The 288,358-nt window shown below is 42.4% G+C and overlaps 1 protein-coding gene across 2 annotated transcripts; it reads right to left on the reverse strand.

The window, feature by feature from the left end:
* Positions 1 to 36,373: 36,373 nt before the first annotated feature.
* On the reverse strand, positions 36,374 to 178,541 carry EPHA4 (EPH receptor A4). Of its 2 annotated transcripts, XR_008446200.1 has the most exons (18): positions 178,435 to 178,541; positions 175,800 to 175,867; positions 170,675 to 171,338; positions 117,863 to 118,018; positions 101,289 to 101,627; positions 71,569 to 71,693; positions 70,316 to 70,475; positions 68,970 to 69,081; positions 61,670 to 61,728; positions 59,594 to 59,707; positions 59,192 to 59,377; positions 54,973 to 55,034; positions 54,258 to 54,467; positions 51,531 to 51,680; positions 45,795 to 45,988; positions 43,185 to 43,340; positions 42,042 to 42,903; positions 36,374 to 38,921 (listed from the first exon to the last, which is right to left on the reverse strand). XR_008446200.1 is itself a non-coding variant. In XM_054039848.1 (17 exons), exons 1-17 carry the CDS (start codon positions 178,523 to 178,525, stop codon positions 42,789 to 42,791), a joined length of 2,961 nt encoding a protein of 986 aa, XP_053895823.1. In that variant the 5' UTR covers positions 178,526 to 178,541; the 3' UTR covers positions 41,897 to 42,788. The 2 variants fall into 2 exon arrangements, 1 of the variants encoding a protein (XP_053895823.1); XM_054039848.1 differs by lacking the exon at positions 36,374 to 38,921 and having other exon boundaries at positions 41,897 to 42,903.
* Positions 178,542 to 288,358: the final 109,817 nt, after the last annotated feature.

The following is a 288,358-nucleotide window of genomic DNA, read 5'->3' on the forward strand; positions in this document are numbered from 1 at the left end:
ATTCTTTGGGCTCTCTGGAACTCATTGTCCTCATGTGCTATTGAATGTTAGAGTCTAGCAAACACCTAGACAAACCAATCCATCACTAAGCCTTCTGCAAAGCATTAAAAACTCAGGGCAGAGTGGTTGATTTGTGAATTCTAATAGTTTTTAGAAAAAGGAAAATGCACTTTTGGCCAAGTCAACACTAGACACTTTTGCCATTATAGCACTGTCTGTTAGGGGCAGGATTTTTTTGCAACCTTTCTGTCAGGAAAAGCTTTTGTATAGATGCAGTTATGCCAGTATAGCTTATTTTGCTCACTTAATTGGGTATGATTTATACTGGCAAAAAGCACTTCTATGCTGGCATAACTGCATCTGCACCAGGAGAATTTGCTCGCATAACTATACCAGCAAACATTTTCTAGTTTAGATGAGGCCTTAGTTTAAAGGCATTTAAAACAAGTTGCAGGTATCAGAGTATTAATATTTGTCATTGCTAGACCATTGCATGAAGTTAGCTTAATGGGCCAAATTTTTGAAAAAGTAATTTCTAAATTGCATATTTTAAATTGTTTCTAAATTCAGTTTGCACAACTGCACATTTTGCCTCCAACACCTTCCGGTTGCACTCATTCATGCATATTTTGCATACTCCTCATAGACACTTAGTCCAAAATTTTCAAACTCAGGTGACTCAGTGAGAATAGAAGCTGTAGGTCACTTATTTTGGTATATTAATGTAGATCAGAGCATCTGGTGCCACCATAATATCAATAATAAATTATAACGGTAATGTCAATGATTTCCATATTGTGTACTCAGTATTTTTCCAAGTTCTAGCCCTGCAAACTGCATCTGACAGTCAAGCTGGGGTCTTTGCATCTCCTCTGCATACTGCAGAGTCGGGTGCGATGAGAATCTGAACAGAGCAGAAGCCACAATAATGAAGGCTCTCTGGGCCAAATTAGGCCCTAAATACACCTTCAAGACCCCACTGTTTTCAAATTATGCCCTTAGTGACAAATTATGCCTTCTGTGGGTTTGCACAGATTAAATGCTTTTCCGATACAAAACTACTCAGCCATTGATAGACAAGGTGGAATAGAATCTAGCTCCCTTTGGTCTCTTAACTGTGTTACCTCTACAGGCCTAACGAGGCTAGAGTGCAGGGGAGTCAATGACAGAGCTAATGAAGAGAGTTCCCTGCTTTGGGAAAACACTCCCCTTCTCTCTCCTACTATAGCACCAAGAAGGAATCAGACCTCCAGACAGTTAGATCCACAAGTGGTGAGTAAAGTATTTGTAGGGGGGACCTTACGCTTCATTTTAGCCCCTGCCTAGTGCTGCCTCTGCTATTATGTGTTTCTATAGTTTCAAAATATGGCACTGAGGTGTCTAAGACTTCACAGCCTAGGTGAAGCCTACTTTCTGGACAATACTAAAACGAGATTGGTTCCTCGTGTTAATTTGGATGGTTAAAAAGTGTACGTAACAATCCACAGCAGATCATCTCTTAAAAGGAAACATTCCTTATAGCTCAAACATGAACTCAAGTCCTAGACCCAGAGATCACAGTGATTGGTGCTTTAGAAATGCATAAACAACAGTAATAGTCAGTGTTATAAGGTTTTCTAATAGCTCGCGATCATTCAAGATTCAGATTAAAGATTCTTTTGTGGTTAAGGTCATTTTAGAATTTAGTGGTCTGCTTTCTGCATGCGGAATGGAAAAAATATCCAATTGCAATATCGGTTTGTGAGTTAGACACCAAATCTCAATTCTTTTGTGGTTTGCCCTTCCCTTGAATTCAGTCAGCACATAGTTATTCAGTAAATAGCTGCTGTTATTAAAGTCACGGCGAAGCAGTGCTCCTATTTGTCATTTGCACTTCATAGATATAAGGGGGTGTAGATTAAAATCTATTAGTACAGTATGACACCCAGGAATGTTTCAGTGGCAGTAATTAAATCCCGATGTAAAACTGCTACAAATATTTCTCAAAAACTGAAACAGATGTTTCTGCAATCAAGCGATGAAGAAAACCTGAAAAGTTCCACAAACCACACAAGGGGGCACGTCTGAGGGAAACCTGCTGCATGACTTTGCTACCATGCTGTCTCAATTTGCCAGCAATGTTAAATAGATACAAGACAAGCCATTTTTTTGTATTATTATCCTGGTCTCCAGTAGCACGCCAGAAGTAGCACAATAATATGTGTCAGGGGACTTTGGAATAAAAAATAATGGTAATAATGAGGCACAAGGCTTGTAAATTTACATTTCAGTTTCCAAAACCATAATAAATTAGCACAATTGCTCAGACTCAGTCATGACTCACAAATCATATCCTTGTGTGGCTTTTAAGGGCTAGAATTATCTAATTAATAATGGTGGTTTATATGTAAAAATATTAATGATCATTACTATATTCATTCAATTGGTGTGGAGTTAAATTAAAACACACCATGTGTTTTAACCTGTGCCAAACTGTGAGAGAGAGCAAAATGCAGGACCCTCTGCCCTTTATACATATAACTGTTTCCTTGTGGGGGTTTTGTCTCATGGAAAGAAACACCTCAGCCTTTCCTTCAAAACACCCCACTTAGCTACCTTGAAGAATGGTTTTACTATGAAGCAGGCCTCTCCTCTAGTACCAGAGTGTGTATTCACCATGGAGTTGAATGAGATGGAGAACTATTTGATACACGGGGACATAAATTGGTAACAGAGATACAGTTGCTATTATGACTCCTGAGTTTGAACATGGTAAGCATAATTCTCAGTTGAGCCAGTTTTAATCCACTGCAGTGCAGCTTTAACAGAAAGAAAGGAGATATTGGGCCAGATGATCAAAAGCATGCAGCACCTACCTTTATTTTTTTAAGCGCTTAGCTCCGGATGGTCACATATAGGAACAGTGTTAGCTCCCAGATCTTGAGCACTTTTGAAACTCTGCACACTTCATTTAGGAACCTAAATGGAAGCTGAGCTCTTTAGAAAACCCTACCAATAACATTACCCAGAAGATATAGTGCCTACACTGATTCCTTACTGGAAAGCACAATGACAGCAGCTAGTGCATTTCATTATGTCAGGGCAATTGCTGTCCTGGTACTGTAGCTTATTAGTTCTAATTTATTATCAGTGTTAAAATGGTTAACTGCACTGTTATTTCCTCTGCTACTGGGCTTTATTGCAGGTCTGCCACAGTGTTCAGAGTAAGCCCAGACAGCAAAGGAAACAAAGGCCACAACTTAACAATAAATATCCTCTGAAGGAACATGGCCACCAGGTAGGAAACAAAGCACTGTGCTACTAGGGAAAACCAGGAGAGCAAAACTATAGCAGCTCTTATGGCTGCATGGTGAATAACTCAAAGTCATTTACCCAATGAATTTAGTGGAAATTACAATCTGCACAGCTATCTTACAAGCAAAAAAAGATTAGTTTAGTAAGTTTTCATAATTCTTTGATGAATAATCTAAGTCTGTGGATTGATCCCTATCTATTGCTGAGAGCAGTCAATGCTTACTATACACACTGTATTAATTAGGTCAGAAAAAAAAAGCACACTGTACTATTGCTGTTCCCTCATTGGCTGAGCTCCCAAGCACTTCCAGTGCCAATACTTGTAGTCAATGGAACTACTGATATGCTTAAAAGTTCAGTATGTGAATAAGTGTTGGCAGGATCAAGGCCAGGAAGTTTCCTTCCACCCCTCAAAAATCTTTACAAACATGATCTTGACATAGATTAGTGCCAGTAAAACTCAACCACTGGAAAAAAGCAAACACAAACAAAGGTGCATGAATGTGGCCAAGCACATTAATGTAACATTAGTGGAAATATTTTTACATCATTCACTCAGCTGTGTATCAGCTACCAAAGCCAAAAAATAAAATTGCTTTGACTGCACAACACTGAAAGTTAACTACAGTAGAAACAGACCTTAGAAAGTGGAACAAATAAAAACAGTTACCATACTATTACAACAGTACAACCAGCACAAGAATATGTATTTTATATACAAACACTCATGGATTAGCATGTTAAATTCTAAATTAAATTACATACTATTTAATCATTACTCAATCACATAATTACAAAAAGTACCACTCTGGAAATACACTGAGCAGTCATTTCACACGTGAAGCAAGGCTTTTCTTGATTACTACACTGAAAGTGATGCTCCCCTACTTTCCATTTAAGCAAATTTCAGTAAACAAGCCTCATTTAAATAAACCAGCAATGAGCCCATTTCTTAAGTCAATGGACTTCTCTTGATATATTTGAGATCAGAATCAAACCCAACGTTTCTCGACATATCTCTATGTCCCAACAGCAAAAGATTTCCTGCATCTCCAGCAATAGACACTGGGGACTATTCTCAGTGCCCTGCAATCTATAAATGAGCACGTGATCCATAAATGGAGATTTACAGTTAACTATAACTATTAGCTACGGCATACAGTTTCTAGTTTCATACACACTGTCATAACTATAAAGGGAAGGGTAATAGCTGTCCTGTGTACAGTACTATAAATCCCTCCTGGCCAGAGACTCCAAAATCCTTTTCCCTGTAAAGGGTTAAGAAGCTCAGGTAACCTGGCTGGCATCTGACCTAAAGGACCAATAAGGGGACAAGATACTTTCAAATCTTGGGGGGGGAAGGCTTTTGTTTGTGTTCTTTGTTTTGGGACGGTGTTCGTTCTCGGGGACTGAGAGGGACCAGACATCAATCCAGGTTCTCCACATCTTTCTAAACAAGCCTCTCCTATTTCAAACTTGTAAGTAAATAGCCAGGCAAGGCGTGTTAGTTTTCCTTTGTTTTTCTCAACTTGTAAATGTACCTTTTACTAGAGTGTTTCTCTTTGTTTGCTGTACTTTGAACCTGAGACTAGAGGGGAGTCCTCTGAGCTCTTTAAGTTTGATTACCCTGTAAGGTTGATTTCCATACTGATTTTACAGAGATGATTTTTACCTTTTTCTTTAATTAAAAACCTTCTTTTTAAGAACCTGATTGATTTTTTCCTTGTTTTAGATCCAAAGGGGTTTTGGATCTTGATTCACCAGGAGTTGGTGGGAGGAAGGAGGGGAATGGTTAATTTCCCCTTGTTTTAAATCCAAGGGGTTGGATTTGTTTTCACCAGGGATTTGGTGAAGGTTTTTCAAGGTTTCCCAGGGAGGGAATCCATTGAAAATGGTGGCAGCCGAACCAGAGCTAAGCTGGTAATTAAGCTTAGAAGTTTTTATGCAGGCCCCTACATTTGTACCCTAAAGTTCAAAGTGGGGATCTCAGTCCTGACATGGTGGCAGCGGTGGGATCATTTTAAACCCAAAAGCCAGTGATTTTTTTTTTCCTTCTAGCTGCTTGGAAAGCCGAGCTGGAAGTAGATAGATGCATATCTTATCTCTCCTTGCCTGAAGGCAGAGGTGTTAAGTTTTTTTTACAGGTCCTTTGTTAAGAGAAGGGTTCAATTAGCAAATGACTGGTAAAAGGTATTTACAAGCTGAATTGTTTTTTTTTTTCTTTTTACATCCTCTGGAGTAGCTAGTTAGAAAGTTACTGTTAACTCTGCAGCAGCCAGAGCTGAGAGCTTCCCAGTTTGTCAACTGCAAAGGGGGTTACCCAGCACAAGAAAACAGGAAAATGACTACCAAAGAAGTAGCTAACAAAATAGAACTGGCCAAACTAGAAGCAGAAGAAAATGAAAGAAAACATCAGAGACTGCTTCAATTAACAAAACTCGAGACAGAGCAGAGAGAAAGAGAAGAAAAAGCCAAAAAGGAGGCCCATGAAAGAGAGATGGAGCTGGAAAAAGCCAAAGAGGAGGCTCACAAGAGAACTATGGAGCTGAAAGAGAAAGAGATGGAGGAGAGAGAAAAAGAAAGGAAGCATGAACTGGAAGTAGCAAAGGCTAAGCAGGATGCACCAGCCAATGCTAACAACCCCCCTCCAGGTACCACTTCCCATCCCAGAAAATTCCCCATCTACAAGGCAGGCGATGATACTGAGGCCTTCTTAGAAAATTTTGAAAGGGCCTGCCTTGGATACAGCATCACTGCAGACCAGTACATGGTAGAGCTGAGGCCGCAGCTCAGTGGACCCTTAGCAGAGGTGGCGGCTGAAATGCCTAAGGAACACATGAACAGTTATGAACTTTTTAAAAACAAGGCCAGACTCAGAATGGGGCTAACACCCGAGCATGCCCGTCGGCGGTTCAGAGCCCTAAAGTGGAAACCGGATGTGTCATTTACCCGTCATGCCTACCACATTGACAAAAATTGTGATGCCTGGGTATCAGGAGCAAATGTTAAATCTCTGGAAGATCTGCTTTCCCTAGTAAAAATGGAGCAGTTTTTAGAGGGTGTTCCTGAGGAAATAGAAAGGTACATCCTAGATAGGAAGCCCAAAACCGTAACTGAGGCGGGGGAGATTGGAGCCCAATGGGTGGAGGTGGCAGAAAAGAAAAAAACTAGTAGCAGTTGGAGCGAATATCAGAAGGGGCAAGCCGAAACAAAACCTTACCACCGGGGACAACCCAAGGCCCCACCCACATCCCAAGGGAAACCCCAGACGCCTTCTCACCCCACCACACCAGTCTCCACCAACCAACCTCGTCCCGGTGATACCTTAGCAGGGCGATGTTTTAAATGTAATGGACTGGGACATATAAAGGCTCACTGCCCCAAGAACCCCAACCGATTACAGTTCATTACACCCCAATCACACCAAAGATCCCCAAACCCAGATGCCTCTCTCATACCCTCGGAGCGAAGGGAAACCTTGAGAGTGGGCGGAAGGAAGGTTACCGCTTGGAGGGACACTGGGGCTCAAGTGTCAACTATCCACCAATCCCTAGTGGACCCCAAACTCATCAACCCAGAGGCTACAGTGACAATTCAACCCTTCGTGTCACAATCTGTAACCTTGCCTACAGCCACGTTGCATGTCCAGTACAAGGGCTGGTCAGGAATGTGGACTTTTGCAGTCTATGACAATTATCCCATTCCCATGCTGCTGGGGGAAGATTTGGCCAACCATGTGAAGGTAGCCAAGAGGGTGGGAATAGTCACCCGCAGCCAGGCTAAGCAAGCTTTCACCCCCATCCCTGTTCCTGAGCCGTCCACCAGGGCCCCGTCTGTGTTACCGGAGACCCAGACAAAGGTGGTGGAACTGGATCCTCTGCCAACGACTGCAACAGCCGTAGTGGATCCAATCCCAGAGACCCAGCCAAAGCCAGTCCCAGAACCGGAACTGGCAACGCAACCAGCACCAGAACCATTGCCAGCCCTGAGTCCAGCCCTTGCAAACCCGTCTACAACTCCAACGCCAGAGGGCACCAGCGAGCCTGAACTGGCAGAAGCAGCAGATAACCCTACCCAAGAGGCTCAGCCAGAGCCTGAGATACCACATAGTGCACCAGCGGACAGCGGTTCACAGTCAATGGAAACAGCCCCAGCACCTGCATCGCTTCCAGAGGGACCAAGCCCCAGTCCACAGTCCAAGGAGGAACTGATGTCTCCAGCATCAAGGGAACAGTTCCAGGCCGAGCAGGAAGCAGATGACAGCCTTCAGAAAGCTTGGGCGGCGGCGCGGAGCACCCCACCGCCTCTCAGCTCTTCTAACCGATCCCGGTTTGTTGTAGAACAAGGACTTTTATACAAGGAGACTCTTTCTGGTGGGCACCAGGAAGACTGGCATCCTCAAAGGCAGTTGGTAGTTCCCACTAAGTATCGGGTAAAGCTCTTGAGCTTAGCCCATGATCATCCCAGTGGCCATTCTGGGGTGAACAGAACCAAAGACCGGTTGGGGAAGTCCTTCCACTGGGAGGGAATGGGCAAGGACGTTGCTAATTATGTCCGGTCTTGTGAGGTGTGCCAACGAGTGGGAAAACCCCAAGACCAGGTTAAAGCCCCTCTCCAGCCACTACCCATAATTGAGGTCCCATTTCAGCGCGTAGCTGTGGATATTCTGGGTCCTTTCCCAAAGAAGACACCCAGAGGAAAGCAGTACGTACTGACTTTCATGGATTTTGCTACCCGATGGCCGGAAGCAGTACCCTTAAGCAACACCAGGGCTAAAGGTGTGTGCCAGGCATTAACAGACATTTTTGCCAGGGTAGGTTGGCCCTCCGACATCCTTACAGATTCGGGAACTAACTTCCTGGCAGGAACCATGGAAAACCTGTGGGAAGCTCATGGGGTGAATCACTTGGTTGCCACCCCTTACCACCATGAAACCAATGGCCTGGTGGAGAGGTTTAATGGAACTTTGGGGGCCATGATACGTAAATTTGTAAATGAACACTCCAATGATTGGGACCTAGTGTTGCAGCAGTTGCTTTTTGCCTACAGGGCTGTACCACATCCCAGTTTAGGGTTTTCACCATTTGAACTTGTGTATGGCCGTGAGGTTAAGGGGCCATTACAGTTGGTGAAGCAACAATGGGAGGGGTTTACGCCTTCTCCAGGAACAAACATTCTAGACTTTGTAAGCAACCTACAAAACACCCTCCGACATTCTTTGGCCCTTGCTAAAGAAAACCTAAAGGATGCTCAGGAAGAGCAAAAGGCCTGGTATGATAAACATTCCAGAGAACGGTCCTTCAAAGTAGGAGACCAAGTCATGGTCTTAAAGGCAATCCAGGCCCATAAAATGGAAGCGTCGTGGGAAGGACCATTCACGGTCCAGGAGCGCCTAGGAGCTGTTAACTATCTCATAGCCTCCCCCGCCTCCAACATAAAGCCTAAAGTATACCATGTTAATTCTCTTAAGCCCTTTTATTCCAGAGAATTAAACGTTTGCCAGTTTACAGCCCAGGAAACAGATGACGCGGAGTGGCCTGAAGGTGTCTACTACGAAGGAAAAAAGGATGGTGGCGTGGAAGAGGTGAACCTCTCCATGACCCTTGGACGTCTGCAGCGACAGCAGATCAAGGAGCTGTGCACAAGCTTTGCACCAATTTTCTCAGCCACTCCAGGATGGACCGAACGGGCATACCACTCCATTGACACAGGTAATGCTCACCCTATTAGAACCCTACCCTACCGGGAGTCACCTCATGCCAAAACTGCTATACAAAGGGAGATCCAGGACATGCTACAGATGGGTATAATCCGCCCCTCTAAGAGTGCATGGGCATCTCCAGTGGTTCTAGTTCCCAAACCAGATGGGGAAATACGCTTTTGCGTGGACTACCGTAAGCTAAATGCTGTAACTCGTCCTGACAACTATCCAATGCCACGCACAGATGAGCTATTGGAGAAATTGGGACATGCCCAATTCATCTCTACTTTAGACTTAACCAAGGGGTACTGGCAAGTACCACTAGATGAACCCGCTAAGGAAAGGTCAGCCTTCGTCACCCAGGCAGGGGTGTATGAATTCAATGTACTCCCTTTCGGGTTGCGAAATGCACCCGCCACCTTCCAAAGACTTGTAGATGGTCTCCTAGCGGGATTGGGAGAATCTGCAGTTGCCTACCTCGATGATGTGGCCATTTTTTCTGATTCATGGGCAGAGCACATGGAGCACCTGGAAAAAGTTTTTGAGCGCATCCAGCAGGCAGGACTAACGGTTAAGGCTAAAAAGTGTCAAATAGGCCAAAACAGAGTGACTTACCTGGGGCACCAGGTGGGTCAAGGAACTATAAATCCCATACAGGCCAAAGTGGATGCTATCCAAAAGTGGCTGGTTCCAAAGTCTAAGAAACAGGTCCAATCCTTCTTAGGCTTGGCTGGATATTATAGGCGATTTGTACCCCACTACAGCCAAATCGCCGCCCCGCTGACAGACCTAACCAGAAAGAAACAGCCAAATGCAGTTCAGTGGACTAATGAGTGTCAAAAGGCCTTTAACCAGCTTAAGGCAACACTCATGTCTGACCCTGTGCTAAGGGCCCCAGACTTTGACAAACCGTTCCAAGTAACCACAGATGCGTCCGAGCGAGGCGTGGGAGCAGTTTTAATGCAGGAAGGACCGGATCAAGAATTCCATCCTGTCGTATTTCTCAGTAAGAAACTGTCTGAGAGGGAAAGCCATTGGTCAATCAGCGAAAAGGAATGCTATGCCATTGTGTATGCGCTGGAAAAGCTACGCCCATATGTTTGGGGACGGCGTTTCCAACTACAAACAGACCATGCTGCGCTACAGTGGCTTCATACCGCCAAGGGAAATAACAAAAAACTTCTTCGGTGGAGTTTAGCTCTCCAAGATTTTGATTTTGAAATACAACACATTTCGGGAGCTTCTAACAAAGTGGCTGATGCACTCTCCCGGGAAAGTTTCCCAGAGTTAACTGGTTAACAATTGTTTTTGGAATGAAACATATTGTTAGTTTTTATATAATCAGTAGTATGTCTAAAGGTACATGTGTCTTATTAACTCTGTTTTCTCCTAGAACTCCAGGAAGAAATCACAGCCAGTGTGGAACCGAACATCCAACACTATCTGTGATTTGGGGGGCGTGTCATAACTATAAAGGGAAGGGTAATAGCTGTCCTGTGTACAGTACTATAAATCCCTCCTGGCCAGAGACTCCAAAATCCTTTTCCCTGTAAAGGGTTAAGAAGCTCAGGTAACCTGGCTGGCATCTGACCTAAAGGACCAATAAGGGGACAAGATACTTTCAAATCTTGGGGGGGGAAGGCTTTTGTTTGTGTTCTTTGTTTTGGGACGGTGTTCGTTCTCGGGGACTGAGAGGGACCAGACATCAATCCAGGTTCTCCACATCTTTCTAAACAAGCCTCTCCTATTTCAAACTTGTAAGTAAATAGCCAGGCAAGGCGTGTTAGTTTTCCTTTGTTTTTCTCAACTTGTAAATGTACCTTTTACTAGAGTGTTTCTCTTTGTTTGCTGTACTTTGAACCTGAGACTAGAGGGGAGTCCTCTGAGCTCTTTAAGTTTGATTACCCTGTAAGGTTGATTTCCATACTGATTTTACAGAGATGATTTTTACCTTTTTCTTTAATTAAAAACCTTCTTTTTAAGAACCTGATTGATTTTTTCCTTGTTTTAGATCCAAAGGGGTTTTGGATCTTGATTCACCAGGAGTTGGTGGGAGGAAGGAGGGGAATGGTTAATTTCCCCTTGTTTTAAATCCAAGGGGTTGGATTTGTTTTCACCAGGGATTTGGTGAAGGTTTTTCAAGGTTTCCCAGGGAGGGAATCCATTGAAAATGGTGGCAGCCGAACCAGAGCTAAGCTGGTAATTAAGCTTAGAAGTTTTTATGCAGGCCCCTACATTTGTACCCTAAAGTTCAAAGTGGGGATCTCAGTCCTGACACACACACAGACCTTTCCAATGGAATTGGCTAAGCAAGAACATAGGACTATGAAGTAAGCAACTGTGATCACTGAAATCTAAAGTGCATGTTAACCAGCAGCTGGCATTCATTGCTGACCACTTTAAATGCTGACTTTCCCCAACATAAAATTTGGGAAAATGTACGTTGAATTTAATGCTATAAACTCCACAGTCACCTCCAATCCTGACTCAACCCATGGAGCTGCCTTTGTAATTGAGACACTAACTGGGCTCACTTTCAAGGACTATTTACCATTTTCCAACTTATAAAACAATGCTGCGAAGTACATACTTTGAGTGCTGTCCTTTATTCAGGCTAGTGAGAAACATAACAAGAGTTAATACTTACCAGCTTGACTAAAGGAACATGCAGCACCATGAAGGTGTTTCTCCCTTGGCTCTGCAAAATATAAATGGCCAGCTGCAGAAAGGCATGCTGGGAAATATCATTCTTGTAAAAGAGAAGAATCAGTAGGAACTAAGGCCCTGGTTCTCACAGGTAGGAGTTAGTCATCTAAATACCTAGGAGTTAGTCATCTAAATACCTCTGAGGACTTGGCCCTAGGTGTTTATCCCCTGTTTCAGCAAAGATGTTAAGTGTATGCTTAGGTCCCATTAACTTCACAGGGACTGAGTGCTTAAGTGTTTTACTGAGCTAGGTTAGTCTTTTGTGTGTTGTATGTCACCACTAAATAATTAGGGTGCTCTTTCAAAGAATCAGTCCAAAATACCCATTATTTATGGGAAAACAGTGTCTACAGTTTCCACGGATGTTTCTGATGCCATGTACTCTGTCTGAAAAAGGTGTTTTGTACAAGCAAGATCAAAGTGTGACCCTTCCCCTCTTTCCTTGGTGCTTTGCATCTATCAGCTAGTTGCAGGTAGGGCTAGTTTGAGAAATTTCACCCAGACTGTTTGCAGAGGAAAATTTGGTTTTTGACTAAACACAAAATGTTCACTGAGTGTCCACTTTCGGCAGAAAATTTCTGACTTTTCATCACAAAACTAAACTCTCAAAAATGGAAAAGGTTTTGGCCAAAAACAGAAAAAAAACATTGATTTGGAAATGCCACCACAATACCTCATGGCAGTAGTTCAGGTGCCTCCCTCCCATGTGGGCTGGGTTCTACAGCTAGACAGTAACGCCAAGGATACACCATGGTCAGGGACTTCCATGAAGCACCATGACAATTCAGGAAAAAAGGAGACGATGGTGCATCATGGGAGATTTACATAGGCCAGGCTTCCTGGCCATACTACAAGGATGGGAGTATGACTAAGACATTCAAAATATAATTCCATGAGGCTATAGGGAGGAATTTCACCCAACAGAAATTTTCAGTTTTTAGCCAACGTTCTCTTCTTTCCCCTGCCTCCCTTTTCTATCACTGCTCTCTTCGTTTAACCTATCTCTTTTCAATTTTGTACATTCCCTCATTGATGTACCCTACTAAAAATTCCCTTTTGGCTCCTCCCTCCCACCCCCTCAATTCCTTTTGTCTTCTCCTTTTCCCATTTGGTCTCTGAAGGACTGGCAGCAGTAATGCTTTACAGATGGCAAAGCTGCTGGCTGCACAGGGAAGCTAACTAGCATTCTAGTTGATTTTCCTCTGCAGCCCTTTCCATGTGTAAATCATAGAGGGTAGAGATGAAAAAGGGCAGCTAGGCAATCCCTCTGGCCTGGGTAAGATTGTTCCCTATTGTAGATCTGATTTATTAATCCCAAAGGATCAAGTTTTAAGTGTCCCCCCCAGATGGGTCTGGCACAGCTTCCCTTGGCAGATTATTCTACAACCTAAGAGACCAGTCAGGAAGATTTCCTAGCTATTCCACTGACATTTTGCCTTTCTTGATTTCATCCTATTGCTCCTAGTTGTATTGTATCTTCTAGAATTTGTCTCACTCCTTGTTATTTTACATCCTTTAAATATCCCCCTTAGTTGTCCTTTAGCCAAGCTCTTTATATTTCCCAGAACCCTTTACATCTATTCCTGTGCATTAGTCTCTCTAACCCTCAATCATCGTTATTTATCTTCTATTAATGCCTTCCAATTTGTCAATTTCTTTCTAGTAGTGTGGAGCTTGGAAATAAATGCAGTGTCCCGGGTCAAAGGGAGCACAGTACCAGAAAGAGTGGTTGTGGCTGTGTAAGGTACCAACAACCCAACACAGGCACAAATGGATGGCAATAGATCCCCTGTGCCAGTATGTTTGAATTAAGCCCAGGAACTATAATTACTTCCTTCGTGCATGCTACCCAAACCTATGTTGTCCTTTCTTGTTATTAGATCACATTGCAATCTCATGGCTAATTTCCTGCACACCATCAACCCTAAGGTTTTTTCAGCTTCACTCCTTTTCGGATTTCTCCCTCCCATTGAGTATCTGTGCTCTGAATATTTTTTTCTTTGTATATTAACTTGTGTTTTTCAAAGATTCATCTGGTTTTATTTTCTGTCTATGCTTCTATTTAATTAATTAATAACTTTCATTGGGTGAATCAGAATGAGTGAAAAGCATAAGAGATGGGTGAATAACGTAAAAGATCTCCTGTGAACACTCATTCAAATTTAATTACTTAGGTGCTGCCGTTGTTAGCATTCCTGCTGTGTTCACTTTCTGCAAATATTCTTGCAATTGAGTTTTATTAGATTTACTGTGAATGCAGGTGGAACACAAATCTTAAATATGCTTTATGTGAGCATTCACCTCAGAAACCTGAGGATTATGTTCATCCAGTCAGGAAGTAGAAATAATACTATGCAACATGTGGTGCCAATTCAGCAACAAGATCTGAGCAGCAAACTTATGAAGAGCCTTCAAGTCAATGCATCTAGCTGCAGGATCAAAAGCTAGGTGAAACAAACACACCTTGACATTGTTGAATACTGAATAGCAAAATAAAGGATCCAACAAAATTCATGAAACATGTAAGCAAATTTTAAATGAATGAATGAAACAGGAGACAGATCCTGGTCTGCTCCCAGGTCCGTGAAAATGGAAAAAGAGAACTTGTTCTGGGCAAGTTATTTGCTCTATTCCAGGGGTAGGCAACCTATGGCACTCGTGCCGAAGGCGGCACGCGAGCTGATTTTCAGTGGCACTCTCACTGCCCGGGTCCTGACCACCGGTCCAGGGGGCTCTGCATTTTAATTTTAAATGAAGTTTCTTAAACATTTTTAAAACCTTATTTACTTTACATACAATAGTTTAGTTATATAGTATAGACTTATAGAAAGAGACCTTCTAAAAATGTTAAAATGTATTACTGGCATACGAAACCTTAAATTAGAGTAAATAAACCAAGATGTGGCAACCACTTCTGAAAGGTTGCCGACCCCTGCTCAATTCTCTAAGTGACCTGCATCAGTTAGGGCTATGAACTGAGAGACTGGGATCAGTGATCAAGTGAGGAAAGTTGAGAGAGAGAGAGAGAGGAAAGGATGAGATATGGGGGAGAATAATCAAGTTGGACTGGAAGACGAGAGGGAAGACAAAAAACCCTCAAGAGGTTCAGATAAGCAGCCAAACATGAGGCTTGTCTAACCCAAGGGGCAGATTCTCATCTGTGGGCAAGGAATGCTCAGTGCCACTAGGCAGAGGGGTGAAGTGGTACTCTTTGCACAACCCAAATCCTGGGGTACACTCTGCAATGGCTGTTCTAACCTGCACAAGCTGCCAGGAGCCCCAAAGGCCATTATAACAGCTACCTTCCGAGTCATACTCCTCTCCCTTGACCACACCTCCTCACTGGTTGCAGGGGAGAAAGTGGCACTGATGCATGACAGCAGTGGTGATCATCTGAGGGTAGATCTGCTAGATTTAGAGCCACTTTGCACCAGAGGAGTGACACAAAGGTCCTACAGAATGCCCAGAATCGGGGCCCAGATTTCCAAGCCATTTCTCATGGAGATGAGTATGTCTCATGATTGAAGACATACAAGTTCAATGCATGTTTATTGCAATCCTCATGACTTGGCTAGCTCCACAAGCCAATACGTTTATGATTTATTGACAACTGTTCTGGGGTATTTAGCAATCTACATAGATCATTTTTCTGAAAGTACCCCTCTCTGACAGCAAAGTGAATTTGAGATAACAGAGCAAGAAAATAAATTAGGAAAGAAATTGTTTGGTAGTCTTTTCTTTTCAATAGAGTTTGACTAACTGTACCCTGGGTCTGTGCGTGTACAGTAGCACACACGTTACCATTGTTCTTCTTCCCTGCTTAAAATGAGCATTGATACGGAGCATGCATCGATCTGTCCAGTATGGGTACATCTTGTAACAGAATACTAACACAAAATCATCTCAGTGGTTCCTAGGATATTACTTTCATGCCACTCTTGAGTGATCATTCCTAAATGATTTATAGTCATATGAGCAGTTGTACAGAACAGGACAAACAGTTGTTGATGGTTTCAAACTTTACCTCAGTAAAGTTCTCAAAAGAGCTGAGACGCTAGCCAGATGTTCTCAGAAAATGCTGTTTGAGTGCCTTATGCCAGCAGACTGAGTAATATAATGCACCCATCTCTTTTGAAACAGGCTGAGCCAGATTGTCAGCTGGTATAATATTGACTTCAGTAGAGTTCTGCCCATGATAGGGTGACCAGATGTCCCGATTTATAGGGACAGTCCCGATTTTGGGGTCTTTTTCTTATATAGGCTCCTATTACCCCCCACCCCCGTCCCGATTTTTCACATTTGCTGTCTGGTCACCCTAGCCCATGAATACCAGCTGAGGATCTGGCCCATCATTTTTGCCTGGCTTGCTCATCTAGTGAGAGCGCTCTGCACTACTATGCAGGAGACCCCAGGGTTGATTTCCATTAACACTCCCTCATTTCCCAGTGAGGGCTCCCATACTACTTAAAGGGACACTACCTAATTCCTGCACACTATACATAACTCACATTTTCCCTTTGCAGCCCTAAGGGGCCAGTATACCCCATTACAAGAAAGAACTGGCACTGACTTTAGAGGAGTTCTGGCAGGAGATGAAGCACCACATCCATAACAGTCTGGAAGGAGAGGGAGTTACAGTAGCAATAAGATGACTAGAAAAGTGAGGAGATTCTAAGGTATCCTTCAGGACTTGCATTTGTTCAACACTAGGAACAACTAAGGAACCCCAAGCTCGGAAACCTAGCTGATAGCACATGGAACAATCTTGAGATAATGTAAGAGAATAAGTTGGTGTACAAATTCTTAGGCTACATTATGCATTTCCCAATGTAGATTTCCTTCACTTTAATGCTGACAAGCCGTTGATTTTTATTTTTAATTATGAACTGCAATCAGGTTTTGCTGTCAGTTATAAATATAGCAGACTGCTGTTTAACTTCAGATTCCCTATCACTAATGTATGTTGTAAGTATAGTCAGCTCAGTATCTTTAAAATAAAATATTTGCTGGCAGGAAAGGGAAATTTTATCTCATATTAAATAAATATAGAACGATATGATTGTTAGTGAAAATCTGGCCAGATGACTATTATTAATGTTGCAAGGGTGTTAAACAAATCCACATTTAGGAGAGATTTTCAGCCCAGTTTAAACAGCAAAAATAAGGCAGGAAAGATGGCCTTGTGGTTAGGGCACTCAATTATTACCCAGAAGATCTGGATTCAATTTCTGGCTTTGCCACAGGTTTGCTGTGTGACCAAGAATAAATCACTTAGCCTGTCAGTGCCGCAGTGCCTAGTTTGTAAAATGTGGATCAAGATCCTTCCTTTGTCTATTTAGACTATAAGGTCTCTGGGTCAAGGGCTGTATCTTACTAGGAGTTTAAACAGTGCCCAACACAAGGGAGCCTGAAAATTGGTGGGCTCTTTTGGCACTACCATAACATACTTAATAAATAAAATAACACTGATAAAACAAAAACCAATTATTGTTGTTCCCTTTCATTCATTTCAGCAATGACAAGCTAGCAAGCTGCTACATGATTATTTTAATTGAGGCATCCTTGAATATCGCTTTGAGTGGCCCTTTAAAAAAAACAAACAGACCTTTTACTGACTAAACTGACATCCTAAAGGAAAGATTTCCCCCAAGAAGTAAGCTTTGTTAACAGGCAGTATAACACCTTGCAATTATGCTACTAGTGGCTGCCACAGCCCAGTGTTCCGGTTACAGGAAAGCAGACTTGCCATAATTCAAGAACTGGCAAACTGGTTCTTATAATAGGTAGCAATGAATCATAAGCTTCCCACATCCTCACAGAGCGTGCCACAGGACCCTCTGTTGCTTTTTACACATCCTCATAGCTCATTATACATTGTCTCTCATATCTTTCCGGAGAAATACAAGACATTTCTCAGCTCCTTTGGAACCTATGCATTATATTTGATTTCTTTTTCTCTATCTTTGGGCCATCAAGTCTCCCTCAGTAGCCAAAACAATATTCTTGTAATTTAGAATTAAATTAACCGTTGTCTACTTGTCCCATCATTTTGGGGGTCAATAGCATAGAGAGGTAAAGAATGGTGGAGGTTTAGCATCAGATACCTTTTCCATGTTTATTATTATGTTCTCTTCTGTCTTACTCCATTCTAGCTTATTTCTGATAGTAGGATGAATCTACAGTATTCCTGTAGTCTTGAAAGGTTCAAGAAAATATTTTACCAAGCAACACCTATATAGTCTTTTCATGGGGATACATTAGGTTAAGAATCAAGTCCCTTCTACACTTCCAGAAAATTGGTGTTGGGTGTGCTGATTACAACTTGGTTGTCATTCTCCACAGTTAAAATGCAGTTTCAGCACAGAAAGGGACTAAAATGGTTTCATGTCTATGAGTCATACTCATGCTACAACTTGGAAATGTCAATAGCATCTTTCAGGGAAACAATTAAAACGCAGAGTACTAAGTAAACAGACACTATTAACTTTAATGAAATGGATATTTCTTCTTCACAAAACAATTTTGTCTTTGTATTGCATTAGAAGGCCTAGATCAATTAATGGTATATTCACAAAGGGCCTGATCTTCTGCCCTTGAAGTCAGCGGAAGTTTCCCCATTGAGTTCAATGGGAGAAAGAACATGAATTAGCTTTGGCCCAGATTTAAAAACACCTGTTTGGAGAGAAGGGATTTTAATAAACAATTGGAATGATCCTTCCACTATCTTTATTGTTAATAATGCTTATAATAGCACCAATCATTATTAGCATAAGCTGTTGGTAAGCTGATCCACCATCCATTGTTGATAATAGAAAGACTCTCATGGACTTTGATGGCAAGTGGATAAATACCTATGTGCTCGGTGCTGTATGGGATATAAATAATAACGGTCCCTCATGAGGAAGGCCAATAAAGCCATGTGGCTAAATTCCAAATTGTGATCACTATCTGTAAGAAATGGGATAAGTACCTAGGGGTTTGTGATCCTTCACTATCAGACTCATTACTATATGTTCCTCTTCCACCCATGACCAATAAGCCTTCTGCAATGTTATTAAAATCCATTACTAGCACTCAACCTTTCCTATTAAAACAAGCAGCAGCATAAAGCTTTCAAAGAGCCATTCGGAAAAGTAGTACATGAAAGTTCATAAAGGAGACCTTATAAAGAAAGGAATGTAAACTACACTATTTAACATTTTTATCAATGACCTATTCCACTCTGTATGCATCCGAAGAAGTGGGCTGTAGTCCACGAAAGCTTATGCTCAAATAAATTTGTTAGTCTCTAAGGTGCCACAAGTACTCCTGTTCTTTTTTTATAAAATAATCACTGACAAAGTTTGCAGATGACACAAAAAATTGGGGGAGTGGTAAATAATGAAAAAGGCAGGTAACTGATTCAGAGCAAATCAAGATTGCTTGGTAAACTGGGCGCAAGCAAGCAATATACGTTTTAATACAGCTAAATGTAAATGTATACAACTAGGAACAAAGAATATAGGCCATACTTACAGGATGGGGGACTCTATCTTGAAAAGCAATGACTCTGAGAAAGACTTGGGAGCTGTGGTGGATAATCAGCTGAATATGAGCTCCCAGTGTGATGCCGTGGCCAAAAGAGTTAATGCAATCCTGGGATACATAAACAGAGGAATTTCAAGTAGGCGTAGAGAGGTTATTTTACCTCTATAGTTGGCACTGGTGCAATTGCTGTTGGAATACTGTGTCTAGTATAGTACTGAATTGTGGGGCCCACAACTGAAGAAGGATGTTGATAAGTTGGAGAGGGTTCAGAGAAGAGCCACAAAAATGATGAAAGAATTAGACAACATACCTTATAGTGATATAGTGATAGATCAGAGAGCTCAACCTATTTAATTTATACAAAGGTAGCTAAGGGATGACAAATACAGTCTGTAAGAATCTACATGGGGAACAAATATTTAATAATGGACTCTTCAATCAAGCAGAGAAAGATATAACATGCGCCAATGGCTGGAAGATGAAGCTAGATAAATTCAGGATGGAAATGAGGTGTAAAGTTTTAACAGTGAGAATAATAACCACTGAAACAATTTATGAAGGGTCTTGGTGGATTCTCCATCACTAACCATTTTTAATCAAGATTGGCTGTTTTTTTAAAAGATCTGCTCTAGGAATTGTTTTGGGGAAGTGCTATGGACTGTGTTATACAGGAGGTCGGACTAGTTGATCACAATGGTCCCTTCTGGCCTTGGAATCTATGAAATGGTTGATTCCAGAATATAATTTGGGTGTACTGAATGAGCAGCTGGATGGGAAATCCTCCTGGACAGTTAGGAGCTGAGGGTTGTTTCATATGCCACTCGAAAGGTACTTTCCATTAGATCAGAGCTAAGATTTTTACCTATCACCCATGGTGTTAATGATCTTCACATAACACTGAATAGTGGCCAACAAATTAAAAAAAAAATTGGTGGATATACTAGATAGTTATTCAGTTGAAAGTGTAAACTCAATTATTAGCACTCAATGTCTAAACCATTACTTGTTTGAACTGAATATAGCTGTCCCTCAAACAGGCAACTCCAATGCTATGATACAAATGCTGTGCCTGTATTATAATTCTGTTAAAACAGCGAGGAAATGAACCTATCTTAGTCCATTATATGTGTGTACTCCAGCTGTATCAGTTCACAGCCTTGCCCACCTGTGCCTGTGCTCCTGTAATTGATTCCTACAAGCTCACATATGCCATGGTATCCAGTTCCATTTAAATGCAGATGTGGACTAATGGCAGGGCTGTGCATTTTGAACAGAAATCTAGGGAACATGTTACTCGCTTGTTCTGTGATCTGAATGTGTTTTGTCTTTTCCTTAACCACATTTATTTTGTTTTGTTTTTTTAAATAAATAGAGTGATTTTTTTCCATGCTCCATTCAGAAGGAAGGGGGGGAGGGGAAGAGCTAATTATAGCTGAACTGAAGTGTAACAGTGGCCCTATTAAATAGGTAGCAGTTATGCGCTATTGATCGCAGTTCACAGGAAAAGCTTGTCATGTAGTGTCAGGAGGTTAATGTAATTACAAGAGCAGGCAGCAGGATCAGCTGTAGCCTCGAATAGGCGAATAACTAAAAGCTGCTTTAGAGACACATAATGTTGTCAAAGCATAAATAATTCATCCCAACATTCGAGAAGAAATTACTGCTCTGTTCCAGCGTATTATTCAGCCATTAAAATCCTGCCCTTGTAAAGACTTTTGATGTAGTCATATTTTCAGTTCTAAGAGCAGTTTTGGAGCATTCAGCTTTTATTAAGCTTTATATTGTGCCGTTTTCAAAGTATTAAAAAGGATATGAAATAGACTACAATTTGTTTAATAACTGCATTGCAGTTCAGATAAGAGAGAGAACTGTATGGATTTATGAAGCTGCTCTGTATGTGAAGTGAAGAGGAAGCTGTGGAATAATGGGATGGAATTCTTGAACTCTCTTAAGCTGGTCAGAGTTAAGTTGACTTCAGTTATTTACTGGATGCAGTGTTGTTGTAGCCATGTCAGTCCTCGGATATTAGAAAGACAAGGTGGGTGAGCTAATAGCTTTACTTGGGCCAACCTCTGTTGGTGAGAGAGACAAGATTCCCAGCTTAGACAGAGCTCTGCTTCAGCTGTTCACTGGCACTGAGAGCAGCAACAATCCTTGCAGCATTTGGTGAGCCATTTCTTGGAACCAGATAAGTAGGAGAACCATGAGAAATATAAACATGCCCAGCTGCCCTCCATAACATCTTATTGACTCCAGCTATTTGCTTGTTCTTATTAAAGTCTATGGTAATTGGGCATTGAATGGACTCCACTCTTCACAAGCATCTTGGCAGCTTAAACTATGTGTTTCTGTCAGTTGCCTTCTATTAAAATATCTAAGATTAGCTGTGTTTACAATCCCCAGGATCTCTAGTTATAGGAGATGTTATAGGAGATCACAACAAAGTAACCCTAAGTTTTGATAACACATATGTACATAGAGCAGAATGTGGCTAATCCTTGTGCACAAATGTGGGAGGCGGAAGGGAGGGTGAACAAGAAGGGAGAGGCCAACAGTGGTTGCAGCCCTTGTGCTATCCCCAGCACAGAAATTTCTCTTTGCTAGCAACTCGTGGGGTACAATCCACCTCAAAATAGGGGAGGTTATGGCCCCACCTACTTTCCCCCATCTGCTCCAAGAGCTAATGGAAATGGCTGGCTGCAGAGGGAAGTGCACACAGTGCTCTCTTGAGATTCCTCCACATATATGGCTCTCCACAAAGCCTCCTGATGCAATAATACAGTTCCACAATGCACCCAGCAAAAGATAGGGAATAACTGCAAGGATCTTGCCAATATTATTTAATTTTCTTTCCTCAGAGGTTTGACCTTAACTCAAACCCTCATGGTGAATCAACCAAAACCTCATCATTTCACCTGGTTTTGATTTGAAAACATGCAAACCTAAACATTTTGCATTAATTCAATGGAAGACAATAAATTGCTGGAAATTAGTTTGGGTTTACTTAAAAGTTCTGTAAGCTTTTCCAGTCAAGCTGTTCCACGTTTCCAGTTCACAAAGAAACCTGAAGCCAGTCTAAAGTGGCAATAGTCGTACTGCATTATTTTAAAATAAAGGATCACTTATTGACTGGGTCCTCCTATTTGTGTCATAAGAACTACAGGCTGAGGGTAGAATCCTGCCCTCATTGTATACAAAGACAAAACTCCCACTGACTTCAGTAGGCCAGGATTTCGCCTCATGTAAATCAGCATAGCTCTATTGAGTCCACCAGAGCTATGTCGATTTATATCAGCTGAAGATCTGGCCCATTAAAAGCAATATCCAAGATTGGTTTCCCCTCACTAAGGATTCTATATATTTTTTTGCCTTTCCCCAATCTGCCCTCCCCACCTCCACCATGCCCAACCATTCCTGCGCTTCCAGGTATAACCTTGGGTTAACTATAGATCTGATTGAAGCCTTAAAACCTATTTGGTCACTGAAAAATAATGACGCAAAAGCCAAACATTTGTACTTTTATGAGGAACATAGGTTTGATTTATATCCATTTAAAAAAAAAATAATCTCCTCATCTTCTATAAGGAAGGATTATGGGTTTTTTTTTATACAAATCAAAAGAAACAATACTACAGATTGTCGATGCAAAATCAGATGTGGATGGGAGGAAGCATGTAATATATTACAAACATCCGTACTTCATCTTTGTTCAAATCTAGAGACTGTATCATATAAATTGTTCACATGGTGGACTCTCTAACCAGCAACAGATTTTTCCATTCTTATGTAGTTTTTAAATGATACGTAGTTAATATAGATAATATGTGGTGTGTTTTTCATTGAGCAGCTAGGATAAGGATTGAACACTATTAATTTGACTTCAGTCTTTTGTTATGACTACAAGGTTAAGTAAACACTCCTCTTTCAAAACCTTTGGAACTTACTATTTCCCATATTTTGGTGTTTAATAATCACTTTGCATTACATCTCTCATCTGTTTCCCCTCTTCCTTAATCTTCCTGTTGCTACTAAAACTTTGGTTAGTTCTATTTGCACTGATCTTTAGATCCAGACAAACTGCACAGCCCAGGGCTAAAAGCATAGAGGAAGGGGAGAGCAAAGGTAGCTTTATAATACCTCACGGCTGCTCTGACTGTTATCCACTTGCAGTGCCCCTCCCCACATGTTCCCTAGGTCAGAGGCTATAATAAAATGGTGTAGAACTGGCTGCTCTAGCTATTGCTTTAGAGCTGACTTCTTAGGCTAGCTCTAAAGTTGCTTTGCACCACCAGGCTAGCACAAGGCAGCCATTTTGGGGAAGAAAAATGATTCAGAGTAAGAACTGGATTTGTTTTTACTATAATCTTTTATTGAGAAAGTTTCAGTCATCCAGTCAGGCAGCAGAAAAATACCTGTGATTCAGTTGACCAGTCACACACAATCAATAGCAAATGGCAAATAATTAAAGTGAACTGTTTGTGAACAGACTGAAAATTGTTCATCCAGCCTATTCAGCAAATGGTTGCTAATAAGGAATACCTTTGTAGTAATCTGGATTGGTTTCCAAATTATACATAAACAGGAAAAGGGGCTACATTTGCAATGAATATTATTTGAAAACATACAAACAACTCAGCTATTTCAGTTGAGTTTCACTTGAACCCAAATCTAGAAGCACAATTCAGGGATGCAAACACACCTGGGCTGAAAATGAAGGAAACATTTGCAGAAACCCCAGCAAAATGAAGCCACAACTGCAACTATAGCCCCCACCAGTTCAGCTGTACACTAGGCAAATATCTGATTGTGAGCTTTACCCTGTGCGACCGGAGTCCCAGGGGGAGCCAACTGAGGTCACTCAATTACAGTGAACTGCAAAGAATGGGGCAGACAATCCCAAAGCTGGTGGACATTCCAATACTTAGATTTACCAAGCCAGCACTAAACAGCTTCTGTTATACCTTACTGGTTACTCAGAAGTCCAAAACACATTTCCTTAAAAGTAACCCAGCCTCAGGCCTCCACATAGTTACCCAACAGATATGATGAAGATTAATGGAAATCTTATTTCATCATATAAAAAATCACAATTACAAAGGATTGGACACATTACCTCCCAGGTTAACGAATATACCAGATTTTACCCAAATACACGCTTACAGCCAAGTCTTATTAACTAAACTAAGATTTATATATGGTTATATATGGAACAGACATATTGCACAATCTTTCCATAAATTGTACATGAAATTGAACCTGATGGTGGACACAAATCATTCATGAATAGGACCTCCAGTTTCTCAGATGTACATTTCCATACCTTACTTCTGCTGTATGTAATGAGATTACTATAGATTATGAGATAAAATACCCTATAGCTATGATTCAAAATGTAAGTCTATAAATCCATGAAATCCCCTTTTTAATAGAAGCAGAAAAAGTTTAATTATTCTCTTTAACATAAATTTGGACAACAGCACAAAGAAACTTGAATAAATTAGGTAAAAGGTGGATTAGTTAAAATATTGACCTTTCGCCTAGAAAGCGAGGTTCTATATCACACAACCTCTGCTCATAATTTGATTAGACGCCATGTGCTCAGAAGCAGCCCAGGTGACATGCACTGTCTTGAATGCTCTACAGCAGCGCAGCTTTACCCCGGGTCTCAGAAGATACACTTATCTCTTAACACTCCTGAATGCAGACTTTTTCTAGGTGCCATACAGTGGGCCAAATTCATCCCTGCTGTAACTTCTCTGCAATCAATGTGTGCCAAGGTCCTGAAGATGATGTAGTAAATGCATCAGGAAATAATGGGAATTTAAAGCACGGCCATAGACATCCTTCCAGAGACAAGCAATTTATACTTGCACTGATACCCAGAATGTGGTGATGGCTGCTTAAGGCTCAGACCCATAGCCTAACATCTAGTCCAGTATCCTATCTGTGACACAGACAAGCACCAGATTCTTCAGAGGGACATGCAAGAAACTCCACAGTAGACTGCTGTGGAATTGTCTGAGTTCCATGATGGTTTCATGCTAAACCTTAATAGTTTGAGATTAGTTTAAACCCTGAAGGTTTCATATCCTTATCAAAAATGTTGATAGCATTAGCTATTTTAACTCTGACATTAGCAATATAAGATGGGGAAGCCATTGGTTGTGGATACTTAACATCCCAATCTATCTACCCATCCCCATAGCATCGGAACAGATATGTGAAAGAGTGGACTCGCAGCTGGAGCGCCGCTTCATGGCTGGGTGTAGTATAATGGCTCTCTCTCCTTTGGGCACCCCCTACCAATGTAACACCGACAGCGGGATTGAACCTGGATCTCTGTGGCTAACTGCATGAGCCTCTATTGCATGAACTAAAAGCCACATAGCTCTTAGCTAAGGCTGTAGCAGACTCATTGATCACTAAGTGGTCTTGGTGCCACTAGAGGGGACAGGGCACTACACCCAGGAGGTGTGTGGGTTACACCAACAGCTGCTTTGGCCCTCTGTTGGTCCACCTCTTCCCATGACTTAGCCTGCGAACAGATCACAATTTAAATCCACCCCTTGTTGGTTGTTAAAGTACAAAAATAAAAGAATACTTTGAACTCAAATACCAGGGTAATACAAGAAGTCTTCAGCAGGACCCCACTCTTCTGCTCAGGAAGTTTCTTCCTGAAGCCCATCCTTTTAGTCAGTCTTCCTGCATCCAGTCTTCCCATCCACTGGGAAGTTCATCAAGGCAGCAAGTTGTCTCAAACTCTTAGATGAAACCAGACTTCGCTCAGGGCAGAACTCCGCTCTCCTTCCTGGTCATCCCTGGATCTCTTCCTTTTAACTTCCCACACCTGACATCTGCTACAGGTATAGATGGGCAGGGCCAATTGGGATCCCAGGCCCTCATTAACCAGTGTGGTGCCTACATTCCCCATTGCAAGCTGGTATCCATACTGGACATCCTCCAGAACCAGGATCCAAGATCTCTTTACCAGGTATAATGACATCTATATCATATATTATTAGGAGAACGTATACACACTCCCCTGCACATAAGATTGACACACAACATGGAGCACAGACATGTACTGTGCACAATCATGTTATGTTCAACAACTGCTTTCTTTTTCTATAGCTTGGGGAAGCATTCTAGGACCCACCAGAGCGTTGTCTTTGTTTCATCTTTCTTTTATATGGTCTTGTAATTTAAATAGTGCACTGTTTTTCATTTATTTTTAAATGCATTTGTATCTGCATTGCATGCAATTGTTACCCTCTGTGTGTCTCATAAAGAGAGGCACAAGCCACTCTAGACCTATAACCAGTTCAGGATTGGGAAGTAAATCATGTCGCATTCAGTATTTGTGCAAATGGAAAATCCTAGCCGTGTGGGAATTTTAGGGTGAAGGAGGAGAGGAATTTAATGATGCACTAGGAAGAAACTGACATAAATGGGGGCTGGAGAGTAGGAACCACAAATTACTTTGGGTTGAGCATAGGAAAGAAGCAGTGAAAGAAACACTAAAACAATCCTTTATCAGTCAAGTAAATGGAGCCTTCTCTACATCAGGAATTTGCCTCAGTTCCAGCAACTGATGGCTGCAGTAGTTCCAACCCCAATCATAGGCAAGGGAAGCCACCGTTTGTACTGATGATGAAGCTTACTATGTGGGCTAATTAACCATAGGTATATTGCTCTCAGTTAAATGTGGGGGATCTTTAGCACACACAAAAAAAGTTAAGTGATATGAATTCCTTGCAAAATCTCAAATAATTTTCTATTTATTTCATTGACAGGCCAAGCAAGGACCTCACTAGCAGACAAATGACTCCACTCTATCTTGGGCACTATGATCAGCATAATACACATCAACACAAAAGTCCCCGAAATGGCCGTATGTATTTCAGGAATACAAATGGGATCCTATTAGGATTTCCTTCCTCCATTGTGAAGAGCCAGAGATTGTTCCAGTTGGCTTGATGTTCATCTAACAAAGAACTTTAGGAAAAGAGAAGTAACGGAGCACATATCATCTTTTTGTAAACTGGAAAACTGCAACCCAGAAATATGTCCTCACTTTACATTAAAACACACCTAGTTATTTATATTTTAAAAGCAGCAGGATTTTGCAAGTGTTTCTCATGCAGCGGGGATGTTAGGCCCCACCTTCTCCTCCCAGCTTCCTGCCCTGTTTGGGGTGGCTATGGCTTGCACCTGCAAGGGGGTGACCAAACAGGGGATGTTCCTTGGGCTCTTGCACACAGGCAGGGGCTAAACACTTTTTGATCATTAGTTCTTTTGCATATTGCGAGTGCAGGCACAACATAGTGAAATCAGGGGACTTGTACCAGTTACTGCCATCCTCCATCTCCTTAGTCTATACTGGGTACACTTAGGTAAGGGATAGTCTGAGATGTGGTTCAGAAGGAGTAATTTTACCAAGCAAACAGTGGGTGAGGGAAATCCCTGTTATCTCCAGTCAGATGGCAAAATTAGAACCAGGAAGTATAATTATGCTTTAGGAAGAGGTGATATATTTTGAGGCTTGCTAGGAATCCTGGTTTGATACGTTGCTGCATGTGAGACTGGCAGAAAACCCGGTTTCATGCAACACCGTTTTAAAAAAAAAAGGGAAAGGAAACTTAAAAACAACCAGAACAACCCCTAAACTGCAACATTGCAGACTGAGGCCAAAGTTGCTATCTCTGGGTGAGAAATCCAACCCCTGTAGATAGCCAGCGAAAGACTTATGCACCACTGTAAGTCTATTTTTGAGGCCTTAAGTGAGACTCAAGAGATTAAATAAATAAATTATTGGAGATATCCTATCTCCTAGAACTGGAAGGGACCTTGAAAGGTCATTGAGTCCAGGCCCCTGCCTTCACTAGCAGGACCAAGTACTGATTTTGCCCCAGATCCCTAAGTGGCTCCCTCAAAGAATGAACTCATAACCCTGGGTTTAGTAGGCCAATGCTCAAACCACTGAGCTATCCCTTCCCCCAAGGAGAGGGATTCATAGCTTATGAAGCCAGATGGTACCATTGTGATCATATAGTTTGACCTCTCATATGACAGGCTATAGGCCTTCTTCTGACCCCATTGCACAAGGGTCAATTTCACCTTCTATGAAACTGGAAGCTGAAAAACTTATATTGTAGAGCAAGGTTAGAGGATTTTTTCCAGCAAACACACCTGAAAATTGTTATGCCCCAAGGAAAATTCCTGGTTTGCTGTAGGATTACCTTGGCTTCTCCTAACACACTCCCACTATACATAACTAATACACTGAAGTCACCATGACTGTAAGAATGTCTAAGGTCTAAGCTCCTACCCAGTCAGTACTTGTAAAATGGATGGGAACTAAGAAATTCTTAATTGAGCCGCTGCCCTCTCACCCCACTGAGCCATGTGTTGGAGTCGCACAAAACAGCAGCAGCAGCACCCACCAGCACAAAAAGAAAGGGTAGCACCATGTGTCCCTCTCCTACCCCCCCCTTCACTAGTGTCCTTCATGACCACCCTGGAGAAAGCCTTTTCATTAGGTTTCTTTGGACACCCATAGGAGAGACCAAAGAGCAGTCAAATGGCAAACCCCCCAGAGCTGGTAATTCAGCTGTCACATGCCATAATAGGTGAATGAGGCAAAATATATCTTTATGGCTCACCCACATATCTGTTACATATTTGATGAGTACCTCCCTCAATTGTGACTGCAACAGAGAATAAATCGACAACTCTTCTTGAGGAATAGGAAGTGGAAAGAGGATTGCTGACAACCAGAAACAGGAAGGTGAAGAAAAATGGAGACAAACACAGCATATCCATGCCTATGAACAAACCACTGGGCATATTTCAGGTAAGTATTTAAATAGATATACTTAATAAAAATTGGATCATGGGGTTGTGTGTTTATTGTTTCTCAGGGAGTAGAGATCAAATGTGTTCAATCTGCAAGTAAAACAATTCCCTCCCCACCTTTCTAACTACCAGTCATGGCTCTGAGATTCAAGCTGGGCTCTTCCCTTCTTGTGCTCATTATTAATACAAATTCTACAATCACAATTCTGATTCCGCAAAGGACTGTGATGCATGGGTTCTGCAGTGCTTTCTCTCCCTTTTCCTTTCATGGTATCTGCATATCACATAAGTTTTCCGCAACAATGGATACTTCAGCTTCACCCAGACCCCCCCAAAAGTTCAGGTTGCTGTTACTTACATTATTTAGTGGGAGTAAGTGGCTATTTTATGAAAGTGTTTTTAGACTTTCGTTTCTTCTGATCTCTTGCCATCACCACTGAGGAGAGCTTGGGCAAAAAGAAGGGTTTTGTGTCGTACCCTATAGGTGGTCTCTGCTGGCAAGGAAATCAATAGTCATGGGCCCTCTGTTGAAAATGCTCTAAACTAGTCCCCAGATAGTTTCATTCTGGTGCCTTTCAGCATGCATGGTGGGATGCAGAATAAGAAGAGTGGGTTCCAGCACACGAACAACTATGAAAATGAGGACGTAGGCTTTGAATTGGATCTGGAATGTAACCAGAAATCAAGGGGTACATGGGGGATTCTCTTTGGTCAGGCTGATGCATATTGTACCCATTGGGTCTTCAGCATGGAATTCACATTCATTCCCAGCTGTGAGTATATTATCTAAAATGGGAAAATACTAATCCAAGTTAAAAACAAAAGTAATGGAAATTTACTTTCATCATAAAATTACAGATAAGACTCCGACTATGCAAACTGTGAAAATGGTACCTTCTTAGCATTTTCAATCTTCTGGGTTGAGTCTGATCTCATTTGCACTAGTGCAAATCAAGAGTAACACCAGTGAACTGACTTACTCGAGACTTACACGGGGTCAATGAGATCAGAACCTGACCCTTTGGCTTAGTTTTAGATTTGTTTTCCTCACTCATTGTCTTTGAGAAAGCCCTTATTTACTAGCACCAGCTTTGACGTAGAAATACCAGGAGTCCACCAACCCACCATCCACCTATATTAAACCAAACAAAGTATCTTACTGGACAGAGAAGTAGCCCGACTCTCTTTTAGAGTTCTATTGGATGGATGCTACCAAGCAATACACAAGGAAATAATTACCCTTTTTGAGGCAGTATCCTAAAAATCCTTCTCAAAGGATCCACAGAAGTAGTTCTGTCACTCAGCTCATATTGAACAAGAATAGAAAACACCTGTTTCCAAACTGGTACAATTGAGGAGCTCACCATCTCTATACCAGCTCAAACTCTAATTCAACACAATATTTACAGTGTAATTCAAACACCGGTTTACTGTGTCACTTACAAGTGATTTCCAAAATTAAAACAGCAGTGTGGGCTTCCTTAATACAAAAATAGCTCTTCCATAAACTTCCTAAAGTCAATCAACTAATTAAGCTAAAGGTATTCAGTCAACCAGCACTGATTTGATTTAGCAGTTGGCCATTGATTTTTTTGTTACTTCAACTCCACCCACTTTCCAAACCAATTTAAAAAAAAAAGTTGCTGAGTTTTTCCATCAGCTCAGGATGATAAGTGGGATCCAAAACTAATCAACTCTAAAACTTAGGACCAGGGGAAGCTCTTCAAGGGGACTCATAAAACCTAACAAGAGTTATGGGTACCAATCTGAAGAGCAAAAGCAAATGAAAAACAAAGCAACAACTATATTAAAAAAGAAGAAGAAGAAGAAATGCTTGAAATCAATATTGCAGCAGGTCATGGCTGTTTGAGGATAAAGTGATATACCCAGGTGCAGGGAGAGTGGAGATGCTAACTTCAGGTATCTAGTAATTGCTACCAAAGAGTCTCACCTACCAACATGAAACCAGTGCAGAAGGAAAGCTATAACAAGAGCACACAATGCATGAGGAGTGAAACAGTGTCATTATGGGTAAATCATTAAAAAAATTGCCACTGATACTTCTGAAAAATAATAGTTGTCTTATTAGGTTGCTTACTCCTCTGTGGATGATCTGTGGCTCAACAAAAGACTCTGTATTCTGGCTCTACCATTCACTTTGCCTCTTCAGGCATAACTGAACAGTCTGCTGCATGTTTGGATTGTTGGATAATTGGGAGCACTTCTTGTTCATGCACACCTGGTGTTGTGCCCATGCCTGAAACTCAGTTAATGGAAAGAGGGTGACTTCCCCCCCTCCACCTCCCCTATCTCCAGTATACTGGAGATCAAAAGTCAACAAATGAAACATAGGTGCCTTATCTTTTTAATAACCACAACAGAACATTCTAAAAGAGTGTGCAGAAATGACACTCAAGTCTCTAAGGATCAAATACCACAGTCCTAGCCCAGTTAGCCAAAGAAAATCCATCTGCAGTCACAGTATGAACCTGAAAACAAATCTGTTCTGAACAATGAGGGTATTTGTATTATTTCTCAAAAACCTATCTCTACTTGTGTAACTTCCCTCTCCCCCACTTTTAATGGTTTCAATAGGGAAAATGATAATGGAAGTCTATGATAAGGTTCTATGTTTTATAGTTAATGGGCAAGATCTTCAGCTGATGTAAATCAGTGTAGCTACATTTAAGTCAGTTTCCACTAAGTACATTTTTTTATTTATTTTACTGGTATATTCTTGTAGTGTCAGTTTCACTTGTTGGATGTGTGCATTTATTTGATTTTTTTTTTTAAACAGCCTTTTTTAATTAAAAAAACACACAATAAAATTAATCCATTTTAATAGTCACCTTTTAACCTGGTGCATCACTGAAGTGTAGCCGTGTCAAAGGTGAAAAGGGGGTAGTTGTTTAATACTTGTTGTTCATTGCAACTCTACACAACATTCTAGGCAGGAAGGAAATAACTTTTTCAGTGAATTCCCAGTGTGAGTTTACAAAGGGAGAATCACTGGGTGATTTTTTTTTAAAGTAAATTTTCTGGAAAATACATTTTTGGGTATCCAAATTATTTGTGAATTTAGATCAATTTCAGTAAAATTGATTCAGCCAAAAAACAAAACAAAAAAATTGAAAACATTTTTGGAAATATCAAAATAGTTTGTTTTGAAAATGTCAAAATGAACTGTTTTGACATGTTTGTTTCAAATGTGCTTTTTTTTTTTTGAGTGAAATATCAATTAAGCAACATTTTCTAAACAAACAATTTCTCTCCTGAAAGTCAATCGTGGACCTCAAAAACTGCCCCATTAAAACTGTTGTCAAAATCAAACCATTCCATGAAATATTTCAGTTTCGCCAAAACAGCATGGTACCTTCTTAGTAGTCTAAATTCTACTATTAACTAAATCCTTGCAACCCAATTGCCTTCAAGACATCCTGAAAAAGGAAAATGGTAGTGGAACAAACTTTCAGGTGGTGATGTGTCCTTGTAATATGGTGTGCATAATGCAGCAGAATCCTTTGGCACATGATAAGGCAATTAGCTCATCAAGTGGTTTCAAAGATGCAACAATCTACGGGCAAAATCTTGAGTAGTTTATGACATGAAAACACTGAACTAGATGTATAGCCTTGTAATTGTCACTTAATTTTTTAATACCTCAGTGCTTCTCCATCACTGAAGAACAATCATTTTCTATTCCAATGAATAGCTTCACCTGTTCTCTGAGGATCAGATTTTTAAATGTATTTATGTAGAAATGCAGATAGGTGCCGAGGGGTATTTCAAACGTACCTAGCAGCCTAACTTCCATTGATTCTCCATTGACAGTGCCTGACTGGCCATTGACTTCAATGGAGTTGCGTTAGGCTGGTGGAAGTGAGGTGAGAATCAGATTCCCAATGTTGTTTTTGTTTCGTCAGTCAACTTTTGACAGAAAACAATCTTCACAGATTGAAGGCAGAACTTTGGCTTTGAAGTGTCTGCTGCAGTTTGAACCGTTTTATGGTGCATTTTATGGAACAGAATCCTAAATAAGTAACTAAACACTATGAAAAACATGGATCTCATTACTGTGTTGGTCTCGTTTCAAGCTAGTAAACCACAACAGATTACTGGGATATAATTGGCCCTTATCTGTTATGTATATAATACTTGCTTTATTTATATATATTAAAACAAGTTAGTGAGTAGTCCTGTGGCTACTTTCTCCATCTATGTATGTAAAATATATGCTTTAGTAAGTTGATTGGAATGGAATGCTTTAGATTTTAATTTTATTTTTTAGGCAAACTTGTACATATTCATAAAACTTTCTGTGAGGCTGCTGTAAACAAAGAATTATGTTCGGGGCCACTGCCAGAAATAAGATACATCAGAGGTCTATTACCCATTCAACAGAGAATCAGTCAATGGCCCAAGGGTACTTCCTTAAAAGGGAAAGGGTAAAATAACTAAGCTCAAGGCCTCAAATGCATATAGTTTTAATCGTATTGTTGGTTTAAGAGTATCATGAGCATTTTTTGTAATTGTAAAAAAAAAAAAAGGCAAAATGGATTTTGACATGACTAGAATGGTCCCAGCATCTGAAAATAAATCATGCCTTCTCTCACATTACGCTACTCAAATCAGGCCTTATGAAGCAAGCTGCATTCTTTGCAAGTAAGGAACACAAAAACATGCTTTAGGTATACTAGCAGCTCATTCCCTTTTATCTCTCTTATTGTCCTCCTGCTATAATGTTTTTAGGCTAGAGAGAGAGAGGGTCTGAAATTTTTGGATTTTTTTTTTTTTTGTCAAAAAAATGAAACGGAAACATTTTGTGAAAATGTGGGTTTTGGTGGCATGGTTTCTTAGGGAGAGACTGAAAGCCTAACCTGGTAGATGGAAAAAATTGATGTTTTGACACAATTCCAGTTCACAAAAACCTTCAAAAGCTTTTGTTTTCATTCCAATGTAGAATAAATACAAATACAAAACCTCTAAAGTTTTCCCAATAAGGAATTGTCGTCTTCTGGCCAGCATGTTCTCTCTATATAAATGGTAGGAGCATCCTGTTGCCTGATATTTCTTCCCAAGTACAAATGATACAAACTTCAACAGTTTATTGCATATAAAGCATAATGTATACGGACTAATTCATCCATGGTGCAATTCCACTGACATCAACAGAGTTTCAGTCACGAGTCAGAAGCTAAATAAATCTTGAAGAGTAAATTTTTAGAAGGGTCGCCTCCCTTTTCATGGTGCATACGAATTGCATATAGTATTTAACTTCCTTATCCAGGATGATTAAGTGAACACTGATGTGATTGTAACGTGTGGTTCCAGAAAGTCTGTGTATTCCAAACTTGATACTTGGACTACACAGCTGTACCCTTCAGCAATGTTTGGTTGCATTTGCTGAACGTGGGAGACTTTATTCTCACATAGTTAATAGAATTCCAAAGAGTTAACAAATGGCCCTTTTCAGTCTATTTTCATTCTTAAATAATGGAAAAATGAGACAATACCACTCAAATCTATTTCCAGAAGACTGCAACAGTAGTCTTAGCACACCTGAATGAATGCATTGTAGCCCTACAAGATTCTCCTTATACAATTTACGTGGGTTGGAGACCTTCTGTAGCAGCCGCCTTCATTATTACACGTGCCTTACTTCTTTTTAAATACAGTTAAAACTCTGTGAATTATACTTGGAGCTACTTCAGTGTTTCCTTTGTTAGTGATAGGAGCTCATAGCTGATTTAGTGACACTAGTCCTTGACTAGTCAAAAATCTTCTCAAATAGGAGGTAATAAAGGAGTTTGGTCATCTCAAAGAAGTTCCTAGCATGTTTCTCCACATCTCTCATCCACCCAATGCACAGTTTGCCAGAAGTACCCTCTGCATATGAGAAGACAGGCTTGGGAAATGGTAGGGGAGCCATACCCAGGTAATCATGGCAAGTGACCCGCACCCACATGCTGCAGAAGAAGGCAAACAACCTCCCACCCCACAATTGGTCACTGCCAATCTGACCAACAGGGAAAATTCCTTCCTGACCCCACATATGGTGATCAGTTAGAACCTGAGAATGTGAGCAAGAACCAGCCAGCCAAGCACCTGAGAGAAAAAACGCTAAGTGTCACCTCAGAGCCCTGAACCCTTCCCATCCAGTGTCCCATCTCCACTTGTGGCCATCCCTACTGCTTTAGAGAAGGAGATTAAGAAAAACCTTAAGAATACATGGGGGAGGGGGGAACTTCCCTTCCTGACCCTTGCAGGTAGTTAGCTGAAACCCTGAAGCATGAACTTTTAGGAACATAAGACATAAACCAGAAGTGATCCCCAGGGCTTTTGATCACTGCTCCCTGCCATCACAAGCAAACCCCTCAGACAATTGCACTCATAGCTTTGTCCATCTCTCTCTTAAAACAGATTGTTTGATCCCCACAGTTCCTATTGGGAGGCTTTTCCAGAACCTCACCCCCCTCATGGTTAGAGGCATTCTAATTTCCATCACTACCACTTTGCTTCACCAATACATTCTGTATCCACCATTCCTGTTCCCTCTTTTTTACCTGTGTTCCTGTCCTTTTCTTCACTGTCTCTTTCCACTTTCTGCTGTCTCACCACTCTCACTGTGCCTCTGGTCAATCCCCTATTCCACAGCCCCTAACTCTCTATCTCCTCTTTCTCTCTTCTGCCATGTGTCTCCAAGCACATAACATTGGATCCACTCCTTATCCTGCATATGTAACACAAGAGCAGAGCAGCAGTGTCCATCACCTGGTGATGGACTGAAAGATTGAGAGTTTCATGGTCAGTGTTCCCAGATCATGTGTGAAATCCTGGTCCAACTGAAGTAAATTGAAAAACTCCCATTGACTTCAATCAAGCTAGCAATTTCACCTCATGAGACTATAAAAGGCAGCATGGCAATATAGCAAGGAGCAGTCAAGGGAACCGTTGAAAAAGGGGCTGTTCTCATTCTTCAGCAGAAACTGAAGTCTTAATCAACCTTAATAAGACCCCAAAATAAAAACGTTAATGACTGTTACACCTCCCCCCACATAAACATCACTTGGAATACATTGGTATCTGTGTAAGGCGGCGGGGGGTAGGGGGGGAATGGTGTACTTTAGTAAACGTCTGAATATTACGACGTTAATATGATGAGAGTGCACTTGTGTTACAAATACTGCAGAGAAATAACCAATTTGGGGGCAGGGAAGTTTTGTGCTATGCCAAGCGCATTGTCAGCAAATGATCAATCATAAACAGTAGCAATAATTAGCAGTAGCCACATTTGAAGTTTGTACAGCAACTACTTTATTGTTTTCAAATGCAAACTTTTGCATTGTTTGCTATTTTACAATTTTACAAACTAGGTATAAAAGACCATAAATAAATGACATAAGTTATGTGTACCTAAAATTCATGGAGGGGGTGTGTGGGGGAATTACAAATTAAAATAGAAAATCTATGTCTAACCCAGAGACTGTTCAAATTCATGAACCAAAAAATGCTGTTAGAATCTTTTTCTCAGTATGAACTAAATTATAATATGCCTCATACATTCTACTTTTAACCACAGTCCTTGCATATTCCAACATACTTGCAGTGATACAAAAAAATAAATGCACTCTCTTTATTTCTTTGATTAGTATTCAGGATTTTTTTTTCTGGTTATGAAAATGTCACATAAAAGAAAAATACTGCTTTTTAAGTCCTGTTTACTGGTTAAGTACCAGCCTTTTTTTTTTTTAATACATTTTTAAATACACAGATCCATCACAAAGTTAGTACAGCAAGAAACCTGGACGAACATCAACTGGTGGTGTGGTGAGCAGAACAATTTCTACCAAAGGCTTACCATGCTAGAGAGATCTGTTGATGACGTCTTCTGTAAGGGGGAAAAGATGGAAGCAAAGTCTGTAGTAACTTGTTTACTTTTTAACCCAAGCTCTGTTTAAAACATTTAACTGCAATTTGAATGTGCTGGGTTTGCAATGCACACTTCCGCTCCCTGACTCCTTGATAGTGTTGTATGGTTTCTGCCTTCAGCACAACTACATGAGCTTCCCCCGCATCTCAGCTATATTGATCTTTAATTTATGGTTCATGAGAGCACGTAACATTATTTTAATAATGAAAATAAAGGGGCCAGGAGAGAAGGAGGAAATAGAAGTAACTCTGAGACATTTCTTTATGGCTCCATTCAATGTGGCATGCTCTTTTAACATGGCAACATCCATATTTTGTCTTGGTTTTTCCAATGTATGTTTGACTGATTGCTTGTCCTGCTATAGCTTGCTGTGCTGTATTGTGCTACCTCAGTAGACATCAGTCCTCTGCAACCAGAAAAAAGGTGGAGCAAATCTGTCGCTAAATTCAAAATGTGGAATGGCAGCACATTCACCAGACTCTAGCATACAGCTACACTCCAAGGATAGTTTACAGTAAATAAACAGTGAACGCTCCACACTCAGTAAACTTTTCTAGATAGTACCGGTAGGTTGTTAGCACTGGTCTTTGGGCCACAGAAATTACCTTGTTTCACCTATCCTTTGGCTATGGAGACTAGGAACATGACAAACTTTTGAAACCCTTTTGTTAACAGCCATAATCATAAATGTCTCTTGTGATTTAATTTCCTTAACTGTTGCTGGGAGAAAATGAAGTATTTGACTGTCAGCTACAGGACACACGGTTCTCACAGCTGGCACACTGAGCAATGTGCTTCTGTGAATGGATAAAAATTGCATATATTTGTTTGCATTCAACAAGTCTTTAAAATCTTATTTTTGCAGATAAAAAAGGCTACGTAAGAGTTCAGTTCAGGGTTACCAGTGGACGGATACAGGCATTGTCGCCTGTCAACTTTTCATCAAGAAACTGGTGTTTTTGATCATGAACAGGTCTTGATAAGAATAAGTGATATTGATGGAAAGCTTTATCACCGTTATGGATCTTATTATTCATCACTCCACAACTTAAGTGAAAGTGTCCCTGTTCTAGGCTGCAGAACCAGTCATTAAGGTTAGTGTGGCAGCTATAAAATACATTTACAGATACAGAAATTTAAACTTTTTGTGTGTGTGTGTTTTCTTGCTACTGTTGCAGACATCATCTACTGGCCTGCTTTCTCATGTAACTCTTCGACTAGCAATGGATGGAATCCAGAGCTTCCAGAGATACTTTCGGCACATTCACAGGCAGTTCTACACATGCAGTGATGCAGACGCACGCAAACACACACACGTACATTTGGAAGAGATAAGAAGTCTGTTACCCATTCTAAGAAAAAAAAATATATATATATATTTATATCACTGCAATGGCACATTTTGTGTAAAATGTCACTTCAGCAATGTATATAGGCAGCTCACGTGAACTGGGTTCTGTGTCGCGGCATCTGACTGGATGTCCATGGTAATACCTGTAGTGCTCTGTCACTTGCACTCAAACAAGATGCAGCAGTGACATGCAGAGGGTACGGTGCGGGGGAAAGAGGGAATCAAAATATATAAATAAAACCGTAAGAAGGAAGAAGGGGGGGGAAGTCCCAGAAGTCTGAAGGGCTTTGATACAGTACATTCTTCAAATGACAACTGGAGAACAGATATTGAACCTTAGAGTCTTTTTGTTTTGTTTCAATGCAAAAAGGGAAATTAAAAGTCCCCACTCTTCAGGGACTGATTCCACTTATTGAGTGTCTGTGTTCCCCAGAATCAGTGCTGGTGAAGCAGGGCTTGTGGAATCTGGAAGGCTTCATGTCTGGTCTTTTGTTCTCCCACGGTCAATATGATCAATAGGAAAGGCTGTGAGGCCAAGGAAGCAGAATCTATTTTCCCTGTAAAAAGGAAACAGGAACACATTAGACCAAATACAAACTCCTGGACAAAGGCAGATACAACAGCACCTGGACAGCAGCCATTTGGATTTCCTAACAAAGTTGCCACTTCATTTACCCTTAGGTAAGGAGGTTCCCTGCCCAAATAGGCAGGTGTGGGAATTGGCCAGTTTGCACAAGCGCACAACTGTCTTATTTTTTTTCCTTTTAAATTACACTTGTATGATTATTATCTGTATTTAAATGTGAAGACAACATTCTGGCTCACTGAACAGTTTAAAGAAATAATGTAGAAAGGAAAGGCTCCTTAAGGCACAGAATTTCCAATTGACTGTGTTCTATGTGCACTGCTCAGAAATGGTAGTACTAATGGAAGTCCAACCCCTAACAGTGCCTTCTATTACTCAAAAGCATGTCACTGTGTCTTCCAGGAGCAGTAGAGTTAATCCCACAAATCACAGCGAGGTGTGAACAATAGAGGATCTCCAAATGCAATGGAAGGAACAATTCCCACAGAGAGAGGTGGTGTAAATGGTTTATATTAGCAGGGGAACAGAGAACCACACCAAAGCCAATTGCGTATGTGCGCGTGTGTGTCAGCAGCACGGATCAACACTGCATTTCCTTGTAGCCCTGACCCACTATGCCAATTCCTCAGTGGCAAGCAAAGGTGTGTTCAAGTGCTTATTATGATGAAATGATGAATCCTGGACTTATTTGCAGGCAACGTAACTGGGTAACGTGGGTAGGTCCAAAAGAATTAAAAACACTACCAGCAGGTGGGGAAAATGACTTCCAAACGAAACAAAGGGGCTTTTGTTTCAGAGTGGACGGAAAGTACAATTCACATGTATATCTGAAGAATTCCCACTGGAATTCAGGAGCATCTTGTTGGCTAAGTTAATGACAGTTTAGCCTGCCAATGACCAGTACAAAGATCAGCGTGTGCTTCGGTGTATGCAATTTTCTACTAAAAAAAACATGCAAATGTTTAAAAATAAAAAAGCTCATGGATTTATCAGGTCAATTTAGTGAAGTGAACTTCTTTTGTAACCCTTTTTGCTAAGAAGCTTTCAGTTCCCTTGCAGCATAACTGACACCCTGCAGTTTCCTAATGCAAAGTCCTGAGTGGAAACAACTTTCATTAAAAAAAGAAGGATAAATGGCTAGAGCAGTAAGCTATGTAGCACTGCCATTGTTCTTATTGCTTTGCATCAGATCAGCAGGATAAAGATAACTGACACTTTTTTAGTGAAGAAAAAACACCATTTTCCATTCAAGTCCTCTCTCTACTACCCCTTCAGTTTTACACAGACACACACACACACCCACACACACAGCTCTTCTCCAGTTAAAAAATGTTCATGTCCTTGTTCATTCACCACTCTCATTTGATCACAATGAAGTTATGTTGTGAGTAGCAGCACTTCGCAATTTTCATATTAAGAAGAAAATATTGAAATACTCTGACCTTATTGTTACTAGATGCCAATCTCATAATTCTCCAAATTGTCCAGAGAATTGGGTACATTTTGTTTTTATTTAAAAGATAACCTTGACTTTCTATAACAGGTTTGCAGCAAGGGGAAGCTAAAATGTCTCTGAACTGAACAAGGGATATTTGCTGGGAAAGTACAAATGTCAGATCATTCAAATGAATCTCCAGGTCTTACATCCTCCAGCAAAATAATGTTAAAACATGATGGTCTAAGTAGTTTTTGAAACAAATCTCAAATTTCTCCCAAACAGAAAAGCTCTTATGAGTAATGTTGCAAAAAGGTTTTTACTAAGTTGTGATGATTTTACAGGTCCCGAATTTAGGATCCCACATTCTGAACAACTTGCTTTCAGAATAAGCTGGGGCCTGGGGATTGGGAAGAAAACTAGTGGTTCAAATCAGCAAGTTATTGTTACAAGTGACAAAAAATGATGAGAATGACTTAGTTGATATGGCAAGTTTGACTTGTTCAATCAAGTCAACTGTTTCGGATTCAGAATAAATACAGTGACTTTAAATTTCAACATATCAAGCTCAGTTGTTTTTTGAAGCTGCTGTCAGGTGTAGAGGTGGACCAAAAGCAGCTGTGACCTGTGAGATGATCTCATCATTTTTGAAATGTGAAGTTCACACTACTAAGTCTGTTATTCACAAAACTTTGCAAATCAATGCTCAGGGGCATGAAAGTCCTCTTCTCTACACCTCCACATCAAAGCACAAATGGGTCTGCTACTTAGGTACACTAAGGTCTGGCAAGGTATTACTGCTCTGGTAGTATAAAGGGAGTGTATGTGTAATTTATGCCCAATATAATGCCTCTTTACACTGACAAAACGGTGTTAATGGATCATAATACAAATAAAATTCAAGCCCAAATATGTCTGGAGCGCTCTTGATCTCACCAAACTGAATCCCCATGTGATCAAACAAAAATGCAGGGATCTCCTAGACTAGAGTAACTTTGTTTAATGTGTAGCCATCACTACACACTAACTCACATGTGTGCAAAAGGAAGAAAAAAATGCCTGTATAATTCCATTTTACTCCATTCTTGGTCACATCACAGATGTGACAGCAGAGACTGAACTTCAGCCTAAAAGAAGGTCAGAGGGTTTGCTTTGATTGTTTTACCTAAGTGGGTTATATCATGTTTCCAAAGACCGAGGGAAATCGGATATCAGTGGTTCCCCTCTAATGGCACATTTACCAATACTGGTGCTTTTAGGCATTAGTGCTTGTTTCTCTGTTTTCCCATCACTACTGTAGAGTACAATCCTTCACCCACCAGTGAGAAATCAACAGGAACAGGGTCAGGCTCTTCATGATGTACCAACACCATCTACTTCCCATCATCTGTACATATTCCAACCCACAACTGAGCTGGCAAGCGAGACTAAGGTTTGGAACAGCCTAATTTCCATTGTCAGTGAAGAGTGCATGCAACTGAATGTGACGCAGTAGGAACAGTTGAGCTTAGTCTGGCAAACTAGTACAGGTTTATCCAAAACAGTCGGGAACCACAATCCTACATGCATTTTCTTCCACGCAGTATTTACAGGTGACAGTATAGTTTGAAAAAATAAAAACACCAGGAATAGAATGGAGGCTATACTTTCACTGACCTTTTCAGTGTTGCAAGAGTGATTGCTCCTTCAAAGGGGAAAGGGATGTGAGTCTGGAAGTTTCACAGTCAAGATTGTCACAGCTGACTGTCAGTAAGATGTTTGCAAAAGATTTACAGATTTACAACTCAGTATGGCACAACAACAGCCAATAACAAATCCCCCCAGAAGTCCAGTAATCCTCAAGGTGGGTCATTCCCGATCTCACCCTGTAAATGGGTAAATCACTAATTGAGAGGCACTGATCAGCCAAACAATATTCTCATTGAGGTTTCTGCACGGTATCAGTGACACGCTGAGTCTGCAGAAAATATCCTGGGGTAGATTCTTCGTTCCAGTGAAAGATGCACAACCACGGTTTATCCCACAAATAAAATACTGTGGTTGTAACCCCCAGGTCATTGGGGGAAGGAAGAATAATTATTTTTTAAGCACAGTATCTGGCAGCAAACACAGCATCAAAACTTGAATGTGACGTTATATTTATATAGATACATGTATTTTACATATCGTTGATCAACAGAAGATTATTCCAAGAAACAATTTGTTCCAGGTCTGGTTTAAAATGACGGCTTGTCATTTTGGTAGGACCCGCTCCCCACAGTTCCAGCAATCTGTACATCAAGCAATGCTGCAGGTCTTTATTTCAAAGGGCAAGGAGACGAAGTTAAAAAAGTGCAGTTCTTCAATTAAAGTGCATGGATGAGGTAAACTAATTTCAAGAGTTTGAGTTTATTCAGTATTGGCTCAGACGGGAACCATTCTGCCGTGCATCTGTTGCATTTGGGTCCGCATTGCCTGGACGCTGCTCAAAATCTTGTTCTGGTGCGCAACGGTGGTAATCCCAATTCTCGTCAGATCACTGATTAAAACAAGAAAAGAAGCAGAGGACTGAGAACTTGTGTTAAATGCTGACGCAAAGCAACATATGAGAGTCAACCACAGTAATACTGCAAAAGCAAGGCAGATGTATAGAAATGTTTAATTAAATAACTGAAGGCATTGTGGAAGCATTTTAAAGTTCTACTCCATCCAAATGAAAGGCATTCCATTCCTTTAATGAGCGTAATGATATGCAGCACAAAGCAAAAGAAGCCGATTAAATCCAGATTTACCAGTTTTTGTTATATGCTGAGTACTTACTCCTGGTTCATATGTACCACAGCCTCTAGGGTTGTATAGCCAGCAGCTGTGAAGTTATCCTTATATCGATCCATTTTAATGGCCTGAAGCCAATCCCCAACAGAAACGACGGCTGAGAATTCCGGAGAACTCGGATCCAACAGGGCAGTGTTTGGCCTAGGAATAGAAAATACATGGGCAGATAACAGGTATTAGCTGGTTAACAGAACGAAGTTTAAGCTCCGCAATGATTATGCTGTGACTAGACAAAACAGACCATCCGTTCAAATAAGGGCGGCATGTTGCCTGTAACTAGTAAAAATTGGGGCTTATGTACTATAAAATGTAACCAATGGCAAATTTAGCAAGCATATAATAACAGGCCAATTTGCCCTAAGAATGAATTTGATCCCAGGTGTGTATTGTTACCTTCAGTTGTAAATCAAATCTTTGTGCCCTTTATAGTTTAAGCCCCAGATGCAACAAAGGTCATGGAAAACACTTTGTGCTCAGCAAACAATGAGGTCCTGAATGCTGTAATATGTTCAGGCTACTGTGTCTGTATCCTGCATACAGCAATTCAAGCACTTGCCAAATTTGCATATGTCACACCTCAGGTTCAGCAACTATAGAAACACTACTGAAGTATGAGCAGAGAAACTGTGAGCTCAGAACCTGCCAGGCTGGATTGGAGCTCAAACCTCGGGGAGAGTTCAGCTCAGGCAGGTTTCTAGCCAGGTTTGCAAGCAGGCTCAGTGCGTTCAAACAAATTCAGGACAGCAGGGAGTTAATCCCCTCTTTAATCAATCCATTCCTGATCAGCACGTGTGCAAGGATTGGTGGGAATAATGGTAGCTTTGATCTTTGTTTGCTCTGTGGAATGTGCTTCTTATTTTCCATTGTAGAGATTCTGGAATAATTATTTTAACAAATTCAGTGCCCATTTAATAGCTCATTTATTATTTTATGTATTTTTGAAAATTGCAATGTTTTTCATTAAGCCACTGTAAATTACTACCATATAGCTAAACAAAGCAAATGCCAACTTGATCATTTATTTTAAAATGCACAGCATCAAAGACTAGGTGTTCTGCAGTGCTGTTATATATTGTCCAGAGGGATAGGGTTCATGTTGGTAGCACTTAACACAACTTTTACCCTACTTTTTTGCAGTCTGTTCAGTGCCCCTTTTCATATTATATATAATGCATACACAACAATTTGCAGTCTATTATCAGTCTCACTGTATAAAGGCATACACATATATTTGTTCGGATTTCATGCTCCAAGGAAAAAAAGGCTACAAACGGGATTTGGATGCAGGGAGAAGGGACACACAACAGGCTGTAAACTATTGTAATAACTAAATGTAGTCAAAGACATGTTATCTGTGAGTTGGAATCAAATCAAGTTGGAGGAGATTAAACAGTTGGTATTATGACTCTCTCCTTCTTAAATTATTTAAACCACAGAGGTGGATACACACGCCAGGCTACAGCTGCAATTAGGGCAATCTGGAGGAAGTGTGGTGATAGTGGCCTCAGAGGGCTAATAACCGGTCTTTGGTAATGTAAATGGTAAGCAATAGTCACCGAGGGATCCACTAGTTTAAAAGTGAAAAACAGCTTTTTCCATTATGCTGGCCTGCCAGCGGCTGAATCAGGAACTGTCTGGCCTCTGTTATTGCTCCACTGATTCAGGGAGACTCATTCCAGGCAGCGTAGAGAATATATATCTTATTTCCTTTCTGTTCAAGGATCGGATCAGGTTTAGAATTTTTTTCCTCCACCCTCATTCTCTGCTAATTTTCTTCTCCCTCCAGATCCTTCCACTTATTCATTTCAAGCAGGCTTAATTTTGCTTTAAAACCAGACAAAAACACTCTCAAATAAAGGTCCAGATCCTCAGCTGGTGTTAACTGGTGAAGTTCCATTGATTTCGAGAGTTCCACTGATTTGCACCACTTGAATATCTGGCCCCAAATAAAGATCTCTTTAACAGCTTTGAAATTTTCTTTGCAACATGACACAGAATCAGTACAGACATGAAACTCTGTCTTGCCACAAAATCAAATTCAAATTCACATAATAATTAATCCACAAGGCTGTGCCCACAAGGTTTTGGCTGTAATGCTGTAACGCTCATTTGCAAATCCTACCTAGGGTTTATAAAACTTGATGATGTACTTTTCCCTTTAGCAAACCAGGTCACTCCTGCTAGTTACATTGCACCGAAGCAGACCCCTTCAGGATCTTTTACTGAAAAAAGAGAGACTCAGCATGTCTTGTTTTGTCAAGAAAACATCACTTGATTGCATTAGATCTTTTCAAAGCCACCCTTAAATCTATGTTATAAAAATATTCGGCGCTGGTAGGATAAAGCAATTGCTTTCCTTATTCAGTTTCTGCTTTCACAGAGCCAGGAGCATCTGGGCCCCACAGTGCGGTTGGATGGAATGTCAGAATAACCCCATTGGGAAACAATCTTCCGCTGGGTAAAAAAGGCTGTGCAGTCTAGCAAGCACTGTGAGGCATATCTTAATGTGAGCACAGAAGTTTAGGTGAGTTACAGCTTGCCTGTCACCTCTAATATATTCCCTCATAGATCACCATTAAAAAAAGCACAGCTGACCTGGAGTTCTCGGTGCCTGTCCTCTTCAAGCTGTTGGGGTTGCGGATGAGTTTGTCCAGCATGTTGACAATCTGTCCAAATTTAGGCCTGTCGCTGCGTTCCTTCTGCCAGCAGTCCAGCATCAGCTGATGGAGAGCGATGGGGCAGTCCATTGGGGGTGGCAGGCGATACCCTTCCTCAATGGCTTTAATAACCTACCCACAGCACCATTAAAGAACAGTTAAAGAACTTCACAGACTGTAGCTGTGTATAAACCATTCTAGGTTGACCCTAAGCCTGGAAACAAACCCACAACAAAATGAAACAATGTGGAAAATAAAATTCAAACTCAAGCTGTTGTTGAGGCCTACCTATTCTCACCATTTCCTTTTGCGAATTCAGAAATTAATTAAGATTTAAAGCCAGAGGAGATGAGCACATTTAGGGAACATCTGTGGTGCAGGGAAGACAATCACATGCATTTCAAGCTCATGAGTGGCGATAAATATCACAAACATTTATTGCATTAGGTATGGCTTCTGAAGCCCACGTCTTCAAAGATGTTGCTCATTGACGAGCCACACACAAAAATAACACAGATGAGGAGGATCACTGTATTTCAGGAAAACAGTGGGGCCAGAGTTAAGCTGCTGGTTATCTTGGATAGGGGTGAGAAGGAGCAATGCCACAGCAGGAATCCTGCAGGAATTTCAGCCAGTTCTGAGGACTGCACCTCAGTGCTAGAGCTCCCCCCACCCTTTCTCAGGGTGCAGCCTGTGCTCCCCCTCCTCTTGAGCTATCTCAGCTCCACTAGCAATGCAATCTAGCACAGGGCCTGTTCTCTCTCCCTGGTTGTGACTGGTTGACATGCAAAGGGGAAGGGAAGTCTCCTTCCATCCTCTTCCTCCTCTTGCACATCCCCATCTGGACAGTCCCGATCTGGTCTATTGTGTCAGATAAAGTGTGCAGCTTACCTGTAACTATTCATAGATTCATAGATTCATAGATTATAGGACTGGAAGGGACCCCGAGAGGTCATCGAGTCCAGTCCCCTGCCCGCATGGCAGGACCAAATACTGCCTAGACCATCCCTAATAGACATTTATCTAACCTACTCTTAAATATCTCCAGAGACGGAGATTCCACAACCTCCCTAGGCAATTTGTTCCAGTGTTTAACCACCCTGACAGTTAGGAACTTTTTCCTAATGTCCAACCTAGACCTCCCTTGCTGCAGTTTAAACCCATTGTTTCTGGTTCTATCCTTAGAGGCTAAGGTGAACAAGTTCTCTCCCTCCTCCTTATGACACCCTTTTATATACCTGAAAACTGCTATCATGTCCCCTCTCAGTCTTCTCTTTTCCAAACTAAACAAACCCAATTCTTTCAGCCTTCCTTCATAGGTCATGTTCTCAAGACCTTTAATCATTCTTGTTGCTCTTCTTTGGACCCTTTCCAATTTCTCCACATCTTTTTTAAAATGCGGCGCCCAGAACTGGACACAATACTCCAGCTGAGGCCTAACCAGAGCAGAGCGGAAGAATGACTTCTCGTGTCTTGCTCACAACACACCTGTTAATGCATCCCAGAATCATGTTTGCTTTTTTTGCAACAGCATCACACTGTTGACTCATATTTAGCTTGTGGTCCACTATAACCCCTAGATCCCTTTCTGCCGTACTCCTTCCTAGACAGTCTTTTCCCATTCTGTATGTGTGAAATTGATTTTTCCTTCCTAAGTGGAGCACTTTGCATTTGTCTTTGTTAAACTTCATCCTGTTTACCTCAGCCCATTTCTCCAATTTGTCCAGATCATTTTGAATTATGACCCTGTCCTCCAAAGTAGTTGCAATCCCTCCCAGTTTGGTATCATCCGCAAACTTAATAAGCGTACTTTCTATGCCAATATCTAAGTCGTTGATGAAGATATTGAACAGAGCCGGTCCCAAAACAGACCCCTGCGGTACCCCACTCGTTACGCCTTTCCAGCAGGATTGGGAACCATTAATAACAACTCTCTGAGTACGGTTATCCAGCCAGTTATGCACCCACCTTATACTAGCCCCATCTAATTTGTATTTGCCTAGTTTATCGATAAGAATATCATGCGAGACCGTATCAAATGCCTTACTAAAGTCTAGGTATACCACATCCACCGCTTCACCCTTATCCACAAGGCTCGTTATCCTATCAAAGAAAGCTATCAGATTGGTTTGACATGATTTGTTCTTCACAAATCCATGCTGGCTATTCCCTATCACCTTACCACCTTCCAAGTGTTGGCAGATGATTTCCTTAATTACTTGCTCCATTATCTTCCCTGGCACAGAAGTTAAACTAACTGGTCTGTAGTTACCTGGGTTGTTTTTATTTCCCTTTTTATAGATGGGCACTATATTTGCCCTTTTCCAGTCTTCTGGAATCTCTCCCGTCTCCCATGACTTTCCAAAGATAATAGCTAGAGGCTCAGATACCTCCTCTATTAGCTCCTTGAGTATTCTAGGATGCATTTCATCAGGCCCGGGTGACTTGCAGGCATCTAACTTTTCTAAGTGATGTTTAACTTGTTCTTTTTTTATTTTATCCGCTAAACCTACCCCCTTCCCATTAGTATTCACTATGTTAGGCATTCCTTCAGACTTCTCGGTGAAGACCGAAACAAAGAAGTCATTAAGCATCTCTGCCATTTCCAAGTTTCCTGTTACTGTGTCTCCCTCTTCACTAAGCAGTGGGCCTACCCTGTCTTTGGTCTTCCTCTTGCTTCTAATGTATTGATAAAAAGTCTTCTTGTTTCCTTTTATTCCCGTATCTAGTTTGAGCTCATTTTGTGCCTTTGCCTTTCTAATCTTGCCCCTGCATTCCTGTGTTGTTTGCCTATATTCATCCTTTGTAATCTGTCCTAGTTTCCATTTTTTATATGACTCCTTTTTATTTTTTAGATCGTGCAAGATCTCGTGGTTAAGCCAAGGTGGTCTTTTGCCACATTTTCTATCTTTCCTAACCAGCGGAATAGCTTGCTTTTGGGCCCTTAATAGTGTCCCTTTGAAAAACTGCCAACTCTCCTCAGTTGTTTTTCCCCTCAGTCTTGATTCCCATGGGACCTTACCTATCAGCTCTCTGAGCTTCCCAAAATCTGCCTTCCTGAAATCCATTGTCTCTATTTTGCTGTTCTCCCTTCTACCCTTCCTTAGAATTGCAAAGTCTATGATTTCATGATCACTTTCACCCAGGCTGCCTTCTACTTTCACATTCTCAACGAGTTCCTCCCTATTTGTTAAAATCAAGTCTAGAACAGCTTCCCCCCTAGTAGCTTTTTCAACCTTCTGAAATAAAAAGTTGTCTCCAATGCAGTCCAAGAATTTGTTGGATAGTCTGTTCCCCGCTGTGTTATTTTCCCAACATATATCCGGATAGTTGAAGTCCCCCATCACCACCAAATCTTGGGCTTTGGATGATTTTGTTAGTTGCTTGAAAAAAGCCTCATCCACCTCTTCCACCTGGTTAGGTGGCCTGTAGTAGACGCCTAGCATGACATCTCCCTTGTTTTTTGCCCCTTTAAGCCTAACCCAGAGACTCTCAACACTTCCGTCTCCTATGTCCATCTCTACCTCAGTCCAAGGTATTAACAGCATGCAACCTGATCCAAAGCCTGACTCCATGCAACTACCTCACACCCTCTGTAAATATGGCTCATTACTATCCAAGGGCAGTTTGGCAATCTATGTGGTCATTCTAAGATCCTGTTCTTACTAGATGGTACCCACACCACAACCCTTTCCCCCATCACAGCTGGAACTAATGGGCACCCTTGTTGGCAGACTTAGCAGAGAACAAAGATCAATACTGCAGTAGACTGAATTATGCTGTTACCCCAAGAGCTGGTCTCCAGAACAGTGGCTAAGACACAATGCCTGACAGTCTGGAGATGCTTGCACTGCTTCTGACCATTCAGAGAATAAGGAGAACTAGTGTTGCCTGGTTTCACTGCATTTAGCCGTATGGAATGGAAATCCATCAACCTCATGAAAAAACTCTTTTGTTAGTCTCTAAGGTGCCACAAGTACTCCTGTTCTTCTTTTTAGTGTTGCCTGGGCAGTCAATCTAGTACTTTTCACAAACCACCCATCACCACTGCATTGTCTTTCCTTGCCTATGTAATTCTCTATGTATGAAGTGAGCTGCACAACACTTTTTCCTTTAGGATCCACAGACAATACCATAGCTACCTCACCAGTTTTTGGATCTATCTTGACCCATCAGACAGGGAAGGCATCTGCAAACCCACTTCTGTATTGCTCTGAATTACCTACCATTGCTAATGAAAATACATTGTGTTTCCAAGGTGCATCTGGTGCTTTGTTTTCTTGTAAAACCTCTCTGACTTCCTGTTGATACAGGAGGGCAAGGGCAGGGTGCCAGAGGAGATGTCCACATCAGAAGGAAATGTAATTAAATTCCCTTTTTTAGATTAAATGCCATCCACACGTAAATGCTCTTTGAAAATGTTCAGCTCCACATAAGAAAGTGGATGACTTGTAAAATGTTATTTAACTTCCCACCTTTGACTCCATGACCATATATTCCGGTTAACTTTTTCCCACTCCTTTATTTGCTTATAAAACCCTTGGGAAAGGGATTATGGCCAGCCCATGTCTCATTTTCACAGGAAATATTTGTTTTATTTAGTAAAAATTCTATTAGTGTAGACCCTTATTAGTATTATTATTAAAGAACCCCTCTGAAACAGCAGCCATTGTGTGTACTCTCCCTTGGAATAGGATGAAGTAGTCCAGATGGTACTGTTAAAAGGGACTTGCATAATTTAAGAACAATCGTTTAGTGAAGCTGCTTTTTAATGTCCTCTTGGGGCAACTATTCCATTGTCAAGGGATGCTTTGAGTGATAATCACAGTTATACCTTGTATGTGTTGTTCTGAATATTGTAAAAGAAATAAAATTATATGAACAACAAATACTAATAATTTCAAGTATACTAGGGTTTGGGAAATTAATTCTTAATGGGAAGCACCATAAATTCAAGTGTTTTTCCCAATAACCCTCAGTGAAGTTGAAGTTTAATATTAATATTCACATTGTCCTTCTCTTTTTAATATAATTATTTCTGAAATGTTTTAAATGAGAATTTATGAACATTTCAGCTCCACTCCTCACTCTTCTATTTCCTTTAAAACTGTTTATAATTTTTTTCTAGAAATTATAACACATTGCAGAAAGTATAGAAGTAGAGTGATAAACAACATGTAGACTCTGATTCAAGAAAACGTTTAAGCACACACTTCACGTTAAACATGCGGCTACGTTCTATTGACTTTTAATGGGACTTAAAAACTTGCTTAAGTGCTTTTCTGGATAGGGATCTTTTTGGATCACGGTCATTGTTTTTTCTGGAATTCACCTAATCGTGGGTTCAGAAGAGTGCCTCATCTAAGTCTACAATCTAGTATAGCTCAACTTCATATAACACTTGCAATAGATGCACAAATAGATCAATTACAGGTCACTTGTGGATGCAGGGGACCAGGCTTGATGAAGCAAGGGTCTGATCCAAAATGGAAACTTTTATTTAAGGGCCTGATCTTGCAAAGGGACACACATGGGCAAAAGAGTCCATCCATGCTACTCCTTTTGCAAAATTTGGGCCTAACACATCACCACCACACTGGGATTGCGAGGAAAGAAGAAAAAAATTGAAACAAAGAGGAAGAAAAAAATAAAACAACATCAGAAAGGAACTCACATCTTGATTGGACATATCCCAGTAAGGTCTCTCTCCATAGGACATCACTTCCCACATTACAATGCCATAGCTCCACACATCACTAGCTGATGTAAATTTACGATAAGCAATTGCTTCTGGTGCAGTCCACCTGATAGGAATTTTGCCACCCTGATAAAAACAGAAGAAGACCGAGGCTGGTAAGCTACTGGACTGATGCTTCATGTGGATGTCACTGTTCTATGTCACTGGCTTCAAAACTGCAAGACAGAGCCCTGGAGACAGATGCCATCCATCTGTTTTCTTTAGTCACAGGGATGCAAATAAGTAAATTGTTAAATGTATTTTTATCAGCCCACTGCCAGATTTATGCTTAGGGCTACACTGAGTATGGGAAAAAGCCAGGAGTTTATAATGCATATATTAGAGGATTAGTATACAAAACAAATAAGTACACACTGTTAGTGCAAGGGCTTGATGATTTTCTTGCTTGCCCGTCTGACCTACTTGTCCCAGCTCCAACGAAGTGGGGTTATAGACTTTAATTTTTTTTTTCCAGAATAGTGAAATAAAGAGAAGATCATCTGGGAAGCTGTATCAAATACTGTGATTTTCCCTATGGACAATATCCCGTACATAACTCAGAAGTAGAGTAAATCAGCTTTCAGGCTGCTACAGTCAGTATAGGAACAGTTAAGTATAGTATCATGTAACAGGACCACTTCTGATACCAGCTAACTTTGGGGAGAGCTTTTTTTATTGCATTTTTTTGAAGTAAGCACAAATAAAAAGGCTCGGGCACCTGAATTGGGCCATTGGGGTTAGTTAATGTTTTAAAAAGAACTCCATCCCATTTATCTGATTTTGCCTCAAGTGATGCTGTGCCAGAGATTTCTCCTTTTGTTTATGCTAATGCACAAGGTGTTTTTAATTGAGCTTTAGGTTTCCTGCAGTCCCATCTGGGAACATTACTGAAAGTTGAACAAAGATGTTTTTTCTTCTTTGTTATAATTTATGTTGTTGAGTTTCTTTTTCTTTGCAGTTTCTGGAGACACCTTTTGTTCCTAACTGCTTGTCCTTTGTCTCTGTTTACCTGGCTGATAGTTTATTGTCCTTTGTGTGTCTGTCAAGTGTTTCGTATGTGACTGTTCCAGACCCCGTAGAAAGCAATGGGAGTCTATCCACTGACTTCAAAGGGCTTTAGATAAGGTCCTATGTGAATGCATATATGCATTAGTATGTCTATTTTGTTTGTGACTACATACTTTAGGATGCTTTCACTTCAATGAGCTAGAATCCTGATGGGGAACAGAACGGACAATTATGTTAACGTAGGACAAGTGCTTTTAAAAAAAAAAAAAAAAAAAAAGCAGTTCACTGTATTATCTATGACCGTGAAGCAAACTCCCTTCTTCTGTCAAACACAGATGTATGGACATGGCTTATATGCGCTTGTTATTTTAAAAATTGTCAGTATGCTCAACATTTTTTTAAGCTGCTCGAGTACAGTGGAGCTCATCCAAATGTTCCCGGCACTTCATTACTGATACTAAAAGAAGACAATGTACTGTAATGCAAATTACATTGATTCACTGCAGTTTACTCAGAGAAAACAGAGTACTATATTTGCACTCACTAAATTCAAAGGGAGGCTTTTCAATAGTTTCTGTCTTCCCCTGGTATATTTGTCTATACTTTTATTTGCTTGAATACAGTTTTCCAGACTTCTGTTTCAGACCCCCTCTCTCAGCACCCTTATTAGTGGGAAATACCAGGGTTGGCCAGCGTTTAATACTACAATACTACATAAGTCTATCTTTCCCCACAGTGAACTGTGAATTCATTAAAGGATGAGTATAGGATTAAACCACAAAAATTGAGTACTGCAGACAATCTCTGCACTCAGAAGAACAGATGGGGAATGGCAGATATTTAAAAATGAAACAACAAGCAATTAAAAAAAGACTTTATAAAATCTCTAACTTTTTTCCTAGTGCATGTTAATTTCAAAGGTGTTGGTAATGGTCAGAATATTGTTGGTGAGCAGCAGTGTTGGTATCATTACATGCAGAATACTAAAACTAGGATAGCAAAATTAGTAGCACTATGCTGCTGAAATTCAAATGGTATTACATATCTACTCCCCACTTTTTCAGATTTAAATATTCATTTGCTTATTATTAGTAATGAACAGAAAACCTTCATCATGTAAATGGTCTTTGTAATTTATCAGGCAGCTACAGCATAAACTGCTTAGGGGTTGGACATCTGGAGAAGTTCTTTAATCACACATAGAACAGAATCCATTTTAGGGGCAGGAAGAGGCCATCCACATCATCAAGGCCCAGATTCTGCAAACACTTAAGCACACACCTATATATGCACACATGAGTAGTACCACTAAATTCAATGAGACTATCCACATGCAAAAAATTAAGCACTTGCATAAACATTTGCAGGAGTAGGACCCAAAACCCTAATTCCTGGTCTCAAGTTCCTGTCACCAACTCCTAGTACACTGAAGGCACCTAATGAAGACAATGGGCTGGAACTTAACAGAGGTATATTGATGTAGCTGCATTGACATCAATGGATCTACAATGATTTACACTGGCTGAGATCCTGGCCCACTGTACACTTTTATGTAATGAAACAGGTTTTCATGTGTGCCTGAGATTATTTAAAAACAAAACAAAACCAAAAAACAAAACCACTTTGTAGGGAAGAAAAGGCCCTTTCCTGCCTTACCCTAGTAGTATAGGCTGCTTCAGGATCATCTTCCAGGACACGGGACATGCCAAAGTCAGACACCTTGCAGACCAAGTTGCTGTTGACTAATATATTTCGGGCAGCTAGATCCCGATGCACATAGCTCATGTCAGACAGATACTTCATTCCAGAGCCAATGCCACGAAGCATTCCCACCAACTGAATTACTGTAAATCTGCCATCATTTTTCTGCAGATGAGGAAGGGGGGGAAAAAATCACATAGCATTAAGTTAAAAGCTACATTACTGCCACAGCTGAAGCTGGCAAAGAGCACACCTCTAGATCTTCATCTTGTTTGAAATGAAATGCAATGTTATTTCCTCATCCTCCTGACTAGTGTCTATAATTCACCAGTAAAGTACAAACCCAGAGGTTTTGTCATTGCTTCCTGTGATGTATGGAATATATCCAGTTTTAATGAATCTACAGCATTGCAAGGCTTTCAAAAATGGAATAAATCAAAACTGCTTCCTATTAAACATGGATTATTTAAGAGCCTACATTTCAAATGTTACATCTACTCTGTATCCCTTCACACCAGCTAGATAAAGATATTAAAAAGTATTTCCCAATTACAAACATTATTAGGTTTATATTCTATATATCCCTCCCTCAACTAGAACAAGAATAAGGAATCAGAGAGTGTTTCCCTGTGTAAAACCTCTTTGGGTTTATTATAAAGCAATCACCTACCCTGAGGAAGGCATCCAAGGAGCCATTCTCCATGTACTCAGTTATGATCATTACCGGTTTACCTAGAGTTTGCAGAAAGAAAAAAACAATTCCTTGATGAACACCGATGTTAATGAGATAAAAATAGGTTGCACATGATTTTACTGCCAAGACACCTGTCTTGCACAATCTAATTTAATTTAAAAAGCGCCATTATGCCTCAGCTGTAGGGATCTGGAAAAGAAATATTATGGGACAAGGACATTTAAGGGTTCCATCTGGAAGGTTAACCCTTTGGGTGACTTGTTGACAAGGTCTTTAACTAAAGTGGCCTTGGGTCTCCAGGGAACCTATGAATGGATAATTGCTCGCTAAAGAAGTAGAAGGGAGGGGGAACCAGATAGAGCTGTTCAAACTTGAAAAATTGTTAGGATAATTAAATTCTTTGCTAGAATATGCATTTTCTTTTCGAGGCAGTCTCAGTGAGCACTTGGATCCTTTTTTCTTCTTTTGAAAAAATCAAAGCTTCAGGGGAGTGGAAAGCTGTCAGCAGCTAAAGATATTCAGATGCAGGTTGAGATTTGAGCATGCAAAATATAAACTCCTTTCCCCCCGTCCCCGACTTTCTCAGTCCGGAACCTGTATCCTGTATGTCTCGCTATTTCTAAATGAGCCTTCTCCATTTCCCGCATAAAATAAACGATTCAGTGAATTGTGTCAAATATTGGGTCAGATGCAGTAGCAGCACTCATCTTTCCATAGTGCAATAGGGAAAAGCTAACTTTAAGAAATGTAAAAAGAAATATTGGGTTACTGACATAGAATGGTGACTAGAAAAATGGCCTCTCCCATAATAATAATAATAATGAATAAATATGCACATATATAATGCTTGACATACAAAGTTATATGGCCCTGATCCTGCAGGTGAGAAACCCCAATGATTTCAATGGACTAAGCACGCATCATGTTCAGACTCTGTGTTTGAAGGATTGAGGCCAATCTAATTACTCTTGTTTTAAAGATGTCCAATGAGAGGCATAAAGAGATTAAGTGATTGCCAAGCGCAGTCCCGTGAGAGGCTGTGTGAATTCTACAAGGAGATCAGCCCCTCAACCCCAACTGAAGTCAGAGACTTGGGATTGCTCAGCTCCTTGGAGGATCAGGCTCTACATAGTGGCAGTCAGAAACAGAAACCAGGATTCCTGCCTCTCTGCTCTAATCGTTAGACACACTGCTTCTTCCTTCAAAAAAAAAAAAAAAAAAATCCTGTCCCTGAGAACATTTACTTTGGTTTTTATACTGACAGTAACGGCTTCGAACAAGGGAATTTTATAGGGGAAAGAGGGTTCAACCAACCTGCAACCTAAACTGCAGATGCCTTCAATATAAAGATAGAGCTGAGTTGGCAAAAACGCACAACTTTTCCTTGCTCCATTCACCAGCAGTATCTGCTCAGAACAATCGACTATTAAAATTGGCCATCTGTGAAATATTTTAGCACTGAAAAGCTCCCATAATTATTTCTACATCAGTGCATTTTTCACTCAACAGAATGCCTCCCCCTTGTAATTCTGCCAGTGGTATGAAAAATCCACACCCCTGAGCGTTGTATCTAGGCTGACCTCCCACCCCCCACCCATGTAAACGGTGCTAGGTGATGCAAGAATGCTTCCATCAATCTGGTTAACAGTGTTCCTATAGCATAGAGAAACCCCCTTCCTTTGGTGCGTCTGCACTGTGGGGTTATGCCAGCAAAATTTCAGTGCCATAATTATGCCACTAAAGTTCCTGTTAACGTAGACGCAGCCTCCGATTCCTGATTCTCCTACCATTTTAGCCAATGCCAAAAACTCTCATTATCATGATCACATGCCATCTTTGCTCATGTAGACCAACATGTGTTTGAAATTGTAATCAGGCAGCTGGATACCTACTCATCTGATTTGCATGAACAAAGGTAAGCCTTGAGCAAAACAATTATGTGTGTGTGATCTTAAAAGCCTTGGCTGAATATTTGCATTCTTACAGGAAAAGGCTGGGATAAGATATCACTCCCCCTCCTTCTCCATACAGGAAAATTCACCTATCTGAGCATTCATCAGTAAGAATGGAAACCACTCTAATCCAATCTGCATATTTCCCCATTTAATTTACCCTTTGCAACTGTGACCGGTCATTCGACAGAACAAATACATCTAAATGAGTTTTAATTAACCTCCCTCAATCAAAATACACTTTGTCAATTTAAAAGAAAAGGAGACTCTCTTTCAGTGCATTAACACATAATTCCATTACTCAGGCGCTGCTTGAGTAGTGGAGAAGTGGGAGGGGGTGAGAGAGGCTGGGGAGGGAGCAAGTTACCATCATCTAGTCAATTACAAAAGTACTTGACTAGCAGCCAATAATACATTCGCACTTTCCTGCTTCCTCTCTTCCAACACTCCACCTCCACAATTTATCTTGCATTTTAGTTTTCAGTTTATTAAATGCATTAATTTATCACAATGTTCAGAAAACCTACAAGAGGAATTGAGATGAATGTCTTCTTAAGTAGCCCTGTTTACCAAACAGCAACAGCTCTGAGGTGATTGAGCTGGCTGGTAAGCAGAAGCACTGCTTCCTGGGAGCCAGATGACAGGACACACTGGGGTCAGCCTACCACCTCCTCAGTGAAAATGTTAAATCATTTTAATTCGGTGAGAACTGCATTAGGCAAATGCCTCCAGTCATTTATAACTGTTACAGCTGTACTAGCTAAGGGGTTTTAGATCCTTGTTGGGATTCCAATACAAAGATCCCCCTGTTGCTTCTCTCTTTTCCAGAAGTGCTATGAAAATCACTGTCTGTAGCAAACATATCACCACCTACTCAGAAACGCCCCCCCCACCTTTTTTTTTTTAAGGGAACAGACCTGCAAAGGTATTTAATTATAATATTATCTTCTAATTAAAGTACTCAGACACTTAGCAAGGCCTGGTAAGCCATAGGCAATAGCAGTCTGAATGACTTTTTTTCCTTGTGGAACTTGAATTTAAAAGAAAACAATGATCTTCTATACTAATTATATTTCCAGTCACAGCAAATATCATGTACATTAGAAGAGGGGAATTCAAGGATATAAAAGAGAGAGACTTTCAAAGGCACAAATGGGAGAGTTAGGAATCCAACTTCCATTTGACATTCCAGAGGGGATGGGTGTCTAGCTGAGATCTTCCCTAAATGAAATATCCTTATTGTCACTGATTTTTTTCCACCCTTTAGCTCATTTCTAAAGTTAGTTCATTAAAAATTATGGGCTCTCCACTCTCACTTTAATCAGCCACTTTATTTCAATATCCAGAGATCTTTTTAATTAAATGCCATGCGTTCTCATTGCTGTGTGAAGGGTTGAATGCACAAACCCCATCACTCGCAACAATGGATGCAGAGGGTTCGTTCTGCTACTACACAGCACTGAAAATGAACCCCTAAATCTGAAGAATCCTCTACTTTTAGCACTCTGCAGATTGTTCTGCAGCTATTCTATGCACTGTATTTGGAGCACAGCCATCTTAAACAGTAACCACAGTCTCAGTGGTGCTTTATAAAGTCAGACCCACATGGGTCTCGCAGGTGTATTTCAGTTGTGGCTTGGAAACGGCATCTGTTGAGCTTTGTCATATTCTTATTGAGACAGAATTCAAAAACTAAGTGAATGCTAACAGGTTTTAAACAAAATAATCGACCAGGTGTTACTGTAAATGGAAGCAAAGCTATCAGAGTCATAAATCAGAGACAACATAAATGCAAGTCTCATACTAAAATAAAGACTACTTTATTTCAAAGACCTGCTCCTCACAGATATGCCTTGTACTTCAAAGCACACTGACACTGTAGTTCTGTTTTGATTTTTTTTAAAGTATTTAAAATACTTTGCTTACCATCTGCCTTCACCTATCTTGTAACAAGCAGCTCAGTCTAGCAAAGGTTTGAAAGATGCCTGCCTGGCATACCAAAAAAATTGCAATATTAATTCCCCTAAAAAATCTTGCACAAGCTGCATGCAGATAGGGTATCAGTTGAAACTATAAACCCATTTACAGCTGACAACAAGATTAATGACTTGTCCTCCACTGATTTCCTCCTATTAGCTATCAGTGGATCTGTTCCATCTGTCACTTAACAGGGGAAAAAAATATGCAGATTTAATTTCTCAATGACTTCCAAACTGGCCTTGTCACAGAAATGACCTACTTACATTTGGTAACTACGCCTTCCAAATGGATGATGTTGGGATGGTCAAATTGTCCCATGATGCTGGCTTCACTTAAAAAGTCCCTCCTCTGTTTGTCAGTGTACCCAGCTTTCAGAGTCTTGATAGCAACACAGATCTCTCTCTTTCCTGGTACTTTGAGACGTCCACTGCACACTTCACCAAATTCACCTGCAGGAAAAAGACCAAAGAATCAGCCATGAACATGAAACGTATGTGACCCTCTGTGGCCAAAATGTAATTGTCAATGCACTTCTGAAAGGTCCTGTTTGTTTTAGGGAGTTGTTATACAAACAACAGTTAGATCTCAAGGTACCTAAACACCAATGAAAGCTATGCATTACAAAAACAGATTTACTGCACAAACACAGATGTCCTGAAACTTACCCACACCTATGACTTTTTCAATCTTTATACAGGAGGCATCGATTTCTTTGGCAAATTCCCGCACAGCTTGGTTTGGATCCTCATATGTAAAAGGATCCACATATGTTCTCACACCTGCAAGATAAAAATGCTTTATTTGATGTCACTGATCTACATGCTACTGAGCACAGAACATACAAGGAGTGAATTCTTAATGGTATACAGCAGCAAAAAAAGTGTCCAGTAAAGATTCACCATGTCGGCACTGACTGAATAAAGAAGAAAGGACTTTAGGAGATTCCAGTGTGCTTTATTTTTAAAGGCAAACATTTAATTTCCCATCTATTAAAACATAGCATCAGGCTTTTGACAGTGAATGAACTCCATATATCACTGATATCGGTAGCAGGCCAACTAGCTGCCTGCAGCCCTGTGACTTAGGCCTGGTTTCCACTACACAGTTAGGTCAATGCAAGGCAGCTTATGTCAATCTAATTATGTCAGTGTACACACTACAGCCTTGTCCCGCCAATGTAAATAACCTGCTACGCCGACATAACTCCACCCCCGAGAGAGGTAGGGCTTCTGTCAGTGTAGTTAGGGGGTGCAGTGTCTGTTTAGATACTGCTCCTTACATTGGCTGTTGGCTATCTTGTCAATTTCATAGCTCCATGCTCCAGCTAGAAACCAGCTGCCCTTGGCTCCCTGTTCCCAGCTGGGTTGTGCCTACCCGGCTCCCCACTCAGGGAGCTGAGAAGCCCATGTGGCTGACACCCACACCTCCAACCTCACTCCTGGCAGAGTATGGGGAGCCAAGAAGTCCGGGCTGCTGCCTGGTGGGCAGCTGAGCTCCCGATGGGGAGCTGTGTGGAACTGAGATCCCTGGCTCTCAACCCCCCACTCTGCCCCTCTTCAGTTGGTGGAAACGCTCCTAGTAAGGAGGTGCACCACCAATAGAGGGAGGGTAGTGTGGACATCACCCACTGCAGTAATTACTGTGGTGGCTGTAAATTGACCTAACATAGGTCAACTTTAATCTGTAGTGTGAACATGCCCTCAGAGAATAAAGTATGCATAACTTCCATTTTTGGGCCAGGGGAGTTCTGAGTTCAGACCCTAAGCTTGATCCTTTACTCAATAAAGCTAGAAACAACAGCATGTTCAATCACTGAGACTATATCTACACTACAGCGCTGTACTGCTTGTGGTGGAGATGCTCTAAGCCAGGGGTTGGCAACCTTTCAGAAGTGGGGTGCCGAGTTTTCATTTATTCACTCTAATTTAAGGTTTTGCGTGCCAGTAATACATTTTAATGTTTTTAGAAGGTCTCTTTCTCTAAGTCTAGAATATATAACTAAACTATTGTTGTATGTAAAGTAAACAAGGTTTTTAAAATGTTTAAGAAGCTTCATTTAAAATTAAATTAAAATGCAGAGCTCCCCGGACCGGTGGCTAGGACCCGGGCAATGTGAGTGCCACTGAAAATCAGCTCGCATACCGCCTTTGGCATGCATGCCACAGGTTGCCTACCCCTGCTCTAAGCCAACAGGAGAGAGCTCTCCCGGGGGGTTAATAGCTCCTGCCTCAGTGAGAGGCAGTAGCTATGTCGGCGGAGAAGCTCTCCTGCCAACACAGCACTGTCTAAACCGGCGCTTAGGTTGATATAATTTATGTCGCTCAGGGGTGTTGATTATTCACACCCGAGTGACGTAAGTTATACTGAAGTAACCTGTAATGTAGACAAGGTCTGAGGAAGGAATGCATGCCTCACATTTCCTCCTCTGGCCCATCCTGAAGCATCCTTGACATATACTGGGCAGAAAAGCATGCCCATCATCTTCAGCCAGAAGTAGAGGTCACCCAAACCTTTGAATGGGAGGGAAGAAAAAAAATCTCCCCCAAAATCCCAAAGGTTTTTTGAATAAAGCCTGCCATTCCCTGCTACTAGATGCTTCGTTTTGGCAGAAGGGGGTTGCAAACAAGGAAAACAGTGAAATATTCATCTCAAGAGGAATGTCATTCTTTATTTTCTAAGCATAAGAACACAGACATGCTTTGTGAACCATATCAAAAAAACCAAGCACCACTGCCTTTTACCTTGATTCAAATGTTTCTCCTCATCTGCCTCTTGCTTAGCCTTACTGTACTTACTGCGTCTGTTGGGATGAAAAAGAGCATTACAATTCAAAATAAATCTCTTAATTTAGGAGATGAACTCAGAATCTTCTTGACCTGCCAAGACTTGAATTGCTGTACCTGACAAGACCTATGTTCTGCGTTTGTCCTACAACAGTTGATCTAATTTATAACCAACAGCAATGCAAGAAGCTGCATTCCTTACACAGCTCTAGGTGCTCCTGTCATCAACAAACTTACCAAGGGAAACACAAAAACTCGAATTTACATCTTTCCATTCAAGAAAAAGAAGGAGGTTTGTTTTGCAGCTACTTTTCTTTAAAACACAGATCTTTGTAATTCTGAAGCCAAATTTTGAAAGGGGACCCAATTAGGCCTCCAGTTTTTTTAGCATAATTAAATGTGGATGCAAATGCTAACATTTAGATGTCTAACTGATTGATTTGCAAGCACAATCAGGCGGACATCTAAATACTAGCCTTTGTACCCACTCCAATTGCACAAAATTAGAGGTGGAATTTAAAAAGCAAGCCCTTTCAGTCTACACATCCGTGAATATTAATATGATAGGTGGTACAGAATATTAAGTTTATACATTTTTATTTCTACACGTAAACACACAACCGTTTATATTATTTATGACTTTAATTTTAAAAAGGCATTGAGTTTAGCTTTAAGCATCAAAGTTTGTGTAGATTTGAGAGACGTTAATACCAGAAACATCTCTGTAGTGAGGACTTTTATACCAAAAGCTGCCAAGTTTGGATCTAAGGTTTGGTTTGGCCCATTATAAAGAGCGGGGGAGAGTTGAAAAGTACAGAGCCAGATCAAAAGTCAAAGGAACCCAGAGCTGAGGGTTGTTGCTGCCCAACTACTCCATTTGCTTGCTCCTCTATGGGCCTCCTAATCTCTGACCTCATGATACTGACCTCCTTTGTAAAACACTCTTGAGACCTACTACATCTGAACATAAGTACAGCCATAGTGGGTCAGACCAAAGGTCAATCTAGCCCCGTATCCTGTCTTCTGACAGTGGCCAGTACCAGGTGCCTCAGAGGGAATGAACAGAACAGGTAATCATCAAGTGATCCATTCCCTATCGCTCATTCTCAGCTTCTGGCAAAAAGAAACTAGGGACACCGTCCCTGCCCATCCTAGCTAATAGTCATTGATGGACCTATCCTCCATGAATTTAGTTCTTTTTTGAACCCTGTTATAGTCTTGGCCTTCACATCATCCTCTGGCAAGGAGTTCCACAGGTTGACCGTGCGTTGTGTGGAAAAAAAAAGTCCTTTTGTTTTTTTTAAACTTGCTATTAATTTCATTTAGTGACCCCTAGTTCTTGTGTTATGAGAAGGAGTAAATAGCACTTCCTTATTTACTTTCTCCATACCAGTCATGATTTTATAGACCTCAATCATATCCCCGCTTAGTCATCTCTTTTCCAAGCTAAAAAGTCACAGTCTTATTAACCTCTCCTCATATGGAAGCCGTTCCATACCCCTAAAATTTTTTGTTGCCCTTTTCTGAACGTTTTCCAATTCCAATATATCTTGTTTGAGATGGGGCGACCACATCTGCACACAGTATTCAAGATGTGAGGGTACCATGGGTTTATATAGGGGCAATATATTTTCTGTCTTATTATCTATCCCTTTCTTAATGATTCCCAACATTCTGTTTGCTTTTTTGACTGCCACTGCACATTGAGTGGATGTTTGCAGAGAGCTATCCACAATGACTCCAAGATCTCTTCCTTGAGTGGTAACAGCTACTGATGAAAAGTGCTACACATCAGAGCTAGGTATTGTTATATAGCATATATATATGATCAAGTGCTGCTCCTACTGATGACATCAATGGTGAAACTTTCAACAGTCCAGACTGGGACTGGCTGGGCAAGGAGATTGGGACTGGAAGCCAGGGGGACTAAACTCAGATAAGAAACATGTGTGGGGAGACTGGGACTGGCTACATAAAGAGACTGGGACTAGTAGCCCGGGGGCAGGGGCAGTGAGAAAATGAGTGAAATGGACTACATGAGGAGCCTGGGGAAGAAGACTGGAGTGGCTAGACAACTAGAATGATAAGGGGTGAGACTGAAACTTGGACCTGGACCCTGGAGGGAGAAACTAGGACTGTCTGGGCCAGGAGACTGGGATTGGAATGAGAAGCGTTAGGAATGGGGACTAGGACTAGGTTGGAGAGGAGAATGGGACTGGGTTGAGGAGACGGGGTGGCAAAAAGACAGGACAGGGGCAGGTTGAAGGAGATAGGGTAGTAGGGGTCACGTTTGGGGAGAACAGAAAGAAGGATCTGTGACTACCACAACATTATCCCCTCCAGAGCCTGGAATGAACTCAGAATTCCTGAAGGCTGTCAGCAAATACTTGTGATATGCATTGACAAAGTACGTCTCATCTCCTTTCAGTGTTTCTCCATACAGAAGATGAGAACCTATGTCTGTTTATCTGTTTCTCCAGTAGCTAAAGTGGCATTTCCTAACTTCTGAGTGCTTGCTTTTGCAATCATAAGGTTCTTCTAACACAGTTTATCGCATGCAATATGCTAAATAATTTGCCAACAACATTGAGGGGAAAAAACACCAAACAGTCCCACACTGCCCTTGATCCAGGACTCACAGCTCCCTAGAATGTCCTGGGAATTGCATTCATATACCAAGGACTGCACATGCCACAAATGCCTGTGAACTTCTTTCTTTGCTAAGTCAATTAGAAACCAATACTTTCAAATACAAGGAAACCATTAAAAAACCTCTCTAAATCCAAATGCTGAGTTAAGCCGTTTTCACTGCCTGGGAACCGACTGTTGCAGTAAATCAAGGGACCAAATTCTGCCCTCATTTACGGGGGGAGAGGGTTGCATAGGGTGAAAGTCAGCACAAAATGTGACCCAATGTCTATAAGTGTATAATAGGAACTGACCTTTAGCAGAGAGGAACATGTGAGCAGTGCTATTGTTGTGCATGCACAGAACGCTTTCAGTTAAGTAAATGATCACCATGCAGCCTAACTTAGGAAAAAAGTTATTCTGAATTTTATGTATGACCCCTCCAACCTAATTCAATTAATACTGAAATGCAGAAGTGAGAAATGCAATGCAAATGTGTGTTACATGAAAGTGACTTAAGTATTAAAATATCCTTTTTGTCTTGTTTAAAAACTTCCCTCTAAGCCCTACACAAAAACTAGCCCAAAACACCCTAGGACGCATAACAGGTAAAAGGAAACACAGGAATTACTGTTCAAGCAATATAATTGTAGCTTATTAGCTTTTAATAATACCTTCCAAACTAACTATCTGCTTCCACTTCTATCTTTGTCACCTGTTGACCTTTTCTCCTTGGCTTGGGGCGGGACACTGCTGTCTACAATTGTCCCTGGGGGAGGGGAAAAACCCTGGAAGCTCATTATTCAGTCATTGAGCCATAGGGAGGAAATCTGGACATGAACTGACATCCACAGAGAGCTCACCTGAATGACAGAAGGAAACCTTTGTCCCAGGTTTGAATTCCATAATTATAGGGATTTCAGGGGTGGTGATTAAATAGGGGCGGTGTTCAGGAAGAGAATACAGAAGCTTTCACAAACTGCAGGGGTCAGAAATGCGGGCAAGTCTACAGGTGGGACTTGGAGATAAAGAAGGGGTGGGGCTTTTTTCCCTATAGGCCTACCCCAAAAACAACAAAGGGGGGGATTAGCATGTATTGTGGTGAAGCAGCATGCACTCTGGGCTGCTCTCTCAGCCTCTGCATGGCTGCTGGCACCTTTACCATTTACAAACAAAAGGGGAGCTGAGGGTTAAGAGCTGCTCTGATTAAAATACTGCCTGCCAGGAGAGCACAAGGCTATGACTGAGGTAGCCTGGTGATCCAAGGCTCATTAGCAAAAGGTGGACAACTCATTCAGCTAAATGCCCACCACCTGCCTCAGTGAGTGGGGGAATTTGATGGGGTCAGCAGTGAAGGGGGACAGTTGCTAAGGGACACCAGGTAGCTCCCCCCCTGAGAGTCTCTGGCACCCACTGGCCAGCTGGGGGGCGGGGGGCAGCATTCCCCAGCTCTCAGGATTTATCCTGGAGTGGGAGCCATATGGAGCCTCTTTCAGCTCCATTCCAGGAGTCCCACACTACCTATCCTGAACTAGGAATGGGCACCTGGCCTGACAGATGCTGCTGGTCTGGCTAATCGCCCATTTGAGGGGTCAGGAAGGAATTTTTTCTCCCATAGGCCAAGTGGTAGAGGACCAGGGAGTTTTTCGCTGTCCTAGCTGTACCGTCAAGCCACAGTGGGTTAAGTAGGAAAGTGCTTAAGATTGGGTTGTTAACTCGTCACAACCTGGGGCCACTTTCCACTGCAGAGGAAAGGCTTAAATTAACAGTTCCCAGAGTAAAAGACCTGGAATTTGGTGATGAGCCCAAGGGACAGGGTGAGTCCTTGTGGCCCTCATGGTCCCCACCCTTCTGCACCCTCCATCCCCCTTGTAAGGGTTGTGGGAGGAAGGGTGCTAGGACTCAGAAAGAGAGTAGAATCCAGGAGGGGAAGGTGTAGGTTAAGGAGAGCCTACCCCAAGTTACAGGTTATATGGTAAGGAGCCCTATAACCCCTTCACTAGAACCAATTAAATGCCTGGTATAGAAGAGTGTGGGCGATGGGCGGGTAGTACTTGTCTGTGCCAAAGTTTAATAAAAGCTGCTGCCTGCCACATAATTCCATACCTGAGTCTGTCTTTGTTTTGTTGCTGTGTCTGCAACAAATTTGGAGAGTGTAAGGTAAACCAATCTACTAGCCAAGAGACCTCTTTACATGACACATTTGTTTAAAAAAAAAATCATTTCATTAGATAATCAAAAAAGGATTCGTAAAAGCCATCTTTCTGCACTCAACTCCCTTCTGAAAATAAAGCCTCATCTTCTTGCGTCAAATGTTCCCCAAAAGCTACATTTGAAATAGTCTGAATTTAGCAGCGTGCTTGTAGGAAAGCTTTGTAGAAATGCTCAAGCTGCCATCTGTCCTTTGCTGTATGAATTTACATGACTTAATCTACGCAAGTTTAAACTAACACTTAAGTGGATTAATCCTAATGTTAACAAACTCTCCCAGGGACAGAAGAGAACAACATATTCTCGGGCTCCTGGAGGTAGGAGAGTCCTTAGGAAAGTTTCTACCGTGAAGATGAATTTTGTTTTTTTGAGCACTGATTTGATTTAATGCTAAATGACAATATTAGTCCCAGTTTCAGACGTGGGCACCCTAAATGGATATCCCTATCCCACATTAGGATACTGAGATGAGAACAACTGCACAAAATGGAGGTTTGTATACCTAAGTGCAGACCTGATGGCACGACTATGAGATTTAGGCCAAGTGTACACTAAAAAAGGTTTGCTGGTGTAGCTACACTGGTAAAGCTTCCTGGTGCAGGCGGTTTGGCGAGCAAAATAAGCTATGTTGGCAAAAGTCCTTTTATGCCGGTATAACAATGTCCACTCTTGGGCTTCTATTGGTATAGAAATGTCACAAAAATTCACCTCTCCTACCAATATAGCCATACTGGCAGAAGTTTCTAGTGCAGATCTGGCCTCAGGTGCCCCTACATACATTTAGCTCCAACTACTGGAGCTAAATGTATGTAGGCAGGTAAGTGCTATGATAAACATCCTAAATGCACTGATATTCAGAGAACATCCCATGAAGGGGCCTCATGGTTTTTGCTGCCTTAGCATTTTGTTTACTTTGTTATGTCTTTTCTCTTCTGCAGCCTCTCTAAAACCTAATGAGGCAGAGGTGTGGGGCATCTTTGAACCCACTGCCACTTGACTAACTTATCTGCATTCCCACCAGCACTTAGGCCAGCCTTTGGTCCTGGCTACCAGCCTGCTCTTTATCTGTGTTTTGTCCAATTTAAACACTTCTATGCAGAGATAACTAAACAGACAGCCTGAGTGGGGAGAAGAATTGGCTGAGTACGCATCAGCATCAGCGAGTCTGTCAGCTACCAGGCTCCAGGCAGCCTTTCCTTTGACAGCTTTATGGCCGATACTAAAGAGAATCAATACTAGGGCACGGGGTTGACATTTCATTTTCTAAAAAGTGATCCATTGAGGGCCAATCACCAAGCCGTGTTTATCAGCCTTGAGAAGTGACTTTTTTTTTTATTGGGGGAGGTGGGGAAGGAATCATCTCAGAACAACTCGACAGGCTCAATTCTCCAAGGTGGCGACTCATAATTAGAAATCCAATGTATCCTGCTATCAATCTGGCTTTAAATAATAAAGTGATCAATAAAAGCAGAGAGCAGATTAAGTCATCAAGCCCTGGTGATGCTATTTTCTGTTGCAATGGCTTTTAATAAACCTGTCTCTCTGCATTACATTTTCATATGTTCTTTTCCTCTTTTTTCTTGCCAGCACGGATGCTTTGAGCTGAACACCCACAGAAAGCCGTTACAATGCATGACTACTTACCAGATATTATAATCACACTGATTTAACTGCTCTTTTTAAGATGATTTTAAGTGAAAGAGTAAATCAAAAGGAAGTTGTGCCCATTTATAGCTAATGCAATCAGACCCTACTTGTATTCTCTCCTCTCTGATATGAGATTTTGTAGTGATTTTTCTGAGGGGTAAACCTTGTTTTGGGGGCAGAAGCGGGTGCTTGATGGGAGATTATAGTTCTGCCTGACAATGTAAGCAAAGGACCCAATCTGGTGTGTTACTGTAACAAAGTATTGAGTGCCTATGGCTTCTCTTTAGTGCCTTTCTTCCCCACAATGGAAGAACTACCCCAATGGCTGATGCAGACATGTACAGACAACCGGGGGTATTAAAACCAAAAACACCCAAGCAAGACTGTTTGAGGTTCTCCATGCACGTTACTTCACTGCAGTACTGCTTTCCTTCCCCTGCATATAACAAGCCAACCCAAGAAGATCCCCTGTACTCAGACTCATTAAACTCAACAACAAATTACAATATCCGCAGCTCTCCAGTTGGCTTGTTTCTCAATCCCAGTTACAGAAATCAGCTTTGCATTTGAAGGGCAAATAGCGCTGGAACTATTACCATTACATTACATACTGCTGTGGTACTAATGCTGAGAAGATCAAAGCTACATGGGAGAGGGCTTGTAATGCAAATGCACTGTTTATGATGCTAATCAAAGAATTCAGCTTTGTTTGGAGGAGACAAAAAGCTCCCTTATGAAAGAGAGAGGGAGAGAGAGAGGCTTAAGTTCTTACCTCCTGCTGATGACAAAAGCAGCAATGAGAATGACCACAAGAACAACACTGCCAGCCACTGAGACAAGAAGCACTGTGGGATTGGTACCATCACCAATGATGGGGGAAGGAACTAGAGACAGAGAAGACATCAGTTAGTGTCACACACCCAGGGCAAAGCCACCTACAGTACAAAATTGTCATGAGCAACACTTAGTGCTGTGTTCTGGTTTGCAGAGCAGTTCAGGGTATTACTCAAAGCCAGTCTCAGGCCTTCATTATGTATTCATTCAACATAATTTTCCAGGAGGGCCCTAATTAGTTAAAGACATTATGTTTGATAATGGTTTGGGGAACTTCAACTTGCTGAGAACAAGGACTTTCTCTCCTTCGCCCCTCCATTCTCAGTCAGAGGGTATAATGCCTATTTTATTGCCCACTGAATTGCTTCCCAGTTTACTTTATTTTTTTTTAATGGACCAGATGCTCATTCCTCACTGACACAAACAGAGCAAGTTGTTTTTAAAATGTCTTCCCTCTGCCTGGTGGATTGACTATTTTAAGTTTTCTCATGCCATGCCTGAGGGAAGTTAACACAGTGTGACGTGACCTGAAGTGATTTAAACAGACCTGCATAATGGAAATTAAAGAAACATGTTCGGTCATATCCTCTTCCTTCCGCTGTCTTAGGAAGCAAACACTCCATTCACATTTTTGTGGACTATTACATGTTACCTTGACTTAAACAAGTGAGAACCTACCCAGAGATAGCACAATCTACAAATGCCTCCCTTTGCAAAACTGTGTAAGAGAAAACACAAAAGCAAGGAGATACACACAACATACCTCACTGATTCATATAAAAAAAGGAGAGTACATTAAAAAAGGAGAGTAATTGGGGTTTATCCTTCTCTAGATGAGACACACTGGAAATTTATGCAAATAATTCATATTAGCATTAAAGGAAGTTGAGAATATAAATCTCCATGAATCAATGAGAGAAAAAGCTTCAGAGCATTTATAGTGTGTACTTCTACCATACCACATTCAGATTTCTTCATTAAGATTTGTAAGTATCTTTCATCCAGTATGCAGCACGTCCAAATAACTGTGTCACATTTACTAAGGCCGGATCAGAGAAACAACAGTGGAAATGGCAGTCAACAGCCATTTTTACAAATCATAGTGCCATGCAGGAGTATGGCACAATATGGATGCCACATTCAAGTGAATAAATGAAGTCAAACTCCCAATGAGCAGCTCAGTCAAATTCAGTATAATCTGAGTAGAGTAAAGAAAGAAAGAAAAAAATGGGGGAAGGAATGTATCTACTGTCAGCCCTGCGCCAATGATGCACATGTTGTTACCTGTGTTAGTCGTGAACTCAAACGGCCCACTGAAGTCCCCATATCCCGCTGCTGTCCTGGCTCGCACATGAAACACGTATGAAGTCAACGGGTTCAGGCCTTTGATATCTGTGTTCCTGACAGCTGTCTTCACAATGCGATAGCTGCGCTCATTTTGGTCCTAGGAGCAACAGAGCACAGGGGTGAGACACGCAAAAATGTCTCCCTGCACAGTGAACCCTGGACCCCAGTTCACTGCCAAATCTGTCTGAGGCTATGATTAATAGCAATTGACTTTTCAAAAGATCCCTAAAAAGGTTTTTGTTGTTACCCTTACTAGTACTGGGTTTTAAAGGGGGTCTTGGGGATGCCAGAAAGGATGATGGGGATGGTAGGTCTAATGTTCAGGTATCAATGACTGTTTCAGAAATCGAACGGGAAAATTCTCTGGAAAGTAGCCAGGTCTTCAATCATGATCCTGCTGATGAACAAATAACATTTTATTCTTGCTCACTCTTTCTTTTTCCCCTCTTCCAGCCAGGAGCTACATATCCAAGAAACCCTTGGGAAATGTCTGCCAGAAAGCCCATGTCTTAAAGTCTATTTCAGGCTGGAAAATGTGTCAGAAAATGTTGTAATCTAGTTTCAGTGAAAATCAGCTGCCCTTTTCTGGCTTTATTAGGGAGGCAAATAAGCGATTACCTTTAAAAAAAGAAAAAAAGAGAGAGAGAGAAAGAAAAGGTAATTGTTCATTTTTCAGGCAACCTTGAAATAGCTCTTTTCATAGTTCTGTACTTGAGGAGAGACAAATTATTTTGTAGAAATAATGTCTCTCTATAACTTGGAAAGGCTGAAGAATATAATTTTCTTTTCCTTATTTTCTATTAAAAGCCATCAAACCCACACCATCACTCTAAGCAGAAGCCATCGACTTAAACAGATATTATTATTATTACTGTGTTACATACTTCATTATTACACTTCTATCTCTGACGTAAGGCTAATGTATCACTACTTCTCAGCTATATTGATTCTCATTATAAATATGCTAACTGTAAAAACCTGGTTCTAAGAGAGAAAAAAAGAAAAACCCAAATACACTGTTAGAGCAGAGTGCAGTATATTATTCTCATTATTCAGTGTAACTGTTCAAATGTATGAAATCCCTAATTGATTATGATTATGAAACCAAACCTATTTGGTCCCGATAATGAGATCCTATCTGGGAATGGCTGTAATGGAAACAAACCTCATCTGATCATTTTTAGTAATACCTTCTCATAATATTTGACTTCATATTCCAAGATGACTCCATTCGGCCTGTCAGGTTCCAGCCAGGCCAATGCAACGCTGTGCCTTGTTATTTCTTTAGCCTGGATCAAAGCAATTGGAGACGGAGCTGACAAGAAAAAAGAAAAACTGTATATTAGCAATATTTTATTTTTAAATGAGGATCATGTATTTTTAATTGTAGCTTTCCTACTCAATGGGCTTTGTGAATCTATAGCACTGCCGGGAATTAAAACGTCTCTTGAAGAAAAGACTTGTGTTTGCGCATAAGGCTGCTATTTTTGCTGCTATTACCTACAACACAGTGAGCTTTTATTCTTAAAGAAAGATTCTCTAACAAGCCCATTCTTGGATTCTAGTTCATACTAGAGCGGGAGTCTCTGAAGTAACAGCATGGTGGTCCAAGTACTGTCATGTTATATCATGCCTAGAGCCAAATCCCTGTAAGAGGCTAACATACTAGAAGATGTTGGCTCATTTCTGAACTTTACTAAACGTGCTGCATGAGGCCTTGGAATTGTTAGTTCTGGCTCTATAGCAATTCCACATATTCACCTTCCAATATTAACTGCTGTCATTTCACTAGCTATTAACATTATAAGAAATGGGATATTGACCTTTGGATCAGTCCTGGTCCTTCTGAAGTTGAGGGACTTTTGCTTCAGTGAGAGCACAACTGGGCCCACTGTGTACAAATTCAGCTTCTCCCATGAACACTGGGATACTTGCATCTCAAATATATAGGCAAGGTTTCTGCCACCCTAACTCATGCTGTGAAGTACCATAGTTTGTGAGTAGTCCAACTGAAGTAAATGGGCTTACTCCAGATGGTCAGATTCTGACTTTAATGGGACTACTTGGGGAGCCAGGTGCTACCCACCATGAAGAAGACATCAGAATCTGGTGTATTGTGAATAAGACTCCAATGGTAACTGTCCCTATATAAAAATTATAGCTAGTTACAGTTGGATTACAGTACCATACACTTCCAATTCCACTCACAGGGCAGAAAGGAAACATGATTTTGGAAAATTAGCCATGTATCCAACAAAATTCAACTCAAATTTACATCCTTGTTCAATAATAAGGGCTACAATTAAAAAGACAATGAAATATTTCTCAATGTGCACTTCAATTGGGCCCTTGATAGTGCTGAAGTTCAGTTTTTGACTTGTTGGAGGACAAAGCATTTTCCCTGGGACTATGACAGTAACAGATTCACAGCTCTGCTGGGGGAATGGGTTTGCTGAAGATTTATGAACCAGGCTGCCTGGTTCTTGTTGTGTTGCTGTGTGGTCACGTCTCTAGCCAGCTGTTATCAAGCCCCGCCACTACTGACAATAGCTGATACAAATGGTGGGGTCTCCCGGGATGAAGAGGGACATTCAGGAAATTTTTAATCTTATCTAACAAAGCCGTTCTGTATAACCAGAGATTAGAGGTCTTCCTAAATTGAATGTATTTCCTCTTTTGTCCCTGAAACCCTAGAAAAGTACAGATTTTTATTTTTATTTTTTTAACTCTGGGATGAAGATCCATGAAAGTAGTCAAAAGAGAAAGGAGGATGTAATGTGTATCCCTGAAAACTACAGAGAAAGACAGAGAAATAAAATAGTCACAATAAATGAAGGGAAAATTGAACGCGAAAGCTTCAAACCTACTTGACCGTATCAGACAGCTCGGATGGGAGTGAAAATAACCAGTAGGCACAACACACATAGTCACAAAAGGGAGTCTTCTTGCTGAAGTGAAGCCATCAGGGAGCCTCTTCCTGATTTATTATTTGACAGCTTGGCATCTCTGTTAGAAATGCCTCCAGACCCTTTCTCTCTGTCTGTCTGTCTCCGTGTCTCATGTGCACAGACAGATACTAGATGACAGAGGAGACTATAAACATAAACCAACAGGGAGGATTCAGGTGTGTTCCATCAAGTTATGGATGTGACATGACTGGGATTGGTAATGCAACTCTCCTGCTTGATAACCCAGTGGCTTCTAAACCAAGGGCACATTTTATTCCCTTTGCTCTGCAGTAACATCACTGCTTAGCTAATAAAATGGAAATCAGGTTCATTTTCTGTGTGCGCACACACACACAGCAGATTAGCAATAACCCAACCAGAGAAAAACCTGCTTAGTTAACCAGTGCCAGGCAGAAGGCAGAGATGTCATTCTTTCACAGGGAATCTGTCACTTATTCCGATCTGACCCCAGCAATCTCAGATAGAAAATTTGTTCACTTTATGGTTTCCCTCCCTCATTATTGTTCTAATGGCCCCACTCTTCTATTTCATTTCTCCAGGCCTAGATATTGGAATATAAAGAGCTCTTTCCATGCAATGGTGAGCTACAGAAATACAAGACAATCTGGTTTAGCTCTGCAGTAAAATGGTTATTCATGGCACATGAATACACACTGAACTCCTCTTTACTTAGAGCATTCAGTCCCTATGGGTTAGCAAATGTTTTTCCACCTGCCCACATTATATCTCAAAAATTGTTCACTTACTCTCATGCATTTCGACATACTGAAGAGAACAACCTGGCGCTAAAACAGGTACGGATGGGCTAGATACCCTAATAGTTCATTTCTATCTCTATTTTCTATGAATTAAGCTAAAAGTTGCACCCTACTTTCACCCTCTTGTTCCTTACTGGTCATATGTTGAGCATGATACAGCTTAATTCTACTTAACCCTTCATCCAGCCTTCATTGTGTTAATACTATGAAATGAAATATTTCCAATCCTATAGTGCATAGAAAACCTAACAGCCCAGATTCAAGTGTTGGTCACCACAGTCAACTTTATGAGGGTGGAGCTTTGCTTTTCCAGGGCCTCTCCAGAATCTCCCTTTGGGGGCATATCCTGCTCCTCCACACTCTGCGTGGAAAGCCCTGAGCACGTGTAGTACTGGTGCTGCATGGAATGCCAGAATGTGGGGACCCCTTGCAGGGGTTCCACACCCCCTTGTGTGTTGTAGAGCTGCGAATAAGTAAAGGGTGGTGTCTTTGGGGAGGATCTGGTGGATCTGTTGTCGCGTGGATCCACTGGCTGATCACCCTTACTCCTGTGTAAGTGGTGGCTTCAACAGTCACAGGGACTAATATAGCCCACTGCTTGGGGAAGCTGGAAATGTTCCTTCCCACACCGAACCCCACTCAACTCTCCCGAACACAGCCATTTTCTTAGGCTTTGTGCAGGGCCCACCTTTTGGCCCATAAAGAGTTACGGCTATAAGAGTGCCTTTTTTGAGAAAATTGGAGTTTGGGTCATCCTAGGGCTTGTCATCCACATTACCAAGTCAGACACAATGCTGACAATGACCAAACAATTAGTGCATACCAGGACAAATTGTGTTCAGCAGCACATCAGCTAATCATGATTAGAACCCAGGGAACTAAGAATGCATTGTGTCAGCTAATTGTAGTAAACTTTGACAAAGGATCCTATGGAGATGTAGGATAGTCCTATGGTTTTGGGACTAGCCTAGGATTTGGAAGACCTGGGTTCCTTTCTCTGCTCCGCCACAGACTTCCTGTGCAACTTTGGGCAACTGAATGTGCCTCAGCTCCCCATTTGTAAAATGGGGATAGCTCACAGCTGTGTGATGATAATAAATAAAGTTTGTAAGGTACTCAGATGCTATAGTGATAGGGGGCATTAGAAGTATCTTAGAGAGACAGACTCTTCACAAGCATATTTGAACAGGCTAAAATGTTGTAATGTAGACAATGCCTCCAGGCCTAATCAGAATAACTTGACCAAACAGGATAACAGAGAAGTTTGAGTCATTTGATATAGTTTCACAGATGTGTGTGCAGAGGTGGGATATGAAGGAGTCAAAAGAGTTTTTGGCAATTCTTTCCCTGCTCTGCTTTCTTTACCTCTATTCTGGCTAACCCTTCCACTCTCTTTTCTTAATTTAGATGCTATATTGGCGATTTATCCCACTGATTTATAAACAAGATACAAAGAGCAATAATACAAATGAGATAACTCTCTGTGCAGTGGAATGGAATTCCAATGCTGCTTCCCTCCACCCCCCCCCCTTTATTTTTTAAATGTCTGTGACGTTGTGCAGTCTATATGGTTTTATAAAAACATGATAATAAGTGAATATAATGTAACTGGGATAGTTTTATAAAGATTTGATGATAAGTGAATATAATGCAACTGGGATATGCTTAGTGCAAAAGGTCTCTTGTAAGCAGGGCCGGCTTTAGGCCGATTCAGCCGATTCGGCTGAATTGGGCCCCGCGCCAAGAGGGCCCCGCGCTGCAGCTATCAACCCCGCCCTGCCCCCAGCTCACTTCCCCGGCCCCTCCTCCCCTCCCCTGAACGCTCCGCCCCCTCCCCTGCTTCCGAAGTCTGAGACGAAGCAGGGGCGGGCCAGCAGCACGAGGTAAGCTGGGGTGGGGGCGGGAGAAGGGCTCCGGGGAGGCGCGCCCATCCCGCAGGCCCCAGCGGCTCCAGCCCGGCCCAGTCCCCTGCGGCTCGGGGCCCCCCGTCCCCCAGCGCGGCTCGGCTCGGGTCCCCCCCCCAGCGCGGCTTCCGCGGCACGGTTGGGATCCCCCCACCCCGGCGCGGCTTCCGCGGCGCGGCTGGGATTCCCCCCGGCGCGGCTCCCCCCATCCCCGGCCCCCCGGTGGTGCGGCTCGGGTACCCCCCACCCCCAGCGCGGCTTCCGCGGCGCGGCTGGGATTCCCCCCGGCGCGGCTCCTGCGGCGCGGCTCGGGTCCCCCCGTCCCCGTCCCCCCGGCGGCACGGTGTGGCTCGGGTCCCCCTGGCGGTGCAGCGCGGCTCGGGCCCCCCCCCCCCACCTCCGGCGCGGCTTCTGCGGCGCGGCTGGGATCCCCCCCCCGACCCCTGGCGCAGCTTCCGCGGCGCGGCTGGGGTTCCCCCCGGCGCGGCTCCTGCGGCGCGGCTCGGGTCCCCCCGTCCCCGGCCCCCCGGCGGCACGGCGCGTCTGGGATCCCCCCCCACCCCCGGCGCGGCTTCTGCGGCGCGTCTGGGATCCCCCCCCCCAACCCCCGGCGCGGCTTCTGCGGCGCGTCTGGGATTCCCACCCCCGGCGCGGCTTCTGCGGTGCGTCTGGGATCCCCCCCCCCACCCCCGGCGCGGCTTCTGCAGCACGGCTGGGATCCCCCCCCCCCCCCCGGCGCGGCCCCCGCGGCGCGGCTCGGGTCCCCCCGGCCCCGGTCCCCCCGGCGGCACGGCGCGTCTGGGATCCCCCCCCACCCCCGGCGCGGCTTCTGCGGCGCGTCTGGGATCCCCCCCCAACCCCCGGCGCGGCTTCTGCGGCGCGTCTGGGATTCCCACCCCCCCCCACCCCCGGCGCGGCTTCTGCGGTGCGTCTGGGATCCCCCCCCCCACCCCCGGCGCGGCTTCTGCAGCACAGCTGGGATCCCCCCCCCCCCCGGCGCGGCCCCCGCGGCGCGGCTTGGGTCCCCCCGGCCCCGGCCCCCCGGCGGCGCGGCTCGGGTCCCCCCGGCGGCACGGCTCGGGGCGGGGCTTGCAGCAAGCCCCGCCCCCAGGAATCAGGCCCCGCTCTTGGTAAAGCCGGCCCTGCTTGTAAGGTATCATTACAAAGCTCATAATCTACTGAGTGTGATCATCCTATTTGTATAAATGTACCACTCTTGTATCTAAAACTAGAAATATGAAATATAACTCTGAGGGCCTATTGTAATTATGTAAAGTGTGGGCCATTAATGATGGTTTGGAATCTTGATGACTCCCATTAACAAGGACCATTGTCTGCAGCTGACTGTGTTTACCTGTTAAGTCTTCCTGTATATGTGTGTGCAAGTGGGCAATGAAGTCTTGCAATGACATGTGATCATGTCACCTGAACTGGAATCCATCTTTAACCTGGTGCTTTTCCAGTGTGTGTGGGGGGTGGAAACCCAGAGGGACAAAGGGTTCCCGCCTTATGCAAAAGATATATAAAGGGGTGGAAGAGAACAGAGGGGGAGAGGAGCCATCATGAAGAATCCCCTAGCTATCACCTGAGCTGCAACAAGAGCTGTACCAGGGGAAAGAATTGTGCCCAGGCCTGGAGGGTTCCAGTCTGAAAAAAAACTTACTGAAGCATTTCTGAGGGTGAGATTATCTGTATTCAGTTTGATTAGGCATAGATTTGCGCATTTCATTTTATTTTGCTTGGTGACTTACTTTGTTCTGTCTGTTACTACTTGGAACCACTTAAATCCTACTATCTGTATTTAATAAAATCACTTTTTATTTAGGAATTTACTCAGTATGTATTAATACCTGGGGGAGCAAACAACTGTGCATATCTCTCTATCAGTGTTATAGAGGGCGAACAATTTATGATGTCAAGTATCAGGGGGTAGCCGTGTTAGTCTGTATCTACAAAAACAACAAGGAGGTTAGTCTTTAAGGTGCCACCAGACTCCTTGTTGTTTTTGAACAATTTATGAGTTTGCCCTGCATAAGCTTTATGCAGGGTAAAACGGATTTATCTGGGTTTAGACCCCATTGGGAGTTGGGCATCTGAGTGCTAAAGACAAGCACACTTCTGTGAGCTGTTTTTAGGTAAACTTGCAGCTTTGGGACAAGTGATTCAGACCCTGGGTCTGTGTTGGAGCAGACGGGAGTGTCTGGCTCAGCAAGACAGGGTGCTGGAGTCCTGAGCTGGCAGGGAAAACAGAAGCAGGGGTAGTCTTTGCACATTGGGTGGCAGCTCCCAAGGGGGTTTCTGTGATCCAACCCGGCACAATGTCATGCTACTTTTCCCTCTGATTTACTTTGCTAATGCTGTATAGCAGAACCCCATTTATTCAAATGGAATGGCATACATGGATTTCATTCAGATAATTGAGGATTCATATAAATGATACGTATTGGAGACATAACCTCCATTATTCAAATTTAAGTTTTCAGATAACCGGTCTAGTGTACTGGAAAATTGAGGACCTGAACTCATTTAAACATCTTTGCTGGAACTACTCTCTTGTCTGTTAATGAAATACCCATGCGGGGTATCCTCACACAGTTACAACCCATACAAGACGGGGACCCCATCCTGAATGAAATCTTTCCTGAACCCCCTCTTCTAGCCTTCATCTCCCTCCCCCCCCCATATCTCTCCAAGCTTACTATCAGAAACAAGCTCCCCACAGACTAGGACACACCAATTCAAAGCAGCGTCAGACTCTGCCAGAACAAAAGATGTAAAACCTGATAATCAACAACCCCCACAACACACCTTTCAAGATCCATGGGTCCTGCACATGCCTATGACAATATGTGGTGCACTGCATCCAGCACACTAAATGCCCCAATAACAACTATGTAGGTGAAACCAATAAGTGCACCGTCAAATGAACTCACGCAGAAAAATTATAAAAGCCAAAAACACTATATCACCCGGGGACAAAGTGATGACTCTATATCTGACCTCTCAGTCCGCATCCTCAAAGGAAACCTGCACAACACCTTGAAAAGACGAGCCTGGGAGATGAAATTCATAACTTTGCTAGACACTAAAAATCATGGACTGAACAGAGACAGTGAATCTATAACCAACCCCTTTCCCAAACTTCTCTTCTTCCGCCCCTCCAAGCCCCCCATTACTGGAGAGATGTTAATGGGCTACTTCACCTTGAATGATCCCTTGAAATATGTGTGAACTATTTATGCTAAACAATCTATTCCACCTTGTATTTAGCCTTGACACTCTGGGTACATTTCCCAGACCTGAAGAATAGCTCTATGTAAGCTCGAAAGCTTCTCTCTCTCACCAACAGAAGTTGTTTCAATAAACTATATTACCTCACCCACCTAGTCTCTCTAATGAAAAAAAAGTGTCTTTTATTTTTTAATTCAATATCTGGGACAAGCAATTGGTTGATCACAAACTACGTAACTGGAAATGTTACTCTTCCCAAGACATCCAAGCAGCACAGCTATTGTGGACCTTAATTTCTAAAAAAGTATGCCTCGTGAAATCTGTATTATTGGAGGTGCTCAATAGAGAGAAATACATCAAGTAGTATAAAAGTGAAACAAAGTTAACACTCTTTGTAAAGTAATTGTTGCCATAATAATACCAAGTTACAACTCCCCACACCCAATATACATGTCTGTAGGCAGACACATACATACTAGAATGTTACATACTGTGTAGAAATTCTACCAAACCAGTATATTTCACAGTGAAGACTGACTGGAGATACTTTGGTGTGAAATAAAAGGAGATTCCCTTTGATATAATGGCTAAGTATAACTTTCTTCAGTTCAAAGCTCAGTAGTTCATCTCCCTTAAAAACTTCACCCCCCTACTGATGTGAATGCAGCAATTTTCTTTTATCTACTTCCTCAATAACCTGCCATTAAACACCTACTAGTAGTTTTATTACTGCAGTTCTGTGCTTGTGGCCTACAAACAGAGAGAGAGCAGATGCACTACAAAAATTTCACCCAAGTGCCATAAAGCCATTTCCTAGGGCCAACAAGCCCTGAATTATAACAGTTTTAGGGCAATTGAAAGGAGGGCAGAGGCAGCGTGACAGTGTTTCATTACCGGTTCATATTAGTATCGAGAGGGGGACAACAGGAAATAAACAGTTGCAATGAGAGGTCTCTGGCCTGTAAGCAGCCATGAGTGAAAACAGCCCTTTATGAAAGTACTTGAAACCTGAGCACTTGGATGTCAAATGCACACAATGCTCAGTGTTTTAGTCAAGTTACCTTCTTAACCGCAGCGGGGTTTACTTTCCACTCTCCAGGATTTGAATTTAAATGTATCATGCTTACTCAAGAGGTCTTTCACTGATTGAAAAATATACCCACAGTTTATACATTACCTCAGCTAAATTCAAATGACATATTTAAATTTAATTACTTGAAGTTTAGGGTTTTTCATGCTTCCCCCTCAATTAAACATAACAACACTTATTTGTTCTTATCAATGGCTATGTGCTTTAAAACGCTGTCAAGCATCAAAATTAAGTGCTTGAATGCACTAATGATGTTACTGTGATTAAGGGTTTTACCTTCCAGGGTAGATGCTAAAAGCCTACTTCATTATTAATGACTTTAATGTATTATACATATGAGGGATTAAAGCAGAAAAAAATCTTCAGAAAGCAAAAGAGACATAAAATAAGATCTTCTATTTATTGGAATGAAAAGCTAATGCAAGAAACCTGATATGCACAAGGATTTTTCTTTGAATCTACCCCTTGTAATGTCTTTAAATCTGATATTCAAAACTATATTAAGTAACCTCACAGCATGAACAGGATGGTTGAAGAGAAAGGATTCATGCATGTTTTTAAAAGGTTTCTGAAAGCAAAAATTATATGCGCCAGATTCTTGTAACTTACTCATGTTGGATAGCACCTTCATTTGTGAGACATCCCGCTGACGTGAAAGGAGTCAGAATTTGGCTCTGTATTTTTACACGAACGAGACTGAATTAAAAAGGCATCTGCTCTGTCCTCACTTAAACTGAGGTGTTCTGTTCTGCTGCCTACCAATCTATAAAGCCACTCCAGTCTCTTTACCAGAGTGCTTGGGAAAGTGCTTCCAAAAGCTTGGATGAGCTTTACTGAGTGAGCCTTATTTTTGAATGACAGGCACTGACACCTGACTGTGCTTTGGGCTCTGAGCAATCACCTTCTAAAGAGGGGTGTTCACATTTTTCGCCTGCAGGATCAAATTCTCTTCTCAGGTAACTATCACAGAGAACTATCAATGGGAACTATGTGAGGCCAAGTTTTTGAATATATGCATGACAACGTGCCTGTGTGAAACACCCAATGCACATGAGCAAAGTTATGCACATGTGAATCCTAATTACAAGCTACATGTGTGTGCGCTTTTGAAAAACTGGGCTAGAACTTAGAATAACCATTCCTACTCTGTGTGTGGCTTGTGTCTCTCATGAACAGAAGTTGGTCCAAGAACAGATGTTACCTCACCCACCTTGTCTCTCTAATATTCTGGGACCAACACACAACTATATTGCATACCCCTCCCTCCCCATGACTGTTAACATTTTTTTCCAGGGCCATTCTCCATGCTGGGGATCTGGGGACAGTGCATGCAGCCCAGTAAATTTTAGGTTATTTTTAATGTGCATCTTAATTATCAGAAAACAGTACCCTCCCCATATGAACCCACATCCTGTGTTATTGTAACAAACCTATGAACTAGTGAAAGAAGTTTGGTTGCTTATCTGAGTCACAGAAGGCCTCATAAAACACTCTATAATCCTCTGTCTTCACACAATCCTCCTTCCTCTGCAGACTCCTGCTAGCTGTTGTTGTCTCCTGGCAGGAAAGATGATTGGTCTGCTACTCTCCTCCATTTGGAAACTGAGGCACGGAGTGCTTAAGATCAGCATTTTCAAACAGGATGATTAAAGCGAAGCATCTAAATCCACATCTTTGGAATTAGATGCCTAACATTAGGCACCCAAGTTTGAAAAGTTTGGTTTATGTGACCCAAAACTGGGATTAGTCTCTTGCTCTTAATCATTTGCCTAGACCAGTGGTTCTCATGCTATACAGCTTCCCGGAACCTCCCCGTGGCCAGAGGGCATGCTAGCTGTTCAGCAGAAGAACTGACTCAGAGAGTTAGCTGACTAGTAGCAGGTTACGGTGGCTCTAGTGCCATTAGCAATAGCCTGGGTGGTACTGCCACCTATACATGAGGTCGTCCCCAAAACCAAGGGACGTATGGTTATGTTTTTTCCAGACTCCAAAAGCCAATCACTGTGAATAACCTGTGATCTTTAGGGTAAAGGAGTGACAAGCTCTTGGGTCAAGTGATTGGTTCACATCAATTATATTTTCCTTCAGAAAGAAAAGGGATAGAAATGTATCTTAAACAAGAAAGCTGAAATTTTCCTTTCAATTTTCTTGCCTACTACAAGTAAGAGCACTCACCTGCTTTGGGAATGCTACAGAACCTCAAAAGCTGGCTCTCACTCCCATCAAGTTAAAAGCTTACAGCAAAACTTGGGTCATTAACAAAAAAGTCACTTTTGAAAGGAATCTCAGTTTGAAATTTGCAAAATGCCATATATGACGGTTGATTCCTGAAGCCGTTATATAACCTCTGCCACACTAACCAGGGATTTTTCAGTTTTCAAATACATCTCACTGGCTTTAAAATCCACAAGCAGATACTTAGGTGTGACGGAGCTCTGCTGAGCTTACCTGAGGGGGTAGCCGACCTGACTTTTCAGCAGCTTCCTGACTCTGCCCACAATCAATGCTGATGGTCAGTCTGGCCCTCAGGCTGCTCTAATTTCCATCACTGGAGTGCAGTGCCTCTTACCATCCTGTCCTGGCAGAGACTATTGATAGTGGGGAGAGGGGCACAATTTAAAGGTTCTGGTAGTATGCAGTAAGGTTCTGAGGGGGAGGGGCATGTGACCCTGTGCAGCCCCCCCACGTGTTGCCTCTGTCCTAGCCTACATTCTCAGAGGCATACCATATCTGCTGAGAAAAGAACCACAAAGAGCCTTTTGTGGATCCCTGAGTAAGAGTCCAGTCTTGGCATAGATTAGAGCAGCACTGGGGCTGCTCTAAATGACATGAAGCTGGTTACAGAGCCTCAGGGGTTGTCTGTTAGCTGGTGATTGTCAGAACACACTGGGTACATCCACACTGAAAAAAAAAAAAAAAAGACCTGCAGCAGCAAGTCTCAGAGCCCAGGTCAACTACAGGACTAAAAAAGAGCCAGGTATACATTTGGGATGGACCAGCAGGGTGGCAGGTTTGTATAATTTTTGGTGGTGCCCAGAACGGGTCCAAGTCCCCTCCCCCCTGCTCCCACACACACTTGCCTAAGGCTCTGGGAGGGAGTTGGGGTGCAGGTTCTGGGAGGGAGTTTGGATGAGGGAGGGATGTGGGCTCTGGGCTGGGACAAGGGGTTAGGGTGCAGGAGAGGGTGTGGGGGGCGGGCTCCGGGAGGGAGTTTGGGTGCGGGCTCTGAGCTGGGGCAGGTGTGCAGGAGAAGGTGAGGGGTGCGGCTCTTACTTCGGGTGGCCCCCAAAAGCGACCCGCACACCCCTCTGGCAGCGGCTTCTAGGCAGGGGGGCCGGGGTGAAGCGAACACATGGGGAGAGGAGAAGAAAAGGTGCCTGGCTTCTTCCCGTGAGCAGGTCCCAGCCTGGGCCCATCCTCACACAGTCCTGGGGCTCGACTTGCAATCCCCTTCCTCTCTCCTGATCCCCCTTCCTCAGCCCCTGCAGCTACAGAGTTGGCGCTCAGGACAGGGGCAGCGCGCGGAGACACACACACCCTACGCCCCGGAGTTGCAGGGATGCGCAGGCCGCTTCCGGGAGTGGCACAGAGCAAGGGCAGAAAGGAAGCCGCCTTAGCCCCGCTGCACTGCCAGTGGTGGTGGCGGTGGCCAGGGGCGAGACACCGCCCTGAACATTGGTGGAGCTGGGCCCCTGGGCCCTGAATATTCCTGGAGCACTGGCACCATGGGCCCATATAACTTGCTGCCCCTGGACTGGAGCCCAGGCTCTGAAACCCGGTGAGGGAAGAGGGTCTTGGATTCTGGGCTCCAGCGCAAGCAGGAATGTCTACTCTGATATTTTTAGTCCCAAAGAACAAGCACGAGTTAGTTGGCCCAAGCCCAGAGACTCCCTGACACATTCATTTTTTATTTTATTTATTTAGACATACCTACTAGTGCCCTCCTGTAGCTTATATCAGAAGCTTCAATGGCAGAGGGGTGGTGCAGGAGGGCTACATGGGCTTTGCATCCACTGGGGACAACAAAAATTAAAGAACCTGGCTATTAATCTCTGAGGGCCAAATTCTGATCTCAGTTACAATAGTGTATATCTGGAGTAACTCCAAAGACTTGAATCTGTAATCAGTACTCCACATTCCCACAGAACAACTATAAACCAAACGAACGCAGAATCTGCTGAGCATCATTTAGGGGAGCAGTGTTTAACAAGAATCCGGCATTACACCCAAGCATGGGGTCTGTTTAGTCTGAGCACCGCTTGTTTTCTTTCTGCTAGCTTGCTAAGAGAAATCCTGTTGGCATGTTCTGACAAGGATAACTTAATACTTGCCAACAGAAACATGGCAGGATACTGTGTGTATTTTTCCTGTATGTATGAATGCCAGTTTAAAATAAACAGGAAAACAAGTCTTTCAGTTCGAAGGCAATTTATAAAAATCTGTCTGAACATTACAACTGCTGGGGGGGGGAGGGGGAATAGGCAAAGAAACATTCCTAAATGCCTATTAACACAAAAGGGGTGGATGTATTTAGCACTGCAAATTGCTTTCAAGAAATTCTACAGCCATAAGCAATTTGTTAGATTTGGAATTAGCTGCCAACTCCCTAACCTGGGCAGGTATTGAGCCACTGGCCTCAGTGGAGTTACTTCTACCTGTAACCAAGATTAGAATTTGCTCCAACATAAAAGAGAAACAAATTCTGCAGCCTAAACGAAGCAACAATTCCCCTTTAATAGATTACAGTGGATAAAGAGAATAGCAGAATGTGGGACAGGCAGCCATGATAATGGGAGATAGCTGGGACATCCCTTAACATTGATTCCGGGTTTAAAACCTGTTCTGAGGGAGAGCATGAAACGACCATACTGAAGTAGCATCCCATGGGCTGAATTCTGGTCAGGGGCACATGGAGAGCACATATTACTCTGTCATATTAGAAGATGCACCAGACCCCGTCTGACACAAGCCACGAGTTCTACTTGTTGGTGTAGAGGGCATACCAACCCAATTCAGTCACTTCTCTTTTGGGAAAGCCAGTACCACAACCACAGCTACCCAGGGGCTGTGCCTGTACTCTCCAGACTCGGTGCAGCTAGTCCCAAGGCACCCAAGGTGAAATCTCCTTGCATCCTCTCTTTTACCTTTATATTTATGTGCAGGACCAATCAAAATGCACTCTGCAATTTTTAAAAGCAAATTCCTCCACCGGCACCTCTTCTTTTTACATATGTTCAACCATCTTGTCTTCACTCTCAAGGCCCAAGGCAGTACTGTCACTGCCTAAACTTCAGCTCCCATTTCCAGCTACTCCCCTTCTCACATCATGTCACTTGCCAACTCCTCAACTCCCCCTTTTTTTCTCCTTCCACTCAAAGTCTCAAGAGTGCTCTATGATATAGATGCATGTATATGTATATGTAAATAGTTATCGGGCAAGGTTCCAGTAGATGGCCCTCAAGAATGTGAAGCATTGTTTCTGGGTTTTGTAGGACCAATAAAACTTCCTGTTGTTGTGCTCCACAAATAGCTTCTTGTATGAAGCTTTTAAACCACTTCTGATGGATATAGTGTATCAGGGATCAGTAAAACTATGTAAGATGTGCTAACAATAGTCTTTAAATACCAGAGTGACCACTTGTCCCTTATTAGAAGGAATAGCTCTGGCTCCATGCCTAATGTCTCAGATCTCGTGTGTGTCAATATGGAATTTTCCTCCTTTCCTCAATCCTTATTCTGCCTTTACCACCATGACATCTGAGCACTTAGTTATTTCAGCAGTAATCATGAACATTTAATCCACTATGGCACAAATGAATGATTTTGTTTCCAGCGCACCATACTTCATTCATGGTGATATTCCTTAATGAGACACATTTTCTGCATTTCCCATACAGTTGTCTTTTATTTACTTGGAACGCAGATGTCCAGACAATCTATACCTGGTGAATAATTTTCTTTGCCATTTACTCTCAGCATTAAGAATATTAGATTTTATAGACAGAACTGTTTAAGAGCCTGCCGAGAACTCCAGATAAATACAATCCTTTTGCACCACTGTTCACTTGTCAGCTTTTGAAGGTCTCCCACACAGAAGTACCTTTTAGACAAAAAAATATAAGATGTTGATCATTCTTCTAAAGCAGTTTTTCATACTTGAGTAAATAGATTTGGTCAGGTGCTGTCATTTTGGCTTCGAATGTGCTATGGGTACTCAAAAGAGTTAGGCTGCACCATTTGTGCTTCTTGAATCAATCATACATCATCAAAAATGCCAAGAATCTCAGAGGGTGGAAGATAATAAAATGATTAACATTTTTACCCTACCAGTGATACAGGCAGGTCACAGGCTTCAACAGCAACTGAAGGCTTGATTTCAAATATGCACTTTTGAGCGTATGGTGACTGCAAATATCAAAGAGCAATATAAAGCTTCAGCTCTTGCTTTACAGCCTGAGGCTAGAAAGGAGTTTTTAAAGCCATCAAAGTTCCTCGAGCAAGTTCACATTTAAGTATTTACATTTAAACTGAACAATCTAAAGATTGAAATTTTATTAGCTCTCCTGCCTAAGTGCGGCCACTGTCTTGTGCGCAAAGGTTAGATGATCTTTTTGCACATGGCATGATCTCCACTGCAGGCTTTTGTGAACAGTTGAGAAACGCTCCACGCTGAATCAAGCTTGACAGTTTTTCATACTCACAACTTTTAAAAAGGTAACGTAGTGCTTTGCGCAAGGTGCCAGTATGACAGCACTAGAAGATGGATCCCTTGGTTCTTCTGCAAATATTTACAGCACAGATACCAGCAGTGCAAGCTTTGCCACACTGCCCTGCCCATGTGCCTCATCTCTCTTCCTGAAGGACCATCTCAAGGGATGAAAGGGGAGTTTGTGCTTTCAGAGAAAGCAGTGCTGCTAGTTAGACTCTGGTATGCCCAATTCTCTTGGACTCTATCACACACCTCTTTTTTATTCCCCTATATTTCTCTGGAATTGAACCAAGTCCACTTTTCTTTATCTGAAATCTGTAGTTAGCAAATTATAAAACACACAAAGACTAGATGAGGAAGACAACCTCATTCTGCACACTGCATAGTTTTGTAAAAACAAGAGCAATCTTCAGTCAATTCAGTTAAAAACAGAATGAGGGATGGAAATGTGAAGAGTCTTCAAGCCTTGAAACATACAGCCTTAGAATTAAAATCTTGCTTCAGGGTATCAGTAACAGATTAGATCACAGGTGCCACATAATTTCAATTCATGTAAGCTTTTAGCTGTTTTGATTTTGGTTTTATGTGTAGTGCTGAAAACAACTGAATTATTCATTTTAATAAACCACCATTGTGCCAATTACAAACTCCCCAGATGGAGCAAGCACTTAAAAAAATCAAGATGGCTGCCTTAACAGAAATGGTCAGGAAGGTGAGATAATTGCTAGGAATTTTTACTTACTGTTAGTGTTATTTCAATGTTCTAAACTAACATCCCGCGAAGTCATGAAGACATGGGGGAATAAAACAGGAAACAACAACTTTTTAAAAATTACTTTTTAAACTGGCTAGAGACAACACTGAAGACTGCAGAGTCCAAATGGTTGTGCAAACAAAATTCAATGATAATAGTGATCCTCAGTTTGGCCCAGAAGTCTGTGGGCTGCCAACCACAGATCAGTTTGTATTCTGATCCTAACCTTTTATTTCTTGGCCCTCATGCTCCTCAGCTGAGGAAAGAGACCTCTGAATGATCCCGTCTGGCTGCTGATCGGAAGAGCACTGATCATTTTTGGTGAACTCCTTAAAATGCGAAGCAGATCTCTCTTCTTCTGAGAGTGAAGGCCCCAAGTTTTATTTTGAGGCCATAAGGCAGAATTAGGGAAAAATGAGAAGGATGGGGGGAAATGTTGTCCCCCCCATACAAAAACTAAGATTCCAACATTGTTTCTTTTTCTAACAAATTGTGAACCGCTTCTCATTTTTTAAGTCTCGACTTCTCTTACAACCCCTCCACCCCGTTTTTCAGCTCAGTTTTCTTACAGACATTTCCACAAATGTGATCCTTATTTATGCCCAGAGGAAACTGGTGACATCTGAAAGTGAATACACAAAATGAACAATTTACCGCAGTAGGTAAAGATCATTCTGTATTTGACTCAAGACAATGCCTACCCTGCCAAGCCTCCACTGTTTGCGACATTTGCTATTCTTCAGTTTCTAAAAATGATCTCCAGTTGAAGAGAAATCGCACATTTGCCACCAGCTCTAAAGCTCTCTCCCTTTGCGCCTGGTTCACTCTCTTCAAATCACTTCTCTTGCTACTTTCTTCCCAATGCTAGCGTAATTGCAGCCTTTTTAACTTTCTGCACATGCAGCAGCAACAGCAACAGAGTGCGACATGCTCATAGAAATGCACTGCAGGGCCCGGCACATCATCTACGACGTTCTATAGAAAACCCACAAAATCCTGCAGCACCCTACAAAATCCCACCAATCACCATGGCCCCAATTATTCTTGGAGCTGAAAGAATATTTGTTAAGCCTGCAGCTACTTGCATATTCAATTCACCTACAGTCTTATTTATGTGCGTGCACCAAGTCTTGATAACTAGAAGGAAAGACGCGGCCCTTCAGTCCGCATTCACTGTTATGCTAAGAAAGATAAATGGAGGCTGATTCAGAAGACAGATTTAAAGAATGTGGTATGTTATCTAGACAAACACAGTCTTCCCAAGGAGTCATTGTTCTGGGTTGTCTTCAGATCTTGCCTTTATTTGTTTGCTAAAATGATTGGATGTTATACAAAACTTGCTTCATATATTAGACAACAGTTATGTACAACCCCTCTCTTTTGCAAACAACCCAGCCAAATCTGCTTTATTCTGTTATTTGTTAATGTGCTCCTATAACAGGATAGGATAGATTAAAAATAATAAAAAAGTTAATTTAAAATGTTCAATGTTTTACCACTAATTTTCAGGAATCTTTAAAAGGATATTTATGTCCACTACATATTACAATTTAACTTTAGTAGCACTTTTGCAGTCTGCAGTAATTCTTCATGGAAACATTTTACAGAATTTAATCCTGATTAAACCAAAGGGTTCTATCGAAATTAAACATGGTTTAATAGAAATTTAAAACCTATAGACTTCAATAGAAAATGATAGTCTTTTCTCTCTCTCTCTCTCTCTCTCTCTCTCTCTCTCTCTCTGTGTAAACCAGCCTATAGTATTCAAAAGCAGGAATATAATTTTTGATTAAATTCTATAGGATAGTTCAAAAAGCCTAGAGAACAGTTATAATTTTTTTCTGTTAAGTTCTATAGACTTTTCCATATGGGAATCTTTGAAACAAAAAATAGAGAGATAGGCTTTGGTTTCCTTTTCTTCTCTCTAGAATTATTAAAAGAGAAAGGTCTAAAAAACACTGTAAATTTTTGTTACCTAGAGATTACAAAATATTACTCTCAGAGACCCTGAATCAAAGTACTCCAACATCCAAGTAGGTTACTAAATCAGAGTTTTGAGATACCAGCTCTTGAATTTAGTAATAAAGGCAGATTACAGTAATCTAAAGAGATGCCATGAAATCCTTCAAGTGTATGCAAAGAGCGGACACGCATTTACATGATTTGTTTGGGGAGGAGGAACGCACTGGAGTCCTGCCATAATAATAGAGGGCTCTTTTCATGCCAGTTCACACGTGGGGCCAAATCAGAAGTGACAAATCTGAGTGAAGGAAATGTCACTGGAAAGCTCAGCATTATGATGTCCAGCAAAACATTACCACTTTGATTACAGAGTCCAGTAGACATGCTACAGCTCTATTTGGCCCTCATGGCTCAATAAATCTCTCTGCAAAAAGAAAAACAGAAGACATCAAAGAATGAAATCCTTGGGAGTGTTTTTCATGCATATGGATAGATCTGAGACACTTTTTTCAACAGCAGCTACAAACTAACCATTAAATATATGAATGGAACAGGACTACCCTGACCATAGCCAGGTCAATTTACTAACCTGTTCCTCAAATCAGGAGTCATTGCAGAAACTCTGGAATTCAGAGACAGGCTATGTTTATTTGTGCTACGTTGCATGGCATTTTAATTAGTAACTGTGCGGATTTAAAACCTCTGAATGGACACACAGGGGCAGTTGTGCAGCCTAGCTTTTGTGTTTCCACTCTCTGAAAAAAAATCCTGTTTGAGGACATCAGCAGGGGGTTAATGGAAGCTTTGATAAAAGTTCTCTGAATCCTTTTATTGTTGCTCAACTACAGACTGGATTCTGGTGTCTTTCTGGCTGCTCTCTGTAGATAGTAATTACTTGAGTCAGTTGGGAAGACAGCTAGAAAAATAAGAAGCCCATCTGAACATTTGGTAGCCACAAACTGTCTTTTATAAAGAATTGAAAACTCTTCCACGCAGTGCTTTTGGGGAATCAATCAGATTAGAATACCAATGGAGAGAGTTGTAGAGTGAACAAACATTGACAAGAAGGGAAAATATGCAGCTAACTAATTCGTAGTAAATAAAGACCCATAGGGTCTGAGCTCACGTTTAGTTATTCTGAATTTGCTCTGGCATAACACAGATCAGAATGGGGTCCGAGGTATACATCTAGCTTAATGTTAATAAATGTAAATAAAAATAAAGGTTGGTGCTGCTCAGTCTTGACGATGAAACAATCTTTTCTGCTGAGGGCATGTAAAAATCTTCCATTTCCCATAGTGAACCATCAGATCTTTTAAAAAATGTGACCAACTTTTATTTAAATGATGTAATTACTTCTTGGCACTATCTGACATGCAACTAGTCTAAGCTGTTCGCTGAACCCTGAAGCTGGTTATTTACTAAGACTCTTTAGAAAGCTTTTCTTTCCCCCATGACCGGGACTTATATTCCCCACCTTGAATACAAATTCATGGAAATGGGTGGTGCAGATGGCTTTGCCAGAAAGTAGGCAGTTGTTATTTTTATTTCTTTGTGTAAAACTGCAATTACCTTAAAATAATAATTTAATCTCTCCAACAATAGTTTTCCTGGTTTCGCTTTTAAGATGGTAGCACATAAGCTTAGACTTATAATTACACCTTTCCTATACACCATCAGTAGAAGCAGCAATCTGTGTATGTATGAACACAGTAAGTTGTTAACGAGAAAACTGCAGTTCCTTATTTCTATACACTCTTTTACACTCATAATTAAATGTGCCTGGGAATTAATTTTCAACTGGCCATCACTCTGTCTCTGATGTACTGACAGATCTCACATGTAAGCATTTGAGACAGCCAAATGCAAAGCACTCCTTACCTAACCACTTATTTTTTCCTTCCATGTAATTTCTTCTTTTATGTGTTGGGATTATTTCTTTGTGGCCCTCTCCTACAACAGTCATTTGAAAGTTCTGTGGTTTCCTCAAATCCATTATTTGTGTTGCTTTAAAACTCTTTGTAGTAACGCAATGTGTTACAAGCCTTCAAACATCCAAAAGCAAAAGCAAAACTTTCTCAGAGAGACAATATGGGGGAAAAAAAGGGGCAGACTCTCAGTTGGTGATAATTATCATAGCTCAGTTGATTTCAATAAAGCTGGGACAATTTACACTGCTGAGGGTCTACATCAACATATTCAATTTTAAAAAAAAGAGGTTGTTGCTTATGCCTAATAGATGAATTCCAAGTGTTAAAAATTCACAAAAGTTTAGATTAAAAAAAATAATACATACAATGTACTTGAATCTCTACCAAATCGTGCTGCAAAGCATTCAGTATCTGCCACTCTCACCATGTCACCCCTTCTCCAAATCTCCCCTTCACTAGCTTGGAATCTCCTTTCCAACAGAGTTCAGGAGTGATACTCTGCTGAGGAGACTGGGAATGCTGCTCCACCTCCTTTAACATAAAATAAAACATCTCCCATTTCCAATCCCCTCTTTTCATGATTCTGGAATGGAACTTTGCCAGCTCTGCCACAACCTACAGCACAACAAGAGCACAACAGACAGGGGGAAGCACATGTCCCATGCACTGGGCCTCTGGCATGACCCAGATGTTCTCCAAGTCACTTTAACTCAGTTTTTTGGGGACCAGAGTCATTCTAAAGAGACTATATTGTCTCAATGCAAAACAGAGTCTACGTAACACACTTCCTCCTCCCCATTTTGTGTGGTCATGCAAAGGTCTCTGTTGCTGGTCCAGTCCTTGACAACATAACATTACGCTCTGATGTGCCCCAGAACTGCAGTTCCAAAACACAAGGAATTGAAGCAAGACACACAGGTAGATGGTCAATAAAAACGTGTAATAACCATGAGCCACTTGAGTCAGCAATAGCCTGAACAAAACATAACAACAGTCCAAATGGCAGGTCTGGAGCTGCAGGCTCTGAGTTACTGCACACACCCAATGCTGTGTACACACATACAGGAAGAGAAACTGGAACACTGAGTTCAGCAAGCAGGAACCAGGAATCAAACAGGAACAAGGAGCAGGAAGCACTAAGCAGGAAGGTAACACACCCACACCCTCGACAGTCATCCTAGTCTCCTACAGTAGATTGTCTGATCCTGATCCCTTTGGCCCATTGGGAGCAACTAACTGGAAAAGGGGTGGTAGAGAAAGGTGGGGTCGTGGTGGTAGGAAGATGGTAGGAGGTGGGGCCATGCTGGTAAAAAGAAATTTAAAAAATATATATATACATTTTCTCTAACTTCTCCCAAAATGGAGGGCATCTGATTGTGACTAGTAAACTGGTCTGTCCTGGGTGTCCTTCTGATACCTCATTGCTACTGGATCTTCAGCTATGGAAACAAAAAATTACCCCACTGCCTTATATCTGCTATTGGCCAGAATACTGCACATCAGACACAGGTCTAGCCATGGCAATCCACTCATTCATTGCCTCCAGACTTGATTATCATTCACAACTCATTCACCTCTTGAAAAACCTGATACAATATGCAGTAGCCTGTCTACTTGCCAACACACTGTCACAGTGCAGGGCAACTGTACCTGCATTCCCACTCCGTGGTCCACCAAGGGAACCCACTCAAGGCTCCCAGCTCCTCATAGATCATTTCTAATGTAGCGACCCCACCTGTCTCTCCCTCCTGATCACGGACTTTCCAGGCTGCACAGTTCCTTGCCTACAATGTGAGTTCCCCGGCAAGTCACACTATCTTAAGAGACTTGTGTTTGCTTTGTTCTCTCCTCAGAGGCTATGAACATTTGTAAATTGCCTGTAATTAGAACTTACCTCACAGCTCTTTATAAGCAAGCACATTAATTCTTAAGATGAAAGCATTACAGAGAAAACACATTAAAAACAATAAGAGCCTGCACGCATGCTAGATGTTTACCAGAGGTCACCCATCAAGTCTTATGGGGACTGTGCATGTCAAGTCCTTCCAATCCCTCTGCAAAGATTCTCCCTCTCCCCCGCCTCCTGGACAGAAAGACCTGTCCATCTGCAGGATCAGAAAGAAGACCCTGAGTCAGTTTAAACTCAGGTTATTTATCTAAAACTCCTTTCTTTGGATATGTCTATACTAACCCCTGGATCGGCGGGCAGCGATCAATCCAGCATCTAGTCTAGACACGATAAATTGACCCCCGAGCACTCTCCCGTCGACTCCAGTACTCCACCGGCGCGAGAGACGCAGTCGGCGTCGACAGGGGAGCGCTAGCAGTCAACTCACCGCAGTGAAGACACTGCGGTGAGTAGATCTAAGTATGTCGACTTCAGCTACGTTATTCACATAGCTGCAGTTGCATAACTTAGATCGATTCCCCTCCCGCCCCCCAGTGTAGACCAGGCCTTTGTCTGTTGGTCTCTGGAAAATCCAGTTTGAACTAGTACATGCGAGCATCTCCAGTTACTTCTCTGGAGGTGCTACAACCTGTCTATTCACCCCCCTGCTGTCAGCGGCGTAGCCAGGTTCTACCAGCAGGGGGGAGCAAACAAACAAAAAAAAAGGCGCTGAAGCAGCAGAAAAAAAGAAAAGAAAAAAAGAAATACCCAAGTCTTGCTGCCGAAGACTGAAAGACTTGCCTCCGAAGACCTGCTGCCGAATTGCCGAAGACCCGGAGCGGCTGGGGTGAGTGTAAAAATTAAAAAGGCGCCACTTTTGGGGAATGTGCTCAGTGGGGAGCGGCCACTCCCCCAGGTACCCCCCTAGCTACGCTACTGCCTGCTGTTCTTAGTTCTTGGAGGAGTTGTGGTCATCCACACCACATCCCATGAATACATCATTCCACACACTGAGGAGTCCTACTCAGTTCCCTGTCCTGATAGTCAAAGCTCTCCTTCCCTCCCTACCTGTGCAACCACCGCTCCCTCAAGGGACCATGACCTTCCAGAAAAACTACATTCCACTAGAACGATGAACTGTAGGCCAACAGGTGGAGGCTTGTGAGCACAGAACAGAGAACTTTCACAGGAGCTGGAGCTCACTCCTGCAACCTTGGCCCTCACAACTTTCAGAATGAAACTCCTTTCTTTGACTCAATTTCCTTTCAATAATATTTTCAACACACTCGTGCCCACATTCCTGCTACCACTCACTCCCCCACATAAAAAGGCATGCAAACAAAAAACCTGTAAACTAATTGGGCTGTTTATTCTTCCTGTAAGGGATAGTTATTGTGGTTTCGATTTTTAAAATAGTTAGGCTGTGCTCAAGTCCTGCAGTGACAGAGACAGATAGATTAGTTAGATAGACAGATCTGATGAATCAGTTGATTTTATTTTCATATGAACATGAACATTATATGAACAGTGACAATTTGTGGCAAGCAGGGATGTGCATCTACCCTGCACAATCCTGCCATACACTAACTGTCCATGGGGACTCTGCTGCCGTGCACTAACTGTTTGCTTTGTAAAAGGAGTAGATTAAAGTGCCCTAAGGCATGTTAATGCTCATTGGCAGGGTCCACATGGACAGTTGGTGCATGGCAGGATAGTGCAGGGTAGATTCACACCCAGGCTTGCTGGAAACTATATGTTTTTGTAGGCAAGCCCTAAGTGTGTCCATGTGGTTGCTGCTGCTTCTTTTAATTCCTGCAAATTAACAACCTCTTTATATATCTCTATATTTCGGTGTAGAGCAATTCTTTATGGCTGAGTTATGAATACCTGGGGGGAGGGAGGGTACAAATGGAAACACTGACAGACCCTTAGTTTTAGTGGCATTGGTATTCAAATGGAAAACACTAACAAGCCCTTAGCTTAAGTGGCATTGGCAGGTTTTGCTCCAAGTATGGGAATCAAACTAAGGGCCATATCACGCTCTTGATCTCTGCATGCAACTTCTATTGTTGTCAATGTATGCAGTGTACACTGTCTGAGGGCACAATATATCCATGGATCCTTATTTGCTTTTGCACAGGCTAAATCAGACTGGCAGAACATAGGACCCTATATGCATTTTCTGTGCTGCGTGGTGCAATGTGTCTGGAATGCTAATCAACATCTGAAAGGAAAGACTGGCTTTAAAAGAAGTTACTCCAAAAGATGGAATAAGAATTTGTTCCTCTATCATAAAATCCTGTAGAGATGGTGAGTCGTTTGGAAGCAAACAAGCCAACCTGACCTCTTTGATTTTCCAAAAATTCTAGTTGTTTAAATAAGGCTCCTTTCAAGGGATCATTTAGATTTTTCTTTGTTTTAGTAATTGTGCCTCAATAAGAAAACGGAGGACAAAAAAAAAAAAAAAGAGTCTCAGCCTCTTCCTTCCCCACATTCAGCTTGAATATCTAGAATGGATATGGATACCACAGTTTGATAAAATCATTACCACTGAAATGAGGCCCCAAGGAATACTCAACTCATTTGGGTCCATGCTGCAGTGGAAGGTGTCCAGCCCAAGCACTGATAACTCTATGGCTTAGATAGTTACTACATAAAATGGAAGGCAAATAACGGCAGGGTTCTGTATGATGCTGAGGGACCAGGGGACCATGTGAAGGGGGAGGGGAGAAGGTAGAAAGATTGGAGCATGATCTGCCACAGTTCTCTGCCTCTGAGATGAAGCATCTTTGAGACAAGCAAATAGACAGCTAGACAGACTGGGGGAAGGGAGGGAGGAAAGGCAGAGATGGACAGAAAGTCTGAGATATTCATAAGATCCTTTCTTGACTCTGATCACTAGCACTTTTTAAAACATCCACAGTCTGGTGTGATGAGGGAAAAGACCAGGTCTGCTTATTTATACAGTATTTCTGTCCTAATTGGTATATCCTGTATCCATCTAACTGCCATGGTCCACTTAAGGAGAAACTGAGCCGAAGGTAACCTAACAAGGTAACAAATCACCAGGCGACCTGTTTATGTCTATTCATAAACATCAGCCATGTAATTTCTTCGAGAAAAGGACCAAAAAGAGAGCCTTGTCCCCTATAAATTGAAACCGAAAAAGGAGGGAGGAAGGAAAGCAGCATAATGATCTTCTAGTTTGAATCTCATCTGAAGTTTGTTTGTTCCTGTTGACTCTCATTCCACATGAACTGCTTCAGCATCAATGCAGAACACTGCCCTCACCACGCTATGCGGCCATACACACAGATCGAGGAATATTCCCAGTGAACTGGGCTGTCTGGTTTGAGACCTAAACAGCTTAGGATGTATTCTAATAAAAATATAAACTATACTGTGCCCCCCTCCATGAAACAAAGGCTTCCTGCTTGCCATGAAAGCTCTTTATTGAGAGATTTACTTTTAATTTTGAACAGCTTCGCAGCATTATCCTCTGGGAAAAAATAAGGCTATGAGATTTGTGTGTCATTCAGTCAACCTCCTGGTAGAGTTTCCAAGTCAAAGAGAGCCTCTTTGGGCACAGTACGAGAATGGTGTCCCTGCAGCTCTTCCACAAGTGCTTTCACTTCACTTTTAGATGATGGACTAATTGTGATTTTATTTGGTCATGAACGTAGACAGCAAGCCAAATTCGCCACAGGTGCTAAAAAACATTGATTACAGTCATTTGTTGTGCTCGTTGCAATAATGATACTGCCAGTAGGTTTCAACAACATCCCATTTCATGTTTTGATTCTTTAAAATATATCTATATTTCCAAGTTTAAATGAGGGGAAGTGTCCTGTGTGTCAGTTTCCCAGGTACTAAAAAAAGTATAATTTTATAACCAATGTGCAGAAACCTGAGCTGAATTCTGCTGCCAAAATGCTTAAAATGTCACCAGGTTGAAGTTTTATTTTGAACATTAAAGAGAGATTTTCAATTGGTTTGAGACCAGAAATTTAGTCTTAAAAGGAAACAGGATCTTTTAAGGAAGCAGGATCTAGGACGAGTACATTTTTCAATATATTTCTCTCCTCCGCTCCCCCCGCAAAAAAAAAAAAAATCAATGACAAAAGTTGTGTTTATTTTCATATAAACATTTTCCTGCAGCACTTGAAAACTGAGAAGGTCTGCTAACTGAAAAAAATATATATAGACAGAAGTGAATAGCCTAGTTCAATGTCTCAGCTGAGTTGAGTAAAATGGCAAAAGCAAACACAAAGCATCTGTGCCCTTCAACTGTACCTCTACTGTAGCTGCAGTACCTATCTTCAAGCTCATATCACGTACAGTAATAAATATACTGATTTCCCAGTGCCTTCCATCTGCCCCCCACATGCTCCCTCCTAAAGAGGCTCACACATACAGATCATTTTTATATCAACATTTAAAAATTTACTCTGAGATTTCAGGAAATTGCACATTTTGTAGTTAGTAATGAAACATTTTCTGAGAATGGCATACCCAAATCATAGAATATCAGGGTTGGAAGGGACCTCAGGAGGTCATCTAGTCCAACCCGCTGCTCAAAGCAGGACCACTCCCCCAACTATTTTTTTTTTTAACCCAGATCCCTAAATGGCCCCCTCAAGGATTGAACTCACAACCTTGGGGGTTAACAGACCAATGTGCAAACCACTGAGCTATCCCTCTCCCCAAGTCATTACTACGTTGGCTGGGAATCGAATCCATGTCAACTGCTTGGAAAGCAGCTATGCTCACCACTATACCACTAACAAATCAACGAATCCCCTTAGCAGATACTTGCACACTTAACATGCAGCCCCCTGCCCGCCCCACTCCCCAGATTCTGCTCACTCACTTAATAGACTCAGGGCTATATGCACTCACAGAGTGTTTGCTTGAGTGAGGACCTCAGGATTTTACCCTAGAGGGCTGCTCACGTGAGTAAAGAATCACGTTCATGGAGTGCATCTATTTTTTTCTTCTGTCAAGTGTTGGAATGTCTTAGGATACATAGCAAAAATTTGTAAGGTGTTTTAAATTCTTTCAATTTTAACAGCTAAAGTTGGCAAAACAGCTTTTTTATTGTAGATCAGTGGTCCCCAACCTTTTTTGTGGCCAGTAGCACATTCATGTTTTCAGAAGAGTGTGGCGGGCACCAACAATTTTTCAAGGCTTATTTTGTGTTTGTACATTAAATAATATGAAAAACATCATATTTAATATTACATAATATATGAATCCAGATAGAAGAGAGAAGCCGGAGAGAAGCCGCGAGGACAGAGAACACCAGCGCCCGCAGCCCCGGAGTACTCTGTCCCCAGCAGGCGCGGGGCCCCAGCTTCTCTCCAGCTTAAGCCGTGGCCCCGCACCTGCCTGGGACCAAGAACACTGGTTCCCGCAGCCTGCAGCCCCGGAGTTCTCTGTCCCTGGCAGGCGCAGGGCCACGGCTTCTCTCCCCTGCTGGGCACTAGGCGGGCACACATAAATGCCCCGGTGGGCGCCATGGCGCCCGCGGGCACCGCATTGGAGACCACCGTTGTAGGGGCTTGAGTCTAATCTAATTTATACTAGTGTAAATCGGGAGTAACTCCAGTGAAATCAAGGCAGTTACACTGGTGTAAAAATGGCGTGAGAGCAAAAACATGCCCTGTGGATGGATATATATATATGGTTATATATTTAACCATGGCAATGTCTCTTTATAATGAAATATTACAACAGAAAATTGCTGCCATAGGAATTTTAGTGCACTCCAGACTCCCATTTACAATGATTACATGAATAACTACTTGTAAAACCCAAGAGCCCAACCTTGCAAACCTTTACTCAACCAAGCAGTCCCACTGAAGTCAAGGGACTGTTTGCATATGTAAGGATTAACTCCAGGAAAGGTTTGTAGATTCGAGCCACAAGTTCTTGCTTTTCACATGGCTATCCTAGGACGTTATATGCCCAATGTGATGTGAAGTGCAGGGGGCGCAGTCTGGCACCTTTGAGTTCCTTTTCATTCACACTAGCATAGTTTTCCCTGGCCTCCTGAAGCATTTGATAGACTAATGGCAAGAAATATTGGCAAAAATACATTCCTCCTGATATGAAGAACTGTTACCCGTGGATAATAAACAAAATCAATTCTGGTTTGCATATTCAATCAGATTCCGGTCTGAATATTAAATCATAAGATGGCAGAATTTTTCACACAGTAGAGGGATCCCACTTAATTATTCATGCATACATGCATCCACTAACCCACACACATGCCAAAAAAATCAAAAGCGGTTTCTCTGCTAGGCATTCACTGCACAAAACACAAATCCCGTTGCAGTCCTCAACCTGGGTGTTTCATATTCTGTATGGAATGCTCTCCTGAAGCTCCCTCCTAAGATCCTCTCTGTGTTTTCTGCTAGTGCTGGCCAAATTAATAGTTTGCATTTTGAAATCACAATTTAAGGGAATATCATCAGTTAAAAGGTTCTACAAAAAAACTACAGGACCAAATTTTCAAAGGAACCACGACTCTAAAATTGTATTTGTAATTTTGCCTGCATAATTAAGTGTATTTCTAACTGGATAGATATTTATACAACAGTGTGCAACAAAACCATGATTCTGTACATAAATGGTAACTACAGACCCATTCCTACAGGTGTTAGGTCCCTTTCACTTTAATGAGAGTTGATGCCATTTGGCACCTTGCTGGATCAGGTCATATATCTGAGGGTCTGGTAGCAGGATGTCTAGAGATCTGAGTTGTACAAATGCAAGTGCATATGTAAATAATTTTGCACACACACTGCCAGCGTGGAGGCTGTATTTGAAATTTTGTCTGTGTCTGAATAAAAACAGTTTTCATTAAATTAAAATTTAAAAACAGAATCTGAACTGAATACTGTAGTTCTCCTGCAGTCAAGCAAAGAGAACCAAAACCAAAAAGTGGAATGGAGTGTAGTCTAAACAGAGATGAAACTTACAAATCAAGTTTCATTGTCTTGGCAGGATGACACGCAAAAAAGCAAACAAAATAGCATAAACGGTGAAGGGTTCATTTGATATTAAAAAAATATTTCAGTTTTGATAAACGGAAATGTTGTTAGTAACTTGGTTATGAAGATATTTAACAATGGGCCAGATTCTGCTTGCCATTTGTAAGGGTGCATAGTGTGTAGGAGAAGCATGCAAAGAGTCACTACCCCTGATCCTTGAATAGCCCCTGTAAGTGCCGGGCAAAGCTTAGGGAAATCAGATTGCTCCCCCTGTAACTCCCATCCTAACCACTTCCACTTTTAGGGTCTTTCCCACAGGATGCAGAGAGAAGGCAGGGCCGTAGCTCCACCCCCTTAGCACTACCCAATAATCTGAGACTGGAGACAGACCACTATCATGCACCAATAAAGTGCTGCAATGGGAAGGGGGCACTGCTGCTGCAGAATGCTTCCCAGTGTGGTGCAGATCTGCACTGCGCCCAGGGCAGGGCTGTACCTAAAAGTCCTAATCAAACCCTTCTGTTTTTCTGCCCACCGCTTACCTTTGAATATTAACATTACTCCATATAAATGATCCTGAAAATATGGATCTGGACCAGCACTATATATTTTGGGTTCTCTTCATTAATTTGATTACGAAGACAGGAACTGAAGTGAGGGCATTTGCAAAAAGCAGAAGGGGGAGGAAGAGGAGGAGAGTGTGTTTAGAGGCCTACCTGCTTGGTTAGTCGTCACAGTGACTGAGACAGCCTGGTCCTGGCTGGGGTTTTGCTTGGACACCCCGTTCACTGCCCAGATTTCAAAGGTGTAGTTAGCGTGGGCCAGAAGGTCAGTAATAGAGACCTTGGTGGTTTTCAAGCCGTTCTGCTGGGGGCTGAAGTGCACACCGCTGCCACATGACCGACAGCGGTTGGGGTCGCCAGCTCCACATCTCTTGCACACCACGTTGTAGGAGATGTCGTCGCGCCCACCACTGTTCTGAGGGGCGCTCCACTCCAAGTTCACTGATGTCTCATTGACATTGGAAATCAGGTTCAGGGGAGCGGACGGAGGGCCTAGAAAACAAAAATACCTTATCTTAATAACACATGAAAATATTCCTTCAGGGCATCTCAAAACTCTGTCTCCAGGATGGGCTGAGTGCCCCAGCTCCCACTGCAGACAATGATAGTAGAGACTGTGCAGCATATCTCACTGTACTGGCCCCTTAATGAAGGTGAAAAATTAACTCGTTACTAAATAATAACCATACCCTGTGAGGAGCACAAAGCATTTTTCAGATATTAACCAAAATTAACTCTTGATATTTTATCATAGGTTTTATCACAGATTTTATAATATTATTGATTTTTTTTTAAATCTCTTGTGATCTCCTGATGGTAGCATCAAACTCACAAACTTTTGTGTGTATTCAACATCACTGGAGTTCCCCATTACATATAATGGGAATAATGCCTAAGGCAGTCCTCGGTCAAGATGGCCATCATCTCCTTATATCTTTCACTCGTGGAAAGCTCCCACTGTTACCAATTACACTGAAGCCAGTCTGAGACCCCTGCCTAGTAGCCAATGGACAGGTCTGCATTTTTATTTATGTATTTAAGGCAGGCGTCTCCCTCCACGGGCTCAAAAGTAACAGGAACATCAAAAAATTAAGTTTTAAATCACATGATTTTAAAGCCGACCTCATAATTTTTTTGAGGTCAGACTCATGATTTTGGAAAACTTGAGATTTGGCAAGAATAACTCAGAACACCCTTGTGTGTTAGGTAAAGGATTTTATACCCTAAGAAACACTTTACCAACCAGTGAAATGCAGCCACTTCTGGGGGATGGAACACTGTAGCTACTTAACGATGCACATGGACATTACAACAACTGAGAACAGGAAATAAGGAAGAATACTGTTTCTGATGCAAAAGTAACTGCAGGGGGAATAAGGTAGGCAGAAAGTAAGAAAGAGAGTGGATAACTGACTAGGATATTGAAGGCCCTTCTCTGAAGGACATGATCACATGTTGCTTAACAGTCTCAGATTTACATTTTATGACCCCAAAAGATATTGGGAAGCAACACTTTCCTAGAAGATCACAATCTAAAATAGGACTTTTAGAGCTAGTCAAAAAAATGGGGGGAAAAATTGGCAAGTTTTCCTGAAAATTCTCTCTCTCAAACTATGTTAGTTCATCAACATTTAGAAATTCAAAAAATTTCAATCATCTCTACAGGGAAACAGAGGGAGGCCAGGAAAAAAAAAAATTCCATTCACATTTTTCATGTTTTTTAAAAATTCATTAATTGTTTTAGAAAAACCAATTGTTTTTGAAAAAACTGAAAAATTTCAGCCAATTTTGTGATGTGTAAAAAATAATTTAATCATAATATGACAGATGGCAAAGAGATAGAAACACCCATCAGGCAATGGCCACAGACTAAATGAACAGAGCTGAAGTAGGATTATATTATTGACACTGCAAAGCAACTCAATTGTAGCAGAAGGTAACATTGAAGGGATTATGCAGTTTAAAGGATGGTAAAGGGACAGGTTTGATCTGCTTGCCCAGACTCAATAGGGATAAGAAGGCCTCAGCTTTGGAGCAGACTGTAGGGACAGTATCCTCCGTTTAGGAAGGGGAAGATTGTTAGGGCCATGTCATATCCTCAGTCCACACTTGAAAGTCTCATGAAGCCAGAATGAGTTTTACATACAGAAAGGGGCCATCCAGTCCTGGGTCTTTAGCATGTGGGGCAGGTGGGTGAAGGAAAAAGATCATAGATACAGAGACTAGATCAATCTATTTATCTATCTAAGGTACCGAGATACTCCATCCCCCTAGTATCTGAGCGCCTCACACAGTAACAATTAAAGAGCAACCCCTCAGATCCAGCCCAGCTTGTGAAACATTGCTTCTCTCTCAGAGCTAAACCTTCTACTTCTGGGCCTGAAAGGCAGTGGAACTGGTGAGGTCCAATGAGTAAGGTGGTCAGGCCACAGGAAGCCTCTGCAGGGGGTAGTCTGCACTCTTTGTTCACCACAGAACAGTGCTCCATGCAGGTTTTTATTTATAATTTCTTATTTGTACTATGGTAGCACCTAGAGGTCCCAGTTGAGATCAGGGCCTCAGCGCCTTAAGATCTGGACTGTACATATACACAGTGACAGCCTCTGCCATGACAAAGGATAGAAAAAAGGAATAAGTATTATCTCCGTTTTACAGTGGGGAAACTGAGGCATAGCCACTCAAGTGAGGGTTACACAGGAAGTGTGCTGCAGAGTCAGAGACAGATTGATCCCAGACGTCCTGGGTCCCAGTCCAATGCCTTAACCACAAAGCCATCCTTCCTCTCTGTAAAAGTTGATGTAAAATTCCATGAAGGGGGGTGTTTCAGAATCAAGCAAGGAAAAAGCACATCCAGTCAGTGTATAAGTATTCAGATCCACTTGTCAGAATAGCCCCTGAATGTAGTAAGGGTGAGGGCAGTGGTCCAGGACACCATTGTAGCCATGAGCTGCATAACAGCCACAGAAATACTCGTTGGACACTGAGCAATGGGCAAAGGGAGGATTCTCATTCACCCTCCAGAATCACAAAGCTCCTTTACGCAAAGCCCATTTGCTCAAGCTACGCACACAGGGTGACAGTATTTGTCCCTCAGTATTTCTGTCTTGTGGGAAATTTTGCCGATCCACCTTCCAGCAGTTTCAGCATCACAAGAGAATTAAGAAGTTAAAATGTCTTTTGGAAAGTAAATAAAAAAGCATCCAGAAACAAACAGCAGAAGTACATCCCAATAAACTGAGGGCAATCAGACCCCATTCTCGCCTGCTAAGGGAGTTGAACACCAATGAAGATCAACGCATCCCAAAAAATGCTCAGTACCTCGCAGGACTAGCCCCTGGACAAACACAGCTCCTTGCTTCGTGGAAATGCCAAAGTGTTTTAAAGTGAGACGTTTTCTACAGACTTGCCACGACACTTACTATAATAACGCCACCACCTTCGAGAGCATCTGCCCAGTCTTGTTTGCATGTCTGGAGAGCTGTGAGAAGGGCTGCCATTAAGGCGAGTCTAATTAGTGCTTTGCTGCTTAAAAGAGGACCAGCTTATAAAACACTTACTCTCAACAAGTAGTACCTTACTCTTCAGAAAGTCTCACTGACTTCAATGGGGGGCTTTCATGAAGTAAGATACTGAATACGAGCAAGGTTTGTACAGTCTGGCCTATGATATACTTCAAATATCCTAAACAGCTGCATCTGGCTCAGACACTGCAGCAACTTTTGAGTTAAACCTAGAGTTACTCTGAAGTCCATTAAGGCATTAAGACGCTTTTCCAAGGCTCTATGTCCAGTTTCACGTGGGAAAATGTGCCACAATGAATCAAGCGCCTCAGAAGCAAAAAGTCAGTAATTAGTATGTGGGACGGGGTATGGCAGTGTCTAAACAGAGAAGCAACGAAGTGGAAAACTAGGGAAGCAGATGCTTACAGGTCACAGAGATGAGCACACCACCTCCAGCATGAAAAGGAAGATGCGGGGGAGTTACCAAATGATGATCTGACATTAAGGTGAGGGGAAAGGCAATTTCCTTTCCTCCTAAAGCATATTTGCTAATGGAGCTATAAGAATTAGGAGTGGGCAGAGTTTTCAGATTGACAAGTCCAGTTTCAGTCTGTTTTATAAAACACAGGGCATTTTTCCTATCTCATCTGCGATCGGCACATCCTTTGTTTCAGACATGCCTAGAGCTTCCTGTGCCAGGTCAGAAGAAAATACCCTTTACAATGACACAAGGGAAAATCCTTTCATGGATACAGAGGGCCTTAAATAGAGTGAAGCCAGTGTTTTTCCACTGCAAAGCAAGTGAAGGGAGCAAACACACTACTGGGATCACACAGGGAAACGGCATCTTCTCCAGGCCAGAGAGCTGCATTCATGGGGGTTCCCCTTCTGGGCCCTCCTGGAGGAAGGTTTGGATATGGGACAGGAGGGGTTGGGGTGATGGCTCTGCGCCGTGTTGCCAATTCTTGCGAAGTCTCATCATTTATGGTGCTTTTCTAAAAGCCGCAGGTGCAGGAATCATAATAGTGCATGTTCCACAGACAAAGAGGAAAGGGAAGTTTTGAATTTTACTACTTCTTGGACCCCATAAATTCCACTTCACAACAGTCACTCTACATCAGTCTAACCCATGAGGTAACTTGAAGCAAACAGGGGACCTTGAGCGTAGCAGGAGAGGTACATTTCATCGCACTGCATTGTGTCTATCAATTTTCCAGAAAAGCATTAACAAGCTCTGTTTAGAAAGAGTTTTTGTTTAATACAGAAATGATCCTTGTCAGATGACTGTTGTCCCTAACCTTGAACCATCTAACAACCAGAAGAGATGGCATTGTGTGCACTTGCCAAAATGGTTCTGTCAGAAAAAAAGTGTTGCTCTGTGAGTGTGCTAAACCATTGCAAAAGGCAAGTGGTGCAAAGAACATTTCATGCAATTGGATCAATGCTCCTGCCAGGGCTTCCTCACATAGGGATTGATTATGCCCAGTCCTTCATGCATGCACAAGGGAAAGGAAAGGCACCATGCCCCTTTTGGCTCAGGGTCCTGGCACAATCACAGTCCTGGCACCCAAATATACCAGGACTGTGCAAATCTAGCACTACTGCTGGCACAGGACTCCCCAAAAGGAGTAAAGAATGGGGCCACAACCCCATTACAGGACAGCAGAACAGTTCCTGTGTGCATGGAGGAAAGTGAATACTACACTTTGTCAAAGGGTGGCACTGTGACTGCAATCTTGGAAACACTATGCTGACCTGAGGTGTTCCCACAAGGGCAGTGTCTCTTAGTACTACCCACTACCATGACCTGTGATATACAGGCACAGTCTGACACGTCACATAGACATACCTTCAGAGTCCCAACCTACCCTGTCTCCCTGCTGCTGTAAATCCCCCTTGACCTACATGGCCCGTAAAAGGCTTGAGAAATAATCAGCCCGGGGGCATTAGGGTTAGAAATTTGAATACATTGTTTTAGGTGATTGCATGTGAGCTCTTGCTACAACTAAGGTTTTAATACCAGGGATTTTACATATTGCATTTTTATTAGTGATCCGCCCAACAAGGTGTTTCTCTGAAAGCCTCCCTGGGTGTGTGCATACAGTAAATTCAATTATACCTTTCCACGACTGGACCCAGATAGACTTGTTTGGCATAGGAAATACTATTTTCATTAGACCAGATAATTTAGTCCAGCAACAATACGTGGTTAGAAGGTTTGGATTAAAGGACAGTGGAAGAAGAAAAGAAAGAAAGGATTCCAGCAAAGCAGCTCCTGTACCACTTTGTTGTTCTGCATAGTGAGACGCCGCAAAACGAGGCATTTATAGCATGGGTCTCAAGCCATCAAAGCTGCCTCAGCCTGACAGGATGTCAGCATTCCATCTCGAAACAACCAACATTCTGAAATTCTGGATGGTCTTTTAATGTGGATGGTACATGCTAGGGTGTTTTATCCAGTGATAACATATACCTTTTCTTACCAAGACTCCTGAAAGGTTTTCTCTTACACAAAAGCTATGGGGAGGGTTTATTTTTTCCCCTTTGTCTTTGGATTTACGTGGGCAAAGCATTTAAGATAAAGTGTTTTCTTTTTAATGAACCTGAATTGTCATTATAGGATATCTTAGTAATGCTTTTTCTATTAGATAAAAAAAAAAATCAATTCTAGGATCCAGCATGGGTTTTACATCCAGGGGGAAAATATGCCCTCATGTTTTTAAAGTGAATTTAGTGCTTGTGAGAGGTGCTAGATTGATAGCACTGACAACTAATGTCTATTTAGCCACAGAAGAGTAGCTGTGCAAGCTTGCCCCAACTGCCCTGCCGTAGTGACTCAGCTCTGTTACCAGAGGGATCAGCACAAGAAGCTGGAGGGCGTGCCTTTCTCTGTACCAATTCAGTCCTTGGCCTCTCTGCTGAGGGTGTCTATAAGGATACCTGTGTTGGTGGTTTTTGTGACTGTGACACTTTCCCATCAGTGACTATACTGATACCATCAGCAATCAGCTGGTAACAATTTCTGTTTACTACCAACCTGGGCTAAGATTTTGTTTACTATCTTGAAAGAGTGTGTGTGTGGGTGCAGTTCTATTAAAAAAACAAACAGAAACCCACGCTCTCCACAGACCTGTTAATGGAGGTTTTCCAAATATACACCACACAACAAGGCCAGGCTTTATCTTAAACATCTGCTTGGTCGCTGACATTAGTGTCTTTAAAACAAGGCACTCTTTCTGTTAGTCACTTTTAAAAGAGGTGGGGATTCCTAACTGGACTACTAAATTACACAAGAGATTTTCCACTGACTTCAGTGGATTGTGGATCAGGCCCTAACAGAAGCTCGTCTTTCCAGCTTGACTCTTAGGCCTTGGCTACACTTGCGGATTTACAGTGCTGTGAAGCACGAGTGTAGTCGCGCCGTCAGCGCTGCGAGAGAGCTCTCGCAGCGCTGCAAGTACTCCACGAGCGAGCGTGCAGCGCTGCAGGCGCTGATTACACTGGCGCTTTACAGCGCTGCACTCGCTGCGCTCGGGGGGGGGGGTGTTTTTTCACACCCTTGAGCGCATCAAGTGCAGCGCTGTGAATTGCCAGTGTAGCCAAGGCCAAAAACTCTTATCACACGATACAGTGTGAAATGAAAACCAGCTATTGCTGTGCAGAGCCTAAAACCCCAAAAGGCTGTATTCTGAAAGGTGCTGAGTGCCTCCACGCAGAGAGCCTTCTAGGAGGTTACCAGGCACTAAGAGCACTCAGGCTCAGATTTTTAAAGGTATTTAGGTGCTGCTCTGCTCATTGTAGCATCTAACTGGTTGAGGAGCCTGTATCGCATTTTCAATGGGACTCAGTTTCTAGGTCTTTCTGAAAATGAGATTTAGGTGTTGCAGTGCTCAGTGTTGCAATGCTTAAATACCTTTACAAATCTGGGCCTAAGTACCTATTAACTACCTGAGTACCAGGCCTTCACTCATTGGAATTCAAATCCATTCATTCGCTGTGTATATGTGTAAAAGAACATTTCTCCATCATGATACCCGCGCAGAATGTGCAATGGATAATTATTACTTTTGAATGGGTTCTCACAAAGCATTCAGTCTACTTCTGCTTTGTAGCATGAAGCCCAAAGGAAGCTATAACTCACTGGCAATTCCCACCAAACATTAGGAAGCCTCATACATGCAAAAAGAACTTTTATCTTCTTTAACTATCCCTGTGCTATACTTGTGGGGGGATGGGGGGGGGAATCATCCATCCACCCTGGTACCAGCAAGACAGACCCTAGCTCGATAAGGATTGTTGTGATCCTAGCACAAAATAAAATGGCAAGATGCCCCGCTGCGGTTTAAAGCAAGCCTAATCTTCATCTTTACACCAAAAAAGTCTTATTGAACACTTACACTCAGCAAAATGTAAACTATGGACCTGATCCAGAGCTTATGAAAGCAATGGAAAGACTGATTGGCTTCCGTGGGCTTTGGGTCAGGTTCTACAGAATGGTTTTCTTATGGTCCTGAGCCAGCAAGATGCTGACCATTCTCAACTCCAATGCCTCAGGAGTAGGCCCTATGTGAAGGAGAGCCTAGTCCGCTGCGTAACAGAGTCTACAACAGAAAAGACCAGCCAAGACTCACTGCAATCTAAAAGGGACCTGGTATGAATAGGACTGATTCGAATCAGCAACTCGGCTTTAGGTAAACCAGGGGTGGCCAACCTGTGGCTCCAGAGCCACATGCAGCTCTTCAGAAGTTAATATGCGGTTCCTTGTATAGGCACCAACTCTGGGGCTGGAGCCACAGGAACCAACTTTCCAATGTGCCGGGGGTGCTTGCTGCTCAACCCCTGACTCTGCCACAGGCCCTGCCCCCACTCCACAGCTTCCCGCCCTCTCCCCTGAGCCTGCCGTGCCCTCGCTCCTCCCCTCTTCTCCCCAGAGCCTCCTGCACGCCACGAAACAGCTGATCGGGAGCTACTGGGAGGGAGGGGGAAGGCGCTGATCGGTGGGGCTGCTGGTGGGTCGGAGGCGCTGGGAGTGGCGGGGGAGAGGGAGCTGATGGGGGGCTGCTGGCATATTACTGTGGCTCTTTGGCAATGTACATTGGTAAATTCTGGCTCCTTGTCAGGCTCAGGTTGGCCACCCCTGGAGTAAACTATAGGAAAGCCCTGAAGTTTTTGATAAGATACAGGAACAACTTTGCATCATAGGCATCTGGGAGTAAATGTCCAGATGTCAGCTCCTCTAATGGCAAGAAAACCTAACTGGACACATATTATTCACTGTACAATAAGTCATAAAAAATCAAATACATCTTCTGTTGTATGAGGTTTGGAAGCCAGACATTGCATACGATATAGCAAGAATAAAAAGGACTATATAAAAAGATGCAAAGAGGAAAGAAATTCATATCTAGAGCAGCTCCCAGAAACCCAAAGTCTTTTAACCATAATAGTATTTTGTTTTAATCCATCACAAGTCTAAAATTGAACTCCCTAGAGACAAAGTTCAAATGTGAATGCAAATTGCAGTGTTTCCAATTGGGTGCACAGAAGAAACCCCTCAAATAAATAATAAGATAAATTCCTTTAAACTCCTGTTGCTGCCTCACTGAAATGCTGGGGAAACTGGTGCAAGGACAAGAGTTCAAGAAGAAGCACCTTGGTTCTCCTCTTTCTATTTTATAAAGCGTCATTAATCATGTACAACTTTGGAGCTGTCAATAATGCTTCAGTGTCTGGGCTGTGAAGCCCTTCAGATAAGCCTTTGTTGTTAATCTCTCTCCATCTGAAAGACAGGTTATAACGCAGAGTAAACACTTAGGATGTGTAAGTTTTGACTCTAAAATAAAGCCCATGCTTTCCCCTGACAGTTGTATATGTTGCTGCCACTAACTGTTTTCTTTCAGCAGTTGTGGACAGCTCTCTGGTTGCTACAGGCTAGTTTACATAAGCGCTGTCATTTAGGGCAACAGTTGCTTCTTAGCTGCATGGACATTCTTGGTCATTTATCATTATAGGCTATGTGTTTTTACAACTGTGAGGGCTAAAGTCAATAGTCCACTAAATGTAACAACCACTTGAGATATCAATCATCAGCTACTTTTCTTTCTTTTTGGGCACAGATTAATATTAGTTCAGGTTTTTAATAGATTCACCAGGGCATCTGATTGGGACACAAGGGCCGGATTCCAAAGTTTTTACTCCGGCAAGACTCCCTTTGATTTCGGTGGGAGTTTTGCCTAACTAGGACCTTTGGTCCATTTTCCTGGCATGTATTATTTCCTATTGACATGCCAAAAGACCTCTTCCCTTTTGGTTACTTGATACGTAAGACTTTGATTTAAAGAACAATGCAATTGATATTTCCACTTCTCTGAAGCTAAGCTAGTTACTGCAGAGCTCTAATTATTAATGTGCCATTGGAGGTTTGAGACACACATGTCACCACTGTGTGGGCTCTCTGAACTCCCCCACCAACAGCTACTCTAGTAACAACTACTGACCTTCCGAAACCAGCATGTGTGGCAACTCATGCTCTCACACAGCCTAAAGAAGCACAACCACATCTTCACTAACTAGCTTAACTGCAGCTAAGAGCAAATATCCATCCAATTACTTTTTAGATTAAAAGCAATGATACCCATTATGGATGGCAAAAGGTTCTTTGGACACTGGATAGGAAAAAGTCCAACCTGGAAAAATAGGTCATGTCACTGTAACAAACTGCTGAATTCTTTACTTTGGTAAAACTTGATTTACTTCAATGGGAATTTTGCCTGGGTATGCGCTTCAGGACTGGGCCAAATCAGAGTCCCAAATTAATCCAATAAATGTAGGTACTAATTTAAAGATCAGCAAAAGAGAGACAGAAGCTGGCTAATATCTCAAGGGGATCTTGCCTTTAATGAACTGTTGATTTTAGCCTTAATTATAATAAAGACACAGCCTCGTACAACTCCCGGCTCGCCATTTACATCAAGATCTGGTCCAAAAAATGGCCTCTTTGATTTTAAAATGTTCTATAGACTTGTTTCAGCGAGTCAACTCCTCTCTTGTCCCATACCCTCCTCCCACTTAGCCTCTCCTTAGTCCCTTCATCCAATCACACTGTTTGTGGAGAGAGAGCCTTCTCCTGTGAAATTCCTGTCATCCCAAATCCCTTCCAATATAGCTGCAGCTAACTGATGACATCTCTCTAAATCTCATCTAAAAACAAAACCAAAAAAATCCCCCAAATCACTCTTTCCCTATTGCCTCTGCAAAATACAATTCTTTTTCCTGCCTCTGTTATTTTTGTATAACTTTGCAACTGTAATATTTTACCCTAAAAAGTTTTTCAAGATAACGGTCGGTATGAAGGAAGTTCTATACAATACAGGTATGGGTTATTGTTCTTTAAAGATGAGGCAGCATTTCATATAATTAAATCTGTCTTAAAGGATAATCAAATCAGTTGTTTAATTATGGTCTTCTAATAATGTGAGGCAGAATTATTACATTGGGAAACACTGTCTCTTATGACAGGAGGGTGCCAAATAAGGGTAGTCTTTTTTATAGGTCTCAATGTCATTTACACTGGTCCTCATTTGCTCTCTCATAGCATATGGTACAACTTCCCGTTGAAGGCCTCAGACTGCATTTCTAGAAAAAGTGTGGAGGAAACCCTGGGAAGAAAATAAGGAGAAGTCCATGCTAAAGCTGCCTGCAACACACTACCGCTTCCATGGTCACATGTTTTCCCCTACTATCTGGTTCTTCTGCACCAGCAGTTGACCTCAAATTATATACAATTAGAACAGGTGACAATCAGAATTTGTCTGGATATGCAGTGAAGAGCTAAGTTTAAGAAAAAATGTATGTGTGTGTTCTTTATGCAAAAATGTAAGCAATTGTAGTAAATATACTAAATACATGCTCAGATGACCAGCTCTGTGTGCAATTAGTCATTCGCATGCAGAGTTACTGTGAATGTATTTGCAAATAGGTATGTAACTGCACCCACATTTTTGAAAATGTAGGCCAATGTTTATCTTTGCAATATTTTAAGTGTAACAGAGGATGGGATCAAGGACATATATGAGAATGTAACATTTGCAGGATTAAAGTGTTTAGACCTTACAGACCTTTTTTTAAACCTTGACCTTGGAAACAAGTAAGGACAGTGTTATTTTAATTTACATTCAAATTTTAACAACACAGTCACACAGCACTAGTGGAATCCACATTGAGTTTCCACTGTAGATTGTTCATCATTTCATTATAGTTCATTATGTTGATAACTGTCAGAAAGCATTAGAAGCTGGGGGCTTGAGTAATAGGACTGAAATGGTAATTTAAAAACAATATACTTTCTGGAGGAAATACAGAAGTGCACTAAATTCAATTAGAAGAGGTGAATGTAAAGACAAACGAAGTGATGTTTGCTGTTTGAAGTAAGGCTCTTTTGATTTCTTGATGACCTAAACTGGTGAAAGCCTTTTTAAAGCAGGCACTTTCATCACGCATCTTGCTAAATTTGTCCTCATTAACTCTAAGCTCTTTTGCTATAAACTGTCTTAAAAAGCAGCTGTTTTAGGAATATTTTAGGCCATGCCAAACTATCAATCAATCAGTCCTTGTTTGGGTGGCACAACGGACTAAATTTTTCAGGGTCATTTACTTAGACAGATCTCAAGCTGGACAGTCTATGCTAATCATCTCTCTTTTGTAAAATGCTCCCAATCACAAACGATTAATATTCTTGATCAAACAGGCAATATAAACAACACAAAAGTGCCCCATGCCAGCTTATACTGTGTGCACTGTTTATTAAAAAACAGTGAAAGAGACAGATAGGTAAGCAAGAGCAACTCTCATTGACTTGAGTAGGAATTACACCTGCCTATGCCAGAATGGAATCATAGCAAGGGGAAAAAAAGTCTAAAATTGGCATCCTCACAGATTAGAAAGAGAAATTCAGGAGTGAGGAGCATGACTGTTAAATTGGTTTCAGAGTAGCAGCCGTGTTAGTCTGTATCCGCAAAAAGAAGAACAGGAGTACTTGTGGCACCTTAGAGACTAACAAATTTATTAGAGCATAAGCTTTCGTGGACTACAGCCCACTGTGCCACAAGTACTCCTGTTCTTCTTTTTGTTAAATTGGTGGCTTTCTACCTCTCATAGCTTTGTTTATTGTGGAGACTATGAATACCCCATTTAAGTGCTAACCTTATCATAGACCCATCTTCTCAACAAGTACTGAAGTATAATGAAGGTCTGAATAGTTGCATTAATATAACTTTTGCCATGCTTCTAAAGGGGAAAAATGACTGTTTTCCACAGTTTCTGCTCAAGTGTACTGTAGGTCAATCATACCATTTCCTTGCCCTAGCACACAGCTGACAAGCCCTGTGAGCTTTAGAATTGCAAGCTTGAATTCCTGATTTAGCCAATGAGGCAGATCCAAAGTAAGAAGGAGAATTTTGTCTAAGAAAGGAGGAGGTGGTTCTTTTCCTCAGCAATGACACAACATCAGTGATTATCCCTTGGAGAGGAGACTAAAGTGAAAGTTCCCTTCTGTCCCATAAGTAAATGTGTGTCTTTGTGCATCTATGTCTTCCCTATTCACATGTCCCAGCTACAATTTGTAGCTCAAACTCTGCTGTCATTCATACCCATGAAACCCTACCTGGCCATATTCTGCTCTCAATTTTGTAGGTGTAAGTCAGGAGTAACTACTGATATCAGTGGAGCTATACTGGATTTCTACCAGTGTAACTACAAGTCAAATTTGGGTCATTTACTTAAAGGGGGCATGAGCAAGAGTTAAAAAATGGTTTGTATAATTTAACACAGGACAAAGAACATGTAAAATATTCCTCATCAAATCTTTGATGCAGAGGAATAGTGTCAGAATATTCGAAGCTCTGGGGAACATGACTGGCCCAGCACATCAGAAAGTAGGTGCAATTTTCATTGACATGAGAATTGTGTAAAAGGGAAGGGAGGAAGATCTCTAACTCCCTCTCATCCATAAGCACAATTAGGTTAATGGAAAGCTGTAAGAGTCTTCCTCCCCAAGCCTGCAAGGGGTAAGATACAAATGACAAGAGAGCAGCTGATATATTACTAAAAGAAATCGATACCAATGGGTCAAGGATCTACAGAAAAGAGTCCTGAGACTGAAGTTCTTCATCTTAAAAAAAGGTTTAGAAATAATAATATATAGTTTAAAAAAAATGATCAACCCACAGTCCATTCCAGGTGTTTCCCTCCAAATTACCCAACACTACTTTTGTTCACCTGGTCTAATAGTTCTCCAAGTGAACAGAAACCTGATTTTACAAGCCATTGGAGCATAGTCTATCTTTTTGTTAGAAGAATGGATCTCAGATACTGTGTTTTATTTCTTCATTAGTGTGCCGTCACACTGAGCGATTACTAAATGCAGGGCTGAATGAGAATACCAGGGTTAAAGAGAGCATAATGAACAAAGAAGGTGCCTGATTATTATGGCTGTCAGCACAAGGGAATTGGCTTTGTCACCTGGTTTAACCAACTGGTAAGAACTGATTAGTGTCTGAAATCAGTTTGAAAAAAAACTTCTGATGTTTATGTTCTTCTCCGTCTCCACATCTTGTCAGGAAAGGCAGACCAACTCGGGGGGTTCTTCTGGAGGAGTTACTTACATACAGGCTCCCTAAATGGCTTCCGTCACTTGCCCAGAAAAAGTTGGCCAATGGCTACGTGGAGTTGGTTTCAGAAGGCGAGGTGGGGCGGGTGTCCTCTTGCAAAACCCATCTTGCTGTGAGACGATGCATTATCATGCTCACACAGGGATACACTTCACCATCAGAGCCTTTTCTGTTGTATATGTCATAAGCATACACAGTCATAAACAACATTAGAATGTAGCTAAGCCAAAAACTTCAGAGGAGGGGTGTGCTGGAGAGTGAGCAGCCTGCCCGATGTGACTGCCCTCTCAATCAAATCATAAACAAACACAGAAATAACCTCGTTGTTCTCCTTCACGTTGGGTCACATAAAAATAAACCCTTTAACCTTTTTTAGCAATCCAACAAAACAAATCCATTTCACATTTCTTACAGACCACATGCAAGCGCACGCATGCACACTCTTTCCTGTAATATATACAGGCTCAAATCATAGCACTGGGCTACAGTGGGCGCAGTGTAAATCCACACTGTTCCAGGCAGAGCTCAGACCTGGACCATCATTCTTCCTCTAATGCTCCAGTGCATTTGGTTCTGTGCAGCCTCCTTGTTTCTGTGTGCCCAGTATTCTCATTTGCAGAAGTGAGGAGTGGGGACAGGGCTGTGTCCCCAAATCTTCGTCTCCAACTTTTTGGGTTATGCTATAACCCTGGGGGTAATCCCGAGAACAACGACTGCAGTTGTGACCGAGTATTGCACCAGCCTCAACCCCACTACACACACAAGCTAGTCAGAAACTCACTCACAGCGATTAAACTTAGCAAACATGGATCCTAGCCCAAACTGATCATCTGCAGGAACATGCTTCACAAGAAAGAACTGTACTTGTAAATATACATATTATCCTTCCACAAAAACCATTTCCTGGACTCACTATCCATTAGAACCCTCTCTTTGCACTTTGGTCACTTGCACATGCTGTGTCTCCTTACCTCAAACCTTCGTTTGATAGTTTCATTTTTGGTCAGGACTTCTCTCACTAAGGCCAGGTTTTCATTGGAATCTTTAGCTACTGTAATAATGGTGCTTAGGGGTGCGATTATTGGAAGGGAAGGCCTGGAATTTAGGGAGGATGCTGTAACAGTGATGGACAAAAAATGAAGGGGAGAAATGAAGATTAAAAGGGACACTATAAAATGTCCAATGGCACCTTAAAGACTAACAGATTTATTTGGGCATAAGCTTTCGTGGGTAAAAAACCCAAGAAAACCCTTCAGATGCATCATCTACCCACGAAAGCTTATGCCCAAATAAATCTGTTATTCTTTAAGGTGTCACTGAACTCCTTGTTGTTTTTGTGGATACAGACTAACACGGCTACCCCCTGATACTTGACACTATCAAATGTGACCCATCTCCTCATAAGAAATTTGGATTACAATAAAAACGAACAAAAGAAAAAAATCTCTCGCTCTCTCACACAGACACAACCACATCCTATAGAGCAGGGGTTCTCAAACTGGGGGTTGGGACCACTCAGGGGGTTGCGAGCTGTCAACCTCCACCCCAAACCCCGCTTTGCCTCCAGCATTTATAATGGTGTTAAATATATTAAAAGGTGTTTTTAATTTATAAGGGGAGGTCACACTCAAATCAAAGGCTTGCTATGTGAAAGGGGTCACCAGTAAAAAAGTTTGAGAGCCACTGCTGTAGACTTCAATGGGAGCCGTACATGAATACACCCCAGCAAAATATAGCCTTCATGTTTATTAACTCAGAATATTATATTCATTCAAAATATTAGGCTGAGGGAAGGTTTAAGTCTCACTTCTTAAACAGCATGACCCACTAACACATACCCAGATTGATATGCTGGTTGTCCTTACCCCCGTAGGCATGCTCTTGCTGATGAAAACATCCTTGTGGAATTAAAATGTAATCTCTTGTTTCCCCACAAATTGGAGCGACTGGAGGATTTACAGATATTGCACAGATTTGATTGATACAGATTTGCACATATGCACTTATAAACCATGTATGTATCAGGGGCACAACAAACCAAGCATCTTGGTGTTTAAGACTGCTACTGCCATCATTGAGGAGTTATGCTGTAAATTTTAAACTAGTCAACTCAACACTGACAGTCTTACTAAATATCCCAATATTTACATTCATCCTTGTAACTGTGAGCAAATGTATCACAATTTCTACATACATTAAGGTTTTAAAACAGAAGAGGCTGTGTAGTTCAGAGGATAGTGCACTGGACTGGGACTCAGGATACAGGTTCTATTCCTGTCTCCAGCACTGATAATAATGGAGCATGAGGTCAAACCTCTGATTATTACTGAGCTATTTATTTTTACGGCAATGATTTCATCTCTCATTTAATTATAAATTTCATGTTATGTCTTGTGTTGGGAAGAGACCTGCTTTCGATACATTGCGTTTACTTGGCTGAAGAGGAATGGTTACTGAATTCTGCTGCCGCACACTTCTCAAAGTTTCATGTACATCTCAAGGGAACGTTTTTCAAATTATTGAGGCAGAAAGAATAAATAAATAAGAGAGTCTGACTTACGAGTGCAGGGCATGGAGGCAGCATCATTTTCGGCTCGGAAAAAGCCCCGATCACAGGTGCAGGAGGTAGAGCCTTCCCAGATGGAGTAGCTGTGGGATGGGCATTTGGCACAGGAAACATCTGTGGAGAGAGCCTTGTAGTATCCTATTTTGCAAGCTAGAAGGAGAAAAGGGAATGGAGAGTGTTATTTGCCCAGTATGTGATAATAAAATGCTGTTTCCTTTACTCAAAATCTAGGATGGAGACATTTTCGAAGAACAAACCATGCCCACATAGTCTCAGGTAAGAAGTTAACAAACCAACAAGCTCTTAGTTGCTAGCCCTACACTGAGGGATACAATTTCTAATTCAAACAAGGGCCCTTTAAGAAGCTGGTCTGGTGATATTTCAACAGCACCTATAAGCACATTTCCCTACCAACTTTGCTGGAAAACCTGCTTCATCTTTGTGTTACACATGGTCTTGCATGTCACTCCCCATTCCCACCTGCGTGCACACACTCATACAGTGCAGTAACAGGGCACAAGTGTTTAATTCTATGACCACTTAAGGAATGGCAGCTGATAGTCTGACAGTGCCAATTTTGGAGATGGAGTGGAACAGGCACCCACTGTGATTGGCAGGGAGGCTCTGAGTCTAACATGCCCGGAAATGGCATGTCTCCCTCTGGCAAGGCAGGATTAATTTGTCTCTTTCTCCCCAAGGGAGGAAATAAGCATGTTCTTCCCTCCTCGAAGCTAGGGTATCCAATAGCTGCACTGCTGGCACTGAATCCCCATGTGCACTTGGCAAACTTGCAGTGACATCATCTTCATAAAGGCGACGCTTACACGGATGGCTACTTTTACATCACTTGGAAAAAACTCATTACTGTTGTTAATAGCAAGTTTTAGTGGGGGCCCCCAGGTATGTCATCCTAGAAATCTGTGCCTTGGCAAAAGAGAGAAGGCAGCCAACACCACTGGCTTTCAACCCTTCAGAGGCCAGAGCAAACATCCAGGCATTTTTTTATAAGAACAGAGAGTGTAAGAGGGAGGGTTATTCCCCATATTTACAGCATGACTCACTCTCGAGGCTCTTCATTTAGCACCTAGACTATCTTTAGAGTTCTTCCTCTCTGCACTCATCCATTTATTGTTGTTTTTCATTTATTCTTTTATTTTTATGATACACACCCTAAACGGGGATTTTAGCAACACATTTGTAAAGGAGCATGTTACTTCACTCTTCCTAACCAAAGCCACTGATGGAATTTCCTTAACGAGTCTAAACTTCATGATGTGTGGAGCCCTGTCAATAAAAGCACTGCGAGATCGATCTTGGCCTCGCTCACTTTGGCTGTCACTGGACCAGTGAATCTTATAATAACATGTTGCTCCAATGACTAAGATTTATGCTTCCAGAGTTTATACACATCACATAATTAGATAAGGTTCAGCTTGCAAGGTGCTTTTTGGCTACACTTCAAATGGCCTTGGGGTTTCGATTAAAATCAGAAACCGCTGCTTTGGCAGGAAGAAGCTCTGGGGTCAAGCCCAACCTCTCCACATCAAATACAATTAGTCCCTGAACACAAATAGAAACCCACTGGGTACAGGCTGTCACTCAGTCAGTCACAGTAAACAAAGACAACTTGTGTAAAATGGGTTATTCTGCTTGTAGTATGGGCAGCCAAAAGAAGGGAAAAACTACCTTAATATTTTTTTACATCGGAGTTGCAATGTTTGACGAATGAGCTCAAATGCTTCTAGCAGCCTTGATGCATTTGGTTTAAAACCACTGACATGTAAGTGACAGACTCTGAGTTGAGTTACACCGGTGTAAATTGGTAGTAACTCTATTGAAAATGGTGGTACACCTGGTTTGTAATTAGCATAAGTCAGATCACAATGATGCCCTAATCCTGAAAATGACAAATACATAGATGCAGACAGAGAGCACTTTTTTGCAATGTAAAAAAGAAAGGGAGATGAAAAAAATACAACCTGAGACCTAACTAATCCCACTTATACTGCAAACTCCATTTCTGTTTTAAAAAAAAATCAAGCATCTAGCTTAATTGTATTAATGGCTCACAGAAATTATACAATGAATGACTATCACTTGATTTTTTCTTAATACCAATATTCATGGTAAACGAAGCACAGAATAACCAGCCCCACATAGGGGACGAAAATTCTGCTGTGGTTTTAACATTTTATCACAAAAACAGGAAGATACGACAATTCTAGGGGACAATCCCCACTTTATACCCTCTTTTCAGACTCTGGGGCTAGGAAGGGATTGAGGTGATGCAGTAGGCATGGGAGTGGGGTTTCAAATTCTACAATTCACAGGAATTTCCCCCTTTTTCTTAACACAACATAATCTTTTGTTTTCTACTATGTTAAACCTTGGTCATTAATATTTCAGGACCTGCAGAAAGCTCTCTCTAAATGCAGTGGCAGCTTCTGAAGCACAGAGCCATTTTGCTTCGGCTATACAAAATCACCGACTACTGAACCAATGGTTTTCTTCACTTCAGCATGTTCACAGATGCACTACATTTCAACACTTGGCACATAAGAATACTTGAGAATACGTTGCATTTATTCAACAATTCTTTGCTCCTTGGAGTTCTATTGTATTTTCACTTAAAAACTTGATCCTAACCCTGTCAAGGGTATTCTTTCCCTGAAGTACAGCTGACACACCTACTATGACTGGTACTGGACTTTTTTTTAAAAAGTAGGATATTATACAGTATTTTTAAATGTTAATGAATTAGTAGACAAACAACAAGTGTGAATAGAACCCCTTCCTTGAAAGTCTTTCTTGCTTGCTCATGACAATCCTTCATTTTGCTTCTTTTCTGGGGAAGATTTGCTAGATAGGACAGGGCATGAATGGTATTCTTACACAGCTTTCGAAAGATGTCATTGTACAAAGATTAGTTTACATGTGCAATACAAATCTTGAATTCAATTCCTTTAGCTTTCCCTCAATTAGTTCTTTCTATTAGTTTAAAAAAAAGGGAGAGAGAGAGAGAAAGAGAGAGAAATCTTTTCTTCCATTCAGATCACCCACCAACATAACAAAGTTATTTTTTAAAACAGAATTATCCTTAAGATGTCCAAGGAAATTCTTAAACAGAAATATTTTCAGTGTGAAAAAACAAAATTGTGATACCTGTATTTTTTCTGTGGGGAAAAAAAAATTAAGTAAGATGAGCCTAAAACAAAACCTTGGACTAACAGCTGCACAAATCCTGCTTTTAAGCAAATCTATTTTATTTATCTTTTCATGACACTCAGCAGAACACTGTCAACCTTAGCAAGCAAAAAATTTAGCCTGCCATTCTTATAGTTTTCACGAGGGATATCCACTAAAGTACAGTTACAGTTGCAAAAATAGGAGTTTAAGAAAAGTAGGAGTCCAGGTCTCACTGAGTATCAAAGGGATTTGGGTGTATAACTTCCTTAGGCTGTTTTGAAAATCCCAGCCTCCCATTATAAACCCGTTTTCAGAAGCTCATGACTTCCTGAAACAATTTATGTGCAGACTGAAGGTTGCTTTGCTTGTTTTCAGACGAAGTGTGAATTTTCTATTGCAAAATCTGAGGCCTTTTCATTCAGCCCTTTCAAAATTAAGTAAAGTTGAAAAATAAACAAAACAACAAAAACAAAATAGTTCTCCTAGCTGATTCTCCCCACGCTTTTTTTTTTTTTTGGTGGGGGGGGCGGAAGAGGAGGAGGTCAATGCTACAACAAAATAAGTTGAAGTTATTGCATGTAAATTAAAGCCCAACATATGGAGTGACACTTTTGATAGGTTTGGAAGAAAAATAATTAAAAACTAAAAAATTAAGCATCAGTTTATTTATATATTAGTTATATTTCAAGCTGGGGGAAAATGCAAACATTTTCACCCCAAATTTACACCTTTTTTTTCCTTGTTGAAATTTGAATTTAATATTTCATCAAAATTTTGAAAAAATTTGAACTGCTCTACAGATGGTGGAAAATGAGATTAATTTTTGGCAAAAAAAAGTATGAAAAAATTCATCCCAGTTTTTTCACTGAAATTCAAAATAACTACAAAAATATTTAAATCTGGGCAATTTAAGACAACTCTATATTCCTTTTGGCTCTTTCTTGGTTTATTTACTGCCCTGGTGATCCTCCCTCCCTGACTTTAACTACTAGAAGGCTAACTACTACTTTGGGTGTGGATAAGGGAGTCTCCATGGGGCTAGACTTCTTTGTGGCAGACTTCAGTGGCATTGAAACCGAGAAAATGAGAGTTGTTTGGGTTGGCGGGCTGCTGCTTACACCCATAGCCCTCTCTATATGGGAGCTGCCCTAGCAGCCAGATGATTTGGGGGGGGATACAGAAGCTAGAGGAAAAGACTTAAGGAGCTACCAGCTAACTCACTCCAACTGCAGAAGCATATTTTTAATGGGGTAAAATGGGGCAAACCACAGCTTTGGATTTTGAAGCTAATAAAGAGGAGAAGGTAGATGGGAAGATGAAGGGTCAAATTCTTTGTTGGCACAACTCCACTTAGTCAATGAGAAGGTCTGGCACATAAATTTTAAATTCTTAGTCCAATGTGCAGCAGCAGTAAAGAAAGTTAATGGTATAGAGGCTTGTAATGAGGACATTACGGGCATATAAACCCTAGAATGTTGAACTGTGACTCTATAAAGCATGGTTAGCCTGCATTTGGAGCCCTAATCCTGTAAGTACAAGTATGGCTCCCGAGCCTGCATGGAACTCACTGCCGGATCAGGACCTTAGTGGGAAATTTATCCCTTTGCAGAGCGCTAGCACAGGGCCAATGCACCACTTAAACCTTCATTAATGTGACTCAATGAGTGGTGGCGCAATAACTTTAAGATTTGTGTCTTCTAACTTCTCCAGTTAAACAGAAAACAATAATGTTGCATTAATGTATTTGATGGCATTTTTTATAGGCAGAGCACAATTGATCCGCTTAATAGAAAAATAGATCAGCTGTGTAAATAAACTTAGAACTTGCTTACACTTCCCTACACTTGCAGCAGTAGATACATGCAGCAGTGAAAAGGTCCAGCAAAGGTACAGAGCGGGGAAAGGTTCTAGCAGTGGGTAGCTGCTGGAGCCTTTCCCCACTGCCTCCCTCTGTCAGAGCCTCTCTGTGCTACCAGAGTCTTTTACTGAAGGGACAGGCTGATGCTACACTGCTAAAAATAGTAGTGTAGACATGGAAGGCATTGTTTGAGCGTGTAGAGAGCCACACAGAGTAGATATCCTTCGGTTCAGGAGTGTAGGCCACACTACTCTACTCTGTTGCCCTCTAAGCCAGTGGTTCTCAAACTAGGGCCGCCACTTGTTCAGGGAAAGCCCCTGACGGGCTGGGCTGGTTTGTTTACCTGCCGCGTCCACAGGTTCGGCCGATCGCGACTCCCACTGGAAGGGCGGCCAGCACATCCCTCGGCCCACACCGCTTCCTGCAGCCCCCATTGGCCTGGAGCTGCGAACCGCAGCCAGTGGGAGCTGCAATTGGCCAAACCTGCGGACACGGACAAACCATCCCGGCCTGCCAGGGGCTTTCCCTGAACAAGCGGTGGACCGGCTTTGAGAACCACTGCTTTAAGCAGTGCCTCCCAGTCTACACTGCTATTTATACCCATGCTAGCTGAGCATGCAGTGTCTGGACTCTATAGATTCATAGATTCTAGGACTGGAAGGGACCTCGAGAGGTCATCGAGTCCAGTCCCCTGCCCGCATGGCAGGACCAAATACTGTCTAGACCATCCCTGACAGACATTTATCTAACCTACTCTTAAATATCTCCAGAGATGGAGATTCCACAACCTCCCTAGGCAATTTATTCCAGTATTTAACCACCCTGACAGTTAGGAACTTTTTCCTAATGTCCAACCTAAACCTCCCTTGATGCAGTTTAAGCCCATTGCTTCTTGTTCTATCCTTAGAGGCTAAGGTGAACAAGTTTTCTCCCTCCTCCTTATGACACCTTTTTAGATACCTGAAAACTGCTATCATGTCCCCTCTCAGTCTTCTCTTTTCCAAACTAAACAAACCCATTTCTTTCAGCCTTCCTTCATAGGTCATGTTCTCAAGACCTTTAATCATTCTTGTTGCTCTTCTTTGGACCCTCTCCAATTTCTCTTTCTTGAAATGCGGTGCCCAGAACTGGACACAATACTCCAGCTGAGGCCTAACCAGAGCAGAGTAGAGCGGAAGAATGACTTCTCGTGTCTTGCTCACAACACACCTGTTAATACATCCCAGAATCATGTTTGCTTTTTTTGCAACAGCATCACACTGTTGACTCATATTTAGCTTGTGGTCCATTATAACCCCTAGATCCCTTTCTGCCGTTAAGCGTAGACCTTAGTTTCTAAAGTCCACAAAATGCTCTGGATGTGATTAAAAGAAATCCCAAAGCAACCACTGTTCTTAAAGCAGCAGCAGCCCAGCTTTCATGAATAACCCTACAGTAACACACCAATGTGTGCAACAAAGGAAAAAGTAAATTCTTGAAGGAAGCAGATCTCAGCTTCAAGCTTCCAGTAAATTAGTTCTAAATAAGAATGGGAAAAGGAATTGTTTTTAAAATGATTAAAAAAATGATACCATCCTCTTAGAACCCATTTCAGTTTATTGATGACTGGTTCCCTTTTCAACCACGCCTGCTACTCTGGAAATATTTCCAGTTTGTATTCTAACTGCACACCGGGGAATAAAAAGTTTTCATTTTTCCTTCTAATGTTCTTTTCTCTCTTTAAATGGATGGATTTTCTTTCTCAAATTTTAACAAAACCACATCTGCCACATGAGTAGGCAGCTTCTTCTTAGCTCTCTTTTACTGTTATTACCATTTCTGAACAGATTTTTGTGTGTTAATTATAGAACTCAATTGTTTGAATAGTCTCTTTTGATGAGCTTTCTGCCCCGCGCCATGAACCCCTCAGTGATTGTACAGCTGTTTTAGTTCTAAATGCTCATCAGGATTTTCTAATTGTCAAGCTGTCCCAGGGACTAGTTCTTTTGACCTAAAAGTCAAAGAAAGGGAGTCACCCTTGTCTCTCCAACATGAATACCATAGGACTCCCTATGCCCCTTCCCCCCCATTACCTGTGAGACAATGCCTGTCCCGATCACTGCCAGCCCAAGCATAATTGGGTGAAATAAGAAGATTTCAAATAGAATGAGTTAATGAGCTTCTTGTAAAATTAAGTCGTTCTTCTGGTCCAAACTAGTTACTCACTGTAATGCCTTTGAGGCTAATAAAGATCCTCAAAAGCCAGAAGAACAAAAAAAAAATTGTTAACCTTCTCTCAAGCCGTCTTAAAAGTCAAGTTATAGAATTCAATGTGATGAACCCAATGCTGCTTCCAAATAAAGCCAGCTTCCTTTGATGTTAGCGCTGTCAGATCTTTGTCTCCTATTGCTAATGACTTCATATTTTCTACAAATTACAATCAGTTCCTTATCTTTAACTCACATCACTGATGAGAAAAAAAACAAACCATTTGTAGTCACCAAGGATAATTTTTAACTGAATAAATTTAAATATGGATAAAGAAATACAAGCACCAACAAGAGCACATTGGAAGGGTGGTGTAGATTTGTTAGTTGGTTTTGGTATTCTTGTTTTTAAATTGGGTAGATTTCTAGGAAGGGCTTGAAGATAACCTGGAAGTAAAACTCAGGGGAACTAAGGGTGCACATGGAACTATGATCATCAGACTGAGTCTAAGAAGTTCAGCTGATCTGGATTGTCATTATTTGTACATCCCACCGGGTCTCAGTCTGGTCTTCCCTGGCTTCCCCACCCTATCATTCTTGTCTTCAAGGCTGAGGGGCCTGGTGTACAGTAGCTTGAGCACTTCCCCAACTTTGCTCTTCAGTTGCCCATTTCCCCTAGGAAATTCAGGGGTGCCAGTTGTTGTTCCCTTCATCTTGTACCTCTGGGGGTCACCAGCTAAGGCCATTGTCCTTTTCCAAATATAGATCTTCCATTGGGAGATGAGTAGGAGGAGGGTCCCAGAAAGTGGTCAGATCCTGTCACAGAGCAGTAGAAGGAGCACAGCGTTCCTCTCCTCCAGTTAAACTGACAGTTGGGAAAGAAAGTATCCCAGTGCAGGTGGAGGCTAGCAAAGTGAACCCCCATAAATCTGGTACTTGATTGGTTGCTAAGGAAATCGAGATTTTTCTAACTATAACACTAGGGATTTAAGGGAGAAGCTATCTGCCTATGTTCTCAGATCAGGTTTTTATTCTGACCACAGAGTGAGAGTTGTTTCTTCTTCCATTTCCCTGTATGTATCGGGGACTGGTCTGGCAGCTTCCAGCCCTCTTTCCTCTCTCTTCTGCCCCTCACTGGGACTTTTGGATTTGGGGGAAGGGAGCCTGATGGAAGGCCTCACTCAACCTCTAGAAATGGCAGATGAAGTGGTTAGGCCAGTGGGTCAGCAACGGGAAGGAAAGGCTTGGCAGTGGTTGGTGTGAGGGAGTCACTGGGAGAAGGGTTATCAGAATTCCTCCTGCAGGTGTAAGATGTACAGAAGTAAACCATCAAGGGGTAGTCAGTTGCCAGCTCTTGCCTAAACTGAACCTGTGCAAGGCCAAATTTGCCTAGCCCACCACATGCATCAAACCTTGCCCAGCTAGATTTTTCCAGGGACTTGTCTACATGGGAAAAAAGCCCACAGTAGCTGGTGCATGCAGCAGCTAGCTATTCTTCACTCACTCCCCAAGTGGACTCTTTAGCTGCACACTAAGCATGCCTCTGTGCACATTAGCTGAATCTACTTTGGAAGTCCACTGAGCTGTACCACCTAAGGGTGCTCAGTGTGCAGTAAAGAGTGTCTACACAGGGAGTAAGTGCAGAGTAGCTAGTGCACTTTTACATTCACATTTTAGCACACTGCGCACTAACCTCCCCGTGTAGACAAGTCCTGGGACTGCCAATTTTCATGGCACTTTTTTTAAGTTTTGCTAAATTAACCACAAGTTTAAAAAGTTTAGAAAGGAAATTTAATAATGAAGAATCTGGGAAGCAGTCGTCCACTGTGTGCAGGGCCGGCACTAGGATTTTTGCCGCCCACAGCAAAAACAATTTTGGCCTCCCCCCCGCCCCCGTTCTTTAATTACCCCACCCCCGGCCCCGCCTCAACTCTGCCCCTTCCCCAAATCCCCAGCCCTGCCTCCTCCCCCCAGGCTCTCAAGCCTAGGAGAGAGGGAGGGAAGGGGAGAAGCGGCGCCCGCACCGCGGCCACTCGGCGTCTCCCCCTCCCTCCCAGGTTTGAGAGGCTGGGAGGGAGGGGGAGACTCTGAATCGCCGCGGCGCGCGCGCCGTTTCTCCCCCTCCCTCCATGGCTCCCAAGCCTGGGAGGGAGGGCGAGTAGCGGCGCGCAAATCAGCTGTTTCACGCACCGTGGCAGCAGCAGCGGAGGTGAGCTAGGGCGGCCGGGACACATTTTTAGGGGCGGCATTCTGGCGCCGGCCATGCCGCCCCTAAAAATGTGCCGCCCCAAGCACCAGCTTGTTTTGCTGGTGCCTAGAGTCGGCCCTGACTGTGTGCGCCAGCTCCACCTACCTACTAGACGTGGGTTGTTGTAATACAATGAATCAGCTGTCAATAAAAGATGACTCTGTTAAGGGTGAATCTGCTGCTGCTCTTTCTGCCAGCAAGGGAAGAGTCAGTGGCAGACAGAAAGAGGGCTGGTGAGAAGTAGTTCACAGGCACAGGATGTCTGGGGTTACCCTAGGAGAAGCTAGGTGGCTGCAGATTGCTGGAGTGGTATCTGGGACCCACCAGCTGCTAGAGTCTTGGTGGTATACCTGACATCCTACCAAGGATTGGTGTTCAACTCGGCACTGGCACACCCCACACCACCCACCCAGAGCTGACGATTTCACAGGTGGCAATATCTCTTTACAATCCCACAGGTCCAAAATCCTCAATTAGCTAATTTGGCCAGCGGACACTAGGGGGTGAGCGAGGTGGCAAAAATGCTAATCAGTGGGTGGAAATAAGTAACCCTGACAATCCAAAGTGTTTCCTTGGATTGAGATGTGACACCAATGCTGACCGCTACTGTGGTCTGCCGTTTGCTTTCTAGGAAGATATTATCCTGGGCACTAGAGTTACCTACTGTGCATTAGTTATACCATCTTGTATTGTTCATCTTCCTTTGCTGTTGTATTATCTTTAACATACAAGAACATCAACTTTACCAAATTGTGAAAAATATTGTGCCGCTGTTAGCCCAATCCAGTGCATAAGCATAACAGGAGAGGGGATATGGAAATCTGTTTGAAAAAACACCACAAACACAAACTGAAGCAGTCAGACAGACGATACTAAAATTAGAATGGTATGTTAATCCCGCACATGAAGGACTTATTTCCCCTTTTATCATCTTCAGATCCAATTTTCAAGACATATTGATTTCAGACCATATTCAGCACCCAGTTAGGGGGATCTGGGCCACGCTTGGAAACTGTGTTCTGTAAATTCAGGATCATGGCATCTCTAGCACAGGGTGATTGTATGGCATCATCACATTTCAAAAGAAGCCACTCCTTGTGTTAGGACTTCAATCACCCAACATCACTCACATTGAGCAGCCCTTCTCCCACAAACAGTCTGATTTGATGAGTACTAATCAGAGGAAGAAACTGTCCCCACATGTTGAATGCGCTAAAGTAACCTATTCTGATTATTATTAATTTTTAACCTTTAAAAAAAACAATACAAAAGCAAAACCAAAATTAGTCTGATAACTCAGCCAACAGTTCATTTTTAAAACTGCATCCCCCTTTCCAGCATTTCTTGAGTATTTGTTTTTTCCCCAGTAGATCCCTATGCTTGTTTTGAGTCAAAACTGATATATCTGGACTTACCTGGTATCTGCTACCAAGAGAAGACATGCCTGAGAAATTGACACTGACTGCATCATAGTCCCTTTGAAATGATTGCAAGAACTCCCAAAGACTTCAACAGGTCTAGGATCAGGCCCTAAATGGAAAATGTTACTGCTAAAAAGCATGCAAAGAGCTATTCTGAAGCTCATAGTTCACCAGATAGTGTATCATAACTGCTGAACAAAACTAGGAAATAATTGCAAGGGTTGCCATCACCTCGAAATCTCACTTCTCTATGAAAATGTTGTACGTACTGTAACCAGGAGTAACACCTAACATTACTAAAAAAGGGAGAAGTTTTGGGGAAAGACTCTCTCTCTCTCTTTCCATTATTTATTTTGTGCGTCTTGACGGCACTGTTTATATATAGGCAGTTCAGGAATGAAAGTAACTTAAAGGACTTGCTGGTACTCCGGAGTCTTTAGGAGGGGCGGGGCCTCAACCAGAAGAGGTGTGGCCTCTACCAGAAGAGGCAGGCCTTTAAATCCCCGGGCACTTTAAATCAGGATTTAAAGGGCCTGGGGCTAGGGCTGTGGTAGCAGCAGCGGGGAGCCCCGGGTACTTTAAGTCACCATTGGAGGCAGGGCCGGCTTTAGCAAGAGCGGGGACCAATTCCTTGGCGTGGGGCTTGCCGGCAGCAAGCCCCGCCCCCAGGAATCAGGCCGCGCTCCAGCCGGGGTCGAGGGGCTTGGGTCCGGGCCAGAGCCGCTGGGGCCGGGGCCGGGGGTGCTCGGCTGGTTTGCTCGGCCGGGGCCGGCACCCTGTGGCCCGAGCCGGGCCGGAGCTGCTCGGGCCAGGGCCTGGAGTGCTCGGCCGGCCCCAGGGCCGGGCCAGAGCCGCGTGGTCAGCGCCCCATGGCCAGAGCCGACCTGTCCCGGAGCCACTCGGGCCGGGGGTGCTCGGCCGGGGCCGGGCCCAGGCTGGAGCTGCGGGGCCGGGGCCGGGCCGGCGCGCTCGGCCAGAACCGGGGCCGGTGCCCCGTGGCCCGAGCTGACCCGGCCTGGAGCCGCTCGGGCCTGGGGGGCTCGTCCGGGGCCGGAGCCGCAGGGCCGGGGCCGGGCCGGCACGCTCGGACGGAACTGTGGCCGGCGCCCCATGGCCCGAGCCGACCCGGCCCAGAGCCACTCAAGTCAGGGCCGTGCCGACGTGCTCGGCCGGAACCGGGGCCTGAGCCGAGCCGGAGCCAGAGCCACTGGGGCCGTGATGCTCGGCCGGAGCCGGACTGGGCCGCGCCTCCCCGGTTCCCTCCTCGCGCCCGCCCCTGCCCCAGTTTACCTGCTGCCGCCTGCCCCTGCTTGTTTTCAGACTTCCTGCAAACATCTGATTCGCGGGAAGCAGGGGAGGGGGAGGAACAGGGGCGGAGCGTTCAGGGGAGGGGAAGAGGGGGAAGTGACCTGGGGGTGGGGTGGACAGCTGTGGGGCCCTCTTAGGCGCGGGGCCAATTCAGCGGAATCGGCTGAATCGGCCTAAAGCCGGCCGTGATCAGAGGGGGCCCCAGCCTCTGGTGGAGCTTTAATGGGTCCGGGGCTCCGCTACAGTAGCGGCAGCCGGAAGCCCCTGGGCCTTTAAATCGCCGCTTGAGCCCCGCCGCCACTACCCCAGGGCTCTGGCAGGCTCCAGGAACGATTTAAAAGGCCCACGTGGTAGCGGCTACCGGAGCCCTGGACCCTTTATATAATCCCTGGAGCCTTGGGGTAGTGGCGGTGGGGCTCCGGCGGCTATTTAAAGGATCCGGGGCTGTGGCAGTTGCTACCGCCCCAGCCCTTAAAATAGCTGCCAGAGACCCACCGCTGCCTCCCCAGGGCTCTGGCAGCAGGGCTCCGGGGACGATTTAAAGGATCCGGGGCTCCAGTAGCCGCTATCGCCCCGGGCCCTTTAAATCGTCCCCAGAGCCTGCTGGAGCCCTAGGGTAGCGGCAGCAGGTCTCCGGTGGCTATTTTAAGGGCCGGGGCTGTAGCAGCTGCCACAGCCCCGGATCCTTTAAATAGCCACTGGAGACCCGCGGCCGCTACCCCAGGGCTCTGGGGACGATTTAAAAGGCCAGGGGCGGTAACTGTGGCAGGCACCCCGGGCCCTTTAAATCACCACCCAAGCCTCGCTGCCACTTCCCCAGGGCTCCCACAGCAGAACTCTGGGGGCAATTTAAAGGGCCCCGGGCTCCAGCCGCTGCTGGGAGCCCCACACCCTTTAAATTGCCGCCAGGGGAAGCAGATCCGCCCTGGTACAGTACACCAGCTCTTGCCGGCACGCCGTACCGGCTTACTTTCACCTCTGAGGCAGTTTCACTGTTTTGTTGATGATCATTTGTACTTCCTGTCTCAGACACTGGCATGATCTGATCAACACTTTCAGGAGCTGCTTCTAGGCACTCTATTATCACTGATAGAAAATTTTCCAGCACAACTGTATTTTCAATAAAAAAACCTGGGTTTTTGACGAAACAAAATTTCTCCTGAAAAGTTCCTGCTTTCCTCAACATTTTTTGATTTTTTCTTCAGAAAATTTTGGATTATTTGATGAAAAGTCAAAATTTTCCATAGTGGAAAAAAAAATTCTAACCAGCTTTATTCTCTTACCCCAGCACTACAAAGCTAGGTCTACACTATGAGCAACCGCAAAGGTGAACTGAAGAGAAAGAGGGCAGGCACTGAACAGACAGAAAGAAGAAGGAAAAGGACTTGTGCACCTCAGCATGTGTCATATGGCTGCTCCCTCCCTTATAAATATCAGTAGGCCCCAATTCAGCAAAGCATTTAAGCATGTGTTTAACTTCAGGCATGTGGGGAAGCGTTTGCTGAATAGGGATGGATTGCTGAATTGGGGGCTAAAAGTGAAGAAAAGCTCTCAGAAATTATTTTTTTGTTAAAAAATATTTAAATAATAAATGCAGGCCACGTCTAAAGGGTGCCCTTATCAGAAAATTGAACTGTTTGAAATGAGCAGTGTAGTCATTTTTTAATGCAGACCTAAATTAAATACCAGCTAACGTTTGTGTCAGTAGCAACAAGGCCTTTAAACCATTACTGTCAGGGCTAAGTGTTAGATCTTCTAATTTCTAACTGTTCAAGCTGCTCCTGTGCTCTGTCACAGACTTCATCTGACTGTGGAAGTTTAGTAGCCTTTTTCTAGGATTCAGGAGCTATTGAGATTCCAGAGTCAGTTTCAAATAATTAGTCAATTTAAAAAAACAACAACAAGTTGATAGTTTCCTTTGAAAAGGAGTGGAAAAAGAAGCTCCATGATGCAAAGTGGTTTGTTTGTTGTTTAAAAACAACCATAATCAACAGCTAAGGCTGTATACAACACACTTTTTTATTTTGTTCTTAAACATAAATTAATGCCATTTTTATTTTACGAGCAGAAGATGCGAAGATTTACAGGACAAACCACTAGCTAAATTTTTACAATATACTCTGGTGAAAGCTGATTAATTGGCTGAATGTCCACTTTAACAAGCTCTAATCCTTTTGTCAGGAGACCTGCTTACAAGCTTCCCTCTCCAATCAGTGAAAAAGCACTGATGGGAATGGAGATCTATATCTCAAAGCACTAGCCAGTCAGCCTGGGATTATCTCTCATTTCTTAAATCTTAACAGCTCTGTAAAAAGGCAATTAAATTTCCAAAGTTAGATGAAGTCTGCGATAAAGCACAGTAGCAGCTTGAGCAGTTTGAAATGGGAAGGCCTAACACTTAGCCCTGACAGTATTATTTAAAAGGTCCACTTGCTACTGACACAAGCATTAGCTGTCATGAACCAGATGTCTCAAAAAAAAAAAAGGTTTCCTAATATATGTAAAATAGCAGAAGAGTGTCCAATACATATTAGTATGAATAATTATTTTTAAGTGCACCAATAATTCATATGAAGTAGTAAGAAGTCCGAAATTGTTTGAAATCATATGACTCTTAAAATTTAATGGCCTATTCTTTTTAATAATTATGGCCTTGATCCTGACCCCGGATCCTCTATCGCCAGGCAGAATCCCACTGACTACAGCAGAACTCCACATAGGTTCAAGGGTCTACACCATTATTATAATTTAACACTCATATGGCAATAGTGTCTTGAGGCCCACTAGGTTTAGGTTGGGGACCAATTGTGATAGGTGCTGTACAAACAGAGAAAATTACAGTCCTCTTTACAAAGACTAGCAGATCCCAGGCCAAAGTCAGAGCCTCACAGTGCACTGCAAAGCTGCCTCGGAAGGAAAGCGGCAAACTGACTGTTTAAAAAAAGGACACTGTTTCTTCTGCTAATGTATGATTTTAAATGATCGGTCAACAGGGGTAGCATGATGCAGTGGATTGAGCACTGGACTGGAAAGTAGGAGTCCTATAGCCCAGTGGCTCTCAACTGGGGGTCGGTGGAAGTGGGGAGTGGCACGAGGCTGAAACCCTGAGCCCTGGCACCCCCTCCCCTCATGGGGCTGAAGCCGGGAGCAGTGTGGGACTGAAGCCTCGAGATCCGCCCTGCAGCTGGGAGCACTGAGAGGCTGAAACCCCGAGCTCTGCCCAGTCTCCCTGAAGCCAGGACTGGTGGGGCTTGAGCCCATGGGCAGAGTTGGGGGGCACAAGGGTGTTGCTCCCCAAAACTGCAGTACCTTACCCAGAGTGGGTAATGCTGGGGGCAACTCCACCCCCCTCCCAAACTCCTCGTCTCCCTCAGCCTGCTCTCACAGCCAAAGGCAGCTCTGGGCCCAGCAGAGCCCTCAGGGAGTAGCCACCAGCACACAGCCCCAGAGAGGTGAGTGGCCTGATGAGGTGAGTCAGGGGGTGGAGGTTGCACTCCCTCTTTGGACCGCACTGTGCAGAGCTGGCCCAAGCCCTACCAGCCCTTGCCCCCTCCCCACCCACCCGAAATAGAAGTCCCACACCTGGCCTGGAGCCACTGACCTACTCACCCACCCCCGCTGGGCCCCGGAGTTTTTCTAGCATGTTGAGGGGGGCCTCAGAAAGAAAAAGGTTGAGAACCCCTGCTATAGTCTGTGCCTGGCTTTGTCACCAGTCTGTTGTGACACCTTGGGCAAGTCACTTCCCCTATGTGTTCCCGTTTCCCCTCTCACCCTTTGTCTGTCTTGTCTATTTAGGCACCGATCCTGCAAAAATGTATGCATGTACTTAATTTTACACACTGCTAACAGTGATGAGAACGAGACTACAAACAGTGCATAAAGCAAAGCACATGCGTAAGTGTTTTCAGGACCAGGGCCTTAGAATGTAAGCTCTCTGTGGCAGGGGCTGTCTCCTACTAGGTATGTGTACAGTGCTCAGCACAATAGGGTCACGATTTCAAATGGGAACCTCTAGATGCTACTGTCATGTTCATTTGTTTATTTATTTATTTTTACCTTTGGCATTAATATATATAAGGGCTTTTGATTAATCTCAGTTAACTCAGGCGATTAACTCAAAAAAATTAATCGCAATTTAAAAAATTAATTGTGATTAATCGCAATGTTAAACAATAGAATACCAATTGAAATTTATAAAATATTTTTGGATGTTTTTCTACATTTTCAAATATCTTAATTTCAATTACAACAGAACACAAAGTGTACAGTGCTCACTTTATATTATTTTTGTTTACAAATATTTGCACTGTAAAAGTGATCAACAAAAAAAAAATAGTATTTTTCAATTCACCTCATACAAGTACTGTAGTCCAATCTCTTTATCATGAAAGTGAAATGTACAAATGTAGGTTTTTTTGTGACATAACTGTACTCAAAAACAAAACAATGTAAAACTTTAGAGCCTACAAGTCCACTCAATCCTACTTCTTGTTCAGCCAATCACCAAGACAAACAAGTTTATTTACATTTATGGGAGATAATGCTGCCCACTTCTTAATTACAATGTCACCTGAAGGTGAGAACAGATGTTCGCATGGCACTGTTGTACATGGCATTGCAAGGTATTTACGTGCCAGATGCACTAAAGATTCATATGCTTCTTCATGCTTTGGCCATGTTCCAGAGGATATGCTTCCATGTTGATGATGCTTGTTAAAAAAATAATGCATTCATTAAATTTGTGACTGAATTCCTTGGGGGAGAATTGTATGTCTCCTGTTCTGATTTACCCGCATTCTGCCATATATTTCATGTTATGGCAGTCTTTCACTGCAAATTTGACAAAATGCAAAGAAGATACCAATGTGAAATTTCTAAAGATCGCTACAGCACTTGACCCAAAGTTTAAGAATCTGAGAGTGATGAGATATGGAGCATGCTTTCAGAAGCCTTAAAAGAGCAACACTCTGATGCAGAAACTACAGAACCCAAACCACCAAAAATGAAAATCAACCTTCTGCTGGTGGCATCTGACTCAGATGATGAAAATGACATGTGTCGGACTGCACTGCTTTGGATAGTTATTGAGCAGAACCTGTCATCAACATGGACGCATGTCCTCTGGAATGGCAGTTGAAGCATCAAGAGACATCTTTAGCACATCTGGTATGTAAATATCTTGCCACGCAGGCTACAACAGTTCCATGCAAATGCCTGTTCTCACTTTCAGGTGACATTGTAAACAAGTGGGCAGCATTATCTCCTGCAAATGTAAACAAACTTTAGTGACTAGCTGAACAAGAAGCCAGACTGGTTCGACTTGAAGGCTTGAAGTTTTACATTATTTTATTTTTGAATGCAGGGTTTTGGGGTTTTTTTTACATAATTCTACATTTATAAGTTCAACTTTCATGATAAAGAGATTGCACTATGGCACTTGTATTAGGTGAATTGAAAAATTTCTTTGTTTTTTACAGTGCAAATATTTGTAATAAAAATAAAGTGAGCACTGTACACTTTGTATTCTGTGTTGTAATTGAAATCAATATATTTTAAAATGTAGAAAACATCCAAAAACATTTAAATAAATGGTATTCTATTATTATTTAACAGCGCGATTAATTGTGATCAGTTTTTTTAATCGCTTGACAGCCCTTTTATATACATATTTATCTGTCTTTGTAGATACACATACGTGTGTGTGTGTGTGTGTGTGTAGATATATATAATTGAAACATTTCTACAACTATTAGCTATGGAAAATATTAAACCAAAATTCTGGGCCAAATTTGATCTTCCAGAGTCTCTTTACACAGAATTAAGATTTGCATGAGCCAAGAATTTAAACTAAGATCCATCTTACTGATCAAGGCTTAAATCCAACCCAGCTGTCCATCCATATCATAAACATGTTATGCACAACTTGGACCAAGTCCTAATGCCTTTCACTGGGTCAATGCTGCACAGGGAGACCTATGAGGGGACGTGAAGGCTGAAGAGGTAAGGGAACCCTTCCCACCCCAACCAAGTGGTAGATTCCAGATCACAAGCAGAGCTGCTGTATAGTGGCCACTAGCACAGCTCATGGGCTGTAGTAGCATCCGCAGCTGCTGCATCTTCTTTCCATCACTCCCACCATTGTGTATTTGACCTACAGTCTCAACTCTACTGAATACATCCCTGCTATTTCTCTGGCCTACAGCCACCTTCGCTAAGTGCTGCTATTGTATTTGCCATCACAGAGTACTGCTTCCCCTACAGGGTCTGTCATTCCCTGCAGAATGGAACTCTGGCCGTTTTCAGGGCTACATGAAGGGGACAGTATTTGGCCCCTACTACAGCAACTGGCAGTATTTTGATTAAAATCAAGACTAGGGAAGTATTCATGCATCGCTTTGAGTTGTTACAGTGGATTTGTGCTGTAGACACCTCCTGCAGAGACCTAAGACAGTCTGCTTCTGCAGCGAGTCGTTTGGCACCCAGGTTTAGGAAGGTCCCCAACACCTTGGCACAGCCTAGATAGAGTTCAGGCAAGTTCAAAGTCCAATGCAAAGTAACAACTCTGCTCCACCTTTCTGAGCACAACAAAGCCAATCTAATTCATAAGGAAAACAATTCTTCAAAATAAACAGCACTGCAGACCTCTTGAACATTAGAGCAAATAGATGGACATACTTCTGAAAGACACACATGAGCATCCCTGTAAAAACTATCAGTCCTTATCTAAGTAGTACATCAGTGAAAATGGTGGCATGAAAATCACGATCCATTAACTGTCCACGCTTGATTACCCATGACATTTCATAGAGGATCATACATTTGATGAGGTGCTTCTGTTTTCTTCACCCTTTGATATTTGGGGTGTATGATCAGTACTAGCTCATTACAGATGCAAAGATTAACAAACATCACACAGTTTAATCCAAATGAGTAAGGAAACAGATGCTTTGTGTTTCATTCCCTTTTTCCTAAAACTCATGCAGACACATTATTTTTCTACATTTCTGTGCAATTTTCATCTGTAGCAACAAACTTGTCATTCTCAGCCTGCTGGCTTAGATCAAGTTCACTATCAGTTTAATACCCGGTATGTTCTTTACCAAAGGACTACATCCTGCAGTTGCAAGGGATTGACTCAAACAGTTTAATAGGCTTTCTCCACATGTGACTTCTCCCATTCTGTCCTATACATGTCAGATCAGTGAAAGGAGATTGAAAACCTGCTCCACAATTTGTCCATCTTGCAAGTATTGCAATTTCATGATGTGAGCTTTTCAGCTTTGACACAATCCCTAGCCAGGTTTTCCTGAAATGGGGTATGATCTGATGGTTAGAGCAGGAAAGTAGGAGTCAGGATTCCTGGGTTCTATTTCTGGCTTTGTCATTACGGATTAGATCATACCTTTAAAGCACATCCCTGTATAATCCTTTCCTGATGTGGATGGGGGGTTAGCAAACTGTTACATTCTGAAAGGACAGTACAGCCTTCACCCCACAGTCTGCCCAGTCTAACTGGTGTATGATAGAAGAATGTCCCAGCCTTCTAGGGTGACCAGACAGCAAGTGTGAAAAATCGGGACGGGGGTGGGGGGTAATAGGAGCCTATATAAGAAAAAGGCCCAAAAATAGGGACTGTCCCTATAAAATAGGGACATCTGGTCACCCTACAGCCTTCTCCTTGACTAGTTTCAGGTCACTTCCTGAGCACAGGAGCTACAGTTGTGGCTAACCTTTCCTAATGCAGGCTGATCACAATGGAGGGGGAGGTGGGTTAATTGAACCCTCTCTCCCCAGTGCACGCACATAACTGCAAGCCACATTCCGGCTCATAATCTCTACCTCAGTTTACCTATCTGAAAATTGGCCATACTATGCATAATAACTATGTCATAAGGGTGCTGGAAGGCTTAGTTAACTAATTAATGTTTGTAAAGCACGTGGAGATCCTCAGATTAAAATGTAGCATATAAGGGAAGTGATACACATATCTGTGTCTTCTCTTATGACTATGATGATGAAGCTTGTAGGGTCTCAGTTCACCAGCTTTTTATATCACAGAGCTTCAGCAGAATGCTCGGTGGGGGAGGACAGAAAGGGGAAATCCTGTAACGGCTTCACATTCCCATCTCTGAAATTTCACTCCCACTAGAATCAAAAGGAACAGGAATCGGATCCCGTTGAAGATTATTTCAGCCAGGAAGAGCAATATAGCAAGGGCAGATGAAACCTCCCACCTCTGAGTAGCTATAAGGTGGAATGCATTCTGGCAGCTTTTGCATTCTTTTGTCATACTTTGGTTGTCTGGGAAAGCACAGGATGCCAAAAGCCCTTGCAGGTGAATTCCTTGGCCCTTTCAAGTTCATCTGATTTAGAATGATGAGTTGCAAGTGTGTTTACCTAGCTGTTAGGATGATTATTAATGAGATCAGCGAATCCCTTCCATGTATAAATTATAAATCACCTTCAGCGATGCCTGGCAAATTATCAAGTAATGTGAGAATATGCTCATTTGCCTGTGACAGTCCTTTGCAACAAATAAGCAAAAAGCGAGGCGGGAAGTTATCTGGGGAGAAATAGATCACTTGTAACCCTGAGACAATCTGTTATGTCATGAATGGAAATTCTGGTACTATTAACCCCCTTTTAAACTGGGCACTGTGATATATGGAAGGAAACACCAAAGTTAGCACACTCAGAATACTGGAAAAAGCAGGAAACCAACGAAGTATTGTAACCAGCATAATATAAAGCATTAGTACTGTCTCTGTTCATGCTTTATGCACATTCAAAATGATTTTCTTAATTGTTGTTGTCTTCTAGCATTCTCTGTGTAAGGACTGCAACTCTCCCCGTCAAAGTGAAAATGCCCTCCCCTCCCACACATGGGTCCAGAGGATAAGAAAGGGAAATAAAGGTGTTGGAATTGGATTTGTGGAGCTCTTCCCTCAGCGCCACCTGCCCAGGCAACAAGTGCAAGGAAAAAAGAACAAGTTCTCCAGCTAGACTCTGACTACATCAGTCTTTACTGTAGGAAATTCATGGGACATGGAGTTAGAATATGGGCCTGATTTAATCTCTGAATAGTCTACGACCCTGAATTTCACACTGAACCCCTTTTTTGCTTCATCAAAGGATGCCCTATTTTTGACAGTTAGTTTTAAGTGTCCAGATTAAGTATTGATTTACAAGCCAGCTGACAATACAATTCTGGCAATTCAAAGTCTGCAGAATTGTGCCCAGTGCACCCTAGGCCATTTCTTTGGTAAGATTTGAAAATGGTTGAATTGAGCTTCCCCCCAGAGCACTGGATGGGTGCTTTCATTACAACAAATGTGAATAAATATATAGGGTTAAGTGGGACCCTTCAGAAAAACAGCTGATAATGTGCATGAAACGCAAATCTCACAAGATGAGGCACTATTCTCTTCCTCACTGGCTTGGTCTTCAACAAGCCACTGTAATAAGATTCCTAACGCAAACACAACAATCAGTTAATGGAAACCTGAACTGTGAAAGGAGGGTTGGATGGAGACATCCAAGATACCAGTTTGTATGCCTGTTCCCTGATCAAAGTCACTATTTAACATTTACACTGCAGTAGCGCCTAGGCTCCAGTCAGGGATGGAGGCCCCATTGTGCTGGGTGCTACACACACAAAGAATGACCTTACAATTTAATAATTAAAATGCAATTTCAGAGTTACATTAGCTCTAGAGTTCTCAAGGTGCTGATTAATGGTAGCTGGTTGCTGGCATCAGCAAGTGAAAAGGGTGCTCTCCCTTCTTGTGCATCAAACATAATTGTTTACCACATTTGAGTCAGTTACACCTGTGCAAACCCACTGATGGCACAATGGGACTGCACAAGTGTCACTGATGGCGTAGTTCGAAGACAATGAGGCTGCACAGGTGTAAGTCAGGATGTAGTTTGATCTGCAGAGTCTTTATTACTGATGATGGTGATGATGATTGATGATGCATGAGAAGGAAAGAATCCAGGTGGACTTTCACACCCATGGTTGATGTCGCTGGGCTGGTAGTTAGAAAAAACATGATTTTACTTGTAAGCCAAGGAATGCACCCAACTACTGAAAACAGTAAAAGAATGAGCACAGTCATGACTTTAGGTTCTTGGGGGCTTCATCAATGATGTGTCTGAGCAACTTGTTCAGACATACATTGATATGGAAATTAGTAAAATATAATAAACATGGAAGCCCAGAATACTATTTGTACAGTCATTTCCAGAGCAGAACTGCATTAAGGGCCAGATTCTCAGTTGGTCCAAGTTCCATTGACTTCAATGAAGCCATGACAATTTACACTAGCTGAGAATCTGGCCCTATGACACTCTCAGACTCCCTATATATCCACTTACTGATGTATAACTCACATAACCTATGAATTTGGCCTGGTGTCTTTCTGAGGTGATTAAAGCTATCAGATTACAGTTCTTATGACAGGTTTCAGAGTAGCAGTAGTTCTTATGACATTACTTTTATCTAGTTTCAATAACCCATATTAAGACTTAATTTTGCTGCAATGATTAACAGAATGCTATCAGTAACATCCCAACTGTGCATGAGAGGGCTTTACACAATGAGGCTTTAGTGTATCACTGACAGGGTAACTTTACACCCAACAAAACAAATAAATTAGCTTTTGTGTGCAGAAGAGTGTCACTTGCGAAACACATATTTCAATTTCCTATTGATGCCAAATTCACATGGAAAAATATCTGCTACCAGATTTCTGCCAAGAGACCACAGATGTTTTTCAAGATGTCTCGCTTTATATATCTACCTGCTGAAGGATTGTTATCAAATCCGTGTGAAATTTTATACAAAATATTTCTCCATTCTATGTAATTTTGTGATCTAAAGAATTATGTGATCAAACTCAAATGAACCCAACTTCAAATACAGTACCACTACTGCAATGAGATGTGTGCACAGACATCCAGACAATGCAAAAGACTACTGTACCCAACCTCAGATGTGTTGTTCTCAGACATGATTACTCTCTATAAATACTTAAGGAGGGTAAATACCAGGGAGGGTGAAGAGCTATTTAAGCTAAAGGATAATGTTGGCCCAAGAACAAAGCTGGCCATGAACAAATTCAGGCTGAAAATTAAAAGAAGGTTTCTAACCATCAAAAGGGTGAGGGTCTGGAATAGCCTCCCAATAGGAGTTGTGGGGGGAAACAACCTAATTGGCTTTGAGAGAGAGCTGGACAAATCAGTAAGTATGATTGTATGACAGGGTTGCTTGTGAGAGCAGCGGGCAGGTCTATTGGGGCTCACGTTTGGTTTATGTCTTATGTTCTTCAGGGTGCCAGTCGGGCCACCTGCAAGGGTCAGGAGGAGATCTCCCTCCATTTAATGTATTCCAGTTTTCTTTCTTTTCTTCTTTTAAGATAATCTCCTTCCTCTGAAGCACTCAGGATGGCTGGAGATGAAGACATTGGCAGAGCTGTTGGGCTCCAGACTACAGCGGTGGAATCTCCTGGCACGTGATGTTAGGGTTTCCATGTTCCGTGACCGTCAAAGGATCTTGTCCCATTCTTCTTCCTGGAAGGTGATCTTGTAGCCTGCAACAACATCGATGGTGTGATGGCAGCCCTCAACATTGTTCACGATCCAGATGAGTGGAGACTGTTCATTGATTCATCGAAGACAAGTCTTAGAGCGGTTTTACTGCATAATGGCAATGTTTTGCCATCAATTCCAGTTGGTCATGCAGTCCATATGAAGGAAACCTATGACAACATGAAACAACTTTTGAGCTGCATAAACTATGACCAACAACAGTGGCAGCTTTGTGGCAATTTGAAGGTTGTTGCTCTCTTGCTTGGTCTGCAGACTGGATACATAAAGTACTGCTGTTTTCTCTGCGAATGGGATAGTCGTGCAAGAGATTCCCACTACATCAAGAAAGACTGGCCACTCCCACAGTCATTGGAGCCTGGGAGGAAAAGTGTTCAGCATCCACCACTTGTTGAATCAAGGAAGATTTTGTTACCACCCTTACACATCAAGCTGGGTCTGATGAAGAACTTTGTCAAGGCCATTGACAAAACACAAGCAGCTTTCAAGTACCTCCGTGGAAAATTTCCAAGGTTAAGTGAAGCTAAGATAAAGAAAGGTGTCTTTGGTGGTCCTCAGATTCGTGAACTTCTTCGAGATGATGCATTTGACCATGCACTGCGTGACAAGGAAAAGACAGCATGGAAAGCCTTCCAGTTAGTGGCAATACATTTTCTCGGAAACAAGGCAGACAACTACAGGTTGTTGGTGGAAAACCTCCTCAAGGCATACAAAAGCCTTGGTTGCAACATGTCACTAAAGATACATTTTTTGCACTCTCATCTAGATTTTTTTCCACCGAACTGCGGAGCAGTGAGCGACGAGCACGGCGAGCGATTTCACCAGGACATTGCAACAATGGAGAAACGCTATCAGGGCAAATGGAGCCCATCAATGCTTGCAGACTATTGCTGGACAGTGACAAGAGATGCTCCATTTAATGAATACAAGAAACAAGCCAAGAAGCGCCGAGTAGACACTGAATAGGACTAAACTATGTACAGAATAGTTTTTTGCCTTTTGTTTCATAATAAATTTTATTTATATAACCCTTTTGCTGATTTTTAAAGTGTTACATAAACAGGACAGGTGAAATATTATCATGTAAAGCAACCATAAACACATGAAAAGACCTAGGTTTACAATTTATGATTAAAACTCTACTATCTACACAATATACATAGACATAAAATGTAAAAACTTAAATATCTTAGAAACAGTAGCCAATCAGTTGTTTTAATTTTCATACTTGAATTCAGCACATCAAAATACATAATACAGAGCACATTTATTTTATCTCTGAAGCAGATGACTTCTCAAAAATTGTAGACCAGTGTAATGGTTCACTAAATTTATACTGTGCCAGTGCAAAATTAACTGTGTATGTGAGATCAATCACTAAATGGGGAGGAACCATGGATATTTTCCTATATTTATTTGTATGTTTCTGCCTACATTTTGTTAACATGCCACTTAAACAGGGCTATTTTTTAAATTGCATCTAATTCAGTGGAGAAGGTACATCAATCCAGTGGAACACCGGCATAAATCACCCTTATCAACATAAAGTGGGGTCTGACCATACCAATATTTAATGACATACTTCTAGTTGATGTATTTTTCATTAGGCAGCACACCATCACCTGGATGTTTGCTTCAGGGCTTCACTGGAGTGTGATACTTGAGTGCATATCAAAGTGAGAATGGATTCTAGCTCCCAATTGCTTTAAACCAGTAGAGAAAGGAGAACAAAGGGAGTCATTCATGCGCAGCAACTGCTCTGTTCAACTTGTTTACAACACAAAACTCCTCAAAACCAGGCTTCTGATGCTGTCCTGATTCAGTGCATCTCAATTCTGTGCAAGAGAACTGAAGTTCTTCATTGAAAATGTTGGGATCTCCATCAGAATTCTGATCTGCAGTTTGCTCTGGTGAAAGAGCAAGAATAGCAGTGATCCAAGATAGGTTTCAGAGTAGCAGCCGTGTTAGTCTGTATCCGCAAAAAGAACAGGAGTACTTGTGGCACCTTAGAGACTAACAAATTTATTAGCGCATAAGCTTTCGTGGACTACAGCCCACTTCTTCGGATGCATATATGATCCAAGAGAATTCCTCCACTCATGTAAGCACACAGCATCATGCAGAAAGTATTACAAGAGGCTGAGCACACAAGACAAAACAGCTGCCCGGTCCCAGTAAAAGATCTCCCAGAACTGTTGTTAAGCAGCAGCCTCAGCATCTAAATACTTTAATAGCTACCTGCACGTTAGCATCATTAATGCTGACTTGTAAGTCAGTTGTGCACAAAATTCTGCAACAGGGGGTTTAAACATACTGCTTCAGAACTTATCTACCTTAACTTGCACATACAGAGCCAATAAAACAAAGCATTTGCAATTCAAAGCACTCTAGTGTTCAAGGTCAGAGTTTTCTAGCTCTGGAATCCTTCCCTATGTGCAAATATGCAGCAGCAACTCTACGAGACTGATTTTTAGCATCCACCTCCTGAAAACAACACAAGAATGAGCACAATCATAACTTCAGGTTCTTGGGGGCTTCTTTGCTCATGTGTATTAGCAACTTACTAAACTGTTTTGCAGCAAATTATGTGGAAATGTGAGCTCAGTAACTGCCACAGGCAATGACAGTCGGATATAAATGACAATTAGAAAGGTGTGTCCAGATGCTTGAGATATGAGCAATGATTAAATGCTTGTGAAATTTCACCTGCGTGGGTTGGAAGCAGGGGTGGAGGGAAAGTGGGGAGGAAGAGGCGCTGCCTTGAAGAAACAAAGTGTCAGGTGTTAATAAAGTAAAAAATATATATCACATCCACACATTCCAGCCTCTGCGGGTAATAAATCATAAAGCTTGTGGGAATCAGTCTGAATCAGATGTTATTAGAGACATACACCAAGGTTGGAACAAGCAGTACGGTTGCACAAACTGATGATTAGCACAAGTATCTTTTTAAGCTGGTGCAAAGCCCAAATTCTTTTTGTGTAATAATGAATTTTGGCTTCATACTTTTACAGGTCTTGGCAAATTCCTCCCCATCAGCCGTTATTTATTTTTTAGAAAAGTACAAGGATCAGACAAACGTCTACCTGTTTTAGATTTAGAACAAAAGAAGACACTGATCATATAGTCAATTTTGTCTGATGAAATGTTTAAATGTTAACAACCACCATTATAGCCAGTAGCAAACAAAAATGACTAACAAGAAAGAACATGAAATCACATCACGGACCTTCAGCAAGCCATTAAAATACGCCACTTTTCACAGTCAAAAATAGCGTATCCTACCAGTCTTGATTCCATCAGTCCATTCTGTCAGCAGTAAAAGCTGTTTTCTAGGGCATGGCATTTTCCATTAATGCAATCTGATTTGCCACTGCATTTTTAGAAAGCTACGGTGAAAGTGAGATACAGAAAGAGGGCAGTCAGTAATCCAGATAAGGAAGTTAAAATCCTCATATAGGGCAAGGTTGAAGAATAGCTATCTATGGAACACCCCACAAATAACGGCTCACATACTGTGTCACCTCAGTGCACTCCCAGGATTTAATAGCTATGGGGACTTCAAACAACCAATAATAATTCCACAAAATGTTAAAACAAATATAGAATATGACTTGCTGGCTTGGTTTTAACACCAAAACCCACTTTTAAATCTCTGGAACGGATAGGTTTAGTTTCCACATTAGTTGAATTACTACATATGCCTATAAAGTTCTGATCACCGTGCACATTCTGCATAGCATTAAGCCTGTTTCTACTTCCAAAAAGAAAGAAAATAAATCAAAAGCTCATGTATTTTTGAAACTACAACAAAATAACATACAGTCGGGTCTTAAATCCTGTCTGAATATTTCCAGGAATTTTGGCACTACACAGTTCAGTAATGGAAGAACTAGCAGCAATTTCCTATGGAAGGGATAATATAATTAGTTAGAGATAGGAAATCTAAACAAACAAAAATAATTACCTCCATATATCCATAAAAAATCAAAAGTAATTTTATACCTTTATAATCTACTTACTACTCTAATGGGATCATTCTAAAAATAAGAGGTCAGATTCTTCTCACACTTACAAAATGTACATTAGGAGTAACAAATCAACAGACTTAAAATCAATGGAGTTACACAGATGTAAATGAACAGAGAATCGGGCCTTTGTACTGTGCACTGAGAAGACTGATAAGGAAATCAGATTCAAGTGATATATGGAAACTGGCTGCCATGTGTTGTATTATGGGGAAGGGAAATCACTGTTGCCAACTCTCATGGTTTAACTGCAAGTCTCTCATGATATTTGATGTTTTTTTAAAGCCCCAGATCTGGGAGACAACTGGATTATGTGAGAACCTCAACTTTCTTTTAAAAAACAAAACAAAACACTTTTTGGTCTTGCTGATTGTGGAGAAAAGCTTGAAAACATGACTTGAGTGACAAAGAGACAAAACATTATTGTTTTGGTTTTTTTTAAATCTCATGTTTTTAAGATTTGGAGTTGCCAGTACTGTCCTGGTTTTCACTACAGTGCTATTCTTGAGTCTTAAAAGGTAATTCTGCTTCTAGAATTCCATTTGAATGAAAAAATTGTTCCAGTTTGAAGAGCTGTCATGAACCTTAGTAAAATAACCCTAGACAATAAAACTGTAAACAAGATTTTAAAAAATAATTAAAAAAAAAATGCATGCTTTTAAAAAGGTATCGGTGTGGTAGTGGTGGTGTTTCTAGAAAACTGTCTAAGGTCTGCACAAAGCAGCTGATAATATACTCTATACTATCAAAGTGCTCTAATTCTGAAAGAGCTTGAATTTATTTTGGAATGCAAATTTGGGACGACTAAGGATCTCAGTTGGATTGCTAATTCAGACAATGTGTGTTCTTTAAAAGGGGAGGGCATCACTGAAGGACTCACAAGGTAAATTTCAAACACCAGGGTTGTCACTGTATGATTTGAATGGTCCTCTTGAAAGATGAAACAAACTGATAGATTGAGATTTAACAATCTAGCTTATCCTCCAGATGTCATGGACAGTCTGAGATCAGCTTTTAACTTTCTATGCAGGCAAATGGTTCAAAAATTAACTAGATACTTTGTCAATATCAATCACCGCCAATGTCTATTTCCTCTTCCAGGAATGAAGCGGTTATTTGTCCTTCTTATGAAGCTTTTATACCAATGACAACCCTATATTCATGATGCTTTGGCATCAATACTGCATACTTATTTGAGACATGGATTGCTTTATAATAAAAGAGTACAGACTAATGTATAGCACGTACAGCCACTGTAACACATCTAGCATGAGCAAGCTATAGTTTGGATTTAAATAAAGTAGTCCAAAGTAGCCAACAATTTGCATTAATCCAGCTAGGAGCCAATCCTGCAAGATGTTGAGCACCATCCACTCCCATTGACTTCAAGAACCGCTGAGGATGTTTGCAAGCTTTTGCCCTTGGTATGAATGACTAAAAAGCAAACATGTAAAGTGGCCTGAAGAAAACCACTTGCTCCACTCATTTAGACTACTTACAATTGTGTTGTGACCTTCTATTCTAAATTAACATCATTTCAGTCTTCAAACTCCAACTGCGCCTGTGCTCTGAACCATCTGCGCAGACCTTTGACATTGTTAAAAAGATACAAATACTCACACACTTCTGCTGCTCCCAAGTCTCCATCCCATCAGAGCCATACTGAATACACGGATGGAGGGAAGAAGACAGAAGTGGCTCAGATATCATGATGATGGATGCACTGTAAGAACCTGGATAAAACAGAATTTCTGCCACCTTTGTAACTGTCCATATTCTGGGGATGGCAGGGAACTAATTGCTTAGTTCCTGGGTTGAGTTAGAGCAGCTACTCTGATTTATGCTCAGCTACAATGACCCCTCTTGGCCATCGCATCCACTGAGAATAGAGGATTGCAGTGGTGTGCCAGCTATGACCTTCAGCCACACTCTAGCATGCTCCTTATTCTATGGACGGCAAGGGGAACAGAGCATTGTAAAGTCAACACAGCTGGCCTAGATGCCATTCAGAGAAACCACAGATAGGGGTATTTCCTGGTGGGAAAATATACTGTCTTTTATGGCACTTTTAACCCACCGGAGACGTGTAAAGTGTACCAATTTATCACAATGCAAACTCAGTCCTGCTATGAACCTGATCCACAACCCAGCTCTGATCCATAACCCAACTCTTTCCATTAATTTCAATGGCCTGTGTCAGCTAGAGACAAACATCGTTGCCATCATTACTTGCTCAAGTAGCCCTGATTCATGCAAGTTCTCCTGACCACTACAGTCAGTCGCACCAATCACATAAATAAGGTTTGCAGTGTCAGGCTCATACTGCAGTTGCCATCCCACGCTTTTCAAAAATACTTAAAGGTTAGCTTCCTAGGATGGCTTTGGGTGAGGCCAGAGAAACAACCCAGTATCTGTTCCCCAAAAATACTTTTGTTGACTGTAAAAAATATTTGTGTTGACTGGTAGTTTTTATAAGAGGAGCGGCAATATAAAACAAAAACAAAAATAGCTTCCAATTTTCATTGTTCAGTGGATTTGCTTGCTCACTTACAAAAATCACAAACACTTTTTTATTAATCAAAACCAACAATTCCATAAACATTAGTTCAACTTAGCTCTTCACTTGTTCTTGGAGGAAGAGAGGACTAGCATAAGAATCAGGAGAAAGATCACTACATTGAAATCAGAAATTATGCTCTAATGCAGGGATCGGCAACCTTTGGCATGCGGCTCGCCAGGGTAAGCCAGTTTGTTTACCTGCCACGTCCGCAGGTTCGGCCGATTGCGGCTCCCATTGGCCGTGGTTCACCATCCCAGGCCAATGGGGGCTGCGGGAAGCGGCACGGGCCGAGGAATGTGCTGGCACCGCTTCCCGCTGCCCCCATTGGCCTGGAACAGCGAACCGCAGCCAGTGGGAGCCGTGATCGGCTGAACCTGAGGACGTGACAGGTAAACAAAGGGCCCAGCCACCAGGGTGCTTACCCTGGTGAGCCGCATGCCAAAGGTTGCTGATCCCTGCTCTAATGACACCCTTTTAGAATAGCATCATGAACCCCTATCCTTATTTCCTGCTACTCCCCACTTACGGTAATGTGATTCCAAGCAAGAGAGTTAAGGAACAGCCAGGGGTGCAAGAGAAAAAAAAATAAGTCACTAACCCTTTACATTTCAAAAAGTCATAAATAAAAATCTCCTATTGTATGTAAAGGCATTTATAACTCATTCCTGTATTACACTATCTATTATGCATTTTTCTGTGAAAGGGATGTTTTTTATACATTGTGAATGCATCCTGGTACAATTAAGCTGACAAAACTTTCTTCATGTACAAAAGTCAAGAGCATGGTGTATAACCATCATGTGAATGGAGATACCAGTAAATTCTAGGCTTGATCCATTTATCCAGAACTGCCAAATGACACACTATTACAGGGGACGGCAACGTCTGGCATGCGGCTCACCAGGTTAAGCACCCTGGCGGGCCAGGCCAGTTTTATTTATCTGCTAACGTGGCAGGTTCAGCCGATCACGGCCCCCACCTGCCGCGTCAGCAGGTAAATAAAACTGGCCCGGCCCGCCAGGGTGCTTACCCTGGCGAGCCGCGTGCCAAACGTTGCCGACCCCTGCACTATTACATGGCTGGACCATACTGCATACCCTATGATATCCTTTATATGAGCTTTGCACCTGTTAATATAATCTGTAGAATGGCACAACAACAAAACCTGTTATTTGCTAGAACTAACATAATTCAAATTATCAGTCCTTCCTTGGCACTTCACTAAACCCATGAGTTTATGCTGGCAAACAGAGCGAGTGTTGTATGCACGTCACTCTTTGATCTGGTAAATAAACCTGTAGTGAATTCAGGTTCAATTACAGTGTTTAAATATATGACACCTACCGAACTGTAAAAACCTAGTGACACATGTGTTTCATACAGAAAACGTACATTAACATGCACAAGCTGCAAAAATCAGTTGGCCTTCTCCACATTTATTAAAACATATTTTGGCACTTTTTATATAGCCCTTTATACACACTTGTCAATACATCTGATTGCAGCTCTATTTAACATTACCAGTCCACTCTTACAGGAAACTTTCATTTTGATGTACTGAATGGAAAAAGAAATTTGCTTTACTTGACATTTTCATATGTTGTGCATACGCAGAAGCCGTGGCTGTTACTATTATTGAAATTTCATTTGCATCAGAACATCTCATGCAAAGTACAAACGGTGCAAATTACCAACATCATAAGGGACTCCGTGAAAGTTAAGACTTTAAAGGATCTGGTAAAGCAATTTGCACTTGGGGCCTGATCCAAAGAACAGTGAAGTCAGTAGGAGTCTTTCCATTTGCTTCAGTGGATTTTGAATCAAGCACCTTGTGCTGTTTGTTGTCTACACAGTGGCAGATAAAATGACTGTTAATTTTGATGTGTACTGGCTTATCCAGATGATCTCATGACTGCTGGTGCCAGAGTCTACAACTCATGAAAACTGCAACATACCTTTTATGTCTCTCCATGTCTACTCCACTCTTTACTGCAAACACACTTTTCTCCCTTGTCTATAACGCTTAATTTCTTTCTCCCACTGCTGATACTTTGTAATAATAATATTTAATTCTGCAAAGTGTGTTCAGATACACAGTTTGCATGAAAGAGTGTCTAGTAGAGTGCATATGATACCAGCTGTTTGTGATCCTTGGAAAGTCCTCTATGTGCTTCTGTAGATGAGTGCTCACCTCACTGTGCCCTCTGGTGGTCTCAAGGCAGCCCTGCATGCACCTCAGTTTCCTTTCTTGGATGCCCAAATAAACTTTACACATGGTTTTCCCAGTCCAGTCACAGCAGTCTGGATTAGGATCTGATTTATTAACTTAATGTTCAAAATTAAACTCAAAAGTCTTCCTCCAGCCTTCCAATGGATACAGCTGAAGCTTCCCTGGTCTGGTGAGAATCCTTCCTGCCTTAGCAGACTCCTCCTATCCCTTCCTAACTAGAGCAATTTCCCTGGTCTGTTGCAGCCACCTCCTGGTCTTTATAGGGGACTCATTCTGTAATCAGGACTGGCTGGGTCCCAGACTCTCCAGCCCAAGGGCAAAGCACCCTGTTACAGCTTCCCAACACGGAAATGGATAAGTGCTGCCAATGGTTTATTTGAGAATAATCAGTTTGCTCAATCTTGCTTCAGTAATCAGTTTGGTGTTTCCAACACAGATCTTCATTTGGCTACAAATACAATAATACCCTCCTCCAAAGTGGCAAGAAAAGTGTTCTCAAAGAAAGTGATGGGAAATTGTGAGGCAAAGAATAAAAATTATGGGGCCTGTACCAATGCTTACCAGGTAGATACCGAATCCCATGTTTGTTTCAATGAGCTTGAATCATTGATTTAAGAAACAAACATTTTATTGGCCGAATGGAATGCATCATTAAAAGAAGGCATGCTCTGATGTACATGTTAATGAATGATGTGTCTATTCTATATGTGTTAATGGAAAACACATACACAGGAACAGAGCAAAAATATACTATGCTGTGTGCGTATTTTTCCTTCCTCTCTATATTTCAAAGACATAAACACTCCTCATATATCATGGTTAAGGGTTTTATTTCTTGGCTTCCACAGCTCAGGTAATGATATCATAACTCAAAAATGGTGCAAGGCCTGATACAGCTCTGAACTCGTAAACAATTTTAATATCCCTTCTCCACCTCCCAACAGATATAGGTACTGTACCTGTACAGCCCACATCTCCTTAGTAGATATCTACTTATTAGATTAATTATCTACTTAGATTAGTAAATGGATACACATGCTGCACATTAAAACCAATCTGGGTGCAAATGAAACGTTTCTGCTGATGTAAATGAGGCCATTTTTCAACATGATATGAGATAAGCTAACAAAACTGTGGGGGGCGGAGGGGCGGAAATGTGATATTAAGCCAAAACAGGTCACACAGTTAAAGTCATCAGCACAGTAACGTGGATCTGACACATGCAACCTGCAGGGGTCTCCAAGAATGAGCCCACAGGATGAGGACCTTTAAAAGGATCACACACCTTAGGAAGTAGCTGCTGGCTAACTGCACCAAAGCAGAAATGCCAGCCAGCAGCCACAATGGAGCCAGCAGCACAAAGATTCTTCCCAAGGCAATCGGGGGCGGGGGGGGGGAGGAGAAGGGGGGAGGAAGAGAATGGAGGAGTCAGAGGGCTAATGTCCCCATTAGTCCATTGTAACCATGAGCCAGGATTTGGACCTGGATTAGTTAAAGGAACACCATCTAGGTATTGCGGTGTTGCGGACAGATTCTGATATCTCAAGTTGCACTGAATAGTATTTTATATGAGCAGACCCACTGAAGCCAAAGGAATTGCTTGTGGAGTAAAGTACTATTCAGTGGGAGTAGGAATATCAGATTCTGACCCCCTAATGACGGCTCCTTTAGGGGTATTGTATTTCCTTGTATCATTTCAGTGTACTTATTTGTTATTGTAGGGTTACTCGTGAGATTCATGACTATGAGCACAGGGCATTAAAGAATTTATTTTGCGAAATCAGATATAGATTGAAAAGGGAATGATGAAGGCATTGCAAACTTACATAGAGAAAAGGCAGGTCAAACCACCTTGGTCATGTCCTTTTAAGTGTTTTTGTATAGCAGATAGTCATCTCCAGTTAGCCATGCAAGAATGAAATTAAATCTACATTAGGTTTCTGGTTTTTCAACATGTTATTTGCTGAAAAATCTGGAAAAAGAGAAGGTTATTTTCCAGCAAATACAGAGCTATGGAGCCTAATTTTCACAGTGTTTCTTTGGTATGAGTCATTCCCAATCCACAGAGACCTGGCTGACAACTTCTCAGTTAGAAATTGATTAGAGAACCCTAATGCCAATGCTCAAGTCTGCAGGCATCACAGGAGACATGGGAAATGTTAAGAGTCCACTTCAGTGTATGCTAGTATTTGCTGGTAAATCTCGTTGTTCTTTATGACAGGTTTTTAAAAAGCAATATTTCTTTCAACACTAAACCAGACGCCCTAGATGTGACCTTTTTAGTCATCTTTCCACCCTCCTATTTAATTCTGGTTGTCCTCTGATGACCAAATTCTGTCCTCCGTGACACCTGTGCAATCCAATTGACTTCATTAAAGTGACACAGGTGTAATTTACAGCAGAATTTGACCAAAAGTCTGGAGAGGATTCTCTTTGAGGACTTAAGCTGTGAGGAAGAAAGGTTACATGTTTGTTTACCCGACCATAAGGTTACTGTGATGTGATAACTATTACATGTTGCAAATTTTCAAGAAGTTATCCCTATCAAGCACATATCTTCCTTGTTATTTAGCAATGCTGAAGGACACCTTAGTGTCATTCATTCGAGATAGAAGCAACAAAATATTAATTCCTCCATGCACCTTAAAACAAGGGCCTTTTTAAAAATAATTTCATAACCATCTCTCTCTTTGCGGGGTCATCCAGAATTTAGGAAGAGAGAGTAGTGGTTGACAGAATGCGTTTGGATTTCAAAGGGCAAACTTAAAACCAAATAAAAAGGTAATGTTTACACAAGAGTAAACTTAGCCAGTAAGGGGTGCTAAGCAAACCTGCATAAGAATGCCCATTCATTAGTCCGTTACAAGAGTATTCTTAAAGCCAGGTTTCAATACAGGTGTACTCAGAGGTCAAATTATCATGAACTCTCTAGAAGCTTAGCCAACAGCACATTATAAAAATGGGAGTTAAAATGAACTTTAAAGAAGCTGAGAAACACAGCGGGCTAAATCCTGGCCTCTGACACATAGGATGACACATGGCTGGAGTACTCCTGAACTTCAGCAATACCCAGCTGGCAAAATAACACCGTGCAGCCATCAGTACGTGGGCTGTTCTAACTGGGGGAGCAAACAAGCGTCTGGCAGCCCCAGGGAATGGGGGAAGCAAAAAAAAAAAAAAAAAAAACTGGTATACTGTCATCTTTTTCCTCCAGCCCCTTGTGGTCCTGTGCTCCGCTCAAAGAGCTGACCCAGAGTACTGACACAGCATATCCCTAACAGGAAGAGGAAGAAATAATCCCTTAATAAAGCCGCAGGCGGCTTTTGGTCTATGCACAACTCCTGTGACAACCTGGTGTGTTCCACCATGAAATGAAGATGGTGCCCCAATTCTGCTCAAAGGTACTGCCAATCTGTATCTGATCGAAGGTCTATCTTGTTCAGTATTCTGTCTCTGACCATGGTCAACACCAGGCTCTTAGGAAAATGCAAGAAACCTCTCTCTCTATGGCTTTCTCTTACATCTGTTTTAGTCAGGTACAACTACCCTTGCTCCCTATGTTACTGCCATGTTCAAAAGCTCTTTTGCCTCCGGTATTTTAAGTGGTTGTAGATAAACAGGACTAGTGTTATGTGTTCTCTCATAAATTCATCACCTTTAGCCTCTCCAGTATGACAAAGTTCCTCCTCTATCTTGGTGGGTCCTGCGCTTATTGGCAGATTTTCTTGCCTCAGAGATTCACCATGTGGGTTGGGGAACAGCCCAGAGACCTTCCCCTCTGGAAGAACCCACAGTCCAGGTCAATTGGGAGGTTTGGGGGGAACCCGGACCCACCCTCTACTTCGGGTTCCAGCCCAGGGCCCTGTGGACTGCAGCTGTCTATAGTGCCTCCTGTAACAGCTGCATGACAGCTACAACTCCCTGGGCTACTTCCCCATGGCCTCCTCCCAACACCTTCCTTATTCTCATCACAGGACCTTCCTCCTGGTGTCTGATAACGCTCGTGATCCTCAGTCCTCCAGCAGCACACCCTCTCAGCTCCTTGCGCCTCTTGCTCCCAGCTCCTCACACTCTCACCACAAACTGAAGTGAGATCCTTTTAAAACCCAGTGCCCTGATTAGCCTGCCTTAATTGATTCTAGCAGCTTCTTCTTAATTGGCTCCAGGTGTCCTAATTAGCCTGCCTGCCTTAACTGGTTCTAGTAGGTTCCTGATTACTCTAGTGCAGCCCCTGCTCTGGTCACTCAGGGAACAGAAAACTACTCATCCAGTGACCAGTATATTTGCCCTCTACCAGACTCCCGTACCCCATTGGTCTGGGTCTGTCACATATCCCTCCCCCCTGCTCAACGCCAAGGGGTTGGGCAGCTTGGGACGCCAGACAGTGCACACGTGACAAACCATCGGCGTTGCCATGACGGCTCCCTGCTCTGTGTTGCACACGAAACTGGAAAGATTGGAGGGGTAAGAACCATCTGGTCACCCTTGTGTTCTTCTCCTTGTTCCGCTGCATCCATTGAATAGGGGCATGGTCGGTCACGAGGACAAATCTGCGCCCGAGCAGGTAGTAGCGCAATGTTTCCATGGCCCATTTTACAGCGAGGCATTCTCTCTCCACCACTGCATATTTTTGTTCCCTTGGAAGGAGTTTCCAACTGAGGTATAGAATTGGGTGTTCCTCCTCCCCGACCATCTGTGATAGAACGGCCCCCAACCCTACTTCTGATGCATCAGTCTGCAGGATAAATTCCTTGGTGAAATCAGGGGCTATCAGTACGGGGTTACTGCAGAGGGCAGTCCATAGGTCTGTGAATGCTTCCTCTGCTGCGTCAGACCATCTCACCAGATCAGGTCCACGGGCTTTCACTAGGTCTGTCAGGGGGCTTGCCCTTGTGGCAAAATGGGGGATAAATCGTCGGTAATACCCCACCACACCTAGGAAAGCCCGGACTTGTTTCTTGCGACTTGGTTGGGGCCAATTTTGGATGGCCTCTAACTTGCTCACCTAGGGTTTTACCAGACCTTTTCCCACAATGTAGCCAAAATATTTGGCCTCTGTAAACCCTACAGCGCACTTGGCAGGGTTTGCTGTAAGGCCAGCTCGGCTGAAGGTATCGAGGACTGCCTCCACCTTCTCCAGTTGGTTTCCCAGTCTGGGGTATGAATGACCACATCATCCAAGTAGGCAGCAGCATAACTGTTATGCAGGCGTAATAGCTTGTCCATGAGGCGCTGAAAGGTAGCTGGGGCCCCATGTAGTCCAAAAGGGAGGACAGTATATTGAAAAAGACCCTCTGGTGTAGAGAACGCAGTCTTTTCCTTTGCGTCTTCTGCAAGGGGAATCTGCCAGTACCCCTTTGTCAAGTCTAGGGTAGTCAAGTACCGGGCATTACCCAGATGGTCCACTAGCTCATCTATGCGAGGTATGGGGTACGTGTCGAACTGAGATACTTCGTTTAGTCGCCAGAAGTCGTTGCAAAATCTTGTTGTGCCATCAGGTTTGGGCACCAGCACGATTGGGCTGGACCACTGACTGTGGGATTCTTCGATGATCCCCAACTCCAGCATTTTTTTTTCTTCTGCTTTTATTTCCTCCCTTTTTGCCACTGGCACCCAATAGAGGCTCATTGTTACTTTGGCCCCAGGGTTCGTGACGATGTGGTGATATGTCTCGGTTGTTCGACCCAGTTTTGTCGAGAACACATCTTGGTTCCGGAAGATCATCTCAGACACCTCATTCTTCTGGTCTGCTGTTAAATCGGGAGACACTCTCACCTGTTTGGAAGGCTTGGTTTCCTGGGTTAGGTCTTTTTGGACCGTTGTGCATGCCTCTTGTGCATGCCAGGGTTTCAGAAGGTTAATGTGATAAATCTGTTCGTGTTTTCTGCGTCCTGGCTGCCGCACCTTGTAAGTTACTTCCCCCACGGGTTCAACCACCTCATAGGGCCCCTGCCATTGGGCCAGAAGCTTGCTTTCTGCCATGGGTACCAAAACCATAATCCGATCCCCTGGTTGGAACTGTCGCACTTTTCCCTGGCGATTGTAATGGGTTCGCTGGGCCTCTTGTGCCTTCTCCAAATGTTCCCGTACAATAGGGGTAACCCGGGCTATCCGGTCTCGCATCTACATTACATGCTCTATTATATTTCTCCCCTCATTGGGTTCCTCTTCCCAGATCTCTTTGGCGATATTTAGTATGCCACGGGGGTGACACTTGTATAATAACTCGACGGGGGAAAACCCAGTTGAGGCCTGAGGTACCTCCCGGATAGCGAACATAAGGTAGGGTAGTAGGGTGTCCCAATGCTTCCCATCCCGACTTACCACCTTCCTTATCATAGCCTTGAGGGTTCGGTTAAACCTTTCTACCAACCCATCAGTCTGCAGAAGTACCTCCGCACTTCTTCATGTACTCCGGGCCAGAAGAACCGTCGTAGGACTCGTACCAGGGTCTTCTCTACCCTCAAATGCCCCCCAAAAAGATGACTATGAGCAAGACTTAATACAGCATTCTGGTGTTTTTGAGGTACTACAATCTGCTGTACCTTCTGCCCCTGTACTGGTGCAACCTGGTATAAGAAATCCTTCTTCATTATGAAGTAGGGTCCTGGTCCCTGGCCTGGGTTTTCCCTTCCATGGGGACCCCATCTATTTCAGTCACCTCCTTCCTAATGTTGTCATACTTTGGGTCTTCTGCCTGGTCCCGTCCAAAATTTCCTCTCCCGGGGCCAATCTGCCCAAGATCTACGGGCCCAGTCTCTGTTGCCTCTACTAGTTCAGAAGCATTAAGGTGGGGGTCAGACTCAGGTGCTTCTCCCTCCTGCGTGGCCTCCTTTTCAGCTGCGCGGGTCCGCCTACCTACGAGAGCGACCCTCTGGCTTTGGGTGAGTATTCAGGTTCCCAAGGCCTTAGCTGCCCTTCTTTCCCTTTTTGTCTTTCTACCCTGTCTGGGAGTGGAGAACAAATCTGGGGATATTTCAGAGAGGATTGGGGGTTGACAGTCTGCTGTGGATGCCTCACCAATTTTAGGGTCCCCATCTTTCTCCAATCCCCCTACCAGGAGTAAGTTTCCAAACCCTGGGAAGTCCCTCCCTATGAGCACCGGGTATGGGAGTTTAGGGACTACACCTGCTGCTACCTCAGTAGTGTTCCCTTGGATCTCGATTTTTACTGGGATGGTGGGGTAGTAACTAACTGTCCCATGGACACGTTATCCCCGTACGTTTAGCCTGCAGCAGCTGACTACGCTTCACGAGCTTCCCTGAGATAAGTGTGATAGCACTCCCCGAATCAACCAGTGCCGTGGTCCCTACCCCATTTAGTTTCACTGGTCTGGTATACATATGTGGGGTTAGTGAGACCCCCACAAGGTGGATTAGGGAGCATGGATCTGCCCAGTTCCCCAGGTTACACTGCATAGGCTCCTCAGCATTGGGACACTGTGCAGCTATGTGTCCCCACTCCCCGCAGGCATAACATCTGTATGGAGCCCTAGGCCTTCCCCAGTCTCTTGGTTTGGGCAGTCTAACATCACAATCCTCTTCTCTCTCAGTGCTCCGACTCTTTGCGGCCTATGATGGGCCTTCAGCCTCTCTCTTTTTCCACCTGGGCCCTCCTGGTGGCCCAGTCACCCGAACTTTAGGGCTTGGTGCTGCTAGTTTAACCCAGGGTGCCTCTTCCTTAACTGGTCGGGTCAGCTCCCTCGCTGTCCTTCGCCTCTCTACCAGGCCGACAACCTCGTCATAGGTGGAGGGTTCGTTCTGGCTTACCCAGGCACGAACGTCTGGTGGTAGTCCCCTCATGTATCGGTCAATGACCAGAACCGCTTGTATCTCTTCCGGACTCCGGGACTCTGTTTGCAACCACTTTCGTGCGAGATGGATGAGGTCATACAATTGAGACCACAGGGTTTTGTCTTCCTGGTACCTCCAACCGTGATACTGCTGGGCCCACACTGCTGTCGTTATCCCAGATCTGGTCAGGATCTCTGCTTTCAGCTGGGGGTAGTCTGCCGCAGCCTCTTCAGGCAGATCATGGTAGGCCTTCTGGGCCTCCCCACACAGGAATGGGGCAAGGATGCCAGACCACTGATCTCGAAGCCAGGCCTCTCGTAGGGCTGTCCTCTCAAAGGGCAGAAGGTATGCCTCTACATCATCCTCCCATGTCATTTTCTGCAGCCAATGGCTGGCCCGTATGAGCTGCGTCCCATCATGGCCACGATTCAGCTCTGTAAGGGAACTTTACCTGGTTTACCAGTTCCCGCAACATAGCTCGGTCTTGAGCAGCCTGGTCCATCAGCAGGCGATTAGTCTCTTGCTGCAGCCACACTGCCTCCTGTTGGGTAGCTGCCTGGACACGGGTAGCCTCCTGCTGGGCTGCCGTAGCTTGTATCAGTGCCCGCACTACGTCGTCCATTGTGTGAAAAAAAATAAACCCTCTCCCCTTTTTTTTTTTTTAAATCACCCTCCTTCTTCCGCCGCGCTGTGCACCCCACTATCCCACCCCTGACACCAGTGTGACAAAGTTCCTCCTCTATCTTGGTGGGTCCTGCGCTTAGTGGAGGATTTTCTTGCCTCAGAGATTCACCATGTGGGTTGGGGAACAGCCCAGAGACCTTCCCCTCTGGAAGAACTCATAGTCCAGGTCAATTGGGAGGTTTGGGGGGAACCCGGGCCCACCCTCTACTTCGGGTTCCAGCCCAGGGCCCTGTGGACTGCAGCTGTCTATAGTGCCTCCTGTAACAGCTGCATGACAGCTACAACTCCCTGGGCTACTTCCCCATGGCCTCCTCCAAACACCTTCCTTGTTCTCATCACAGGACCTTCCTCCTGGTGTCTGATAACGCTTGTGCTCCTCAGTCCTCCAGCAGCACACCCTCTTGCTCTCAGCTCCTTGCACCTCTTGCTCCCAGCTCCTCACACTCTCACCACAAACTGAAGTGAGATCCTTTTAAAACCCAAGTGCCCTGATTAGCCTGCCTTAATTGATTCTAGCAGCTTCTTCTTAATTGGCTCCAGGTGTCCTAATTAGCCTGCCTGTCTTAACTGGTTCTAGCAGGTTCCTGATTACTCTAGTGCAGCCCCTGCTCTGGTCACTCAGAGAACAGAAAACTACTCATCCAGTGACCAGTATATTTGCCCTCTACCAGACTCCTGTACCCCATTGGTCTGGGTCTGTCACACCAGACTATTTCTAAAATGGTGGCCCATAATTATCTGAATTAATTTTCTTAATTTATTATATTGCGACAAATCTAAGGTTAGTGGGGACTCCTTAAACCAAAATATTGAAATGCCGTAGTGAGCCACAAAACTGCAATATTTATCAGTAACATCTGCACTTCAAGAATATTTACAGCACTCAATATTTACAACACCCAAAATCCCATCTCTGCAGGAAGTAGGTCCAATGTACAATGCTGCATGGATTTTCTGGAGCATCTCTTCTTTGATTATTACAAAGCTCTAATCAAGACCGAGAAGGGAATGCATGCAGAACATTGCATTGTGTACATCTGGGACTCAGAGGGTGTCTACGCAGTGCTGTAATTTTTGCTAATCTGTGTCAGAGGGCCCGGGGATGCTGCTTGATAGAGGGCAGGGAGAGACTGGAAGGATGTCTAACTCATGGGCTGCTCTACACAAAGAAACTCTCTCTGCTTCCCAAGCAGAGGGCCTGGGGGTGCAAGCCTGCAGGGAGCAGGGTCCAATGAGGAAGGCTGGAGTGGGGAGAACAAGTTTGCTAGAGGAAAGCTTCAGGAGAAACAGGACTAATAACCCTGTACCAAGTGTTGTGAGGCAGCCAGAAAAGTTGGCTGGGAGTTCTTGCATTTCCTTGTGAACTTTGTTAATAAACCCAGACCCTGGAGGTGTTATGTGACACATGAAAACCTCTGCTGAAGTTACTGGGGAGCCCAAGAGTGGGAAACTGAGGCAATAACTAACCTGAAGTCAGACTGGGTAGGCGGCACTGTGACAATCTGATATTAAATACCATGGGCGAGATACTATCTTTTATTGGCCCAATAAAAGATATTACCTCACCCACCTTGTCTTTTTAATATCCTGGGCCCAACACAGCTACAACAACACTGCAAACATTAAATATTATCTCAATCATATTGTCATTAACTGCAGAGCCCTTGATTAATGAGTGACTGAATTATACCTAGGGACTAGTTCCTGATTTTAATGATCTTATTAGCTCTAACTTGGACACTTACAATTTACAAAAAAGGAATGAGGAAATTCAGTAACGTAATTCTGAGTGGGCAAAATACACCAGCTCATTTGTGTGTGAAGGCAATGGGATGAACAGAAGGTTCACAGCTGGAGGGTAGGATGGCAAATATACAGGTCATTCAAAACAATTTCAGGTAGAAAAAACGAGACTGATTTGCTTTCCTGCTGTCACCAATCAGCCACCCCGAAGCATTTACAACCGGATGTAAATATCATCCAAAGGTTGTGAGAGTTGGAATGGCTGTGCTCAGAAGCCACCAAGGTCCCTACATTTCAGGAAGACTAGGATGTAATTTGGATCAATAAGAGGTTTTTTATGCTGGGGAAAGGAAAGGCAAAGCAACTTTTCAACAAGCACCATTTACTAATTAGATTACCACAGTGCTGTCAGGGAAGTGGTTTTCATGTAATGATGCCCCTGTTGGTAAGGAGGTACTGTATAACATTTAGCACTTCACATCTCCAAAGCACTCCTGGGAGGGAGGGAGGTGAACTGTTAATCCCATATGACAGATAGGGTATTTGAGGCAGGGACAGTCCAAAGGCTGCAGAAGTAGACAGCATCAGAATTCAAGCGTCTTTGGCTCCCAACAGACATACCTTTATCTATCACTCAAAGACAGAAGCAGGCAAGTTACAAGCTACCAGAAAACTGGGTTACAGTTCTTAAAATAATTTTCACAGAGAAACCAGAAGCGGGTTCTGCAGTCTGTAAACTAGTACTTTTCAATGTAAGCATTGTTGCATTCTCCTGTTAGAACTACCTAGAAGTTTGCTGTCTTTGAGCCCACCCCCTTTTAAATTTTTGTTTACTTGCCTCTTGAAAACAGTTAAAGAAATCTTCTACATGCTCAGGCTAAGCATTACAAATGGAGTACTGCAACATCTAAGGAGGAGTTCAGTCAACTTGTGCCCCTTATTGATCTCCTATTTCTCCCTACACTTTCCTTCTAATCCTCTCCATAATTATAATAGCTGCTTGAGCCTTCCAGAGCTGTCAATTTCTCTTGACTCCATTTTCAAATGGCCATCCTTGAAAGAGTCTGGGCACTGGATCAAGCTGTCTCAGCTTGATCACAGTATATCCATGTTGCGCATACTGCTATCGACAGTTCTCCTGAATCATACTGGCACAGCTGTCAAGAGGCTTCTAGTGCTGCTCAAATTCTCTGCTCTGAAGAGAGAAAGAGAAAGAGGGAGGGAGAAGGAGGGAAAGGGGAAAGTATTGATCCAATTCTTTTAACATGCTAATTTGCCTAGAGGCTATTTCAATCACTGCCAGACTGGACACTTCAAAAGGAAACTGTTTTCAAAGTGTGGATGTCTTTTTCAACTACAGAAAACACTTAAAACTGAAAACAAATGAATTCAAGCACCAAGTTCACAGAAGCCCTCCTCGACACTTTTTTCAACTCTCCAGCCAGATGTGTTTTATGTCTGGAAAGACAGACTTGTTAATTAACGCTTTCACAATCTGGCCTGGCAGGAAGCCTCTGGGATTTAAAAAAAAAAAAAAAAAAAAAAGACTGTTCCACACCCTTTAAGTGAGACACGGAAACTAATACAGATTTTTTTAAAAAATAATAATTTGTAACCTGTTGAAGAGTTTCATTGTTTTTTATTATTTATTTTTAAACCAAGCTTCCTGCTCTTCTCAGGATAAAAATTAATCTAGCGGCAATTAAACTGCTGTAATTCATTAACAGCATCAATGCTGATGAATGTTTGACCCTTTCTTAAAATGTTGAAAATGGAGAAACGGAGCTGACTGTTGAACCCATTCATTCACACGCTGATGAGAATAGAATGCATGGCAAATGTTAGGCAAAAAACCACCTGTGTGTGACAGAGGCATTGTTAAAATATTTAGGAAAGATGCAGCCTCCTTGACGGATGCTTTTGTTACCAACATGCACTGTCCTCAATCAGTGGATAAATACAATGCAAGGAATGGATATGTTGACAAGATTTAATTAATGGACTTTGGAAAGTCTGAACTATGCTACATATACATAACGTTTACGAAATAATTGAAAGCAATGAGTGTTTTGCATCTGTTTCCAGGTCACACGTGGGCTTCTGGTAGAGATGAAACTGAACCTGAGCTGTGAAGTTAAGAGGGGTTTCTCCAAAGTTCAGGGCTTTTGGAGCTGGGGTTCCAATTCTGGCACATTACAGAGACTGGATGGAACTAAGAAGTTTAGATCCAGATCTTAACTTTTCCAAAGTGGAGAGGGATTTAGATGTGGGATTCTAGTTCAGGCCCTTATCTCTTATTTATAAGGCTATGTTTCTCATTATGGAAATACAACAAGGGAAGATCAGATCCCTTTAAGAAAACTATAATTCAGAAGAAGAGTAGCTGGGAAAATCTAGCCCATTTATCTGTAACAAAGCCCAGCAGATAAGCTCTCCAGCCAAGACTGTATCTTAACTAAGCACCAGGTCTGTCCAAGTCAGTATTCTGTTAACCTCTGAGCCACTGGAACTGAAGGAGACAAAGAGCCAATCTGGAGCCATGGGAGAGCGTAGCCAAATAGCAAACGGCAAGGAGCCAATTGTTAAAGCAACATTTGGCTCTGGACTAGGCAGCTTCATTGGGGCAAACTGTTATTCACAGAAACAAGGCATGAAGAGATAACACCATAAAATATTAACAAAATGGAACTTGTTTCCTTGCCACTAAATTGTTAGCTTTATAGGACTTCATGCTGAACAGTATGAAAAAAAAATCCAATTTGCTTTGAAGCGCATTAGTCTAACATCCTAATTATTGTTTACATTGCCATTTGCCTTCTATTAAGAATTGAATAATTACCCAGCGCTTCATAGTTTAAAACACAAGCAAACAGGATTATCTGGGTAATTGAGACACTGTACCGCAGCCTTGTATTGGGACTGTGTATTCGCATATATAAGAGAAATTATTATTATCAACTAACTTGGTTCAAATGGTAATTTAAAATTTCAAACAGATGGAAATCCGTAACATATTAGAGCATTGTTCCTAGGATCACCTTTGAGAAGCGTGGATCTGTCTGATGGAGGAAGACGGCCTGATGGCTAGGACACTAGACTAGGACTCGGGAGATCTCCTCACGTGACCTTGAGCATGTTACCTAATCTCTCTGTGCTTCAGGTCCCCATCCATTAAAATGGGGACAGCATTACTCCCTTCTCCTTCCCCACACTTTGCCTGTCCTGTCTATTTAGATTGTAAGGGTGTTGGGGTAGGGGGCCATCTTGTGCTAGACATAGCAAAACAAGGCCCTGATCTCAGTTGAGGTCTCCAAGTGCTACCATAATGCAAATACTACTTTAAACCTATCCTAAGAGAAAGAATTTTCTCTCTGAATTTTCTCTTGGCACTAATGACTAACTCATGAAGCACATACCAAGCACACAGTGCTTCTTGGTATTATTTAACCCTAATAGTCCATTCCAATTGTACTTTGAACAGCACCATCTCACTTCCTGAGGTATTGCACAGGGCAAAACCAAAGTTTCTGCACGTTTCTTTGTTGTTTTAAACAGCCCTACCTCTATTTAATTATGCCACATGGTCTCACACTGTGCAGTTTACGGCCCTGTGAAATTATCTTTAAGTTAAACACTAATTGGATATCTAAAATTGTATGTTTATATTTGCAACAAAAAAACCTGCCTTTTTCGGTTTATAGAATGCAGCCCCTAATCTGATCACAGGCCTAACTTCATATTGTTGATTTATAAAACACAAAATGAAAAACGGTGCTTTTTAAACAAATACAGTACATGCATGCAGCATGTGTTCTGACTTAAATCAGTAAGCCTTTCAACAAATCCATCGCAAACAAGCCTGGGTTCGGGGAGCATTTAATGAGGCTCAGCTTTCCTGCAGGCCAAAGGCAAATTTTAAGTAAAGTTAAAGGGAAAAAATTAAAAAGGGAAAGCTACTTAAACCAAAATATATGGGTGCATTTGTAATTAGGAAGCTAACCAAGGGCAATAATTCTTTTCTCAGAGATTATTTTCTTTTGATAAAGAAATGTAGCAGTTTCATTTGTGCAAGTTTATCCGAGCACTACAAGCTGACTTCTCTCCATCCCCCAAACTAATAATTCTGGGCCAAGTTCATTCCTGTGGCAAGTCAAAAGAATTATACCACATTTGAACTGGCCCTTTGCATTGGAGTCTTCCTGAGACACACAACTTTATACTTTTATTTTTGGGAAGTTCCAGTTCCTGAAGTTGGTTCCCTTGGAGAAGATGTAGTTACAGAAGGTCACCCATAAACATTGTGAGTAAAATCCCACCCAGCAACATGCACCGCCCCCCTTCCCTCAATAAAAAGCACTAGAAACTACACCTCAAATGAGTGATCAGTTTACAAACAAGCTGAGAGTTTTACCAGAGTGTAGCACTTTCCCATATGACAACTTGAAATGAGCAAGTGGGCTCCAGCATTTAGTAGAGAGTGACAATCAGCCATATTCAGAAGGAGAAGAGCTGGGGTACAACAAGAACACTGTGCAAATATTGCACTCTGTATCTCTTAAAGAAAGAACTTAAATCAAAACGGAATTAATTTGCATGAAATCCAAATCTTCAGGGTCTGCCTAAACAGAAGGAGGTTTTGGCCAGCGTTTCCAAAGGAAGCTCTTATCTCCTTTGTGAAATGGGGAAATGGGTGTGCTACTTTGCATGAGGGTGTATACAAAATATGCAAATGAGGAATCTGCTGCATGCAAAAGGCAAACTGGCCAGACAGTTGACAATCCCCATTCACAGAGAAAACTTTCCTAGTCTCCAATAGGAGTAAAGAGAAGGGAACCAACATGTTTGCTTCCCAGGGAGGTGAAACAGGCTCTGAATATTCATAAAATGTCCATTTAGTCATGGGAATGTTAATTGTCTCTGATTCATGAAACTATATGACTTCGTCTGCTGCCCAAAAAATATAAAAAGATGCAACATTATGGGATGAAATGAGAGAAGATATTTAGATCACAAGTTGGGAGGGGGGGAGCAGAGTCTCAAAAGAGACAAGTGTACAGCTGAGCTTTTCCTTAATCACTCCTTCTCAAAAGCACAATAAAATCTAAGACCATTGGACCATGTTATTAGACACCGATAAAATAACCCCTCGACTGGCAAGACTATATATCTAGGTCTCATCACATGTAACACAAGCTAGGTTCTGGAGATTTTTATCAATAGAATTTTGTCTTGTATCTTACAAAAACAACCAAAGGCTGCTATCCAGTCTTCTAATAAAGTAATAAAAGGATTTTTCTTTATTTGGTTTTAACATAGTTTGTTGATCTTCCTTCTTATTAATAACATCCCATGTCATGACCAGATCCTGCTCTCACATAAATGAATAATAGTTTTGTCGCTGATTCCAAATGGAAGCACACCCACAGATATGTGCCAAGGAAGATTTTAAAGGAACTTTTTAGATTTACATCTAAAGGGGGAATTTTAAGTGTGCCAAATATTTAAGTGGACATCTTGCACCACACTGTGGTACAAAATCATATAGGGAGCTATTCTGATAAGATGTGGTGGGCTCTGCTAAAGGAGAATATGTTCAAATCACTTATTTTATAGAGATAAGTCTTTAAATTAATTTGGTTCAGAAAGACTGTGTGTCACTACAGCTCCCCTTTCCCCCATCCAGCAGCTTCTCTCTTCCAGTTTTTAGTTTTTCTGTTGCCAAAAAAATAATCAGTTTGCACATCTTAAATGGCGAACTCAACTCTCCCCTCTCTGGTTAACCTCCACGATTGCCCTTTGTGCCGATGGAAAGAACAGCTAAGTTATTTTGGCAAAAATTTGGACGCAACCAAATCAATGTGTTACAGAAAAAGTACAATAATTAAACTCTGATCTTCTGATATAAAATGAATTGCTTCTCTCAATGATCACAGCCATTATTCAAAGCCACAGAGATAAAACCAATCATATTACTCAAGGGATTGCTTCTTAAGGTTGCCATTACCAAAGGTAGGAGGAAAATTCCAAAAATGGCAACGATATGAAAAGGCAACGCTCTAAGCCACATTTTAAACGATGTTGGATTTTCTGTCAACTGGCCTGTTCAGAATTCACAACAGCAAGTGTGTATGAAGACAAAGCACTTAGCTCTCATAACCTTTATACAAATCATAGCAAAAAAAACTCTTGATTGTCTCACATATTATACTAAATGGCAGGTCTAAACTGAGACTTGTAATTTGACAGCATCAGAACCATCCCAGATGGTTACAATCTATTATATTTATAACTGGTCGATTTTTTCCTTTTACTCCCCTCCCAAAATATAGACAGCCATTTTATTATGATAAGAAAATTACTTAACTAAATCTAAACCACACTACGGGTTGACTTTCCTTGATGGGTAATTACCTTAGCCTTGAGATAGGTCATAAGATAAGATAACTTAATGTTTCATTAACTATATTCCCCATGACTTTTTTTCTTTCCTAAAATCTTGACCATTAAAGAACAAATGGGGGGGGGGGGGAAAGAGGGGGATGAGAAGAGAACAAAAACCAATGTTAAATTTACCTTCTTTCTACTGGGTGTTAAAGCTGAAACCTCTATCATGATAGGAGAATGACTGCGCAGCTAACCAACTTTCTTTGTGTGCATCAGTGTCAAATATTCCAGTGTCCCACTGTATCATATCTGAGAAACTTCCTGAGCTTCATAAAGTTTAAGATGTTATTTTTTCCCTTCCTTGATTTTTGACAGATGACAAGGTCTCAGCAGAACAATTATACTCAGGAGAGCTTGTCAGAAATTTTCCGACAAAAGAGGGGTAAATCTTTTGCAATACTTGTCACCAAAAAAAAAAAAAATCCTGTTTTTTTGACCTGTTCTAATTCTCAGCATCAACTATTCAACAGGTTCAAACTGCTGTTAACTACAGACATACATTCTCCTTGAAAGAAGAGTTGCTTAACACTATGTGGTTGTCTCCCACCAAAGACTGAACAAAATCAGCTCACAAAATGTTATTCAAGATCAGGAGCTGGAATGAACTTGCATCTGCTTTTGGGGCAATCCAGCCGTCACCTTATAAACTCTGACATGTCTCCTCATTCTTGGCCTCCATTAGCATATACTGCTGGAGATGAGAATAGCAAGAGGAAGTGTAGTTCTGTCCCCAAGGCTTCTGAAGTCTCCAGCAGATGACCAGCGTTAGATCTCACAACAACAGGGGTGCCCCCCACCCCCGCTCTCCACCCACCCTGACTATTCTTGCCCACCAAGCCTTTGTCAAACTTTTAAGATCTTAATCAATCAACTCTGACCTCGGGATCAGAGGAGGAAGATGGATGAGGAAATGGGTGACCTCTGACCTACTCTTGTATTTGTCCTGCCACAGTTGACCCATTGAAAAACAATTGGGGTGGAACCTGCTTGCAAGGTTCCAGTCATAGGCTGGTGTCTTTTTATAGGCTTTTGCAGACTTAAGATCTTTCGTCCCCCCTCACCATCCCCTCAAAATCCATGGGAAGCATTCCCCCCTTTCAACCCTCCCCCCAGAAAAACCTGTGAGAGAAGCAAATTTGCTGAACTGTCAAATTAACTGGACTATGGAACAGGGCTGCCCAGAGGATTCAGGGCCTGGGGCAAAGCAATTTTGAGGGCCCCTTCCATAAAAAAAAGTTGCAAATCTATAGAATACTATATTCTCGTGGGGGCCCCTGTGGGGCCCAGGGAAAATTGCCCCACTTGCCCCCCTTTTCACCCCCGGGCAGCCCTGCTATGGAAATGGTAAACGGGAAAACTTCTCCAGCAATGTCAAAAGCCTAGTTGGCCTTAAGCTCAGTAGAAACTAACAGAGAGTGAATTGTGAACTTTATTGTAAACTTCATGAATCAGATGAGTTTCCTGGTAAACTACTTCGACTTTGGGATTGGCAATGCCAAAAGGGAAACCACAAATAACCAGTGATGAAATGGTTTTAACTATTTAAAATTACTTGATGGCTTGCATCCTCTGAAAATAACTTCAACGGGCTAGCTTTACACAAGAGTTTCTTTCTCTTTTTATACATGACCCCCATCAGATTTCTCTTTAGCTGAGGAAATGAAGAATCAGGTTTTGTGGGTCCAACTCTCCTGGGTCCAGTAGAGAGTTTATAGGGAATCTGTCTGAAGACATTAATTCCCAATACCTATTCCAAAACTGCCCCACCATCTGCACTGCCCACCAGTAAAATCTCTAGAATGAGTTCCCTGGAACAACACAGCATTTGTCATGCAATTAGCTCATCGAGTCTGAGCCAACAGCTAAAAAAAAAAAAAGTGTTAGATCTGCCTCAATCAATGTGACCCACTACTGACCCAATAGCCCTTGAAGAGAACTCAGGATAATCTCCAGGCAATAAACCAAGATCCCCTTTTCATTCACCTCCTCCTCCCACAAATTGGGTTGTAAAAATGTCAAGGAGCCTTGCCTACAAGTTATTGGGCCATTTCAAAATAATAATAAAATCTCTCCAGACACTGATGCTCTCCTATAGTCCCCAGTCACCACATCAGCCACATTTGAATGTTTACTGACATGCAAAGAGTTCCAAGCTTCTATTTCACAATATTCCATAAGACAGAGTAATTTACTGTAAATAGAGTGCCCTGCCATTGTGCTGTTCATTTTTCAATTCTCACTGCAGCCCATTGTAATTTTGTGGCCGATAAGATATGCTTATGTTTTTCTCCAAATGAAAATGCTAGAAGGAAGGCAGAGGCTTGTGCTTAGCAGTGCTTTCCTGCCAACCGTTAATTTCAATGCATAATAATGAACTTCACATTGACTGAAAATTATCGTCTAAAAGAATTTCAGTAGGACATTTAAGAAAAAAATAGCTCTTTTCTTATACTGGTCTAGCAGAAAAGCTGTCAGTTGTTTGTGTTATCACCTCACTCTCAATTTCTTAGTCACAACAAGATATTAAACTTATCCTAGGAAACAAGCACAAGTAGCAAAACAGAAGAGTGTCCATTATGATGAAAACTACCTTTCCAAACATCTTAAAGAACAATGCAAGGCCCAATCATGCAAGGTGCTAAGCACCCTCAATTCAGCACCTTGTAGGATTGGGCTCATTCATCCGTACAAGAAGCCATTAAAGGCTGATCTTTATTTATGCTCACAAGTAAGGGTTTAGAAGATCAGGCCCAAGATTTCTAATAGTTTACTTATAAAATAATAGTAACATCTTAGGGGGAAATGTAAATCTTTTTGGAGATAATCTGCCTTTTATATGAACTTTAATCCCTAATTCTGCAGAGCATAGTATGGGGGGTGGAGGCCTGTATCCTAGCACCTCCATTGTAATGACAACAATAGAGACCCTCTGAGAAATGAAAATATTTAACAAAGGCAGCAGTATCAAATATCAAATGGTTATTTAATACAAAAATTTGCAACAAGTGAAACACCAAAGATTTACACTTCCGGAGAAACTAAAGTCATCAAAATAAAACCCAAGTTTCTCTGACTGATTCTTCTCCCATTTTAATACCGAAGTTCTCTACTGCATCCTGAAGGAGAAAAGGAATACTTTTCCATCTTAGAGTTTTTTCTGCTTAACAAACTTTGCTTGTGAAAGAGAGATCTTTTCTCTTTAAATGATGGTGGCTCCAGTGCATTACTTTTGCATTCAATTTCGGTGGCTACACCAAGCTAATTCAAATCTAAGTACTTGTTAGCAAACGTGTTTTGCCTTCTGCTGATTGCAGTAGCATCATTTGTTTTGTCAGTATTATACACTTCTTAGCCTTGCCACCTGGAGCTATTGCACTCTTTCATTAGACACCTCTGTCCCATTACATCCCATAGGGGCTGCCAATTACTGGCGTTACTCCATTTACTTTAATCTCTTATTCAACTACCCGCATTGAGCCCTTCTGAAAAGTACAATACGACTGGTCCTACCTTGGCATTCTCCATTGTGCTCATCATAGCCAGCATTGCACAGACAGTTGCCAATGGGTACCAGCCATTCGCCATCTGCCCCACAGTACATTTTTGGCACATCCTTCTCTTCTGAGTTGTTCACACAGGAGCCTCGAACTTCCACTAGAGAGGACGTATCAGCCCCAGTAATGGTGTCTGGAAACTGAGCCAGGTTGCGTACCGTCAATGGGCACTTCTTGTAGAAAACACGGACAGACACCAAGGCGATGCAGGCACCTACATCCTGAAAAGCCAGGTAAAACCCCTTCTTGCTCAATGGGCCCACATCACGTATCTCTGTGTTCAGCTTCATGATCCTGTCACCGATGTCCACCTGAGTGAAGCTCTCATCAGCAGCAATGGTGTCGATCTTGGCAAACTGGCTCTCACGGATATAACGCTCCTTATCATTGTTTGATTCATAGTAGTAAAGGTTAAAAGTTTCTTTGCAAGTTCCCATGACACCTGGCAGACTGTTGCAGTCTCTCAATGTGAATTTAATTTCAATATATACTCTCTGAGCCCCCTCACGGGGAATCCAGTCAGTTCGTAACCAGTTGTTCTGACTCGGCTCCATCACATTGCAGACTTGATAGGTGCGGATTGGAGTGTTTTTCTCATCCATAATGCTTACTTCCTCCCACTGTGACGAACCAAAGCAAAAAGTACATCAGTATTAACAAAAGTACATCAACTCTTCACTACAGAATTAATCCTTTTGCTTCCGCTGGTAGCAAGCAGCTTTCATTTACAGAAAAGTCGTTAAACCAAGTCATATGTGTTAAAGCAAGTACCTAAAAAGCAGTCTGTTACAAGGAAAGCAAGTTCAAAATTAGGTTGGTAAAATACCTCAATGAACATATATTTAAGAACAAACCAAAAACATCACACTGAGCTAGGCCAACAATCCCTAAAGGTCCCCACCCAGATCTGGCCCGGTTTTGCTAATCACTGCAAAAACACATACTTCAAGATAGCCCTTGTACTGGAGAGTGTACAATCTCAAAAGATAGGCAAAGTATTAATTATCCCCATTTTACAGATGTGAATCTAAGGCATAGAGAGACTAAGTGAATTGCCTAAAGTCACACAGAAGGTCTGTGGCAGAGCTGGAACTGAATCCAGATTTCCAGAGTCCCTGTCCAGTGTTTTCATAAGGAAGGATGTTTTGTAGTCATTTCTCCATTCTTTCAAAAAAACAGCTACAACCAAATTCCCCCATTAAACCATCCTCAATTTGAAGTGGCAACAGTACAAATTTAGTTACAAATGGATATCTATTATGAGCATTCCTTTACTGGAGACCTGGGGGGAAATTCTGGCCCCAGTAAAGTCAATAAGAATTTTGCCATTGCCTTCAATGGGGGCAGGATTTCACCCTTGGATTGTTAAAGACAAGGAGGGAGGAATGTGATATTGTCATTTAATTAGCCTCACTGACAGAACTTTGCTTCCTGATACCAAAAATAAAAACTCTTATTTACCGCCTTTTATTTTCATACCATCCTGGAGTTAGAAACCTCAGGCAGTTAAATTTACAGTCTAATAAACCCTAATATGCTATAATGCTGTAGGCAGGCTTTAAACTTGCATTGATGTAGGGATTTCCCTCTCCTGAAGGGAACGGAAAGTAGGGGGAATAAAAAGCAACATAGCTATCACATTGGAGCAAATTCAATCCCTGAAGTAACTAACTACATTCATGTCAGAGAAGTTATGTGAAGGATGAATTTGGCTCCCATGTGTGTGAACCAATGTTTCAGCAAAAGTGTGATGAACATACCATAAAAGAAAGGAAATGGTGAATAACAGATTTGAAAACATGTTAGAGATTATGATAATCACATAATGCAGAAAAGAAAGCCACCACAGTGGCCTTCTTTTGTCTCCTTTTCAGAAAAAGAATCATGGTTCTGCTGAATTAGGAGGGGGGAAAAATCCTTTTTTAAACATTTGTATTGGATAAAAGCTACATTCTGGCTCGGATTCCAGGCTGTACAATGAAACACGTGAAAATTATGCTTGGAAAACTGTTGTAATGCAACTTTCCAGGGGCTTCCTAGAAATGCTTTTGAAAACTACTAAAGGTGCTGCTTTGATAAACGGCAACATTCTTAACACCGTGGACCTCAGCATATAATATCCTGCATGCTTTTTTATAAGAGTTGCTCTTTTGCAAGTGCTCTTTAATTTAAAAGCCTCCAGAGCAGCTGAATCTGCTTATGGATCTATGGCAGTTAGCAGTGGCACCATGAGTTAAAAGTAGTAAAGAGGGTAATATTTTAGTTTCTGCCTAGAGATACTTGTGAATTAAAAGGGAGGGAAGAGGGTGGAAAATCGATACACATCATGTCACACTACATGTTGCAGAAAAGGGAAAAACTGGAAAGTCATCTATCAATGTAAAACGTAACATGGAGTTAGTAACCAGATAGAGTTCTTTAATTTGCAGCTGCCGTGAAACTAGTTTTGTGTTACAGTGCTGTCTTTATGATCCATCACTTTCCATTCTCCTTATCTTCCGATGGCTTGCACTACCTTCTGAGTGTGTGAAGGGATGGGAAATAAAGAGTTTTCAAAGGGATTTTCTTTAGCATATTCATACAACAGACAATGTAGTTATAGGATTTGATCTGAAGCCCACTGAAGTCAATGAAAAGACTACAACCGAATTCAGTGGGCGTTGGATCAGGCCCTCAGTGCAAAATACATGCATGACCTTTTTTAAAAAAATCCATTTATTTCATTTTTTAAAAAATCTGTCGGCAGCTGAAAACAATTAGAGTCCTAAATTTCCAACCATTTGAAATTATATGCAACTCTAAATGTGTGGTCAAAGAAATATCTTTTTGCTTTCCCTCTAATATTTTTATAATACAACTCATCCCATGGTTTAATGGTGCACAGAAAAGCATTCCAGAAACAGAACCTCTCTTTCAACTGTGAAATTTAAGAGTAATTCATTAATTAAATTTATAATCCGATACTTTAATTCCTCCATGGTTACTATATATATTTGATAATGGTTAGTTCTATTCATTGGTCAATACCCTATTTTTACCTACAACACCTCATATTAACAAATAAAATGCTTAACATCTAAAGGTCTGTTGTAGATCTATCAAACAGGTTTTTTTAAGTACATACAATAAGCTACACACAGTTAAAAAGAAAACAAACTGGCCTGGAAGGATAGAACTTCAGGGGTTCTTTTCGAAAAAAAGAAAAAAAGAAAGAAAGGGGTGTTCTTTTCTGCTGCTTTGAAATAAATTTGCAGCCTATGAAGTTATAATAAATGCTTTCCAAGCACTCTAGTGCACAGACAGACCATGTACTCTTAAATTTTTCACTACCAGCTTAAAAATAGAACACACGTAGGTCGGTTTAGTCACATCCACAATAAAACAGTACCCATTTTCCTTCTCAAACTTGAGAGGAGTCTTCAAAGATGGGGGGGGGGGGGGGGCGGGAGTAAGTATTAAAAACATACAGAGCTCCTTTGGTCATCAATTCTGCTACTGACTTATTAAAAGACTCTAATATATTTTAATCTACACTGTAGGTACCCCTTGGTGAAGCATAAGAAAGGCTCTGTCTGAATCATTGACCTTTCCAGGGTATAGAATTAACAAGGAAGCCTGACTCTCACTGAGATAAAGCTGTACCTTTCCCCACTGTCAAAAGATGAGGGCAATTGCCTGCAATCAGCAGTGAATGTGTGCTGTCTACACCGCCAGAGGCCTGCCAATCACTCCCCCTCTCTTTAAAAAATGGTCTCAGGGACTGCGCAGTGTTCTACAGTCAAGTTCAGGCAGAACAACAATGGGGGGCAAAACAATCCTCCATTTTCCCATGTTATGGTTAATTCAAAGCTTATGCATAATGCATCACTAAAATAAATAGCCTCAAATTCCTTCCATTTGCTACTGTTTCCTTTCCTTCTTAGTAGGGGCGGGGGGTGGGGGGGAGGGAGAATGTTAGTCTACAGTGTGTTTCATTAAGGCACTGGAAGAATCCACTTATACAACTACTTATCTTTGAGCCCCTTTATTTTCACTCATTTCGACTTAGTAATAGTGTGTATTTGTATTTAAGAAGGTGTATTTGTTTTTTTTAAAAGGATCTGAGTGTATTTTAATTTGATGGGAGCAGGATGTACATTAAGAAAAAAATGTTGGCAAATTGTTCACTTTTACAATTTCCTGTAGAGAAAAAGGTTCTGATACTTTTTTTTTTAGCCTTAAATGGTCCAATCCTTCAAGGTGTAAAGTGCCCTCAGCGCCTATATAGTCCTTGATTGGGGGATTTGAGAGTTCTCAGCAGCTTCCCACAAGAGGTGCTCTGCAGCTTGCCTGATTGGGCTCACTGCAGGTAGCAGCCAGCTTGTGCCTACAAATATTTAGTTAAATTAGCAGTGAAGGTTTTGCATACAAGGGACTATGCTGAAATCTCCCTAAATCCAACCCCAAAATGTGTGACACTTCCTTTCAGGATCTGAAACATAACATACTGTTGGCTACTACTCTTTTTATAGGGTCCTCAAAAGAAATTCATATGATTTGCCCACTGTACCAAAGAAAACCCTAAAAAATCTGAGATTGGGGCTAATCTGTACAGGGATCAAAACATGTAATGTTGTTTTCACTTTGAAATAAATCTATTTAACTACTGTCCCTTCACACCATAAGAAAGGTCTGTCTTGTATCTTGTCTATTGATTCCTTCTCCCCCACACACACTCAATTTAGAAATAGAACAGCAATTGCTCTGAACAGAGACTGTCCATGAATATAACAATTACAGGGATGGATTCCAGTTTGGTCGTCAGATCACATTTCTTGTTGTTATTTCAGTTTTAAATAGGCATCTAAGTCCATGCTTTGGCCAATCTCCTAATTTTGAAACCCTTTTTCTGCCCTTTTGGTTTCTAGTTCTTCAATGATAGAACTATCTGAAGGGAGTATAGGGTTTCGCCAACAAAGTGTAATTCACTTCATAGGCATGGAAAAAATCTGACCTCCACAATCAACAATAATCGAGCCATTAGAACACTGCAGAAACTTACTAATCACTCCCTTTTGATCAGATAGCAATTCAGAACTTACCCCTCCTTCCAAAGGACTTGCTATCCACCCAAGTTCCCCCTGAACTGATCTGGAATCCAATAGGGTAACTGCAGAAAGACAGAAAAAAATAGATTAATTTCCAGTTGCCAAAGGTCAATATGACAGACAGTATTTATCCAAGCATTTCTACACATGCAGAGCATGACCATATCCAACTTAGATCTAAACCAAAACTTTTTTTCAGTTAGGTGAATATCTACTTTAACTTGATCTTCTCTCACTTTTAAACCTGGAGCATTTTTCAAAGCGTGTTTAACCTCCTTAACTGTTAAAATTTGTTCCAAGGATGATGATCTAACATTGTTAGTACTCAAACCCATCTGTTAGATGGAATAATTCTCAATTAAAAAACAAAGACAACCAGAAATGATAGAAGATATACTGCAAATGATGAATACTCATTTATGTAAACCCTGTATTTTACATTAGACTACACAAAAAGAGTGGAAAAGTACTGTTTGTTAAGATTTAGGATGATCACATAATTCCTGACTCTTGAATACGGCTAAGCCACAAGTGACTTTGTATGGGATTCCCTTCAAACCAAAATAAACACCTTATTTGTTCTGTTTGCTATTCCAGTTTGATATTTACATCACTTATACATAGGTGAATATTTTTTAGAAAGAGGCTACAATAAACTGCTTAGACATTCAGCACATTTGTGACATTACAAGTGTCAGATAACATTGTTCTCACATTTTGGATGTTTTTCTGCACTTGCAGGAAAATGGTTTTTGTAAGAAAAATGTTTTGAGTTCACCAATCTGTATTTGTAGACAGATGAACACATACATATGAACTTCAGTTCTAATGCTAAAAAAGAACAGAACACCAGGTGATTTTAAGTGAGCTGTAGCCCAATCTTGCAATTCCTTGCACTACCCCAGACTCCCATCAAAGGTAGTGTGATTTTGGTATGTGCAAAGAATACAAGATCATTCACCTAATATGGAGTTAACTATAGACACTGAACCAGACCCAGTGAAATTCCAGTTACTTGGTCTTTTCACCACAGTGATCCTGCAAAACCACAGATTCTGAAGACCACTATAAATTAAGGATCCAACTATAACAATCAAGTGGCAAACCGCATTTGAGGGGAAGGGCTCGATTATTAATCTGGCTGTTTATGGCCGTCAAGGACAAATGTGGAATCTTTGAGTATTTTTTTAAATAGCTTTAATTAAAAATCATCCTCTCCCACTTCCATCTTTCCTTCCAGATAGATGTTGTAGATTTAAGAGGCCATTTAGTCCTGTAACTATTTTAAAAGGTAGCTATCTCCTTCTCAAAACTCCCCCTCATTCTTCTTTTTGCCCCTGGAGAAAAACCGGCTACATCCATTTGGATTAATGTAAGGTGGATTAGGGAGACAAAGGGAACAATGCAACCCAATTTACCCAAAAAAGGGGGGGAGGGGAGAAAAGGGGGGAGAAAAGGAAACGTGAGGAGAATCAAAAGGAGACACGACATGAAGGGGAGAGGGGAAGAGGCCAGAGCAACCCACAGTAACTCTAAGCAGCAGCTTTTCATCTGCAACCCCTTCCATTCTCCTCTCAAGTTTAAACTCTGGGAGCCGCGTTTGTGTCACATACAGAGCCTCCTTTCAGGCCTTTAATTTTCAAAAAGGCAGGGTGCGTTAGGGGGAATGCGGGCAGGACAATGAAATCCCCAGCTAACTAACAAAAGGCTTCGTCCCTCAGTCCTCTACTCTGGGGGCCGGGGGCAGCAGAGCTGAGATTCCAGCGGGCACCGGCTGGGAGAGAAGTGTCAGAGAAGCAGCACCTCTGCAGCCAGATGTGCCCAGGTCTATTGCAGGGAGCGCATGTGTGGGTCCATGCGATTATGCAACACTCTTGCAGCTTCAGCTCCTACCGGCGCCCCCTTCATCCCCGGGGCAAGGAATACCCCATCTCTCTCTCTCTCTCTCTGATCAGCACTCGCCCGCTCCACCAGCTCATCAATAAGAAATTACCCCAGTTCTCGCAGCAATCCCGCCGCCCCAGAAAGGGGCCGCGTGAAGAGTAAGGAAACTGCTGCGCGGCGCATTTTAGTGTCACTAATTGATTTGCAATCTGGGCCGCTCGGATCCAGCAGGTCCCAGCTACGGGCGGCTGATCCCTGGCCCGGGGTGCGTGCGCGCACGGTGAGGGGAGCAGTGTAGGGCGCATTGCTCTGGGAACCCAGGTCAGGCTCACACACGCGCGTATGCGGACCCGTCCACACGCAAGGGGCTGCGCAGATGTCAAGTTTGCGGCAGTCCGGCCTCAGGGGGCCCAGTGCCGCAGCAGCCCGCGCCAGTCTAAAACTTTACTCGCCCGGTGCTGGGACAAAAGTCTCCGGAGGAGGCGCAGAGCGAACCTGCTGGGAACCAAGTCCCGTCCGCAGCCAGCTCACAACCCCAGCAGCTCCCGCTGCATCGGGGACCCTGCACCCACTAGCTCTTCCCCCGCGGACGGGTGCCCAGCCCGCAATGCCCCCGGGTGCCAGCGGCTCGCCCCCCTCTTCCCCGCTGATGAACTCTGCTCCAAGCCGCAACTTGCCCCAGGCACAAATGCCCCGCGCAGCCCCGAGCCCCAGCCGAGAGCCCGGCTGCCCCCTGCCCACCTACCTTCATTAGCCGGATACACTCGAGAGCCGGTGACAGCGCCGCAGATCCCCCAGAGGAGCGAGAAGAGGGTGAAATAGACAATCCCAGCCATGGCTCGCCAGTGCCAGCGCCGCTCCAGCCGCCTCTATCCCAGTGGAATAAATGCTTCAATGGGGAGGGCAGCAAGCTGTAGACATTGCCAAGGGGGCGGGGCGGACGGCTGACGTCTGCCCGTCCATCAACCACATTTGCCATTCGGAGTAGCTCATGGCAGCTCAAACCCCACCCTGCTGCCCAAACCCGCCCCACCTCCCCACTTGGCCCCGCCCCCACCTGCTTCCCTGGCTGGGCTCCTCCGCATGGGGCGATAGGCTGATGCGGGGTCTGTGCCACCCTCCAGGCAGCCCTGTCCTACTCATAATGTGGCAGAAGGCTCTTGTCTGCGGTCTGGCAAATGGGGAGGTGGCTGCGATGCTGCTAAACCCCTGCTTCTCCTGTGCTTAAGCGCTAACAAGCGATCGCCGGACAACAATTCCTCAGGAAGGCTGCGATTAGTAAATTTGCCCTAAAATTAATGGGCTGAGTTTTTGGTGGTTGGTTTTTTTGTGGCTGGTTTTTTAAAAGGAAAAAACGCTTTCAACCCACGAGCAAAACTCCTGAGCGCGAAAGGAGCTGGACTTGTTTCTGACCGATCTGTATTATTCTGGACTGCATTGTGTTTAGTAAACGTTTGGCAGGGGAAGTGATGTGCAAAAGGGGTATATCGAATTTTTGTTTTGTAAAGGTTAGCTGTTAATTTCATACGATTTCCCTCAGCCCCCAATCCTCCGTACACACACAAGTAATTTGCTCCAAGACGGAATAACTGTTTCTTCCTTGGGAAGCAAAACAAACGAACAAAAATAAAAACCCCACTCCTTTCTTGAGCGTCTGGTGACAGGTAACATATTTGATCTGTCCCCATTAATCCAGCAAAAATGTCAGCACACACAGATTTTGTTTGCACGTTCTGACTCAAGGCCAACGAAAAGAAAAGAGATTCAAAGTGCGACGAAATACAAATGAGAAATGGGAGAGGAAGTGTGCAGGTTGTCATTAACAGTAGGGCATTGAGAAATGAGAAGTCCCTGAAGCTAATAACTCTTCAAAGTCGCGCTACTTATCTTGTTTCAAGCGATTTCCTTGAAGGATACTCAAATAGAAAAATCGAAGAGAGGGGTGCAGCGTGTATCCACCGGCAGCGATTCCTCGCAAAGCCTTTAGTATCTGCAACACCCAAACCGATTTCTTTTGCTTGGGGGAGGATGATCAGTGAGCTCTAACCCTATTGATAATGCACATTGCAAAACAATAGTGCCATGCCTCAGAAGCCAGGGCAGGGTGTGCTTTTTCCTCTGATATTTGCAAATAACAGTGTCACACTCTCACACACATACTTTTATTCATTTTTAGCTGATAGTTGGCAGGAGAGGACATGCCCTTTGATGTATATTATCCTGGAGCATCCTCGCCTAATCAGGACGAGGAAAAAGTTTGCAGTTTCTTGCCCTTTTGCTTGTTTTCCCCTTAGTGCATGGACTGGGGTTGGGATTTCCTCACCAGTCCTGCAAGCTCAGGGCTGGCTTCACAGAAAAGCGCTGGTCTCATTCACCGGCGAAGAGTTTTTCATCATAAACCAACAGCACCACCTCGTGGATTGAGGGATAGCGGGGGAACCCAGACAAAGACGTCAACGTGACAAGTCAAGGGATGGGGATTCTTTTTTAAAGGTGTTTGCATCTAAATCATTTTCTGGTGCCTAGAAATGAACGGTTGCGTAATGTGTGCAGCACATTCACTCGTTCCCTGCACATTTTTAATGCTGGAAAAGGTTAAGGTGGAAGGGGTGATTTTATCAGGGGAAAAGAGCCATCACTTCTGTAAGTAGGTATGTTGAAAAACCCACAATATATAAAATTAGCTGATCTCCCCCCTCCCCCCCGGCAAAAAAGTCTTGTAATAACAAAACGTGGGATAGTTCTGAACGCGAGAGAGAGGCTTTAGTGTCTGCTACTGCTGATCTGGTGAAAAGACTGTCGGGGTTATTAATTATGATTAGCCCTTATTATTTCCTTATCCTTCATTATTGCCAGAAGCTAACAACTCGGCAGTTGCAGCCTCTGCAGGCTGCGAGCTGGAAAAGTGGGGTTGGACTATTTCGGCTCATTTTTTTCATAGGTGGAGAGAGGATGGTAACAAAAAGTAGGAGGGGGGGGGATAAAATCTTAGCATGTAACATTTACAAATAAATGCAGCTGAAATATACAGTTTTCAGATGCTGTTTTCCCCTCTTACAATTAAAAATAAATTACAAAGGGGGTTGCCTTAACTGGAATTTTAAAAGAGCGCCAGTCCAAACGTGTACCAGAGTCTGCATCTTTATGAACAAACACACGGTGTTCTAATTGAAAGGGGATGAGGGGTGATGGTGCGTTTCTCTGCTACTGGGGAAGTTCATTCCGATCTCTGGGCGCTGCTAAATCATCCCTGGACCCTGCCACAGATTAATTTTATTCCTTTGCTCAGCAAAGGTATGTCTGAAACTTCTCTCCCCCCTCCAGCATCCCCCACACACTTCAGAATGTGCTAGATTGCACCAAATGGCAGGTATTTTCCAACAAACGCTATACCATCACCACCTGCTCTTTCCCCCCTTCAAATGATTCCGGTGAAACACATGTAATAAACAAATGTAAAGCAATTACCATGTGTCATTTATGAACGCAAGGCTCGATTCCGCACACCAATAGGAATGTTCCCTGGGGATGAGGCCCTCAGTTTTCTGCAAAGATGTAAATCCAATCATTTTTTTAATGCACATGGACAGCAGCCTGTGGGAGTTAAAAAAAAAAAAAAAGCAATGAAACTGTAGTAATATGACTTTTTCCCACTCCTTTGGAATATGCACGCTGAATATTAAACAAAACCTTTCCCATTGCAGCTGCCTCGAATCAGTGTGTCCTTCTCAGTTACATGCAGTGTGTTTAAAAAGCAAAAAATAGCCCCTGCCTCAGACAAATAATCTGCAGAACCAAGAGTCTGTAAACACTCACTGGAAGGGCCAATGTAACAGCTCTTTTGAAGGTGTTATGGTCTGTAGAAAAAAAATCAAGTTTTTGTTCATTCTCTGAACATTATGGACCATTTGGTTAAAGAGATTCAGACACACACATATATACCCACTTTTATTTATTTGTTTTTAAAGCAGCGATTCAGAGCCTCTGTCAATGGGTAAAAATAGAATGTGTTGACATTTTCCAAGCAGTGCAGGGGATTTTAATTTTAATGGGAGATCGGTGGCTGAACCCCGGCACTGCTTTGAAAAATCTCAGCCAGGAGAGTTTTTTAAAAATCTCTAAATGCACATTTACAATGAGCCCATGCTTTTAAAGATCCCTCAGTATTTGGTTTACTAGCCAGTGTCACTGTAGTAAACAATGCTCTTTAAAAGTATATATATTTTAAAACGGTCTGAACTTCTGCTTTACTGTGGGAATATTTCCTTCCTTTTAAAAGAGAATGTAAGAAAAACCTCAGAATGATTTATTCCAATGTGATAGCTTGCAAAATGTTACTAAATCCTTATATGTATAAACCTGTGTTTAATCACTGATTGTGTGATAAATAATAAATATAATAATAATGATAAATAATAATGATTGGTGTATATATACATTGCTTTTCTTCTTTAAAATGCATTGCAAACACTAGCTAATTAAGGCCATGCAGCTGCTGGATACTAACCACCCTTTCTTTGCCTTGAAAGCAAATGGTTTTGGAATGCTCAGTTTCTTTGCAGAATTGCACCCTAAAGAAATAATTAAAATATTTAAGGTTTAGTTTAGACTTGATAGGGATTGGAAGTCCATTCTTAACTCACCCTATGCGTCAAGGTATTGCTGATATTGGGGGTTAATGAGAGTTTTGCTGCATGTGGAATGAAGAATCTGGCCTATTATAGTCCTCTCTGCTAATACAGCATAGCAGCAATAGATGATCCTACATCTCAAGTTTTCAGTGAGACTACTTAGCACAATAATCACTGTGCATGGCATTACATCTTGGCAGGATCGGGCCCCACATAAGCTGTAATAGTTAAATCTAATGGGCAGAACCAAAGACAAGAAGTGTGTGGTGAAATCCTGGCCCCATTGAAGTAAATGGCAAAATTCCCACTGACTTCTGTGTAACTAGGATTTCAGCTCTAGTCCTTTTCACTTGTATCTTCAAAACTTCCTTTGAATTTAATAGGAATTTTGGGCACACATCAAATGCAAAATTGGCTCAGCGTTTGATTCCCTCGGCGAGAGATTTGTTGGAATAAGCGTGCAGGATCAGGGCCTTAATATCTTCAGTCAGATGTCTTGGCTTGATAGCTCAAATCCAGACCTTTTAAAAGATTTTTTGAGTGATGTAAAATGAACTATTGCTGTGAGTATTAACTCTAGTTTATTCAAAGAAGGCCTATAGATGCAAGATTCTTCACAAAACTACAGCTGTCAATTTTGAAGTGTGACTATGATTATTTTGTAAACACAAGACAGAAACATAATAAGAATCAACTGTTTTATGATTAAACAGAGCTACATTTTCCAAATTGCAAGTATCTCAAAAAATAATATTGTAAACAATATTTTAATATAACTTTATGCATCCAAAGATAGAGACTAAGTTGTTCTTATGTTTTGTTTTTGTTTCTTAGGATCCAGTTAATATAATTTTGTCAACATTTTTAAATGGCTAATATATATATACACACACACACACACACATTTAAAAATGTTAATATATATATATATATATAAAGTGTGTTAATGTTGTTTTTGTAATGAGGTTGCTAGGGTCAAGATATGAGGCGGAGGGTTTCCCACCAATCATTTCTTTTGGACATCCACCACTAGCAATATCCTAAAGATAACTCTGATAGCTAGTATACTTCATTCTTGCAATAGAAAATAAATCCTTTAAGTGGCTGTTCAGATAATGGAACTTTGAAAATAGTCCTTGCAAAGCAAATGCAGCTTTTAAAATGTTGTACTTCCAGACCTTAATTATCTACAAGGTTTCTTGGCCTAATGTGGGGGAGAGGCGGAGCTTATCTCTTTTTTGGCTATTTATACAAAAATTAAGCCAATGATTAATTAAAGCAGTCTGACTATTTCTATTTTCATACCTCAGAGACATCCAACAGATCCACTCTAGGTCAATGGAAACTTTATGGAAGCAATGAAACATTCAGGAAAAACGCCTCCCCTTTCTAGTAACAAAACACAGACTTTTGTAGTAATGTCAGAGAAATCAATCTGAGCTACACAATATTTTTAAATCATTCTAAAAAATTATTTTATTGTATTAGGATCATTTACATTTATTAGGATAAAGGGTTTCCACATAAAATCACTACAGACAATGCAAAAAGGGACGGTAAATGGAATACACTAAAAATGCACAGTTCTACCAAACCCCCACCATACTTCCCCTTACCATCTAATATTTTGGTCCTAAATAAACTTTCTTAAAAATCCCTGCCAAGCTAATCACAATTTCCTTGCTTTGTATCTTTTATGACAACTCTACACTCATCTTAGCTCTAACATGTGTAATTGATATTTAGACCAAATTCTGCTCTCAGTTAAACCAAATTAACTCCAGATTACAAGGAAAATCTCAGAATTTAGCCCTTAACATTTTGTTACAGAAATTGGGATCTGTTACTTTTTTTAAAAAACTGCCTATTAAAAGAGCAATCTGCTCTGTTGTCAACCTGCCTAGTAATATTACTGTGATCCACTATCAGAAGTGATTCAACTTTGATGGGGACTAATCATGTTTGCACCATAATCAAGTTTACATAATTTAGATAGCCAATTTAATGCAGCTCAGCAAAGCATAGCCAGGTTTGCTCTATATGTCTTATTACATCTTATTATTCACATTCAAAACTTTTGAAACCACTTTTACTTGAAGCACATGTTGTAATAATTAGGGCGCTGTGTTAAATGTTTGGTCATGTCTATTTCATAGAGGTCGACCACGACTGAATTATTTAGAACAGTTTATAAGTCTAGAAATCAACAAACAGTGATGCACGCACACATACACAAAGAACACATTTCAAGATGATTTAGGTTTTTGAAAGACTCAATTAAAAATATTTTACCCATTATATTACTTTTATATTATGCTTTTTATTTTTATAGTATACTTTTTTATTTATACTTTTATATTACTTTTTTCTCACTTATTACAATATTCCAAAATATTCTCAGACTATATTATTAAGATATTCGGGCATTTACATATAAGGTTGGTCTTAAATAAATTCTTGCAGTTAGTGTATTTCTTGTTAAACATTTGGCATTAACTTGACACTAAAACTAATTCATATTTGTTGAGTTATTTTACATGACACGAATGTATCTAACAATTACAATAACCATGAATGCATTAGAGACCAGTAAAGGAGCTGTGATTTAGTATGAGCATTCTGGTCTTTTTTATTTAATCTATTCAGTCCTTTATTTTTCCATGTCCACCTACTCATGTCCGTCCATCTCCCAAGAAGCTTTTTGCTGTCAGTCAAGTGACAGCCTCAGTAGGTGGTTTTGTGTGTTCACGGGCCTCCTGAGGCCCAGCACAACATTTAGATGGAAAAAGGAAAAAAGGAAACACAAGCTCTTCCTTTAGTATGCAGTTCCACAATCTGGAGGAAAAAAATCACCTGAAAAGTGCTTTCCCACAAAAATGCAAGCCCATTTACTGAACTCCCATACATCTTAAGCCCTACACAGCTATTTGGAATGGAGTGTAAAATCACACTAGGAAGTTTAGCACTCATAGTCTAGTTGTCAAAAGGAATAATGCACAAAAGATGGACCTTTACCAGGCTAGTCACCAGAGAATTGCTATAGTTTCCTTCCCAATACAAGTCTTCAGATGTGCCTAAGCTTTCCCTTCTTGGATTTACAGATTCTTAACTGACTTGTGAGTATTCATATATATGCTGATAAATTACTTGAGGAAATTTATTACTAGTAATGTGAGAATAACTGTTGCCTTCTTTATTTGTTATGAGTAAGATTTTACTCCTCATTATATAAAGTTGTACTAAGTGAACATCTACATATGGATAATAGTTTAGTTCTGCAAAAGGCAAGCTAGGGGACTGAACCTTATTGAGGTGAACAGGAGTTTTGCCATTGACCTCAATGGGAACAGGATCAGGCTGTTAGCTCATTTTAGAATCCACATAGCTAAAAATCATAGCATGGAGTCAGACTTAGGCATTTCAAGTTGCTTTTATTATTTTTATTAGTGATAGCCTTCATACGGATTGCAGAAAATCTGATATTATGATTGTTATAACTAGGCACATGTGACAAACTGAGGATAGATAATAGTTTTGCTTTCTTTTCTGATCAGCACTAGTCTCTAGTGCAGTGCATAAATAGATAAGAAACATAAATGAAATGTAACAGGATTTTAACAATAACAATAGAAGCACTAGTTGCTACCCTGCTATTTACAATACTCTTCTAATCTCAGTGTTAGAGTGAAATTTATAATATACCACTGCCAGGTCCTAGAAAGAAAATTGGGACACTTAGCAATATTTATGATGGACTTTATTCTTTCTAGCTTTATATATATATAAAGCATCTGTGCCAGCACCATGTCTATATACATATATAGACACAAACACACACTGATAGACTCTGATAAGGGGAAAAGGTTAGGGGAAAAGTGAAAAGAGATTCAGATCTATCAGAGAAAAGAACTATATATACCAGAATGTCAAGTCTGGTATTATAGCTTTTCATATAATAACCATCAAAATAATAAATATAAGAGCCCATTTCTGCTAGATGTCTGTAAGTACAGTTCATTATTGCAATCAGCCTTGTTAATACTGATGGGCAAAAGGCAATCTGCAGCTTTTTGATGTAGAAGTGTGACCAATAAACCTGTGCAAATAACTTTATAACCCTGGAGGTTGTTCACGGTGCTGGCACAGATGCTTGGCAACCCAATGAGAAATGTTTGTGCAGACATTTGATTTAAAGGTTATTTAAAGTTGAAGTTAAAGAGACCTCAATTATTACACAATGCTTTTGAAATGTCATTGGCTTCATAGCGTCAATCTATAGCCATTTCTCTCATTGCCATGGCTTCTTTCTAATTTATTATCATTTGGGAGTATAAGCAGCCTTCATGAAACAGAGTTATTCCGACTCAGTTGTGCAAGCCTTATTCACATTGGCAAGCTCTTATTCACATGAGCAGTCCTATTGGCATAAATAAAATACTCATGTGAGTAAGGGCTCACCTAGGTGGGTAACGATTACACAATCAAGCTCTGAATGAGAATTCCTTGGAGTGTTTGGAAAAGAGTGCACGCAATTAACAAAAACAAATGTAAGTAGAAATAGTCTGTGCAAAATCATACAAAGTCTGTTTCCAGCAAATTTAGACATGTCAATTAAATTCAGACTGAAGGGTAAAAACAAAGAGTAACACACAGATTTGCAAACTGCATGTGAACAATTTTTCTTTTAAAATCAGAAGCTCACATTGTTCCATAAGAAATACAGGGTTTAGTCTGACAGTTTATCTTCCCCTTTCAAGAATAAGATTATGTAAATCTTTTAAGAACTCTGGGCCAGACCCTGCCCCTCTTGCTCAGGCAAAGCTACATCTTACTCCAACAGCAATTTGATTATTTACTAAACCTAATGGGGGAGGGGGAACAGAATTGGATCATCCATCTGGAAAAAAAATACATTTGCAATTAATATTACTGAGATATCCAGTTTTCATATTTGTTTTCAGATTGAGATTTCATTTTTTTCTTGCATTATTATTAATAAAGCACTATTATTACTAAACCAGCAGATATTCCATATAAACCTCTATTGATAGACAATGCAGTGAAATTGCCTTTCTATGAGTTATCTTTTTGGTAATACGTAAGAAAAAGAGTGACAAATTTGTGAGCTGCAGAGCTCTAATTTGTGTTTATTCGGTGTATTTTGAGACAGAAATCTTCATGGAGATCATTTATGCAATGACAGCAAAAATAAACCACACCCCAGACAGGCTCCCTACAGAGCACTGGAGATTTCTGTCATTCCTAAAGGAGTGTAAATCCTAATGAATGCAGATTAAACCATTCTATCTGAGATAGACTATCCCACTACCATGAATGAAATATTTGCAAACATGTGGATGAAAACCAAGTATTTCTGTAGTGTAGTTAGAATAAAAGATTCAGTACTCCTTACTTATATATGATGTGGATTTTTGTATAACTGTGGAAAAAATGGTCCTAACCTTCCCTTTAAGCTAAGTATATAACATTAGTATTTGCCTCCTAGAAAGGAGAAAGGATCTCTGAAAATTTTCCAGATACGTAAGAGGGATTTGTATTCAGAGGGCAAGGCAAAGATTCTTTAGTAGTTAGAACCTGGAACTGCGTTTTGGAAGCCAAGCATTTCTCTACCTAGATCTGCCACAACTTCCTGTGGTACCTTACATTGAGATTTTCAAAAGTGACTAGTGATTTTGGGTCTCTCATTGTTTAGACATCCAACTTTAGATGCCTTAAATGGTCCTGATTTTCAGAAATACTAGAACACATGCCTTCTGAAAATCAGATCTCTAACAATGTCACAAGTTAAGCATCTGAGAACTGAGACATCAAAAATCACTAATCACTTTTGAAAGTTTGGCCTAAGGCTACAACTTTGAAACTTGGCATTTGAGTTTGTCACCAAAATCTATAAGTAAATAGCCTGATTTTCAGAGGTGCTAAACTTCAAGACAGCAGGGAACTCAACACCTTTGAAAATCAGGCCACACATTTAGATGCCTCCGTATGAATTAAGATGCTTAACTTTACGCACCCATGTTTAAAACTTTTGGCCTTAAACTAAATATGCCTCAGTTTTCCCTCATCTCTAAACAGGGGTTACTTTCCTCATAGAAAGAACAGGAGTACTTGTGGCACCTTAGAGACTAACAAATTTATTAGAGCATAAGCTTTCGTGGACCACAGCCCACTTCTTCGGATGCAAGTGGGCTGTAGTCCACGAAAGCTTATGCTCTAATAAATTTGTTAGTCTCTAAGGTGCCACAAGTACTCCTGTTCTTTTTGCCGATATAGACTAACACGGCTGCTACTCTGAAACCTTTCCTCATAGAAGTAAGGCTTAATTCAGTATCATTTGTAAAGCACTTTGAGATCTTATATTGGAAGTCGCTATATATAGTGGTTGCTCTTAAAAACATACTAATTTTATCTTAGATAAACTTACCTCAGAATCTGCAACATTCTCTTTATTTCCCTATCCTTGTGTAGGAAATATTACAGATACCAAGTTAGTTATCAAAGAGAAAATTGGCATGTTTTTAAGTGTGACCACTGGATGGAGGGAGAAAGAGAGAGAGAGAGAGTGTGTGTGTGTACACGCATATTTTACCTCAATATTTGGAATGTTCTCTATAGCAAAGAATACTGCAAATACTGAGGAAACCTTACTTAGAGCAGCCCTGGTAACCAAGTGTGAGAATTGTGTGTAGCACCTTCCACCTGAGGATCTCCAGGAAGGACAATGGGAGAAACTGGCCTTTTATTGCAAATAACTTGCACTCATTTATACCTCTGTGTTTTAAATCAATCTTAGAAATGTTCTCTGCATAAGTTAAAGATATCCTCAGGCCAGTACTTAATCAGCTCACCCCCTCACTCTCAGTGACCTTGACAGCATTCCATGTGCACAAACTGCTTTTGAACAATTCCTCTAATTTATGAGGTACAAACTGGCTTCTCTCATTCCATCCATTTATTGCATCAAATATTTTGTCTTTATTTGTGGCCATTGCTTGAAAAATCCTATTCCACTGCCAGGTTTGAGTTTTCCTTTAACAGCAATTATCTCTCCTCATTTTAATGGGAGTCATATAACAAAACACTGTTCTCTTTAAAATTGTAGGACTATGTAAGGATAAAAAGAGCAACAACTCATTCAGCACCTTTCTTGGAGGATTCTACTTTAAGTCCAGGGCTACACTGGCAAAGGTTTGCTGGCATAGCTTTATTCAGTATAGCAATACTGGCAAACACTTATTGTGTAATCGCAGCTTCTACTGGCAAAAAATGGTACAGTGGTTTGCCCAGTGAAATAAGCTATACCGGCAAAAGCACTTTTTTCAAAAACAACAGCATATACTCTAGAGGTTTTGCTGGCATGAAAATGTCACCAAAAACCATACCCTTAACCGACGTTACTAAACCAGCAAATGTTTCCATTGTAGACTTTGTGTAAAACATGTTCTCCACCAATAGGTCCATTCTGAGGAAAGGAGATTGTGAATGATTATATTTGCCATGACCTTCAAGATCAGCTGTATGCTTCCTTGTCTACTATTCCAAAAGTTTGCTCTGGCACCAATAGTAAGAGAATTGGAAGCAACAGTTTGCAAAATATAGGGAATATCATCATGGATTAAGGGTGAAGTGGTAATTTTATTAGCCATTTTCTACTTATGGAAGTGGTTACTCTGTAACCATCAGTGAATATTTCCTCTTGGCAAATACCGTGGAAAGTGCAAGCATATAAAGACTTGCATGTTTTCCTTTCCCAAATTATTATTATACTTGGTTCCAAATACATCTACAGAACAAATTAGGGGGTGGAGGGGAATAGGGCTGCCCAGTTTAAAATCCATCCTTAATCCTAGAATGCCTAGATGCTTTTGCAAAAATGATCTGCAGTAAAACAGCAGGTATCATTTGTTACCATTAGGGTTCAGAGGTAACACTCATGCCTCAGAGATATTTTTCAGGCTATTTGCAGACTCAGGAGAACAGCATTTCATCAAGTCTCATGTAGAAAGTTTTCTTCACAAACATAATGGAAGTTTCTCTGTGGTCACCAGGGAATTTGTTGGGATAGCACAACACCAAAAATCAGCTCAGGCCAGTCCAGTTCATCAGCTAAATTACACATAAAAAGTGTGTTTATGTATTTTGTTGATACCATGCATCTAACATGCCTGTCCTGCCATGGAAAGAACTCTGCAGCGATGCAAAACTCTTGTATAGAAAGGCAGTGGTTCTCAACCAGGGGTATGTGTACCCTTGGAGGTATGCAGAGATCTTCCAGGGGATACATCAACTGATCTAGATATTTGCCTAGTTTTACAACAGGCTACATAAAAAGCATTAGTAAAGTCAGTACAAACTAAAATTTCATATAGACAATGTTGAAATGTAAGTACAATATTTATATCCAATTGATTTATTTTATAATTATATGGTAACAATGAGAAAGTAAGCAATTTTTCAATAATAGTGTGTTGTGTCACTTTTGTATTTTTATGTCTGAGTTTGCAAGTAGTTTTTAAGTGAGGTGAAACTTGGGGGTATGCAAGTGTAGAGATGCATAGCTCCCGAATCGCCAGTCCACAGGCGCGGCAAACTGCTCCCATGGCTACGAGGCAGGAGTGACCTTCAATCCAGCGTTTGTGTTTGGGAAACTTATTTGGCTGATTTGATTGTACCCTCGCAGCTGGTGTTCACGCGCTCAAGAGATGGGTTCGTTATCTTATGTGCATGTATACTGCCTGGCTCTTCTATGCGCAAGAATGTAACCACTAAGAAGAGTTGTAAACAAAGTAAGGAGAGAAATAAAAACCCCAGGAAAAGTTTTCCTGAGAGGCTTTTTGCAAGAGGCTTGTAAAGCTCTCTAGCTACCACAGACCTGGCGTTCTGTTTCCTTTCCTGCGTCGTCACCACAGCTGGTGACCCCGACGTGATACCCCTCTACTCACCGGCTGGATACGCCGAGCGCGCCCGCGGCTGTTTGCCGCCCCTTATTCGTGAGTATGGGGGGGAAACTTTCCAGTGCCCAGAAGGAGCACGCAAGAGAGTTACAAGAGATTATACGACAGCGATCATGTGTCGCTGTCCCGGTCGCTCATATTGAGGACCTCCTAAGGGAAATAGATCGCCAGTGCCCCTGGTATCCAGACTGCGGGTCATTGCAGCTTTTTGATTGGATACAGATTGGGATCACCTTGTATAGTAAACCCCGTGCCCCAGTTCAGTGCCTGCTGCTCTGGCAGCGTTGTAAGGAGGCACTGGAGGGGATCGGCCCCAACAGCCCCAAGCCGGTCCCCCTTTTGCCCCCAGGTGATGGGCCACCCCCCTCCTGCCCACAGCTGACCCTCCCTGCGCCGCCGCCCGTGGCGGCGCCCCCCTGCCTACCGGTCGGGCAGGGGGGCGCTGTCGCCGCGGCGGTGCGGCAAGCGCGTGAGGCCGGTCTCTTGACCGATGAGGAATCCAAGTGTGGGTTCGAGGCGTTTCCCGTCTCTTGGCGGGATAATGGAAATGGGGGGCAGATAGTGGACTGGGAGGCTCTCCCCTACTCAGTTCTGCGCGAGCTCCGCAAGGCAGTTCGTGAGACCGGGGTGCGGTCCACTTTCACCCTGGGGATCTTGGAAGGTGTGTCAAACGGTTACTTCTTGCTCCCCCAAGATTGGAAAGACATGTGTCGCATGGTGCTGTCTCCCGCGCAATACGTTGTGTGGGATAGCGAGTACCAGCGAGAGGCGCTTGCAGCAGCAGCGCAAGGTGGGGGGGCTTATCTTGCTGAGCAGTTATATGGCACAGGGCAGTTTTCGAGCATCCCCGAGCAGGCGGCGGGCACGCCCCGGGTAGCTTTTCCCATCATTGGCCAGTGTGTCCGTCGCGCGTTCCGCAGGGTCCCCGCTGCAGGCGAGTCCTCTAAGTCCTTTGCGGTTACTCGGCAGGGTGCCACCGAACCATTCCACCAGTTTATTGACCGCCTCCAAGAGGCAGTCCAGAGGCAGATTGATAACCCGCAAGCCCAGACTGAACTAATGATAAAATTGGCTTACGAAAATGCCAATGCAGACTGCCGCCGTGCCATGCAGGCAGTGGTCGGGCGCCCCGGGTATACCCTGGCAGAATTGCTGCAGGCGTGTGCTGACGTAGGCACTCAGACCCATCAGATGGCCCTGCTGGCAGCTGCCCTGCACAAGGGGCAGAAGCCTCAGGGGAACTGCTTTAACTGCCAGAAGCCCGGACATTTTTGGCGGGAGTGTCGGGCCCCTGCGGGGGGCATGTGTAAAAACAAACCCAAGCCCCGGACAGACCAGAGGCCCCGCACGCTGTGTCTGAAATGCAAAAAGGGCTACCATTGGGCTGCGCAGTGTCGCTTGGCCGGGGGTGACAGCCGGGTCTTGGCTGCTAACCGAGACAACCCCCCGGGAAACTAGTAGGCGGGCCTGCGACCAGCCCGAGACCCAAGGCCGCGCCCCTCTCCGTGCACGACGCCCCCGCCGCCACAAGGGGCAGTGCGGGGATTGACCTTGCTAATCAGGAAAATATGGATATCACTCTCCCCGGGGAGGTCCTCCTCATGCCGTCCCAGATTCAGGGCCCACTGCCGGAGGGCATGGTGGGCCTTGTCCTACCCCGCTCGTCCGCCAGGAAGCAGGGCCTGTTTGTGGTGCCTGGGGTGGTGGATTCGGACTATGGTGGAATTATCCATGTTCAACTGTGGAGTCATCTCCCGAAACGGCTGTTTCAGGGAGATGCCTGGGCGCAACTCATACTTGTGCCCTACTCCCTTCCGGCAGGGGGAAGAAACGTTCCCCGAACCGGAGGCTTCGGGTCCACCGACCAGCGCACTATTCACCCACAAGTGGCAGCAGTTGTTAAAGACATTGGAGCACCCCAACCCAAACGCATTTACTGCCTCAACGATCAGCCGTTCGAGGGTGTTATCGACTCTGGGGCAGACATTACCGTCATTGCCGCTGCGCAGTGGCCCGCCCATTGGCCCACAGAGCAGGCTCCGGCAGTTTGGGGTGTGGGCGGGGCACAGGACTCACAACGAAGTGCCCGATGGTTGGAGGTTAGGGCGCCCCAAGGCATCCGCCGCGCCCGTATCCGGCCTATCATTCTCCCCGTCCACCTCAACCTGTGGGGCCGTGATTTATTGACACAGTTCACTGCCACCATCCATATCAATGATTAGGCATACGGCCCTCCCCCTCCGTTGGCTCACTGACGAACCCGTATGGGTTGCGCAGTGGCCGCTTCCTTTAGAAAAGCTGGAGGCCCTCCAGCACTTGGTTAATGACCAGCTGAAGGCAGGACGTTTGGAGGAGTCCACTAGCCCCTTTAATACCCCCGTGTTTGTGATTAAAAAGAAATCTGGCAAGTGGCGCCTCCTGCAGGACCTTCGCGCCATTAACAAAATTATACAGCCTATGGGTCCCCTGCAGTGTGGTACCCCTAATCCCAACCTTATTCCCTGTGATTACCGGTTATTTGTAATAGATTTAAAGGATTGTTTTTTTACCATCCCCTTGCACCCTGAGGACCGGGTGCACTTTGCCTTCACTGTTCCGGTTTTGAATCACTCCCAGCCCACTCCACGCTATCAGTGGAATGTGCTCCCTCAAGGCATGTTGAATAGCCCCACCTTGTGTCAGCATTTTGTTGCGCAGGCCCTACGGCCCTTCCGCGCAGCACACCCAGATGCCTTAATTTACCACTACATGGATGACATCCTGGTGGCTCACCCCGTCCTCCCTGATGACTGGCTGGACGAACTGCGCCACCAGCTTGCGGCGTGTGGCCTGGTTGTGGCACCGGACAAGATCCAGCGTCAGCCACCCTTTTTGTATCTTGGTCACCGCATGCTCCAGTCATATGCCCGTCCAGTTTGTCCCGAGTTGGTATTGCCCAACCCTCTTACGTTTGTACAGCTTCAACAGTTATTGGGGTCCCTTAATTGGATTCGTCCTTTTTGCCCTCTGACTACCTCCATGCTGTCCCCTCTTTTTTCTGGCCTTCGGCAGGGCCGTCTCCCCGGAGATATCATTCCCGTTTCCCAGGAACAGCGCCAAGCGGTCACCCTCATTAACCAGACCCTGGCCCAGGTGTGGGTCGACCGCCGAGAAAGGGAACAGCCCCTTTTTGCCATTTTGCTTCCCACACTCTCACAACCGACAGCTGTCCTCGCCCAGGAGGGGGCGGCAGCGCGTCTTCGTTTAATTGAATGGATTTATTTGACCCACTCCCCTCCGCATACTATTCAGACACTCCCTCAACAGGCCGCAGAGCTGATTTTTAAAGTGCGAGAACGGTCCCGTACCCTCTTGGGTTGGGACCCCGTTGCCATTATTGTCCCCATCCCGGCTAAAGACTGGGAACGCACTGTCTCTTGCAGTGCCACCCTCCAATTGTCTCTTGCTGACTATGTTGGGGAAGTTAAATATCACATTTCCCCTGACCCCCGTCTTTCATTCCTACAACAACGTTGCCTTCACCTCCGGCCGTCCTTGTCAACCGTCCCCATTAAGGATGCACTTACCCTTTTTACGGACGGCGGCCCAACACGAGGTGCGGTCAGTTGGCAGGTGCAAGGCACTTGGCAAGTCCGCTTTACCCTGCCTCAGCGCTCCCCACAGCGCGCAGAGTTGGCTGCTGTCATCCTGGCCTGCCGATGCTTCCAGGATGACCCTTTTAATTTGATTACTGACAGTCTTTATGTTACTAATGTTCTTAAGTCTCTTCCAGGTTCCTATGTGTCGCCCTCCTGTGATGACAATTTGTTGGCCCTTTTTCTTACCCTGCAACAGCTCCTTTCCTCCCGCTCTAGCCCACTGTTTGTGGCACACATTCGCAGTCACACCACACTACCGGGCCTATTAACAGAAGGCAACACGGTGGCCGACCAGGCGGTCAAATCGGTGGCCTCAATTTTTTCCTCCCCAATCGAAAGCCACGCCTTTTTTCATCAATCCGCCAAGGCCCTTGCCAAGCAGTTCACTCTCCCATTGTATCAGGCGCAGGCCATTGTTCGCCAGTGTGACCTTTGCGCTTCTCTCTCCAATAGCCCGGAGGTAGGGGTTAACCCTCGTGGAACCTCGGCCAACCAGCTCTGGCAAATGGATGTTACACATTTCCCTCCCTTTGCCCCCTGGCAGTATCTTCACGTGTGTGTAGATACCTTTTCCCATTATGTGTGGGTCACCCCCCAGAAGGGTGAGGCCTCTCGTCATGTTATTAATCACATGATTCGCGCTATGGCAATCATGGGTCACCCATCCCATCTTAAGACCGACAACGGCCCCGCCTACTGTAGCTCGGCCTTTGCCTCCTTCTGTACCACGTGGGACATTGTCCACACGTTTGGTATCCCGTATAACCCCACAGGCCAGGCCATTGTGGAACGAGCCAATCGTGCGCTCAAACAAGCCCTGGTCCGCCAAAAACAGAAAGGGGGGATTCCCGTAGGCCTTCCTCCCCGCCAGGAATGGCTGGCTGCAGTGCTTTTTACCCTGAATCATTTGAATTTGACTGACAACTACTCTGCAGCAGAATGTCATTTTCGCAGCTACCAGGCCTTGCCCCGCCCCTTTGTTAAATATCGCAAGGCCCCAGACCCTCAGTAGCATGGCCCAGTGCCCCTTATAACGTGGGGACGAGGGCATGCTGCCGTTTCTCTTCCTACAGGTCCGTTGTGGGTCCCGGCGCGTAACGTCCGCCCGTGGCACGGCGATGGCCTGGCACCAGGGACTATCGAACCCCATTCCACAGTTCAACCTACATCTGCAGGATCCCGAGCGTCCTCGCCAGCGCCCCCCGCGGGGGCCCCCGCAGCGCATAACCTGGGGACAGGTTAAAGCCCTTTCATTGCAGGCCGAGCAGCTGCGAGTGCAGCAGCAGCTAGAACCTACCGCAGAAAATTACTTTGTGACATTGTTAGCTTGCCTTAATGCTAATTCACTCCTTATTTTGTGTGTATTGGGGAGTTTCCTGTTGGCCCCTAGCTGCCAAGGCGAACCCCAGATGGAGCAGCGGCTGCAGTTTAACACCTGGGTCCACCTAGCAGAAGTATTAAATCAATCTGATTTCTGCCTGGCCGTTGCCCCAGAAATGCAAGGTCTGTTAAGTACCTGCCTTGTTCCTGTCTGTAAACCACCCAGCAACATCTGGGGTGTGAGACAGTGAAAGAAATGTGCTGTTTTAAGCTTGCTGATAATAGTTTTGTATGCAATAGCAAATTGATATGCTGAAATGCTATGCTTAAGTCATCCGCCAAGACGTTTTTCTTCCTTGGTAGGATTATATTTAGTTATAGCCACTCTTAGAGTAGATGAAGACCCTTTTATAGTATGGGGTCCTAGTTTTGATGTTTGACGTTTTACTTTGCTGCTTTGTTTAATGTATACCCAATCTAGTGGCATTGTGTATGCTACCCTGCGAGAGTGTTTTGTTTAAACACCGCATTTATAAAATAAAACAGGGGGAGATGTAGAGATGCATAGCTCCCGAATCGCCAGTCCACAGGCGCGGCAAACTGCTCCCATGGCTACGAGGCAGGAGTGACCTTCAATCCAGCGTTTGTGTTTGGGAAACTTATTTGGCTGATTTGATTGTACCCTCGCAGCTGGTGTTCACGCGCTCAAGAGATGGGTTCGTTATCTTATGTGCATGTACACTGCCTGGCTCTTCTATGCGCAAGAATGTAACCACTAAGAAGAGTTGTAAACAAAGTAAGGAGAGAAATAAAAACCCCAGGAAAAGTTTTCCTGAGAGGCTTTTTGCAAGAGGCTTGTAAAGCTCTCTAGCTACCACAGACCTGGCGTTCTGTTTCCTTTCCTGCGTCGTCACCACATGCAAGACAAATCAGACTCCTGAAAGGGGTACAATAGTTTGGAAAGGTTGAGAGCCACTGTACGAAGCAACCTGCTTAAAATGAACATGGATTTAGCGAATTCATATATATGGTGAAATAGAACAAAATTGTTTCAATGCATTTAAAGTGACTTTCCATGTTAAGTAAACATCATTTGATGGTAGACATGGCTTCAATATAAGAGTCCCACTGTAATCAGGATATTTTACAATGGATTGTTTAAAAATAAATTGTTGATGAAATTCTCTGCTTTAGGTATACATACATACACACACACACACAGTTTGAATAAACATGCTTTAGGTAGGGGACTTGTATGTAGGTTGGGGGGTATAGGTCACCTCCTCACTTACAGGCGGAGTGCAAGCAACCCTACGACCCTCCACAGCTGCTACTGGCCATGTCTTTCTCCAAGCCCTGAACACAGTCTTCTGGGCTGGTCTAAAGAACTGGAGAAAAGTCAACTTCTGCCATGAGCAGCATTTGTGGAATTTCCCCAGTGTGTGCAGGACCTGATTCTTACCTCACACACATTGCTAAATAATTGAAATCACTGGAGTTACAACAGTGTAAAACCAGTGTGAGAAGACCAAGCTCTGGCTTTGCAGCTGCCTGTCTCACGCAGAGGGACTATGCTGGTTCCTTTGCACTGGGGACTTTTCCTCAGTCCATATAATGATGCGTGAACTTCACTTTACAGTAATAATGCAAATAATTCATTAATTTCAGCACAATTAGTGAATGCACTAGTGCTCAGTAGTGTTTACATGTCCTTGGGCAAACTAGTGCTAAATGTAATCGGGTGGATCAGCACAAAACATTGATGAAGTTCAAAATATTTACTGTAAACAAAAGTTACTCATGTTTCCAATGTGGGGTGTTACAATTTATGATATTTTAAGTGTTGATTATGTTCCCTTTTGATTGTGCTTAATTTGAAAGACACTTACCAAGATAAATATTGTTTTAAATACCAGCTATGCAGAATCTCCTTAAATGTCCATTATCAACATGGAATTGCTCCACATAATTGTTGCATCTTTTAAACAAACTCTATAGGTTTTTAGGCTAATGTCACCCTGCAACATACTAGCTGGCTGCTTTGTTATTTTGACTATGAATATTAAATGATTGGAAACAACATAAATTGAGAGGTCCTCTCTGTGGAGCCCATTTTCTAATTTTTTCCTATCAGTTATTTAGAACCCCAGAAAAATCTATGTGTATCTATCAATCTGCACCTACTTTTATTTTTACATGTTTACGAGTGCAAATCTCTCAGTGTCAGAAGGTCTTCATAAATAAAACAACCTACTTAAATCTGCATGTTTTGAATAACAAATCAGCCACCAAACCAGCAGATGGATACATTTTTAATTAGTTAATCGGCTGTTGCCTTTTGGTTTGAAAACTCTCTTGTTTCGTTTAAAGAGGTGGAAAAGTAATTGAGTTAATTCCAAAATCATGAAGACCCAGTGTGTTGTACATCACCTCAGATCTCTGGCTGCGTGATAAAGGGAAATTAATGCAATATTTTTATATCGGGGAATGTTAAAAGTGAAATATTTTAGGGGTCTTGCAAGAATATGTTATCAGCAATACTTTTTTAATGTCATATGTGGCTACTTATACAAAGTATTCTCATTTGAGGAAGACTATATGATCCAAACTAATTCATTATGTTGCCGCTGTGACAACTTTTAATCTACATGCCAGCCATCCTCTTGCGATGAAACACAGAAGGATATGCTCATAGGAACAAATACATTGTGTTGCTTAAAAATAATCCATGGAAAGAAACTCTTTGTGAAAACAAGTAATGCGTGAAATTTCAAAAACGTTTTTGGTTTGGGACTAGGAACGAAATCTAGTATCAGTAATGAAAACTGCATTCCAGAATAAAATGTAAAGAGAGACCCCTTTAAAATATATGTTTAGGGTCTCTCTAAATTTCCTTGCTCAGGGCAAATCTAGCTGTAACCCATGGCCACAGAGGTACTTTTGGCACCAGGAGAGAAGTCTACACGCAGAGTTGCATTTAGTTTCTATATTAATTTTCAACTATTTAGTTAAACCAGTGCACAAGGCTGTGTGGTGATGCTTATTCCAGTTTAAACCAGGTTTATTTTGGATTATATTAAATTGATTAATAGTAGGTTTAAATTAAACTGAAAGACACTACTATTTTAATCTGAAATTAGAACAGCCACACAAGTGCTTGTGCTGATTTAGCTAAATGTGTAAACAAGGTCAGAGCCAGTGTAGTTCCACTATACACAGTTAGGGAGCTATATTTTTGCAGAGTCCATCTCCTGTGAGGTGCAGAACCCTTCTGTGGGAGTACACAGAAAACAGGTATTGAAATAGCAGGGATACTTGGAAAGGGCTGGGGCTAAAGAACTTCTGAGTAGATCCCCTGATTCTCAGCCTCCATACTGGAGTTGACTGGGGACAAGGAGGGCTAATTAAGTCATAGGTTTAAAGCAAGCCCCATATACCAAACTCCCAGATACTGTAGCTGCTCTGTGTCCTTTTGGGCCTGATCTTGAGGGGTTTTGAGCAAATGCATTCCTGTTGATGTCTCCAGATCAGGCCTCATGGGTCTTATCCATATCAAACTTCCCACAGCCTTCTGAGCTTTGCTGGCTGCAGAATGTCATGGACACTGGCTACAGAATAGACCAACCTATTGAGGAGACAGGGTGTCCTTATCTGGAGGCCCAGCTGCTCTAGAAAAACAGTATACTAGGGAGTTGCAGAGCATCTTAGCTCAGACAGGTGAGGAGAAGTCACGCATCTCCTCTGCAGGTCCCTATTCTGGATCTGTCCTCTCACTAACCTCAATGAGGCCACACAAATGGCTACAGTTCTAAGGATTCATTTATATCTAGAAGAGACGAGCAGGTCCCGAACTGCTTATTATAGTGTCATCTAAAATAATATATTACCTGATAAATGGAAGAGTAGCCTGACCTCCACAATGAGACCTTTTTAGACTTTTTTGTTAGGGGAGCTCAGAAAACACCTTTGGCTTAATGGACCAACCTGTCATTCTTCTTAACTGGACTTTGAAATAGGCCTGGCAGATGTAACAGGTTTGGCCCTGAGATGCCTTCAGAATTCTTCCCCAGCAGACTAAATCAGGTGCCCGTTCGCTAGGACATTGGGGGATGTGCTAAGGATTCTCTTGATCACCAAGTTCACAATCTCCTTTTGCAAGCAAAGGGACGAGCAACGGGATAGTGTAATAATCGGAATGAAGATGTTATGGCTGTTAGTCCTGAAGTTCCACCTATGAACTATTGCAGCAGTACTAGGCAAGCTCATGGGGTTTCATGTCCAAGAGAATGCTTTTTCCTAACTCAGGCCCTAAGTGCAATGAGTTATTTACATATATCGACCCTGATTCTGTACCTACTCCATGCACAAAGGCCAAGATTTTAAAAGAATTGGATGATTAATGTTTGGCTTTTAAGTCTCTATTTAGGCAACTAAATAAGGATTTAGGAGCTTTTATTTTTCAAAATCCTGGCCAAAAGAAAAGAGTTTCTTTTTTTACTATTAAAACAAAACACCACCCACATACCCCAAAGAAAATCTGACACTACGGGGGAAAGGCAACTTGTAAAAAATGGACCAAACTTATCCCTGTTACTTCTTTGGCTTTAGTGGCATGACACCAGAGATGAATTTGTCCCATTTTGTTTCAATGTGCCTTTAAGAACTTACTGCATATTCAGGGTCATGTAAAAATACCTATCAGTTTCTCATAAATTAAATAATAAAACTTTATTCTATTGTTTCTGAAAGCTCCCTTCATAGTCCTTTTCGACTAACTAAATGGAAAATTCTGTATGCCCACAGCTGACTGGAAGAAAGGAAGAAAAGACCTGATTCTGATTTCATTTGACTTCAGTGGAGTTACTTTTTTTCCTACCATTGTTGGTGTGATCGGAATCTAGTCCTTAAAGTACTTGGAAAATAGTTTAAGTCCGCTAAAAGGTTCAAGATTCTTCTCAAAGTTTTGTTCCTTTGCAGTCTAATTATAGTTTGTAAAATGACATTTATTGAGGCTCAGAAGCCAACTATGCAAACAGTGATTAGCTGAAACTTTAGAAAATAATAATTGCCCACTGTTCTGCAAGGATTATAGCACATAAAAATTGTACTAGGGAAAATCAAGTTTATTCTAAATTAGATATTGCTGTCTATGTTCATATTTAAATAGAAAATACAGGAACAGAGAATATTATAAGGACATACAGTTTGAGAGTGCTATTGTGTAGGGATTATTTTTTTCCCTTTTAGCTTTATAGTTCTCTTACTGTGCTACAATTTTCCATGGGTCTATTTCTAGACATATTATACTTCAAAATCAGGAGGAAAGGAATATCCTGTAATTTCACTATTGCTTCTAACCTACAGCTAAAAAAGAGGTGAAAATCTGGATGCTCTGTACAACAAAATGTCCTTGTGAACCCCATCTCACATTGAAACCAGTAGCAACTTCAGGAGCATATAATAGTGACTTCACTGAATGCAGTGGTCTGACTCTGCTTTAATTTACACTAGGGTAAATCAGGAGCAAATCCACCAAAGCTAATTATGCTATATTAAACTGCAAAGGTGGTGAAAACAAAAATAGGATAGGCCAATGGCAGTTTTGGGTGTGCGAGGACAGAAGAAATGAAACTAAAATGTCCTTGCTATATTTCAGCTTTAGCCTAGTAAATTACAGCTCAGTTTGACAAGATAAAGAATAATTTAACTGCAGTAATTTGCATAGAGTTATTTTAATACTAGGAATTGGAGTCCTGTCAGTCAGACTGTCTATAGACAATCTATAATGATAAGACATCTTTCTAACTCAGATGAGTGTGCCCCCATTAGATGAGTGCCACAGCCATTTTACTTTTCTGAACTCTTTCTTGGTAGAATTTGCTCAGTGTCATGGCCTGAGTCTCCTACCATATACTCTAGTGGATAAAGTTGGAGCAACTCCATTGAAGGCAAGAGAGATATACCAGTGTAAAAACAGTGCACATGGGAGGAGAATTAGGCTTGTTCCATTTAAGAAAGCTGTGTCTTGTAACAGAGGAAGGATCTGAGTGAATTTCAGAGCAATCTTTTTAGTGTCTACACTGGAATGCCATTCTAATCTACCCTAACAAGTATAATTAATTATTATTATTTACTATAAATGTACAACAGCTCAAGGAACAAAATACTACCGCTAAACTTTGTCTGCCTCTCATTAACATTTGTATGTGTTTAAACCATTTCTTTTACAGTTTCCCAGATGATTAATATTATTTTAATTTTGTGCAAAGAGCATTTGGCTTAGAATCAAGGAGAGGAAATTAAGTTTAAGATCTAAAAGCTTTAGGCAAAAATGTCATGCTTGGAGCAGATGACCACATGAGAGTTTCATAATCTCTTTTGTGCCACTGACCAGCCCGTATTGTTTGGATGCAGTTACTCTGGTGCAATAGCGCTAACGTAATTATGAGATCAAGCAACATCTGGCGGATTTGGCACCCGGCTCAAAATCGATTGTTCATCTGTGTCAAAAGATGAATGCGCCTCAAGTGCACGTTAGGGTGCGCAATCATAAAGCTTGCATTAGTGAGCAAGAGACGGTGACATTCTTGGGTCTCATCGCCCAACAAAATTGATGGCCCACAAAAGAGCAGTGGCAGAAGGCACAAAAGTGCTGATGCCAGAGAGACTGACACGCCGCGGGCGGTGTTTGACATCTCCTGGCTGAGGGCTGTTGTGTGTTGTGATTTATGTCACCATAATGATTGATTATTTCAGATCATTCCCATTCTATCATATCTCTGAGAAATTCTCTTCTCTTCAAACATCTTTTTGTTCCATCAACCCTAGGCTGCAGATGGTATCAACCCACACATCCCCATTGTTCGGAGCCCACAGAGAGCTCCACCATTCTTTTGGACGGGTGCTTATGGTTGAACTGCTAGTGTCCAATTAAGGCCTGAAAGTATGGCTTTGGGCGCTTTAACCTCTTTGTTCCTCTGCTCCCTTAGGAATTTCATTAGGTGCAACAAATATGGTTCAGTAAGGCCTAAAAAAGTAATCAGAAAAGAAAGTCACAGCATTCAATTCCATTGTGTGTGCAGCTTTAAAAGAAGTCATGTATATATCCATTTCAATAATGCTAGCTAGTTTAACTGCTTTATATATAAAAAAATAAGTTGGCTCCATTATATATGCTAAGGTATTTGTGTGCATATGTGGAATGAGATCTCAACTTCAGGATCCAACTTGCCCTTGTCATAATTCATATCATCGAAAGGTTACTTGTAGCTGTTAAAAAATAAAGTTGAAACTTCGCTGTTCTATCAGCTCAGTGACTTAGATTTTGCCCGCCTAATTTATGAACTAAATTTTTTTCCTTGAGGAAATACATTTTTTAGGTTATGGGAAAATGCTCACAGTGGTTGCTACAGCTGCATCTGTCACACCTCCATAAAGGTCCTTCTTCACAAAAATAAATTATCATCTCTGGCATGCAAGATCCCAGCAGACTCAGCACAAAGGCAATAGGCTAAGCCTTCCCAACTAGGAAAAAACAAAGTGCCTCCAAGCTGTCCATGAAAATCATCAGTTCATTTCACAACTCAGCCACTCTGTGTGACATGAAATATCTGTGACTCAACATGCATCTAGTGGGGACAACACAGACTCCGGAATCTAGCCTGCACTTTTTCTTTTTTAAACTGAAGTGTACACATCCTTCTTGCTCTGATGGATCTTTAGCATGAGTCTGTGCCAGCTCACCATTCATAATATTTAGCATGTTAGATGTGTCACAGTCACACAGATCTATGGGTGGGCTTGGTAAAGAAGTGGAATTGACTAGACAGTTTAAATATGGTTAAGAGGATTCACTTCTTCTAATCACAGCACACACAATTCCTAAAGGTTGTATGTTATCCTAGGTCCAGATCCTCAAAGGTTTTTGGGTTCCTAACTTCCATTGATTTCAATAGGAGTTAGGCACTTAAATATCTTTGAGGATTTGGGCCTTAGACTTGATTCTACATATGAGTGAAAAATATACAAAGAGCAAATTTGATATTACTTTGATATTATTAGTGGTGTGTCTGTGCATTTTTTTTCTCCTTCATGAAAGTTGTAGAAAGCGTGAATGAATACATGGAGCATCCCAGACAAAGTTCCCTGGTTGAACTTTCATCAGATGACATCAGCAACATCGTTTGAGAACAATATTAAAAAAAACAACAGGAGAAAAGACTTCACTTTAGATAGATTTAGAGGCAGAGTGAGTAACTGGATGGGCACAACTGCTTTGAGAGGGACTGAGGGAAATATGTCCCGCCCCCAACTTTTTGCTTTCCTGTTTATGTCTGCCTCAGACCAGCTGCAGGGCTCAGGCATTCTCAATCCTTGGCCCCTCTCAACATTTTTGACATAGTTGCACCTAGGGGGAAAGAAGACTGGGACACAAATGACTTAGGTCTCTAAATCGATTCACCCTGCTTGCTATCTCCTTTGCTTTCATATGCATCACAACCCCACTACTTTCCACTCACATTACACTTGTGGTGTAATGGCACTGGGTGGGTTGGGGCAATTTCACATCACCACTTTGGTGAATAGTTCTATACTATGTGTATTGTTAATGTTTGTTAAAATGTTTCTATAGGCAGTGGTACCTTTTAAATATTTTTATTAGTAAATCAAGGAAGCCACAGAGGACTGAGCAAGATGCAGCCACATCATTAATAAGGGCCCTTAGGAGAGAGCTGGAGACCAAGAGGATGCAAAAGGAAGGGGGTGTAGCCTTCTCTTAGGAGAAGAAGAAAGAGTGCAAGCTCTTTGGGGCAGGGACCATCTTTTTGTTCTGCGTTTGTACAGCGGATAGCACAATGGGGTCTTGGTCCATAACTAGTCCTCCTACACATGGTAGTAACACAAATAGTACAGAAGAAGAAAGGTATAAAATAATATATAGGATGCAGGACAAAAGAAGTCATCTTTTTATCAGTAACACCTTAATGACATAAACATCTTGGCCAAGATTCCTCACACCTTGCTCCACAAGTGATCTCACTGACCTCAATGAGATCACTTCTGGGGTAAGAGCTTGTGTCACTACTTACATTTGTGTAAAATGAGTGAAAATGCTCCCATTTTGTTTCAGTACTATTCTATCCTGTCTTCTTCGCTCAAGATACAAGAAAGTGGTGAATCAGGCTCATTGGGCTACATTTTGCTTAAATGATTCCCGAATTTATGCTGCCAAAGCAAGTTCACTGCCTATTCATATTCTATTTCACCATATTGCATTTAGCCAGAGACCCCATCTGCAACCTGGACACATTTATCAACAGCACGTAGAACCTGCATTTTGGAAAGATAGGTGCTTTTGTCAGGTTACAGAATGTATATATGAAAACATGTGGATCAATCCTGCTTGGGCCCAGTCCCACGCCAGACCACACCACCTGCAGACACAGGTTGGTCTGCAAATTGGCTTCCACATGGGTCTTAGAAGTGGGTAAAATCAAGGTGGAAAATGCCTTCCTTGGGCTCCTCATTTGCTCAAATATTTTCTGGTATGTTCCTCTGACCACATGGCCACCAAAGATGACACATTGATTGGGGGATTTTGTGCCAAAAATACCTTTTGCCCCTATTATCCACAATTTAAATGTCTTTCTTATATGAAGAGAATTTAGCCAAGGGGAGTGATAATGAGATCCATAGGCTTCCCATTTAGGTCACCAGTAGTATAACAGATTATTAATGACTGAGAGCATTATACCATCCATCAGATGCTCAGCTGGCCATTTAAATTCAGTTGTTGGTCTCAGCCCAGTTCTTACTGACCACCAGAAAAGGCATCATAATTTACACCCTTCTTGGCATTCAGAGCCCAGAGGATTGAATGGGCACAGAGCCTAAACCACCCTTACATCCATAGAGGTGGTCCTTTGAGAGAGATTTCCGGCATGCTGAAACTGACACTTCCACTGCCCATGCTGCGGGAGTATTATGAATACAAAGAGGATTTCAGTTTCCAGGACTATTTGGTACCGTTCCTGAGCAACAAAAGTTACTCAGATTAAAATTCATATTAGTAAACCAACAATAAAAGCCAAAACACCACCACCTGTAATAATAAAGAATTCAGAGGATTGCAAACTGTACCTCTCTCTCTAAAGAGATGTTTCAAAACAATTCATGGAAAATTTGTTGTTTCAACAAAAGAACAACCAAACAAATCTGTTTTCAAAAACTGGCAAATGTTGGTTTTGGTTCCAGTCAGCCATGGTCTTCATGCCATTGCTTTACGTGATCTTTTAGATATTGAGCACCTGGCCAGTAAGGTCTGAAACAAACTTAATTTGCTACTCTGTGGAAAGCCAGCACAGGGTGCAAAAGACAGGTCTCATGTGTTCACAGTCCCCGTATTGCTGAAAACACTGGGACAGAGCCTCATCTGGTGTAAATAGGCACAGCCCTATTCAAATCAATGCCTCACCCCTGTGAGCCCAGATTGAAAGCTTGACTGGACTGATGGTGAATAGACAAGCTTAGGTCTTGGGAAGTGGGGAAGGAGCCAATGTTCCCCCTTCATTCTGTTCCCTCCTGCTTTCTGTTATGAACAGGATTATATGACAGGGTTGCCTGCAATAGCAGGAGACTAGAGTCATTGACCCATAAGGTCCCTTCTTGTCCTATGTGGGGATTTTGGTAGGGTTACACTACACCATCTGTCCCTGAATGGCTGATTTAGGTGAGGCAGAGTTCATTGATTGGCTTCCCTTTCCTTCCCCCCCTTAGGGGGCATAAAGAACTTCTGTAGTGTGGCACTCTGCTCCTGCCTACCCACCCATATGAATTGCAGTTGTTTTAGCAGGTCCCCAGGTGTGCTGTGTAACACTGACAGACCCCAGTCAGCAGCAGGCAGGATCAAACCTAGGCCCTCTTGAGCTAAATGCATAAGCCTCTACCGCATGAACTAAAAGCCAACTGGCTGTTTGCAAAGGCAGTAGAGCAGACTCATTTTATCTCTCTTGCTAAGTGGTCTCAGTGCCACTAGATGGGACAGAACATCACACCCAGAAGGTGTGTGTGTTACACCTGGCCAGATTATCTTTTTGGGACTAGAAGGAATTCCCCCCCGGCCCAGTCCAGACTGGCAGCATGTCTGGTGCAATGCTTCCAAGTCTCATGTTTTTATTGCAAGCCTTATAATTAGTGTTTTTCTTAAAGCCCCGGCTCCTGGAGTCATAGGATTACAGGAGAATCAGAGCTTTTTAAAAAAAGTTTATAACCCTCGTAGTTGTGAAGAAAAGCTTGTAAACAAGACCCAAGAGCATTATAAAGGCTCAGAAGGCAAATACAAAGAACACACTTTTTGAGAAAAATAATCATGATTTTTAAAGCAAAGTCAGGATTTCTGGGGGGAGGGCTGACTGGCTGACTCATTGTTTTTGAATGCTTGTGGTTGGCAATACCACTAGTGGAGGTCTGATGAGTAGGTAGGATATGGGATAGGTTTAAACTTTGTCACAATTTATGAGCCGTGACCAGTGTGAGTGGGCCAGGTTTGGGAGTCACCTCCTGAGGTAAACCTGAGCATGGGACCCAAAAGATTAGTAATGTTAACCTCTGATGGTTTCAAAGCAGAGGGTGGCTTAAGTCTCGGGCAGATTGGGACACCTTGTCAACACGCTTAGCTCCCATATGAGAGGAGAGTGCTTAGAATCAAACGTGAGCTGAACTGAACGTCTGGCTGAGGGCAGGTGGGGTTAGGATGAGGTTTGCCTAGCTCACTGAAGCTGTTTAACTCAATCTGTCTCACACGGGAGCCAGTGAATTGCCTGGTAGGCTGTTGTGACAGAAGTGGAAAAAGCTCTTTTCACCTCCCATTTCCCTGTCAACTCTTTATTAATAAAGTTTGCAGTTTAAAGTCATTTCTTTGTGTTTGCGTCTTATTTTCTCATGTGTCGAGTAGAGCTATAGGCAAATTTACAGCAGTAGAGGACCTGGCTCACAGTCTTATTTTTTTTCCCTTAAAAACTGTGTTAAAAAACACTGTTTAGAAGGAAATTCCATGTAAGCATTCATTTCTAGTGCTGCTCATTTATTTCTTTGTTTCATTTTCATAACAGAGTGACTGGGGATGTGAGATGTATATCAATGGCTCTGGGACTAGATCTATCCACTGAGTGAAGATTAGCAGGATTGATCAGTCTTTGAAATAACTGAGGAATTCCAGTAGAAGCATTTCATGTAAGTGGGTCAAAATAAAATGAAAGCTGTCCTTGGGCAGCTTTCAAATCCACATGGGTTTGGTTTTTTCCCCATATTTCTTTTTTCAGAGAGAAGAAAAACATAAGCCTTTTTTTACAAGCAGCATTTTATTTTTAGTATGCTCTCAACCTCTTTAGAAGATGCGCATTGCCCCTCATGTCATTCAAATGTTCCTTGGGATACACACCCCTGGGCCTGATTCTCATTTACACAAAGGCCCCTTTACATTTGTATCCACTTTACATTGCCAAAGTGAGATAAAGGGCTTTTGTGTAAATGGGAATCAGGCCCAGATAGCTGTAGACTAGGCAGAATTTTATTTGTCTTCACTGATTAAAATGGGAAGTCCATTTTACAGGTCCAGGACTCCCTCCACTGAAGGCATAAATCCCATTTTCTATAGTAGCAGATCTGGCCCTCCTGGGATTATCTCATTTGAATTATAGTGATGGCTGTTGTGAGCAAGCACAGAAAGGTGGTCTCTTGGTCCTGAGAGGAAGGGGATGGGACTATCCACATTGCTATTTTCAATAGCGTCAGAGTTTATAGCCCTTTTGCCAGTGAAGTACAGTTAGTGGCCCAGTTCTTCAACTGTGCTGTGGCTGCTTTGCACACCTCTGTCCTTGTAAAATAGCCCTAAAACCAGATTAACCTGCACTGGGAGGACCATTCTTCTGAACTAGAGCTGGTATAAATGCTCCTACACCACCACTTCTTGGCTGACCCGCAAACAGGAGACATAGCCTAGGAAGAGGATATATAGCTTGTGGGTTCCTTTTTCCCCAGTGACTCCCAACTGCCCCATTATCCTCTTGGGGCTGTTGATAGCTGGCATAAATTAAAGCAACTCTCACCCTGCTCTAATTTATATGAAGGAGCTGGACTGTTTCTCAACTGACTCAGAGTCAGTTGTGTGCAAAGGTGGCATCTCTCGTGGTGTTCTGTTCATAGACATCAGGGATTATGTCCACTATCTCATACTCACCAAAAGAGGACCATGCTGTTAATGGAAGTCATGGGTATGGTTCTGATTCAGCAGAATCAGCCCCCCTGATTTCACTGGGAATACTCACATTCCTAAAATAAGGCTTGTGTTTCCTGAACTGTGGTCCATAACATTATCTGTAATGAAAATGACTAAATATAAGGCACACACATGAAAAATATTCATGACAGAGTCCAAATGGAACCCATTTTATAGAATAAAAAAGGATAGAGAGTTATATGGTTTGACACTAAAATAAATATATTGGAAATGTTTCAAATGTGTATTTACATGGACACTGCCAAGTCCCTCAGGCTAAAAAGCTGTCATTAATTTTTAAGTGAGATTATTTCTCATTGACAGATCTGTAGTATGAAGTCCAGTAAGAATTCTCAACAGAACAAGGGGCCGTAGCAGGACACATTTTTCTATACCTCTCTGTCAATGTGCTTCAATCCTTACCAGAACAGCACCATGTGACTGTATTAATGAGATAGGCCATTTTTGTCCTAAAGGATTTGACAAAGCCTTTTTTTAAAAAAGTATTATGAACTAAATAACATCACTAATAAAATGGGACAATTTATTCTCTCAGTTACATTCATGCAACTCCATTGATATTAGTGAGGTTGCCTGGATATGACTGAGGACAGAATCTGGTCCACTATGTTTAACTGAGTGAAAAATAAAGACAACGTTGACCCTTTTGTCATATGAAACTGGGCCAGTCTAGTTTTGTGCATGCTCATGAACCATCGAACTCTTTAATTCCATGCCATAAAAAGACCCAACCCTCTGGCCCTCATTCTGCTGCTGCATACAAGCATCTGCAGTCAATGAAATCACCAAGGAAGTCAATCAAATTTGCTTACATGCAGCAGCTGCAGAATGAAACTCTGTGCTGCTTTAGACACAGCATTGCACCATAGGTGTGTGCACGGGATTTTGAGCAGCTCCATAAAAGGTTATGGAGACAACAGCTGCAGCCCATGTGACATCCTCAGGGCCATACAGGTAGTATATATATTGTGTGGATGCAGCCCAAATAACACACAGAGAGCTGCATATGTGGCCCCCAGTGGTAAATAGGTTGAGAACCGCAGAACTAGATAGATTTGAGGCTCTAACACAACAAATACATTCATGTTCCTTGGCTCAAAAAACAAGCTGCAGGGAACTCCCCACACCTGCCAGAAAACTAATGAACTACAGGAATAAAATGAATGGAGATACCTTTTCTGGACTGCATGTGTGTTACAGACGCAATAGCAAATGTCTCTGCAAAGATGCTGTAAGCGACTGTTTGAAAGAACATTCATTGACATGCTAAATACAGTTCTGAATACAGTGGCATCTTTAGAAAGTGTGTTCATGCAGAGTAAGCACCGACAGAAGGCTTTTCATATATTCCTACATGGCTTTTTCTGGGCTTAAGACGTAAAATTTCAATCTAGAATCAGACTTCAAACTTCCAAAAGTCCAGGGACCTTTATATATGAGGTTTTGATTCAGATCACTGACAGAGATAGGTGCCAGCAAAACTAGTTCTGTAGCTGGGTTCAGATTCCAATTTTCCCCAAGTCTGAGTATTCAGTTGCAGGCCCATCTTTATCTGGGAGCTAGACAACTTTGTTTCAGAGAGCAAATTCTGCGTTCAGTAGCAGATGCAAATAGAAATAGCTCTACTTATGTCCAGAAATACTCTGGTATAACTGACCAAAATCTTTCTCCACACTCTTTGTATGGGGAGACTCTGAATTTTCAGCTCAGTCACTATTGTATCATTTGCTGGTCAGGTCCTCTGAGCAACTTCTTTCAGTCCATTTTAAAAAGTCTTATAAGGGCCTTTGGGCATAGGACATAATGACCTTAAAAAAAAAAAAATCACAAACAGAGTCAACTCCTGAGTGAATAGATTAAATAAAAAGAATCCTCTCATTTTCTACACAATTCTTATATGCATTACATTATGTCATTGTAACCGGTGCAATTCTTTCTATTGCCCCCTTATTTTGAGTACTGCATATACCCCTAAAAAGAGTCTGTGTGTGAAGTAAGCATTTCTCAAGATTATTTTTTTCCCCAGATCAAGTCTTTAACAAAAGGTTCTGATTTTTTTTTTGAGCTACTCTGATGACTTTTGCCTTGCGTTGGGTCCGCGTGTTATAGCAATACTATATTTACAGTGGATTCAACATGATTTTTTCCACTCGCCACAGAATAAGCGTCTCTTTCTCACATTGTAGAGGGCTCAATTTCCCACAGAACAGTTTTTGTTTTTGTAGAATTCTCCATGCACAAAACATTCTGTTCTGGGTGAGCACTGCACTTCTTATTCATGGTAATTACACTCACATCTTTGATCTCAGATGAGATCTCTTATGCATATTTTGTTCTATTTATGTCTTTGATCTTATTTCTTGTCATCCCCCCACCACTCCAATAGGCTGCCTTTTCATTTGAAAGATGTTCATCCTACATCTCTTAAAAGAGAAAAGGTGAAATGTTGGTGGATGTATACCATGCAACCTTGCAGAGCATAAAGTAATTTGAGCAATTTTTTTGAGCAGGGTGCATCTGTTTTTTGTCTCCTTGTTTAAATGAATAGTAGCACACCATGCTGGTAATGTCAAGCATTCACCTAGGTAGCTGAAAGTGATATGTGGTTCTGAGAAGAGTATATTTGAAAAAAAGAACCCCACCAGCTACTGCTATTACTGCAGTGACAGCAGATTACACTGGAAAAAAGGAGACATGTGGGACCCTCTAGTGTGCATGACAAAAAATGGTTTCCATGACAACATCTGAGTGTGTGTGGGGAGGCAGCAAGAGCTGTGCAGATCAACACAGAACTCCAGCAGCCTGATTGGAAAGAGTTGTCTGTAATTTAGCTTGACTGCCTTGTTATGTAATATATTCTCTGAACTATGTAAATGACTTTGGAAATTTCTGCATCAAAAGCGCCCTGACAAGAGAATTGCAGCAGGGACTGACACCTTCACATGAAACAAAAGGAGAGTTTCAGATTTGTGGAGAACACCTGACCTCTTGCATTATATCAGTGTTATTAGATTATTAATATAAAATACATCACAGATCTCCCTGCAAGACTATTTTTGGAGCTGAGGGGGCTACATTTTCTTGAGAAGAATACAGTATTGTATAATGGACTTTAAGGTAGTGAGTCAGCAAAGCCCTTAGCCATGCTTATTGTTAACATCTGAAGTCAATGGGACTTAACCTGAAGTATGTGCCTAAGCCTTTAACTTAGTGTTTTGCTGAAGCAGAGCCTTAATAAAATTTAGAATCATAGAAGAGAAGTCAAATTTACATGGGTAAAGGGACCGATGCTGTGATGTGGCCTAAATTTTATTACCGTGTTTCAAAGGGATTCAGTTGAAAGACAAGGTGCTTCTTTAGTTATTAGAGAAAGGGCATGGGCAGTTAAGTAGCATATACAATAAAAAAGAGGCTAAAATTCATTTAAAATCGAGGAGAGGTTTCTTTGTCATAAAATAAAACCATGTGAAGCATTTTCAGTGGCTGCGTTGTGAGGACTGATGTAAAGCATATAGAGGACAGCCAGAGAGTACATGAGAAAAAGAACAGTAGGTGAGCATGATCTGCTGTTCCTCATCGTCCTCACACATAAAATGCTATTGTTATGGAATCATGAGAGGATGAATGACAGTTTCCATTCTAGCTTCCATATTAAATCCTCATCACTTCAGAAACCATTTTTTGGGCAGGGGTTGAATTTTCTCATTCTACAGGAAATGTGTGTATTTGTGGTGGGGTGGAGGAGATTTGACGTTCATTGGCAAAGCCATTTTTGAGTTTACTTTCCAAATTTAATTATTCAAGATAAACTCCTTCATGTCGAAAACCATGCCAGGTCCCCTGGTGCAGACTTTAACTTTTGGCAGATGATTTAAAATAACATGTTGCTCTGCGTATGATAAAAATAGACCTACTTCTACAGTCCTTTATCTGTTGATTTGTCCGATTTCCAATGCACCCATTCTCTTACTGTAGAGGCACTTTATAGTTAACGGGTTTACGGGTGGGATTTAAACTGATACTACCTAAAACGACAACTGTAATGTGCTTATAGCCTTCTGCTAATACCATGAACCCCATGCAAGAGAAGACAATCACCAGAAACCATATGTGCTATGAGAGCCCTGAAATGCGGCTCTCACTGTGATTACTTGGTTATCATTGACAGGAATTGTGAGCTTTACAAAGGTTACAAGCTCACTCAACTATGTTCATGAGGTGTGTGTGCACCTTATAGTACTGGTAAGTTCAACTAGCAATGCCAGAGGGAAGCTTATAACTTTGGAGAGGCATCACATGCTGTACTTATGCTATATACTTTGGCAGTGGATCTTGTAAATCCCTATTCATCTGGCCTTAAAAGCACATTTGAAGCTTCACTGAAGTTATAGACTCTGCTAACACACAGGCCTCTCAAGATTTACAAGCTCTGCTGCCTCGGCATGTGGAGCTTATGATTTCTTTGAGGTTTCAGGTATGGATGGCCTCATCCAGTTATAAGAGTGGAGTTTGTATCCAGTGTGAACACAGCCTTATTTTTCAGGGGTGGGTGGGGGGGAGAGATAATGCCCCATTTCTCACTTTGTTTTGGGTCCCTGCGTGTGGGACTAAACCTTTCTTGGATCGAGGAGGACAGAATTCAGTTGCTGAAAGCTCTGCCCACACAGCTGGCAGAGCTTGTAACTCTCAGGAGCATCTCTGATCCAATACAGGTGCCACAAAAGTTACAAGAAGAATCTGCTCAACGATATTTGAATTATGCACGCATGAAACAAACACACACAACCCCCCCACCCCCATGTTGCTAAATGAAAAAGTTAAGGAATTGCCAGGCAAAAACTTTGTTAAATTAAAGTTAAGAAAAATAGCAATTAACCATTAATAGAATGTTTTAGTTTTTTAAACCCCACAGAAATGTCAGGAGATTCAGTTAATTACCAGCCTTTATTTTAGTTTCATATACTTGTCCATCCTCCAACAACAGGCCAGAGAGGCCTCCCCTTCTTCCCCCTCCATCCCTCCTCAGAAGCGCCCAAAGCACTAACATCCTCCATCCTACTTTCCACATGCTGGACAGAGATCTGACCCTTTCACAACCCACAGCCCCACTGTTGGCCAGTGTCTCTTATCTTTTATATACATTACCAACAGAGACAACATCTATTTTCCATCCAACATCCTACTGTGATTGGGATACCCCACTCACTTCAATCCAGTGAGCTCAAAACCCCCTTGTAATTGAATCATTCATCTGCTTAATAGGAGTTAGACACCTCACCTGCTTTTGCAACAGATGCCAAAGTACCCATGAGAAGGTCCTTCTTCCCCTATCCAAAAGATGGGTGCGGGAAAATCTACATATGCATACTACAGAATCATAGACACAAAACATCTGTTCGGTCATCTAGTCTAACCCCCTGCGCATGCAGAATTATTCCCTACAGTATGTTTTATAGTGCTTTTGCCTGTCTAGTTTTCAATGGTCCAAAGAGCATGACTCCTACCACTTCCCTTGGGAGACTGCTCCCCACTACAGTCTCATTGATCTCATGGTCAAAAAGCATTCCCTGATGCTAAGCCTGCATTTTCATTTTTTATCCCATTAACCCTAGGTCCTCCCCTCTATTCCACCCTGTACCTTCTCCTGCCTTCATATTAGCATCCTGCTATGAGTTGTGGCTTTTATCCCCCTCCATTTAATCACCACATATGCCTACTTTTAACTTCTCCTCACAAGACAAAACATTTCCAGTCCCTGATAATTTTCTTTGCATTTCTCTGAACTGCCTCCAATTCATCAATGTGTTTGTGGTATAGAGATACCCAGCCCTGAACTCCATATTCCTGGGGGACACTTACCAGAACTGTACAGACTGGGCAGTCTCCCTATGCCCCAGGCAGTACATGAGCGCCATCTGCTGCCTGCCTTCTGTCTTTCCTTCCAGTCAGTTGCCAAGTCAACTGATGTGAGCTGTCTGTCTATCTTAGATATTTGTAAGGTGCCTGACAATACAGTATCTAAATGCCAACCGGAGGGGCTGTATCCAGTACATCTCCTTCTCCTCTGTCCTCTCTGCCTGAATCCTACATGCTGCAATGGAAGCAGGTGGCTGTCCGGCAGTAATCAGCTGTCTGCTGCCAGCTGACAGATCCAGGGATCTCTTCTAGTATGGGGCCTATGTCCTACAGACCGTCCGTTAATCTGCGTTGACAGAGTGTTATTATATAGCATCAGTACCCAATACTGGTTAGGAGACTGGGTGTGGATGATACAATCATAACAAAATATGCCATAGCAATTCTTGAACTCAATTGGGTAGACATGAAGAATTGCATTTCTAGCATTAGAACTTTCATTCCATTGAAGCCTTTCCGGAGCTCCAACTGAGGAAGAAATTATCATGATGTAATCCTTAGAGTTGAAAGGTGTTGTGAATGGTGGGGGTCTCTTGCACCTAGGTAACAGGTAGGTGGCTGAGAATACTAGCAGCAGAATGATGATAGCTGGGAAACATAACTAACTTTCCAGACTTTATAGCATTTACAGGAATTTGTTACTAAAATACTTTAATAATGTTGTTTTTAGGAACATCTTGTATATAATTTGAGTTTACCTTTATTTAACACTGTCTCTTTTTGTGTGTCTGTGCACTGGGGAGAAGAGAGAGCACGAGCAAACAATTTAAATCTTAATTTTCACAAGGAAAAACATAGGTTAAAAACATGCCTTCATAGGTTGGAAGAATTCCTATATAACTAACTACACCTCTTCCTTCTCTTGTGGCAATACAATTCCTAATTCTTCATGTCATTTTTACATTATTATAGGACCTGAAGAAGAGCTGTGTGAAGTCAAAAGCTTGTTCTCTTCCACCAACAGGAGTTGGTCCAATAAGTGATATTACCTTGTCTCTCTCACATCCTTGGACCAACATGGCTACAAAAACAGTGCAAACAACTATATAACTTCAAGCTTTTATCACAATATCAAATCACCACAAAACTGAATTAGCTAAAATGTGATACAAAAATTAAGTAACTAACAAGCCACTTTTCCCCCAGAAAGATTTCTGTTAATTTTAGACAACATAGAAAGATTTGGTCTTTGTGATGTTGGATTTATATGTGGTTTGCCCTCTCACAGAGCCCTTTGCAGAAATATTCACTCAAAACATTCCAGCTGCAAAGAAAGGGGTTAACAAAAGTTAATACCTTTCAACTGCAAAGAATTACATCATGATAATTTCTTGCTCTATGAGAGTTTCATGTCTTAGAAAAGCATTTTAATTCCAGGTTGAACACAATGGTGCGAAAGCTATAATTACCCCCTCTCTTCCTTCTCCTGAGGAAATAAAATTCATAATTCTTCATGTCATTTTTACAGTATTATACTCATGTCATCAATAGTTTTAAAAGTTTTATTTTTAAGAAAGTTATTGGTAGTGTAATAAAAGTGAAAATTAATTTCCTGCGGTTTGAATCAAAGTGTCTCAAGATGCGATGTTACAGTAAATCCGGAAAGTTAATGGAATATTAAAATCTGTCAGTTGATCTTCTGGGGGTGGGGGGGAATGGTTCATCATCTGTGGTTTGAGAGCTTTATGGGAGTAGGGACTATGTAAATCACCAATTAACCATTCCAAATTAAAATGCAAGTGGACCTGTCCTTTCTACTTACAGAAACGAGAACCGTATCACAACGATCAAAGGCTCCTTCTCATTTTTAATTCGTAGGTAAATAACAATTACCCATTCCTTTTCAATATTGGATGGCGATAGCTGTGTTAAAAAAAACACAAACATTTATTCTGGGCCTTTGCTGGAGTGATTAAAATGTTGAAGGCATTGCAGAGATTCCCTAAGCTCCTTGACAGCTGTCATTGCTATTGAACCCAACTCTAACAACCGAAGAGAGCTTTATTGGTAAACTGTTTTGTGGGACCACAAAAACACATTCTCCATTTCACAGAAGCATCTGTTGCCATATTTTGGAGCTTTATTCCTTCCCACTTTGACAAAGATGATGATTTGGTACCATGTGCCATTTCTTTTTCCTTATTAGCACCACGGGGCAGCTTTTTCACCACCACGACTTGAAGCTTTTGTTTCCTGGAAATGAGCAGGGAAGATACATTTTTGCCAAGTATAATTGTCTCTTTCTGGTTTAGTGATGTGACAGTGGAGCCCGTGGTTTTTGAATTGGGAGTGGTGTGACTTCAGTGTTTTAAAGACAAATGCAAGCAGCTTTATATAAATGCTGGACTCTACCAATTTATATCATTTTTACGGTAGGAAAATGAGAAAGCTTCACCACAATAAGGTGAGTTCTCAACAAAAGATAGGTCAGGGGGTCCCAAACACCCATCTTGATCAAACTAGGCACTACTACAGCCAACATCATTTTAATAACTGAGCCCCTCCCAACCTTTAGTGCACTTATCCTCTCAACTCCCCTCTTGTATAGCGAAGTGCGGTTATCACCACTTCACAGGTGAGGAACTTAGGCACAGTGAGATAAAGGCCATGTCTACACTTACAGGCTTACAGCCGCACAGCTGTACTGATTCAGCTGTGCCGCTGTAAGAGTGCTCATGGAGCCGCGTTATGTCGATGGGAGAGAGCTCTCCTGGTGACATAAAAAAACCCAGCTCAACGAATGGCAGTAGCTATGGCAGCGAGAGAGCATCTCCCGCCAACATAGTGCTGTGCAAACAAGCGCTTATGCCGGCAAAACTTATGTCACTCAGGAGTGTTTTTTTCACCCCCCTGAGAAATAAAAGTTTTGCCGACCTAACTGCTAGTGTAGATGTGGCCTAAGTTACTTACTGAAGGACGCACAGGCAGTCTGAGACAAAGCCAGGAACTAAACCCATGTCTCTTGAGTAACAGTCTAGTGTCTTAACCTTGAGATCATCCCCCCTCCAATTGGCTAACTCATCTTGTACCTGAAAAAAGTAGACTTTGTATTCAGCATCCAAATTATTCAAAAATGAGTGCATAAGATTGGGGTGAGCTCTCTCACCAACATTCAGCATCATTACTGTGTAATGAAGAGAGTAAAGGCATAAGCACGAGAAGACATAAGGAATGCAGTGAGGAGAAAACAATATACATGATTTTAAAATCTTATGTACAGTTTAGAGATAAATTATGCTCTTGGCTATTCCTATACAACCTAGTTGACCTCACCAGGTGACACATTCTCCAGTTGGATTATTGGCTCTGTACATATATTGTACATAAGTAATAGTTGCCATCTAGCCAGCAGAATCCAGATGGCGGATGGGAGGGACAGGGCATGGGGATGTACAATTTTTGCACATGAGATCCACTAATCCTCTTTCATAAAGTACATATGCTCTAATCTATTTTCACACCATGCTCTGAGTCTGAACCACAGCCACTACTCCTATTTGTGCCCTTTGACTTTGAATCACTAACAGATTCTTCACCCTTAACCTAACAACATAAGAATGGCCTATACTGGATCAGAGCTACAGTCCATCTAGCCCAGTATTCTGTCTTCTGACAGTGGTCAGTGCCAGATGCTTCAGAGGGAATGAACAGAACAGGGCAATTTTTAGTGATTCATCCCGTCCAGTCCCAGCTTCTATTGGAGGTTTAGGGACACCTGGAGCATGGAGTTACATCCCTGAACCACTTGGCTTACTGATGGACCTGTCCTCCATGAACTTATCTAATTCGTTTTTGAACCCTGTTAGAATTTTGGCCTTCCCAACATCCTCTGGTGACAAGTTCCACAGATTGACTGTGCGATGTGTGACTTCCTTTGTTTGTTTTAAACCTGCTGCCTATTAATTTCATCGGATGGCCTGTAGTTCTTGTGCTACGTGAAGGGGTGAATAACACTTCCCTATTTGCTTTCTCTGTACCATTCATGATGTTATAGACCTTTATCATACCCTTGCCCCCACTCGTCTTTTTTCTAAGCTGAACAGTTGCAGTCTTTTTAATCTTTCCTTGTATGGAAATTGTCCATACCCCTAATAATTTTTGTTGCCCTTCTCTGTACCCTTTACAATTCTAATATATTTTTTGTGAGATGGGGTGACTAGAACTGCACGCAGTATTCAAGTTATGGGCACACCATGGATTTATATAGTGGCATTAGATTTTCTGTCTTATTTATCTATCCTTTGTGCTAATGGTTCCCAACACCCTTCTCTCCAACTGGGCAGGAGGTTGCTTTAGCGATATGGGAATGGGTAGGAGTGAAATGCTCAGTACTTCTGCCCAACACACCTGCTGCAAGTTCTTTCATTCTAACTTCTGTGGATATAATTATGAAGCACAAGTTTGTTTCTTCACAGCTCTTCAGGGGCAGAAAAGCAGGTGGTATGGACAGTGGGCAAGTGACGGTGCTTGGCACTATCACAGGTTTTCTCACTTACAAAAAGTGTGGCACTAAGAGGTGCTACTTGGCTGCATGGTGCTGCAGTGGCAGGTATTTTGGATGACTGAAGCACAGACAATAGGTTTCATCAGCTAACACTTCAATTTTGGTTATTTTTTTCCCCCACAGTAGAGATAGGGAAATCAAGAACCAAAGAGATATTAATGGAGATAAAGGGTATTGTAATGCTCATTACATGTATCCACTTACTATACTGCATATAGTTAATAGCAACCTGTATTTATGTAGCAGCTTTTACTGCAAAGGATTCCAAAGCACAATATGATTTTAACATAATATTTTTTTATTCTATCAGTTCACATAATGCATTTCTCAAAACACTTTTGGTGCATGAACAATGCTCTTTAGTAAAGGAATCATTCTTCCTACAGTGTTTTAAGTGATGGAACAGTTAGGCCTTTTATTTTCTATATACTTCACCCATAAATCGGTAAGAGTACTAGTATGTATGAAATCCTTTGTCTATTCTGTGTTTATTGTGATCATTCATGAGTGCAGACACATACTATACATTGTAAGTATCTATCTCACCAATATTCAGCATCACCACTACATAATACATTGTGAATTCTGTCATGGAGACGTTAGTATATTCTTTCTTGTTTGCTGTTTTTAAATAACCTAAAATAAAAATAATGCAGATTGCAATGACCTATTTGTTGTTATCTATATCTCCATACACAAACATTACCTACCCACCACGGAAATGCATCCACCTCTGAGGTGAAATGTGGTAGCTGTTTAGCAGCACACAGCAAGACTAGAACAAGCAGAGCAGAGTTGTAGTACTGGTCAGAAAATAAGAATTCTGCTTGTGTAAAATTTTGAGGTTTCAGCATTTGTTTTCATTCCCCATTGGAATGAAAACGAATGAACGAAAGAAAGAAAGAGTGAGTGTAAAAAACCACAAGAGAGACCTACTCCAAGATAGCCATTCACCTGAGTGTCAGAGACCCAAGTGCAAGTCCCTGTTCTGGATCTGGCACTGAATCTGAACCAGGCTATTGGCTATTCTGGGGTCTGTCTCTCTGGCCAAATATTCCATCCTGGACCTAGAAACCTTCCCAACAGGAGGTTAATCAAAACCAATACCTTTCATCAAAACTGAAACTTTTTGATGAATCAGTGAAAACATGTTTTGTGATAACATTCCTGACACAGCAGTCCCCCTGGACAGATCACAACACAGGTTCAGTGTCCTAAATAGTCCATTCTTATCTAGGCAGCAGCTACATCCACATTTAAGAGGTGTGCAGGTGTCTCCAAAACAGCCACTAATTTTGACCCTTTCAGACTGGTAAATTTCCACAATATAAAGAAATTAGCATAAATGTAGAATTATATAAAATATCTATGGAAAATTCAATAAAGGCCCAGAGAGATCAGTCCCATTTTTTGGTTAAAAAACATGTGAGGATAAGTACTGTTGCATTCAAATAAATGAAGAAGCTAGCCGCCTAACTAGAGCACTGCTATCTGATGCCTGAAAACAAATGTGACTGAAAAGGTATGCTTTCAGACTAAGTAAGCAGGAAAACTAATTAGACAAGAAGCGACCGTGAACAAACATGTTAGCAGAATCAATAACTGGAACTGATCAGCTATTTCTTTAATTGTGCCAGCTGGGCTGTAGCGATGTGCTTAGCAGAGCTTAATTACCCGTTTCAGTTGTACAGCAGAGTTCTGTTTGTACCCCCCCCCCACACACACACACTTTATTTTTCTTTTATATCAGTAGCTGGGCATATGCCATTAAAGAAAGAAAAAACAGGGTTGAGAAATTAGTGGAAAATGGGCCATCCTCATATATAAGAAGATATTATATGAATAATCAAAAATAGCCTGGAAGACTTGTGCCAAATGTGACCTAATAAGAAAGTGAGCCATCAAGGAAAATGTAACTAATTTCTTAATTTAAAGGCCATTATGCACGCTGTATAATGCATGCAAAGCTGCATTATAAAAAATTAGGATCCTTCTCTTTCATATTTCAAATGTGTGCAGTGTGGATTGTTCTAATTTGTAAAGCAATGATTGATCCAAGCGTAGGGTTCTGTTACTAAAGCAGTGAAGTCCACACAGTACAGCTGCCTGGTACCATTAGTAAGACATAGGGCAGACATAAAGTAAAGCAAATAAAAGGGAGTAGGGAAGGGAAGGCGCTCACTGATTAATTACCAGGGAAAAAAATCCCGATTGATGTTTACTCCTCCTTAAGTGACAGCAAAACAAAAGGGTTTAATAATTGTAAGGCTCTTATGAGTCAGCTACATGGAAAATCCATAGCTCTTTGGCTGTAATGGGCTGGAAGAAGCATAGCATTTCTGATCTACAGCAGTGCATAAACAGGTCTCCTTCAGCGCAGTTGTCACCTGGAAAAGTGAAAATTAAAAGAAATATACATTTTAATCAGGGATGGGTGAACATCAGGAGAGTCAGATGTCTGGGCCAGGAGTCGGATTCAAAGCCCACTGAATTCGGTGGAAAGACTCCAGCCCCACAAAAACTTCAGTTCAGAATCTTGTCCAAGCTACCTAAAAACTCTTTTTTTTTCTCCTACTGTTCTCTGGATCTGCCAGGCCACATCACTGCCACAAGAACAACGTTCTCTGGAATAATTTTTACACTTCTAGTGCTACTCCCAGCCCAAAGCAAGGAGTACAAAGGTAAGAGTGAACTGATTCTAAAATGTTAGGCTGAATCTATTTGCATGGGAATTCTGTGCCAGCAGCTCCCCCTGCAGCTAGTAGAGAATCCACCCATGTGAACTCAGCTCCTGCTATGAAAGCAGCCCAATGAGGGCTGCTACTAATCCAGATTGCACAAGGTGAAGGAAAGAGGTAGAAACATGCATATGCACCTGTCCCTCTCCCTTCTCTGAACTTACTGGTACTGAAGGGGATAGATATCAGTTCTGGAGCCCATCCCTGTTTGCTGATGTGGGAGGAGATATATGCAAGTTAAAAACCTTTAAAATGAGCCACATTGGGATTCAGACTCAACAGTACCCAATAGTTGGCACCCCAACCTTGACGTCAGTCCTGGAGCCGGTCTCCCCACATACTACAGAGCTGGGAGTGAACAGCTAGCAACCCATGGCCTATTCTCAGCAAGAGCTCAGTGCATATACACGTGTTTGGTGCTAGCAACAAGGATCACCACTTGCTCAGAATTCCAACAATTAAAGCTACGCCCTAAAAGTTAGCAGAACTTTTTCAAACTTTAGCAGTTCAAGTTTGGTTTGTATTTTGCAGGAAGGTTTGAGCAGGTTGTTATTTTATCCAAACCAGTTCTCCTGTGCTTCATTTTAACTTGCTGGCTGAAATGATATCACTTAAATGATATTACTTTCTTGACCTGGCATATCTTTTCGTACACATGACTTTTGTGAGGAACTATTCAACGGGCTCTGCGTTTGTGTGGGAAGCTACAGCTGGCAGATGTCAGTTCTTTACGGAGAAAAGAGGTGAGTAGCTGGATTTATAGCAGGTTTGGGAAATTATAAAACAAAAGTGTATTCTGCTAATGATAACAATCTTCAATCAAGAGCAGTCAATTATCTTGACAAGAAAAATAATTTGCTATTACTTGATGATAGGATAAAAATACATTAGATGATGTTATATCCCACCAACAGTCATGTCATTTTTTTTTTTACATAAGGTGTTTTTTGTGGGCATTTATATGTATTATATAATACACACAGAATAAGATTTCAGGTGATATGAATTTCATCATTTTAAATGCTTCAGAAAGTGACTAAGTTTCCAAGCATTTATGGCTGATTACACATTGCAGCCACATTTTCATATGTGAGAAATTAAATCTGGCTATTAATTACGGATTCACACACAGACTGCTAGTCAAGCAAATTAAGTTGTGCAGAGATTCAGTGGAGGGCAAATGCACTCTATGCTTACCAGTGGGATAAGCTCCACTATGGCCTGATACAAGCTTGCACAGAGGGTAGTGTTGGGGAAGCAGACCAGGGAAGAACTAATAGCTCAGCAACGACAAAGATCTAAGAGCCCCAATACCTTCCAGAAGTGGGGCAAAGGGCCGTGTCCGATGCTTCAGAACACTTCACCTTGAGAAGGCTTAATTGCTCCAGTACTTTACATGGGGGAGAAGGAATTTCACTGGCTATGAAACCAAAGGAGTTCCTTTCCAATTCAGTATAATATTTTTTCACAGTAATGGCAATCTAGGCCTGATCCTCCCTTCCTAGTACACCCCAAACTCACTCCAGTGGGAGTTTGGGGTGCAAAAAGGTCATAGAGTCATTCCTTTGATTGCCTTTGTGACTGGTTGGACCCCCCCTTCTGATGTACTGGGATTTCATGAGCCTGTCTCCTCCACTAAGCTGGGCTCCCTCTCCCTGTTTTGCTGACTTAGGCTCACTGGCCTCTGGCAGCACACACACACAGCTAGGGATGCACCAGCTGTAGAATATCACAGTCTGCAAACAGCTCTCTATGAGAAGACTCAGCTAGGAAATCGCCCGGCACTCAAGTGCAGCTCTCCTCTGGAAAGTACACCCAAAATAATATTGTCTTGCACTGTAGAGAAATCTATACAACATAAGCTCATAAATTTGCCCCCTCCCTCAATGTGGAGGAAGATATGCACTTCTTTCCCCACCCCCCAGTTAGAAATTGCACAAATTGGGTTTAATAATAAACAAAACCAAGTTTAGTAACTATAAAAGGCAGATTTTAAGTGATTATAAGGGATAGCAAACAGAACAAGGCAGATTACTAAGCAAATAAAACAAAACATGCATACTAAGCTTAAGATCTTAAAGAGACTGGTTTCAAGAAGTAATTTCTCACCCTAAATGTTCTCACCCTTTAGGCAATTTGCAGAGTTTCTGTAGCTTAGAGTTCCAGGTATTTCTCTTTACAGACTAGAATCCTCTGTCTCAGTCTGGACTCAGCCTTTACCTTTCCCACAGCTCAGTTCCTTTGTCTTTTCAGGTATTTTCAGCAGTCTTTTTTCTTGGGCAGGAAGGCAATGGAGAAGAGTCCTGTTTTCCTTACTTCCCAGCCTTAAATAGAATTTACGTAAGGCGGAAAGCCTTTGTTTCCAGTGGAAAAGTACTAGCAATGTCCAGGGTGGCACTTTTTACCAGGTGACATTATCACCTGACCTTGCAGTATCAAAGCAACCATGAAACCAAATTTATTTGCAATATCCACAGGAAGGAACTTCCGGAAAATGGGGGATCCACATTTTTGAAGACTCATTGTCTTTTTCCTAATGGCCCATTAAGGCTGATTGCTTACTGTCTGGTGGGCATCTCCAAGTATAACAGTTGTAATTGTTACATAGTCAATATTCCTAACTTTAGATACAGAAATGATACATGCATACAAATTGGATAATCACATTCAGTAAATTATAACCTTTCCAATGATACCTTACAAGACCCATCTTGAATAAAATATACCTCAGTTATGCCATATCCATATCATAAGCTTATTTCCATGAAGAATATGGGGTGTAACGTCACAGCCGTTACTTTACTAAGGTGACCAGATTTTCACAATGACAAACCAGGACTGGGTCATTGTGGGATGGGGCAGGCTGGGGACGGTTTTGTGGTGATCAGAGACGGGTGCAGGGGAAGGCTTGGGCATCAGGAAGAGATGAAGAAGAAACTCCCCTCTGTCTCTTTCACCATCACCCTGTATATTTGATTTCATATGCAGGGGAGGGCTGGCTTGAGGACCCAAGCAGAGGGGTAGCTCACTGAGAAGCCTTGTGGGAGAGCGTGCAGGGCATGTAGAGCGGTGGTGCTTGAGGCAGGCACACATGCACTCAGCTAGCCTGTATTCAGTTTCATTGCCTCAGCTGGCCAGATGACAACTCTTGAGGGATTTACAAAATGCTGGGGTTTTATAAAGCTAACAGGGAGCCCACAAAACAGGGACCTGCTCACTGTTCAAGAGCCCATGATCATCCAGTTTTCTTTTAGAAAGTAGTATGGATCACTGGGAAGGTCCCCCTTCATACTATCATTTGTGTGACAGTAGTGCCTGAAGGATCCAACTAAGATTGAGGCCCCATTGTGCTTGGTAGTGTACAAAACTGGTTAGAGACAGATCCTGCCACAAAGAGCTTATACTCTAAGTAAACAAGACAGAGAAAGTCAGTATTAGAATCCCTATTTTACAGATGAGTAACTGAGGTACAGAGAGATAAGTGACTTGCCCAAGAAGTCCATAGGACAGACAGGAATTAAATTCAAGTCTCAGTACAGTGCCTTAAACCACAAGACTATCTTTCCTTTATATAATAACTGAATTTCATTTCAATTATCTTCCCATATGAAAAAAATGACCTGAATGGAATTTGGGAGTTTGGGATGCCCAAGGAATATTTGGCTTTTGTGCATTAAATCCAGCTACAACATTACAATCTGCTGTAACAACCTGACAGGTATTTTACATTTGTAAATGCCAAGGTGAGAATTTACTTTGAAAGGCAAAACATATTAAAAAGCAAAACAGCTTTGAGAACCATTAGGCAAAGCTGTCGTCAGTAAATTTCTGCAGGTACATTTTTTTCTCCTGTACCATGATCAGAGAGCTAAGTAGAGCAGTCAATATGTAGTAATCAGCCTAATGATTGCCTAATAGCTAAATTAGGAGAGTGACTCTTAATCATGCAATATGATGCCAATAGTCTAGCACTGAAACCTAGACATGAAGAAAAACTCTGATTACACTTCACATTTTTAAAGACCTAATTAACTTTTATAAGACTTCTTGATTTTTTAAAAATCTTAAGTAAATAGAGTATAATATGAAAACTATATAGAAAGCTGCAAGTGTATTTCTTAGTCACATCAGTATGCTAACCCCATGAAGAGCATAGGGGCACATACAAATATATAGATCTATTACAACAATGGAATCCAGGAGCATTAGTATTGTTAAAAAACTTTTGCTATCTTCTTTTTAATACTTTTTATTAATTTTCCATATAAACTTAAAACCTCTAAAATATATTTCACTTATATGGTTTTACAGAAATACAATCAAAATAGCACAATGTAATCTATTCCAGAACCATTTCACAATGAACACTAAATGAATTTGTCCCATTGAAACTCAGAGAAAAGATGTAAAGAAAATGAAAAAAAAAAATCTAAAATATAGAAAGTATAAAACACTAACAAAAAGACAAAAGAACCAATGTAATCTCCCCTGTGAGTACCAGTTTATTTGATTAGTTATGTACTAGTTCTATTATTCTTTTTAGAAAGCGATTCCATTAAAAGTACTGTGATTTAAAATCCTTTAGCTGTCAAATTTCCTTAGTGAATTCAGAATAAGCAACAAAATTCCAGAATCCACTTTGTTCAGTCAAGTCCATTTGACTTTTCCAGCTTCAGTAATTTCAACCATATTATGGATCACTCTGTCACAAAGCAAAGGAGCAGTAGTTTATTTAATAGTATGTGTCTCCTAGTGGTAAAATGCAATCTTGCAGTCTTTGCTCAGGCAAGATCTTTATAGATGCCAATGGGAGTTTTCCCAGGATAAGGATAACAGAATAGATAGTCTTAAGGGATACTGATATAGGGTCTGATCCAATGCCCACTGAAGCCCATGGCAGTCTTTCTGCTGACTTAAATGAGCATTGGATCCAGTTTATGCAGCTAAATCCCATTTGCTTTATTCACAGAGTAGTCCTGTTGACCTCAAGGGGGCTATTTGTGTGAATAAGGCCCTATTACTAATACAGTGACCTAGGGAACAGCCATGCAATTAGATAACTTTTCATAAAGGAAAAGACAGGGAGATATTTCACACAGTGGTCCCAATCCAACTTCCATTGAACTGGGGTGCGGGGGGCGCAGGGTGTCCAGCAGGATCATGCACAGTACATTTTAAATCTTTTGCAAGCTACAGTACACCTTTTGATTTCCAAGACCCCCATGTGCCTAGATAACGAAAACAAGATCTTGAGGCCCTACATTTTAGAAATCAGATAATGAATTGAAATCTTATCTTATATGAATTAGACTCTCTGAATCAATTTATATTGGGTCTCTTGCATGGAGGCTGACCCAGATGCTGTACATTTTTTAGTTGATGGAAAAGCCACATCAGCCAATTCTCCCATTGTGGAGGATCTATTTACCTGTCTTCCAATATTAAATCAAACAGGGGTGGGGGAGAATGGAAATAAATGAAAAGGTGTAGGAGTTGGTATTTCATTCTCCCAAACTACCTTCTCCAGAATCTTACTCTATGTTTATGCCTAGTATTTAAATGTGATTACTTTGATGGATCATTGAATTGCCTTCACAAATTCTTAAGGCACAAATTCTAGAGCCTGTCTTCTATTATTCTTGTTTAAAAGTTTGGTGTGTGTGTGTGTCTGTCTCTCTCTGTTTTTTTTTTTAAACAAAGGTGCAGGTCAACATAGTTTTTATAATATGCATCTAATATATTTTTCCTGGAAACCTGCCCAAAGTCATTTGGATAGCTGGCAAAATATGGAATCTGACAGTACAGGGACTGAGTGGACAGTTTGCCATTCCTAGGGGGATCTATCTTTGGCTATAAATCTGGATTACATGTCTGTTATTTGAGTGTGTCAGAACTGTGCCAAAAGCACTTTGGGATGTATAATAAAATAAATAATAATAAATGAGTGTTGTTCAGTTAGCAGTGGAATTCTAATAGAGGGTGTATATAATTTCATCATAATCTCTTTACCATGTGACTGAATTTATGTCTCATAATAGATTAACCATATTCAATACTTGATCCCACAAGTTCAAGTAAATATACACATAGAATCTAATTGAACTCTGTCCCAACAGCGGAATGCCCAGATCACAATGATTTCCTTCATTACAGAGCCAAACGAAAAGAAAATTTAATGATAATGGCCAAATTCACTTCCGATGTAAGTGGGCACAATTCCATTGCAATCAATGGAGTTGAGACTGCTCATCTCTGCTGTCAGTTTGTCTCTAAGGGCTACTCTTCAGTATAGGGAGACTGACCCTGCTGCAACCGAGTGCTCTCTGGTCGAGCCCAGTAATCCAGCTCTCCGAGAAGAGTAAGGGAAGTCGACTGGAGAGCATCTCCCATCGACGCAGCACAGTGAAGACACTGTGGGAAGTCAACGTAAGCTACATCGACTCCAACTATGTTATTCACATAGCTGTAGTAGTGTAACTTAGGTTGACTTAACCCTGTAGTGAAGACAAGCCCTAAGTCTGAAATGTCTGAAGAAGTCTTCACTTAATGGTGGGTACTAATGATCATTCCACATTCTACTTTATTTCAACTGTATCAGCCAATCTAAAGAGGTTTAGGTTTATTAAGTTCTTCAGATGGATGCAAAAATTTGCTTAGTCCTGCAAGGGCTGTGCCTTTAATTTATAATATAGCACTTTGAATGTTTATAATGAATAGCTACTGTGTGCGTCTCAGAAATGGGAATGAATACATAGGTTATATCTGAAGGCTACTGAAAAGCTTGCTAAGATGTGCAAATATGCACAAATGACTTTGGCACCTCTGAATAACGAGAGTCTGTGTGAGAACATGTACAGCAGTGGTTTCCAATCTTTTTACGCACAAGATCACTTTTTGAATTTAAGTGCAACCCAGGATCTACCCCACCCCTTCCACAAGGCCCTGCCCTGTTCACTCCATTCTCCCCTCCCCCACGTCACTTGCTTTTCCCCACTCTCACTCATTTTCACCAGATTGGGGTGGGGAGTGGGGTTCAGGAGGGGGTGCGGACTTTGGACTGGGGGGTATGGGGTGCTGGTTCTGGGAGGTGGGGCAGGGCTGGGCAGGAGCTTGGAGTACATGAGGGGATCTGGGGTGCTGGCTCCAGGAGGGGGCTCAGGGCTGGGGTGTGGGTTCCCGCCAGGCGGCACTTACCTCAGCTGACTCCCAGGCAGCTGTGCAGCAGGGCTAAGGCAGGCTCCCTACTTGCCCCAGCCCTACACTGCTCCTGGAAGGAGCCAATGTGTCCTGGGTGGGTGCCAGATATCTCCATGTGTTGTGTAACATTGTCCAATGCATAACCACTAAATCAGATAAGCAATGAATAAATTCTGAGTGATATTGCATACTGCCAGCTCTCATAATGGAGCAGCTGGCTGTTATTCAGCACAGGTAGGGCTCTGATTGATGCTCACTTTGTTTGCTTTTGTGATAACCTGGAAATATGTATGAGAGAAAATCTTCAGTGTACTGAGTGGGGCTTCCGCTGTGCAACTTCCATTAACAGTAACCAGTCACATGGCTAAATTCCTTCATCATACATTGAAGAGGCACACCCTGGTGTTCAATGACACTCAACCCCAACCTATCATCTGGGTGATGTGTTAGTACTGGGCTAGCACATCCTGCTGTGTACTATAGACCATATCTAGTAATAGAGACTGAGAGCTGCACATATTTGCCTAGGTGTATTTCTTTGTACATTTATTATATCAGGAGTGGATATGACAAGGGCTGTGCCATGTGCTCACATCATAATCAAACAAGGTTTATAAGTAAGGGAAAGATTGTGGACCTGCCTTTATGACACAGAGCAGAGTGCAAGACCAATGGAGTTAAATTGAAGCAGAGGGAGAAATAATCTGCTACTGGTATACATCAACAACAAAATATTTCTCTATTATTTCTTAGAACAAGAGCAAGGAATTGAGATTCTATGGGTTAAATCCTGGCTCCCTTGACATCAATGGCATAAGAATATAAGAACGGCCATATTGGGTCAGATCAATGGTCCATCTAGCCCACTATCCTGTCCTCTGTCAGGGGCCACTGTCAGATGCTTCAGTGGGAATGAATAGGACAGGTCAATTTTGAATGATCCATCCCTCATCGTCTAGTTCCAGTGTCTGGCCGTTGGAGCTTTAGGGACATCCAGAGCATGGGGTTGCATCCCTGACCATCTTCGCTAATTGTCATTGATGACTATGACCCATCAATGACAAAAATCCCTCTAATTTCACCCTATAAATATTAATTCTTCCCTGGGCTACTCATGGGGCAGCTCAGCTATGTGTTGCCCCTTACTAAAAGGGGGCTGAAAAATACAATCAAGCCCTACATTTTGATCTTTATTAAAGGGTAGGAGTACTCACTTTCTCTATTTGTACAGGTATTAGATTTGTGTACACTTTAGCAGCTAATTAAGATGTCAGATCACCCACTAAACATGGAGGTTTTATTTCAGCAAGTTGTATTTTCATACATTTCTAGATGAATGTTTGCATTTTTCATAACTGTATAATAACCAAAATATATTATTACATTTAAAGCTCTTTCATTGTCTTTACTTCCTGAATGCCGTCTCCTTAATTGAGATGCAGAAAGATTGCACAAAATAGTTACTAAACCTTCTAAGAAGACTACATATTTCTTAAATGTGTCTCTTTGTTACAAGAGGATAATAAAAAAATCATCATAATACAAGTCACAACACGGTGATCTCCACTTACTGTAATTTCTTTGTAAAACTAAACAAGTTAAATAAGTTGGCTTCTAGTAAGACAAATGCAGCACTGAGCTTTAAACTGGGATGTACTACATCACCTAACCCCACCTGAGATCTATTATGCTATTTCTTTTCATAGATCAGTTGCTAGTATCACTGAGCGATGTCGTGCACTCTGCTCCCTAATGATTCAAACAGACTTTGGTATGTTTCATCCTAATTATGTTAATCAATTATATTGTTTACCTGATCAGATGACTCTGGGCATGATTTATACTGGCATGAAAACCAGAACTTTGGAAAGGTCCAGCAATGAGCAAAAAGATGTAATCACAGGAAAACAAACTTTTCAGAACAGATTTTCTTTCTTCGGCTTGATATTTGTTCCCCAAAATAAAGCCTGTTTCTACTTGGAAGAGGTGGGCATATGGATGTGACCTTAAAGAACAAGGGTGCCTCAGTGGGAAATCAGCATCATTTCAGTGAGGTCTGATGGATTTCGCTTTGACCATGCTCATTCTATTTTGGGGGGGAAATATTTTCATAATTATGAACTTGTATCATTCTTTCCCCTTTATATATCTCATCTAGGCGTGAAACAATATCCTGCATATCTTACTAGTGAATGCTTCCTCTGAAGTTTCAGAGAATACAATGTGACTAAGGTGAGCATGAGTTGCCCATGATATACAACTAGTCCAGTTGTCCATGGTTATTATGTCATCCATATCTTTGTGCGTGCTATCTGTATTTTGGCCTTTATTTTTAAAAAGCACTTCAACGCAGTCTCTGTTTTTGCACCCACAAATAGTTGTGAGAGAACTATAAAATAAGCCCACAAAATTGCCAAGACATCATATTACCCAATTTGTGAGAAGAATTACCCCAGAGAGTGGCAGGTAGGTAGAGATCTAAGTGCTGTGAGATGTGGCTGGCAATTATTACTGGGCACAAAACCGTATGCACTAATTTGGAAACAACTTTTCCAAATCAAGCCCTTTATATTTCATATTACTAATATTGTGCTAAATTATTATTTTTTTTGGATGCATATACCTGTCACCCAATAGCATAAACAATTCAATTGACACTGCTTTACCACTTCAATTGACACTGTTACCACTTGACACTGCTTTAAAAACTGATTCATTCAATTCCAATATTGATCGCCCAGTGACTCTCACTGACGAGAAGGAATGGGGGAAACTTAATCCCTTGCTAGTAAACCCAAAACCTTTAAAGATTGTTTTAGTATGTTACCAACTTCTTAGTGTAATTTAATTCAAGTACACGTAACTCTTAAAACTCTGATTTTCTTGATAACCAGAGCTGGTTTATTTACTTGACATGGCTTGATACTGTTGATATTGTGCATAAGGACACCTATTAATACCATCCTCTTAATATATATGAGACATTTCACTCACTCACTCAGTAAAAGCTTTTTGTTTTTTATAAAGGCCACTTAATGTAAATTGTAGATATCAATGACTGGGGACATCTTTCTTCAGTCTGACCCACATCCTAAGCTGTTGCCAAGGAGCTCAGGACAGAGAAGATTGCAAAGAGTGGGTTAGTAGGCTGCTCTAGTTTGTACTGGTAACCATCAAAGTTCAGGGCAACTATGCCTGTATTCCCTCTCCATGGTCCAGCAAGGACAATGTAGATAAATCTCTGATAATTTTCATATGACTTTACATTGTGCCTCTTTATATAACCTTGTGGTGGGTCTACCCACATGTGACCTCTGTTTTCATGGGACTTTGTATCAAAGCCTCATTTAGAAACTTTGCATTGCCCTTGGTATAATATTATAGCCCCTAAGGATAGAATAAGATAGCAAAAAGAAATTTTTCTTCTAGCAGTAGAACAAGAGCTCTCCCCCAACTCTTAATCAATTGCCCTGTTGAATGAATGAGGTGTGGATGAGCAAGGCATGGAAGGCAGCACCTCCAGAGAGCCTCAACTGTTGGAGAGGGGCTGGGAGCCAGACCCAAGGACAATAAAACGTGTCAAGTGGGCTCATTAAAGACAAGCAGACATACCGACGGCCTCGGGGGTTAGAAGCAAGCACCTTCTTTTGGAAGCACCCTCTTTGCAGCATTGGGACAACACTCAAAAGAAAGCAGCACAAAGGACCAATGGACACAGACACAGAGTTTGAATCTGGTATAGCTTTGCATAAGAGGAAAGCTACTATAAAAGTGAGGTGTCTTGCACAGGACCCCGGGTCTCGTCTTGTCAACATGGGAGCATCGATCCGGATCGGCAGAAGCCCGGCTCCACCCCCTCCCCCATCTAACTCACCTGGCCAGTGAAGTTAAGGGGAGCAACTAATTGGTAACAACAAGACGGAGTGTGTTTGTGTGTGTGTGAGTGTAAGTGTAATATATTATGTGCATATAATACAGTGTTAATGAATACATGTATTACTAATAAATGTGGCGTTTTGCCTTATTCCCCCTGAAAAGATCCTGTGCAGTACTTTAAATACAACAACTCCCACTCTCAGGTTTCTAGTTCTCCAGTCATTACCTCTCTTGGGCAGACACAAACACACTTCTGTCTCTCCTGACTGGGATATTTCCAGGCTGCACAGTTCCCAGCCTATCTGAATTCCCCAGCAAAGTCAGACTGCCTCAGCAGGCCTGCTCCACTTTTCACCTCAGGCTATCAACAGCACAATTGCCTATAGGTATAAGTTACCACAGAGCCCTTGCTAAGCAAGCAAGTTTATTTTTAAGGTAAAAACATTACAGAGAAAACATATTAAAAGCAATAAAAAGAACCCTTCCCTAAGGACTAGGCATTCCCCTGGAAGGGACAGAAGGTCCTGTCCATTTGCTGGATCAGAAAGCAGGCTCTGAGTCAGTTTAAACTCAGGACTTTTGGATAAATACCCTTTCTTTGTTTGCTGGTCTCTAGAGAATCCAGTTTGAATCAGTTTATGCAAGTCTGACCAGGTGGTAGCACTTCTTGGGTTAATTTGCCTAATTATCCCCACCCCACCCCCACCCCCACACTGCTCTTAATTCTTGGAGGGCTGTGGTCCCCCTCCTTTATGGAATTACATACAATCCCTGGTTTGTCCAGGCATTAGCAACTCTTGGAGAGAGGATGTAGGACCAGAAAGATCATTAATCTTTTCTTATATGAAGATTTCTATGCTGAATGGAACATTGACAAAAACACCTGTTTGTGGAGGGCTGCTACTAGGCCTCTGTGCCACTTATGCCTTCAAAATCAGGGTTCAACAGAAGTTAAGTGATGCTTAGGGCTCGTGCTGGCAGCCCTAAACAAGGATGTATATGTTCCATGCCTATCTCCAATGCACTGTTTTGAATATGAGCACCATAAAGTATGAGAGAGTCAAAATATTTGGACCAGACTGTGATCCAGACCAAACTATTGCATTGTCAGAGATAAATCCATATAATAAGTTTTGTGAATTAACTGGGGTAATGTTTTCTACTAGTCAGGTACTGAATGAACTTGATAACTTTGGCCCCAGTTCAGCAAGATACTGAAGGACATGTAGAACTAAGCACTAGTGGCTTCAGTGATTTCAATGGGACTGCTCACATGCTTAAAAGTTAAGTACATGCTTAAGTATTTTATAGAATCAGGTCCTTAATGCATGAGGCTTTTTATCTGCTTTAACTTGATCTACCTCTTCAGCTCTTCTTTAATTGGGTGACTATTCTTTGTTTTTTTAATAATTTTTAATATAACTTGATATGTGCCATTTCTCATATTGCCTTATATGAAACAAACCCTCTCCTTCTCTTGTAGTTTCTTTTAGTAGATTTCTCTCTTATTTGCTTAAGGTAATAGATGTGGCTAGTTCAGTATGTATGGTGTTATCTTGCATTTATTATAGGAAAGAGCTAAAATATTGCATAGTGGGCCTGATCCAATACCCACTGAAGTCAGTGGAAGACTTTGCACTGATTTGAATGGGTGCTGGATCCAGCCAACGCTGAGCTTAGCTAAATGCAAATCTTAGTTATTTACTGCAGCTAGTAAGCTTTAAAGCACTATCATTGTATATTTTGTTATACATATCACAGAAGTGGTGACAGCAGCCCTCATTGATTCATACATCAACTTGTGATATTGGGCTCAGTCCAAAAAGCTGCAGAAAAGGTATGGGAAGTCATAGAATGATGATGTATGGCATGCTTCATGATGGTGTGCACTTTATATACTACTATTCACTTCAGTGTTATTCTCACACTTATGTCAACGTAAGCTTTTGGGGAGTTTTTTGCATGCACATGAAAGGAAAATCCTGGGTTGTGTCCAGCAGGGTATTTGTCTAGTTTGGATTCAATCTGAAACCAAAACCACCTCCTTGTTGTGTCTTTTTTTCATTTTTACATAATACCTTTTCTTTTAGAGGCAGAATGACTATTTCTACCCCACCAAACACAGCATGGGAGAAATTCAGCCCGGGCAGAAGGCCAACCCAAAATGATCATTTACGAAAACTATGGGCATTGGACCAGAGCCTCAGGTGGTGTAAAGCAGCATAGCTCCACTGAAGTAATTGATTTACACCCAGTGAGTCTCTAGCTCCATAACTTTAGAGTGAACGGATCTTAAATTTCCAATAATCCTACAAAACACCTGCGAGTAAAACAAATGAACTCATACTTCAGTATTTTATCTGTAGCCATGTTTTATTTTCTGTATGTTTTTAGACTGTTTAAATAGCTATGGAACCATATTAACATATGGAACTGCAATTTTGTTTTATTCATGTCAGTGTACTTTATCAGTTGAAGCTGACAGCTATGGCTTTGGAACATGATGGTAATGCAATAATTAAATGTATATGAGAGCAAATGCAAAGTCTAAAAATGTATAACTATCTTCAGAGATAATGTATATACTTCCAGAATAAAGCAATTAGTGTTTATTTATGAATGATATGTCTTGAAGCTACAAGTTTATAATATTCCTGACTGCTTGCAATGAAAGTTATTTAGTATTAGCCAGACAAGAAAAAGCAACTTTGTCTGCCCAAGTGATTATCACATAAAACCTAATCTGAAATAGCACCCGAATATAAAGAATATAAATCTGCCAGATAGATATAAACAGTGTGTCCCAAAAGGCAAAACAACTTGTGCAATTGTCAGTCCAGACAAGAAAAGCTGTTCCGAGATTTGTTTTTCAGCACCAGATTCTATAGCATGGCCAAACAGAGCAAATTAAATTATGCTGCATCTAAATTAGACCTCTTCCAATGGCAAGATTACTTTACATCAACAGAAACATTGATCGGAGTTAACAGCAGCAACTAAATATGACAGCAGAACTTACTGGAGAATTTAGAAAGCCATTCATATAGCTAACCCTCCCTACCCCCCCAAATCCTTGAGGTAAAAACATGATGGCTTTGCGTTAGAAGGACAGTGACAAATCTCACTGCTCCTGTAATGTTAATCTATTAAGAAATTTATAATGATATCTGGTAACTATGTTCAGATGTTATGAAAGGTAGCCTATTACAGTCTACAGCTCAGTTCATCTGTTCTTGACAAGCCATTACTGTATCTACTACATTTATTATAGCATTTATTTACTGTATACTTGGACAGAACTTTATGTTCTAAAAACCATCCATAGGATTTACTAAACTGAAATTTTAACACACAAAGGTTGATTTACTGATTTCTTGTCCATTAAAAGTGATCAACAAAGGGAAATATTAAAAAAGGGATGTGTTCTATTGTGCTTATTTTACGATGTACAAAGAAGGCCCAAAAGGTTTAAGTATGCCTGTTTTTTAAAATCATAGAATACATTGTCTTGTCTTTGGTTTAGCTGGAGGTCTCCTTGTAGGAGGAAAGCGCCACAATGAGCGCTTTTCAGCCTTTAGCTGAAGAGTGCAGAGTGGGTGATTTGAATCTTTACAAATGAGATCTTTGTTTTTCAGGCCCTTGAGTTAAATTAAAAACCTCCACTCTCTCAATTGCTCAGATTTACGTTCCTTGTTAGATGCAATTTTGTAATGTTACTAGTTCTCCAGTTATCCATTGAGACTCCAAGGGAGACATGGGTAGGCAATTCTTGAACTTCTAAGGGAAAGGAACAAGCATGGGGGGGAAAAAGAAGAAAAAATACTTAATAATAAGCTCCCCATGCTTCGTCCTTTCAAGACCTCTTTATGATGTATAAAGAAAAGCAGGGGAGGGGAAAGTTTCATCCCTCCAAGATATTGCAGGTCACTTTTAAGGATGTGCTCCTGAGGGATGTTATGCATTTGCAGCGCTGATTGGTTTTAATGGGCATTTGAGCTGGTAAGCATCAAGATCAGGCTGTGACACTATACCCCATATTCATCCTAGTAATGTTATTATATGATATGATTATGGCATAATTATGATGCATTTTGTACAAGAATGGGTCATGTAAGGTGTCATTGGAAAAGTTATAATTTGCTGAGTGTGATTATCCTATTTGTATGCATGTATCATTTTTGTATCTGAACTTATGAATATTGACTATATCTGTATTTCAAATGTAGTTACACCTGGGCAACACCCACTAGGCAAGATGCTTCTAGTCTAGATAGCTGGTTGTGAAGGGCCTATTGAAGGTAATGGGCCACTAGGAAAAACAATAGGCCTTATGAGAAGCTCGTCCCCAACCTGGTGAACCATCCTGAGAACACTCCAGACAGCCTGTAAGTAATGGCTGCTATGACTCAGCAGGACATGCAAGGGCATATGACCAGACCATGTAACACTGATCTCCATTTTGGGTACCTACGTTTTTCCACAAACTGGGCTGGGAACTGATTTTGGAGCAAAGGGTTCCCGCCCTATGTTAAAGCTATATAAAGTGGAGTAATTGTGACATCATCAAGGGCCTCACTTTCCATACAAGAGAACTCCTGGAAACACTTGAGGAACAAAGACTGGACTGAGGGAAGTGCTGGTCCGAGGCTAAAAGGAGCATGGAAACCTTGTGAACTGCTTATATCAGCCAGGGTAAGAGATTGCTAATTCATATCCAATCTATCTAGTATTTCAAGCTTAGGTTGTGGTTTTGTTTATTTGCTAGGTAATCTGCTTTGATCGTTTTGCTATCATTTATAATCACTTAAAATCTATCTTTTTGTAGTTAATAAACTTGTTTTATGTTTTAATCTAAACCAGCGTGCCTTTGACTGAAGCGTCTGGGGAAAATCTCAGCTTGGTTTACCACATGCATATTGTGCATATTCTTCTCCACATTTAGGAGAGCTGAACTGGGTAATAAATTCATATTGGTCAGGATTTTGATCAGGGCAGGACGGTACAGCTCTGGGGTCCTAGGCTGGGAGCCTGGGGGTTATTTTGGCTGTAGCATCTCTATTGTTGGTTCATGTAGTGGCCAGTCAGCCCGCATGTAACCGCAGCTGGGTGTGTCCCTGCCTGTGTAAATGCCAGTAGAAGTGTAGGACCAGTAGCAGTCTATAGCTTGTCACAGCAGCACAGTGCTGAGAGGGAGCCCAGGCTGGTGAGTCAGAGGGCTCAGTGATACCCCAGTTCCAGGTGGCACCCTACAGGGACCCTATCACACAGACCTTAGATGCATCCCGTAGGAAAAGTGTAGTACATTTTTGGGGCCTACTGTGAAACTATCTTTTAACCTTGCAAATGTCAGAATGTCAACATTTCTTAGTTTTTTTTAAATGCACAACACTGAAATCCAGACTCTTGGTACTTTCCCCCAGCTTAATTATGTTTCAGTTCTGATCAATAACTTTGCAATCAATCCCATTAAAAATGAAATAAGATTTTTTTGGGGGGCAGGGAGGGGAGATTTTAAACAATTATGGCCAGTCCCTCAGCTGGTGTAAATCAACATTGTTCTGTTGAAGACAATGTTGCTATGCCAATTTACACGATGTAGCTAATGAACAAATTCAAATCCATGGTAAATTTGCATCTGCTTTTGATTTTAAGTGATATTTGCCCTCCATTTCCCCCCCCCACACACACACACTTTTGCAGATATATCAATTAATTAAAAATAGACAAAAACTACTCAATGTAAAAAGGGCCTATGTGCTATGTTCTAGGTAAATAACAGTTGATCACCTTACTATAGCTGTCCAGTCAGAAACAACATCATGATGGTATTAGCAAAAACAGGTCCTCATTCTCCACATTGTCAAATCTGAGTGAATCATTAATCAGAAAGGCACATTTTAAATTTGCAGAAAAGCTTAACACAGGTCATGAGACTGCTCCAAGTGCACACAATGATATGGGACTGGAAATACCTTTGAAATCCTCTATATTCTGGAGTAAAATCAGGATATAGTCTTCCCAGTTGCCAAAGAATCACAGAACCACTGTCAGAGGCTCAAGCCTCTTCTGTTCTCAATCAGATGAAAAGGGGAGGGTGGTGGGAGGAAAGTAGTTATTAAACCCAAGACAGTAAATCACTGCTTTTAATGAAAAAAGTAGATAGGTCCTCTTTGGATGACTGACACGGAGCCCATAGAGATACCAGTTCTCGATGCTGATTTTATTTGGGTATTGTAACCTTGTTGAAAAAACTCTCCTGTACTTGATTGTGTTCCTGAATGACTAATCACCCTGAAATCACTACAGTGAGCCTCAGAGACATTAGTTGCTGCAGTTGGAAAGATTAATCTTGAACTGTCTTCCCTCTGCATTGAGCTGATCTTCAAGAAAGCACAACATCTACACAGAGCATACAATCCAAGGCTATTATATGCCTTAAATTAGTAAGCAAGCTAACAATCATTGAAGATACATTTTTCTTTAGGTAATGGACACACCACACATAGGAAGTTTTGTTCGCTTTTTTGGTGCAGTGCCAGGGGTGCATTGTATTAAATGGAATTATGTCCCACCAGGCATGATATGAGAGTAAGTGACACAATATAACCCAATACAATAAGAGGAAATGTGCAGATGTTTTCTTTTAAATAAATGTAACTTTTGTTATAGTTCCTATTCTACCTAGTACCAGTTTTATATAAGGGTCATAGATAAGAGGATGTGAAGTGCACAAAGACAACTGCTAATTATTATTATTAAATATTTATATTTCAGTAATGCCTAGAAGACTTTGATCAGGTCAGGGCCCCATTGTATTAGGTGTTGTACAGACATGTAATAAAAGATCATCCCTTCCCCATTTTTAAAGTTAAATGCAAAAGTGGAAGAAAAACAAATGGATAGGGGGAAAGGAGGACAGGGTAACATTAGAAAGTATTTTTTGGATAGATTAGCTATGTTAGGGTTACCATATTTAAAAAATTAAAAAAAGAGGACACTCCACAGGGCCCTGGCCCCACCCCCGCCCCTTTCCCACCCCCAGCCCCTCCCCAACTCTGCCCCTCCCCAACTCCGCCCCTTCCCCAAAGTCCCCGCCCTAACTCTGCCCCCTCCCCTGAGCACCCCGCATTCCCCCTCCTCCCTCCCAGCCACGCAAAAAGGGCTGCCCGAGTGCTACCGGCTTCACGGTTTGCTGGGCAACCCCCAGACCCTGCGCCCCCAGCCAGCACTTCCCCAGTGCAGCTGGAGCCCGGGAGGGGAAGCGCCCAGCTGGGGGCGCAGGGTCTGGAGGCTGCCCGGCAAACCATGAAGCCGGTAGTGCTCGGGCTTTGGGCAGCACCCATGCCTCCAGACCCTGCGCCCCCGGCCGGGCACTTCCCCTCCCGGGCTCCGGCGGCTGCTGTGTTCCCTGAACTCCTGGGCTCTGTAAGCGCCGAGCTGCCCGAGCGCTACTGGCTTTGGACAGCACTCATGCCTCTGGACCCTGCGCCCCTGGAGCCCGGGAGGGGAAGTGCCCGGCTGTGGGCGCAGGGTCCAGAGGCATGGGGGCTGCCCGAAGCCGGTAGCGCTTGGGCAGCTCGGCTCTTACAGAGCCCAGGAATCAGGGAGCACAGCAGCCCCCGGCACCCGCTCTAAGGTAAGCCAGGGAGTATTTTTCCCCGGACATGTTCGGCTTTTTGGAAATTCCCCCTGGACGGAGGTTTGATTACCGAAAAGCTGGACATGTCCAGGAAAAACCGGATGTATGGTAACCCTAAGCTACCTGCACATTTACAGTTCACTCAGTGCTGTAAAATACATCCTACAGAGCAAATGCTAAAGCAGGTTGAAAAATGAAAACAAAAATAACTCAAAAATGTGTGAAAAATTTCAACAGTGCTATGAATTCTCAGGGTTTGAAATTGAACCATTTGTTTTTTTGTGTGTGAGAGAGAGTTTTTTTTTTTATTGAAAGAATTAAAGTTTTCATTGTTTACTGAAAACTTGTTTTCAATCACTTTACCAAAAAAGCTGGGTTTTGGTAAATGAAAAATGTACACCTTTTCAGGAATAGGTTTGATATTGTTCTTAATAAAAACTTAGATAAACCTCACAACAAATCTTAGGAAAAAACATGTTTTGTAAAGGCCAAGAGGATTTTTTAAAATTTTCTGTTTGGGAAGGCACAGCTTTCTCTACCCAGCCCTCCATACAGTTTTGGAACCCTGATATGGCCCTCAGGCCAAAAAGTTTGCCCCCCCGATCTAGAACCACTGTCACAAGAAAAAATACGTAAAGTTCCTGCTGACACCTGCAAGCAAGAAAAGAAAGATAATTCTTCACTAAGATCCTTTGTTGTCCATTTCAAAGTATGTTGTAAAGTTTTGGGCCCAATGAATCGAAGCCTGAAATGGTTGGTACAAAAAAGAAAATCAGGTGAAAAGTTAAGCCTGGTAAAAACACTGAAGAATTAAGGTGGTTCATTTGGGGTTATATTTCTGGAAATGTTCTTGGAAAAAGAAGAGCAAATTAAAGTATACTGGATCAGAAGATGCAACCTTGTGTGTTATGGAGGGTGGGGGGCTGCTTCTGGAAAACCGGTGCTGTATCATAGGTTGATTTAGCAAGAGAAGAATGACACCAAACATTCTTCTGCTCTGTCTACAAGGATATTTAACAAAAAAGAGGAATCTGAGGAACTCATTAGGATAAAGTGTGGCCCCTTCAGAGCCCTGACTTCTATCCCACTAAGAAAAGATGGGGTAAAGACAAGTCTTAAACAACCACTAAAGGTAGTCTGTGGTATGAAGCATTGTATACCATCTGTCAGTCATGGAAACCCACTCTAAGGTGTCTCTCAATACATGTATGGCCTTTCTGATGTCATTCCCAAAGGGGCAGAGTCAGATCAGCTAGCAGGAAGGCAGTATCCAGCTGCTATGTAGCTTACCTTCTGGATTCCAGCTGTGCTCCTTGACCATGAAACCAGATCAGTCCACAGAGCTTCAGGTGGTTTTCTGCACTGAGGGGCTAGGATGTGGCCCATAACTGCCACATGGTGAATGATTTGAATGGGTAGGTTTGGTAAGTACCATGTTGTTAACTAATCAATGTATCCATTTTAGGGGTTTCTACAGGGCTCACCACCCTAATATCCAATGATGCTTAAAGATAAAATCAACTATGTAGTAGTAACCAGAAGAAAAATATAAAATATTTTGTAAAGTGCAAATATACCCTCATTCCTTAAACTCTACAGACAGACAGCTGTTCTAAACTAATGGATGTTATTTATAATGTAAGATTGGTTGAAAATATAACAGATCATATAACAGCAAATGAACTAATACATTTTCATCAACTTTTGAAATGAGTCATTTATCTTCTGGGCTATATACCGAATCATGACACCAAACGATAGGTTCTCTCTCTTTTACTGTCAAACTAAATCTCAGTCAAGCCCCAAATTACTGGGAATCCAAGTGAGGAGTGTGTTTTACTCCTGAATGAAAATGTAAGGGAGACTGGCTTGCTGGCTTTGCCCTAAATGGTTTTAATCTTTTGGAGGCATGGCTTAAATGAAAACATATGGCAGTGTCATCTTAAAACAGTAAAGCACAGACCCGTAAACAATACCATTTACTCACAGTGTTACCAGTAAACTGAGAGTGTTCTGCTTGTTATGATTTTATTTACCCACTTTACCTCTCCACATAAAACATTAACATTCTCTAGGCATCTTTAGCCCTCTGGCTATGCATTAAATGTATGCATTTCTTTTTATTGCCCTCTTCTAAGTACAATCAACCTTCCCTCACACCACACAATTAAAACCCAGGCCTGTGTTAACCCTTAGTAAACTATATCCAACCTACGGGTGCATGCTGGCCTGACTAATAGATGGAACCTATTGGGGGATGGGAGGCAGTGCCTTGGAATGCAGGGCTGTCTCGATTCTACAAGGGAGATTCTTGCCTGGAAAGAGTGCCTCCCACCCATCCTATCCATAGGCATGCACTCTTCATGTTATACTCACACTATGTTCCCACCATCTGTTTTTGACCACTTCCCCCAGGGATCTGAGTATTATGCCCACCTTATTCTCTCTGACCTCTCAGGACAAACAAACCGAGTACTAATCCATTTTTCAGTCCCAGCTAGCCTGGCAGCTGTTGTGGAATGTGGGCCAGACTGGGCTTGCTGATAGTCTAACGTATCTGTGTTAAAATTCAAGGATGTATTTATATGCGAGACTTCTGATTGATTTTTCAAAAACCAAAGACATCCATGTTTATATCGATATTCTTTCACTATCATCTACCAAACACATGCTGAGCAACCTTACAACAACAAACTGGTTTGTGTTTATTTTGAGGCGGGAAAATGAACTTAATGAAACAGATTTAAATTCCCATTTCAAGCATCCAAGGGCTTATACAGTTAGGTAAGACTCAATAACTTTTAAAGAACTGAAAAATACCGTTAAGTGTATGATCCTTGACCAATGTTTAACAGCAAGGTGATACTTATCAAATTAATATTTCTATAAGTAAAATATTGTTCCAACCATTTGTGTAGCTGTACATGACTAGATCTGGCAGATACTTGTACATACATACCAGGGATGTACTAAAGTGCTCCTTATGGTCTGTAAAATAATCTAGGTATTTTAATGCAGGGACAGATTTTCCCAAGAGCTCAGAGCCAGACTGTGGGGGACTCAGTCCGTATGAAAAACTGGCCTGCCATAATATTCATTAGTGCGTTGTGTAAGCACCACCATATATTACCACTGGTCAAGCTGCTCACCCATCCTTCACACAAGTGGTTTAGAAGTACATTATTTGGCCTTTGTTGAGTCTTAAATGGTTAAATTATGTTAGGCTTGGTGTCACTTCTTTCCCCTACTGTATCACATTCCACATTCTATTTTTAAATATTTTCTTGCTTTATTTTTTCTTACCATAAGAGTATTTACAATTAATAATTTCAAGAGAGATTTTTTTTACGATGATGTAATGTCCTTGTATGTACTTATCACTGTAAATTTTACTCCTTTTAGGGTAATTTCTGCCAACCTTACTCACACCAAGTAGTACCATTTCTTTGCAAGTTACCTCATTGAACCTGATGGAACTACTCATGGAGTAAAGTGTTCCACCCAATGAGTAGCAGTGGCAGAAACTGGCCATGAATATCCCTAATTTAAAAACATAGAGATTACATTTGTTTATTCATCTAGTAGCTATAGAGGTGTATGAGGATGTGTGACAGGATCTAGAGACCAAAGTACTTTATGGTGATGGTTTACTTGTTATCATTTTAGAAATAAGTATACACAAATGAAAACTACCTACTTGATCCTTCTTCTGCCAGTGACAGCAAATGTGAAGCCCATTCTCTTGTTAATTTATTTCTTTTTCACCTCCTCTAGTTTCAGCAGAAACCGATGTCACCTGTGATCTATCTCTGCTATAAGCTCTTGTGGCAGCCTGTTTTGCATTATCCTTACATATAAGATGAATCAATCATGAATGATAGCGGTGTCGCTGTCTCTGCACTTCACAATGTCCAATTCAATATCAAGAACATTAGCTTATTTTTTTTTAAATTTATACACTTAAAAGAATGGCAAAGTAATTTCAAGATGTTTAGCTAACTCTACCTTTGATTGCTGTGTAAGCATTTGGGGCAAAATCCTGCTCTCATAGAAGTCATGGCCATATGTCTTGGATGGTTTAGACACAGCAAATCCTGCACCTTGGCAGGGGATTAGACTAGATGACCCTTGTGGTCCCTTCTAACCTTATGATTCTAAGTCAATGTCAAAGCTCTGTTGACTAAAGTGGAAGCAGGATTGGGTCCTTTGTTATTTAGCAAGAAACAAGAATTCAGCTCTAAGGCATATCTATGGACTACAGTGATTACACAAACTATTTGAGCAAGGCTTTGCAATGAAATAACTGAGACCCAGATTAAAAGAACAGGAGTACTTGTGGCACCTAGAGACTAACAAATTTATTTGAGCATAAGCTTTCGCGGGCTATGGCCCACTTCATCGGATGCATAGACTGGAACATACAGCAAAAAGATATTTATGCAAACAGAGAACATGAAAAGGTGGAAGTAGCCATAGCAACTGTAAGAGGCCAATCAATTGAGATGAGCTATCATCAGCAGGAGGGGGGGGAAAAAAAAAAAAAAAAAAAAAAGACACCCAGATTGGTATAGAAAGCAAGAACACCTCACAGACTACTAGCAAGCCAACACCTTGACAGTTATGCATTTAGTTTGAGATTATGTAAAGTAGCTTTAATTAATGATCTCAGTATAAACGAGGCCAAATACCCTGTAATTTTCAATTTTACCTGCAACTCTGCAAGTGCTGCTTCATACAGAGCAGGTGGAAGAAAAGCTATTTCAAGCCTTACTGTGTTTGTGGGGGAAAAGTGTATCTGAAATAAAATGCTAGATTCTGTATGGTGCAGAACAACAATAAATCAGATTCCATACTCAGTGCAGCTCTGTGGGCCTGATTCTGATAATACCTATATCTGTTCTATAGTCATGCAATAGAACAGGATGGACTCTCCCAGGCTCATGAGTAGAGCCCTGTGCAGATACAAAATTTGTATCCACATTCGATCCACAAGCATGGTCTGCAGATATCTGCATCCACTGATGTGGATATCCACAGGTTTGCAGGGCTCTCCTCATGAGTTCGTCTTCCTAGCCTCAAAAGAAAAGATCATCTCATTCTGATCACCTCCCAGGCTGAGAAGAACAGCCTCTTCCCCATTCAAGTTCAGGGTTGCCTCCTCCTCCTACTGGGTATATAATGTACTTTCCTAATTATCTCCAGCTGACTCCTAGACCCTTAACCCTTTCCAGCATGATCCATAAATCCTGCAATAAGGAAAGAGGAGAGAGGGATTTTGCACTCTTCTCATGTGGCTCCAGGCCCACTGTCCAGAGGTCTCAAGACCTAGATGGGAACATATCCCGTTACAGATGGATTTTCCAATCAGTATTCACACAATTGTGAGCTTAATTTCAGCATGCAGTTATCTTACTGCACATTCTAACCTAGTGTGTGAGCACCAAAAAAGCCATCTAACAGCAATTGGGTGCTGAAATTAGACATCCATTACACACACACAGTTACAGTAATGGCATATGCACATTAGACCCACAACTGCGTGTGCATTTCCGCATGGGAAATTTAGAAAAAAAATCAGGCCCTGAGTGTTTTCCGTAAGGTCATTGCTATTGTAAAGTGGGATCAGAATAATAAAGCTCCAAAGATTCCCATAACAAGTCAAGAGGATAAACAGTGGAACTTGTCCTGCCCTAAGAAAAATGAAAGAACAATGATTAATATATTGTAATGGACCCTTTCATCCTTATCTCTTCCAAACTGTGGAATGTTATTTCTGGCATAGATATTCTTGGTTAAGTATGAAGAATCATTGATTGGGTAAAGTGCTTGATTTAGCCCATTTTTATTCTATTATAGAATGACAGAGAGAGGTTTTAGACAAGAATAAAATCAATATGGGGAAAAAGTAGAACTTGGCAGAGTGGCTATAACTCGGAATGAAAATGATATATTGGTGGGGTTGAATTTTGAGGTGAGAATTAATAAAAAAAGGAAGACCGATTACAAGGAGTTTATAAAGCTTTTGGGATTCACAGCCTGCAATCTTCATAATTAAATCATTATAAATAATAAAATCTTAGATTTAAAAAGCACCCTTCAACCGGAAGAATCCCTGGGTGCTTTACATACACTAACTGAGAGAATTAGATATAGCCCCACAGATATGCTTTGTGACACGAGTTAAACCTGAGTATGTGGGTCCTTGTGTGGAGGTGCAAAAATGGGGAGTGCCATCTCTGCTGTGTGATCCCCTCTACCAGGGCTCAGACTCCCTGAGACATAGGGGTGGGGAGGCTGGCAGGTCTCCATTAGATGCTATGGAGAGTCATGGGCTTGGGGAATCCCGATAGCAGAGCTGCTACAGAAGAAGCAGGGAAGAGGAAATGACAGCGCGTTAGGAGCTTGCCTTTATCCAGACAAAACTAATAGAGTTTGTTAGATGCCATAAATTGTAAGGAAAGGTACATAGCAGATGCATCTGACCGGCTCAGGCCAGACTCCTGGCCACAAATCTAGGATGAAAATGATCCCTCCTACTTCTATAGCTATTTATTTATGTTTAATTAACATAAATAAATCCCTCCATACTGGTACTACAGTATCCAAAAACACCAGTCACGATCAGGGCCCCATTGTGCTATTCTCTGTACATACCCAGAGGTAGACATGTTCCCTGCCCCACACAGCTTACCATCTAATTTGCAATGAAATGATCCTAACAAACAGTAGTATCAGAGTGGGAAAGGAGAGTGAGGGAAGCAACACCACCACAGGCAATTGCATAGGCTACTGCATGGATCCTCAGTCATTGGATAGTTTGTTAAATAAACAATGTTGGCTACCCTGACTGCCGATCAACCTAGACATGGTGAGTTGATGGATTTTTCTTAGGCATCACAGACTGCGTGTTTCTTGAGGAGTGATTTGGAGGAGGAGAGGGCAGTGGCCTTAGGGATCAGCAAAAACAGGGCATTCCATATGGAAGGAGCAGAGTGCCAGAAAGCAGTTTAACAGCATGCCCCTTCCACTGTGGTTCAAGGGGAAGTTTAGAAGTTAAATACAACATTTAGCATTTAGCTCCTGGTTTTCTGGAGAGCAATTTGCCTACATGGGAAAAAGGAATATTTGTTTCTCATGTTTCTGTTGATGAAAGTTATCACAGAGTTATACTGTGCAAATACATGCTGTGGTTGGGATGGAGCACATTGGTACCCATGGTGTGCTGGGTGGGGGTGGGGGTCACATTACCTCCTTCTATCTAGTTTGCACCCTACTGTGGTGGGAAGCAGAATCACACCAGCCACATGCTCCAGAGCACAGGGAATACAATTCTCAACAGCCCTTGTTCTGCTGCATAGATAGGGGGAGGTTTCTTGCAATCACCCTCCCATCTCGTTTGTGCTGCCAAGCAAGGGCCATCACAATTTGGCCAGGAACTTTGCCAAATGTCAAGTTCATCAGAAAGAGCCAACAATGACTTATTCTTCCTGTGATCAAAATTTCCAGAGGGAGATGGAGAAGAAAAGCTGAGTGTTATTGTTAACTGTAGCAGATTAATCTCTTGTTTATTCCAGGATAACTGATAGCCTGAGTCAAGTTAGAGATAGAAAATTCATTTTTCTATTAAGTTTCTTCTTCATCAAAACAAGACTGCAGCTCAAAGGGGAATAAAGCCTAAATCTTAACTAAGAGAAGGAGAAATATAACAAGTAGTAATATTACAGGAAAGGGTGGGGAACCCAAATTTCACATGCAAATTGAAGAAGCAGGGAATGTTTTAGGTAAACACCCAGATATGCAGAAAATCCCTCCATACTAGTACTAGTGTTAAAATAGATTAATAGAGCCAGAGATTTTTAAGTCCAGAGGGATCATTATATCATCTAGTCTGTTTTCCTGAATAATACCTTACATAGAATTTCACATCTAGTCACTCCTGCATGAGCCCAATAATTTGTGTTTGACTAAAGCATATCTTCCAGAAGAGCATCCAATTTTGTTACTGGTTGTTAACTAAAGCAGATATAGGGGAGGTTCACAGCTCAACCATCTAGCCAAATGAGTCACCTTCTCCCTTTCCCTATCAGCCCTATTTGGGTCGGTCTCCCCAGGAGGAGGGACTGCATTCCGCCCCCCGCCCTTTTTTTTTTTTTTTTTTTTTAAATCAGGGCAGGCAGGTGCCCTTCCCACTGCGCACCCATACAAAGGCCAAGGATGATCCACCTCTTTGTGACAGAGACAAAAGGGGCAAGTTGAGCTCCCATTGAAGTTAATGAGCAAGATCAAGCCACTAATCTGGGTAAACAAAATGCAAAAAAATGACATTGATTGTGGATTGGCTTTAACAATGAATAATTACTCTGATGTGCACATAAACGTGATAAAAATCAAGGCAATAAATTCAAAACAAAATAGAAGAGAAAATTCAAAGGGATATTTTACAACTAGGCTCCATTACCATCTATCCTAAGCAGATTAAATAGTAATTGCTGTGTCAAGAAAAAAATATATAGTGGGCTTTGTAGAATGAAAGATCACTGTAGGCTCCCATTTTATTACATGGCCTGGTACTGGCAGGATAGCAGTGATGGGATTTTTCCACCACTGCACATTCAATTATTTTTTCAGTATCAAAAACTTTTTCCTGGAAATATTCTTCTGAATGATGATATCAGGCTTTTTCTACACATTTTCTGAAGTTAGCTTTAGTCTTTCCATTTTTTTTTCATTTTGAAATATAAATATCTTGAAATAAGGATTGATTCTCTGCAAACTTCTGACCTCTATATTCTCTCAGGTTTTAATGTCTGAGTGTATGTAGTTTTCTAATATGCTTTAACATACAATACTTTATATTACTCTATACCGGAGCCCAATGTTCATGGATAATAGAGAGTAAGTTGCTCACATTGTTAGAAATTATATTGCCCATATGTTTATTTTGCCTAGGATTTCCAGAGGCCTAAAAGGAGCTAGGCACCCAAATCCCACTGGAATTCAATGGAAGGTGAGCAATTAAATTCTTTAGGCACCTTTGGCAATCACTGCCTTAAGACTTTACTTGACTGATATACTGAATACAAGACTGATGAAGGACAACAGCTGAGTTTAGTGACCAGCACTTGATACATTTTCTATAAGAAAAAGATGGAGGCAGTTATTATAGCATTACATTTTATGGAAAATAATAAAAAGAATTTCTATAATCTACAATTAAACCATATACCATGTGAGAAGGACTGACTTATTTCCTTTCTTGATCTTTGTTGCTGCAAGAGAAAAAAAATCTCAAAATCTCACAACCTTTTAAGGGTATGTCTACACTACCTGCCGGATCGGGGGGCAGCAATCGATCCAGTGGGGTCGATTTATTGCGTTTAGTCTAGACACGATAAATCAATCCCTGAGCGCTCTCCCATCAACTCCTGTACTCCACTGCCACGAGAGGCGCAGGCAGAGTTGACGGGAGAGCGGCAACACGGTGGTGAGTCAACTGAAGACACTGCGGTGAGTAGGTCTAAGTACGTTGACTTCAGCTACGTTATTCACATAGCTGAAGTTGTAGCTGAAGTTGTGTAACTTAGATCGATTTCCCTCCCAGTGTAGACCAGGCCTAAGACACCTATCTTGAGAACTACCTACTCCAAATAAATGCCCGCTGCTAAGTAGTAGTGAGATGGCTCACATGAGTAAAGTAAACACAGTATGGAAGTTATGGAATAAACCCTCTGTCACAGAGTGGCAGACACTAGAACCCTGCATAAGGAATCAAGGATCATCTTTTGAGTCACTCTGACACTAGGTGTGCTTGACCCCGCATAAAGATACAGTGCAAATACTGTAAGGTCCTGAGGAAAAACCTTAGGAAGAGCCAAGCTTGTGGAGAGAAGTTAAACTTGTATTTATGTTTGATCCTTATTATTTGAATTACCAGTAAAGTCAAACCTCAAGAACTATAATGGCCCAGATCTTCAGCTGACATAGATCAATGTAGCTCCATTGACTTCAGTGGATCTGTGCTGATTTACAGTAGGTCAGGATTTGACCCAGTATATGTATATTCTGCTCAGAGCAAGAAACTGTGCGTGCTTAAAACCGTCCTCTTCCACATATAATTCATGCTTTTTATAAAGGTAACAAATGTAGAGATATGCTTTGTACTTGTCCACTAGGGGTTATTTTGCAGGGATTGAAAAGGAGCAGCAGAGGTCAGGTTAAAGATTCAAGTTTATCGAGGTATTACAAAGAGCAATCTAGAAATCTAGTAAAGAAAAATGCATTGCTGCAAATCAATTTTGAGATAGCTATTTCATGAACAAAAAGTCATGGGTAAACATTAAAGAAGAGAGAGCACTGAAAGCAATATACCTGATGGTGGGACTGTTTGTACATAAAGGGTGGTTAAATATATAGCAAACTGCCACCATCAAGAATAAGGGAGCTCAGGAGGTTTTTGGGCGGCAGGCGAGGGGGGGCTGGGAGGGGAAGTGAAGAATAGAATAAGAGGCAAAAGATGGTTAGGATGATTGTGTAGCACAGATGAAGTGTATTTCTTTGGGTCATGCTGAACGTTCTTGGTTGCGAATATGCTCTTCCCTAAGACATTTATGTGTTCTTTTATTTTTGTGTGCTTGTAACTACAGTTAGATATCTATTTTATTGTTTACATATTAAAGTGTAGTGGAATACAGTCACAGGCTCCTAGGCACTATGGGAATACAAACAACAGCAAACTATTTTCATATATTTATATTAATTTATGTGTTTATTTTATGGAATCATTTCTATCAACAGAAGTAGAGATGGATCCAAACAGTTAACCCAGATCCAAACTTCCTCAAACTTTGGGAAAACTCTAAGTCTGGATACAAAATTCACAGCCTAAATCCATTCCTAAATCTTAGATTTTGTAACCCTTTACCCATCCATCCCCAGCTGAGTCCACATTTCTTAACATTTCTTTTTAAACACTGAAGTGCAATGAACACTACTTAAAATGTTGCATGTTAGAAGTTACATATAAGCACAGTTATGAAGAGGGTACAGTTTGTCCATAATAAATTGTCAGTTTATAGTAAGTTGCAGCACTAAACCAAGCAGTAGACTCAAAACAAAACAAAAAAAAAAGGGGAAAATTCAAATTCTCAGGAGCGAGGGGGTGAATTTCTCTCTGTACTAACCATGGAGATACCAGGGAACTACTTACAGTGGGCTTCATGCTGAGAGATGATAAGCACTTACAACTCTGTGGAACTTGCTAATGCCCAGCAAGTCTCAGGACCAAGTCTATTGTCTCTCACTAATCCAGTTATTGACTCTAATTCAGCAAAGCACCTAACCACATGTATAGTTTTTTTACCAGTTGGGTTCAATGAGACCATTCATCTGCTCTAAATTAAGCATGTGGTTAGGTGGTATGTTGAATTGAAGTTTGTGTGTCTGGGCAGAGATATTCCAAACTACCTGAAGGCTCAATATATATTCATTCTGAAAATCTCAGCCACTGACTTGACAGTTTAAAGTCCTTCCCTCCTTGTGGAGCTGCTACCTTTAGAAAAAAATATTTTAAAATTTCTCTCTCGGGTTGTTTAAATCCATTTCCTTAATGAGGCTGCTCTGACTGTTCTGGAGTCAATCACTGTAACACCTTTATACTTGATTAATTAATTACCCCAGTAAATGGTAATCAGGAAAGCATGCAACTCCCCCTTCCCTGTTTGAAAATTGCAGTTCAGTGCTGGATGACTGCAGAGCCAGGTTGAACAGTGACACTTTGAAGTCTATAACTCTCTGTGTTCTGTTCAGGGAGAGGAGCAAAAAATAATAATGCCATTCCTGAAAGCTCTATTTTGTCTTAAAGGCACTTGAAAGCACATAGCACTGCGAGAAAAGAAAGTGTTATTGCTCTATCCTTGCCAGTAGCTGCCGTTCAGTGTCCTGTTAAAATTAAGTTCCTGTTACAAAGGAGGTGTTTATGATAGGATTCACTGGCAACCACAATAGTTTTATGTAATAGGTAACTATAACTTCATAAGCCTTTCCTACTAAAATTTAGCATAACTGAAAGTGATATGAACAATAGTAAATCTTCGGTTCCAGGAGTCTGCAGTATCTCAGTAAGAGAATGAGTAATATTTTTCCCCTCTGAAAAACAACTAAAGGCTGATCAGAGATGGGCTATAAAACACAAACCCATTGTATTTCCATCTTTAAGAAAAAACACTTTTAGGTTATATTAACCACTAGCTAAAGTAATAATGATTGCTAATGAAATTCAGAAGATACAGATTATTAAGTGCTCAGACAGATCTCTTATGAGAAATGTAAATGAATTACCTTGAGTTTGATGGCAGCAAAAGAAGAGACCCCAAGACACTAGAAGGCGGTGACGGGGCTGTCAAAGAGGAGTAGATCACAGAGTGGCAGACAGCTGCAGATGAAAAAAGTAATTTTGGGGTTAGTGAATAACTCAGAGGAATGTTATAGGAATCAGAACCCATTTTAGAACAGTACTGCAAAGGTGCCTCTTGTTCCAGCTTGTGAAAACTGAGAAAGCTAGTCAGAGAATTTTATGTGGCATGGAGATCCACATCTAGTCCGGCGAGGATTTATTCCCTGTGTCTTATATAAAGTGAATCAGGCAGTGATGTTAACACTTCATTCCCCTCCCCCCCTCTTTTTTTTTTATTAGTGTAATGATACCTATTGTTTGGTCATCTGAGAAGACAGAGTCTGGCACCTCGGATCTAAAAGCATGATCCTCTGCTGCTTCAGCTAAAATACCAGGGCCCAGATCCTCAAGTTATTTAGGTTACCCAAAATTTCAGTGGGAGTTAGGAACCCAACTAACTTTAAGAATCTGGGCCCAGGTCCATTACCCTGGAGATAGTAGAAGATTCATAGACCTCCTACATGGTCCAGCCACTGGGTGAGGAGGCAAAAGATGCACTGGATTTATATGGGTTACATTAACAATGGTGATCCATTGTCTGATGTTCTAAAGATTAGTATTCTGGAGTGCCTGAGGATTTTTTTTTTTTTAATTTTAGGGCGCATTTTCCAAAACTGCTGGAAAAGGTGGTCTAGTTTGTAATGGTTCTGTGGCCAAGACTAATAAATATGTCTAGTAGTATCACAATGGGTGAGGTAATATCTTTTCTTGTACCAACCTCTGTTGATGAGAGATAAGCTTTTGAGCCACACAGAGCTCTTCTTCAGGTCTGGGAAAGGTACTCCCAATCACAGCAAAATGCAAGGTGGAACAGACTGTTTAGCATAAGCAGTTAGCACATATTCCAAGGGACCATTCAAGGTAGAGTGGCCCATTAACACCTCTTCAGTCAGAGGACAAAAAGAGGGAGTTAGACCCACAGTGCTACAACTACATTATTGCAGGATCATTTCATTCTTAGGGCACGTCTATGCTACAAAATTATGTCGACCTAAGTTACATCAGTATCGAGCAGTCACAGGAATGAAATAGTTTTTATATGCCCACACTATGCTCCTTGTGTCAGCAGTGCAATTCCTCAACAGGAGCATTTACACCAACTGTACTGTCAGTGTGGGGCACTGCGGGATGGCTTCTGAAAGCCAGTAATACAGTGTCTACACTGACACTGTGGTGACCTAACTACATCAACATTGGCTCTATGCCTCTCGGTGGAATTAAGGGCAGTTATGTCAGCAGGAGTAAAATTTTTATGTGGACACTTAAATAAGCTGCCTTGCATTGACCTAACTCTGTAGTGCAGCAGACCAGGCCTCAGACAAACTGTCCCAAGTATGACAATGGCAAACCCATAGATAGAAAAAGGTATCGGAATCAGTATAAATCCATGGTATAGCAAAAGTAGTTGAGATAGGGAACAGCCAAGCATTTCTATCCTAATAGGTCCTTTCTGGAAGGAGACAGGGTGCAAGGAGACACATGTATATGTGAAGCGAAGGGGGAGTTTAATTAACTAAACTTCATGTTAGCATTAGTTAGGCAGGTGTCACATTTTGACAGGGTCAGTTCAGCATTTCATCTTTCCAAGGAAAATAAATTGAGTACCATGCAGTTTATTGAATGTGGATCTTTTAGATGAGACCTTTAGAAACCAGGAAGAATCCTTTAGGCTCTGCATAAAATTAAACATCTCATGGTACTTTTGATTAGAAATGAAATTTACATTAATATTCTGGGCCAATAATTTCTCCTCCTCCAAAAATGGTGTGTATTTACCTCTTTGCTCCACCCCGAAGGCCAGTGCTTTTGAGCTAGATGTACTGTTTATAGTTGTAAAATGCTTCACAAAGAGTAGGGATGAACAATTATAATGATATAAGATTTTATTACATATGTGCCTCAGTCCAAGCTTATCTTTGAGTCATAGAATTCCCTCTGAGCAGCTGTGACCATTAGGTGACCATTAAGTGGAGCTCATTAGTTCTGTACCAATGTTCAAAGAGCAAATGAAAAACCTTCAAATAGATGTAACCTTTCTTAAAAATTATTGCTCCCCATTCCATTTTTTTAAAATTCAGTATATCCCACACCAGTGGCAGTTGCATGCTTGTTACAAAGGTCATAAGCACTGTGCTTAGTGCCTTCTATTCAAATTCATAGGTCAGGACTTCTCAACTAATGGTGTGATCTACTCTGCTGAACTTCCTGGAGCATTTTATAATGCTTTAATATAAGGTAATCAAATGGTATTGAATCCCTTGCAGTGATGAGAGAGATCATTACATAGGGCTCTAAGCTGGAACTCTTTAATATTTTGTCCAGGCATCACTAGATTTGTATGATACTGGCATTTCATTTGTCTGTGAGTATGAGCTAGTATTGTCGTATCCTCTATTTGTGTGAAAAGAACAGGAGTACTTGTGGCACTTTAGAGACTAACAAATTTATTAGAGCATAAGCTTTCATGGGCTACAGCCCACTTCTTCGGATGCATATAGAATGGAACATATATTGAGGAGATATATATACACACATACAGAGAGCATGAACAGGTGGGAGTTGTCTTACCAACTCTGAGAGGCCAATTAAGTAAGAGAAAAAAAACTTTTGAAGTGATAATCAAGATAGCCCAGTACAGTCAGTTTGATAAGAAGTGTGAGAATACTTACAAGGGGAGATAGATTCAATGTTTGTAATGGCTCAGCCATTCCCAGTCCTTATTCAATCCTAAATTGATTGTACATTGACTAGATACATTTTAAAGATTCATTTCTGCAATGTTAAAATATATGGGACAAGATTCTCCAGTGCAATTAATCTGTGAGTGCAAAAACCGTGCCATTCAACCCTGTGAGGCTGGGCCAGTGCATCAGATGCACCCCTCAGGAGATGCACTATGCATGATTAGAAGAAGTATTATGTTGACTCAAGTACAGTGCCTCTAAGAGCTGCAGCTAAGGCAATGTGCCTCCACACTCCTCCCCCTACGGGTTACGGTATAAAACTACTATCTAGCCCAGGGGTCGGCAACCTTTCAGGAGTGGTGTGCCGAGTCTTCATTTATTCACTCTGATTTAAGGTTTTGGATGCCAGTAATACATTTTAATGTTTTTAGAAGGTCTCTTTCTATCAGTCTATAATATATAACTAAACTATTGTTGTATGTAAAGTAAATAAGGTTTTTTAAAATGTTTAAGAAGCTTCATTTAAAAATAAATTAATATGCAGAGCCCCCTGGACCAGTGGCCAGGACCCGGGCAGTGTGAGTGCCATTGAAAATGAGCTTGCGTGCCGTCTTCGGCACGCATGCCATAGGTTGCCTACCCCAATCTAGCCCTATATACCTTCCTTCCCAGCATGTTGCAATAGCATGCCTGGTAGTATCCTCTTTTGAGGACACTACTGTTGGGGTTTATGCTGAGAAACACAAGCAGGTGATGAGTCACAAAAGGCTCGGTTGATCTGAATACCCATCAAGTCATGGAAGTCCCACCTCGAGTTTCTACTCACTGAGAGTGGAGATTTCCCATCATTTTACCTGGCCAATAAAAATTACTAGTATTTTTAATAGTACAAATGGGAATAACTACTTATCCTTTTCCATCTGTTATTTAAGGAATGGATATAGCATCAGCCTTCTTGAGATATGAGGAGTGGTGTACAGGGATTCACATAGGTTTTTCTGTGTGAGAGACAACTCCTCCTAATGGGCTCAGACATGAGCCACATAAATGCAATGACACAGTGGTCCAGGAGATGTAAGGTATCCTCTATTCCCTATGTGGGCAGTACACAAGTTAGTATGTGTGGTGGAAAACCGTCACCAGAGAGCTACTTCCCTTGGCAGCTGAATCAGCACACAAGGGGAAAATCAACGGCTGCAGGAAAAAAAAGAGCTAACACCTTAGCTCACCTCACCTCAGGGACAATCCAAGTCCTTGCTCTGCTTCCAAGACAAAGCAACTATGCTGCTCCTTAGCGAGCAGTATTGCAACATGCCACTCCAACAAGAGAAGAAGTGAGTCAGCCAGGGTGCACAGCTGAGTTGTTTGGAAGTTGCTGCTGTGACAAGAAATTAAAGCGCTGTTTTTGTTTGATGGAATCATTATCCAAACTGCTCTCTGGATTTTTTTTTAAATGTCAAGCTTCAAAATAATACTAAAGGAGTTTTACTTTAGGAGTCCCATTGTAGGTTATTAAAAATCACTAACAGGAGCTATGTGTGCATCTAAAACAGAATTGGGATCTTCATGGCCACAGAAGATTGAAATCAATGTGAGCCCTCCAAAGACAGAATTTTTAAAATAAATCATTTCTGTAATGCTACACCTCATTATTACAACAAATACAATACAAAATAATCATTAAGTAGAAAAGAGTCAAAGCAAAACTCCATATAAGATCTATGTAAGATAGGCACAAGTAGGGTGACCACACACCCTGTTTTGGCTGGGACGGTCCCTTTTTTAAGCCCTGTCCCGGCTGTCCCAACTTTTTTTGGCAAAAGTGGGCATTTATTCTGTTTCCTTTTGCTAACTTGATCAGTTGGCAAAAGCAAATGAGACAAATGCCCACTTTTGTCAAAAAAGTGGGGTGCAGTGCCGAGGAACATGCCAGAGGAGGCAGATGCCAGATGCCAGCCCCTTGTGGAGAGAGGTGGGGCTCGTGTGGGCGGCAGGCAGGGTTCCAGTGAGCCCAAGCCTTGGGGGGCAAGGGAGGCAGGGTTCCAGTGACCAGCAGGCAGGGTTCTAGCAACTCCAGCAGGGCGGAGGGGGCTACTCGGATGAGCAGCTCAAGCCAGTGGGAGTTCACTCAGGTGCTTAGATGTCTGAATGGCACGGTTTTTGCACCCACAGATTAATTGCACTGGAGAATCTTGTCCCATATGTTTTAACATCGCAGAAATGAATCTTTAAAATGTTCTGTTTCATATGACTAAAATATGTAATCATCTGTCAAAGGCCTGTGAGGTGTCTTTTTTTAAAATGTGCATTTGCATTGTTTAATTAACTTTCTTCCATATACATTACATTCTCCATCCTGGCAGGTAAATCACTACAAGATGGTAGTTCTTTGTCTCTTCTGGAAAGGCAAATTGCTTCTTTCTATTACACATTTTCTTCCTCACTGGACCAATACACACAACCAAGAATTATCTTATTGCAGATGTAAACCTCTTTGTACATCCCCAGTGTGCTTCCTGGCCAAGTGCTGATAGTCCCTACATTTTGTTTTGGGTTTTTGTCACCACCCAGATAATGAAAGAAGCATTCATTGTCTCTCACCATTTAATCAAGGTAATAATTACAGGGACTGGATCTGAGACTAAAGAACAGGAAGAAGGCTTTTCAATCACTGCCCCTGCATTTCAATAGAAGCCCTATGCTGTAGAACAAGGTGTAAATCAGTTTAAGAACACAGTTCTGCATTCAATGCACTGTGGTTTACAGCTCCCAAATGACCTTCATCTATCTTCCTTAGCTGTAGAGGTGTATAATTGAACTAAAGAGAGGCTTGAATAATGAGGTTGAGAGCGGCAGCTTCACTGCTGTTGCTTAATAGTACAACAGCCTTTCACTCCCCACCCCCCCGAAATATAACAAACTACTCTAGTGGGTCCAATTCTTCAGGGTGACACTTGCTGATAATCCATATTTTAAAACAGAAAGAAGCAGGTTGTTGCAAGCAAAAAAAAATTATACTTTTTTACTGAAAATATGTTCCCAAAAATACAATTATGTGAGCCATTTTCTATTAAATATCTGCTCACAAAAGCCTGGAGACAAATGGAAAGTATCTATACTTTTTTCAGCCATGGAATATTTAAAAAAAAAAAGACTATCTTTCTCATGAAAGTGAGAGTTTTTCCTTTCCAGTGGCTCTAGGTTGCCTTCTGTGGTGGTAGGTTGTCAGGGCCTGGTAAAAACGGAGATGCTGATGCAGAAAGCAGTCCTTTGAAAGACAGACCCTGTTGCCAAACAGTGATTTAATACAGTTTTGTGTTTTATGTTGCTAAGTAATAAATTGCCCTGTTCGCGACATTTCTATGGGCTTTCCGCAGTCTTCTCACTGACGCTAAATCCGCTTTGTCACAAGTGGTAGCCAATTAGAGGTTTATTTCCCCTCCCAGGTTGAGCCTAACGCAGCCTAGTAGTGCTCAGTGGAGTGGTATGTATGTAGAAGGCTCTAACAGTGTCCTGTGATTAGGTGGTCAGTCTCAAGTGTTTTCTTAAAGTGGGGGGAGGAATAGAGAACACGCTTATCTAAATGCAGCTGGCAACGTGTCCCAGCACGGGTAGACAGACACTCACAAGCTCTCCTCGAGCTAGAGCAATAAAATTAGCCGTGTGCTGTGGCAGCATGGGCTGCAGCTCCAGCCGCCCATCAGGGAGTTGGGTAGGTTTGTATGCTGGAGGCTAGCCCGAGTCACAGTCAGACTATTACTTTTAGCATGCTAGCTTGGTCAGAGTTAGCATGTGTCTGTCTACCTGTACTGGGAAGCACACTCAGAGGTGTGTACGCATGCCACCAGTGGTGAGATGTTTCATTCACAAAGAGTGATGCTGAATGCAGGTTAAGCTGAACAAGTAGAACTTTATTAAATCCTGTGCCTGCCTTGTCCATGTGGCGAATTGCTTCCATCCAACTTAACTTCCTGGCATTCCATTTCCCTGCTCTCTCCTGAATGACTGTGCCTCCAGGGAACACAGACCCTCTGATTCCAGTTCCACAGATCATGATATACTGGAGCACAGCTCAATACATGACAAACTATGGCTGCTGCTGCAGACAGACGACATGGTTGTTGTCAGTTAATCACACACATGAACCACGGGGAATTAAACTGCCACTACCTGACTCACTATACTCTAGAGCTGGTCAAAAATGTTTTATTCTAAATGTATTTGTTGAAAAATGATCACTTTTCAAAATTATTTTTCCCAAAATAGCTTCAGTGAAAAAATTAAACTCACATTTTGGGGTTTTCAGGGTGTTTTTTGTTTGTTTTGTGGGGAAGTTTTTCCTTTCTCTCCTTTTCCTTTTCTTTCATTTTGTTACTGAAAAAGTGGGGAGAAAAGAGAGAATAAGGAAAAAACCTAAAAACTGAAAAAGGTTGGTTTTTGGTTGGAAAAAAAAATCAGAAAATTTCCAAGTTAAAAAAATTGCAACATTTATTTCAGCCAGATGGACTCTACTCAGTGCTCAATTCACTCAACCACTACAGGAATGCTATGAAACACTGCACTGGTCTGACACCTAGTCCAGTAAAGATGCACATTAATCAGTTCATTAAATCTGCCTAACATTAAAAAGAAAAAAGATCTGGAGCTCAACAGAGAGGAAATCCTATCCAATACTAACAGGAATACTTGTGGCATCTTAGAGACTAACACATTTATTTGAACATAAGCTTTCGTGGGCTACACCCACTTCATCGGATGCATAGAGTATGTTCCACACTACGCATCCGATGAAGTGGGCTGTACCCCATGAAAGCTTATGCTCAAATAAATGTGTTAGTCTCTAAGGTGCCACAAGTACTCCTGTTCTTTTTGAGGATACAGATTAACAGGGCTGCTACTCTGAAACCTATCCAATACTACTGATCCAGCCTAGGGTGCCTCTTCATAGTCAGGTGACTATTAGCATGAGAATCTAATGTTCACCGAACTATAGCATTTCTAGATTGTATAGCACAGCAGAAGTCTCTTTGAATAGGTACATCTGTATCACTGAGCCAGTCCTGCAACTTGCTACTCACATGAGTAATCTTTACTCATGGAAATAGTCCCACTGAAGTCTGTGAGTGAGCAACAGTGATTAAATAACTGTTTGTGTTACTATAAACCTTAGGAGCCCTAGTCATAGACCAGGACCCCATTGTGCTAGGTGCTGCACAAACACACACACACACACACAGAAATGGTCCCTGATTTAAAGCCATTCGAAGGCACAGAGACAGAGTTTAACGTGAAAGACCAATGACCGGCCACAGACACTGACTCACCGAGACAAAAGGGGCTCCACCATCACATAGCATCCCTCGCTAGTGGAACTCTTATGAGCAAAAAGAGCAGGATTTGGAAAGGCCGTGAAGGATTAAGCATACCCCTTGTGCAATAGAGTTCAGTAGAAAAGGCAGGGGGCAAGCTGGGAGGATTGGGACAAAGAATCTGCTCCCAGTAGCCTCCATTTGGGGGGTGCAAAGGGCTAATGAAGCCATACTGCTTTGAATCTCTCCAGCACCAGCCTAGCTACTCCAGCTGATTCTGGGTGCTAGATTTGGAGCTTGGTGTGCTTTATATACTGAGTGGGGAAGCATCTGACTCACAGAGAGGTAGGTATCCTCTTTGCATGGGGAAGTGTAAATTTAAACTCTTGTAAATCTGGGGGGGGGGGGTGTCTGAATTCTGATCTTTGAAGCAGGGCCGCCCAGAAGGGGGGAAAGTGGGGCAATTTGCCCCAGGCCCCGGGCCCTGCAGGGGCCCCCACGAGAATTTTTTGGGGACTCTGGAGCGGGGTCCTTCACTTGCTCCGGGGCCCACGGAGCTTCTTCCGCTCCGGGTCTTCGGCCGCAATTCGGCGGCGGGGGGTCCTTCTAGGGTGACCAGACGTCCCGATTTTATCGGGACTGTCCCAATATTTCCTTGTTTGTCCCCCTTGGACAAACAAGGAAATGCGCCGGAGCCTGGAGCCCAGAAGTGCTCGCACCCCCCCATCCTGACTCCCCATTGGCTCACTCCCCGAATCCCCGCCTCTTCCCCAGGCTCACCCTTCCTCCTCCCTCCGCAAGCGCTGGAGGGAGGCCCAGGAGACTCAGGGGAAGCGCGGGGCCGGGGTGAGTAAGAGTCCGGCCTGGCCCCGAGCAGGCAGGACTCAGTCGGGCGGTAGGGAGAGTAGGGGGGTGGCCCGCGGGGCCAGGCGGCGGTCCCGGCAGCCCAGCCCCGTTCGTTCCCCTGCAGGACCCGAGCGGGACGGGGGGGCTGGGGCCTGCTGCCCCCGCTCCGGGACCACCGCGGGATAGCACCAGCTGGGCAGTAGCCCAGACACGACTGGCCAGGGGCTGGGCCCAGCATGCGCGCTGCTGGGTTCCCGCAGCAGGCCCCGGCTTGGGGGATTCGGGGGCGCCAGAGCCGCAGCCGCCGAGCGCCATGGCCGCTTCCTCCCCCCGCGGCAGTGGGAGCTGCAGCAGCGGCTGCTCCCGTGTCCCGCTGCCCGGGGGTGAGAACAGCCGCCGCCTGGCCCCGCGGGCCGCCCCCCTCCTCTCCCTACCACCCAACTGAGTCCTGCCTGCTCGGGGCCAGGCTCTTACTCACCCCGGCCCCGCGCTTCCCCTGAGTCTCCCGGGCCTCCCTCCAGCGCTTGCGGAGGAAGGGTTGTTTTTTTGTTTTTTGTTTTTTTTGGCCCCGCCCCCCCACATCACCCTCCCCCCGCGTCCCAATATTTGACTTGGGTGATCTGGTCACCCTAGGTCCTTCTGCTCCAGGACCCGATGCCGAAGTGCTGGGTCTTCAGCAGCAGGGGCCCCCACCACCGAAGACCCCAGGCCCCTTGAATCCTCTGGGCGGCCCTGCTTTGAAGTAGAATCATAGAATATCAGGCTTGGAAGGGACCTCAGGAGGTCATCTAGTCCAACCCCCTGCTCAAAGCAGGGCCAATCCCCTGACAGATTTTTGCCCCAGATCCCTAAATGGCCCCCTCAAGGATTGAACTCACAACCCTGGGTTTAGCAGGCCAATGCTCAAACCACTGAACTATCCCTCCCCCCCAAGTAGCAAGAATGCACCAAAATGCTCCCCCTAGAATTTGATTTCTTCAGCTTTAGGCAGCAGGTAACAGAAGAGAGAAAGAGGAGGACTAGGGAACAGGGGATCCAGACAAATGAAGTAAGAGACAAAAGGTTGCTTTGCAGGCAGGGCGGGCTCTAGCGTTTTTGCTGCCCCAAGCAGGGGGGGAAAAAAAGCCATGATCACAAGCGGCGGCAGCTCTACCGCCGCTTCATTCTACGGTGGCAATTCAGCAGCAGGTCCTTCGCTCCCAGAAGGAGTGACAGCCCTGCTGCCGAACGGCCGGACATGCCGCCCCCGCTTCATTGGTCGCCCCAGGCACCTGCTTGCTAGGCTGGTGCCTGGAGCCGGCCCTGTTTGTACGGTTTCAAATATTGCAGTGTCTTTCTGGGGATAGAGACTGAGAGAGATGTACAACAGGTAACAGCTTAGCAAGGCACAAGGAAACAAACTGTAGAGCATTCTCTCTCCATTGATATTTTACTGTGCAAAGTCCGCTTTTGTGCAAGACAAGCAGATTAAACCCCATTGTATATAATGAATGAGAGACACTTTTGGTAGGCAGCAGTCTGTCAAGTTAGACTTCATATCACAGTGGGCTCCTAGGAGCTCTTTTGGATATCATAGCCTCAGGTAGCTGTGGGGGAAGTCCATTTGCTAATCTAACACATGTCCTCCTTGGACTCTCATAGAATTTAAAGGCCTGATCCTGCATAGGGCTGAGTGCCTTCCTGAAAAGTACTGAGCATCCCCAGCTCCCATTTACTTCCCCTTACCTTGCAGAACTGGGCCCTAGTTGTTGTTGCATGACTCAGTTATATATTAAACTCCAGTTTAAAAAATTCACATATGGCACTAAAGGAAGCATATGCAAAGCTGTGAGTGAAAGCTGTGCTCTCCAGAAAGGCCTGGGGATTAGGTGACAGAGATTCTGAAAACCTCTAAGGTTCTCTTATGCCATCCTTCATTATGTTGGCAAGCACATACTCATGGGAGTAGTACCATCTGCTTTAATGGGTTTCCTTACATGAGTAAGGGTATTGCAGTCTGGTCTTAAATCTTCTCCAAAATAAGATTCTGAGCAAAAGTCAGTCCTAGTGCAAGTGGAGAGAGAGAGCTCCATTGACCTTAATGGAGTTTTGCCCAGGCTTAAGTTAGCCCCTTGAATTCTGGGAATGTACTATCTCAAAACTAAGTTTTAAGTATGTTAAAAGAGGCTGAATACAGAACAGTTAGAGTCACAGCCTCTTCTCCACAGCAAGCCATGCTGACTGGGGCAGTAACAGCAGGTACCCCATCTGTGATATGGAATGTGGCTTCGCCACACATCTGAAAATCTCATTAGAGAAAAAGTAATAAAGGTGCTAACGTTTCCACTTGGGACTTTCAGCCTTCAAGTAAGTACAAGAAATCTGTCTGGGAAGAATAAGGTAGGAGACGTTTGTGACTTTTCCAATTTCACACCTCCCCTACACCTGCCTACATTAGTTAAAAAGAGTATTGCACTTTGAGGCTGATGCTCTCCTTGCATTTGCTCTGACAAGTGGCTGTCCCTTATAAAGAAAGTATTGCTTGGTATTTCTTTTTAGCTCCTAGCCACTGACACACCTGGTGCACATGCCTGGAGGTAATAAAGAAATCAGGCAGCAAACTATCTAGCTTTACGCTGCTGTAAAGAAGTAAAGGGTAATTCAGTTTGCCTTTTAGATGTGCAGTCTGTGCTTTTGTGGGCCAGATTCTGCTTTCAGATATACCAGTGTAAACCTGCATTGACCCCATTCAATGGAGCTACTTTGGATTTACACCATTGTAACTCAAAGCAGGATTTAGCCTTATTTCTTTCCTGTCAGATTACACTGTATTGTAGGACATTAAAAAGAACAAACATTACCACCAATGAAAAGCACAACCAAATGTTTAGTAAGTGTACAGTAAGTTATAGGAGTTCAGACAGGTTATATATAGAAACTCTTTATAACAATATGAAAACATTAGGAAATAATGGACAAGGCTGTGAGAACATGCAGGGAAATAAACTCCTTTTTGCAGAAGAATTTCTTGCACACCAAAATGGGGTCCCGTGTTGAGATTTAATGTGTGGGTTCTGGTATAGGGTCAGAACAGGATTGTGTGCAGGTGTCCCACAATCCATATCTAAGCTCACTAAATACTTCACCACACTGGGGCCTCTGAAGTGCTCAAATGGATTGTTTAGGTTATTTTGAGGAAATTTCAGGAGTAACCCCCTGTGATGAGGTTACTGATGCAGCACACAAGATCTTGGGACAGACCTCTAGCTTAGGCCTTGGCTACATTTGCGAGTTGCAGCGCTGTAAAGCCGCCCCCAGTGTTGTAACTCACTCCCTGTCCACACTGGCAAGGCATTTGCAGTGCTGTATCTCCGTGGTTGCAGCGCTGCATGTACTCTACATCCCGGAGAGGAATAGCGTGTATTGCACTGACACTGCAGCGCTGCGGCGCCAGTGTGGCCGCCCAACGCGCTGTGACTGGCCTCCAGCATTATTCGGCAGTATCCCACAATGCTTGTTCTAGCCACTCTGGTCATCAGTTCAAACTCTTCTGCCCTGGCCTCAGGTAACCAACCATGTGACCCACCCTTTACATTCCCCGGGAATTTTAAAAATCCCCTTCCTGTTTGCTCAGCCCGGCGTGGTGCAGAGTGCTATCAGCGAATCTTTCCAGGTGACCATGCCTCCACGCACCATGCGAGCCCCAGCATGGAGCAATGGCGAGTTGCTGGACCTCATCAGTGTTTGGGGGAGGAAACTGTCCAGTCCCAGCTGCGCTCCAGCCATAGGAATTACGATACCTTCGGGAAGGTATCAAAGGACATGATGGAAAGGGGCCATGAGCGAGACGCCCTGCAGTGCAGGATTAAAGTGAAGGAGCTGCGGAGTGCCTACCATAAAGCCTGTGACACAAATGGCCGCTCGGGTGCTCCCCCCCGCAACCTGCCGATTCTACAAAGAGCTGGATGTGATACTTGGGGTTAACCCCACCTCCATGGAGCATGACACTACCATGGACACTTCAGAGCCGGTGGGGGGGGAGAGGAGGAGGAGGAGGAAAACGGGAGTGAGGGTGGTGGGCCGGATGGAGACACCCCAGAATCCCTGGAGCCAGGCATCCAGGAGCTCTTCTTGAGCTAGGAGGAAGGTAGCCAGTCGCAGCGGTCGGTACTTGGTGGAGGACAAACAGAAGAGCACGTTCCCGATCAGCGGTTTTTTTGGCGGGGAAGGAATTTTTTCGGTGCGGGCTCTTTGGGAGAGGAGGGTTAGGCATGCATGCCTAGATGTAGAATAGTGTATTGATGTGGTTTATCACATCGTGGTAATTGGCCTCGATAATCTCCTCGAATGTCTCATCCAGAACGTGTGCAAAGCGCTTGCGCAGGTTTATCGGGAGAGCCACCGTGGTCCTTGTCCCAGCCAGGCTAACGTGTCCGCGCCACTGTGCCGCGAGGGGCGGAGGGACCATTGCTGCACACAGGCAAGCCGCATATGGGCCAGGGCGGAAGCCGCACTGCAGTAGAAGCCTCCGTTGCTTCCCAGGTCACCCTCAGCAGTGAGATATCGTCCAGGACGAACTTCTGTGGAAAATGTTGGGACAGTGTTCAGTGTAGGTGCCCCCTGAAGCTGTTGGCTCTCCCCAAGGCACAGAAACCCAGAGGACAGTGCAGCCCTGAAACAATCAATCCCCCTTACTCACCATTTTGAGGCTCCCGTGGGATATGTGTGCTCTGTTTCGGACGGGGAAATTATGCAGTTGCGTAGACCCTGTGTGTTTTCTACTCCTTAAGTGCGGGGGGAATCATTACTCTGTCTGGTATAAACAATGTTGCCTCTGTTAAATGTTGCATTTTGCCTATACAGCAGCATCAACCTTGAGACCTCAGCCGTCCCTCTTATCGCCTGCTCAGAGACTGCAACGACTCAGGAAGAGACCGCGAAAAAGCAAAGAAGACATGCTGCAAGAAGTGATGCAGCAATCTATTAAAGAGAATGAGAAAGCACAGAACTGGAGGGAGAGAGAAAGCAGGATCCGCCAGGAAAACGCAGCGCACCGGTGGCAAAGCATGGAGCACTGGCAGCAAAGCACGGATCGGCTCATAAACATCCTGGAATGCCAAGCAGACGCTATCCAGGAGCTTGTAGCCATGCAGAAGGAGCAGTACCGCAAACGCCACCCCCCCCCCCGACAGCCCTTGTCTCAAAACTCTTTCCGTTGTGCCCCACTGTCACCTCCAACCCACTTTCCCCAACTTCCATGTTCTTCACGCAACCCGCTGCCTCCAACACCAGTATCTTCACCACCCAGCCTTGAAAACCACGACTCTTACCCTCTGCACTCAAACCCCATCACCATGCAGTATAGCTATCCTGAAGTGCAGCACTCACTGCACAGCACACCAGACAGGACATATGCGAATCTGTGATTGTACCATTCCCCACTCCACCCCCTTGTTTCTCTTCAATAAATATTTTTTTTTCCTTTCAATAAATGGATTTTTTGGCTTTGAAAACATTCTTTATTATTGCATAAAGTAAAAGCCTCCTTAGCCCAGGAAATAAACAGGCACTGCAAGTCTGCTTGTCAGCTTAGCAAACACTGATTCCTAAAAGATTGGAACTACTGCACTTCACTCCCGTGCAGGGCACCAGATATCACTGCTGGTTTTCAGCCTCAAATTGCTCCCTCAAGGCATCCCTAATCCTTGCAGCCCCACGCTGGGCCCCTGTAATAGCCCTGCTCTCTGGCTGTGCAAATTCAGCCTCCAGGTGTTGAACCTCAGAGGTCCATGCCTGACTGAAGCTTTCACTCTTCCCTTCACAAATATTATGGAGGGCACAGCACGCGGATATAACCGCGGGGATGCTGTTTTCGGCCAAGTCCAGCTTCCCATGCAGAGATCGCCAGCAGCCCTTTAAATGGCCAAAGGCACACTCCACAGTCATTCGGCACCGGCTCAGCCTGTAGTTGAACCGTTCCTTGCTGCTGTCAAGGCTCCCTGTGTAGGGTTTCATGAGCCATGGCATTAACGGGTAAGCGGGATCTCCAAGGATCACAATGGGCATTTCAACTTCCCCTACTGTGATCTTCCGCTCTGGGAAAAAAGTCCCAGCCTGCATCTTCCTGAACAGCCAAGTGTTCCGAAAGATGCGTGCGTCATGCACCTTTCTGGGCCAGTCTGTGTTAATGTCAGTGAAATGCCCACGGTGATCCACAAGCGCCTGGAGAACCATAGAGAAATACCCCTTCCGATTAACGTACTCAGATCCTAGGTGGGGTGGTGCCAGAATAGGAATGTGCATCCCATCTACCACCCCTCCACAGTTAGGGAACGCCATTTGTGCAAAGCCATCCACTATTTCCTGCACGTTACCCAGAGTCACGGTTCTTCCGAGTAGGATGCAATTAATGGCCCTGCAAACTTGCATCAACATGATTCTAACGGTCGACTTTCCCACACCAAACTGGCTTGCGACCGACCAGTAGCTGTCTGGAGTTGCCAGCTTCCAAATTGCAATAGCCACCCACTTCTCCACTGGCAGAGCAGCTCTCAATCTTGTGTCCTTGCGCTGCAGGATGGGGGTGGGCTCCTCACACAGTCCCATGAATGTGGCTGTTCTCATCCGAAAGTTCTGCAGCCACTGCTCGTCATCCCAGACTTCCATGACGATGTGATCCCAACACTCGGTGCTTGTTTCCTGAGCCCAAAAGCGGCATTCCCCAGTGCTGAGCATGTCCGTGAATGCCACAAGCAATTTTGTGACATACGCGTTACACGGCTCAATAGCATCGTCGGAGTCCTCACTCTCACTGTCACTTTGGATCTTAAGGAATAGTTTGACAGCCAAACGTGACGTGCTGGCGAGATAAGTCAGCATACGCCTCAGCAGTTCGGGCTCCATTTCCCGCTGCACAGAAACCGTTGAAAAATGGCGCCAAAGGTGGACGGAAACAAAGGGATTTCTGGGATGCAAAGCGATACATCATGGGGCGTTGGGACAGGATCCAGAATGCCCCGCACCCACGCCCCCTTCCCACAACCCACGGCGCCAGAATGGGAAAAGGTGCTCTGTGGGATAGCTGCCCATAATGCACCACTCCCAATAGCATTGCAATTGCCGCAAATGTGGCCACAACAGTGCGCTGGGCAGCTGTCAGTGTGGACAGACTGCAGCGCTTTCCCTACTCAGCTGCACGAAATCAGGTTTAACTCACAGCGCTGTACATCTGCAAGTGTAGCCAAGGCCTAAAAGCGATATTGATTGCAAAGGAAATCTGACAACTTAGAGGATTTGGCCCCTTATTTTTATGAGAAATCTAGAGGTGCTTTCATGGACTGACTACCTGCATAATGAAGTGAGAACACATCTCTCTCAGCAGGGAAAAGGACGTATTTTATTGATCCACTTTGGGAGGCTAATGGAATCTGATTAGTTTCAGATAGCTCTGAGGAAGAGGATTGCCCAGCCAACAGACCACTCTATCGATGGCTTGCTGATAATCTTTTCTCCATGACACTCTCTCATCTTCATCTGCACAGGTCACTTCAGACTTATCATCTAAGGCCATGTCTGCACTGGCACTTTCGTTGTTAAAACTTTTGTCGCTCAGCGATGTGAAAAACACATCCTTGAACGACAAAAGTTTTAACAACGAAAAACACCAGTGTGGACAGCGCTTTGTTGGTGGGAGCTGCTCTCCTGTCAACAAAGCTACCGCCCCTCATTGCGGGTAGTTTTATTTTGTCATCGGGAGAACTCTCTCCTGGCAATAAAGAGTGGCCACACAATGCACTTTACAACGGCACAGCTGCGGTTGTAAGATGCGCTGTGTAGACATAGCCTAAGACAGACAAAGCAGGAGGGAAGATGGCTGGATTGCTGGCAAGATGCAAAAGATGCAATTGTGCGAAAAGCAGACAACTGTGTCTGCAAAACCCCAGTCTGGGTGGTAGACAGTTTGGTCATTGTCACAAATACTTAGTCTCTGTTTCATTGCAGTCAATGTGAGGATTTTTAACTTTACAAGTGTTTCCAAGAGATGTGAAAGTTTCAAAGCCTTACACATACACATACAGTTTAGGGAACAGCCAGACAGAGAGTGAAGGAAGTGGGAATTTTAATTTTGTTTCGCTTTTGGCCACCTGAAGGCATATAGGTCACACTCTGTCCAGACAGTGACCACGTACAAGTATAGGCATATAAAAAAACCCAACCATTTATCCGGGCAGCAGCCAGAGCCATGATGCATCTCCTCTCACACACTTTCTTCAGACAACTCAACTTTCTCGGTTTTCACCCTCTGTGTTGCCCTTTGCATTAAGGCACAAACAGCTTGTATTTAACAACTACATTGCTTTTACTTAAACATTACTAACACCAGGGCCGGCTCCAGCATTTCTGCTGCCCCAAGGGAAAAAAATAAAAAAGTCGCGATCGGCGGTGGCAGTTCAGCAGCAGGTCCTTCGCTACTAGAGGGAGTGAGGGACCTGCTGCCCCCGAATTGCCGCAGGTGCCGCCCCTCTCCCTTGGCTGCCCCAAGCACCTGCTTGTTAAGCTGGTGCCTGGAGCCGGCCCTGACAAACACAACCAGAGCTGGTGCTGAAGGTGGCCTACTGCTCCCTGCAGTCCAAAGCCCTGCCTTCCACAACAGAGGGAAACCTGGGCCTCTGCAGGTATATCCCACATCCTTACATAATACCAACACACACTTTCCACATTTCTCTCCCTCCCCCGGCTCACATCCTTCTCCTCCTCAGCACCCCCTTCCTGACATTTCCCAGCATTCCTCTACTGCATTTCCTTCTTACACTGAATGGTACACAAAGCCAGCAGCCTTACGTGCACCAGCCAGGCCCACTTTCCCCTCTGCAAATGGCTGGTGCTGTGCCATGCAGCATTCTGCTCTATCCCAATGGATGGAGCTAAGTGCTCACTCTCAAAGTACATCTGAATCTGACTGCTCCTCTTAGGACAGTGGTGGCTTAAAAGCCATAGTCTGGCCCTTTGCATTTTCATTCACTTCATTATATCAAACCCAGACAAAAAATATGCAGCGATGAGTTGCCAACATTTCAACAAGAGGCTCCTACAAAAATCTTTTGGCCTTAGCCTGTGATAAATCCTGGGAGTAGCAGGAAGTGTGCTTGCAGCCTGGAGGAGGCAAGGAACTGAGCAATCTAGTCATTTGGATCCTCCCCTTCTCCCTTCCCCCCGCCCCCAGTTATATAAGAAATGCCTTGCAATGACAACCAATTAAAGAAACAAACCCACATGGCAAACTCACTCAGATCAAGCTGCACTTGGCTAAACATGATTACACTTTGTTTCTGAGAAATATACTAGGTATTTTTATTATGTGAGTAACAAATACAAAGGATGAAGACATTGTAGGTGAATTGGTGTATCCTTCTCAAGGAAAGCTTTGGAAAATATATGCCAGTTAGGGTCAAGGCAAACAAGTTGTTCTCTTCAGAAGTATAAGTCCCAGGAACATATCAGTTTCTGGCAGGAATGAGTTAGCAGATTCCAGGGAAGGCATGAAGTCCCCTGGATACAGAAAAAGCATGCTAGCCTGCCCCTTCTCTTTGGAGGCAGTAATATATCAGTGACTTCCTGCGAGCAACAAAGACACCACCATCACCCAACACAGTGTCAAGATGATAATCAGTAAAGGCCCGACTTCAATGGAGATTTACACCAGAGGTCGATCTGTCCAGAGCATATGAAATCAAACCATACAAGTAAAAGTAGCTGCTACTACTCTTCAAAATCAGAGATAAAACAGAACTGCAAAGACTGGTTCTGACTCCAAACTTCCCTGAGGTTCAGGACTGTTGGACTCCAGAGTTTTGGCAACAGTTAATTCCTATTTAAAAAAAATCCACAGGAACCAATCCGTTGCCTCCAAGTTTCTCACAGCTCTGCTTTGGAGAAGGCTTAGCACTTGTGTGCCCGTCCAAACATGCCATTCCACCATGCCACCTCCTGTGGTGTCCTATATTTGACATCAGAGTCTGTGTGATCTTCTTAAGCAGTGCTGGCTCTACCAGTAAAAATTGTTCTGAGTACTTGGCAATGTCTTTAAATTGTGCACTTAATTACAGAAGGGAGAAAAAAATGACTGCATAATGCAGGCAAGAGAGTCCCACAGCTCTACTTTTTCATTCTAATTGTGTGAGAATCTGTGATATGCATAGCTTAAATATGGGTAGAATGGAGCCCTAATTGTGTATTAGCTAGTTCTGGACTACTGCAATGCTGAATCAGCAATCACAAGGTCCTGTTCATCCCACCCCCCTTCTCTCTTCCTCCTCTAATCTGAAGTCATTGCTGAAACATTAGGTGGTGGTGCATTTTCCCCAAATGTCTATTCAAATCCCAGAGGAAGAAGAGCAGGGAGCGTATTATGCACTTAAATACCATTTCTCAAGAGGTGGGAGATTGCAGAGTGATCTAAAGGATGTTAAGTCCAACTTATTACACTTTAAATAGGCTCTGATAATCATTGACTGTTTTTTTTTAAATGGCAAACATCCAAAGGGTGAAGAACAAAAATTAACTAGCTACAGGCTTTCCCCTTATCTTTTTATTTTATTAGCAAATGGAGTGTTTATGTAATCTGTTGGACTCACAGCCCTGGAGACTGAAATCTTCTGCTTAACCACAAAGACGGCACATCACAGACAGTGGCAATGCAATCTTCCCACGAAGACAATGTGCTTCAACCTTGACCCTGGAGGCACCAGTTTTAAAAGGAAGAGGATAGTTCAGTCTGCAAACTCATTCAACTCTGTGACCTAATTCTGATCTCACTTGTACTAGTGTAAATCAGGAGTATCTCCACTGAAGTCAGTGATGCAAAACTGGTATAAATGAAGGGCAATCAGGGGCCAGGACTCTATGAAAAGATTTTTATTAATGCTTAGTAGTTGTATTGCAGGAGTGAGGACCCAGCTGAGTTTGGGCCCCATTTGTGCTATGTGCTGTATAAATGCATAGTAAGAGGCAGCCCCTGACACAATTAGCTTAAAATCTAAACTAGCAAGACAGACAAAAGGTAAGAGGGGGAACAGAGGCACAGTGCAGTCACACAGCAGGTCAGTGACAAGTGGGAACAGCACTCAGGTCTATTGAGTGCTAGGCAGTGACCACACTATCTCCATTAACAATGATCACCAAGAATACCAGTTTATTACACTATTACTTCTTCATGCTTTTACAAGGCACCCATCATGATGCCTGAGCATATGATTTCAATTTATCTCTATTAGCGGTCTCAAATAAAAGGAGAAAATACAATGCAGCCTCGTAGCTTTAGAGGACAGAATCCTGAGCTAAGCATCCAGGATTCCTGTACTCACATTTAGTGGGAAGCTTGGAGGATGAGGTGCATCTTATAATGTAATCTGAATGCAGCCAGATTCATGCAGAGGCAATTTCCACCGGGAGTGAATTCCAATGCTACTAAGGTTGTCCTGCCTCCAGCGTCCACAAGTTTCAGCTTTAGCAGTGGCATATTTTTGTTCCCCCCGCCCTCTTTTTTTAAAGATGTGGATACATTTGTCCTTTAGCAACTGAATTGTAATGACTAACTCGTTTCATACAAAGGAAGTAAAATACTGTTAGATGGTAACTAGAGAGGAAAACTCATTTGGCCTAATTGCAAACACACACTGCCATGGTGGGTTTGAAAGTTTGGCTCTAACATTACTGGGTTTGCATTCTGCCTCAGGGAGACTGCCAAACAGAATGAGAGAGAAAGAGAAAAAATCAGTAGGAAAAAAGGGTAGAAAATGGAACAGAGATGACAGAGTGAAAAGAATGAAGCACCCCTGTGGAAGTCTGTTGAAAGACTCCCATTGGCTTCAATGGGATTTGGATCAGGCCCAAGCAGAGAAAAACAAGAAAAAAATTCTAATGACAAAAATGAATCACAGAGCATCATTAGGGTTGCCTGATGCTTCCCGTTATAAGGCCCTGTGTTCTGGTGCTTATAACTTTGCCAAGCTAACCATTTGGGCTGAAACTTTCCATCCTAGGTGTCTGCCCCAGGCTAATTTTTTATTATTATTATTATTATTATTATTATTTGGAACATTTCAGCACAAACAATAGTTGAGCCATTTCCAAGAATGAGGCTAGGGAAAAATAGGTTGTTTTTCCCCATGTCAAAAATTTTTGGTGACCTTTTATTCAAAAAGCCTTCATGCATTGGAGTAGGGACTTGAAATCTGGCAAGGTGTGGTGTCAGGAATGTGCCATTTTTTATCCCCATGAAAGTCAGCCCACATTTGGCCAAGTTATAACCCCTTGTGGGGCGGGGGGGAGAGGAAGGGAAGAATCAGTTTCCATTTGCTCAGAGGCTTCTTAAATTTTAGCAGCTAGATTCCCTGAAAATTCCATGTGCATTGGGCAACCTCCAGCCTAGGGCTGAGCAGGACTTTCCCTGCAATTTCAGCTCTGGAAAAAGGGGTAAACAGTGAGGTGGCAAAGTTTGCAGATGATATTAAATAACTCAAGATAGCTAAATCCAAAGCAGACTGTGAAGAATCACAAAGGGATCTCACAAACCGGGGTGACTGGGCAACAAAATAGCAGATGAAATTTACAGTTGATAAATGCAAGGTAATAATGCACATTAGAAAACAATCCTAACTATACAATGGGGTATAAATTAGCTGTTACCACTCAGGAAAGAGATCTTGGGGTCATTGTAGATAGTTCCCTGCCAACATCTGCTCAATGTGCAGTGGCAGTCAAAAAAACGAACAGAATGTTAGGAACCATTAGGAAAGGGACACATAATAGCACAGAAAATATCATAATACCACTATATAAATCCATGATACTCCCACACCTGGAATACTGTGTGAATGCAGTTCTGGTGACCCATCTGTAAAAAGGTATATTAGAATTGGAAAAGGTACAGAGAAAGGCAACAGCAATTATTAGCGTTATGGAATGACTTCCATATGAGGAGACATTTGAAGACTAGGACTGTTCAGCTTAGAAAAGAGATGACTAAGGGGAGATATGATAGAAATCTATAAAATCATGCATGGTGTGGAGAAAGTGATCATTACATAGCACCAGGGGTCATCCAATGAAATTAATAGGCAGCAGGTTTAAAACAAACAAAAGAAAGTATTTCTTCACACAATGCACAGTCAACTTGTGGAACTTATTGCCAGGAATGTTGTGAAGGCCAAAACTATAACAGGGTTCAAATAAGAATTAGATAAATTCATGGGCAATAGGTCCATCAGTGGCTGTTAGCCCAGAGGGTCAGTGATGCAACCCCATGCTCTGAGTGTCCCTAACCTCTGACTTCCATAAACTGGGGCTGGAGACAGAGGAAGGCTCACTCGATAATTGCCCTGTTATTTTCTTTTCCACTGAAGCGTCTGGCACTGGCCACTGTCAGAAGACAGGATACTGGGCTAGATAGACCATTGGTCTGACACACTGTGGCTATTCTTATGTTCTTATGATACAATGCATATCTGTTTATACAATTCTAGGAGATATTAAGAGGAAACAGATACTAATATAATAATAATATTACAGTATTAGTACAAATAGTATTATTATGGGAAGCCACAGAGGAACATTTCCAACACAGTATGAATAAATCCTTTATAGTATGTGACCCAAAGATCTTGGTTCTTTCCATAGCTCTTGTTAGGCACTGCGAACATTTTAGAGGTGGGCTTAGTATACAATAAAGGAATTGAAAATGACTGATCTGAACATATTGCTCTGTGGAGACTGGGCAAACTCTGTAGGTACTAGACTATCAATACCAAAGATAAAATATGCAAACATTGTATTCTGTAGACTGTTGTGAAGAGGCTGCCACAAACATTTGCCAATTGTTAAAATTTCTCATTAATAGTTCTGCCTCTCTCTATCAAGTTAATATTTTTCCAGAGTCGAGACTGTGAAAGAATGTAATGACCAGAGCATCCTTTAGATCTTCTGAGTAAACCAAAAATCTTTCCAGGCAGTTGACATAAGCCCGTTTACCAAATGCTCTTCAGCCTACAACCAATAAATGATTAACAAGGAACTTCTCAAGTCAGATGCTGTTTGTTGAGACATCCTTGTACTACAATGACAAATGGGGCAGAATTAAATGAATGGCTGGAGATTTGACAATAAAGTAGTGATGCTCAGCTTGGCAGGATCCTGCCATTCAGCAGAATGCCCCCAAGGCTGAATAATGTGGGCAAACACCACTATACAAAGGTTGACTCTATTTTTATTTATATAAACTGTACTGCTGCCCCACCTGGAGTTCACTAGAGTTGAAGAACCAAAAGGCCATTTTCTCAAACAGATAATAACACACAATTATACAGCAAAGGGTAGCAACTTAATAGCTCTTATTCTGTCTAACAAATTTATTAGAGCATAAGCTTTCGTGGACTACAGCCCACTTCTTCGGATGCATCCGAAGAAGTGGGCTGTAGTCCACGAAAGCTTATGCTCTAATAAATTTGTTAGTCTCTAAGGTGCCACAAGTACTCCTGTTCTTCTTTTTGCGGATACAGACTAACACGGCTGTTACTCTGAAACTTATTCTGTCTGTCACTAATTGCTTATTGTCTTTTTATGGTAAAAAAAAAAGCTTTAGAATAGCTAGAAAGTTAAATCTAATCACGTTAACAACATTGGCTTGCACTTGAAGGAGTCGTATACAGCTGTGCAAAGAGGGTATAAAATGCTGCCACTCTGAGGCCTGGTCTACACATAAAAAGTTTGACCAGCATAACTACGTTGGTAAGGGATGTGATGGTTACATTGGTAAAAGCTGAAGAGTACAGGCATTTTTCCTGGTAGAAGACCCTTTTTATTCTTGCATAATGACAAGTTTCAGAGTAACAGCCGTGTTAGTCTGTATCCGCAAAAAGAAGAACAGGAGTACTTGTGGCACCTTAGAGACTAACAAATTTATTAGAGCATAAGCTTTCGTGGACTACAGCCCACAGCATCCGAAGAAGTGGGCTGTAGTCCACGAAAGCTTATGCTCTAATAAATTTGTTAGTCTCTAAGGTGCCACAAGTACTCCTGTTCTCCTTTTTATTCTGCATAGCATATTCTGCTGAACTGAATTACGCTAGACCTGCAGAAGCACTTTTACACTAGTATCACTGGTATAACTGCATCTGCAGTAGAAGGGGTTGCCACATTAACTACATTAGCATAGTTAACGCGTTAAAACTTTAGTATAGACAAGTCCTGATTTGGTAGCATTCTACACCCATGTTGCACTGGTGTAATGGACTACATAAGGCACAGGGAAAACAGGGAACCAGGTCCCTAATCTAAAAACTTCTTTAGTGATGCAAATCTGACCAATATACATTAAATTCTTCAAACTGTACAGATGGTAGAGAATTTTATAAACGACCATATATATGCAGACCACATTAATAGATACTAGAGATGGAACTAAGAAGATGGTGTTTAGAGCTGGATATACAAAAGCTTTAGGCTACATAGTTCAGCATTTTGGTTTGAGGCATAATTAGGAGTAAGGCAGGGTTCAGATAGGAGGATACTGAAGCTTCATGAGCTATTCTTGTGATATTTCAGTTCCAAATGCTGAAACCTTGCAAAATCTGTGTATTTCCACCATCTTCGTTTGAAATCTGTAATTATTCAGCCACATCTGAATGGCAACCAGAAAAAGAAAATAAGACTTTTCTGGCTTGGGGTTGGGTTCAAAACTGGGCTCTGGGTTTCCATTGGAACCTCGAGGCACTCCCATCATATAAATAAATAATGATAAAGATAATTTCTGAAAAAAAGAGTATAGGACTTGGGAAAGAATATTCTAGCTCTGTTAATGTGAACAGCATAAGAACTAAATTACAAATGGAAGGTCAAATTGCTCTTTCCTAACCAGTTCACAAAATAGTGATGAGGAAAAAACCTAAATTTTCTCTTTGTGATAAATATTTATGCTTGTTGTGAGCCCTGTCTTGTTCCCACAGTCGCCAATTATTTATCATATCAACATTATGTACAGATTTTAAACACATAGGATTCTATTCCCCACAGCAATTGGCTTCCAGAATCTTCTGTAACTCTGCACCAGTTAAACTCAGAATTTTTCTTTCCATATTACTCCCTTTTTCTTCTCATAGGGAATATCAAGCCATGCATGAAAAAAATGGCCAACTGTGATCTACCTAAATGAGAAAGAACTCTCCAGAGATAATCAGCAGCAAGCCACTTCGATCCTTACTTTACATTACTATTTACAAAACATTCAGTAGGGTAAATCTCATTCCTGCGTCTTCTTCCTTTGTGGATGTAGGGGGCCCTGCCAGCAACAGAAGCAGAGCTCTTCAGGTGCATGGGCTAAAATGCCCGGAATCCATATAAAACAGACATGACTTGGGGATGGGAGCAGACTGAGGTAGTGGAGGGGACAGTGTGGTCAGTGGGTTCATCATTCATTCCCATCTGAACAGCAGAGACATAGGTTCCCGAAGTACTCTGTGGCCCCAGCACTGCAGTAACAGCCATTGCCTCATCATGGTCCCACGGGGGTAGATTTCTTCCTCTTAGGGTACGTCTATACCCAGCCGCTAGTTCGGCGGCTGGCAATCGAACTTCTGGGTTCGACTTATCGCATCTTGTCTGGACGCGATAAGTCGAACCCGGAAGTGCTCGCCGTCGACTGCGGTACTCCAGCTAGACGAGAGGAGTACCGTGGAGTCGACGGGGGAGCCTGCCTGCCGCGTGTGGACCGAGGTAAGATCGAACTAAGGTATTTCGAACTTCAGCTACGTTATTCACATAGCTGAAGTTGCGTACCTTAGTTTGATTTGGGGGGTTAGTGTAGACCAAGCCTTACTGTCTGCAAAATCCCTCAAAGCATTAGATACTACTGTGAACTGGGGAAAGGATTTGTCCTCAAAGTCTTATGAAAGTAGTAAGATAATGGAAAACCAGATAAAAGAAATAAATATGCTTTTAGTGTTATTAATCACAGGATTGGAAGGGACCTCAAGAGGTCATCTAGTCCAGTCCTCTGCACTCATGGCAGGACTAAGTATTATCTAGACCATCCCTGACAGGTGTTTGTCCAACCTGCTCTTAAAAATCCCCAATGATGGAGATTCCACAACCTACATAGGCAATTAATTCCAGTGCTTACCCACCCTGACAGTTAGGAAATTTTTCCTAATGTCCAACCTAAACCTCCCTTGCTGCAATTTAAGCCCATTGCTTCTTGTCCTATCCTCAGAGATTAAGGCCTGGTCTACACTAGGCGTTTATGTCGAAGTTAGCGCCGTTACATCGAATTAACCCTGCACCCGTCCACACCGCGAAGGTATTTAGTTCGACATAGAGGTCTCTTTAATTCGACTTCTGTACTCCTCCCCGACGAGGGGAGTAGCGCTAAATTCGACATGGCCATGTCGAATTAGGCTAGGTGTGGATGGAAATCGACGCTAATAGCTCCGGGAGCTATCCCACAGTGCACCACTCTGTTGACGCTCTGGACAGCAGTACGAGCTCGGATGCTCTGAACTGCCACACAGGAAAAGCCCCGGGAAAATTTGAATTTGAATTCCTTTTCCTGTCTGGCCAGTTTGAATCTCATTTCCTGTCTGGACATCGTGGCGAGCTCAGCAGCACTGGCAACGATGCAGAGCTCTCCAGCAGTGATGGCCGTGCAATCTCAGAATAGAAAGAGGGCCCCAGCATGGACTGATCGGGAAGTCTTGGATCTCATCGCTGTGTGGGGCGATGAGTTCGTGCTTTCCGAGCTGCGATCCAAAAGACGGAATGCAAAGATCTACGAGAAGATCTCTAAAGACATGGCAGAGAGAGGATACAGCCGGGATGTAACGCAGTGCCGCGTGAAAATCAAGGAGCTGAGACAAGGCTACCAGAAGACCAAAGAGGCAAACGGACGCTCCGGATCCCATCCCCAGACATCCCGTTTCTACGAGGCACTGCATTCCATCCTCGGTGCGGCCGCCACCACTACCCCACCAGTGACCGTGGACTCTGAGGATGGGATAGTGTCCACGGCTGGATCCTCGGACATGTTAGCGGACGGGGAAGATGAGGAAGGAGATGAGGAGGACGAGGCAGTCGACAGCGCTCACAACGCTGATTTCCCCGACAGCCAGGATCTCTTCATCACCCTTACAGAGATCCCCTACCAACCCTCCCCAGCCGTTACCCCGGACACAGAATCTGGGGAAGGATCAGCCAGTAAGTGTTGTAAAAATCTAAACATTTATTTGTAACAGAACAGGAATATTAACAATTTAAAAAATGGGTTTCTCATGATTAGTTTGATTAGCTTAACGGTTCAGTCATGGGCAGTGCAACTATTGAAAAAAAATCTAGCAATGTCCGGTTTTGCATGATTGTCCTGCCCAAGTCGCTCTACTGGTTAGTCACTGCTACAGCAGCTACAGTAAAATGCGGTCTATATGTCCGGGGATGGAGCAGAAATCCTCCTGTGACATCTCGAGGAAGCTCTCCTGGAGGTAATTGGAAATCCGCTGCATTAGGTTCTTGGGGAGAGCGGCCTTATTGGGTCCTCCGTAGTAGGACACGTTGCCACGCCACGAGACTATCAAGTACTCTGGAATCATTGCTCTGCACAGCATGGCGGCATACGGCCCTGGTCTTTGCAGGCTTTCCCGGAACATTCTCTCTTTCTCGCTGTCAGAGATCCTCATGAGGGTGATGTCGCTCATGATGACCTGCTTTGAATGAGGTAGGGGAATGTTAGTGTTGGGACTGCTTTGCCGTTCCTTTACAGAACTGTAACCGCTGGTTTGCAGCCACGCGGTGGAGGCGGGAGAGGGGCAGCCGAAAGGGATCGTTCCCGGGGACAGCCGCGAGGGTGTGGGACAGGAGCAGACTTCCTGCTTGCCGAATTGCTGGCAGCAGGGACCGACATTGATTTCAATGTGAAATGAGGCCATTGCTAATATTAAAGTTTTAAGCTGCCACAAGTCTACGGCTTACCATGTCTGCCTGCAACAGAAATTCCGTTCTCCTGAGAGGCTTCTCAAATGTGCTGTAGAAGACCCCAGGCACTGAATGCGAAGGCCGAGAATTCGACCTTGTGCTGAGTGCGCATGTGATAGGTGCTGTGCATGGTCTTGTTAACAGAGAAAGACTATGTTCTTTGTTCACAACTACATTTATCTTTCTGAGGAATTCACTCCCTTTTTCCCATTCCCACAGCCCCATCTGCGACTGTCTCACAACCTAGCCTGTCATCACACTCCCAGAGGCTAGCGCGGATTAGGCATAAGAAGAAGAGGACACGGGAGGACATGTTCTCGGAGCTTATAGCCTGCTCCAGAGCCCAGGCAGCACAGCAGACCCAGTGGCGGGAGAACTTGACCCGAATGCACCAAGCCAACATGGATCGGGAGGAGAGGTGGCGTCAGGAAGACCAGCAGGCGACTCAAACCCTGCTTGGACTAATGAGGGAGCAAACGGACACGCTCCGGCGCCTTGTGGATGTTCTGCAGGAACGGAGGCAGGAGGACAGAGCCCCGCTGCAGTCCATCTCTAACCGCCCTCCCCCGCCACCAAGTCCCATACTCCCCTCACCCAAAGTGCACAGAAGGAGAGGCGGCAGAGTCCCTGCTAACTCTCACTCCACCCCTGCAGAGAGCTCGAGCAGCAGAAGGCTCTCATTCCCCAAAATTTGACAAGTTCTTTCCTTCCCGCCTGACACAAGCCCCCGTCCAAGTTTCACTTTCCCAGTTCCATGTTTGGTTGATAATAAAAAATACGTTTCTGTTAACTACTGTTTCCATCATGTTCTTTTGGAGGAGGGGGGGATAGGGGGTTGGTAATTCGACAGGACAGTCACCTTTGGCAGGGTATATAGTCGGGGGCAGGCACAGCAGCAGGGCACATACATAGTGCAGTGATGCAGTGACTAGTTACCCTGGTTAGTCTGGGAGGTTGTTTTCATGTTATGTGGTGGGGGGTGGGTTGCTCTGTGACTTTGTGGCAGGGGAGGGCAGTTACAGATCTTAAGCGGCGGTCCTTAGGCAGGATCACAGAGCCACACAGCAGGGGATCTGTAACCGTCCTCCCCCTGCCACAAAGTCACATAGACCCCCCCATACACACAGTCCCTATCAGGAGGGGTGACAGGCTCCGTTGAAACAACCATCCCACCGCAGCGGAGCCTGTCAATCCTTGAGTTTAGAAGCTGCATTCGCGCCACTACAGTACACCCGCTCCGCACCACAGTCTGCGTCCCAGTTTTAAAAAATTCCCGCAAATACAGTATTAAAGAAAACGGTGTGCTTTAACAAAGTAGAACTATTTTTATTTTGAAACGTGTGTTGGAAGTGGGGTGAAGGGGGTATGTAACTGGATAGGATAGTCAACATTAACTGGGTAAAGAAACGGGGGCAGGTTTAGCTTCTCAATACACAAACTTTAAAGTCACAGGTTACCCTGCTCACTCAGGAACTTTGCTTTCAAAGCCTTCCGGATGCACAGCGCTTCCCGCTGGTCTCTTCTAATCGCCCGGCTGTCTGGCTGTGAGTAATCAGCAGCCAGGCTATTTTCCTCAACCTCCCACCCCGCCATAAAGGTCTCCCCCTTGCTCTCACAGAGATTGTGGAGCACACAGCAAGCTGCAATAACAATGGGGATATTGGTTTCGCTGAGATCACAGCGAGTCAGTAAGCTTCTCCATCTCCCCTTGAGACGTCCAAAAGCACACTCCACCACCATTCTGCACTTGCTCAGCCGGTAGTTGAAGAGTTCTTTTTCAGTGTCCAGGGCGCCAGTATAGGGCTTCATGAGCCAGGGCATTAGCGGGTAGGCTGGGTCCCCGAGGATGACTATAGGCATCTCCACATCCCCAAGAGTTATTTTGTGGTCCGGGAAGTAAATACCTTGCTGCAGCCGTCTAAACAGACCAGAGTTCCTGAAAACACGAGCGTCATGAACCTTGCCCGGCCATCCCACGTAGATGTTGGTAAAACGTCCCCTGTGGTCCACCAGTGCTTGCAGCACCATGGAAAAGTAGCCCTTTCTGTTAATGTACTGGCTGGCCTGGTGTTCCGGTGCCAGGATAGGGATGTGAGTTCCATCTATGGCCCCACCGCAGTTTGGGAATCCCATCGCTGCGAAGCCATCTATGATCGCCTCCACGTTTCCCAGGGTGACTACCTTTGGCAGCAGTACATCAATGATTGCCTTGGCTACTTGCATCACAACAACCCCCACGGTAGATTTGCCCACCCCAAACTGGTTCGCGACTGACCGGTAGCTGTCTGGCGTTGCAAGCTTCCACAGGGCTATGGCCACTCGCTTCTGGACAGTCAGGGCTGCTCGCATCCGGGTGTCATTGCGCTTCAGGGCAGGGGACAGCAACTCACAAAGTTCCAGGAAAGTTCCCTTCCGCATGCGAAAGTTTCGCAGCCACTGGGATTCATCCCAGACCTGCAGCACTATGCGGTCCCACCACTCAGTGCTTGTTTCCCGTGCCCAGAATCTTCTTTCCACGGCATCAACATGACCCATTGCCACCGTGATGTTCTCGGCGCTGGGTCCCCTGCTTTCTGAGAGGTCTGTGCTACTCTCAGACTTCAGGACATCACCGCGTTGACGTAGCCTCCTCGCCTGACTTTTCTGCATCTGCCTCAGGGAAAGGTGTATGATAAGTTGCGAGGCGTTGAGAGTGGCCACAACTGCAGTGATGGTTGCAGCAGGCTCCATGCTCGCAGTGCTGTGGCGTCCGCGCTGTCACTGACTAGAAAAGTGCGCGAACTGATTTCCCGCCGGCGCTTTCAGGGAGGGAGGGCGGGAGTGATGGACGGATGACGACAGTTACCCAAAAGCACCCTGGACACATTTTTTTTACCCAGAAGGCATTTGCGGCTCCACCCAGAATTCCAATGGGCAGCGGGGACTCCGGGAACTGTGGGATAGCTGACCACAGTGCACCACTTCCAATGTCGACGCTTTCCCCGTTAGTGTGGACTCACAAAGTCGAATTACTGTCCTTAGTGTGGACACACACGTTCGACTTTGCAATATCGATTCCAAAAATTCGATTTAAGTAAAATCGAACTACTCTCGTAGTGTAGACAAGGCCTAAGATGAACAATTCTTCTCCCTCCTCCTTGTAACAACCTTTTATGTACTTGAAAACTGTTATGTCCCCTCTCGGTCTTCTCTTTTCCAGACTAAACAAACCCAATATTTTCAATCTTCTCTCATAGGTCATGTTTTCTAGACCTATCATTTTTGTTGTTCTTCTGGACTTTCTCCAATTTTCCACATCTTTCCTGAAATATGGCACCCAGATCTGGACACAATACTCCAGTAGAGGCCTAATCAGCACGGAGCAGAGCACAAGAATTATTTCTCGTGTCTTGCTTACAACCCTCCTGCTAAAAAATCCCAGAATGATGTTCACTTCTTTTGCAACAGTGTTACGCTGTTGACTCATATTTAGCTTGTGATCCACTATGACCCCCAGATCCTTTTCTGCAGTACTCCTTCCTAGGCAGTCATTTCCCATTTTGTATGTGTGCAACTGATCGTTCCTTCTTAAATGGACTACTTTGCATTTGTCCTTATTGAATTTCATCCTATTTACTTCAGACCGTTTGTCCAGATCATTCGTATCCTCCAAAGCACTTGCAACCCCTCCCAGCTTGGTATCGTCCGCAAACTTTATAAGTGTACTCTGTATGCCATTATCTAAATCATTGATGAAGTGTTCTGTGTCACATTAAACTGATTCTTTACTTTGATCTGGTTTAAACAAACACTCACAAAGATTTTCCTTCAAGGTTATAGAGAGCCTGTGAAATCAGACAGGTGTGGCATATTGAAGATGGTGTTAAAATGACAAGCTGTCACTAAGATGTAAGGCATTTCCTTGTCCTGCTTGTAGGTGAGAGGGTCTGTAAGGAAGTATGTGATCTGGATCTTGTGTGGTCAGTTTACAAAGAGCCAGCCTAGAGCAAGGTGGGTGAGTTGTGCCTCTCTGCCTTAGGGAGCAGCCTCTCTGCTTTTGGTTCTTGTGCGTTAGGGTTCTAGATCCTGAAAAATAAACTTGTGTTACTCTGCAACTTTCCAGAAAGAGTATTTCATATTTTCATCTAACTTCTGTGTGCATGCTGCTATGAACACAGAGACTGGACATGGAATGCCAAACAGGGCCACAGTCATGTGCCAGTCCCACACAGAGGTGAACAGATGGACAAACAGACCTACCTAGCTGCAGATGTTTGATCTCCATCTTATTTCTCCCTTTTTCCTCCACAGCCCCTGGTATTCCACACTATGAAAGGCTGCAATTCCTTTTCTGTTGCTAAAGTCCTCACATATTACTCCTGAAGGGCATCAGCACAAATCCTATATTTATATCTGTTCATTATTTCAGTTTCCTTCCCGCAAAAAGAAAGTCATATGGCAGTGCTGTGCCCATTCAGATTGTCAATTATCTGATAGTCTCTGGGTGTAGTAACTTGACAGGTGATGATTTTACTACAAAACAGTGCATCGATAGATCCATTGAACTTCTTTCCAAATCAGGCACTGATAATAGCATACCATGCAGAAGGGCCCTGAATGAAGCATTTAATAATATTGCTTCAAATAGCCCAAAAGCCATTGTTGAAAGCAACAGGCATTGGTCTTACCAAAATCAAATCCATGCTTTAACAATCTGTTTTCCTTCATTAACCACTTGAAATATGTTTCCTTAAAGGCCCGCCTTGCTAAACCGATGCCATAGTTAATTCTGATGTACACCACAGACTCCCGTCATTATTTCTTCGTTGTATAATAGTTTGTTTTGTTGATTGTAATAATTACATAAATGTATTTATGCTTTATCATCTATTATGTGTAGTTCAATATTATTAAAAAATAGGAAATGCAAATTCTTCTTTGTTCCCATCCCAGGACAAATAAACAAAATGCTGACCAGCAGAAGGACACCCCCGTCAAAACTAAAGTAAAAAAGCAACGTGTGACTATGTTTGGCAACAGCTTGTAATATTTTGTTCAGATTTTTCTTCTGATGCTCATATGACATTTTCCCCAGTCTCTTAGATGGGTATGTAAATGTAACACCAACAAACGCTGGTTATTAGCAATCAGGATTGAACCTGGGACCTCTAAAGCTAAATGTAGGAGCCTCCACTGCATGAGCCACGTGGCTATTAGCCAAGGCCATAACAGACTCATTAATCTCTAAGTGGTCTCGGTGCCACTACCTGGGACAAAGCACCACACCCTGGAGGTGTATGGGTTACATATGGACTGCAAACAAGTGTGCAACATTGATGAGGTCTTGGAACCTGATTTTCAGTGATAGTGCTTCAAACTGACACATTGAAAGTGTTGACAGAGCATGTTCATGTCCCTAGCTCATCCAGCACCAGTTATTTCACCTCTGGATGGATTTATAGTTTTTTGTGACCATTTCAATTTTATTTAGTAAACCTTTGGCTTTATATCAGAGTTACTTTCTGTGCAAAGCCAAATCAGTAGGTCCTGGGCTCTGGGCTCTTACTGGGAAATATGACAATATCCAGCTTTGACAAAAATCAAACTCCTGCATTCAACTACCCTGTGAGGAAACCTTTACTCTGAACATATTACTTAGTACCATAGTACAAGTAATATTAGTGGGCAAAAACTCCTATTAACCCATGCATCTCTAATGCGCCAAAATAAATCTCATATCCTCCTTCAAGTTCATATGCAAAGGGTTGAGGCAGTCTATGAAAATAATCACGATAAAAAGCTTATTGTAGTGATAATGATTATAAGTATCATGGACTCTGGCATAGATGCTAGACATACCTTAGAAATGGGTATTAGTCTGATTTGTATAAGAAGTATGGATGACTTCAATAAAAAGCTATATTATAAACAGATATATTTACCATCAACCTGGGAATTTGATGGATATTGCTGTGGAAGTTTTAATATAAACTAGAATAATGCCATCAAATTAACCAATATTTTTGTTCCACTACTGCACTCTAATCTTAGCTCCACTACTGACTTGTCATGTAGCCTTATGGTAGCGAGGTGGTCACCTGCTCCTGCCCTAAAGGGTTGAAATCAGCCCTGGGAGAGGGCTGTGGCTGGGGGCAAGTAGCCCCAGGCTGATTGGGGAAGCAGCCTCAGCTGTGGCCACGCCCCAATCAGGGCCCAGCTGGCCCTTATAAGAGGGCAGTGGGCTAGGAGCAGAGACATTCTCCCTCTGCCTTTAGAAGGAGAAGGGACTGGCTGCTGGGGAGTGTACCTGGGTACTTAAGGTGGAGCAGGGCTGGGGGAAGGCAAGAGGAGCTGGGGAGCTCTGGCCTGGAACCCCCCGCCCCAGGCTGCAGGCTCAGTGGAAGGCCTACTGAGGTTGCAGGGGGCAGCCCACGGGTAGGCAGAGGCAGCAGGTCCAAAAACCCCTTGCCTGCGATGAATGGCGTATACTGCAGTCTGCCCCAGTGAATGGGGGCTAGATGGAGACTGGGCAGTAGCCAAAGACTGAGGTGAAGTGGGGATAAGGGGTTGGGGTTCCCTGGGGAGGGGAGACCCCAAGACTGAGGGGTTACTGTCAAGGGGGTGCACCCCAGATAATGGGGCACTGGGTCCGGAACGGACACAGGGGCCAAGAGGC

This window comes from Malaclemys terrapin, chromosome 9, assembly GCF_027887155.1.
Source record: "Malaclemys terrapin pileata isolate rMalTer1 chromosome 9, rMalTer1.hap1, whole genome shotgun sequence".
In the NCBI taxonomy this organism is placed as follows: domain Eukaryota; kingdom Metazoa; phylum Chordata; order Testudines; family Emydidae; genus Malaclemys; species Malaclemys terrapin.

Bases quoted from the DNA above. Each gene is read 5' to 3' on its own strand.
- EPHA4 (XM_054039848.1), bottom strand. From the start codon at position 178,525: ATGGCTGGGATTGTCTATTTCACCCTCTTCTCGCTCCTCTGGGGGATC. The intron at 171,339-175,799 runs GTAAGTTCTGAA...GGTTCGTCACAG, and splicing joins CAAGTCCTTTGGAAGGAGGG to TGGGAGGAAGTAAGCATTAT. The intron at 51,681-54,257 runs GTAAGGCAGGAA...TGTTTTTATCAG, and splicing joins AAGCAGCCTATACTACTAGG to GGTGGCAAAATTCCTATCAG.